This window comes from Vulpes lagopus, chromosome 6 (assembly GCF_018345385.1).
Source record: "Vulpes lagopus strain Blue_001 chromosome 6, ASM1834538v1, whole genome shotgun sequence".
Classification (NCBI taxonomy): domain Eukaryota; kingdom Metazoa; phylum Chordata; class Mammalia; order Carnivora; family Canidae; genus Vulpes; species Vulpes lagopus.
Window position 1 is genome coordinate 35,310,410 of NC_054829.1, and position 253,420 is coordinate 35,563,829.

General features: G+C 38.5%; 2 protein-coding genes across 5 annotated transcripts; both read left to right on the plus strand.

The window, feature by feature from the left end:
• Window positions 1-1,382: 1,382 nt before the first annotated feature.
• On the plus strand, window positions 1,383-38,976 carry WDR89 (WD repeat domain 89). Of its 2 annotated transcripts, XM_041760269.1 has the most exons (3): window positions 1,383-1,523; window positions 13,209-13,286; window positions 37,257-38,976. In XM_041760269.1, the coding sequence occupies exon 3, from the start codon at window positions 37,288-37,290 to the stop codon at window positions 38,449-38,451; it is 1,164 nt and encodes a 387-aa protein (XP_041616203.1). In that variant the 5' UTR covers window positions 1,383-1,523; window positions 13,209-13,286; window positions 37,257-37,287; the 3' UTR covers window positions 38,452-38,976. The 2 variants fall into 2 exon arrangements, with proteins under 2 accessions (XP_041616203.1, XP_041616202.1); XM_041760268.1 differs by lacking the exon at window positions 13,209-13,286 and having other exon boundaries at window positions 1,384-1,523.
• Window positions 38,977-70,988: 32,012 nt separating this feature from the next.
• PPP2R5E (protein phosphatase 2 regulatory subunit B'epsilon) lies at window positions 70,989-217,791 on the plus strand. 3 transcript variants are annotated; one of them, XM_041758523.1, is made up of 14 exons: window positions 70,989-71,124; window positions 73,332-73,495; window positions 150,235-150,431; window positions 175,589-175,690; window positions 182,219-182,311; window positions 197,906-198,036; window positions 198,157-198,216; window positions 199,129-199,237; window positions 200,650-200,703; window positions 200,806-200,856; window positions 203,007-203,126; window positions 207,407-207,534; window positions 209,843-209,944; window positions 212,959-217,791. In XM_041758523.1, exons 2-14 carry the CDS (start codon window positions 73,339-73,341, stop codon window positions 213,056-213,058), a joined length of 1,404 nt encoding a protein of 467 aa, XP_041614457.1. In that variant the 5' UTR covers window positions 70,989-71,124; window positions 73,332-73,338; the 3' UTR covers window positions 213,059-217,791. The 3 variants fall into 3 exon arrangements, with proteins under 3 accessions (XP_041614457.1, XP_041614459.1, XP_041614458.1); XM_041758525.1 differs by having other exon boundaries at window positions 209,843-209,929; XM_041758524.1 differs by having other exon boundaries at window positions 70,997-71,124; window positions 73,335-73,495.
• Window positions 217,792-253,420: the final 35,629 nt, after the last annotated feature.

A 253,420-nucleotide genomic window follows, 5' to 3' on the forward strand; every position in this document is an offset into this window, starting at 1 on the left:
TATATCACAAGTCATTTTTTTCCTACACTAATAAAACAGTTTGTATTACATATTAAATAGGGAAAAATTGACGAGAGGGAAAAGACCACTCAGGAAAAACTTCTGGTGTATACAAATTGATTTCTACTTTTGCCAAACACAAAAGTGATAAAATATTACTAAATGGGCTCAGAGAACTAAAAGTTCACGATGCAAGGACGGTGGGGAAACCGGCCTTAAAGAAACATGTTTCCATAAAGGCTGAAAATGGACTTCATGATACAATCTTGAATAATACACAATGCGTGTAGCCTGAGATTGGTCACGCATGACGTTTTAACTACAGCACTAACTTCCTGTCAAGACAGCGGCCAGTTTTGCTCCTTGTCCTTAACAACACCTGATCTAGGTAAGCAGCTGCTACCCACGCCAAAATAGTATATACAACTGCTAAATTTAGAGCACTTCCCAAATATTCTCGAATGTACACTAATTTGAAAACCAAAGACCGTTTTGTGGTAATAGCAAAAATTTTACAAACCAAGAATCTTACTATAGCTGAGTACCGTATTTACGGAATATCTAGCGCAACGCGTCCGACACAAGTTATAAAATGCTTGAAACACTATCTTCATAAACACATAATGAAGTCTTTTCGGTTTCCCTAAAGTGTCCTTTGGCTTTATCGGTGCTGATCAGCGAAAAGATAAAAAAGTGCAACGGAACGCTTCAAAACCACAGTAAACGTCAGCGGGTGTTAGCAATAACCAAGAACTCAGTAGCGACAATTTCATTTAAAGCGACAGGACCTGAGCGTCTGGACTACAAATCCCAGAGTGCTCTGGGGCGCAGGCGGGGCTACTTTCACATTGATAGCTTTTTCAGCCAATGATACAGCCACACACAAAAAAGGGCATTAAGGACTGTTTTCCTTGCGTTCCAACACTGAAGTTATATTTGGAAGTTCTGAGAGTAAGTGGACGTTGAAACTTCCTATAAGTACTTCTTACTCGCGGTAGATGCTTCTAAGCCACCACAATTCTGTACCTGAATTTGGCTCAGTGGAAGCTCACCGCGTCTAAGAGCAAAAATGAACTCACGTTGCCTAACGTCAACGGAAGGATTCAGTCGGCCGAGGAAGAGGCGGAACCCGCTTTATTCTCGCCCTTTATTGGCCACGCAGCCAGGAGACGCAAGCGTTCGTCACAACCAATGAGTCGCAGAGACCTCCGTTTACGAAACGTAAAAAGGGTCGGTCCTGTGCGACGCTTTACGTACACTGGGTTACGCAGGCGCAGACGCCCTGCTCTCGTCCAATCCGGAGCGAGGCTGGCTCCCCGCCGGCCGTCGCTCCTCCCCGCCCCTTCCCTTTCGCACCCGTCTCCACCCAGAGAGGGCCGCCTCTCTGCCGCCGGCCAATGCTCTGCATCTTCCTTTGCGCGTTTGCCCTATCGGAGAGGTAGGGGGTGGAGTTCCGGGCGTCCGCCGCGCACCGAGGCTGAGCTCGCGTTTCTTCCCGCGCGCGTTGCGGGCTTGCGGTTGAGGTATAACTCGCAGGGTCGGGTGGGGCTCGTCGTCGGGATGGGTCGTTCTCTGGGCGGACGGCGACGGTGCGGCTTGAGCCTAGAAGGCCGTCGTCGCTGATCCTCTGGCGGGAGGACCTGTGAGGGACGTGGGGAGCGGCCGGGCGGAGGCGGCCACGTGTTGGGGCTTCTGGGGCCGGGGTGCGAGCCCCTGGGCCACATCCGCGCAGGCTCTGCCCCGCGGCCCTCCCGCGGGCTGGGTTTTGGTGTCGTTGTCGCCGGCCCCACTCACTGCGTCCTGGTCACGTCTCTGTACAAGGGAAGCGCCCATCGCCCAGAGTTCGGGGAAGGGTATAGTACCCAGGACCTGGGTTTGTTTCTCTCCCGCAGCTCGCATTTATCTTAGGTCTTGAGTTTGTTCCTTTTCGGGGTCAGAAAGCAAACTTTCATTTGGGAGGCGACGTCCTGTAATTACGTGTATTCACACCGCAATCTAAAGGGTAGGGACTATTACCGTCCTCGTTTTCACGTGAAGAAACAGACTGCTTGGTAACTCCTCCACATGTTGTCTTCAGCTTGTCCCCTTAAACTGGAGCGTGGCATTTGGTTTCCAAAGACCTGAAAGTAAAACATGCTATTAAAGGGGCGCTTGGGTGGCGCAGTCAGTTAAGAGTGCCTTGGGCTCAGCTGCTCCCCTTCCTGGATCTCTCTCTGGCTCGCTCGCTCTCGAATAAATAAAATCTTTTTTTTTTTTTTTTTTAAGATTGTTTATTTATTCACGACAGAGAGAGAGAGGCAGAGACACAGGCAGAGGGAGGAGCAGGCTCCATGCGGGGAGCCCAACGCGGGACTCCAGGGTCACGCCCTGGGCTGAAGGCGGCGCTAAACCGCCTGGCCACCCGGCCACCCGGGCTGCCCTCAAATAAGTAAAATCTTTTAAAGGAATACGCTATTAAATTGCAAGATGTTGCAATTTTCTTTCGTGTTTTCTTATCTAACTTGACGTTATTTTAGAGGTTAAAACAACGTACTTATAAGTGAATTGATATTATCGATGTAAACTCATCATAGTAGGAGACCTTGGACCACGAGCCATTTCCTTCCTAACCTTTACCTGGGCAAGTCAGCCTCTGAGCCCCAGCTTCCTCAACTGCAGAATTGAAATCAATACCAGACATGACTACATGAATACTTCCTAGAGTTGTAAGGATCAAAACGAGAGAGTGGATAGAATGTATAAATTACTGATGTTTACTACCCGGGTGTCCTTGCTTCTTCAAACTCTTTCCCCTGAGGCCAGACAAGTGTTAAATAGCATAGGTAGCATAGATAGGTAATTTTATATATAGTTTTATATATTCTATTTATACAAAACTGGTAATATGCAGCCTAGTACCACGTATGAACTACCTTTTTTTTTTTTAAGATTTTTTCCCCCCATTTAATCTGCCATGTTTACATCCTGCTGAGTTTTCAGCCTACATAAATCATTTACGTAGCATTTCATTAGGAATGGGAAGGCCATTGAGAGAAGCTAGGATGCTTTCAACCAAATTTTCCATCATCTGGCTTGATGAATAACACTTCCAATATGAGGTGTCAGTGATGTTCTTCAACATCCACAAATGATTATGTTAGCAGGGGCTCTGGTTGCATCACTTCAGCTCTACAACTTTATAACCCCTGCCTGAAGAGCTTCCACCAGTGACTTGACCGATTTACAGATATTTATCATCTTATTAAAGGACATGATAAAGTATATGACCCAACAGCCAGATGGAAGAGATGCATAGAGCAAGGTATGCCAAGAGGGTATAAGCTTCCATACCCTCTTTAGGCACACTTATCTCCTCAGTCTGCACTTGTTGACCAGTTTGGAAGCTCCCAAAATACTCTTAAGCCTAGATCGCCCCCTTATCTATTTATCAAGGGTTCAGGACAGTGTTTCCTGTAAACACAGAAATGTTAGTCATATGATTTGTATTACAGACTGATGTAGATAGCATAAAGCAAAAGTAGCTCAGCTCATATAACTACTTTTCTGAGTTCTGGTTCCTACTGGAAGCTCTGAAGAGAAGATTCATTTCCTTGCTTTTTTCAGCTTCTGCTGGCTGCATATATTCCTTGGTTTCTGGTGCCCTCATCTTCCAAGCATATCACTCCTATCTCTGCTTCCATCATCACACTGTCTTTTCTGTAGTCAGATCTTCCTCTGCCTTCCTCTTATGCGGGCAGTTGTGCTTCGATTTCGGTTCCACCTAGATAATCTAAAATAATCTCTCCATCTCAAGATGTTAATTACAAAAACTTTTCATGTAGGGAAACATTCATAGGAATTAGGATTGAGATATCTTCAGGGGCCATCTTGTAGCTTACTACAAAGGGTATAAAGAAGGGTAAAGTAGATCCTATTCCAATGCAGTTTAAAGTCTGATCAGGGGGCAGCCCCAGTGGCTCAGTGGTTTAAGCGCGGCCTTCAGCCCAGGGCGTGATCCTGGAGACCCGGGATGGAGTCCCACGTCGGGCTCCCTGCATGGAGCCTGCTTCTCCCTCTGCCTGTATCTCTGCCTCTCTCTCTCTGTGTCTCTCATGAATAAATAAATAAAATCTTAAAAAAAAGATTTAAAAAAATAAAGTCTGATCAGCTGTGCATTAACATTTAAGAAGAGCAAAATTTCTTTGAGTTCTAATCTACTTTAAAAATTCATGTGACTGGGCAGCCCTGGTGGCTCAGCAGTTTAGTGCCGCCTTCAGCCCAGGGTGTGATCCTGGAGGCCTGGGATTGAGTCCCACATCAGGCTCCCTGCATGGAGCCTGCTTCTCCCTCTGCCTGTGTCTGCTTCTCTCTCTCCTCTCTGTGTATTCTCATGAATAAATAAATAAAATCTTAAAAAAAAAATTCATGTGACTTTTGTATTCAACTTCACAATATGCCCGTATTTGATACTCTTCTGAATTTTCAGATAATGTTACTGTTCTAGGGATTTAGACTGTTTTGTGGCTTCTTATAATAGCCAGTTTACTATAGTCATAGGTGTGTGTCCTAGTTTAAGAAGCGTGACCTCAAATGATGGGGATTCATTATAAGAAAGCCATTGAAGTAACCAGATAAAGACTTTGCGTCTCCTTGCTCCTAAGGCTAAAATATGCACTAGGCTTCATGGAGTACTGGATTGACAATCCCTCATCATTGATACTCTCCAATTCCCCCAGCAAGACAGTATCTCTGATCAGGTTTTTGTTATATTTTCAGAAAATAACCCAACTGTTGTTCTTATGTGTATCTGGAAATCATAATTAGGAGACAGGATCTGATGAGTTGAGTTTGTTAACGATTTGGTTTGGATATGTTGGAATAAGATTATGAAAAAGAGCCTAACTCTGAGTAGGTATCCAGTATGTGAGAACTATTCAGTAAAGATCTCTGATTTTTGTATGAAGTTGGAAGAAGTATATATGGGACATTTATATGGGCCAGGCCTGGAAGTGACCTACGTTACTTTTTCTCATGCTGCTTGGGCTAGAACTCTGACACAAAGCCACATCTAACGAATGTCTAGTTGTGTGCCTCACCAGTGATCTGCTGATGAGTTAGTGTCTGCTACGATGGGCAGTACTTAACCCAACTGCTTAAGATTTGTTCTCTACCCTTAATTTCCAGCCTTCACCCTGTGAGCTCTCCATGGTATGCACATACCTCTAGACAGCCTTCTTGAATAAAGTCCTTTTTTTAGCTGGCTCCAAACCAATGCTATCATCAGGTCCACAGGAAAAAGTTTCACATCCTTGGCCCTGACCAAGTCTGGTTGTACAGGCCAATAACAATGTAATGCAGCCATTTTTCTTTGTTTTCTTTGAGCAGTTAGCCAGCAGCATCTTAGACTTTTGTCAGGTATGGATGGATCCTTATATCCATGGTATCCAGGAGACCAGATCAAGGTCTGAGTTTGAACTATTCATGCTTGGTAAAATGGGAATGAGGAAAAATTCTACAATATTTTTTCACAAATTATCTTCTTCCAAAGAAAATCTTATTTCAATTTCTTTACGTTGGTGCTTTTATTTCCTCAAAATGGAGGTCAAACTAATGGTTGCAAAACTAGTTTTAGGTCATCTTTGTGAGTCCAGTGTGGACAATCTGCCACGTGATAAAGGGATATGAAAGTATAGTATGCAGTTTATAGGCTACAAAGTACTGTTTATTGGTTTTTGTAACTGATTTTTTTTTAAATCTTCATCTTTGATTTTTGTTTTTAACTCTTGAAAAATAAATACGTTTTAGGGTCACATTATTTTGCATTTAAGCATTTAAAATTGTATTAAATAAAATTGTATTCGCCTAGTTTTTTTTACTCAAGATTTTAATTTTGGGGATACCTGGGTGGCTCCACGGTTTGGCGCCTGCCTTTGGCTCAGGGTGTGATCCTGGAGTCTCAGATTGAGTCCTGCTTCGGGCTCCCTGCATGGAGCCTGCTTCTCCCTCTGCCTGTGTCTCTGCCTCTCTCTCTCTCTCTCTCTCTCTCTCATGAATAAATAAAATCTTAAAAAAAAAAGATTTTAATTTTAATTCCAGGATAGTTAACATACAGTGTTATATTAGTTTCAAGTGTACAATATAGTGATTCAACAAGTCTATCCTCAGTGCTCATCATGATAAGTGTATGGATTAACTTAGCTCTAAATACTGATTTTTTTTCTTGAATTCATCATTTTAGCTAGATAAATTGTACATCATACAAAAAGATTTTATTTTTTATTTAGTTTTTTACAAAAATTTTAAACAAAACTCTTAACATTTTAAGGATCATAACCTTAATTATGTATTCTTTATTTTCCAGATTTCTTGGCTAAGCATTAAATGTTATGAAACAACTTGAAAAGTATAAAGCATAAAATTGTTGGCAGCACCATGTGATAGAAGAAGTACTTGGAATCAGATTTTTCTATCTAAATCATACAAAATGTTTAACTTTCTGGGCTTTTGTTTTTTTTTTTTAATAAATTTTTATTTATTTATCATAGTCACACACAGAGAGAAAGAGAGGCAGAGACCTAGGCAGAGGGAGAAGCAGGCTCCACGCACCGGGAGCCTGATGTGGGATTCGATCCCGGGTCTCCAGGATCGTGCCCTGGGCCAAAGGCAGGCACTAAACCGCTGCGCCACCTAGGGATCCCTAGTTTACTTATTTGTAAGATAAGAATACTACTACTTCTTCTTTCACAGTTGTGAAAATCTGATAAAATGACAAATACCATAGTCTTTTGCAAAATGTGATTCTTTTATTAAGGTCATATTAAGGATCTATTGTACCTTTTTTTTTTTTTCTTAAAGATTTACTGATTTATTTGAGAGAGAGTGAAGAGAGTATCAGGCGGGGAGGGACAGGGGGAAAAGGAGAAGCAGGCTTCTTGCTGAGCAGTACCCTGGAATCATGACTTGAACTGAAGGCAGACACTTGACCGACTGAGCCACCTAGGGGCCCCTATCTTTGTACCTTTAAAAGGTTCAAATTTAGCATTAATTCTGTTGTGAACTCCATTAGTTCATGTGATTTTTTTTTTTTTTTTAAAGCTCTACCCAGTTTTTGGCTCTTCGTAAATTGACTAGACCAAAAAAATGATAATCCTTTCTAGCAAGTCTTTTAATTTAATGTTAATATTAGTCTCCAAATGTCATTGCTTTGATAACAATACAGTTTTGTAGGAAAATTAAAGGAAACTTCTTCCAAAGACTAATAAGCTTAGTGTGCCATTATAATTAAAACTATTTTCCTGATAATGTAGATTACTTGTTTATCATGTCTGTTAAAATATTCCTTTTACATGTTCTTTAGTGTTAGTATGTATACTGATAAGTGATGCCTCTGTTCTCTTTGTGGGCATTCATTATGATCATTATTACTTTTTGGCTTTTTGAAAAGGAGTTTCACCATTCCTTGTTTGTTTTTTTTTTTTTCTTAAAACCTTTTATTTTGAAATAATCTTATATCTACAAAGTAGTTGTGAGGAGTTCCCATAAATCCTTTGCAAAACTTCCCCTAATATTACTATCTCCCATAACTATGGTGCATTTGTCAACACTGAAAAATTAACATTGATATAATACTATTAACTACACTTTATTTGGATTCACCAGTTTTTCCACTAAGAATTTCACTATTCCTTGAACTGTAGCAGAAATAGTTTTTAAACCAAACTGCCTGGAGTACTGGCTGCAATTACTAGCTCTGTAATCATGAGCTGTTTACAGGTAACCATTCTGTGCTTCCCTTGTCTCCTCTATGAAATGGGATAATTATAAGTACTTCATAGGTTATTATGAGAATTAAATAGGTACATATTCGTGAAATGCTTCAAACAGTGTCTGACAAACCCTATTAACTAAATTCCTTTCTCTAGGGCACCTGGGTGGCACAGTTAAGTATAGGTTACTTGGTTTCAGCCCAGGTGGCGATCTCAGAATCCTGAGTTTGAGCCCCAGGAAATTGAGCCCTGCATTGGGCTCCTCACTAACTGGAGTCAGCTTGAGATTCTCTGTCCCTCCCCTCTCCTGCTCATGCTTGCTCCTGCTCTCTCTCTCCCTAAAATAAATAAATCTTAAAAAAAATTCCTGTCTCTGATTTTATTCAATATCATCCATTGAGTATGACTGTGAAATAATAGAACCAGAAAAGCCTAGGTTATGGTTTATATTTTAAATTTAGTGTCTTTTTTTTTTTTTAAAGATTTATTTATTTATTCATTCAGAGAGAGTGAAGAGAGAGGCAGAGACACAGGCAGAGGGAGAAGCAGGCTCCATGCAGGAAGCCTGATGTGGGACTCGATCCTGGGTCTCCAGGATCACACCCCAGGCTGTAGGTGGCGCCAAACCGCTGCACCACCCGGGCTGCCCTAAATTTAGTGTCTTATAGCGGATAATATTTTGCATTTTTTTAACCTTGTAAATGCTTAGAAGTTTGCTTGTTCAGGCAACTAAAAGTTATGCTGGTCTTCACATCATTTGATATTGCTTTTTATCTTAAATCTCTGCTGGTATTAAGACTTTCCACGTGTATATGCTTTAAATATTTTAACTGTATGTTGCTTGGTTGTGTGAATGACATTGATTCATTTCATTTAATACAGATGAGAATTTTAATAACAACTTTACATTTGAATGGCCACTTAAAAATGCTTTGTAAAATATGTCTTTTATATCATTTGAGGGTCAGTATAAGAAAAAATTTAAGAGTGTGGGCTCTAAAATCAGATTTCTGTTCTGGTCCCTGCAAATGGTCACTGTGAGCCAAGTGATCTTTGGCAAATCACCTGCCTTTTCTAAACCTCACTTTCCTAATCATAAAACAATAAATAAGGTACCTTAAGGGCCATCCAGAGAATTAAACGAGATAAATGCATATAAAGCATTTAGAACAGTACCTTGCATACAGCTAGGGTTTAATATATCTTAGTTACTATTAATATCGTTGATGGATACATGAGACCCAGTAAGTAAAACAAATGGAAACACGAGGAAACCAAGATTCAGATCAGATTCAGTGATTTACTGAAAGTCATGTGGAAAACAAAAATATACCCCCTCACTTTCAGTGCAGATCTTTCCCCATAATCCTTTAGCTTACTCATATTGACCAAATCCAGCCCAAAGACATGTTCCTTTATTTCCCATTGTGTTTCTAGTTCTTGGCTGCTTGTCAGAGTATTTTCATCTTGGTTCTTATTCTATAAGAGTATTTCTCTTTCTTCATGAATTCTACAGCCTTGTATTACTTGGGCTTTTAATTTGTTAGCATGAGTAACAGGCATCTGTTTTTCAATAAAGGAATAAAGAATAGATATTGAAGCTAAAATTTTCATAAAGGCTAGTTGTTTTAAACTAGTGATTAGCCTATTACTAATTTGTATTTAATGTAGCATTGGCCTATTATTAATTAGTATTTAATGTAGCACCGAATTATTTTTATGAAGCTACTTTATTTCTTCCAAACTCTCCCCTCTTTTCCCTGAGATTGTAAAATCAAATTGGACTTTTTCTTAGGAATTGAGAAAGGAGTTTGAGAATCACACAAGTCCCCTGAGCCATTCAAAAAATAGGAATACAATTTATGAATCATCAGGTTTTTAGAAATTATTGAATGATTAAAATGTAGATGTATCCTTTTTTGGCATCAAAACCATGTTTATATTGTATAAGCAGAGCACATAATATTTACTGCATTATTCTGGAAATTTGAGGTAATTTGATCATATTTTGTGAAAGAATAGCATTTGAACAAATTGTTTAATTCCAGAATTTGGGTGTGTAGAACTCTTATTAAATCACATTCACACCAGCAGATCTTTATTGAATGCTTTCTGCCTAGAGGGTCCTGTGTAAGATGGTAAACTGATAGTCCCAAATCCAAACCTTTCTCTTAGATTCCTCAGTTCTGCCTTCATGGTGTTTTCTATGACTATGGAGGTTGATATGAATCACCCCAAAACTGATATGAATCACCCCAAAACATGGATGTCATGGATATCAATATTGATAATGCTTGATTTATTTATTTCTTTTTCTTTATTTCTTTACTTTCTCCAGAAAAGTGGATGGCTGTCTTTCTGGCTTGATTTGTGTGTGTGTGTGTGTGTGTGTGTGTGTGTGTGTTTTCTGTCTTTATCTTTGCTTTATGTATTTGTGTAGTTTCTATCGTTGACACTTTGTCTTCCTCTATGGAGTGTGTGTGTGTGTGTGTGTGTGTGTGTGTGTGTGTGTTTCTTAATTTCTTTATTCATGAAAGACACAGAGAGGCAGAGGCATAGGCAGAGGGAGAGAAGCAGGCTCCATGTAGGGAGCCCGATGTGGGACTTGAGCCTGGAACTCCAGGATCATGTCCTGAGCCCAAGGCAGATGCTCAACCACTCAACTGCTGAGCCACCCAGGTGACCCCTTTATGGAGTGTGTTTTATGTGTTTTTTTTATACACCTCTCCAGGAAGTAGGATTTGTGAGATAGGCTATACAGTTAGCCTCAAGCTGGTAGAAGATTGATACTAGAGAATTGGAAAACATGGTGTTTTCCTTAAGAAATTTAATTTATACTCTATAGTAGAAAGAAATATATGTAAAATACAACTAGAGAAAAATAATATTTCAATGTATTTAGTATGTGATTACTGCTATATAAATAACAATATTTTGGTATTCAGAATAAGTAGAAATTGCTTTAGGATGGGTTAAGAAAATTTTTATAGTACTAGTAGAATTTGAGCTAGATCTTGAAGCATGGGTAGGATCTAGAAACTCAAGAAGATAATGTAGAATTCTTGGAGAGAGTAGCAGTCTTTTTTGCTGTTTTATTGTGGGGAAAATATTTTACCCATTAAAATATTGCTATGTCTGGGGTTGCTATAAAATATAGTGTGTGATTCACATCCTCGAACAACTGCAGCCCATGCAGAAACAACAAAAGAATGTATATGATGCTTTATGAAAGTATTTAGTTTTATGTCCTTAAGAAATGTTCGTGAAATCACACATTTGCTTTTATTTTCCACTTCATGTCATGCTGAATATCAGTACTTTTTACAATGTGAAATTAATTCCTAAGAACAAAACTTTTTTATATGATCTTTCTCTTGTGGGAAGTAAGAATTTGTCCTGTTCTTGCCATCTTTTTCCAGGAATTAGATATTAAATCAAGTATTTCCTGTCCTGTTTTAAGTCAGGGCTATACAAGAGACCATTGCAGTGGAGATGAGATGTAATGAACAACTGGAGGAGGATAATAGTAGGGTGGACAGTGATGAGATAGATATGTGGGTGATTTTCAAGGTAGCCTTTATTGGCTAGTTGCATCTTGTCTTTTGACTTTCTTTAATCAAAGATTATTCTGAGATATTGAGCCTAGATGACTGAGAAGATTGTATAGTTAACAGAGATGAAGAATACAGGTATTTGAGTTATATTTTGGGTATATTTAATTTGAAGTTTTGACAGCATATTCAGGGGTAGAGGTCTAGGCAGACATTAGGAATATGGGATTGAGATTTTGGAGAGCGATCACAATTGAGGGTAAAAATCTAGAATTTCACAAAGAGGTGATAATTTATTTTGCCTGGGGAAGAGAAGAAAGAACAACGAGGAAAAATTCAATCTCTGTTATCATGGTTAACAGAAATTTCAATAATTACTAGTAAGTTAAAGCATCTTTTTGTTTAGACTTTCTAGTTAAGTCCTGAATGATTTTTTCCCCCCATTCTATTAATTTTTGGACCTCTTGCTAGATGGCAGTAGTAGTTAATTCCAAGGGCAAGGAAGGCAAGTATTGAAAGAGTTTGATAGCTTAAGTCTAAGCTCAACATTTTCATATGTTTAATAAACTTATAATTGACAGTATATTATTTCCAATCCTTTCTATCTTTCACATCAGATATATAAAGTAAGTGTGAAATTTTTTTTTCTCTTCATATCCGGCTTTTTGCAGGACGGTTCAAGAATTATGCCTTTTGTTGGTTATTTCCCTGATATCAGGATCTCACTCTGTTCAGAAGAGAGGAAATGAGTTTAGAATTTAACTAGATTCTGATCTTACAATGTGGCACAAAGTAGTTAAAGAGAATTCATCTGTCCTACTGTATGTTTACACAAGTATAAAGCTATAAATATTTATGCTTAGGGGTTTTGCCATTATTTTGATTTCTATTTCAGCAGATCCCTTTTGGACATTCACCCAATTTAGAGTATTAAATAGTGAATCTACTTCAGAATGTAAAGTATCTTTATCCAATTATAAATATTTATAAAATATTCCCTGATTGTGTGAGATATGTTGACATGATTGCAAGATACCCAGTGTCAGGATAACACTGGTTAACAGTGGAAATTTAAAGAATTATTACCAAATCTGTGACTAATAAAGCAGACTCCAAAAATCAATTTTAAAAATCCTAGACTTTCCATAGTGTTGAATCTACTCAGGTGGCTTTATTTATTTATTAAAGATTTATTTATTTGAAGGAGACCAAGAGTACACCTCACATGTGTGAGATGGAGGAGAGGCAGAGTGAGAGAATTTGAAGCAGACTCAGCACAGACTGAGGGGCCTAACTCGGGGCTCAATCTCCTGACTCTGAGGTCATGACCTGAGCTGAAACCAAGCTGGGTGCTTAACTGACTCAGCCATCCAGGTGCCCCCACTTGGGTGGCTTTTAATTCCATGTTCATAAAGTGTAAACAGGGACTTGTCTCTGTTGGTCAAAAGAACCCACATAGAATGGGAGATAGTGTGTACTCCTGGCTGTCAATCTGGATAATCAATTAGCTTGCATTATAGAACGTGACAGCAGAAAAAAGACAACTAAGATTTTGAGTCTTTACCTTTAACAAATAGAAATTCCAAATCCATCTTACCAGACTATAACATTATTGCAAAAAAACCTGGCCATTATAAAATGGATTGCTAGAAATTGATATAGGAGCTACACTATCAGTACACAACTCCCCTACAATTAAAGAGTCTTTTCCTTTAAATAATGCATATATTCAAATAGTGGGAGTACAGAGTCTTAAACCAAAATATGTGCCTATTTCTCAGCCCCTGTATTTTTACCAAACCTTTGCAAGTGAATTACCCATTTCTCCTCAGTGATTTAGTTCCCGTACATTTAGGAAGAGATTTCCTGGAGAAAACTAATACTGCCCTTTTTTTTTTTTTCCTCAAAAAAGGCAAACAACCCTTGAGTTTGAATCCACCACTCAGGAAAATTCAACCCCCGTTGTCTTTACTCACATTCTGCAAACCAAGTAAGTCTGCACTTTGGATTCATCCCCACTATTAATCCTGATAACCTGAACTTTGAGAAGAATCCTCAACAGACATAGACAGAATTGGTAGTGGCCCTCCCACTAAGACCCAGATTGACCTCTCAGAAAACTCTCCCAAGAAAAAACAATACCCTGTAAATAAACCTTACAGGGCATAAGACTTATTAATAGAGGACTCTATAGGGCTTAAAGACTCATCATCCCTTGCAACTGTTTCTTGTAATATCCTATTTTGCCCATAAAAAATCCAATGGCTGAGGATAGAGATTTGTCTAAGATCTAGGGCAATAAATAACAACATAAATCCCTGCTATTATCCAGTCATCCTTAATCCCCACATGCTATTGGTATCTGTCCCTATTGGAGGCATATTTTTTTTTACTCTAGTTGACTTATGGAGTGGATTTTTTAAGGTCCTTGTTAATAGGGATAGTGGTTTTTTTTGCCTTTACCTGGGAAGGACAAGAACATACCTGGACAATCATACCTCAAGGGCTTTATTGAGAGTCTTCTCACAAGTTTTAAAGGCTGGCTTAAATGACAAATTCTTTGGAGGCTCTATTACTGTAATATATGGCTGATTTTCTTATTTGCTTCCTCTCCCAAGACTTCTCACAGAAAGAGAGTTTACCTCTTGAAACTCTTAGCCATTAAAGGACATAAGGTCTCAAAAGGCAATTTACCCAAACTGAGGTTCAATATTTAGAACATTTATTTATTTACTTATCTTAAGAGATGTCAATTCATTTATATGAGAGAGAGGTAGCGAGACCAAGCATGAGCAGGGAGGAGAGGGACAAGCAGGCTCCCCTTTAGTAGAGAACCCAACTCGGGGCTCAATCCCAGGACCCTGGGATCATGACCTGAGTCAAAGGCCAATGCTTAACCAACTGAGCTACCCAGACACCCCCATTAGGGCGTTTAATCTAGTTTTTTAAGACTATAACCAGATCCTGTTAAGCTTTGAGGCATTTTAAACTTTCCAAACCCTAAAACCAAATGTCACTTCCAGAGTTTTCTTGGGCTAGCTGGTTTTGTAATTGGATCCCAAATTTCTCCTTAATGGTTCAGCCCCCTGTATTCCACATATACCCTATTATTTGGGATAATCAAGATAGTTTGGTCTTTAAGACCTTGAAGGAAAGTTTAATAAATCCACCTGACCTGAAACACCCAAATTATCAGCTACCATTTTTCCTTTTTGTAGGAAAGGGAAGGGAACGCCCTCATGGTACTTAGTAAAAACATAAGGGCTATCACTGACTTCTAAGTTACTACAACCAAAAATTAGATCCAGGAGCCTGAAGATATCCCTCCATACCTTACAGCTGTATCTGCTACTGCTGCTTCAGTACGACTATGAAAGAGCTTACTTCTGTTAAGGCACTCCCACATTCACACCACACATAACACCTTTCAGCAAGCTGTCGAAACTATGAAATTCTCATATGAACTTTTATATCACTCTTATTGAAAAAACAGGAGTTTTAAATTTTAATTACTTAAAATTTTGTTTTCTGGTATGTGGTTTTTGTTTTTAAGTTATTTATTTTAGTAATCTGTACACCACATTTGAGACTTGAACTCATGACCCTGAGATCAAGAGTTGCATGCTCTTCTGACTGAGCCAGCCAGGCACCCCTGGTACATACTTTTTGTATTCTAAGAAATATCCACCTAACTTAGAGTCATAGGTTCCCTATTTTTTCCCAGGAATTTTGTACTTCATGCTCTCACATGTCGGTCTATGATCAAATTTTTTTTTAAGGTTTTATTATTTATTTGAGAGAGTGAGAGAGAGAGATCACAAACAGGGAAGGGCAGAGAGAGAAACAGGCTTCTTGCTGAGCAGGGAGCCTGATGTGGGGCTCAATCCCAGGACCCTGTCATCATGACCTGAGCCAAAGGCCAACATTCAACTGACTGAGCCACCCAGGCACCTAGGTCTATGATCAATTTTGAGTGAATTTTTTGTTCTGACTTTGTCTAGTATTAATATGCCACTGCAGCTTTCTTTTATTAGTGTTTACATGGCATATTTTTTTCTATCCATTTACTTTTATTTTATTTTTTTTAATTTTATTTATTTATTTTTTAAATTTTTATTTATTTATAATAGTCACAGAGAGAGAGAGAGAGAGAGAGAGAGAGGCAGAGACACAGGCAGAGGGAGAAGCAGGCTCCATGCACCGGGAGCCTGATGTGGGATTCGATCCCGGGTCTCCAGGATCGCGCCCTGGGCCAAAGGCAGGCGCCAAACCGCTGCGCCACCCAGGGATCCCTCCATTTACTTTTAACCTACTTTATATCTAAAATGGGTTTATTGGGATCCCTGGGTGGCGCAGCGGTTTGGCGCCTGCCTTTGGCCCAGGGCGCGATCCTGGAGACCCGGGATCGAATCCCACATCAGGCTCCCGGTGCATGGAGCCTGCTTCTCCCTCTGCCTGTGTCTCTGCCTCTCTCTCTCTCTCTGTGACTATCATAAATAAATAAAAAATTAAAAAAAAAAATTAAAAAAAAATGGGTTTATTTTAGGCAACATATAGTTGGGTCTTGCCTCTCCTCTCCCCTTCACAAACCTGAGAATCTCTGCCTTTCAAGAGGTTATCAGATCATTTATATTTAATGTAATCGTTGATATGATTGGATATAAATCTATCTTGCTAAGTATTTTTGGATTTTCTATTTTTCTCAATTATTTGTTCCTTTTTTCTTTTGCCTTTTATTTTTATCATTACATTTTGTTTCTGCTATTAGTTCATTTATTTGAGAGTGAGCAAGCAAATATGAACAGGGGCCAGAGGGAGAGGGAGAAGCAGACTCCCCACTGAGCAAGTATCCTGAAGTGGGGCTTGATCCCAGGACCCTGGGATCATGACCCAAGCCAAAGGCAGACACTTAAGCCACTGAGCCACCCATGTGCACCTCTGCTATTGGTTTGTTAATTTTGCCACTTTTGTCCTTTAGTTGTTGCTCTAGGGTTTACAATATACTTCTTTAACTTGTGTAATAAAATCTACCTTAAAATAATATCATACCTAATTATGTTGTAACAACCTTTTGTATGTTTCAATTCCTTCCCTCCCATCCTCTTACTAGTGCTGTCAAATATTTGACTTTTAATAACACTGTAATATATTGTTACTATTTTTTGCTTTAGGTATTGGGGCTCAGTGGTTGAACATCTGCCTATGGTTCAGGTTGTGATCCCAGGGTTCTAGGATCGATTGCCACATTAGGCTCCCCCTAGGGAGCTTGCTTCTCCCTCTGCCTATGTCTCTCTGCCTCTCTCTCTGTGTGTTTCTCATGAATAAATAAAATCTTTTTTTAAAAAAGTCTATTGCTTTTTAGAAAATTTTTAACGTGTTTTTTTTTTTTTTTTTTTTTTTTTTTTTTTTTTAATTTTTAACGTTTTAAAATTTATTTTAGAGAGCGAGTTTGTGCCCAACCCGGGTCAGGGGTGGGGGTGGGGAGGTGGGGCAGAAGGAGAGGAGAGAGAATCACAAGCTGACTCTATGCTAAATGTTGAGCCCAATGCAGGGATCAATCTCACAACCCTGAGGTCTTGATCTGAATGGAATTCAAGAGTCAGATGCTTAACCAACTGAGCAACCACAAAAATTTTTAAAAGAAACAAAAAGGACACCTGAATGGCTTAGTGGTTGAGTGTCTACCTTTAGCTCAAGGCGTGATCCCAGAGTCCTGGGATCGAGTCCCATATCAGGCTCCCTGCATAGAGCCTGCTTCTCCCTCTGCCTATGTCTCTGCCTCTCTCTCTGCGTGTCTCTCATGAATAAATACATAAAATCTTTAAAAGAAAAAAGTCTTAAATTTATCCTCATGTTTACCATTTTCAGTTCTCTTTATTTCTTCATGTCAATCTAGATTTCCAGTACTACTGTGGCTGAGTAACTTTCTTTAGCATTTCTTGTTTTGCATTCTGCTGGCAGTGATTCTTCTTAGCTTTTGTCTCATGGTTTTTCTTTTACCCTCTTTTTTGAAAGATATTTTTGTTGGGTACAAAGTTTTGTATTGACAAGTTTTCCTTTCCTTTGAATACTTTATTTTTTATTTTTTTTTTTCCTTTGAATACTTTAAAAATGTCATTCTTGGTCCACTGACTTACATAGTTTTTCTATACCTATTAGCAGTCACTTCTAATTTGCCCCTCCCACAACCCCTGGCAACCATTAATCTTTTTGATCTATAGGTTTGCCTCTTCTAGACATTTTCTATAAATGGATTCATACAATATGTGGTCTTTTGTGTGTGACTTCTTTCACTTAGCATCGTGTTTTCAAGGCTTATCCATGTTGTAGCATTTAATAGTACTTCATTCCTTTTTATGGCAGTATAGTGTTCCTTTTTTTTTTTTTTTAAGATTTATTTATTTATTCATTCAGAGAGAGCGAGAGAGAGGCAGAGACACAGGCAAAGGGAGAAGCAGGCTCCATGCAGGAAGGCCGATGTGGGATTCGATCCCAGGTCTCCAGGATTACACCCTGGGCTGCAGGCGGCACTAAATTGCTGCGCCACCAGGGCTGCCTAGTATAGTGTTCCATTGCATGGAAATATGATATATTGTTTATCCATTAGTCCATTGATGAACATTTTGGTTGTTTACACTCTTTTAGTATTATGAATAATGTTACTATGAACATTCCTATACAAATATTTGCATGAACATGTTTAACTTTTTATGAAAAACTGCCAAACTTTTTCACAGAGGTTGCTATATTTCACATTCTCACCAGTATTGTATAGGGATTCCAGTTTCTTCACATTCTTGCCAACATTTACTGGTTTGTTTTGTTTTTAATAGCCAATTTATAGTCATTTTAAAGTCTATTATCTGGGTTTTTTACATCTTTTCAGTTCATTACCTCATTTCTTGACAATTTGTTGTTTTTTTCTTGCTTGTGTTAGTCTCTCTCTCTCTCTCTCTCTCTCTCTCTTGGAATTGAATTCTGGGCGTCATATGTAGAATAGTAGATGCCGAGGTAAATATTTATTCCCAGAAATAGACACCTCTCTGCTTCTGTCAGATTGTTAGTCTTTGGGATTGAATAGTGTAATCTGTAGGTGAGCTGGTTTAGGTTTTTTTTTTTTTTTTTTTTTTTTTTTAAGATTTTATTTATTTATTAGAGACACAGAAAGAGAGAGAGAAAGGCAGAAACAGGCAGATGGAGAAGCAGGCTCCATGCAGGGAACCTGATGTGAGACTCGATCCCAGGTCTCCAGGGTCACACCCTGGGCTGAAGGCAGGTGCTAAAGCGCTGAGCCACCAGGGCTGCCCTGGTTTAGGTTTTGTTGTTGCTATGGTTACCTTCAGTCCACTACAGATTTGAAATTCTTCAGCTATGGGCTGTTAATTATCTTGTGTTTAGTGTTCAGCTTGGTATGCTGAAGAGTTTTCCTTATTATTGTTCCTTCTCAACTTTTAGCAGACCTTGCTTCCTATGCCAAATAAAGGATTTCTCAACACTTCTTCCTTCACCAACTGTTGATGCTTTTCACTCAATATGAGAATCATGGTGGAGGTAGGGGGTCATTGTCCTCCATAATGGTTTGTTTGTTTGTTTTTCAAATGAATATACCTGTGCATAATCACCACCCACAGAGTTCTCTCTTTCTCAGTCCATATCCCCTTCAAAAGATAAGCAGTATTCTGATTTCTACCATTATAGACTTATTTTGTCTGTTCTTATATTTTGTGTAAATGAAACCTTAATAGTATTCCTCTGTGTCAGACTTCTGTCACTAAACAATTCTGAGATTATTCTATATTGTTGCATGGACTGGTAGAATATGGTTTTTTATTGCCATTTAGAATTCCAGTGTACTAATAATATAGCGCAGTTGATCAGTAAAGACTGTTTAAACAATTGGATACTTGTCTAATTGTCTAATTAATCATCTTCTAATTTTCTTAAAAGCAACATGCCAACATTGGCTTTGTTGCTCAGGCCAGAAATTGAAGCCTCATTCATCTTTGTCATTTCTCTTCATACCCCTTTTGTAGTCTCAGGAAATTCTGTTTATTCTTCTTTCATAATTATGGCCTGTATCCAGCCACTTCTCTCCACTTTTATATCCCTTGCCCACAATTTTGCACAAACCTTTTCACTATTTCCATTCCTGCCCTAAGGTCCGTTCGTTCTCCAGGCAGCAACCAGAGGAATCCCTCCACAAACGTCTCTCATTTGCTCTCAACCAGCCTTCTTTTTCACTTGAAAATAAAATCTAAAGTTTTGACCTTGCAAAGCTCTTATCTGGCTCCAGCTACCGTTTGTTTGTTTTAGATTTATTTATTTATATTGAGAAAGAGAGCACACTTATGAGTTGGGGGAGGGGCAGAGGGAGAGAGAGAATCCCAAGCAGACTCCCCACTGAGGATAAAGCTAGATATTGGGGCTTGATCCCATGATCTGAGATCATGTTTTTTTTTTTTTTTTTTAAGATACATTTATTTATCTATTTCCAGCTATTTCTTTGACTTTATTTCCTATACCACTTTCCTTCTTTTACTCAGCTTCAGCTGCTGTGGACCACTTGCACTTATCACTCCCGGACTCTCCGCCCAGGAGGCTCTTAAGCCTACACAGTCCAACACCTTGCTCCCTCATTTCTTTCTTGTCTTGGCTGAAATGTCACCTCATGGGAGAGGCTTTCCTTTAATGGCTATATCCAAAAGGCCTTTCCTGCCTCATTTTTCTTTCCTTAAGCAATATTATTTTTCATAACACTTAAACTGTTTTCATTATTACATTTAGTTATTTGTCTGTATGGCTGTCTGTCACCCCACTGCCTTCTATGAAGGCAGGGACTTTACTTATGTTCTTTACTGTATCCAGTGTGTTTTTCTAGGCCCGACCTGTCAGTCCTTCAGGAATTGTTTTTGAATTATTGAATAGGGTAATTCTTTAGGACTTTTGAGTTAATGATGTATCAATTTCTAACTATAACACAGAATATTCAAGTGGCTGGTTCTTTGATGTTAACATCAATTTGTTATAGGCTATAGACAATGGTTCTTTTTATCCCCCTACCTTTTTTTTTTTTTTTTTTTTTTTGCAGCTATTAAGGGGAACACATTTGCTTAATTTTTAAAAGCATCTATTCAGAATTAGAAAAAGAAATAGTAAACATATAGTACCAACTCAAAATTTTGGATTATTCCACATTGCTACTAACTGTTCCAAATTAAGACATCTGGTGACTGGGGAAGTTTGATTTTTCTCTGTATTTGGTTAACCAGCTGGTTGTTCTGGAAAGGCAAAAACAGTTGATTGTTCTTGTTGAAAGAAGGAGAGCATTCATTGATTTCCTTCAAAGGATGACTTTGGGTGGAAGATTTACTTGAGAAATTTGACATCTCAGGATGTTATTGAGGAAAATGCCTTTGTTTTTAAAAAGATACTTCAATGTTATATCTTCTACAGCTTGAGAAAGTATGTGTGTCATTCTCTCCTCCCCCTCCCCCTTTTCCTTGGTAACAGATTCCTGCACTTTAAAAACTGTGCTTTCCCGAAGAATTTTAGTGTATGAGATGCCATATGTTGCTGCAACCAATATCTTGAACATTCATGGGAATAAGAATAGCATATTCAGACTCACTAAGCAGGATTAATTTACAAAGACATTAAGTCTTAGTCATTAATGAATATGATATTTAAAATGACATGAAGTTGTAGCAGATGTCAGTTTAGCATACTTTCCACTAAATATTCAGCACTTCTTCCCAGTTTAAAACAAATGGCTCTTTGGCAAATTGTTTCAAAGCCAATTCTGTGTTAGTTTAAAATATACACACAAATTTCTCTAAATTTCTGATATAAATGCTTTCTGAGAAACGTTCTGCTGAAGTTAAGCCAGTGCATGCATTTTATCCCAAGGTATTGTCTCTTCTATCAGTATTGACATACTGATAATGGAGTGACTATGACTATTTCAATCTTCCAGGTTTTCTGAAATGAACATTAATAACCAGATTCCTAAGATTTGCTTGTGCAATTTTGCTTCAGATAGGCTGACATTAGATATGCTTTATAAATAATAAGCCTCTTTAAATACCCAGCATAGAGATTTTGTGGCTACCATGAGATTTTTCATGTTCGCCACTGGCACATGTCATTAGACATTAGTAGCTACTCCTTCCAGGTGCTCTCCTGATATAGCCTACCCCCCTTTTATTTATTTTTTATTTTTTTTAAAGAATTTATTTATTTATTCATGAGAGAGAGAGAGAGGCAGAGAGGCAGAGGGAGAAGCAGGCTCCCTGCAGGGAGCCTGATATGGGACTCCATCCCTGGACCCCAGGATCATGCCCTGAGCCAAAGGCAGATGCTCTATCGCTGAGCCACCAGGTGTCCCAGCCTACACCCTTTTAAAAAATAAGTATGATATATGCTTATTATACAGGTAACATAGGCTATCCCTATTTTTTATTTTTATTTTTTAAGATTTTATTTATGAGAGACACAAGGAGAGAGAGAGGCAGAGACACAGGCAGAGGGAGAAGCAGGCTCCATGCAGGGAGCCCGACATGAGACTCCATCCTGGGTCTCCAGGATCATGCCCTGGGCCAAAAGCAGGCGCTAAACCGCTGAGCCACCCAGGGATCCCCTAGCTGTGCTTTTCTCATCAGTTTAGTGAACATAGCAGTACTTATGGGGTTATTATAAAGTTATATCATCATTGGTAAAAATTTTAGCAACATAGAAAAATACCAGGAAGGCAACACACACACACACGCCAGATATTTGAAATACATCTAATGAACATTATTCTAGAGACTTTTCTGTGCATATATACAGATAGAGTGAGCAAAAACGTGAATAGCAATAATTTTATGAAAGCAGGATGATATACATTTTCTCTAAATATTATATTTAGTTTAACTTGGATTTAATAAACAAAAAATAAATAAAATGAAAGTAATTGCTGAAATTCCGATGTTTGTTTGTTTGTTTGTTTCTTTTTTTTTTTTTTCATGTAATGTATTAATTCTCTTTGAATATAACCTAAAGAAAAGGTGAATGATACTAAGAGGTTCAGGTCATTTTGTTTTGCACTTTTTTAAACTACATGTTGCAGGTGTCTACACAACTCCTTAGTAAAGGTAGGATGTAGGTTTTTCTGGTGACCAAATAGCCTTTCATGTGATGACTGGGGGACTCAGACTTCTTTCATTTTATGGCTCAACCATCCTGTAGGGCTTTGAAATGCGCTGCATCCAGCCAGCAGATGGGTGAAGAGAACGTGAAGACACACCACCTCTTGATCACCTGCCCCAAGCATGACATGATTCACTTCTACGTGCAAAAACCACTCACTGAGACTGAGGCAAATCTTGATGGGGGACCTGGTCTCTGTTTTCTCTTCTGAGGCCCCATGAAATGTTCTATACCAAATCCTAGGTATATTACACTCCTTTCAGCTGCTTCTCATCCCCCAGATTAGCCTGGAGACCTTAGAAATGTAATAAGCCCTAGAAGCCCTCTTTGCTGAGCTCTTGCATTAGTAAGTAAAGTGTTTATTTCTGAGTTTCTCTGAGGTTGCCTACCTTCTTCCTCAGTTGGCTTCTTTCCAAATTTGGGTGTATTCATAGATAGTATTTTTTTTTTATGTTTTTATAATGAAAATAGGTGATTGGGGCAGAGGTTGGTGGTGGCATTCATGATTAGCCTGAGTCATCGCAGATCTAGAATTGAAATTGACGTAGGAGCCTTTCAGCATAGGAACATTCCTCGTGTATATGTACCTGAAATCCTTTGCTATCTAGAACCGCCAAACACCCACAATATTTATCAAGGGTATTTTTAAAAAGTGCCGTTTTGAATAATACTAGTTTATAGAAAAGTTGAAAAGATACTACGGTTTTTGTACCCTTTACTCAGTTTCTCTAATGTTAATGTAACAATATTACATTTACCAAAACTAAGAAATTAACACTGGTACAATACTGTTAACTATAAAGTTTATTTGGATTTCACCAGCTTTCCAGTAATATCCTTTTTCTGGTCAGTCCAGTCTAGGATACCATGTTGCATTTAGTCATCAAACCTCCTTCATCTCCTCCAACCTGGTATAGTCTCTCAGACTTTATTTTTCATGACCTTGGAACATTTGAAGAGTACTAACCAGATATTTAAGGATGTTCCTGAATGTGGGTTTATCTGATATTTTCTCTTACACGAGGCTGATGAATTTAGGGAAAGAGTAGCAGAGAAGTGAAATATTTTCCTCATCATGTCACACCATGGGGCAAGTGACATCAACATAACTTATGGCTGATGAAGTTATTATTATGTTTTACTCTTTCCATACTCTATTCTTTGAGGCAGGTAATTAATTAAGTTCAGTCTGTACTGGAGGGGAAGAGAATTAAGCTCCATCTCCTGGAGGAGGTATATTTACTTAAATTATTTGGAATTCTTCTCTCATTTATTTAATTATATAAACATTTATTTTTATCAGTATGGATTCATGGCTGTTTATTTTATTCTTTGGTACTTGTGTCTTTCTTTCTTTCTTTTCTTTCTTTTCTTTTCTTTTCTTTTCTTTTCTTTTCTTTTCTTTTCTTTTTTCCTTTCTTTTCTTTCTTTTTTTAGCATTACTTTACTTTCTGGCACTATCTGATGCTCTTGGCTCATCTCTACCTTCCCTGCCCCAGACCTAGGATCAGCTATTTGTCCAAGGAGCTCAAAGGGTATTTTAAATAGGTTAGATCTTAAGCTTTTCTGATTAGTACCTAACTAAAAGATAAGAATGTTAGAGAAGTTCACTGAAACTTAGAGCAGTGAAACCTTACCATCTTCTAAAATATGTTGAAGTTTATTTGTTCTTTAGAAGTGTATTTTTCATTATAAGATGAAAAGATCTTAAAAAGCACTGATTCAATTTGATATGTTAATAGTTTATTCAGATTTGAGAATTGTTTGATGCTGTGTTCATGAAATTTTGTGTGTTCTTTTTTTTTTTTTTTTTAGGTTTTAATATGGGGCACCTGGGTGGCTCAGTGGTTGAGCATCTGCCCTTGGCTCAGGTCATGATCCCAGGATCCTGGGATCAAGTCCCATATCGGCCTCCCCACAGGGATCCTGCTTCTCCCTCTGTTTAGTCTCTGCCTCTCTCTCTCTGTGTGTCTTTCATGAAAAAATAAAATATTTTTTTTAAAAATTAAAATTAAAAGTTCTGATATGAAAGTAACTGAGACTGCTTACCTGTTTTAAAAGTTATAAGAATTTTAAATGTGAATGTGAAATGAGAAATTAATTAGAAGAAAGGAAACAATATTTGTTGCTTATTTTCTTAATGCCAAGAATTGTGCCCTCTGTATACTTTTCTGTGTCCTGTATCCTATGATTACCTCTGTCCTTGTACTTATCATCCTATATTGTAAGTAATCTGTATACCCGATGTGGGGCATGAGCTCAGGACCCTGAGATCAAGAGCCGCATGCTTTTCCAACAGAGCCAGCCAGGCACCCCTTTATCCCCACTTTAAAGATGGGGATACTGAGGCTTAGAGAGTTTCAGTAATTTGTACAGTGATGACTTTGCTAGTTTGTGGTAGAAAAAGAGCTTGAAATTAGGATGTTTGATTCTTAAACCTATTGCTTTTTCTTTTGTGCCACACTGACAGTTTCTTAAGCTGAAAATACCTCACTGCATTCTTTTCTTTTGTAACTATTTATTTCTTTGAGAGAGTAGGAGGAGGGGCAAGGGAAGAGTGAAAGCAGACTCACCACTGAGCACAGAGCACGACTGTAGGCTTGATCTCACTCCAGGCTTGATCTCACAACCCTGAGATCATGACCTGATCATGGTCATGATCAGTCAGCTAAGCAGCTGACTCTTGATTTCAGCTCAGGTCTTGATTTCATTAGGCTCCTCACTGGGCATGGAGCCTACAATATGAAATACACAGAAACTTACAAGATGGAGTTTAACATTAGGTTTTTAAATATTGTATCATTTCAGTGGTTTTTTATTTTGTTGCTGTCCTTAGCATCAGGGATCCTACCCATTATTATTGAGAATAGATTTTTATAGTCTTTGGGGAATTCCTTTGTGAACCTTATTTTTTCCCTTTTATTTTTGAACAAAAAATATAAAAGGTGGGGAGGGGGAAGAGGATAGATGTTCTAAAGGGAATAAAAGATCAAATCCTTCTATTCAGTATGAATGAAGTTTGACTTTTTAAAGTATGTTCCCTAAATCTTTCTTTGCATGAGTCTCTTACATAAAATGAGTACTTGATGATATATCCAAAACTTTGATTTTCTTTAATTAATTAGAGTGGTTCTGGATGCATTAACAAAAACTGTGCTGCAAACTGACTTAAGTAGAAAATGTGGAATCTCGTTAACATGGAATAAAAGTTCTTTCCATCAGTTGGTTTGGGTCCACTTTAGAATTAGTGTTCCACATCTGGACAAATTGTAGTTAGGAGGAGAATGCATGGATTGGCATAAGAATATAAGGTTTCTGAACCAATTACTGGTTTAAAAGAATAGAATTACTGTGATTGGTTTAGGCTAATCAGGATCTGCTCCTGGAGCTAGGGTCAAATCTTGAAACCATGTTGATGCCACATGGAGGAGGGAGAGGAGGGTGAGTTGGAGGGGTTCCATCATATTGTCCACTAGATCTTATTTGCTCTTCAAATAATATATGATGTATAATTGATCACCCTCACCTTAATATTAACTTTCCAGGAATGTAATTGTTTATGCTGGCTGCTGGGTACATGGGGGTTTCTTTTACTATTCTCTACTACTTATAAATTCTATAATAAAAAGTTTAAAAAGAAAGAGAAAAGTGGAACAGAAAAAAAATAGTGATTGTTGCGTACAGTAACCTTTTTCTAAGCCAGTCTATGTTTTTTTCCTATCATCCTGCTCTTTCTTTCTCCTCTGCTTATATGTAGGGTTAACATGTAATTCTCCCTCTCAAAGGTTAATAAGCATATTCCTTAATTATAGTTGACATTAATGCTTCAGTACTTAATAAGAGTAATAGCACAGTATTAGAGTAATAGCACAGTATTAGAGTAAACACAGGTGACTGATATTGAAGCTTCAGCTTGGGTTTCAAACCACACTCCCTCCTTTTCCTCCCCTTAGTCACTGTGAGAGCATTGACAAGTTAGTCCCTCTGAGCTGCTTCAATTTTGCCATAAAATGGGGGATAATAATATCTATCTTACAGGATTAAATGATTATGATTTTTAAAAAATAGATATAAGTTGCCTATAGGCTAGCATCTGTTGAACTCCAATTAAGATGATTTTCTTCTAAAAAAAGATTATTTTCTTCTCTGTGAGGCTCAGTTATCCTAGCCCAATCTGATAAATGTGGGTACAGTATTGTTGTAGTTAAATTACAAGTGTAGATTGTAAAGTTATTAACGGCCATTCCTGAATGCCTTCTTTCATTAAACTTTCTCTACATTTGGGACATTTGCTCGAACTCTGCATTCCACAGCCATCAGAGCTAACTCCTTATAGTAAATGGGCAGCACTAAGTTTTAGCTGTGGGGATTTAGGTTTTTCTGGCTCAAGTCTGACAAATTGTGTCAAAAAAAAATTCATCCTAAACCCAACATATACTTCATATAATATTGTCACTCTTCGGGATCCCTGGGTGGCGCAGTGGTTTGGCGCCTGCCTTTGGCCCAGGGTGCGATCCTGGAGACCCGGGATCGAATCCCACGTCGGGCTCCCGGTGCTGCATGGAGCCTGCTTATGTCTCTGCCCCCCTCTCTCTCTCTGTGTGTGTGTGACTATCATAAATGGATAAAAATTAAAAAAAAAAAAAAGAAGAAGCCCCTTGCTTTAAAAAAAAAAAATATTGTTACTCTTCAATAAAAATGCAATAGTAGAAATGATTGTTATATCTTTCATGTGTGATGAACATTCATACCTGAAAGATAGAAATACATCTTTTTCTAAGGATACTGCTATTTCTGATTTCATACAAAATAATATGCAGAAGCCTTTTAAAAAAAGATTTTATTTACTTATTTATTCATGAAAGACACAGAGAGAGGCAGAGACAAAGGCAGAGGGAGAAGCAGGCTCCCTGCAGGGAGCCTGATGTGGGACTCCACCCCAGGACCCCGGGACCACCCCCTGAACTGAAGGCAGATGCTCAACCACTGAGCAACCCAGGCATCCCAGTATAGTGCCTTTTGTTTTTTGTTTTGTTTCGTTTTAAAATAATTTTTAAGGTGTTTTTATTTATTTATTCATAGAGACAGAGAGAGAGAGAGGCAGAGACACAGGCAGAGGGAGAAGCAGGCATCATGCAGAGAGCTCGACATGGGACTTAATCCAGGGTCTCCAGGATCACGCCCTGGGCTGCAGGCGGCGCTAAACCGCTGCGCCACCAGGGCTGCCCTATAGTGCCTTTTGTAATCAATAGTGTCTAAATTAGTGTGAAATGTATGTTGTTTTCTTTGTTTCTTGTTTGAATGGGGTGGGGGGTAGCTACTTTGTCTTCCATTTTGGAAATATTTAAGCTAGTCCTTCAAATTTCATATTTAAACTTAGCCAACTCATAATCAAAGCAATACCTAGTTGCAGTCGGATATGTTTGGGATGTACATACATACATCCATCCATACATACAGAAAGAACATTTTATCAGGTTTATTTTAATAGGCAATAAAAAGAAATAGCATTTCAATTGATAAAAGAACTTAAATCTTATGAAGGCAAATGCACAAAGGAATTCATACTTACATTTAGAGATTTTTGTTATTAACTAAACAACTAATTATCTAAGGACAATTATTCAGATAAGAGATTAGTCATCTCTTCCCATCTAATGTGTTCCAAGATGCTGGTTCATCAGAAATTTAATATTCCCACCCCTTTGTTTTGGGTTGTCTTTCTAAATATCTTCCATCCTCTGCATTATATTCAGACATGAGAATCCTATATCCTGTAGTAAGAGCCACAGCAGCAGCTCTGGGGTTCTGGTGTTTCCTGATCTGTACTAACAGGATCAAGGTGAGATATTAGTAATTGTTCTACTGCTTTTCTCAGAACACTTAGGCCCATATTGCAATTTATGATGGATAGCTAACTCTAACAAGCAATCTTTTTTTTTTTTTTTTTAAGATTTTATTTACTTGAGAGAAAAAGCACGAGCAGGGGGTGAGGAGGGGCAGAAGGAGAAGCAGACTCCTCACTGAGCAGGGAGCCAGGCGTGAGACTTGATCCCAGTACCCTGAAATCATAACCTGAGCTGAAGGCAGGTGCTTAACTGACTGAGCCACCCAGGCACCCAAGCAATCTTTTTTAAATGAAGAAAATTTCTTTTTAGCCACACAAATTATCATAAGCCTTGGACTTTACTAAACTTCCATTATCTGTTTGGTTTTTTTTTTTTTTTTTTTTAAATCTCATCTCAGTGTGGGCAAAGTAAGAATTGTTTCACCTGACTCCAGAGGGAATGGCAATAACTCCCCCCTCCTCTTTTTGTACATTCCCTTCTTTTTTCTCTGCTGTTCTCTTTTGGCTTATTTTCATTTCTTTTCTCTCCATATTCTTTACTTCAGTCCTCTTTTCTGTTACCCTCTTTTTCATTTGTGTATTTGTATGAATGTATGTTGACATAAGAAAGGCTCACTCCACAATCCTCAACTCTCATAGCCTATTGAGATCTAGAATGCTAACTAAGCTTCCTTCTATGCATCTAACAGAAACAAATAGAGAAAAGATGGAAATTATGGTTAATCTTTATTTGTTCTCTTCATATGTTTTTGTTAGGTTGAATCATATGAAGTCATCAGTATTGTTTTGGTCAACAGAAATAAATTGAATTTAATACTTTCCTAAGCATCCTGCAATCCAAAAGTAAGATTTGGGAAACTGATTGGATGAGAGCCCTGAGCAGGAGAATTAGATATCCCAGAGGTTCTTGCTTCACCAGGTAGATAAGTGCTGTCATGGTGCTAATACCATTAACCCAAATGGAAAAAATTGTGAAATACACAATTGTTTTTGTTTTTAAGGGGACTGCTTGGTGGGAGAGGAGGGAAGCATAAATAATCACTTTTGTTTTGGGGTGTAGTGGGATACATTCAAGGAGAAATGGCCAGTAGACAGTTGGAAATACAGATTTGTAAATAGATGAGATCATTGCCATATAGGTGGTATTCAAAAACATGAATGTGAAGTTACCCTTTGAGAGTGTATATAGTGTGGGAAGAAAAGAGAACCTGTAGCTTCTTTTCAGGATTGGAAGTGGATCATGCAAAGAAAACTGAGATAAGGACTATACATAGAAGAAAAAGTATTTATCATCTTGGAATGATTCATTAGTATGTAAAATTAAGATTTAACCACATAGCCTCAGAAGGTTATATTTCAAATATGACTCACCTGCATATTAATGTGTTCAAACATAAACTAGAGGTTTTCATGTTTCCCCATAAGAGATTAAATTATTTTACTGCATCTCTGGATGAATATACACTCTAATTTGAGATTATTGTGAGATATACCTACCTTACCTCTAATATTTTCTTTCTTTCTTTCTTTCTTTCTTTCTTTCTTTCTTTCTTTCTTTCTTTCTTTCTTCTTTCTTTCTTTCTCTTTCTTTCTTTCTTTCTTTCTTTCTCTTTCTTTTTCTTTCTTTTCTTTCTTTCTTTCTTTCTTTCTTTCTTTCTTTCTTTCTTTCTTTCTTTCTTTCTTTTTCCATCCATCCATCCATTCTTTAGTTCTTTCTTGAAGAACTGTATTGCATTTGGACAGTATATCAAATGGATAACCACTGTGATTGGTCTTGAAGTGTTAAGTTTGCAGTAGCATTCAGTCTGGGGCCCACTCTGCCTGGCCCATCAATCTCTAAAATCCTTTGAATTAAAGGCATGCAGGGGACTGTTCCAATGTGAAACAGACTCTCCAGGCAATGTAGTAGAGGGAAGGAGTACTACTATCCTGCTTGAATATATGAACATAGTCCTACAAATTACTATTAGCTTGAAAGCCATGTTAAACTCAATTAAAATTCTCATCAACCTGATCTTTCATATGCAAAAATCAAAATGAAGAAGTAGGAAAAATTATTTATGACCTCATGTTAACTCTTTGAATATTTCAAGAATGGACAATTGTTTTTATCTGAGACTTTAAAACAATTTCTTCCTTGGAGTGTATAAGAAGTATACTCTTAAGTAAATACACATTTGAGGAATATTTGAATACCTTGTAGTTAAAAATTATGTTAAATATTTTTCTTTACAAATATAAAATCTTCCTCTATATTTCCTTTTTATGCCTTAAAGTATTGTTAAAGAATGCCATTATTTTACTAATTTCCGTGAGGAGAGCTCTCCATGTAAACACATGACACATGCAATATCTTTTTAGATTTATTCTGTTTCTCCTAGAATTCTTGAACTCTTAATCCAAGAAACTTGAATCAATTATTCATTCATTTATTCAACAACTATTTGTTGATAACAGATAAACAAGAAAAATAAGTTTAACAGTAAAATAGAGTTTTTCAAGAATATTGAGTGAAAGGAGCAAATGCCAAGAAGATACATACAAATGCAATGTCATTTTATAAATTCATAGTTGTGTCTGTAATGTTTCTAAAATAAAAAAACAAGCAACTTTGGTAGAATGTTAACATCTGTTAAATCTAAGTATCTGAGTGTCTATATTTGGGTGTCATACTTTTTTCTAAACTTTGTGTATTTGAAATATTTTATAATTAAGCATTTTTAAAATTTTTAAATTGATAAAACCAGCAATATGGTAGGAAGTGACAGGGATACTTTAGATTGGTTGACTAGAGAGGATCTTTCCAGGTAGGTGACACTGAGGTCTGAATAACAGTACCTAGAACCAAACCCTACCTCCCCATGTGGTATTAGTAGTATTAGCAGTGGTAATACTGATAATTTTTACATAATATCTGTTGAATATATATTTTATATGCCAGGTATTGTGGTGAGCACATTATTTCAGTTGATCCTTTTTTTTTTTTTTAGGATTTTTTTTTTAAGATTTTATTTATTTATTTGAGAGAGGGAGAGTTTGCAAGAGAGAAGGAGCCCAGGGTGAGAGGGAGAAGTAGGCTGACCAGGGAGCCTGATGCAGGAATGGATCCCACGACCCTGAAATCATGACCTGAGCCAAAGGCAGATGCTTAACTGCCTGAGCCACGCAGGTCCCCCACAGTTCATCCTTCTACCAGCTCTTGAGTTGTACTCATTTCTTCTTTTATTTTTTTTTAAAGATTTTATTTATTTATTTATTTATTTATTTATTTATTTATTTATTTATGAGAGAGAGAGAGAGCATGTGCTCACATGAACAAAGGAAGGGGCAGAGGGAGAAGCAAGCTTCCTGCTCCATCTTAGGACCCTGGTATGGGGGATCCCTGGGTGGCGCAGCATTTTGGTGCCTGCCTTTGGCCCAGGGTGCGATCCTGGAGACCCGGGATCGAATCCCACATCGGGCTCCCGGTGCATGGAGCCTGCTTCTCCCTCTGCCTGTGTCTCTGCCCCTCTCTCTCTCTCTCTCTCTCTGTGACTATCATAAGTAAATGAAAATTTAAAAAAAAAAATTTTTAAAAATAGGACCCTGGTATTATCATGACCTGAGCCCAAAGCAGATGCTTAACCAACTCAGCCACCCAGGTGCCCCCATGTCTTTTTTTAAAGATGAAAAGATAGACACTTAAAAAGCTAACACTAAAGTAGCAGGGGTAAAAAACATTTTATCTTGAGAATGGAAATGTGAATTTCTGAGGCAGGCTAGATTATTCATTGGTAAAAGCAATTTTAACTCACAAAAAAATGAAGAGAAAGTAATCTAGGCAGAGAAACAGCTATTGCTACAGTCCTGAGGCAAAAGCAAGCATGACATGTTCAAGGAAAAAGGACATTTTAGCCTGTGCTGTTGAATTATGCTACCGTAACATAAACGGTAAATGGTCATTTACTCCCTGAATACTTATGTTGAAGAAGGCTCATCACTTTCAGGCTTAATCTTATTCTTACACAGAAGTGTTTGTTTGTTTGTTTGTTTGTTTGTTTGTTTTTTGATGCATGGCTCACAGATTAATGGGGTCATATTAAAAGGACATAGAAGCTGGCTTGGAGGGTTTCTCAGTGGTCAGTTTTGGGACAGTTTGAGCACCAATAAGAACTATGAAGTGATGGGGATATAATATACAGGCTTTAAAAATCATAATGTCTTAGTGAAACTCAGAGAAAAAGGAAGACGCTCTTCTTTATAGAAGAATGCCAGATAAGGTAGAAAGAATGATAGAATTAGAAAATGACTGTTTAGCAAATCCCAATGTAATTGTTGATTCAAGCAGAGATAATCCATGGATGCTAAAATTTTTGGATGAAAGATTGTTAGAGGATAAGATATATTCGTACAGTTTCATGATTACTTACTAACTATAAAGGAGGAATATACCTTTATTATTTTTCTAAGATTTTAATTATTTATTCACAAGAGACACAGAAAGAGAGGCAAGAGATATAGGCAATAGGGAGAAGCAGGCTCCCTGCTGGGAGTCGGATGTGGGACTTCATCCCAGACTCCAGGATCATGACCTGAGCCAAAGGTAGATACTCTCACCACTGAGCCACCCAGGTGCCTCAAGAAGGAATATACCTTTAAAATGGAGAGATATGTCAGTTATTGCCTTAACCAAGTGAACAGACTTGGTATTATGTGTTTCCTTGATGCCATGCAGTAAGTTCCCAGCATCATCTACACAGTATCCCTGGCCAGAATTTTTAAACTGGAATCTAATCATGAGGAAACAATTAGAAAAATCCAGAATGTGGACAGTTTATGAGACAACTAGACTGGACTTTTCAAAGACTCAGTGTCATGAAAACAAAAGATTGGAAGGTGCTCTATGCCAAAGTATTTAGAAATAAAGTGATTTTTTTTTGCAATTAACTTTCAAATAGTTCATAAAAATTATATATATATATGTTTATATAGATAGAAAGCAAATCATAGTTGGGGAATCTAGCAGGTAAAAGGTTATGTGTTGGGATGGCTGGGTGGCTCAGTGGTTGAGTGTCTGCCTTCTGCTCAGGATGTGATCCCGGGTTCCTGGGATCGAATCCCACTTCGAGCTCTCTGCGGGGAGTGTGCTTCTCCCTCTGCCTATATCTCTGCCTCTGTATGTCTCTCATGAATAAATGAATAAATCTTTAAAGAAAAAAAAGGTTACGTGTGTGTGTGTTTATACTATTCTTTCAACTTACAGGCTTTTAAGTATTCAGAATTATAAGTTGAAGAGGTTACTTAATTCTGTTTTGAACCCAAATCCAACTCTTTAATATTTTTGCCCATTGATTATTAAATCAATTATGTGCTGTTTGAAGCCATTTTGATAGATCCAAATCCACCCCTACCCTTGTGGTGTTAGTGGTATTGATAGTGATGATACTGATAATTTTTATATAACATCTGTTGAATGTGTATTTTATATGGCAGGCATTGTGCTGAATACGTTATTTCAATTGATTCTTCTAACAACTCTTGAGTTGGTACTCTTATTTTTTTAAGATTTTATTTATTTTGAGAAAGACAGAGCTTTTTTTTTTTTTTACGATTTTATTTATTTTGAGAAAGAGAAAGAGCAAGAGAGAGTGGACAAACGGGGAGGAGAGGGAGAAGGAGAAGCAGATGCCCTGCTAAGCAGGGAACCTGACAAGAGGCTCGATTCCAGGACCCCAGGATCATGACCTGAGCCAAAAGCAGATGCTTAACTGACTTAACCACTTAGGCACCCTTCATTTCTTCTTTTAAAGATGAAAAGACAGATGCTTAAAAAGCTATCACTAAAGCAACAACAAAAAAAGCATTTAATCTTAAAGTATGAAAAGGTGAATTTGTGAAGCAGGATAGACTATTCATTGATAAAAACAAAATAGGAAAGTTTGTGATAGTTACTAGGCATGCTTATTTTTGGCCTTGAACTTGTTCTACATACAACCTACCATTAAGAAGTAATCTTTTTTTCTTTAAGATTTTATTTATTTATTCATAGAGACATAAAGAGAGAGAGGCAGAGACACAGGCAGAGGGAGAAGCAGGCCCCATGCTGGGAACCCGACTTTGGACTCGATCCCAGGTCCCCAGGATCACACTCCAGGCTGCAGGCGGCGCTAAACCGCTGTGCCACCAGGGCTGCCCAAGAAGTAATCTTTTAAGTTTGAACCCCACATGGGTATTAGAGATTACTTAAAAATAAAGTATTTTATTTTTAAAAGATTTTTTATTTATTTACTTGAGAGAGAGAGAAAAAAAAATATATAAATGAGAGAGTGAGAAGAGAAAGAGCATGAGCAGGGAGGAGGGGCAGATGGAGAGGAAGTAGCAAACTCCCCACTGAGCAAGGAGCCTGACTGGGAGCTTGATTTCAAGATCCTGGGACCATGACCTGAGCCAAAGGCAGACACAACCAACTGAGCCACCCAGGTACCCCTTAAAAATAAAATATTTTAAAAAGAAAAAAAAAGAGGAAATCTAATGTAGTGGTGAAGAGCACAGTCTTTGAAGCCAGAATGCCTAGGTTCACATTCCAGCTCCATTTCATTTACAAACTACTGCTGCCTGAGAAGCACCTCTCCAGAATTTCATATTGGGAACCCTATTGTTTCCTATTATTGCTGTAACAGATTACTACAAACTTGATCGCTTGAAACAACACAAATTTATTATATTGAAATTCTGGGAGGTCAGAAGCCCAAAATAGGCCTCACTGAGTGAAAAATCAAGGTGTTAGCAGGGCTGCATTTCCATCTGGAGGCTCTAAATGGGCATGATTCTTTGCCTTTTCCAGTTTCTAGAGGCCACCCACTTATTGACCTTCTTCCCCCAAACCAACAATGTATTTTTCTGTACCTTTCTTCCATAATAAAATCTCCTTCTGACTCTCATCATGTCCTGCCTCCTACTCCTACTTTTAAGAACGCTGGTAATTACATTGGACCCACTCATATAGATAATCCAGAATAATATCCCTATTTTAAGATCAACTGATAAACACAACTCAACACAAATTCCAAATAATCCAATTAAAATGGGCAGAGGACCTGAATAGGCATTTTTGCAAAGAAGACATACTGATGGCCAACAGACACATGAAAAGATGCTCAGCATCCCTAATCATCAAGGAAATGCAAATCAAAACCACAATGAGGTATCCCCTTATATCTGTCAGAATGGCTAGAGGTAAAAAGACAGGAAATAACAAGTGTTGGTGAGGATATTGAGAAAAAAGAACCTTATTCACTATCCGTGGGAATGTAAATTGGTACAGATACTATAGAAAACAGTATGGAGGGATCCCTGGGTGGCGCAGCGGTTTGGCGCCTGCCTTTGGCCCAGGGCGCGATCCTGGAGACCCAAGATCGAGTCCCACGTCGGGCTTCCGGTGCATGGAGCCTGCTTCTCCCTCTGCCTGTGTCTCTGCCTCTCTCTCTCTCTCTCTCTCTCTCTCTCTGTGACTATCATAAATAAAAAAAAATTAAAAAAATTAAAAAAAAACAGTATGGAGGTTCCTTAAAAAAAAATGTAGAATAGAAATACCATGTGATCCAATAATTCTACTACTGGGTATTTACCCAAAGAAAGTCAAAACAGTAATTCAAAAAGATATATGCACCCTTATGTTTGTTACAGCATTATTTATAATAACCAAGATGTAAACGCAACCCAAGTGTCCATTGATAAATAAGTGGATAGAGAAGTGACACACATACACACAATGGAATATTATTCAGCCACAAAGCAAGAAGGAGATCTTGTAAGTAATGACAACATGCATGGACCTAGAGGGTATTATACTAAGTGAAATAGGTCAGACAGAAAGCAAATACCATATGATACCATATGATTTCCTTTATGTGTGGAATTTTAAAAACAAAACAAAAAGCAGAAACAGACCTGTATATTCACAGAACAACCTGATGGTTGCCAGAGGGGAGGGATATAGAGGAGTGGGCAAAATGGATGGAAAGGAGTAGGAGATAGAGCTTCCACTTACAGAATGAGTAAGTGATGGAAGTAAAAAGTACAACATATAGTCAATGGTATTGTAATAGTATTGTATGGTGACAGTAGATATACTTGTGGATAGTATAACACATAGACTTCTCAAATCGCTTATGCCGTATACATGAAACTAATGTAACATTGTATATCAACTATATTTTAATAATAAAAAATATTTTTTAAAGATCAACTGATTAGCTACCTCAATTCCTCTTTGTCATGTAACATGACATTCACCGGTTCCAAAGATTAAGACATAAACATCTTTGGAAGACCATTTTTTCTGCATTCACATCTATGTTTAAATTCTAAAAGATGCATCAGGCAGCTAGGGCCAGAAGACGATTGGCTTTATCATATGAGCTCACCAAATATTTACTGCAGGGAGATCCTGGCTAATGCTGAGAATTATGAATAGGACCAGTAATTGGGTTTAAGCTAAAAGGAACTACTAAGCAGTCTATATATGTGTTTTAAAATTCTCTTGGGGCACCTGGGTGGCTCAGTGGGCTGAGGTGTGATCCTGGAGACCCCGGGATCTAGCCCCGCGTCGGGCTCCTGATGTGGAGCCTGCTTCTCCCTCTGCCTGTGTCTCTGCCTCTCTCTCTCTATGTCTATCATGAATAAGTAAAACCTTTAAAAAATAAAAATAATAAAAATAAAATTCTCTTACTGGCATAAGTTATATACAGTAGATTCAGGATTCAAGAGTGATTGAATTTGAAGGAGGCAACTAAGTTTTAGTTTTATCATGGCAGGGAAAAATTAAAATATTATAATAGATTTTATCTCTATTGTTTTGTGCCAGTCCTCAGAGAATGTACTTGACTTAATTGTAATGTTAGAGAAGCTCTGCATTTAATTTTAATTTTTGTATTTTTATTACAGATTTTTACTACGCTTGGATGCTCCTCCTGACATGGAGAAGATTGAGGAACGTTTTGCTAACCTGAACATTGTTAAACGTTCCTCAGGAACTAAAGAGCCTACTTATCTGCTTGGCATAGACACATCAAAAACTGTACAAGCAGAAAAAGAAAATTTGGTTGCTGTTTTATGTTCTAATGGATCTATCAGAATATATGACAAAGAAAGGTTATACATACTACGAGAATTTAGTGTATATCCTGGACTTCTTAATGGAGTCAAATTTGCAAATTCTTGTGACAGTATATATTCATCATGTACTGATGGCACCGTAAAATGTTGGGATGCTCGATTAGCCAGTGAAAAACCTATCCAGCTGTTCAAGGGTTACCCTTCCAATATTTTTATTAGTTTTGATATCAACTGTAATGATCATGTTATTTGTGCTGGTACAGAAAAAGTTGATGACGATGCATTGTTGGTATTTTGGGATGCAAGAATTAATTCTCAGGATTTGTCTACTACTAAAGACCCACTTGGAACATATTCAGACACACATAGTGATGATGTCACCCAAGTATGCTTCCATCCCAACAATCCCAACATGGTTGTCTCAGGTTCAACTGATGGCCTAGTAAATGTATTTGATATTAGTGTTGACAATGAAGAAGATGCACTGGTTACTACCTGTAACTCAGTTTCATCGGTAAGCTGTATTGGTTGGTCTGGAAAGGATTATAAACAGATTTACTGCATGACACATGATGAAGGATTTTGTTGGTGGGATCTTAATCATCTGGATACTGATGAACCAATTACATGTTTGAACATCCAGGATGTCAGAGAAGTAATTAATGTGAAAGAAGGTACTTTAGAATATTTAATTGGTGGCCTATATCATGAAAAAATGGACAAACTGTTTGTTGTTGGAGGAACAAACACAGGAACTATTCACTTAATGAGCTGCACTACATCAGGATTGATCCATGTGACCAGCCTTCACGGAGGGCATGCTGCTACAGTCCGTTCTTTCTCTTGGAATACGCAGGATGATTCTTTGCTAACCGGAGGAGAAGATGCACAGTTGTTACTTTGGAAACCTGGAGCAATAGAGAAGACATTTACGAAGAAAGATAGCATGAAAATAGCATCCTCTGTGTCCCAGCGAGTTCGAATTCACAGTAATGATTCTTATAAGAGAAGGAAAAAGCAGTGATATGTTGGGAGTTTACTTGAGAGGTTTTTATGTAGAGTTGCGAGTCATTATTTTTGTGTACTACCTGTGATATGTTTAAAGCTTGTATGTAAAAACAAGCCAATTAGCAAACAGTCCTGGAAAAATGTTGAAAATGGTTTAATTCAGGTCTTCATGTATTCTAAAATTATTTTTTTAAAGCTGCCAGTTGAGTATATAATCAGTGAGTTGAAAGTAAAATTACATTCCTCATTTTTAAAACCCATCTGTTGAGTTAGTAAATGTTGGGTTTAAAGAAATAGCTTTGATAAGGACTTTTTAAAAGTAGATGGCTGGTATGACTTTAAAAAATCAGGTGGTTTTGACTATGTTTTTTAAGTTTAGGTTTTTTTTTACATTTTAAATCATCTTCATTATTTATAAAACCAAATCAGACGGTTTTCTGTAGGAGCTCCCACTTGCTTAATACACATGGATTATGTTGGAGTATTTAAATGTAAATATACTAATGATTCTAAATAGAATTAAAATTTTTTTAGAAATAAAGTGATTTGCATCTATTTAAGAAAGATATATTTAGTATATATTTGCATCTATCTATCAATGGATAGATTTTTTTTTTCTTTTAGGTAGGCTCCATGCTGAGCTCAGCATGGAGCCATGGTGGGGCTTGAAGTCACAACCCTGAGATCATGACCTAAGCTGAGATCAAGAGTCAGATGCTTAACGAATAAAGCCACCCAGGCATCCCTATTTGCATCAGTATTTTTAAACAGTTACATAGCAAGCAGGTGTTTCATTGATGAAAAATAAATTATCTTACAAAATTTATTTTGAGACTCAAAGGGAATATACAAAAATGGAATTATTTATAATAGAATGACTTTTTATTTCAAAATATTCTACTATTTTGTGATAAAATTTTCTTTCATAGTGTTTCATCCGTAATCTTTTTTTTTTTTTTTTTTTTTTTTTTTTCATCCGTAATCTTAAACTTAAGTGCCCATGGGGAGTGGAGGCAATGCAGGAGGTGCTGCTGGGGAAAGGAGAATACCATAATTTTAAGCTTGAATTTTTGTTTACTATTTTTTCATCTTTTTAAAAAATTTAGATTATTTACTTATTTATTTGAGAAAGAGAGAGAGAGCAGAGCAAGTAAGAACATGAGTAGGGGGAGAGAGGCAGAGAGAGAAGGAGAAGCAGGCTTCCTGCTTGGCTCAAGGTACATAATCCTTATTTGAGTCAGAGCTGGATCCCAGGACCCTGGGATCATGACCCAAGCCAAAGGCAGACACCCAACCGACTGAGACATCCAGGCACCACTCATCCTTACTTTTAAATATTTTCCCAAAGAATCTTAATTAAAAACTTGGTCACTCTTGGGGTACCTGGTGGCCCAGTCAGTTAGGCATCTGACTCTTGATTTTGTCTCAAGTTGTGCTCTCAGAGCTGTGAGATCAAGCCCCATGTTGCTCCGTGCTCAGAGTGGAGGCTGCTGTCCCTCTTCCTCTGTTCCTCCCCTCACTCAAGCAGTCTCTCTCTCTCTCTCTCTCTCTCTCTCTCTCTCTCTAAGTAAATAAAAATCTTTTTTTTAAAGTTGGTCATTCTAAAGATTTGGCATGTTTTTTTTTGTTTTTAATTACAAGTAAAAAATATCTTTATAGATAAGAATATTTATAAAGATATTTTAAAACATTTTTATCTTTTGAACTAAAAATATTGTCATGAAAAATACAAATATTACTTTAGAACCTTTTACATTTCTCAGGGTGTCTGGGTCACTCACTCAGTTAAGTGTCTGCCTTCGGCTCAGGTAATGATCCCAGGGTCCTGGGATTGAACCTGAGTAAGGCTCCCTGCTCAGTAGGGACCTTTTATGAAGCTTTTACATTTCTCTTTAAATTTTAATTACTTATCTCTGAGACCATAGCACTGGGGGAAAATTGTATTCCATAGCACAATTCAACTTACATGGAGGTATGATCTAGCTTTGCTAAGTTCAGACAGAACAATAGTGAAGTCACTGTTAAACACCTTCAAAATACATGATTCTTTTTTATGAAGATTTATTTATATATTTTAGAAAGAGAGAGAGAATCTTGAGCAGACTCAATGCTGCACTGTGAGCCCAAGGCTGGGCTTATAATTGAGATCTCATAACTCTGAGATCCTGACCTGAGCCCAAATTTAGAGTTAGAGGCTTAACCAACTGAGTACCAAGGCACCCGTCAAAGTACATAATCCTTATTTGAAAAAATTCACTTGCTGTTCAAATCATAAGCCTGAGGGCAGCCCGCGTGGCTCAGCGGTTTAGCACCGCCTTCAGCCCAGGGCCTGATCCTGGAGACCCGGGATTGAGTCCCACGTCCGGCTCCCTGCATGGGGCCTGCTTGTTCCTCTGCCTGTGTCTCTGCCTCTCTCTCTCTCTTTCTCTCTTTCTCTGTCTCTCATGAATAAATAGATAAAATCTTTAAAAAAAAACAACAAAACATAAGCCTGAGGTTAATTCTGGACTTTGTTCTTTTTTTCCTATCCAGTCAGTCACCAAGTCCTGTGCCACTCCACCTCCTAAAATCTGTCTGCTGTTCTTTTGCCCTGACCCCATGCTACTGCCTTAGATACGAGTTTCATCCTCTCCTAGATTACAGACCCTGTCTCTAATCTGCTCCAGTTCATTCTTCCTACTATTTCTAGGCTGAACATAGAAAACACAGATTTGATAATGCCTCATGGTGCTTATAGTCTTTGGTACATTTTTATCTTTTGATGGAGCACTATGTAAAAATGAAAAATCATGTTTTTAAGATACTTAAGATACGAGACAATGCTGACTATGTAAGTAGAAAAGTTGTATAAGAATGCTTGGCTACATTACATTTATAAAACAACAGGAAATGAAACAGTTACCAAAACACTAAAACTTTAAAAAATATTTAAAACTGAATGGGGCACCTGAGTAGTTCAGTTGGTTAAGCCTCTGCCTTCAGCTCAGGTCATAATCCTAGGGTCCTGGGAGCCATGCGTTGGGCTCTCTGCTTAATGAGTCTGCTTCTCCCTCTCTTTCTACCTGCTGGTCCCCCTGCTTATGCTTGTTTTCTCTGCAAAATAAATAAAAGTAAAACATTTTAAATAAATAAAATTTAAAAGCAATTAATAGATGGTGCCTGGGTGGCTCAGTAAGTTGGGTGTCAGACTCTTGATTACAGCTAAGGTCATTGAACTCAGGGTTGTGAGATCAAGCCCTGAGTTGGGCTCTGTGCTGAGCATTCTCCCTCTCTCTTGCCCTCTACCCTTTCCCCTCAACTCTCTCCCCTTCCCTCCCTCTCAAAAAAAAAAAAAAAAAAGTAATTAATAGATTTGGAAGATACAGGTGAGAAACTATCTTTGAAAGTAGACCTCAAAGAGAGAAAGTGAGAGAAAAGATTAAAGCCATAAAGATAAATATACGGGTCTAATATCAGACTATCAATTTTTGCAATGTGAAAAAAGAAGGCAAAGGAGGTTGGAGGGATTATTAAAATGAAATAACATTTAGAGGCTATCCCTAAAACTTCAGTCTTCAGATTGAAAGGCCCAGCAGAGTGTCAAGTATAATGAATGAAAAAGACCCACACCAAAGCATAGCACTGTGAAGTTTCAGAACTCCAAGAATAAAGAGAAAATTTTAAAAGTTTCCAAAGATAGGAGGAAAAAAGCAATCACTTAGGTACAAGGAAAATACGTGAATTAGACTCTTCATTAGCAAACCCAGATGACACAAAATGGTGAATCAAAGTTCAAAGTTCTGAGGACAGTTTCTTGCTCTCTGAACTTATGCTTTCCCAACTTATGAGGCAAAAGATGGTAATAAATTATTTTGGGACATCCCTTGCTAAGTGAACCTTTTTTACTTGCTCTCTGAAACTTAGGAACCAAATGTATTTAGCTAACAGAGTATCCATCACTAACCAAACTCATTGGCCACTAAGGAATTTAAAAATTTGGATTTTAGGAGATACTTGCTTTTTCAACCTATAATTCTATAGGTCAGAATGCCCTCATGTGAGGTTTAAGACACTTCCAAACATAAAGATTTCAAACTTTACTTTCTGTGCAGTTTTGTGGAGGATGTACTCCACAAAAATTAAAGGAGTAAATCAAGGAAGACGAGATACTAGGAACCAGGGCACCAACCCAACATAGTGACAAGATAACCGCTTTGCACCAAGCCCACAGTATTAAGTCCAGTTTGGAACAAGAGGACATGAGTTATCAGGAAAGAGATGTTCAGGGAGGTTTCCCAATTCATTTGACCATGTGGAAAATGGAGTAAGTGCCTTAAATTCACCAATTTTTAAATTCACCAATTAAAAGAGACTCCCATTGAAAATCATTTAAAAATAAAAGTTTTTAAAAGATTAAGAAATAAATTCACTTAAAGACATAGGTTAAAAAAATTAAAGGATGAGGAAAGGTATATGAACCCACAGAATGTTAGAAAATATTCTCAAATAATAGATAAGAACTTGTTTTCCAACCGTATTTTTTTTTTAATTTTTTTTTTTAAATTTTTATTTATTTATGATAGTCACACACAGAGAGAGAGAGAGAGGCAGAGACACAGGCAGAGGGAGAAGCAGGCTCCATGCAGGGAGCCCGACGTGGGATTCGATCCCGGGTCTCCAGGATCGCGCCCTGGGCCAAAGGCAGGCGCCAAACCGCTGCGCCACCCAGGGATCCCTCCAACCGTATTTTTTAAATGTTACCACTCAATAATAAGAGAACACAATTTTTGAAATGGTCAAGGATCTTAAATAGATGTTTCTCCAAAGAAGATACAGAAATGGTTTAGTAAACACACAAAAAGATGCCTAAAGCTATCAGTCATCAGGAAAATGCAAACCAAAACCACAATGAGATAACCACTTCACACCCACTGGGATGGCTATAATCAAAACAATGTTGGTGAGGTTATGGAGAAATTGAAAGCTTCATACACTGCTGTTAGGAATGGAAGATACAGCTACAGTCTGGCAATTCCTCACGTGTTGCTTTTTGACCCAGCAGCAGTTCCAAACTAAGAGAACTGCTGAGAACTAAAAGAATATGTTGAAGAAAATTGAAAATAGAAATCCACGTAAAACCTTGTACATGAATGTTCATAATAGCATTATGCATAATAGCCGAAAGGTGGAAACAATCCAAATAACCGTCAACTGATGGATAAATTATGGTATATCCATATAATAGAATATCATTCAGCCATAAAAAGAAAGGAAGGGCTAATACATTTTACAATTAAGATGAATCTTGAAAACATGCTAAGTAAAATTAGACACAAAGGATCACGTTGTATGATCCCATGTACAGCAAAAGTCCAGAATAGCCAAGTCTATAAAGAAAGAACAACGGGATGCCTGGGTGGCTCAGCGGTTAAGTGCCTGCTTTCAGCCCAGGGCATGATCCTGGAGTTCCGGGATCAAGTCCCACGTCGGGCTCCCTGCATGGAGCCTGCTTCTCCCTCTGCCTCTCTCTCTCTCTCTCTCTGTCTCTCATGAATAAATAAATAAAATATTAAAAAGAAATAGCAAAGAGCACATATTAGTGGTTACCTGGAGCTGGAAGATGGAGGGGGGAAATGAGAGGGTTGGTGGATGACTGAGGTGATGCAAATTGATGATGATTATAGTTCCACAACCCTAAATAAAATAAAAGCTAGTGACTTGTATGCTTTAAATAAATGAATTGCTTGTGAATTTTACCTAAATGAAGCTATTACCAAAAAATATATGTAACAAATATGAACCAAAAAACCAGGGTGGGTATCTTAATAGTTGATAAAATAGAATTTAAGGCTAATAGAACCTTAATTCCAAAACCAAATGAAAATGAAGACAAAAATGAAGTCCATTTTGTTTATGAATATATATTCATTGTTAAAAATATTAGCTAACCAAATCCAATAGTGTATTTATTTTAATATGACTATAACTAAGTTTTTTCTCAGGATGACTCAGCATCAGAAAATCTATCACAGGGGCACCAGGGTGGCTCAGTCAGTTAACTTGTCTGCCTTCAACTCAGGTCATGATTTTGGGGTCTTAGGAAGGGCTCAGGCTTTTCCCTCTACCTCTGCCCCTTTCCCCTGGTAGTGATCTTGTGCTCTCTCCCTTCCTCCGTCTCTCTCTCTCTCTCTCTCTCAAATAAATAAGTAAAATTTTTAAAAGATCCATCATATAGTGGGCAGCCCACTTGGCTCAGCGGTTTAGTGCCACCTTCGGCCCGGGGCATGATCCTGGAGACCCAGGATCGAGTCCCATGTCAGGCTCCCTGAATGAAACCTACTTCTCCCTCTGCCTGTGTCTCTGCCTCTCTCTTTCTGTGTCTCTCATGAATAAATAAATAAAATCTTTATTTAAAAAAATCCATCATAGTAATGGACAAAAGGGGAAAATTGCGATTTCCTTAATTGTTAAAGAAAAACTATGGTTTTTATTTTATGGTTTTTATTTATGAAAAATATAAACATGCTATCGATAGAATAATTTTTCAACTTGGTTAAAGTTAATAAAATCTAGAGTAAAAAAAAAAAATAAAAAAAAAATAAAATCTAGAGTAGAGATACTCTTTTTGGAGAAATGTTAGGTTAAATACATTGCCTTTAAGACCAAGATTCAATGAGGAAGCTTATCACAATAGTTTGAATTCTGGCTAATATATAAAAAATAAAAAGTATGATAATATGTAAAGATTGGAAGAGAGGAGGAAAAAAACTTTTGCAAATGATATATATGTAGAAAATCCAATATGAAAATGATATATACCTATATACCTAGACTTACGTTTTCAATTCTCTTTGAACTATTAAGAGATTCAGCAAAGCTGCCAGAACAAGGTCAGCCTACGAAAATCTAAAAAATATCTTAACAATAGCAGGAAGTTTAGAAAAGTAACAAGGAATTAACAAGAATACTCAAGATCTATTTGGAGAAACATAAGAATTCTGATAAAGACATGGAAGATGAGGGACACCTGGGTGGCTCAGTTGGTTATGTGTCCAACTCTTGATTTCAGTTTAGGTCATGACTCATGGTTGTAGGATTGAGCCGCACATTGGGCTTAGCACTCAGCACGGAGTCAGTTTGTCCCTCTCCTTCTGCTCCTCCCCTGCTCTATATATCCCTAAAGTAAATAAATACAATCTTAAAAGAAACGACATAGAAGATGTTCAAAGAAATCTTGCTTCCAGTGAGATGGCAGTATTATAAAAGTGACCATTCTGAACTTAATCTGAAAAATCAATGTAATCCCAACTAAATTCCAGTTGGACTTTTTGAAGAACCCAAACTTACTTTAAAATTTGTATGGATGGGGCACCTATGTGGCTCAGCCGATTCAGCATCAGACTCTTGGTCTCAGTTCAGGTCTTAATCTCCGTGTTGGGAGTTCTGGACCTGAGTTGGGCTCCATGCTGGGTGTAGAGCCTACTTAAAAAAAAAAAATGTATGAAAGAATAAGGCCCACAAATAACAATAAACTTAGAAAAGGGGAATTTTCTCTACCAGACATTAAGACTATCGGATTACACAAAATCATAATAAAAACTGTATTGTGGCCTTAGAACAATGTCAATGAATGAAGGTCAGAGAGCATGGGTATATAGCAACTTAATGTCTTACAAAGGTGACAAATGTAAGAGGGAGAGGTTTTAAATTATTTTTCTTAAGATTTTATTTATTTATTAATGAGAAACACAGACAGAGAGAGAGGCAGAGACACAGGCAGAGGGAGAAGCAGGCTCCATGCAGGGAGCCCAACATGGGACTCCATCCGGGGTCTCCAGGATCACGCCCCGGGCTGAAGGCGGCACTAAACCGCTGAGCCACCTGGGCTGCCCGAGGGAGAGGTTTTAATTAGATGGCATTGAGAATACTGGCTCACTAGAGGGAGAAAAATGAAACTAGATTCCTTAAATGGTAGACTTAAATGATAAAAGATGAAAACTATAAATTTAATACAAGGAAATATGGGAAAATCCCTCTGTTACCTACAAGTGGCAAATGACTTCTTAAACTTCAAAAGAATGAAGTATAAAAAAAGAAATTTTATATCAAAATTAAGCGTATCGGGTCTCCAAGAATCTATACATAAACAACAGAATGCAAGAAAATGTATTTGAGGGACACTTGGGTGGCTCAGTGGTTGAGCATCTGCCTTTGGCTCAGGGCGTGATCCTGGGATCAAGTCCTGCATCAGGCTCCTCACAGGGAGCCTGCTTCTCCCTCTGCCTATGTCTCTGCTTCTCTCTGTGTGTGTCTCTCATGAATAGATAAATAAAAGCTTTAAGAAAAAAAAAAGGGAAATATATTTGAAATCAATAAGTAGTTAGATTATAGAAGGAACTGCAAATCCATCATGGAAAACTGCCAATGGGAAAATGAGCAAAGACTATGAAAAGGCAAATTTCAGAAGAACTTAAAAAGATGGCCAAAATCCTTAGTAACTAGAGAAATGAAGACTTAATCACTTTATACCTTTCAGAATTACGAAAATTAGAAAATTAAAGTGTTGGAGGCATGTGGGCATATAGGAACCATTGTGCAATGGTGATAGGAGTGTAGGCATTGGTGCAGCTATTCTGGAGAGCAGACACATCTTTGTTGACATACTGTGCCCTAGCTATTGTATTGCTTGGTGTAACATCTCAAAGATATTTTCAGCAGGTCCAACTGGGCATTATTTGTGATGTCCTGGAGTTGGAGACAACCTGGACATCCATCCCTGAGAGACAGGATAGGTAAAAATGTGTTGGATTAGCACAATGATGTATTCTGTGGTATTTATAAGCCATAGACTAGATGTACACTTGGCCATATGGCTTGATCATAAAAATCTAGTACCCAGTGAAAACCGTAGGAAGCAATGCATGTGTAAGGAAAGCCATTTATATAAATTTAAAATACATAAAGAACTTCGCACTTTGCAAGAATATACTAATACATATTAGTGACCGTAGAGTGGTTGCCTAGTGTGGTGTAGGGGAATCAGGAAAGGAAGTAAATTTGGAAATAAAATAGCAAAGGCAGAATGAGAGAAGGAGGAAGGAGAGAAAGAGTAGAAAAGAAATTTTAATGGGAAAGAAAAAAATCACTTTCAAAGGATATTAGAAATCTGTTTAGCCTAAGAACCAATAAAAGGGGACGCCTGGGTGGCTCAATGGTTGAGCACCTGCCTTCGGCACAGGGCATGATCCTGGAGTCCTGGGATAGAGTCCCACAATAGGTTCCCTGCATGGAGTCTTCTTTTCCTCCCTCCACCTATGTCTCTGCCTCTTTCTCTGGTCTCTTGTGAATAAAATCTTAAAAAAAAAAAAAAAAAAAGAACTCATAACAGGCACTCAGAAAGCCACCTATACTGGGACACCTGGGGGACTCAGAGGTTGAGCATCTGCCTTCAGCTCAGGGCGTAATCCCTGGAGTCCTGTTTCTCCCTCTGCCTATGTCTCTGCCTCTTTCTCTGTGTCTATCGAATAAATAAATCTTTAAATAAAATCTTTTTAAGAAAGAAAGAAGGAAGGAAGGAAGGAAGGAAGGAAGGAAGGAAGGAAGGAAGGAAGGAAGGAAAAAGAAAAAAAAGAAGGAAGAAAGAAAGAAAGAAAGAAAGAAAGAAAGAAAGAAAGAAAGAAAGAAAGAAAGAAAGAAAGCCATGTATACAAGCAAGGGTGGGAGATAATCTTTAACTCTAAAGGGTAAAAAAAATGCATCAGAAAAGAAATGCAATCAGTACACTACTTAATCCTTCACGGGTGAATAATATTTATGTAATCATAATGATGTAAGCACAATATTGATTTACTCAAAAGTTGTAAAACTATTGGGACCATGGAAAAGAAGTGAAAGGTGTACACGTTTGGTGTTCGTCTCCCATAATACAAAGGCAACACTCTTTGTAGGGATGAATCAAGAAAATAGCCCTATAAGCACATTACTTAGAAGCATGTAAGTAAATTGCCTGCCAAAAAAGCTAAACAAGTTGTAAGGGATTCCCTCTAGAGAGAAGAGCTAGGCTGCGGAGATTGGATTGGGGACTGCTGTTTTTGTTCTTTGATATTCGTTATACACATACCTTGTGGTAGAGTATCAGGATACTTCTGTCTGCAAATAACAGCTCAATTCAAATGAGCCATATTAGGAACCTAATACCTCACATAAGTTCAGAAGTGGAACATTTCCAAGGTTGGTTGGTAGCAAGAATGCAAATTCTTTCCATTTTTCTGCTCTGCCAATCTTCATCTTGTCAGCCTCAAGTTCACAAGATAACTATAAATCAGTAAATGATCACATCCACACTCAACTATGTCCAATGGAAAAGAGATTGTTTCTTTGTCTATGATCCTTTTTATTAATGATCACACACACACACACACACACACACACACACACACACACACACTTTCTGAGAAGCCTAACAGCAAGTGTCATTGGCTGGAATTTCATTATGTGCCCATGCCTAAAATAGTTGTTAGCAAAAGAAATGTTATCATCACCAGTTGGTCCAATCATGATTCACTGCCTATGGGGCTGGGGATAACATATGCTCCTTTGAAGCACATGAATCCAGGGAAGGTTACAAAAAGTAGGTTGAGGCTAATGAATAGTTGTTGAGAAGGGGACCAACAGTGTCTCCTATAGGTATTACTTGACTTTAGTCATGTGAATATATTTCTTCAAAATATTTTTCATTTGAACATTGAATCAGGGATCCCTGGATGGTGCAGCGGTTTGGCGCCTGCCTTTGGCCCAGGGCAGGATCCTGGAGACCTGGGATCGAATCCCACATCGGGCTCCCGGTGCATGGAGCCTGCTTCTCCCTCTGCCTGTGTCTCTGACTCTCTCTCTCTCTCTCTGTGACTATCATAAATAAATAAATAGAAAAAAAATTTGAACATTGAATCAAATAAATGTAAGATATTTGTGAGCCTGTACTGCTTTACTTCTCTTTTATCGATATGCATTACATGCAAACTATTCTACCTTTATTGGACAATTATTTAGAGGAGAGGTAGACATTTTAAAAAGATTAAAAAGAGAAATTGAAAAATGTGTCAGATGATATTTGTTGTGCTTTTGGCAAATTTTACATAATCATCTGCCACTGCAGTCAGCAATGTCATATTGGATCAATTTACTATTCAATTACTGACCCATTTTACTAATCCATCTCTCAGATCTACAAACCAACTCAATTACCTAGCTTTGAGATTACTCATACATTATGTCTTTTGCACTTTAGTGCGCCTGGGTTTTGTACACTACACTGATCTTTCTGATCATGTAAAGTGTCAGAATTAAAACCATCTAACTTTGCAGCCCAACCATCCTTCATTCTTCCCATTTTTCACTGTATGCTTAACCAACACACACACACACACACACACACACACACACACACACCAAAACAAAATAAACCTACTTGAAATCTTTTAATTCATCATGGAAATAATGCAGCCGCACTTTGCACTGGAGTTACTATCTGAAAAATGGAAATAAGAGGTGCAGAAACTCCTGTCATCTGTTCTCCCTTTCCATAGTCATCAAACTCCAAATCATAGGTGGGGATGTAATATCCAAAATAAAGCCTATTTCCCAGAATATTTCACAACTGTTTGTAGTTATAAGACTGTGTTGGGGCAATGGGGTATTTGTGGAAAGTTCTAAAAATCTGCATAAAATGCCAGCTGTTGAGTTCCCTGTGCCTCCTGTCCTGCTGTCTGGAATGTGGATGGGATGGCTGGAGTTCTAGCCAACATCCTGCACTGTGAGGATAAAGGCCATGACTAGCTTCTAGACTAGTTGGCCAAAAGGAGTCTAGGAACCTGATGTTTTGTGAAGAAAGAAAGACACTGCTCTATTGTTTCACTATTGTTGTTACAGCCTCTGTTACAAGCAGTGGAATCTAATTGATAACATTGTATAAACTGTTTAAGATTGTTGGCAATATTACAGGAACTGATTCATGTAAAAGCTCTTAGAAGAATGTCCGGGAGGTGGCGTGCCTGGATGGCTCAGTTGGTTGGGCATCTGCCGTCAGCTTAGGTCACGATCTCGATATTTTCAGATTGAACTCTGTATCAGGCTCCCTGCTCAGCGGGGTGGTCTGCTTTTCCCTCGGCTTCTCCCCTCACCCGTTCTCTCTCTTTCATAAATAAATAAATAAATAAATAAATAAATAAATAAATAAATAAATCTTAGGGGAAAAAAAACAGTGTCTGGAGTAGAGTAAGCACGAAGTAATATTTATAATGTTACATTATTTTCATGCTTTGGTAAGGTTGATCCCTCTGCCTTTGTTGAGGTGGTTTGCTCAACAAACTCCTATTAGCACAATCGTTTCCTCCACTGCAAAACTTTCTGGGGCAGCCTGGGTGGCTCAGCGGTTTAGCGCCGCCTTCAGCCCAGGGTGTGATCCTGGAGACCCCGGATTGGGTCCCATGTCGGGCTCCCTGCATGGAGCCTGTTTCTCCCTCTGCCTGTGTTTCTGCCTCTCTCTCTCTCTCAGTGTCTCTCATGAATAAATAAAATCTTTAAAAAAAAAAAAAACTTTTTCTGATCTTCATCTAGGGAGTTAATTTTCCCTTTGCTTTATACTAGGTCTTAATCTTGTGTGTACTTTTATTACAACTTGGATATTTTTGTTTATACATGTGTCTCCCTACTAAACCACTTTCTCATTAAAAAGAAGCTAGAGTTCCCTCTTTTTTTTTTTTTTTAAGATTTTACTTTTAAGTAATCCCTACAACCAATGTGGGGCTCAAACTTAGAATTCTGAGATTAAGATCAAGGCCAAGTGCTCCACTGACTGAGCCAGCCAGTGCCTCTAGAGTTCTCCTTCAATAAACATAAAAATTTCATGGTTCATATAGATTCTGACACTGCCCCTAAACCTATGACAATATTCAATATGCCAATCTGGCAAAGCACCACACCTCTCAACCCCACCCCAAAGATCCCGCTACACCATTTCTAGAGGAGACATAGCCTTCCTCCCCTCTTCTGGCCCAGATAAATATCTGTTAGGGTGGGCACTGTAGTGGAAGATGCTGGAGGAAGAGGTTTGGTCTCTGCCCTCAGAAAGCCTGCAGTGTGCTAGGGTTATTTGTGACAGGGTCTCAAATAACAATAAGGAGAAGATGTACAGAGTATAAAAGTAGGAGGAAGGAGGAAACAATTCATTCTGTTCTCAGGCATAGGTGAAGAGAAGATCATGCCTGGAATGTACTTTTTTTTTTTTTGGAATGTACTTTAAAAAAATTTTTTTAAATATTTTATTTATTTATGTATTCATTTATTTATTTATTCATTCATGAGATACAGAGAGAGAGAGAGAGAGAGAGAGAGAGAGAGAGGCAGAGACACAGGCAGAGGGAGAAGCAGGCTCCATGCAGGGAGCCTGACGTGGGACTCGATCCTAGGCCTCCAGGATCAGGCCCTGGGCTGAAGGCAGCGCTAAACCTCTGAGCCACCTGGGCTGCCCTGGAATTTATTTTATTTTATTTTATTTTATTTTATTTTATTTTATTTTATTTATTTTATGTATTTTATTTTATTTTATTTTATTGATTTTATTTTATTTTTTCCTGGAATGTATTTTAAAAGAAAAATAGTTTACCCAATAGGCTGTAGAAAGGGGAGAAAAGAGCAACAGAAGATAAAATGGACAGAAGGAACAACATGTGCAAAGGCGCAGAGGCATAAAATACGTGGTTAATTTTAGTCATGAGCATTGGACTCAGGTCTTCCCAAGTTTCTCTGCAAACACATTCACGAAACATTTCTTAGGGTGATTTACCTCTGCAGATGGCTCACTGCATCTATTATGCCTTGATTTCTCACTGTTTTAATTCTGAGGACAATGTTTCCCTGAGCTGTTTTCTAGACTCGATATCACTAGGTATGGCCAAATTTGTTAATATTACTACTCTAAACAAATGTTCCCCAATGCAACCTGAAGGTCTCACCATTGACTCACCCTGTGTGTATGCTCAGGAGCTCTTCCTTCTAAAGGCTCATTCTTTTCTCTGACATTCAGAGCATTTGCAAGACTGCCTTGGAAAAACTTCCTGGTTAGTTTTTAGCTATTCATTTCCAGTTAACAGCAGATTTGTCAGTTTTCTACCTTCTGTCTTTAGTACCTAGCCTAGGGGCAATGCTGCATTAATTTGAGTCTTTTTTTTTTTTTTTTTTTTGGTTCCAGTAACTTCCTCGTTGATTAAACTAGACTGTATGTATGAAGTTGCCATCTGTGCCTTCATTTCTCTTCTCTAGGACAGATAAAGGCTCCGTATTTCCTTAGGAGCTTTACAAATAATGTAGCCCAGGAGTTGAATGAGATCCCAACAGGGGGTTTAACCGAGTACTTTCTCCCTGGAGATCTTCAGTAGCTATGACTCCCACAGGGTCCTGAACCTGGTGCGACTGTACCATCGCTTGGCTGGATAGAGCTATAGCATCTGCCTGGCAATTCCTTGGAAAGTTGGATTGAATTTTTTACAAGCTTTGAACACTGTTCCAGATCCAAGCACCTGCCAGTGTAGTTTGCTCTCTCCTTCCACAGTACTTAATAAACGTACTTCTGCTGTTTCCTGCATGACATGCTGCAAAGTTTCGTTTCCATTTCTGCCTTTTCTATCAGGTATAGGTCGCCATCAACTATTATTGGCATTAGTATTAACCAAAGCCACAGAACCGAATTAATAAGAAGTGAGGGTCCCGTCTTGTGAATGCTTTCTCTTCATGGGAGGCTGCTTACTTGGCCACCGAATCTTTGAATGAAAAGGCCTGAGTTAGAGTGCTAGTTCTCAGCATAAAACTGCCAGTAAATACACTTGTCAATAGACGCCGAGCTCCTCCTACATTACGAATACCGTTAGCTGCACAGTGTGGTCTTTTTGTTTTCCTTCACTGCTGCTCTGTTGCAACGTGATCAGTCACTGACTCCAGACTTTAGATGTGCAATCTAGGTCTGATCCCTTCCTGGCTTAGCTACTGAGGCAGAGGTGAGAAAATCTTCACAAACAACCTTGTGAGATAGGGGCCATTGATATACCCATTTTATATATGAGGAAGCAAAGGATAAGAGAGGCAAAGGTACTTTTGACTCTAAAACTCATTGAAGAAGCAATGTAAGAATGGAACTAAAACTCGTTCAAGAAGCAATGGGAAGTAACTGGCTCCTGTTATGACCTCAAGGTTGTATACAGGAGGCAGCCAAGTGAAAGGGTTGAGTATGGATCCAGACACAAGATTCTCTGGGTTAACCCCTGACTGTGTTACTCATCACCTCTGGGTTTTAGAAGGCAAGTTACATGGCCTTCTGTACCTTGGCTTCCTCATCTGAAAAAAATGGGGAAATTAATAGTTTTTACCTTTTAGGTTCTTATAGTAATTAAGTGAGTTAATACAGGTAAAGCACTTAGGACAGTGCTTCTGACATGAAAAGTGCTCGGTAAGTGTTAGCTATTATTATTTTTTATCATCAGCATCTGCATCATTGAAACCAAGAAGCAAGATAAAATGAAGTCCAGGGTCATTAGTCACTTGTCACACAATTTTGTGCTTGCATTATGCTTACCAGTGTTCAAAGAACTTTCATAGTCATTATCCTGCATGATTCCATCACCACAACATACTGTTGGCTGGTACAGCCAGTTATGCCATCCTCATTTTATAGATTCATTTATTTAGCTCTGTTTATTTAGTTTTTAAAAGAGTTATTTTATTCTGGGATGCCTGGGTGGCTCAGTGGTTGAGTGTCTGCCTCAACCCGGGGTCCTGGAATCCAGTCCCACATCAAGCTCCCTGCTGGGAGCCTGCTTCTCCCTCTGCCTGTGTCTCTGCCTCTCTTGTAAATAAATAAATAAATAAAATTTTAAAAGATTTATTTTATTTTTTAAAGATTTATTTATCTATTCTGGAAAGAGGGCAAGGGAAGGAGGGAGAGAAGAAGAGGGAGAGAGAATCTTAAGAAGATTCCCCATAGAGCATGAAGCTCCAACACAGGGTTCTATCCCACAACCCTGAGACCATGACCTGAACTGAATGAGCCCAAGAGTTGGACGGTTAACTGACTGAGCCAACCAGGTGCCCCAGTTTAGCTCTGTTTGTTGAGGACCCTTATATACCAAGCACTGCTATGTTCTTTTTTTTTTTTTTTTAAGATTTTATTTGTGTAACAGAGAGAGCACAAGCACAGGGAACAGCAGGCAGAAGTAGAGGGGGAAGCAGGTTCCCCACAGAGCCCGATACAGGGCTTGATCCCAGGCAGAAGACAGACACTTAACTGACTGAGCCAGGCACCCCGGCACTGCTATGTTCTGAAAATTCAAATGAAACTTGTAATTCCTGCTCTGTGTTAACAAGAACTGTCTTTGGGAGTGGGTTTTCCAGGGGACATTTTACTTTTTATACTTTGTTTGAATTTATATGATAAAAAGATATTACTTTTATGGTGGTAAGGGGAAGAGTCTAATGAGAAGGCATTCATGCCAATCACCAATTATAATACAGTTGTCATTATGGCAGTATAGACAAGGGTCAGTGGACACATAGGAGTTCCAAGAGGAAATTCAGAGTAGTGGTGCTTAAGGCATGTTGAGTAGAAGCCAAATAAAAGAAGGGAGATGGGTATTTAAGCTGAGAAAGCACAAATGAGTGTGGTTTATTTGAGGAACTTACATATCATTCGGTACTGCTTGACCCTGGGTTGAGGGGCAAATGATAGAAGTTATTTGGTAAGTTGGAGTCAGATAGTGAATTTATTGGGCAGAGGTGTTCAGAATTTGCCTGCAGGTGGTGGGTGCCCATGAAGAATTTTATGTTGTGGAGTAACATGATAAGCTTTGTTTCATTCTCTTGGTAGTATAGGCAATGAAAACTGATAATTTTCTGAAAGCCACTGTGGTCAAAGCAATACTAGTGTCAGAACTCAAGTCTTTTGAACTGTATTTAGCATTTTCTGTTAAACCATGCTGACTCCTTTAAAAAGCAATATATTTAAAAAGGCCCCACTATTTACTATTGTTCTGCTAATATGAATTTAAATCCATGATGGAGGGGGGTGCCTGGATGGCTCAGTCGGTTAAACCTCTGCCTTTGGCTTAGGTGATGATCCTGAGGTCCTGAGATCAAGCCCCACATTGGGCTCCCTGCTCAGTTGGGAGCCTGCTTCTCTCCCTCTGCCCCTTCTCCTGCTTGTGCTCTCTCTGTCTTTTTTCTCTCTCTTAAATAAATAAATACAATCTTAAAAAAAAATTCATGACTAAGAGAATGGAAAAAGATTTCACATAATCACCAAGCAACCTAACCTTGTCTTTTATCTCTTTGGTAGGACATGCCTGTTAGAAGATACTTTTTGCTTGAAATCCATCTCCTCATTTGAATGGAAGAGAGCTACAATTCATTCATCTTCAGATATGTGCAGAGCATAATTTCCACTGAACAATTTGTTCTAGGGCGTCTATCCTTTAAAAATTCATGCAATTTTTGTTAAATCTAGATTTCAGTTTTGCTGATACACTGTAATCCCATTTCCTCCAGTTTCTTTCATAAGGTTGTATATCAAGTTAAAGATGTATGGACAGAGGCGCCTCGGTGGCTCAGTGGTTGAGTGTCTGCTTATGGTTTAGGTTGTGATCCCAGAGGCCTGGGATCCTGCATCATCTGGCTCCCTGGAGGGATCCTGCTTCTCGCTCAGCCTATGTCTCTGCCTTTTTCTCTGTGTCTCTCATGAATAAATAAATAAAATATTTAAAAAAAAAATAAAAATAAAAAATATATTTATGGACAGCAGCCTTTAAGCAGGAGCACTTGATTTCTTCATGAGATAATAACTGCCCTCCATTTGTTTAATCCTCTCTTTGCTCCCATACCCCTGTCCTCATTAGAGGGCATCAGTCAGCCTAACATACAGCAAGCTGGCCAGCAGGAAATCTTCCACTTGGTGTGACAATGCTTTTGCTGCCAATGCTCTCTAACCAGGATCCATGATGTCTGACAGGAGGGAAGAGAAATACAGTCCTGTGCCATTAGCACCATCTCTTGGCTTTTTCTACCTACAGCTCTGTCCCACTAATCCAGCAGGACCTTCTCAGAATTCCTTTTTTTTTTTTTTAAGACTTTATTTATTTATTCATGAGAGATACACAGAGAGAGAGAAAGAGGCAGAGACATAGGTAGAGAGAGAAGCAGGCTCCATGCAGGAAGCCCGATGTGGGACTTGATCCTGAGACTCCAGGATCACCCCCTGGGCTAAAGGCAGATGCTTAACTGCTGAGCAACCCAGGTGTCCCACCTTCTCAGAATTCCAAAGGTTTCCCAAGCTCTCCAAATCCTCACAGTTGGTACAATCCTGTATTACCATCAGAGCTTTAGTCTGAATTTATCCTATACGTGGTATCATCATTCTGGTAAAATTCATGTCATTGAATGTCTCTTTGCCATGTGTGTTCTACTTCCTGCTTGCTAGAACAAGAAGTGCTAAACTATTCTCTCTTATCAATGACAACATCCACTTCTGGGGATAATTCAATTTTTTTGACTATAGCCATCAATGTAGTCTTGCATTCATGCACTCACTAATTCATTTAACCATATTATTTGATACTTATTATATGCCAGCCACTGTGCTAGTTACTTGAAGCACAGAATCAGAACAAAACAGATAGGTCCTTCCATCATGAATCTTCTCATCTAGTGCCCCTGTATGGGGGGGGGGTGTGTGGTGGTGGTAAAAGTGAAGAAGAACTTGTTAACTGAGACGGAGGAAATGGAAATATCTACAGTTGCCAAAGTTGTAATTGATGCCCCTTTTAAGTAAGAACTTTAAACATATTTTAATGGTCATATAAGAGCATGATTGCTATATTCAATCTAATTAGAGGAAAGGCGATATGCTGTCTCTTAACATAATGCAGTAGAGACTATGTGAATAAGGCTATTTGCTTAAAAGTTAACATGGTTCCTCGAAAAATTAAATGCAGAATTATCTTATGATCAGGATATATTCTGGGTATATATCCAAAAGAATTGAAAACAGGATCTCAAAGAGATATTTGCACATCCATACATCTATATCCATTGCAACAATACACAACTGCCAAGAGGTAGCAGCAGCCTAACTGTCCACTAGCAAATAAGCAGATAAGGAAATTGTATATATATGGGAATATTATTCTGCCTTTAACAGAAGAAATTCTGACACATGCTGCAACATGGATGAACCTAAGTGAAATAAGCCAATCACAGAAGGACAAATACTGTATGATTCCACATGTATGAGATATCTAGAGTAACCAAAATCATGGAAACAGAAAGTAGCATGGGGTGGTTGCCAGGGGCTGGGGGAATGAGAAATGGGGAACTGTTGTTCAATGACCATAGAGTTGCAGTTTTACAAAAATGAAAAAATTCTAGAGATCTCATTATAGAATGATGTCAATATAGTTAACATTATTGACTGTACCTTAAAAATGGTTGAAGGAAATTTCATATTATGTGGGATTTGGGAGCCACAACTAAAAATAAAATTTAAAAAATTTTGAAGTTAACATGGAAGCAACTATGAATGTGAATGATGAACTAGGGTCATTTAGAAGGTTGGGGTTGCAGAGCTGGCACCACCAATCCCTAGCTGTGTGACCTTTAACCTCTAATCCTGTGTCCTCACTGGTAAAAATGGAGATATCTCACCTACTTCAAAGATTTGCATGGGTTAAATGAGATGGTGTGTGTAAATTAGCAAACCCTAAAGCACTATTCAAATAAATGTAAGGCATTTTGATGGTGCAGATGTTGAATTTCTCTATTATCTGTCTTCACTGTTTTCTGGCCATATGAGGGCGGGATGAGATGTGGAGGCACCAGCTCCAGCTTCTGTCTTTCATCTATCCTGCTATTTTCTTCTCTTCAAGGTTACAAATGTTAGAAGTGAAATGCCTAACGTGGTTGCTGATTCTCTTACCAGCAACTGTTCTTCTTGACCTCACTCCAGGTAAGTTCCAATTGTCTCCCATTGTCTTATTTTAGTTAACTCAATCATAGAATTGGAGAGATTAAACACAGATATATCAGAAGATTGAATAGCAATGCAAGATAGTGGGCTAACTCCTGACTAGGACCCTTAGAGTAGCTAGGACCCCAAATGGCCCTTGAAGGAAGGAAAAGGTTTAAATAAACAAAGGGAATGGAGGAAAGGGTTGGCATTCTTGGTTGGAGGGAATTTCATGAGCAAAGTTTGTAGGAAAAAAATAAATAAGGAAGGCTTAGTGGATAAGGAGACACTGGACTGTTGGAAGAGATGAGCTTGAAAGATGAGAACAAGTACAAATAATAGAACACTTCAGTAGCAGGCTGAAGGCACTTGATTTTATGCAGTCTGGAGTTTAGTTATTTCAGTTTGAGAGTAGGGGAATGAGCTGTTGAATGTGAGTTTTAGACCCAAATAATTCATGGGCCTAAGACAATTACAATAAAATCTCAATAGGTGGGATGCCTGGATGGCTCAGCGGTTTAGCGCCGCCTTCAGCCCAGGGCCTGATCCTGGAGACACAGGATCCAGTCCCACGCATGGAGCCTGCTTTTCTCCCTCTGCCTGTGTCTCTGCCTCTCTCTGTGTGTCTCTCATGAATAAATAAATAAAATCTTAAAAAAAAAATCTCAATAGATTATTTAGGATACTCTACAAAATGATACTGAAATTCAACCAGACAAGCCATCAGATGAGAGTAAGAAAAAGATTTAAGTATAATGAAAAAGGACTTGTTTGGTCAATGAATGATGGTGGGACAATTGGTTATTTGTTTTTTTAAAAAAAAGTCAGGGACGTCTGGGTGGCTCAGTGGTTGAGTGTCTGCCTTCTGCTCATGATCCCAGGATCCCAGGATCAAATCCCGCATTGGGTTTCCCACAGGAAGCCTGCTTCTCCCTCTGCCTATGTCTCTGCCTATCTCTTTGTGTTTCTCATGAATAAATAAAATTAATTAGTTAATCAATTAAATTTTAAAAAGTCAATTTAGGTTCCCATTTCACACCTTATAGAAAAATTAATTCCAGCTCAATTAAGGAGTGTAGTGTAAGACAAATAAAGGAAAAAATATATACAGATAAATGTCTGCTCTCTGAGTGGGTAAGGAGTTTTAGAACAACAGAATCTCTGACTATAAATTGGTACAATCATTTAGGAAAGCAATTTATCCCCACTTTGGGAAGTTGAAGAAACATACACCCTATGTCCTGATTCTACTGCTAGATATACACACGAACTTGAGAAACCATACACATGGAAATGGGCCTAGGAATGTTCATAGCACTACTGTTCAAAATAGTAAAATGCTGGAAACCAACCTCCACAAAGGAACATGAACAAACTGCTGAACATTTGTAAGTGGAATACTATGTAGCAGTGAAAGGGAATGATCTAAAGTATCAGTATTAACATGGTTAAATTAAAAGCACATCATGTTGGGTGAAAAAATAAGTTATACAAGATAACATACCAATTATATACGTTAATACCAATTATTTACAGAATACCAATTATCTATAATCCTAAAATAGGAGAAAAGTACTGCATGCTGTTTAGGAATATGTACACATTTAGTAGAAGTGTGACATTATAGGGAAAAAAAAAAACAGACTTAGGGGCATGGAAACTTCTGAGAAAGAGGGATATGATGGAAAAGGTTACATAAGAAGCTTCCACCGTGCTGGTATTTATTTCTAGAGCTGTGTGGTAGGTACATGGTTATGCTATATTATTCATTCTGGTGATTTGTAAGTCAAAGATGTTTTTTGAAATTAAGTTTTTTTAAAAAAATTAATTAATTAATTTACTTGAGGAGGCAGGGAAAGGGGAGAGGGAGAGGCAAGCAGACTTCCTGCTGAGCAGGGAGCCCAACACAGGGCTTGATCTCAGGACATCAACTGAGCTGATGTCAGATGCTTAACTGACTGAGCCACTCAGGTGCCCTGTGAAAGAAAGTTTAAATGTAATGTATATTCCTTTTAAATATTTATTTATTTATTTATTTATTTATTTATTTATTTATTTGAGAGAGAGAGAGCGCACAAGTGGTAGGGAGGGACAGAGATAGAGAGGGAGAAGCAGACTTCCACTGAGCAGAGAGCCCAATGTGGGGCTTGATCACAGAAGGCTTAATGGACTGAGCCACCCAGATGCCCAGTGATACATATTCCTTATAAAAAAATTTAAAAAAGGTATGCCTGGGATGCCTGGGTGGCTCAGCGGTTGAGCATCTGCCTTTGGCTCAGGGTGTGATCCCAGAGTCCCGGGATCAAGTCCCACATTGGGCTCCTTGCATGGAGCCTGCTTTTCCCTCTGCCTATGTCTCTGCCTCTCTCTCTCTCTCATGCATAAATAAATTAAATGTTTAAAAAACAAAACAAAAAAACAAGGTGTACCTGAGTGAATTAAGTGCCTGACTCTTGGTTTCATTCAGCTTAGGTCATGATATCTCAGGGTTGTGAGGTTGAGCGCCCCCTTCAGGTTCCACGCTGAGTGTGGCACCTGCTTGAAATTCTCCTTCTCCTTGTGCCCTTCCCACTTGTGCTCTCTTGCCCTAAAAATAAATAAATAAATCTTAAAAAAAATTTAAATAGGGGCATATGGGTGGCTCGGTCAGTTAAGCATCTGCCTTCTGCTCTGGTCATGATCCTGCGGTTGAGCCTGGTGGCCGGCTATCTGCTCAGTGGGGAGTCAGCTTCTCCCTCTACCCCTCCTCCCACTCATGCTCTCTCCTTCTCTCTCAAATTAATAAGCAAAATCTTCTTAAAAATTAAAACAATATCTAAATAAATTATTTATTTTTATTATTTTTTTAAAAAAGATTTTATTTATTTGACACAGAGAGAGAGAGAGAGCACAAGCAGGCAGAGCAGCAGGCAGAAGGAGAGGAAGAAGCAGGCTCCCTGCTGAGCAATACAATAGAAGCAAAGAGCACCAATAGGTAATGACTACCAAATATGTGGAAAATATTTTAACTATTCTAGCTCTATGATTGAAAAGATGAAAGTGATAATCAGTTTCAAATTTTTGGCCTGAAAATTTAGATGGGATGAGAATGGAAGCAATAGTGTTGGAAAAATGGCCGAACTTAAGCAAGAACTTAAAAATGTTTGGGACATCTGGGTGATTCAGTCAGTCAAATGTCCCACTCTCAGTTTCAGCTCAGGTCATGAACTCGGGGTTGTGGGATCGAGCCCCATGTGGAGTCTGCTTGAGATTTTCTCCCTCTGCCCCTCCCTGCACACGTGTGTGCATGTGCTCTCTCTCCTCTCAAAATATTTAAAAAAATTAAAGTGTTAATATTCTTAATTCATTAATTCTATTATAAATTTAATTTGAAAAATTAAGGTGTTGTAAGTAGACAATCATTGTGTGTTATTTTGGGGCAATGGCTCCTTCTCTTCTTTGTCTTCCCCTACATACATGGAAACAGCAGAGATTCCCCAACATTCATTTTGTGCAACATGACTGATATCTTGACCACAGCTGACTGGACTAGGCATAGGTACTTGACCTAAGCTGAGCCAGGGCTCCCTTCCAGGGATTGCAATTGAACTCCTGGCTGCTCTCTGGAATGAAGACAATGCAAATGTGAGGGCTTTATCTGCCATTTTGTACCATTTGGTCTGGCCCTCAGAGAAAGCCCCTCTTTCATGTAACAAAAAAAAAAATGGAGCACAATCACAGCAAGAGACAGAAACAAAAAAAGATCACAGAGTTTTCCTGGCCTGTTGCAAGTTCTTGCTTACTAAGGCTAAGTGCATCCCTGCCCAGAATCCTCACAATTCCCCCACTTTGCTTATACCAGTTCCCATAAGTCCCTGGTAAGACTTCTGCTGCTCTGACTCAAGAGAGAGGACCATGGATTCAGCTCTGTTTTCTCAATATCTCAGCACATAGAGAAGGAGAAGAATATCCTAATTTCTGACTCTGACTCTGAAGGTATACCAGGGAAGACAAGAAGGGATGGAAGGAAGAATTTAACACTGGTTGAGCACTTATTAATTAAATGAAAATAATCTATGTGAATCGTTTTGGTTAGTTCCTGGGCCATGGTAAAGAATACCTTAAACAAACAAACAGATAAACAAAAATAAATAGGGTGCCAAGCCAGGAGTGGATGAGAGTTCTGAGTGTCACCAGGTTCAGCTTAAATATCATATCCTCGGGCAGCCCCTATGGTGCAGCAGTTTAGCACCCCCTGCAGCCTGGGGCATGATCCTGGAGACTCGGGACTGAGTCCCACGTGGTGCTCTCTGCATGGAGCCTGCTTGTGTCTCTGCCTCTCTCTCTCTCTCTGTGTCTCTATGAATGAATGAATGAATAAATAAATAAAAATCTTTAAAAAATATATCATATCCTCTTTTTCCCTTATTTTGCTCCATTTTCCCCTCCTGGTCACAAGATTTTACACTAGGCTCTGGGCTTTCATAATAACTAGCCCTAGATCATACTTTCTTATATAAATACACCAGAGAGATAGAACTTACTGTCTTACTCAGATTTGAATTTCCCCAGGGCACAGGGTAGGTACTCAATTGTTTGAAATGAATGCATGAGGGAATAATTAAATAAAATAATGAAAATTTGGTTAAGAAAGTTCTCCTATATTAAGTGTTTGAAAGGCTTATTGAAATGTACTGACCATCATGATGAGACTTTCTCTTGATGTGGAGCACTTGCCACAGTCTGCCTATGAAAACAGTGACTTTCAGTTAATTATAAAATGGGATTCCTGGGTGGCTCAGCAGTTGAGCATCTGCCTTCGGCCCAGGGCAGGATCCTGGAGTCCCAGCATTGAGTCCCAGCATCGAGTCCCACATCGGGCTCCCTGCATGGGGCCTGCTTCTCTCTCTGCATATGTCTCTGTGTCTCTCATGAATAAATAAATGAAATCTTAAAAAAAAAAATTTTTCCCTCAAAAGGTCAAGACAGCTAGAATTCTATACTTTGAATGAGTCTCTTTCAATGCCTGTTTTTCAAAAATGCTTTTTCATAAGTACTTTGTTCCAGTTGCCAACTGGTTTGTTAACTGGGTCACTAGCCTTCCAAATCTGAGACTAGAAGCTTTCTTGACTTAGAAGAACCATCAGACAAAATAGTTTCAAACGCTTGAGGTGACTATGGCCATTATCCTTGTTTTCAAAGCTCTTTAAACCTAACTTCTCAAAAAAAAAAATTCTCTTATGAAAAAGAAGGCTGATTTGGATCCATACTACAACCTAACTGTACCAGTAAGACACTGAGGGATTTGTCACTAAGACAGAATGGGGGTTCTTTGTTATTTTGGAGAGAGACAAATATCAAGGGAAATGAGTAAAAAGACTTCATGTATTCTACACAGCACTATATACAAAACTGATTGTATAGAAGATTTCCAGTGGGACAGGCAGTAAAATAGCCTTAGGATTTCAGTGCCTTCTAGTCTTAACTCCTGCCCAGGTTCTGCCACTTGCTAGATGTATAATGTTGGAAAAGAAACTAAACTTTCTGTGTCTTAGTGCTTGCATCTGTAAAATGGGATAAAAGCTCCTACACCAATGGGTTCTTATGAGGATAATAGGTATAGTATGTCTGCCATAATTTCTGGCTCATACTATTCAATGAATGGAGACCATATCGATGATGATGGAAGACTTGGCCCATTTTTTCTTTCTTTTCTTTATGACTTTGTATAAGACATTTAACTTTTGTATCTTATTAGTCTCTTCTTCTATGAGATGGAGAAAATAGTAGCTTTATATTTTATTACTGGGACATATTGTTAGCAAACAAGGATTTAAAGACAGAGGCAACTTGGTACAGTACTAAGAGGTCTGGCCCTTGGAAGAACTGGGTTTAAATTGTGGTTCTACTAGTTACTAGCTGTGTGACACTGGATAACTTCTCTGATCCTTGTGTTTTTTATTTATAAATTTGAAATACTATGTATCTATGGGGGCACCCGGATGGCTCAGTTGGCTAAGTGTCCTACTTGTTTGTTTTTTTGTTTGATTTCAGCTCAGGTCACGATCTCGAGCTCTGAGTCATGAGACTGAGCTCCAAGCTAGGCTCCCTGCTCAGTGTGGAGAATTTTTTCTCTTCCCTCTGCCCCTCCCCCTGCTTGCTGTCATGTTCTCTCTCTCAAATAAATAAATAAATCTTAAAAAAATTCTATGTATCTACCGAATTAAGGTTCACTAAATTGCTATTCATGTTTGTAGACAGTATTGCCAGGACTGCACAAGATTCTATATGTTGCCGTTATTGGTTTATTTTATTTTGATAATAGTGTGCTCAGATTAAGTTTCACCCTCTTTTGGTTGTCTTTGTCTTTTAGAACATTTTAGCAGTAATTTACCCTTGTGTTCATAGATTTTACTCTATTGGTACCTTAAGAACCATGTTCTCTCTCTCTCTATGATGGAGATGAGAAACCTAGATGCAACATCCAACCATTGGCTGCATTTCCTGAAATCTGGTTGTGGTGCTTTAAGAGACACAATAAAAACAGCCTATTGAAAAGCAGCAGTTTGCTAAGAATAAAGCTTATCTTCATCTTTGGTAGATCACTGCACTGTCTTTCCTCATGTAGATGTATTCTAGAGGCACTTAATTCTAAAAGTATAGTTCTTAAGAATATCTGCTTTGAGTCTTAAAAATAAAAGCCAACAAATAAATTCAACTTGATGAATTACATTAGGGAAGAATTCCTGGCAAGGTCACTTTAAATGATTGCCTTTCATGCTTAAGATTCGATTTTGTCTGAAGATTTCATTTAGTGCAAGTCCTAGAAAACCCCAGATCCAGAGTCTAAGAGTAAATTGAGGCTTAATGAGGTTATGTGACTCGCTGTGCGTTATAAGTCAGGATTCTTTTAGGTGTAAGTTATAGAAATTCAACTCCAAAGTAGCTTAAACAAAAAGAGAATTTATTGGCTCGTGTAATTGAAACTACCTTCAAAAAGAGCTAAATCCAGCAGCTACAATTGTGTGGTTAAAACTTGGCATTTCTTTCCCAGCCTTCACAGAGCAAATCTTGGGGAAGATCCAACTGATCTCCTAAGGACATGTACCTATCTCTCTGAAGGGAGGAAAGAGAAGCAGCATGGTTACCAGCCCACCAGAATCACCTGAAGTGAGGGGCGGGGTCCTCCAAGGAAAAGTGGGGGAGAGCAGGAAGCAGGTATCTACCAGATGAGGTCTAGGCCATTGCTAAGGGCAGGCCTAGGACAGAAAACAGGACCTTGCCCCTAGTGCAATTCTGGAGGTTACAGAGAGGAAGAGATATAGATAAGTTTAGAGCAAAAATAGTTTGGGCCTCTTTTAAAGTAACGTCATCAGAAATGAAGATTAAGCTCTGAAATGATGTTAAGTCAAATGATCATTTTTTCATGTTTAGAAGTATATGGATGTTTTAAGATGCAAATTCTTTTTATTGCTAATGAATGTTCTCACATACAGTCTATAATTTAGCATGGAAAGGCACGCCTTGTTTCCTTGCTTCTCATTTTCTTCCTGTCACAATGGGGCATACCAGAATAAAATTTTGAGGGAAAAAGTCTTTCCTGAAGTTTCTAGATGGATAAAAACTCTTAAAATACAAAGAAAGTGGATGATTATGGTCATGACTAGTGTTTCTTGAGCAGTGAACATGTGCCAGACACATGTAATGTAGTAAATGCATAACCTCATGTAAATCTGATGACTACCCCATGACTTAGGAAGAGTTAGTCTGTCACAGACCCGGAAACCAAGGCTATGACAAGTGAATAATTTGCCCCAGCTCCTGACTATCTGAGCTGGGATTCCATGTCAGGTACATGTGATTCCAGAGTCTGTGTTAACAGCATTGTGCTTATATTTAGTTATAGCTTTAGTTTATTTGTGTAATTTAACTATTTTAAAAGCCAAATTGTTACTTGTGGTACATTATTTTAACTTGTGTGAAACACAGGGCACTTGAAACTTGCTTCCTCTTTTCCCATGTGACACAGGGCCCCTTTTCCTATCTTGATCCATCAGTGACCTAGGATGTCTCATTGCTAGGTAGGAAACGAGAATACCTAAACATTTTAAATCTTTTTTTTAAAACATTTTAAATCTTAAGCAATAATTATACACGTTAATCACATGGAAAGCCATGAATAACCTATAACCCAGAAGCACATCTGAAAATGCAACTGTACTATTTACATTGTGACCTGAGTGGGATGCCTGGGGTGGCACAGTTGGTTAAGTGTCACACTTGGTTTCAGCTTAGGTCATGATCTTGGGCTTGTGGGATGGAGTCCTGCATCAGGTTCTATGCTCACCACGGAGTCTGCTTGAAAATTTCTCCCTCTCCCTCTGCCTCTCCTGCTCATGCTCTCTAAAAAAAAAAAAAAAAAGTCTCTAAATCATGACCCAAGAAAATGTCACTGCTGAGGGTGTTGCCAGTGTAGATAAATGTAGCTCAAAGAAATATAACAGCAGAGTCTCCTGTTGACACTAGCTGTGCAATATTCGTTTTTCTGGAGAGTAGCTCTTGCCTCAGGCCTTTTCACCTTTCTTCCCTCCCAGCCCAAACCCCACTTCCTCAACCACACACACGTTGGGCGAGTTAACCTCTATGATGATGTCGTATCACTATAGGTCTTTTCCTCCTCTACTGGTTGATAATTGGTTTGGTGATGTTTCTGTTTATTATCATCTGACCCTTTTCTAGTTCACCAGTCAGCCACCATTTGACAGTCTCTGCCTTCTGGTCTCATCATGTGACTAGCTCACCAGTAGATTCATGAGAAGCTCAGCCTTGAATCTGGGAAGTGAATGCTTTCATCTGATAGCAACGACCAGGGTTTTGTCACTTGATAATGGCTTCCTAGGTGATTATAATATATTTCCCTTTGTATTAGAGTAACAAGTCTCCAAACTTTTTTGATCATTCATTCCTCTTAGTCTGTTTTTTTGGAAGCAATTCTTAACAAATATTATAAAGCACAAACATATGCTTGCATTTATGACTCAGTCACAATGTATGCTTAGGGTGAAATTCATTATTAATGACAGTGGATATAAATCCTCATTCAAATAATCTTGATGAATTTGACTTTTTTTTCAAATATTTAATTTATTTATTCATGAGAGATAGGGAGAGGCAGAGACACACAGGCAGAGGGAGAAACAGGCTCCCTGCAGGGAGCCCGATGGGTGACCAGATCCTAGGACCCGGGGATGCTCAACCACTAAGCCACCCAGGTGCCCCTAATTTGACATTCTTTAAGCCGAAATTTGGTTAGACTTCTTAGATTGTTATTTAAACTTTGAAATGTGGCTGTCAAAGATCTAGTACTAAAACTGTCGAAGATCTAGTACTAGAAGTGTCAATTCTGCTTTGTTTTGGTGTTTGTTTTCCTGTGGTTTTTTTGCAAAGGACCCTGGTAAAGTTGTCTATTTTCTACAGGTTACTTTAATTAAACCTAGATAATAACATCAGTAAATCTACTTAGTTGAACCTATCAGATTGCAATGTCACTGTTGACAGGGACTGACTGAGTAGGACTGCCACTGCCCACCCCCTGGAAATGGGTAACTTCCACTTCTCCTTGAGGACATCTCCTATGCTGTTGTAGGCCAAGAGAGGAGTCCATGAACTGAGTGTGGGTCACCTATTCTGCATATAAAATATTAATTGATCTTAATGACTATTTTTCAATTAGAATGAAGCATAAGCAGATGTCCTCATATTTTATTCTTCTTCATTCCAAATGGATTGCCCTGTACTATTCCTGGAACGTATACAACCCTGGCTTGTGTGGACTTCCTTTAGAAAATATTGTCCAAGGAACAATTTCTCACATAGGCAAGGATGTTCCCATTTTAAAAGATCTGCTCATTTCAGTTACTCAGCCATTTTATAGAAAATGAAAGTTTTGAAATGAATTCTTTATAGAGATCCATAATTTTCAAGCAAAATCCCCACTCTGCAAAATGTGAAATGTTCTAAGCAACAGCTGTGAGCATTTCAAACGTGCAGTACTCTTTGACGGTCCAACTGTTGCCAAGGGAAATGGAGCTGGCTTTAAAATTTTCCTTGGTTTTAATTCTGCATTTCCCTCAATCAGAGATTGAGCAAAAAAAAGTTCTGCATGGCTGGGACACTGAACTTTTCATGAAGACTGGCATATGAAATCGAGATTAAAAAAATGTAGTTTCTTGAAGGTAGGAAGGATGGTATCCTAGCCATTCTTTTTATAAAGCCTAGTGATGAACTTTGCAAAGCAAAAATGGGCACTATCTTTACAATGGCCAATCTTTTGGAGTCAATGCTGGGGGAGACTGCTTCCACCTAAGAAAGCCATCTTTTCTTGCCCCCCCCCTTTTTTAAAGATTTTATTTATTTATTCATGAGAGACACAGAGGGAGGCAGGGACATAGGCAGAGGGAGAAGCAGGCTCCCTGTGGGGTCCTGATGTGGGACTCCATCCCAGGATCCTGGGATGACGACCTGAGCCAAAGGCAGCCACTTCATCACTGAGCCACCCAGGTACCCCTTTCATTAGTTCCAAATGGATGTTTAAAAAACTCTTTCATGGCACAGAATTTTTTTTTTTTTCCTCTCAAGATCCACTTATGGGAGTGTGGCTAAAAATATGCAACACCTGAGTGTTAACACAAATAAGAAATGCACTTTTGGGGGTTACCTCTATATATGGTACATAGTTTTATTTCCTAACGGTATAGAAAACATGATAAAATGGTGAGGGAGGTAAACTAGGCTACAGTACACACACGATATTAAAGGGAAAAGAATACTGGACGGAAGTACACCAAAATGCTAACTAATAGTGGTTATCTCTGAATTGAAGGATTCTAATTTTTTTTTTTTCCGTCTTCCAAGTTTTTAACAACTGGAGACCTGACGTTTGTGGTTAACATTAAGAATTTCTTTCTCCCTTTCCCGCCCCCCCCCCAACCCCGGTCCCCCAAAGAGACGTGCCTAGCGTACATTCAGATAGAATGACAGCCCCAATAACATCCTCTGGAAATTGCATCATATGGATTTGGGCTCACCGAGGATGTTAAACACATCTCAAATAGTTCATTACTTGATCTAGCTAGAGTTGAGTGCAGTCTTCTCCAAAAACTCCTTCGGACCCAACCTGCCCACTAAAACCTCACACGGTCTTGCAGTCTGAGCTCTTGTGCAGCCGAGGGCCCGCGCATGTGATCCGGAGAAATGATCGCAGAGCGCGGGGGACAGGGTTCCCACCTGCGTGAGCTACGCTGGTCTGGCCCCTAGCAAGGCTTGCAAGGAGGTTCAGGGAGCTGATACTCAAAGCAGAGGTTTAGGTAACAGGAGACGAGGCGAGACAGGATCCGGGGCGATACGCAGCCCTCGGCCCAGGCCCAGAGGCTCAGCGGGGCTGCCGGGGGTTCCACAGCGAGCTGCAAGAGGCCGCTTTACACAAACGGGCGCGCGGGCGCGGGCGGGAGGCGGGCGGGAGGCGGGCGGGAGGTCTTCTCTCTCGCGGCGCTCCTTTCAGCGCCGGTACGTCCTGAGGGGGACTCCTCAAGCCCAGGAGGGCAGCCTCGCCCCGGAAGGGGGCGAACCCAAGGCCCCGGGGCTCCCCCACCTCTAGCCGACCCTCGCCCCCGGAATCCTCGGGCGGAAGACGGCCGCTGCCCAGTGGAGCCGCACTGCGCGGAAGCCCGGCCATCCCGTGGATGCGTCGCTCGCACGCCCCGCGGCTCGCAGGAGCTCCTCAGAGGCCTAGCGGCCGCGGCGCACCCCTCTTCAGCCGACCCAGCCGCCTGGCGGAAGCTGCGGCGGCGCGGCCGGCGAGCGCGGCTGCATCCGGGTCCTTCTCGCCTCAGCCCAATCCTCGGCCTCGTCTCTTCCCACCCTCCGGTTTCTCCGCCCCCCCGCCGCCAATCCCTGGTCGGCTCTCAGTCGAACCTGCTGGCAGTGGAGTGAAGGCGGACGGGGGCCAATGAGGCCTCGCTTCCCGTTTGAAGCCTCCAATGAGTGGGCGCCGGAGGCGGGCGCTGCTGGCCAGAAGGTTCGGTTGCGCGTGTGCCATGGACTCAGCCGCCCGGTGATATTGACAATAGGAGAGAGAAAGGGGCATTGACGGGGACCCACCGCGGGTACCAAAGGGCGGCTCTGGCAGCGGCGGCTCCAGCTCCAGCGGCTCCTCCTCCTCCTCCTTCCTTCTCCCGCTGCCGCTGCGGATCCGGTCTTCCTCCCTCCCTTCCCCCCCTCCCCACGTCGTCGCCGCCGCCGCCGCCGCCGGGTCCGGGGCAACGAGCAGAGGCGCCGCCCGCCGGGAATGTGAGCGAGGAGCCACCGGCGGAGCCGCAACGGGGTCGGTGCCGATTTGATGGGACGGGCCCGCGGGGGAGGGTCGTGAGGCCGCCGCCGCCGCCGTCGCCGCCGCCGGAGCGCTGAGCTTCAGGTCCGGCCGTGAGGCCTAGAGGCGCCGCCGCCGCCGCCGCCGCCGCGGAACCGGAGGGACGCCGCGCCGGACAGCCGTCGCCCCGGGCTCCCTGCCGCTGTCCGGACCGCCCCCCGCACGTCCCGGCCCCGCCACCTGTCCCCGCCGCGGCCCTCACGCCGTTCTCCCGCCCCTCGAAACCACAGATCATCTTCGGATTCTTCCCCAGAAGCTTCAAGGTAACTTCGTCCCTCCAGCATCTCGGCTTGCCCGCTCCCCTTGCTCTTCCCCGTCCTCCCGAGGAAGCTGCAGGACACCGGCCTCGGGAAGGCCTGGCCGGGGCAGGCGAGGGGTGCGGTGCGGTGGGGTGGGTGTGGGAGAGGGAGAGCCCGTCCCACTTGTCTGATTTACCTGCAAATGCTTCTGACGATGCCTCTCATTCACTCTGCCCGTCTCCCCCCCCCCCCCCCCCGCCCCGCTCCGGCATCGGAGGCAGATTCTTGTCCCCCTTTATCCACTGACGGGGACGGGGGTGTGGGGGGAGGAAGCCGGTGGCGGGGGGGTTGGTGTAGTGAGCAGGATTCTGTAACAGCTTATCCTCTCCAGGGCTTTGGGGGGTGGGGTGGGGTGGGGTGGGAGCAAAGGGAGTATGTCAGCATCCCTACAGACCAACCCATTCCCTGTCTCTCTCCTCCACCCCAGTAACCCCCTTGGATTACCCCGAGCCTTGGAAATACCCCGTGCCCGCTGCTTAGACGATGATAAAGCTTCGGGCGTCCCGGTCCAGGGCGAAACCTGTTTCCCCGGGCTTTGCACGGACCCACTGCTACTGCAAGTTCAGTTCTGCAGCGCTTTAGGGTTGAGATGCTTGACGTTTATTCTGGGCCGCGGGTAGCAGGGGCAAATGATGTTAAAAAAAAAAAAAAAGAAAAGAAAAATGCTAGCAATAAATCATCTTTAGAAATGGGAGATGAGGAATAAAGGAGACAAAAAGAGTGACGGAAGAACAGGATTTACCGAAACCTTGCGTTGTTAGGGTTAAATGAAATTGGAATAATTCACGTACACATTGGAAAAGCTGCCTCTAAATTTACAACATACAAATGTGATGTGGAGCTTCTTGCTGATGCAGTCATTGTGAAAAATTTTAACTGATCTTACTTCTTCTATAGTCATTCATAGTTTGCAATTCCATTTTGAGTCTGTCATACTTTTTTTAAGGCTAAATTAGGTAGATTTTTAAAAACTTAAAATTTTTTTTTTTTTTTTTAAGGAGAACCAAACAAGACTTCAGAATTCCAAATGTCAAGATTCTGGGTTTTGATTTTTTTAGTTTATCTTTTTCTGTTTTTTATTGTGTCAGAATCTGGATAATCCAGATAATGTTTTATTCTTGCATGTTCAAGAAGAAACTCACTTACCTTTTAATTTAGAGGTTAAACAGCCCTTATGTATTGGAATGACAGGTGAGTAATTGCATTTCAGTATTTCCCCCATATGCATTATTTTTATTCAGGTCTGCCATTAATCTTGCTTGGAGCCTCCGTGCCATGAAAATGGTGGCATCTGTTTAAATTGAAATTGAGCTCAAGACTTGTTACTTTTTAGGAACTAGCCTTCATTTTAATAATTTGAGAGGGATAACAAAATCTGAAAGAACTGTTCTATCAGTTTGAGGGAATGAAAATTAATATTTGACTATGAACCTGAACTCAACTTGGTTGTTTAACTAGTTTGTGAATTTGTGTTTTCATTTCAACTTTGGTGCAAGATTTCATCATAATTAATGACTTAAGATGGCTTCATTCAAAAAGAAGACTTCTTTGAAATGCTCTTAATTATGCCTTTTATGTGTTCTGTTTAAAGTAATTTAACCTGTCCTCATTGGTGGTGTGGTATAGTTTATCATAGCTAACACAGTACATTGCATTAAGAGTCATGCCTGGGTAGTTTTAGTAGTTGTAAATTCCACCTTGCTGTGGTAGATTGGTGTAGATTCTAAAAGTACAATAAGAGTTTTAACTCCAGAGCCCATTCGTAATATTAAATATCTTGGGAAAATGTATTGATGGAAGTTTTCCAGTGGTAGAATAGTTCCAAAATCATTTCAGGAATCTCAAGATGAGAAGAGCCGTGCAGTTAGAAAATGAGTAGATGGCGTAGAAGAGTTCTTTAGTGTCAATGAGCATCTTTAATGCTTATCAGAGTGGGAGCGGCACATGCATTAGAACTACAATACTGCTTATATGGTACTTAAAATACTTTGTTTTTCATCAAATTTTCATGTTTCCCCATTGAACATGCAACTTTTCTTAATTGATTTTATTTGCTTTCTTCATCACATATTCCAATTTTCATGCATATTGTATATGGAAATTTTAGAATTTGTAATTCACATGTATGCTTCCGCCTTGGGAATATGTTTATGATACCTCTTTCTCTTCAGTAGGGATATGTCCTCAGCACCAACTACTCCTCCATCAGTGGATAAAGTAGACGGATTTTCTCGGAAGTCCGTCAGAAAAGCCAGACAGAAGAGGTCGCAAAGTTCCTCACAGTTTAGGTCTCAAGGCAAACCTATTGAGTTAACACCTCTGCCGCTGCTAAAAGGTAAGGCTCATGGCCAGGTGATGGATTCCTTTCTAGTTGATCATTTTGTATCTACATATAATTTCCTTTTTGTAGAATTTCATATTTGTTAAAGTTCTGTGTTGCAAATTGAAGGGATGGGAGATTTCAGACATGTTGAAGTTACTGCTATATGGGCAGATATACCCACTTTCCAGTTTAAAGGGCTCAATTTAATATAAATAGCTGTGGACGAATGAAATCTATTTTCAGGAAGATCTCTCACATTGATAAAGAGGGAAACTGAATGCCAGAGAAACTGTAAGATGCCTAGGTCTGTGTTTTACATTTTTTTTTCTGTTGACATTTATATGTATGTATATGTATAGTATGTGATAACAGCTACAAATTGTACAGTTTTAGTCACAGGAAGTAGACCTACTAGAGGAGATGGTACCATCAACTTAGGAGTTGGTATCGTAACATAGAAAATCATGTTTGAAAGAATTCATTTTTAAAAATCAAGAAAAAGTGGTCAGGTAGTAATTGCATCTCCAGATAATACATTTAGAAAACCTGATAAACATGTTTAATACTACTTTTCTCTTTCCTTTGGGATAAATTAAAAGGACAAGTTTTTAATATGAAAATTGCCTTTTCTAAATTAGACTTTGCAATTTTTGTTTGTTTATATGTGGATTTTTCCTGTTCTTTTTAATTTTCATCTGTTTGTTTTATGTTTATGAACAGGCATGTTTGAAATACATCAGAATATAGCATGTATTTACAGCTTGGGAACTATCAGAATCTGCCTTTGAAAGTAGATTTTTATCTCCTGAACACTTAGAAAAGTGAGGAGAAAGGGAACATGAACAAAACCAGTGTACTTCCATAGCTCAGAGGAAATCAGAAAACCTGGTTTGCTGGTTCGTTAGTGAACATTTACTTCTGTAACAGTTTGTGAAATTAGAAGGCATTATGAGAAATACTGGAGTTTGACCAGAAAAGATCCTCAAAATTTAGAGAAGGGTATTTCAGGCTTCTGTTTTTCCACATATGGACTTTTTTTTTTTTTTTTTTTTTTTAAGGGAGGAAGAGTCATAAATGAGATTCTGAGGTTTATACTTGGTATTAGTGGAAACTAAATGAATTCTGATTATAATAAAGATATATCTACTAGTCAGTAAAAAGATGAGCTCTTATGAGTTTGTAGGGGAGGAAGATTTAGCTAAAGGTTTTGCTGGTAAAAATGAAAAAGTCTTTGTGAGGCTTTAGAAGAAAAATGAGGGAAAAACTCTAGAGATAAAACTAATCTCTAATCTCTAAAACTAATCTCAAACTAATGTTTGAACTACAAAGTTGAGAGGCATATGGATTCTTTAGTAACTTATTTAATCGGAACTAGACATATAATAGCTATTAGCATGGTTATCTGGCCAAGGACTTTATTTTGAGAAAGCAGATTAAGCTTTTTGAGGTTTAGAAAGAATTTTAAACTTTATTGTTAAATTCATTTCTTGAGGCTCATGGTAAACATTTAAATTAGAACTGAACTGACTACTCATTGGTTTTGCGGGTAGTGAAAAGGCATGCCTGGGAAGAATTTGGCACATTTTAAGATTTTGTTGTTCCTTGTCTCATTTTTTTATCATGGTAAAATATACCTAACAACAAATTGACCAGTTTAACTATTTTTAAGCATGCACTAAGTGTGACATTAGGTACATTTACACTGTTGTGAATCCATCTCCACCAACCATCTCTAGAACTTCTCTATTTCCCTGCAACTGCAACTGTATCCATTAAACACTAACCGCCCACCCCCCCTCGCTTAACCTTAGCCCCTTGGTAAGTAACCGCCATTCAGTTTTCTATCTTTATGAATTTGATTACCCTAAGTCTTTTGGTGGCTGGATTATTTCACTCAGCAACATGTCTTCAAGGTTCATCCATGTTGCAGTATATGTTAGAATTTCCTTCCATTGAAGCCTAACTAATATTCCCCTGAGTGTATATACCATATATATATATATATTTTTTTTTCTGGTATACCATATATTATTTATCCATCTGTCAGTGGACACTTGGGTCATTTTCACCTTTTGGTTATTGTGAATGTTGCTATGGACATGGGTGTACAAGTGTGTCTGAGCCCCTGCTTTCATTTCTTTTGGGGACATGCCCAGAAGTGCAATTGCTGGATTATATATTTAGTTTTTTGAGGAATTGCCAGACTGTTTTCCATAGCAGCTGTACCATTTTACCTTCTTACCATCAGTGCACAAAGGTTCCAATTTCTCCACATCCTCACCAATACTTGTTATTTTCTGTGTTTTTGATAATAGCCACCATAATGTGTGTGAAGTGGTATTTCATTGTGGTTTTGATTTGCACTTCATTTCTGGCTAATGAATAATGTTGAGCATCTTTTCATGTGCTTATTGGCCATTTGTATATCCTTTTCTCATTTTTTTTCCTTTTCTCATTTTTTTTATTTTTTATTTTTTTCCTTTTCTCATTTTTTTAAGTGAAGTCTGATAATATTGAAAAATTTCCAAGAACTTTGCTTTCCAGGAATATGATTTTTGTGACCTTATGTATTTTGCCAGCATGGGAGAATTGGAGAGTAACAGGACCATATCGTACTAGATATATGCACAGCTTAATTCCAGACAGACTGAAAGTGATGCTTGTATAGCAAGCATATTCTGGGAAAATATTCTGGAAAGCACTCCACAAATTAGATTTCTCTGTCTATAGAATAACAAAGTCCGATGTAGGTTTCAGAAATGTTTATTTGCTCTTTTTAGAGAATATAAAAGTTTGTTAAATGACATTTCTTTTTCTTAGAATGGATTGAGTTTTGTGTGTTATCTTCTCAATAACTTTAGGAACTAATTTATGGCATATAAAGAAAATATAGGAGGAATTTCTTTATTTTTCTACCATTTCCTTAGGAAAGATCAGAATAAATTATGTGCGCATGCCAAAGGATAGTTATTGATTTAATTTTCTGTAGTACTGCTTTGACCAAATTGGAAGATTTGAGTTAATTTTATTTGGCAGTATATATAAATGGCAGTTGAATTTTGTGGGTTGCATTAAAGAAGAAAGTAAAATTCATGGCCTCAAGATCTTTAATTTTGGAGGAGTTTGAAAATGGAAATTGTGTTGTTTTATAACTCATCTTTTTAATACATAATTTTTGAAAACTCAAACATTAGGTTCATTGATGATCACTTGTTTTGTGTGTATCCATTATCAGAATGTTTATAATATGCATCATAATATTTGACTGACTTATAAGTAATACGACCATTAGTATTTTATTTATTTATTTATTTTAAGATTTTATTTATTTATTCATGAGAGAGACAGAAAGAGACAGAGACATAGGCAGAGGGAGAAGCAGGCTCCATGCAAGGAGCCCGACATGGGACTGGATCCTGGAACCCCAGGATCACACCCTGGGCCTAAGGCAGGCGCTAAACCGCTGAGCCACCCAGGGATCCCCGACCATTAGCATTTTAAAAGTCTCTTCACTTGCAGAACTTAACCAACTAAAAGGAAAGATTTGTCTTTTTTGCGTCTTTTCTAATGGGGAGAGTTTTGAAATTTCTATCAACAGTGTTTTCTCTGTAGAGAGCAATGCCAGCAGGTTGTTTTGTGTACATAGCTGGCTTTTCCTCAGCTACTTATAATGAAGTAGAGACTTTTGAACTTTCTCCACCTTTATGTGCTTTTGAAAATATTTTCAGAGAGTCTTTTTTTTTTTTTTTTTTAATTTATGATAGTCGCACAGAGAGAGAGAGAGAGGCAGAGACACAGGCAGAGGGAGAAGCAGGCTCCATGCACTGGGAGCCCGACATGGGATTCGATCCCGGGTCTCCAGGACGGCGCCCTGGGCCAAAGGCAGGCACTAAACGGCTGCGCCACCCAGGGATCCCTTTTCAGAGAGTCTTAAAGGTTTTGAGCTTGAAGGACTTTTACTCAAGGGAAATTTAGTAAAGGTTTGAGTGCTTTATGTAGAGACTTGGGTACTTTCCTTGTTCCTACATAGCATGACATGAAGCAAGCTCTCATAGTTATCTATTTTAATAAGGACAAGTACACTAAACACTTAGGGAATAGACATATACATTTATAATAATAATAATAGTAATAGTAAGTAGTAGTAGCAGTAGTAGTACTGCCAGATTAGGTGATTTGTTCTCTCCCCACTCCATCCTTCCATGCCGTTTCCTTCTTTCTTTGACTTTAAAAGCTTATATAGGTTTAGGTTTGAAATGTTTTTGAAAAGTACCACCTCTTTGAAGATGGGATTATATGAGAGTGGTGTCATTATTTTTAGCCTCATAACTCCCCTTATGTTTTTGAGACATTTTGCTAATAGTTTGGACATTCAGTATTAAACTTTCCAAAAACTGTGATAACTGGAGGTACTCTTCAGAAACTCTGCCTCTGGGTGTTAAAACTTTTAGATGAGTAACACTGTGTTTCTATAAATTTCTTTAATGAAAACTTTTTTTTTTTTTTAATCTCTAGGCTTGTGATTCAGCTTACATGTTTTTCAGGGTGTCAGTTTATGATGATTTTAAAAATCCCAATTTAAAACTAGTGTTTAGGGGCACCTGTGAATGGCTCAGTTTGGCTCAGGTCATGGCCCCGGGGCTCTGGGATCAAGTTCTCCTGCATCAGGCTCCCTGCATGGAGCCTGTTTCTCCCTCTGCCTGTGTCTCTGCCTCTCTCTCTGTGTTCCTCATGAATAAATAAATAAAATCTTAAAAAAACAAACCAACTAGTGTTTAAGCTTTTCTAGCTTTTGGGTGGGATAATTTTTTTCATCCATATGTTTCAGATAGTGTAAACAAGGAATATGCAGAAGTAATTCCCAGTTTTTATAATTGGTTAGTGCTCTGAAGTGTATTTATAATAAGAATAGTTTCTTAAGGAATAATGTCCTTTGTTTTAGTGTTTACCATTTTCCTTGTACTGTGCAGTGTCACATGAGGGAAAGTACATGGGCCTTGTTGCTTGCAAGAGTCCTCATTCACTCACTAGTTGTGTTTTCCGGGGCAAGTATGTTAACTCCTGAGAGCCTTGGTTTTCTTGTCTACCAAATGGGGATGGTTATAACAGTCAGTAGATGTGACAGTGCCACGTTCAATAAATCCTAGCTACTGTTATTTAACTGGGCTCTTAGAAGTTAAAATATGAATAATGTGGAATTATTTCACTTTTTATATTTTTTCAGCAAAAAGTTGAAATTGGAAATCTCTCAGAAAACTATGAAACACGACCATAGTTTTGTAGGGGTGAATCTTTTTCAACCAAAATATTTGAAGAAACAGTTTGCAAATGTATTGCACTTTGTAGACTAGTTATTTTAAACACCTTTTTTGGAGATTTTCACTGAATACATTGGTATCCTGCTACATTTTTTAGTGTATTCGTTTTTTTTTTTTAAATTTATTCATTTTTTGAATAGATAATGTAGTTATATGGTTCAGATCTCAAAAAGTACAGAGTACTTTTGAGAGTACAAAGGTACAAAGTACTCCTTGTTTTTTTTTTTTTTTTTTTTAAAGATTTTATTTATTTATTCATGAGAGACACAGAAAGAGAGGCAGAGACACACAGGCAGAGGGAGGAGAAGCAGGCTCCATGCAAGGACCTTGATGTGGGACTCGATCCTGGGAATCCGGGGTCAGGCCCTGAGCCAAAGCAGATGCCCAACCACTGAGCCACCCAGGCGTCCTGAAAAATCTTCTTCCTGACATGGTTCTTCTGCTTGCCCTTCGCAGAAGCAACCAATCATGATATTCTTCTATAGAAGATAAAGACATTCTTAAACCCTTCATTGATTTTGAAATGCATTTTGCAGCCCGAAATTATGTGCATATTTTGTATATGTATGTCCAGTTTTTAAACGGGAGCATTACATAGTATTTTTCGGATTCTTAAAGCGGTGTTCAAAAAGGGTTAAGAACCACTGATCTAGTTTGTACCTTAAATTAATGATGCATGTTCTTTTGACAATGAAATTGGCATGTGAATGTTTGTGTCTGGTTTTATGAAATAATTGTAAGTTTTCCTTCTGAACTAGAAGAATATCTATGAGGTCAGAGGTGTTAACTTTCAACTTTGCAGCCTTTGAGACAATGTAGCAATATTTTTCTTTATGGAAGAAATTATGAGATTTTTCACAAAACGAAGTATCAGTTGCACTGTTTTCATGTGTGAAAGATTATACTTAGTTGTAGTGAGGAGGTATTTCATTTAGTTTTAGGGAGAAATATTATTTCTTGATATATCCTAATAGTTTATAGCATAGAGAAAATTTCCATACAGAGTTGTTTGTGGGCCAGAAGATATTGAGAGTAAGCATACCTGATTAATCATTTAAAAGTAGGATAGCAACTTGCATTCATATCCCATTCCATCTGAGTATGATAATTACTGCTTAGTTCTTAACCTTGGGTTCGTGGGTGTCTGGTTGAGGATAGGATATGGGCTTTGTGGGTGGGCTTTCAGGTTCTAAGACCCTCCTAAAATTATATGTAAAGTATCTGTGGATGTGCATTCTTTTTGGAGAGCAGAGTTCACTGCTTTCCTCAGATTCTGGAAGATTTAGCTCTTCCCTTCTTGTTCTTTCCCCATAGTTAAGAGCTTTGAGTTAGACCAAAAGATTGGGAATTGTATTCTTATTTTCTGAGTATCATGTTAACTGTATTTAGACACAGATGCATTTGACACTTAACAGTAAACATGTTAAACTATAAACAGAATTCATCATAATGTGGGTCTCTCCAGGATATGACTCAGCCCAGGCATAAAATATTGAGGTGCCAAATGAGTCTTCTCATAAGGTAAGGTGTCCTTTTCTACCTAGAACTTTCTTTCCCTGACTTCATATCATTCTTCAAGTTTTATCTTACCATGGGACTTTCTTAGTAAGTGTCCCTCTTGACTTTTAAAAATAGTCTTTGAAGTTCCTAACAGTCTATTGTATCTTGCATTATATTTATAATCTTTTTTTTTTTTTTTAAGATTTTATTCATTTATTCATAGACACAGAGAGGGGCAGAGACACAGGAAGAGGGAGAAGCAGGCTCCATGCAGGGAGCCTGATGTGGGACTTGATCCCGGGTCTCCAGGATCACACCCCAGGCTTCAGGCGGCGCCAAACCGCTGCGCCACCAGGGCTGCCCTTATATTTATAATCTAAAATTATTTTTCTTTGTTGGTTCACTTATGTGTTATCTGTTCTCCCCCATTAGAATATAATCTTCAGCGTAGAAACGTTGTTTCTTTTACGCCCAGGGCTTAGATCGGCTTAGAACATCGTTCGTGTTCAGTAAATACTTGTTAGCCAATTAATTACTATTGTTAGTTGACATCTAAATTATTAGTAATAGTGTAGACATTTATTTTCCTTAGTATTAAAATTTTTTTCCCCAAAATCCAGGTCATGCAAGTTTTATTTTAACTTATGATTTACACAAGGTTACAGATTTGTTTAATGAAGACTTTTTATTTTTAGAGGATCAAATTCTTGAGTGCTCACTTAAAATCCTGAGTGAGGCTTTATGCTTTGGTAATTCTGCTTGTTTTAGGTTAAGAACAGAAGTATCTTGTGGAGAGAGGATGGAATGGATTTTGTGTGACATACTAAGTGATTCCTTTTACTTAGGGGATTCATCACTTGGCGTTTTGCAGCAGATGTTAAATATAGTGGAACACTGTTTTTCTGCTGATGTTTGAGGACTGAACTGTGGGCTAATAAAATCACCAGACTTTTCTTTATATAGTTTAAGAGGGAATAGCATAGCTGAATATTATAATGGGCTTTCAGAGCAAGGTTTTATGGTTAAATTTTCTCATCTTTAAAGCTTACTTTATAATAATGTTAGCTCTTAATATTAATTAGATTTTGTAGTGCTTGCAAAAGAACAGTAACGTTTCTAGATATTTCTAAAATGCTGGGTAAGATAGTTCTTTGGTTTGTTTGCAAATGATGACATGACATCCTTTTTTACTACTTATAAGTACTTTTCTACTCTTTTTTTTTTTAAAGATTTTTTTTTTAAATTTTTATTTATTTATGATAGTCATAGAGAGAGAGAGAGAGGCAGAGACACAGGCGGAGGGAGAAGCAGGCTCCATGCACCGGGAGCCTGATGTGGGATTCGATCCTGGGTCTCCAGGATCGCGCCCTGGGCCAAAGGCAGGCGCCAAACCGCTGCGCCACCCAGGGATCCCTCTACTCTTTTTTTTGAAAATTTTCTGAAAACAAATATGGGATCTTATTTTTACGTTGCAGTAGAATTAAGCATATGATGAATATATTGATTGGACGATATGATATTATGTTATATTTTTGCTTAACCTAGAACAATATATATGTAATATATACAACATGTTTTAAAACTTTTTTTAAAAAGATTTTATTTATTTGAGTGAGAGAGCAGAAAGCATGTGAGAGAGATCATAAGCAGGAGGGAGGGGTAGAGGGAGAAGCAGACTCTCTCTGCTGAGCAGATAGCCCAATGTGGGGCTCGGTCCCAGAACCCTGGATCATGCCCTGAGCCAAAAGCAGAGATTTAACCAGTGGAGCCTCCCAGTGCCCCTATATATAAGCATGTTATCTAAGTAAGGCAGGTGGCCTCCCTAAGGTAAGAAAGGAGGCCCCAGGGCCACACACCCCTAGGTTTGAATTTTGAGTCGGTTCACAGCTGTGTGATTTTCTTTCTTTCTCTTTTTCTCTTCTCTTCTCTCTTCTCTTCTCTTCTCTTCTCTTCTCTTCTCTTCTCTTCTCTTCTCTTCTCTTCTCTCTTCTCTTCTCTTCTCTTCTCTTCTCTTCTCTTCTCCTTTCCTTTTCTTCCTTGCTTCCTTCCATCCATCTTTCTTCTCTTCTCTTTTCTTTCTTTCTTTCTTTTTCTTTCTTTCTTTCTTTCTTTCTTTCTTTCTTTCTTTCTTTCTTTCTTTCTTTCTCTTTCTTTCTTTCTTTCTTTCTTTCTTTCTTTCTTTCTTTCTATTTTATTTATTCATTCATGAGAGACACACACAGAGAGAGAGAGACTGAGACACAGGCAGAGGGAAGAAGCAGGCTCCATGCAGGGAGCCCGATGTGGGACTGGATCCCGGATTTCCAGGATTGGGTCCTGGGCTGAAGGCAGCGCTAGACCGCTGAGCCACCGGGCTGCCCAGCTGAGTGTTTTCTTTTATCTCGCAATTGGGAGAGTATTAGAACCCACATCATATAGTCAGACTAAGTGCCATAAAGTAGATAAAGCACTTATTTCAGTGTTGGATACATAGTAGGGGTTGAAGAATATTAGTTGTTATAATTGCAGGAAAAAACTGTGGAATAGGAAAATGCTTCTCTTTGTTTTTCAGTTGATTTTGATTCTCTTAATACTTTACATGGATTGTTTCCATTTAAGGAAGAAAAATATGGAGTATGTAGAGCTGTGGGAATCAGACTTTTAAAGTGAAAAGGAGAACTAGCTTTTATGGAATGAATAGTCTCAGCATTACTATTTAGTTAACGTCAGTTTCAGACTGGCTTCTCATTTCAGGAATAAGAACATAAAGTGGCTAATGTAATTATTTCCAAGGGGAATTCCTCGCATGGAGGATTACCAGGTAAAATTAATGTTTGATAAGTTTATTTTGGAAGTAATCCACTAGGACAGGATCTCTAATCTTTTTTTCTCATTGCTTACTCATATCAGTAACAATAATGTATATATGTGTTTATACATTGTATACAGGTGCTATTTTACATATATACAATACAGGTTAAGAAAATACACAAATATAGAAAGTTAAAAAAGATACTGCAATATAAAGTGTATAGATGATCTAATATTTAATTTTGGTGCTTCCTTTTCCTTTACCCATTCCCTCCAGCACAGGTACTGGCTCTTAGCACATCTTTATTTTTTATTTTTATTTTTTTCTCCATGATAGTCACACAGAGAGAGAGATAGAGAGGCAGAGACAGAGGCAGAAGGAGAAGCAGGCTTCATGCACCGGGAGCCGACGTGGGATTCGATCCCGGGTCTCCAGGATCGCGCCCTGGTCCAAAGGCAGGCGCCAAACCGCTGTGCCACCCAGGGATCCCTGAGCACATCTTTATATTCAGATTTTGTTTGGAAGAGAGAAACTCTTCAGTTTAGAGCCTTGATTTTTAGCATTTTGTTTTAAGCCTGAGAGATGTGAAGAGTGGAATGAGAAAACTTCTTTCTTTATGTTCTTGAGGTTTTTGTCCAGGTTTTGAATTTATTGTACCTTAAAGAAACAAAATCTGAATTGAAGATTTTGCCAGTTTGAGAATTATCATAGATGGTTCTTTCTTGAGGGCGCTTGTCTTGCTGTTGACGGGTGGGTTTTAGAGGGCCCTCAACTCTCTTGAAATTCAGGCAGTATTTAGTGTCCCTGGGCAGAGGGTCATTTTTCTGGACAAAGGGTTCACAGCTCTCATCAGATTCTCAAAGGAGCTTCCCTGAAAGCTAGGAGCTACTGCTTTGTGGTGGGTATTGAGTTTCTTCACTTGAGAGAATTTGTTGTATAGTCCCTCTCTGTAGAAGGGAGATCTCTTGAGAAAAAACTTCTGCACGTCTCTCTTGACTTTAAGTTCTTTTGATACCAAATAGAATTTTTAAAGGTATTTGAAAGGTTGTCACATGACTCTAGCTTGGTTGTTTGGAACTTTTTGATCAGTATCATTTGAAAATTAAGCTGAGTAAATACTACCAATGGTAAACCAGAATGTACCTGTAAAAAAGCATTTATACTAGAATAGCTGTGGATCTGGAAGAAGCCAGGAGGAGAAACTCAGGTTACCTTTGCTCGTGAAGAAGTAGTTTAGCAACCAGCAAAGGAGGTTGGGAAGGAGTGGGAGAAGGAAAGCAGTATCTATAGGTTCCACTGTGTAGCAGGTGATGTACTACATGGTGTCGCATTGAAGCTTCACAACAAAACCAAGAACAAGGCATGTTTGTTGTTAACTGAGGGCTGTGTAATTTGCCCACCCTTTCAGAGAGAGCCTGGCCTGTCTAGTTGCAGAGCCAGTGCCTTCTCTATTTATATGCATGAACATAGGTGAGCACTAGAGATAACCACCATCTTGCTCATGCTGTACTAGGAAGATTTACCAAGGGAACCATTTTACTACCTCTTGCAAGAACCTTGAAAATTGTGAGGAGACTGAAGTGATGAGAAGTGGAGAGGAGAAGAGGTTGGCATCCCCAGGCCAGTGGCAACCCTGTGAGTGGTGGGTGGTGGTGGAAAGAGTCATGGAAGAGCAGCAGGCCTCAAAGTCGGCTCTTTAGAAAGGCCGGTCAGTGCTGCCAAGAGGCAAGAAGGAAGGGTAGCCAGGCATCATGATGGCGAGGGTGGGGGAGGTGTGGAGGAGAGGAGGAAGATGCCACTCTGGATCCTGTGGAACTCATGTGCTGTCGTGATAAAGTCATGTCAATCATTGAGTGGTTTGGGTTGGCAAACCGGTAGCAGTGTGGCAGTGGTGTTCTTTACCATTCATCGTTTATCTTTACATCTTTGGGAACTAGCTTAACTAGGAAAGGGTGTGAGTCAAGTCAAGGTGATAATCCTGGCTTTGTGACCTGAAATCAGGTATTTAACGTTTTTGGAGCTTTAACCTCTATTTTGTAAAATGGGACTCACAGTTCCTAAGGTGGTTCTGAGGAGTGAGATAATGTGAGTAGGTTGCCTAATGTATGGTTGGCATATTGCTTCCCTTATCTTTCTGTTTGTCATTGATCTTTCTTTGAGTCACTCCTAAGGACTAGATCTTGTTTCAGATCTTGAGAGGGAAGAGGTCTGGTAAAAGTTCATCCATTCATGTAGGCATCATGAAAGACTTTGACCTTATGGTGATATTACATTTTAATTGAATTAGTTCATGGTTGCTGGTGTTGGAACACTGTTCACAGTAAAATGTTAAAACATTAAAAAACATGGATAAAATTGGGACTTGGCAGCATTTCAGGAAAAGTACTATCTTCTGCTAAGGAAGATGCAGGCTTTGGAATTAGCCTTTTACCCGAGTGCCTCCAGAAGACAATATCTGGAAATGGAAGGAGGTACCTCCTTTCCATATGTTATAAGGAATTCAGAATGGGTTCAGGCTTCTGAGGAGCTAGCTATCTTCTATTAGCAGTTTGGAATCATAGCAAACACTTTTCTTTTTGAATGAATATTTAAAATTTTTTTTTTTTTAAATTTTTTATTTATTTATGATAGTCACAGAGAGAGAGAGAGAGGCAGAGACACAGGCGGAGGGAGAAGCAGGCTCCATGCACCGGGAGCCCGATGTGGGATTCGATCCCGGGTCTCCAGGATCGCGCCCTGGGCCAAAGGCAGGCGCCAAACCGCTGCGCCACCCAGGGATCCCGAATGAATATTTTTATTTTTATTTTTTATTTATTTATTTTTTTTAATTTTTTTTTTTAATTTTTTTTTTATTTATGATAGTCACAGAGAGAGAGAGAGAGAGGCAGAGACACAGGCGGAGGGAGAAGCAGGCTCCATGCACCGGGAGCCTGATGTGGGATTCGATCCCGGGTCTCCAGGATCGCGCCCTGGGCCAAAGGCAGGCGCCAAACCGCTGCGCCACCCAGGGATCCCGGAATGAATATTTTTAAATCAAGGACATTTGTAGCAGAAAGGAAGTTCCTTTTGAGAGTCAGAAGCCTACTTTGTCGCATCAAGTTAATTTTTCAGAAAGATAGTGATGTATCCAAAGGACTGGTGTTTTTCCCCAATTTGTGAGCAAAAGTCAAAATGAAAGCAGATTTATACAAAGAACTTTTTTTTTTTCTTTTTTTAAAAAATGATTTTATTTATTTGAGACACAGAGAGAGAGAGAGAGGCAGAGACACAGGCAGAGGGAGAAGCAGGCTCCATGCAGGGAGCCTGATGTGGGACTTGATCTTGGGTCTCCAGGATCAGGCCCCGGGCTGAAGGCGGTGCTAAACCACTGAGCCACCGGGGCTGCCCCTACAAAGAGCTTTTTAAAAATAAAAGGAAGTTTCAGTACTCTGTACTGCGCTGTCTTCCATGCATCCTTCTATGTTTACTTCTTCATTTACAACTACTATAACTAATAAGAATCCTTGATGGTAACCAGTCATCTAGAAATAATTTAGAAATAATATTCATTTCACTTTAAGAAAACTTGAACACATCATTTTAATAAAAAACAGTTGAGCTGGGACGCCTGGGTGGCTCTGTGGTTGAGTGTCTGCCTTCAGCTAGGACGGGATCCTGGGGTCCTGGGATCGAGTCCCACATCAGGCTCCCCATGGGGCACCTGCTTCTCCCTCTGCCCGTGTCTCTGCCGCTCTCTGTCTCTCTCATAAATAAATAAATAAAATCTTTAAAACAAAAAAAACCCAGTTGAGTTGAAGTTCTGAAATTCAGTAGTTCTAAAATTTATCTGGCATGTGGCTAGATCTAGGGGGAGATCTGTCTGTAAGATTTCAGGTAAAAGTAACTTTGACATAACCTTTGGCTACTGAGGAAACTTTGTGCTTTACTACCTAGATTTAGTTATTCCTCAGAGATGTTGGATAGGGCTATATTTTGTTGTATTTAGATTTATATCTTAACATTGTAAAAGGCATTTCAACTAATGGTGGAACTTATTTAGGCTTTTATGGTTCAGTGGGCTGTTCTAGAAATGGCCTATACTTTAGATACCTTTGGGCTTAGGAGTGGTGGACCCTGTACTCATACTCTCGAATTATGGTGAGGTTTAAATGAAATGAATTGTGTGCAAATGTTTTTCAAAGTGCGTATGAAGCAAATAGCTTTAAAAAGAGTCTGTATGTGGTCTGGCTAAATAGTCTCCTCCAAGGGCCTTATAGTCTCATTTTTGTAATTGTTCTGTGGAAGGTATGACTCACTTCATTCACTCATCAGATTTCTACTGAGCAGTGTGATGCACCAGGCATTGTGCTGGCAACACAGTGGTGAGCAAAAGAAGGTTGATGTGGTTCCTCTAAAAAGGCCATTGTAGCTGGAGGTCAGAGATTGATGAAGCTACTTAGGTTGTTGGAGCCAAATCATTCTGGCTGGGTTAGTTTGTCCTGATTCTAAGAGCATTTGTACGTATCTATAAATATATGATCGTTGAATATATAAATCACCCATAAATCCCCTACCCAGTCAGGGGGAATAATATATTTTCCCCTCATGTTTATATGTTGTGTTAATCTTAAAATTGTTTTTGTTCTGTAGGATACTTAATAGTGTTATAATTACTTTGAGATAGTCTTATTTTTGGAGTTGGAATTTTATTTTATTTTATTTTATTTTTTTTTAATGTTTTTATTTTTATTTTTTAATTTATTTATGATAGTCAGAGAGAAAGAGAGGAGAGACACAGGCAGAGGGAGAAGCAGGCTCCATGCACCGGGAGCCCGATGTGGGTTTCGATCCCGGGTCTCCGGGATCGCGCCCTGGGCCAAAGGCAGGCGCCAGACCGCTGCGCCACCCAGGGATCCCCTGGAGTTGGAATTTTAAAAAATTCTCTTATGGTATCATTGGGCTTGTCATTTTATAATACTGAGGTTTCTTTGAAAACAACTTAATCATTGCTTGCTTAAAAAAGCAATACCAGGTTACTTCCTGGCTATAGACATGAAATGTACAAAATGTTAAAAACATACCAAGTCCCTTTAAAACTAAGTAAAATCCATCTGTGGGTCTACCCATATGCTCTATAGATGGCACTGTATTATTAAAGTACATGATCTTAAGTTCTCATGTGTTTTAATTCACTGTTTCATGAACTGCTGCCTGGAATAGTGGGGGACATAATACAATAGATTTAATTCATTAAGAAAATAAAAGTTTAGAAGATTAGAGCTGGAATTACTGTCAACACCAATTGATGTTCATTAAAGGAGAATGCAGGCAACAGTAAAACCACAGTTAGGCAAAGCAGTTAACATTGGTGGTGTTATGGTTTCTGTGAAGATTGGAAAAATAAATAATTGCAAGTATTTTAAATTTGGCAAAATGAATGAAGTTAAAAATTGAATCTACCTCCTTATCACTAGCTAATTTTATTAAATTATTAATAAAATTAAATTATTAAATTTAGCTATTAAATTATTGATTGTTATCTGTGCTGCATTCTCTGGGTGGTAAAAATTGGGTAGAGTATGTGCTTTAGAACCAGTGCTGGAAGCAGAACTGGATTTGTGATGGTTTACATAAGGTGGAAAGCATCATCTAGGATTATCTCAGACTCTTACCTGTGGGAGAGTCTAACAAAATAAATAAAAGAACTATAGAGTTTGGAGTGTTTTTCTTTCTTTCTTTCTTTCTTTCTTTCTTTCTTTCTTTCTTTCTTTCTCTCTCTCTCTCTCTCTTTCTTTCTTTCTTTTTTTCTTTTTTTCTTTCTCTTTCTTTCTTTCTTTCTTTCTTTCTTTCTTTCTTTCTTTCTTTCTTTCTTTCTTTCTTTCTTTCTTTCTTTCTTTCTTTCAGATTTTATTTATTCATGAGAGACACAGAGAGAGAGGCAGACACATAGGTAGAGGGAGAGGCAGGCTCCATGCAGGGAGCCAGATGTAGAACTCCATCCCCAGACCCGGGATCACGCCTTGAACTGAAGGCAGCTGCTCAACCGGCATCCTATGGATGCCCAGGCATCCCGTGGAGTTTTTGATAGTACTTAAAAGATCACTCTTATACCTCAATGGTTAATGAATTTCAAAATGATTATAGAATCATTTCATGGTTAGTCAACAATGTACATTCCTGTAAGTGCAAATCTGTATTTAATATTAACAAAATCTTGGTGAAATTATGTTTCTTTACAGTTTTTTTTCTTTACAGTTTTATTTAATGGAATATTTTCTTTTGTGTGTTAATGTAGATAGGGCACTATACCTACATTTCTTGGCTAGAAAGACATTCTCCTTCCTTTTTTGGAGCAAGGCTGCTTATAATATTGTACTGTCTGTTAAGAGAATAATTTCTTCACATTAGGATGTCCTAGTTCATGATTGATATTCTTTTCTCTCCACAAATACCAGAATAATTGAGCAGTTATTTGCCTCTTTGTTGGCGAGATAGTCATGAAGTTTTTGCTTGACTCCAAGGAGATTGAAAGACTAAGTAAGAACCTCTCCATAGAGTGGTTTTGAGGACTGAGTGAATTGATATATTTAATGCTTAGAGTGGGACCTAGTTTATGGTAAATGTTATATAAATGTTAGTCAATTTGTCATTCTTATTGCTATTATTATTATTTATAAATATTACTTAATCTGTATTTTATGACTTGGATTTCAAGTGGATCCTGTAAAGATGATCTATTTTTGTGTACTGTGTTTAGGAGAGTGGGTATTTGTTTTTTAAAATCCATTAAGCTTATCCCTAAACTAAATCTTTTAAGTAGAAGAATTTATCACTATCTATCACATTTGCTAATGAACTTTAAAAAGCATTTAGAAAGATTTTTTTAGTGAAGTACCGTTTGGAAAATGTCAAAGTCAGTACATTATTTATTTTATTTTATTTTTTTTAGTCAGTACATTATTGAACCCAAGGATGCGTCTAGGCAAGTGTGAGCTGTGTTGCTTTATGACAGATGGTAAAGCATTGCGTTCACCTGTCTTTCCCAGCTGGGGTGTGTGGTGCGTTGGGGAATTGAGTTGGTTGTGTGTGATGACAGTGAACATTGGCACTGTGAAACATTGGGGAGAGGACTGTTGGTGGTTGCTAAATGTAATTAAGAGGTTGGTAGATGCTACCTGGACAGATAGGACATAGTCATTAACTTAGCATCTTTGATTAAGTGGGAGCATTGAAAAATCTTTAGAAAAACATTTTTTTAAAGAGGTTGTTAGAAGTTTGCAAAAGCATCTTTGGTGCAGGTGGCTTACAATATGAATTTCATGTGTGTTAGAAACTTTTTCTTCATTTGTGAGCTTTTTACCTAAAACTTTTTTATGAACTGAAATTATGGATTTGTTGTATACATGTTATTTTGACGAGCAGTGAAACCTGTATTTAGTCTTTATTCAGACCTAGAAAGGTTTTTCTCTCTCATGGGAAGTTATGGTTCTCAAAGTGTCCAAGCCACTCATTTCTCATACTTATCTCAAGATAATAAGTGTTGTCTTTGACATGTCTTCAGTTTTTATCAAGACAAGAAAATTTATTCAGCCCTTGTGCATTTTTGTCTTTCATGATGAATTCAAATAAAGTAACTGACTGTGAGTGATTATGTTCACAAAAGCAAGGTATACATGTATTTGAAGTAAATACATAATGAGGGGAACCAATTCCAAGAAACCACTGGCAGATCAGAGTTTGGTAAGTGTAGTTGAATTGGAATGTCAATCAGAATTCTTTCTTCCAAGATATTTTTTTGAGCTGGTAGCTGCTCATGTTTCTGTTCTACCTTGAGTTCTTACTTTTTATCCTAAAGATTTTTTTTTTTTAATCCTAAAGATTTTAAGTAAAGGCTCAAAGGCTGAACAGTGAAAGCTTCAGTCAAGGCAGGACACTTCAGTGCACATGCGTGAAGAGAGGTAGAGGGAGAGAATCTCCAGCATGACTCCCCGCTGAGTATGGAGCTGGATGTAGGGCTTGATCTCAGGACTCTGAAATCATAACCTGAGGTGAAACCAAGAGTCAGATGCTCAACCAACTGAGCCACCCGAGTGCTCCTCCCCTCCCATCCATTTAACATTTTTTAAAAAATAAATTTTTGACATTTGTTTTTTCTTCTGTCTGTATAGTAGCTCCCTTATCTGTGGGGGTTATGTTCCAAGACCCTCAGTGGTTGCCTGAAATGCAGTTAGTACCTAACCCTGCATATACTGTGATTTTTTTTCCTTTAACTACAAACCTGTGCTAAAAGTTTTAATTCATAAATTAGGTACAGTGAGATTAACAACAATGGCAGTTACAACAATATATTATAATGAAAGTTAGGTGACTGTAGTCTCTCAAAGTATCTTTTTTCTTTTTAAAGATTTTATTTATTTATTTATGAGAGACACAGAGATGAGAGAGGCAGAGACATAGGCAGAGGGAGAAGCAGGCTCCACGAGGGAAGCCCGATGTGGAACTTGATCCCGGGACTCTAAGTTTAAGCCCTGAGCCAGAGGCAGATAGATGCTCAACCACTGAGCCACTCAGGCGTCCCTCAAAATATCTTTATTCTGTACTCTCCCTTCCTGTGATGATGTAAGATGATAAAATGCCTGGGTAATGAGATGAAGTGAGGTGAATGACATAGGCCTTGTGACCTAGAGTTAGGCTATTGTTGATATCCTGATAAGTCAGAAGGAGAATCATCATCTGCTTCTGGACCATGGTTGACTGTGGGTAACTGTGGAAAGGGAGACCATGGACAAGTGGAGACCACTATATTTTCCCCTCCCTTAGTTGTTTTGCAGGGTGGGTTTGCTTTAGGGCCATGTAGAGCTGTGGGAAGGTCAGAAATACAGAGGTAGTATGGGAAGCTAGGGAGACTGATGATTATGACTTTAAAGATTTTGCCTGTCCTGCAGGGTAAAGTTATGGAAAGAGGATGGGTTTGTCAGCCAACCAGCCAGTCTTAGAATCCAGTCAGTTTTCTTTGCAAGCTGGGTGACTTTGGACAGATGATCTTCTTAGAGCCTCAGTTTGCTCATCAGTAAAGTGGTGATAATATCATCTGGCTTGCAGGATTTGTTTAAGGGGCAATCTGTGTGAAGTGCCTAGACCAGTACTGACATGGGAGACACTGGGAAATTGATTATCATTGATATTTCTGTCCTTGAAGTCAGAGACCATGTCCATTCATAGCTGTATTCACATCTTTGCTGCTCAGTGGTTACCTGCTGAGTGCAACCATCCTTTCAGGTAGGAAGGAAATTCTTCATGTCTATGAAGCCAACCTGACTCATAGTATCACTTCTTCCTCATTCCATTCTCTTTTCTCATTTGGGTCTTAAATATTCTTTTAGAGAGTATATTTTTTTAAGTGAAGAGAGTTTTAGGTTTGTGTAATAAATTGAATATAGCTTTAAAGACAAAGGTTTATGATTATGGGCTGCAGTGCATGGCTGAAAAGGTGCTGCTTTGGACAGAGCACAGTCTCTGAAAGGCCCATGATTAGCAAAGGTTGCCAAGTACTCTGAAAGGCTCTGAGCGTGTTTTTGTTTCCTACTTATTTATTTATTTATTTATAGATTTTATTTATTCATGAGGGACATACAGAGGCACAGGCAGAGGGAGAAGCAGGCTCCTTGCAAGGAGCCCATTGTGGGACTCAATCTTGGGACCGGGATCTTGCCTTGAGCAAAAAAGGCAAATGCCCAACCTGCTGAGCCACTCAGGCATCCCTTGTTTCCAATTTTAGCCTCAGAATGAATGTTTATTGAATGAATTAATTAATATCGTGATTATTCAGATACCAAAATTTAGTGAGGTCTTTATTGTGTAGTATTTATTTTTTTTAAGTAAGATTTTATTTATTGATTTGAGGGAGAGAGTGTATGAGAGAGTGAGGGAGCGCTTGCACAAGGTGGGGGAGAAGCAGGCTCCCCATTGAGCAGAGAGCCTGATGTGGGGCTCGATTCCAGGACCTCAAGATCGTGACCTGAGCCGAAGGCAGATGCTTAGCCAACTGAGCCCCAGGAGCCCCATTGGGTAGTATTTATTTGATCAGCTTCAGAGAGAACAGAAACATTAAGTGAATTTTAGTGCAGACTTGACAATAAAAGCAACTTGGTTTCCTGTCACATCTTGGGTTTAGACCAGAGACTTGCCCGTTCACAAGAATTGCTGCTGCCATTAACCAGGCACTTTGCTGCTCTCCTTGAAATACATTCTAAAAACTTTTCACTGAGCTGGAACCCAGGACTTGAAAATCAGCATTAACTTTGTATAAGTCTCCTCTGAGGGGTATGTCTGTGTGTGGTGGGGAGGAGGGATGTAGAGAAGAGTAAGCTGCAGAAGAGCGAGTTACTAGTCTAGTCCATTCACTGTGGACCTCCCCCCCCCTTGCCTTGTAGAGATTTTAGGTCAGCTCTGAGGCACTGGTTTTGGCTCATCAGGATTAGTGAAAGATAAGTGCTATAAAGGTTACTACGCTGGTCCTCTGTGTAGTTTCTCTTTCTTCTTAGATGGACTTTTCACCCTGTCTTTACTTTTTTGTTTGATGTGTATTCAGGAAATTTAAAAAGCTTATTTTAATTCTAGCCTTCAGCAAACGTAATTAAAAAGGAAAAGTTTCTGTTTGCTGTTACAGGAAGTCTCTTCCCTTCCCCCCCCCCCCCCCCCCCCCCCCACGATTGGTACATTTTTTTAATACTCAGGAAGAAGTGAATTTTAGGTTATCCACATTTCTATCCCTTCATTAGGTAGTAGTATAATTAAGAGGTGAAAGGATTTGATGTGGTTTGCTAAATTTTTAGGGAACACTAGCACACGTAGTGGTTCATATATTTGAAAATTTTTGTACAGTATTTGGGGAAGATTTTCTAGAAACCTCATTTTCTGGGCTCTTCCTTTTGCTGCATAATTCAGTAAGACTCCATCTATCTATCTGCCCTTGTCCTTGGTACTTGAAGGATATGCAATGTATATAATGCATAGGCCAGTCATGACCCTGGGAGGCCTTTTTTTGGTGAGCATATCTCACCAATCAAGGCAATCAAGATCTGTCTCCAGGAATTTTCTTTCTTCCCTCATTCCTGCATGTCACATATCACATGGCTCATAGACTCTGGTGAGTGCTTTCATTAACCATCCAAATAGTTTCTGTTTCAATTCCAAAAAAGATAATCCGCCTCCCCTCCGCCTATTAAATACTTAGGTACTTTTGGTACTTTTTTTTTTTTTTTTTTTTTTTGAGGAAGAGAGGAGTTATTCACTGCTGCTGAGTTCTCTTTGGTGTTACTAGATGGAGTGTTTCAGAAATCAGTCCATTCAGCATATATAATAAATACCAGTGTTAGATTTTTATGGAGTTTGAAAAGCTCTGATAGAAAACACATCTGGGTAGGAGTCTCCTTGGTTTATAGGGGTGGCTTGAAAGAATTATAAATGTTTTGGTTTTAAAAGTTGCAGTGCCAGACATATGACTTTAAAAGACTCTAGAAAGAGTTGCAAAGAAATTGTTAACAGTGGTTATCTTTGGGGAACAGAAATAGAGGGTTTTACTTTCTACCTTGACATTAAAGAAATTTAATTAAAAAACAGAAGGGTAGTCATGTGTCTTTTTCCCAAGCTAATGAAAGTAAAGCAAACTACTGGAAATAAAATGACCATAGACCATTGGTGATCATTAGATTAAGCCTTTATGTAATCAGTTGTAACATGAAGAAATATATACAGAATTCTTTTCATATAGCATAAATGCTTATACTCAAAGTAATTAATCAGAGTATTATTTCATGTATGTGTGTTTGTTCTTCTATTCTTCTTCCATCCACCCATCATCCATTTACCCATTTGTTTGTAATAGTCAAGAGAAGTTCAGCTTGTCATTTCTTTAATATTTATTGGTTTCTTTTTATAAGGAAAGAACTTTAATTGCTCATCTATTTGGGTAACCTTGAAAAGCATTATTTTTTATGTTCAGCAGGAGGGTAAAAGTACTTTGTAATTTTCAGAAATGGTGTGTGGGGCATTGAAAAGATAAATACTGTTGGGGTGAAATCTTTTTTTTTTTTGGGGGGGGGTGAAATCTTTTATCCTCACTGTTTACTGAAATACTTATCTTGGTGATTTTACTGCACAAAGAACTCAGCTTCTTGGCTTGTCATACACCACACTTTAATGAGGTAGCACTACACAGTAATTTGTGACTTATGGCCTCTCCTCTTCTAATCAACTCATCATCATTCCCATCTGCATCAATTTACTTTAGTTTTTTTTTTTTTTTTTTTTGCTAATGCCATAAAAGAAACCAAGAGAGCTTAGTGGCTTGCGTTTGATTTGGGGGATAAAAAGATATTGAATTGGCATTTGTTGCTTAACCACTCCAAAACTTGGTGGCTTAAAACAACAGCCATTTATTTAGCTCATCATCCTGTGGTTTTGCAGTTTGGATTGGGTTCAGCTGTGTGATTGTCCTGGTCTCTGCTGGATTCACTCATGCACCTGCAGTCAGCTGGCAGCTGATGGTCTCATTCACATATCTAATGGTTGGCTGACTGTTGGTTGGTTGTGGCTACAGGGGTGTCTGGCTTGTGTATCTCATCATCAGCCTCTTAGCCTGTGCTTCTTTACATAGTAGGTTGTGGGATTCTCTAGAGCAGTAAGAAAGGACGAGCACAAATGCTTAAGTACTTTTTAGTTCTCTCCTTGGATTGTGTTTGCAGTTATTCTATTGGCCAAAGCAAGTAACAAGCCCACTGAAATCCTAAGGATGGAGAAAGACTCCATCTCTTTGTAGGTGGAGCTCCAAAATTATACTGCCATATTGTGAAGATAAGAAGGGGAAGAGGGCGGCCTGGGTGGCTCAGCAGTTTAGCGCTGCCTTCAGCCCAGGGTGTGATCCTGGGGACCCAGGATCGAGTCCCACGTTGGGCTCCTTGCATGGAGCCTGCTTCTCCCTCTGCCTGTGTCTCTGGCTCTCTCTGTCTCTGTGACTCTCATGAATAAATAAATAAAATCTTAAAAAAAAAAAAAGGAGGAAATTGTGGCCTGTTTTGCAACCTTCTGCAGATATTCTGAGGACTTTGAACCTTGGTTCAGTGGAGATTGTCTCTATTTTGAAATACATCTAGATTTCTAACTACTCACTACCTCCTATGCTGCCTCTAAGTCCAAACCACTCAGTGTTTGCCTCCTAAGAGGTTTCCTGCTTCCACACTCTTCCCTGTGCTCTACACAGCAGTCAGAGCAAACTTTTCAAAATAGAAGTCAGAGCATGTTCAAAACCTTCCATTGGTTTCCCATTTAATTCAGAATTAAAATTTAAATTCGGGATCCCTGGGTGGCGCAGCCGTTTGGCGCCTGCCTTTGGCCCAGGGCGCGATCCTGGAGATCCGGGATCGAATCCCACGTCAGGCTCCCGGTGCATGGAGCCTGCTTCTCCCTCTTCCTGTGTCTCTTAAAAAAAAATAAAATTTAAATTCCCTACTGGGACTGCAAGACCTTGCCTGATGTGGCCCTTTCTCTGACCTCCTTTCACTCATCCTCCTCACTCATCTTATCCCAGCTATGTGGCCCTCCTTGCTGTAAGTCCCACACACTGAACTTGCTCCTGCCTCAGGGCTTTGCATTTGTGGTTTCCTCTGCCAGATGTTTAGTGGCTGCTTACTTTACTTTACTTCTTTGGGTCTCTTTATAAGTCGCTTTCTCAGAAAGGCCTTCATTGGTATCCTTACATAAAATAACATTGTTTCCTGCTAATTTCTGGCTTACTTTGTTGTGCTCTGTGACACTTAACCACCATCTGACATTTGTTTGTTTTCTGTCTCTTCCATGGTCTCATGGACTTTGAGTGTTATTCCTGGTGTCTACAAAAGGACCTGGTGCAAGGTTTATGCTTTCTGAGTCTTGGTAGAGTGGTTGTAAAGTAAAATTTATCACCTGGTCTTAGTGGTGGCTTTTCTCCAGAGCTGGTGTGGCCTGTGTTCCAGGGCCAGAAGCAACTTGTTTTCCCCTTGCCTGATACTCTGCTGGACTGGTGTGATGATAATTAATGAAGTGCTCATCCTATTCCCCTTCAAAAAATTTCAGGCAATTTTAATTTGATGATATTGGGATCATTTTCCTTTATAAATACCTATCTTCATGGGTTTAGAAATACAGTCAATCTATTATGTGCTGATGGTTTATGTAAATGCACAGATGAACATATGCATGTTTTTGCAGAGGGTGGCATGCAGCAAACCCTTCAGGTGAGGCATGGAGACTCAAGTAGTTGTGGTTTTAATACCATTTTCGAGTACTCTGGAAATTCCTTCAGTCCCCCAAACCTCTTTTTTTTTTTTTTTTAAAGATTTATTTATTTATTCATGATAGACACATAGAGAGAGAGGTGGAGACATAGGCAGAGGGAGAAGCAGGCTCCATGCAGGGGGCCTGACGTGGGACCGCGACTCCAGGATTGTGCCCTGGGCCGAAGGCAGGTGCCAAACTGCTGAGCCACCCAGGGATTCCCCCGCAAACCTCTTTTACTCAGACCTGTAAATCAAAATCTCAGGCCCTGTTGGGCCAGACTTCCTCTGAGCTTTAGCTAACCCAGGCCGAGAGTTGCTATCCTTCAAGTGTCATTTGTCTCAGATACGGCTTTTCTGTAGCTGCTTCTCAGGCTTTGAATCTGAGTTCAGTTCATCCACAGGAGTTTATCGTTTGCAGATATGTATTTGTAACAGATAGTCAGACCTCTAATTTGGAATAATGAGATGGGACGGAAATGAGTAGGAGGAAGAAGGGCAGTCTAGCTTAGTGAAACCTTTGAATCACAGAATATTTAAAAATAAAGACAATTACATGATTTTTAAATTATAGTGCCCATGATAGACTAATATATAACTGGGACATAATGAGCCATGGAAACAGCAGTAATGGAAATATTTGCAATTCACAACAGGCCTATAGAATAAGCTAAGAATTTTAAGCAGCAAAGTCTAGGTAAGGGTTATTTGATTCAGAATTTGAGGGCTAATCCACAGAATACAAGGAATCATTAATTTCTTGAGACCTTTGATTTGAAAAAGTTACTGATTTTTATATTACATTTTCCCACTTGGTAAGGACCTAAAAATGTACAGGTGCAGACTGACTTGTGCTTGATTAGAATTAAATTCTTCAGGTTTAAAATAGAAATATGGAAGAGGAGCTGAGACCTGAGGTTTCATTGCCTCTGCTTTCATTCTCTGGCTGTCCAGGTTATCATTTTAGACATTTCATTTTAGACATTCATATCATTTTAAACATCTTCTCCATCCTAGAAAATGGGTGGGTATGTGTCCATTTTTGTTGCCCTAATGCTGGTTGAGTTAGAAAGCTGGGAGACAAAATGACGGAGTTTCAAATAATTTAGTGGAAAGAGAATGCTAATAAGTGACAGCAGGGACTGTGGGACCATTTTGGATTCTGGCTTCATATGACATGAAGGGCCAGGGTTAAGAACATGTACTTCGGACGTAGACAGGGTAGGGTTTTAGTCTAGTTTTTGCCATTGACTAAATGATCTTAAATAAGTTATATAGCATCTCAGCTTCCTTTGTGATAAAAAAGGGAGTGCGGGGCGGGGGGGTGCCTGGCTGGCTCAGTTGGTGGAGCATGGAACTCTTGATCTCAGGGTTGTGAATTCAAGTCCCATGTTGGGTGTGGAGCTTACTTAAAAAAAAAAAAGGTAAGGGGTTGCTGATAGAGCCTGTATCTTAGATTTGTTGTAAGAAATAAAATTATGAATGTTGGAGGCTTAGTACTAGTAAAGGCACATAGTATACACTCAGGAAATGTTAGCTAATATGTAGGAGAAGGCATATACCTTTTCAAGAATCTGGAAAAATGTGGATTCCAGAAGGGCTTAAATTGGTGCCAGGGCATAGTCTTGTATGTTTTGGCCCCTATGAAAATCTTGAATACACGCAGTTTGTGAGAGGCACAGGATGAAGGTTGACAGGCAGAGAGGGAAGGGATTGCCATAGCATTCATAAGGACTGTAGCTGGGGTGGGTAATGAGTGGGGTGATTTGGTGAGGAATGGGCAGGGCCTTTCACATGTGCACAGCGGCTCCAGAGAGAGAAGTGTGAGGTGTGTGAGGAGGGAAAACCACACACCTGGTAGTAAGGGCAGAGAGCCACCGGAGCAGGAAGAGGACACTGGTGTGTATAGGAGTGTGTTGGGAACAGGGACAGAGGTGAGAGGGTAGAGTGAAGGCTTGCAGGCTTCAGTCTGGCAATTATATTTGATTCCAAAAGCAGTTAGTAGCCATGCCTCTGCAAAGGCAAATGATAACAACCAAGGCTCTGGAAGGGTAGGGTTCTTCCTGTTGGTGCTTGACAGATCCTTAAGATGAGGCTCAAATTTATCCACTCAGGTGTCCCTAGGAATAAGAGAATTGCCCAAATCCTGCAATTTCTTTGAGGCTTTTTTTTTTTTTTACTTTAAAATTCAGAGATTTTTGCATTTCATAATTTATTAGCTTCTTTTCATTCTAAAAATTGAGTGTTTTTAGTAACTTCTTAATAGCTCCATTTTATCCTCTGGCTTCTGGAAGGTACTTGCTCTGTTGTCCTCTGATTAATCCAGGAGCAAGGTAATTAGTAAGAGGGGTATTTGGACTGCCAGAACTAAAGGGCTTTAGAAGGTGCTTCCTACTCACAGCTGGCAGACGGGCAGAAGGTGCCCCTCATTCCTCTTCTCCCAGGTCTTGTCAATCCCAGATCCTTTCTTTCCACAAGGCATCTTGGGAGTTTGTGAGAGCCCCAATAAGTCCTTTAGTACTCACAGCTTCCCCATTTTATGTTTTCTCTTCCCATGGCCTGAAATGCCCAACTTCTTTCTTACTGCTGTTTAAACAATTTCCTTGAGATAAAATTTACATACCATACCATTCTCCCATTTAATCTGTTCAGTACATTCACAGGGCTTTGCAACCATTACTGCTGTCTAATTCTAGAACATTTTTGTTCCTCCTAAAAGAAACTCTACCCATTATTGGTTATTTTTCATTCTCTACCTCCACCCCTGTCACTCATAGCCTTAGGCAGCCGTAATCTACTTTCTGTGTATAGATTTCTGCTGAACATTTCATATAAGTGGAATCATATAATCAGTGACCCTTTGCGACTGACTTCTTTCACTTAGCATATTGTTTTCCAGGTTCATCAGTGGTGTAGCATATGTCAGTACTTCATTCCTTTTCATGGTTGAATATTATTGCGTCATACCATATTTTGTTTATTCATTCATCAGTTGATGAACATTCAGGTTATTTCTACTTTTTGGCTATTATGAATAATGCTACTTTGTTTTTGTGTGGATGTGTTCTCAGGTATTTTGGGTAATGCTTTGCTAGGTCATATGGTAACTATATGTTTAACTTTTTGAGGAACTGCCTAACTTTTTTTCCCAAGTGGCTACAGCATTTTGCATTCCTACTAGCAATATAAGGGATCCAGTTTCTCTACATCCTTGCCAACACTTGTTTTTTATCTTTTTGATTATAGCCGTCCTGTTGGGTGTGATTTGCATTTCCCCTGCAGCTCATGGTGCTGAGCATCTTTTCTTGTGTTTATTGGCCATTTGTGTATATTCTTTGGAGAAAAATTTGTTCAAATCATTTGCCCACTTTATTTATTTTTTTTTTGTTATCAAGCTGTAAGAATTCTGTTTTATATCCTACATACAAGTCCCTTATCAGATGTGTGATTTATAAATATTTTCTTCCATTCATTCAGTGCTTTCTCTTTTCACTTTCTAGATGATGTCCTTAGAAGCAGAAATGTTTTTGAGCTTGATGAAGTCCCGTTTATTTTTTCTTTTATTGCTTGTGCTTTTATTACTGCTTTTTAATCCCTTCCTATTCTGCAGAATGTTGGGCTAGGAACCAGGACACCTAGGTTTTAGTCCATTTTGCTACTAAAATGAGCTAGCCAACAGTGAGCAAGTAACTGCCCTCCTTACACCAGTCTGTCCTCCACAAAAGCGACCTTTTCCTAAAAAATCCAAGCTGATTATATCTCTTCCCTCTTCCTAAATGTTCTTTGGTTTCCTGTTGTCCATAACTGATAAAATCTAAACACTTATGTTTGGCATTTAAAGCTCTCCCACAAGCTGGCCTGCTCTGTTTCTATAGCATATCCTCTCTGTGTTCTACTCAAGACATGATGAAATCTCACATACATATAAATCTCTCTACTCCTTTCTTAGTTCATAGCTCTGCATGTGCTTTTTTCTTGACTAAGAATGCCTTCCCCACCCCACCCCTTAGTCTTCTTTACTTAGTAAGCTCCTCACTTAGTCTTTCAGAATCTAGGGCAAATATGCATTGTTGTGTCCATACAGTGTTTGGCAGATAGTACATGCTTAGTAAATATTTGCTAAGTGATTGAAAGAAACCCTACCTTTTCTTGATAGCCTTGCTGGGCTTTTTATGTAAAGTTGTTATTTCCTCTCTTGAATTTCTACAGTGTATGCTTTCTCATACCTGTTAGAATACTCCTGCCCTGTTGTGTAATTTATTTGTAATATCTTTTCCCCCATCCAATGATACCTTGGGAGGCAGGTGCTATATCTATATCCATTATGTTCCAAGTTGAGCTCCTGGCAAGTGTCCTGGGATAGTATAAGGATAATGTAAGGAAGTCAGAAAAAGTTGCCTGTAAATGGATAAGTTTCTTTGGAGAGCTCTTTAAAGTGAAAGAGGGGATGCATTTGGCCTAGATGGTGGGTTCTCAGCTTTCATGAGCCAGTTTAGATAAGATTGTAGAGTATATGCAGAAGAATGTGGGGAGTTAAATCCTCAGAAAAATATATTTTACAGCTTGCAGTTCAAACTCTGACAGAAACTAGAGATAGGCTGGTTCCATGAACACTGCCTCCCTTCCTGATATTTTTTGACTGGGGGGACAGAATGCGTGGTAAAGGGTTGAGTGCATGAGCAAGTTTGTTATTACTGTTTCATAACGCCCACTGTCCATGTGGATTTCCTCAGTTTTAAAGTAGTTACTACCAAGTTTAATTATCTTCTTAACCTTAGAGGTGCAAAGCTGCTTTTGGCATCTTTGGAAACGTCCTTTGGAGTTACCGATTACATGATCCTACTGATGCTATCCGATTTCTTTCAGCTCTAAGATTTCATGGTTCAAGACTTTGTCTTCCCCATGAAATACTTCTTTGATTACTTTAGTCCTCAATGATTTCTATTTTCTTAATTGAAGTCATGCAAGACATATTGTGTACTACACCATTTCATTCATTCATTCGGCAAACATTGTACTGGCAACCTGTGAATACTGGAGTGACAAAGGTGATTATAACAGTATTTATGTAAGTGTTTAACGAACACATACTTTATGTTCTGCCTTGGGGGTTAAAGTGTGAGGAAGACTTTAGGCAAGGCTCTTCCATTTTAAAGGTTGTTGCTAATCGTAGGTGTTGGTTTTCTGTTCCCAGTTAGACTGTAAGCTATGTTTTTATGTCTCATTCCTCTGATCTTCTTAATATGCTACCTAATGAGTTCTTAATAATACTTGATTGACTTCTTGGATGTGGTTTTTTTGATTGCCAAGAAAAACCTCTGTTGTCAAGAAAACATGAGGCCTATTTGGTGAAATCAGAACTTTTAAGTTTATAATCTTTTTTTAAAAAAATATTTTATTTATTTATTCATGAGAGACAGAGAGAGGGAGAGAGAGAGGCAGAGACACAGGCAGAGGGAGAAGCAGGCTCCATGCAGGGAGCCCGACGTGGGACTCCATCCCGGGACTCGAGGATCAGTCCCTGGGCCAAAGCTGACTCTAAACTGCTGAGCCACCCAGGGATCCCCTGAAGTTTATAATCTTTAGAGTGTGTATAGGTCTCACAAGTGAGTAACTCAAGGAAAGTGGTAGTGTGGCTGATATTTTTCATTTGGAAATAGCTGGGAGAATTATTTAGAACTTCTGATACTACTATTTCGTTTCTGAATAACTTAACGTTTTCCAATTTTGGACACAGGACACCAGCATGTGATTGTGGTACTACATGCTTAATCAGAGCTTCAAAGAGTTTTTCTATTTTGTTTTGCTTTGCTTTTGAAACCAGGGCTATGCCCTTCCTAGTAAAGCAGAATTTTGTTTGAGTTGATAGGAGTTTTTTCCAAGTGATTTTCTTCACATTCTGCCTCTGAACCTTTTTAATAAAGGCATTCAGAGCCCTCATATAATTCTCATAGTTTCATATTACTCAGAAGGAGTCAGACTATGATGTTTAGATGTGAAGCTCATTAAAATACATAATATATTAGCATGATTTGGAGGAAGGAGAGTAGTAGGGAATATTAAAACAACATCTTTTGAGACAACTGTCTTCCTTGCAACATTTACATGTGACTTACATGTATGGATTTTTGCACTTGCTGTTTTTATTATGTCACTTCCTTGCTGGGGAACAGTTGTTTTCAAACTTCAGTGTGCATAAAAATCACCTGAGGAGTTGGTTCTGGTTGGTGTTGTCATTTCTCCCCATGTCTCTCCAGTGATTTTGTCTGCTACCTGCAGGCAGGCCAGATGGCTCAGAGGCCATCTGGCTTAGAGATCATGACCTGAGCTGAAATCCAGAGTGGGCTGCTTAACTGACTGAGCCCCCCAGGTGCTCCTCTTTTTTTTTTTTTTTTTAAAGATTTTATTTCAAGTAATCTCTACCCAAGATGGGGCTCAACTTACTTACCACCTTGAGATCAAGAGTTGTATGCCCCTTCCTATCTTTTAGAGTTCAACTCAAGAGATGGGCTTCCCGAAAAGCTGTCTTTTCTAGTCTAGCCCACCCTGATGGTGCCTTCCTTCAAACTCCTCCATATATATGGTAGCAAAAAAAAAAAATTGCCAAAAAAAAAAAATAAAATTGCCAACATTTAGGGGCACCTGAGTGGCTTAGTTGGTTAAGCATCCAACTTACAATTTCAGCTCAGGTCCTGATCTTGAGGTCATGAGATTGAGTTCTGGGGTGGGCTCCATGTTGGGTGTGGAGTCTGCTTAAGATTCCATCTCTCTGGGTGCCTAGGTGGCCCAGTCAGTTAAGCATCTGACTTCGGCTCTGGTCATGATCTCAGGGTCCTGGGATCAAGTCCTATTGGACTCTGTGTTTACTGGAGAGTCTGCTTCTCCTTCTCCCCCTGCCCTCCCTCTACTTGCATTCTCTTTCTCTGTCTTTTTCAAATAAATGAGTAAGATCTTAAAAAAAAAAAAAAGAAAAAAAGATTCTCCCTCTGCCCCTTTCCTGCCATTCTCCCTCTCTAAAAAATACTACATACATACAATAAATAAAATTTAAATTGTCAACATTTAGACATCAGGCGCTACAAATGGAAATCTGGATTTTTTTTTTTTAAGATTTTATTTATTCATGAGACACCCACACACAGAGTCAGAGACACAGGCAGAGGGAGAGGCAGGCTCCGTGCAGGGAGCCCGATATGGGACTTGATCCCGGGTTTCCAGGATCACACCCTGAGCCGAAGGCGGCATTAAACCGCTAAGCCCCCCCAGGCTGCCCGGAAATCTGGATTTTTAACTCCCATGATAACTACTAGTTGGAGCTGATCTGCAGTATTTGTTACTTTACAATTTGCAAGTCTCACTTATTACTGTTTCCTCCTTAATTCTGGACAAGGGTCATTTGTTATTTATCTTCAAATTTGTGCTGCTACCTTATTTTCATCAAGCAGATTTTACTCATAATCCTTCCTTATTTGGCTTTTGTGAACACTGAGTGTAATTCTTGATTTATGGTCTGTATTGCTCATTGTACCATTCTTGGATATTTGCCTGTCTAACGTATATCTTTCAGGGCTCCCATCTACAGCTTCACAGGTTGTGTATTGCATAATATTATGTGCTGGACCTCTGTCTTTTAACATAAAAATCGTTCATTTCTCTCAATAAAATTTTAAATGCCTCAAAATAGGAATAATCTTAGGTTTTCATATTCTCCATAGCACACAGTAAATATATTTAACTTATTTCTTCTAAAATTTTTGTATCAGTTTTATATAATAGAAAAATATGGTGGTACTAGTTTGTCTTTTATTTAGAAAGGAACTGTACTAACAAATGATTTAAGATTAGCTACAGTCTTAAATTTAATGAATATTCTTTTTTAATTTTTAGAATTCTTTTTCCACCAGTGCTTTACTTTATAATTTATTAAGTTTGTGATAAGTAATGCTTTTTTTGTTTTTAAAGGTTTTATTTATTCATGAGAGAGAGAGAGAGAGGCAGGCAGAGACATAGGCAGGGGGAGAAGCAGGCTCTATACAGGGAGCTGGTTGTGGGACTTGATCCCAGGCCTCTGGGATCACCGGGATCATGCCCTGAGCCGAAGACAGGCACTCAATCGCTGAGCCACCCAGGTGTCCCAGTAATGCTTTTTTAAAAAAATATTATTTATTTATTTGAGAGAGATAAAGAGAGCACGCATGAGCCAGAGGGGAGGGGCAGAGTGAGAAGAAGAATTAGACTCCCTACTGAGTAGGAAGCCTGACTTGGGGCTCCATCCCAGTTCATGACCTGAGCCAGAGGTAAACATTTAATTAACTGAGCCACCCAGGCATCCCATAAGTAATGTTTAAATATAACCGGTAAAATTAAAGTGCTATTGATAGATTATTGTCTTATGGAATATACAGTTGCTAAAGGAGGTTTTGATATAAAGATTCTAGCTAGAAAAAAAAAAAGATTCTAGCTAGAAGCCTTGACATATTTTTTTCTGAATCTTGCAAAAAACAAAAAACACAAAGAGCACAACTATTCATATATGAATAGTTAGAGTTGCTTTTTGGTCTTTTTCTATAAAAGAGAAAAGGAAACTTTCAGAGTTAACAAAAGTCACACATGTATTATCGTAGAAATTATGAATGAACGTTATTAAAAATATATAAAAATCATACCTACTCTCAGCTCCAGGGATGATTACCATTTCAAACATTTTGATGTGTATTACTTAAGCTTTTTTTTTTTTTCTTTTTAGGGAAGTAGGGGTTGTCGTGGCAGTGTCTGTATTTGTATGGGCTCTTAGTTTTGAAAATAATTCTGAGTTTATTTGTAAATAGTCCAAAGAATTTTTTTTGGAAGGGCTTAGTTCTTTCCTATCTGAATATTATAACTAACCTGGTAAAAGTTTAATAAGTCATCACTATGAATAATTTATATTAATTTGCGTTTTTATCAAGTCACATTGAATAATTGGCTTATCCAATTGGTAGTACATTTCCTGCTCAGATCAGCACTTGTTGAACCACAAGACTGAAATATAAAAAATACAGAACAGTGCTACAAGAGTATTATTAGGAGTATATGCATCTGCATACTGTGTACCTATTGATTTGGGGAACCACTGATTTTTAAATAAAAAAAAATTTTCTTTTGGTGGTAAAAACTGAGCCAGAACATATTTGCTTATAGTTTGAGGAGGGAGAGTTCATGTTCAGCTTCTCTGTATTTTGAAGAATGATGATTTATGACACATGTGTGTGTTTCTCCAGTTCCTTTCTTACCCTTTCCAGCTTCCAAGCAGAAGGAATCCAAATTACTGCTGGTTCGTGCCAATAAAAAGATTTCTTGTGTTCATAGAAGTATGGTGTAGTGGAAGAGAAAAAGCTTTTGAGATTTGCTATTTTTTACCTGTGTGTGATCTTTAGCAATTATTAACCATTTTGAGTCACAGTCAGCTCATCTCTAAAATGAGAATAAACCGAAACTCAAAAGATTAATTTGGTGGATAAATGAGATAACCACTTTCTCCTTAAGTCTCTAGTATTATCCTGTTCCATTACCCTCTTCTTCTCCATACCCCACCATGAACTTCACTTGTGAAGACCAACAGATGTGAATTTAGCTGAACTTCCTGAACTTTCTGCCCTTTCATCTTGTATGCATCCACATGTTTTCTATCTTATTTCAGTGGAGAAGGTGTTCTTCCTGCTATTCCATAAATTCATTTTTCCATCTGTGCCTTGGATTTTTCTCCCCTCTTCTAGACCTTGCTCCATTGGCCATTCCTTCTTGTTATCTTGGCTCTCTTCTTCCTGCTCCTTTTTTTCTTGGATTCTTCTGGATCCAACAAGCTGTAGCTCAGATATCTCCTGAAGCCTGTGACTTCTTGCCCTCAGGGAGGTGCTCCCACTCTGTACTTTCACAGTGTCCCCAACATTCTTAGAGCACTTGGCATTTGGGGTGTGTTTGTCTGGTTTCCTCACTGCAGGGTTAAGTGCCTTGAAGGTCCCAACTATATCTTATTTATCTGGTGTAGGGGTCAAATGAATGTGTAGGTGGTGAATGAATAGCTCTCAAAAAATATTAATCATTTTCGTTTTGGGAACAGTGTCCATACAGGATTAGATCATGGACTCTGGGCCAATGTGCTTAAGTTCATACTGCGGTTTAGCCACTTGATAAATGTGTGCCCTTTGGCAAGTGCCTCAGTAACTGCTTCTCTCAATTGGGCTTAATAATGATAGTGTTTATCTTATAGGCTTGTTATAAAAATTAAGTGACCTAACAGATGAGTAGTGCTTTAACATTGTGTCATGAGTGCTCGCTAAGAATTAACTATTTATTATTACTACTATTACTGCATTTCTTGAGCTTTCATGTGTTTGGACAATTTTCTGATAATCTTCTGTAATTTTGATTTTTATAAAATCTCAACATGGTAACATGTATCCTTCTTAGAGATGGTATATAATTTATTTGAGAAGCATTTTCATTACATCATGTTTCATTTGGTCCTCTTGGCAAGTGAGGGAGTGAGGAGGATGAGTATTATCAACCTCATTATTTACATAATTATAGAAAGGAAGTTATGGGCAGTAGGGCCAGTACTTCCTGCCTCTAAATACAGTTGATGCCCTCTACTTCTTGCTGTGTTGATGGTTTTAAAAAAAACCCAGAAAGTTAAAAAAAAAATTAATTTTAGATTTAAAGTTGCAAAAATAGGAAATTTAAACCACTTCCCCTAATACTAGCAAGTTACATAACTGTCATCTCCATTTTTTTGTTGAGTGTGATTCAGTTTTGAATATATCTCACCACCGTCTTTTTTTTTAAATAGCTTGAGATAGAATTCATATATCATGAAGTTTACCCATTTAAAGTATACAATTCATTAGTTTTTAGTACATATTCACACATTTCTGTAACCATCACTATAGTCTAATTTAGAACATTTTTATCACCTCAAAAAGAAACCCCATTTTATTAATAGTCGCTGCCCATTTCTCTCTCTGCCCCCATCCCCGCCTCAGGCAACCACTTATCTACTTCTTGACTCTCTGGGTTTGAATGTTTTATTCTGGACATTCATGTAAAATTTCCACCATATCTGTATCTTGTTTGCATTTTCTATGTGGACACTGGACTCCACTGTCTGGGTTTAAATCCTGACTCTCTGACGGTGCCTTTGTCATTTAGTTTGTCTCTTTCTTGATTTCCTAGTTTGTAAAGTGAGGGATAATAATAGTATCTGCGTATAGGGGGTTGTAAGAATTAAATAAATTTTCATGTGGAAAGCATTTAAAGCTGTATCTTCCCCCAATAAGTACTCTATAAATTTTAGCTGTTATTATGCTAGGATCATTTTTCAAATTAATTCATTTTGTAGTTTTCCATATTGGTATTTATTGTTTCTGCATTGTTAACAGCTAACTTTATAAGTATATGAAAATTATTTAGATCAATTTTAGTATTGTGTTCTAAATCCTGAGTTTAGAATTTAGACATTATAAGCTTTTTCCTGCCGTAAAGACTTAGTTGGTGAAAAAAAACTGCAGCATTTGGCAGTGTAATTGTGCATCTCATTTGGCACCTAGGTATGTATATTTGAATGAGAGATGATGCACCCATCTGATTTAAAGTAAAAGTGAATCTAGGTCATTGGCTTTGGAAATCGAGTTGTACTTTCATTAAAGTAAGTTTGTTTCTTGAAAAGTTGCATTTGAAACTGATTTTTAAAAACATTTTATTTATTCATTCATGAGATAAACAGAGGGAAAGGCAGAGACGTAGGCAGAGGGACAAGCTCAACCACTGAGCCACCCAGGTGCCCCTGAAACTGATTTTTTAAAACACATTTATTTCTCACAGACTTCTAAGATCAAAGAGGAGATACATCCTTAAAGAAAAATTCATAGTACCCAAAATATATCCACCACCACACCGCCGCCTCCGTAGATGGGAAAATTCTGAGGATCTATTTAAGTGATCTACAGGATAGTAAAATGAAGCGGGAGAAATGTTTAAAATAGTTATCACTATCAAAGTAATTTTCAACAGAAATGCAAATTATATCCAGATGAGAACAAATGAGAGGCATTGTGAAATACCAGGTAAGATGGTGGAGATGCTGGGCTGGGAACTGAGAATTCAGGCCCTGGACTTTCTCCTGAATGACCAGCAGCACACTACTCAAATTCTTTGGGCTACAGTCTCCTCACCTACAGGTTGTAAAATGAGACAATGGAATTAGAATGGACACACAGGTGACTAAACACTGGGTCTTTTCCATAGTAAAAATTGTTTGCTTTATTTCTCATAACAGCAAACAAGATGCCCACATCAGTCGATTCTCTGTGCATTAGTAAGGGAAGGATATGGAAGAGAAAAATCAAAATTTGTCTTTTTGCTGCTCTTTTTCCTATTCTTTCATTACTACCATGGCCCTTCTAGTTTCACAGTGAGGTGGCCATTTTATTATTTGTATTTTTGCATTTCTGCCATGTGTATTCATCTCTTGCAGGCTGTTCTGACCTGGGAGACCTTCAAAATCTAACTAAGATTTTAGTTACAGATGCTCTGGCTGAACTCAAGACTAAAATCAGCCTTCCCTCTGTGGTGGTGGAGATGGGAGCTGGCATGTCCTGTGTTCCGTGTCTTGAGACCTTTTTATGAGGAATTGGCATCTCTTAAAAATTGCCTCAGAAGTGAATGTTTATATATAAATGATTTTGATGACTTATTTTGATTTTAAATTTGGTATTGTAGTTTATAGGGGAAAACATATTGGCACCTGACACAGTAAATTTTCACTTAAGGTTCCAAATATATACTTTAAAGAGCCATTCTGTTTGTTAACTGGGTAGTTTTATGTATCGTATTCCTTGCCAGTGGTTTACAACTGTGGGCTCTGAAATTTGGAGATATATTAAGTTTTCGTAAGGTGTTTAGTCATCTGTGTGAACTGCTGAGCTGCAGACTAGATAAATGATAGACCTTGGACATAAATATACTAGTATTTTCAAATATACATAGATTCTTGTGGTTAATAAAGCGTAGATTCATTTAAATGCATTTACTAAATTCATAAAAATCTTTTGTCATTGTGTTTTCTTTAATGATATTAGTGATAACAGTTACTAACATGTAATCCAAGAAAACTTAAAAACCTTCCAAAGGTTCATATATATGAAACTTAGAAACATTCTTTTCTACAACCATGTAAGAAGGTAGTGAAGATCATAGGGGCTACCTGAGATTATACTTTTGTTTAGAAGTGTATATGCATTAAGTACTTTCTGTTTTGAGTAAAATGTAAGGCATTTAAGCAATCTTTGCCTTTTCACTTAATAAAAACCACATTATTTGCCTTTTTAATGAATTTAGGATATTGGGTCTCAAGGCAAAATGGTAAACAATCAAAAAAAGAAAAATCAGACTCTCAAGATTTGGTTGATCCTAACTTAAGCAATTGAACTTAGAAGGAAACGATATTAACTTTATTTCTGATAATTAATTTTGTTGACCTACTTGTCATCATGCTTTTTTTTTTGTCATCATGCTTAAAATAAGACCTAAGCTACAGAAACTGAATTCAGTTATTGCCAAAAGTTCACCTAATATATTATCTTCTCCTGTGAATAAAAAAATGAGCCTTATTGATATTTGTGACAAACGAAATACTGAACAATAGAAGTGTGATACCAAGTGGTGTCACTAGCATGAGTGTTCTTGTGGCCAGGAAAGGAGTAGGTTCTGTGACAGCTTGCAGCTGCCATTGATTCACCTTTCAGGTTTCCAGGTAAACTTGGTTTCCTGGCCACACTCATGTGTTTATACCCAGTTCCTTCCTCTGTATACTGTTGGGCAGTTTGGAAAGGCAAGGGGCGTGGTTTATTCAAAGATGGTGCTTGTCAAGTGAGGGATTGTGGCCTTTTTTTTTTATTTTAAGATTTATTTATTTATGATAGAAGAGAGAGAGAGAGAGAGAGAGAGAGAGAGAGGCAGAGACACAGGAGGAAGGAGAAGCAGGGTCCATGCCAGGAGCCCAACGTGGGACTCGATCCCGGGACTCCAGGATCGCGCCCTGGGCCAAAGGCAGGCGCCAAACCGCTGAGCCACCCAGGGATCCCGGATTGTGGCCTTTTGATGTGGAGTCAAATTTTGTGAAATTATTAGGTTAAAATGGCAATTATTAGGTTAAAATGTCATGGAAAAATGGGGAAACTGAAGCAGGAGGAGGTAGATATGGTTTATTTTTAGTAATTTAGAGTGTTTTGTTTAAAAGCAGTTCAACAAGCTAGAGCTGTGGGGAGGGGAAGGGGTAGTAGGGTGGTTTAAAGGCCATAGCTATTATGGTGTCTGACATTTTGTTTTGAAGTATGTGTGCTCATTTATTTTAGAACCAGAAAAATTTCTTGGAAAATTGCCTTTTTCGTTGTGCACCCAGATAAAATAGTTATTCCAAATCTAGAATTGAGATTTTAATTTTTATTTAATTGTCAGGTCTGTCAGTCTTCCAATGTTTGACTTCTTTTGTTACTCCTGCAAGATTTAAGTAGAAGAGGAAGAGCCACATCAATAAGTTTTGATCATTTAGATCATTAAATTGAAAAGGAAAATTAGAATTGTTTAAAATTGACCACATATGATCAGAGTCTGCTTAATTAAATAATCACATATTAAATATTTATTGAAAATAAACATTCTACGAACTTAAACTACTTCTCTATGGATATGTTCTTTGAAGTTGATTGGTTATGGCTCCAGAGGCCAGCTGAGTAAGGTTTCCTACCTCTTTAAAGTTTTTTGACAAATTTAATTAAGCCTTTTTATGTAACTCATTTGAAAGCTCAGCAATGTCAATGTAATGTTGGTGGACAAGTGGTAAACATCAGTACATCCCAATGTGTGGTATAGAAATATCCACAAACCTGGGTTTATAGAAGTGACATTTACAAAAGAAAGCCTTTAAGCCTTAAATTTGAGAAATGAAGATAGCCTAAGTCTAATTTTAAATCCCTGTCTTGAAATTTTTTTTTTAAAGATTGTTTTTATATATTTGATACACAGAGAGAACACAAGCAGAGGGAGTGGCAGACAGAGGGAGAGGGAGAAGCAGGCTCCCTGGGGAGCAAGGGAACCTCATGTGGGGCTCAATCCCAGAACCCAGGGATCATGACCTGAGCCGAAGGCAGATGGCTAGCTGACTGAGCTACCCAGGTGCCCCAGAAAAATATTGTTAATTGCTTTAAAAAAAAAAGCCACACACTTGTCAAAAGAATGAAAAGAAATCAATGTATGTTCCTTTAGATTTTTTCCATGTTAAACATATATATATATATATATATATATATATATATATATTTACAAAATGGGACCATACTCTCTCTCACTATATATCTTTTGAACATTTATTTCTTACTTTTTTTTGGGTGTACTGTTGCTTTTTTAATGACTGTACAGTCTTAATGTACACACTGACTTAATGTACACAGTGTACATTAAGTCATTCACACTTAATGTACAGTGTGAATGTACAGTAATTATTTAAAACCATTTCCTTATTAATAACATTTGTTCCTGTTATAAATGTGCTGTGGGAACTTTTTAATACATATCATTCCTTGTACATAGGTGAGTATGTCTGTAGAATAGATTCCTACAAGTGGAATTCTGAGTAAAAAAATTAAAAGTTTGGTAGATGCTACCAAATTGCTTTCCAATTAACAGTTTACATTCCTAGCAAGGGTATCTGAGAATACATGTTTTCTTCTAGTCCCTGAAAGTTCTCAGTCCTGTTAAGTTTTGCTAATGATATAGGTCAGAAAGTAGTGTCTTATTTTTACTTTAAAACTCTATTTCTTAAAAATAACAATCTGAGTTTAGGAGTTGTAACCTCCTGTCTTCTGAGCAGCTGGCCATCATTATTGGTTAATCTGCTGGGAAAAAAAAAAAAAAAAAGCTAAGTTGAATTAGTACCAAGCCAGGAAGCCTTGCTTCAACTATAGTTGAAGAACCTTGGGTCATAAGAAGTTTAGCTGGTTCAGTACCCCTAGAGTACTTTATTATTTTTTACCTCTATTGTTTGATAATATCAGAAACTTTGTGAGAAGTATTTCTTACTAGGTGTGTGAGGCCAACTGCTTGAACTTACTAGCCTGGATACAGAGTGTCTTTGACTTGGCTGTTGCTGCAACTTTTTTCAGGTGCTTTTATTCTGATTCTCAATCTGGAGCACTTTTGCCCCCTCCAAGCAGCATTTGGCAATGTCTAGAGACTTCTCCGGTTGTGAGAACTCTGGGGGTGGGAGTGGGGGGCAGGAAGGGAAGGTGTTACTACTAGCATCTAGTTGGTAGAGAGGCTGAGGATGCTGCTAAGTATCCTATAGTTCACAGGATGTCCACCTGCAATAAAGAATTATCTGTGCGAAAATATCAGTAGTGCTGAGGATGAGAAACCCAGTTCTTTTTTTTTTTTTTTTTTTTTTTTAAGATTTTATTTATTCATTCATGAGAGACATAGAGAGAGAGAGAGGCAGAGACAGAAGCAGGCTCCTCGCAGGGAGCCCGATGTGGGACTCGATCCCAGGTCTCCAGGATCAGGCCCTGGGCCGAAGGCGGCGCTAAACCGCTGAGCCACCCGGGCTGCCCAGAGAAAGCCAGTTCTATATAAAGAAAATTAGGGTATTCAGCCTACAACTCTCTGATTCGTTTACTTAAACTTAGTTTTCCCCATTTCTTGGAGCTACATGTCCAGCTTATCTTTAGTATATCAGGATTCCTTACCTAGAGTGATTGGCAGGTGACTATGGCCACCCTTGGTTACCTTTAGGGGACTTTGTTAGTATTTTTAGCTTTCCTCACATTTTGCTCAGAGGTAGAGACAGGCAGAGTCTGGCAAGGAAAGCCTGTTACAAAGACTCAACTTCTGAGATCTGGTAAGGTTTCTGGTAATTTCAGACCAAAAGAAGTAGCTATCATTATTTTGCTAGTAAGTACCTTTCCACTCAAATGGAGAAGTAAAACAGACACTTAACTTTCTTTCCTCTAAAACAGACACCCACTCACCCACCCACCCAAACAAAAAAACTCCCAACAAACAAAAACAAAACACCTGGTGAACAGAAAGAACCTAAAGTAATTTGCCTTATTCCACGTTTCAAGTTTGTACTTGACCTGGGCTAGCATAAAAGAGCTAAAAGTGACCTGGGCTAGCATAAAAGAGAACTTACTGGTATGACTGTCCTGAGTGCATTTCCAGTGAAGAGGCTGGGAGAGTCCAAAAGAATGTTTTGAGTCATCAAATCCTTTAAAAATGCCAGATTCTTTCCATGGGGTTAATTTAAACCTGTTGTAACCCTTTAAAAATCTTCACAAGAGGCCTGGAGAGCCATAATGACATGAAATACTGCTTGTTTAGTGGAAGTCTTTCTAAAGGGCACCTTTATATTTGGCCATAATTCTTATCATCAACTATCATGTAAGAAAAAAACAGAAAATTTTGGGTCCTTAACAGGAAAGAATAGCTGCTTGGGGCAGAGGGTTTCATGTAGTAAATTTCCTTTTGAATTAGAAGGAATCTCACCTATTGGAATATTCGTCTTCCTTTTTTCTTGACAATTTAGGTTTTGGCTAAGCATATGAATTGTATATTAAGGTGTAAAAATTCAGTGTGCTGTTTACTTAAGATACACCTGTAATTGTTGTTCAGAGGTAGTAAGTTATAAGTCAGATTATTGACAAGTAGAGAATGATTAGGTTTCTTTTGTGACTGCAGAGTGGAATGGTTCTGAGCTATTCCAGGTCTGAGGGATCAGGATGTTTCCCCTTCGTTTTTGTTGTCTTCCTTCTTTTATGTTGTCTCCTTTGCTTCTATTTTTGTCTTAGTTTAGTGCTCATCCCCTCAAATATGATGCAAACCACAGTGTAAGCCACATATGTAATTGAAAGTTTTCTAAATAAAGTTCTCCAGTAGCCAGATTTTTACAAAAGTAAGAAGAAACAGATGAAATTAATTTTAATGTTTTCCTTAACTCAGTATATCTAAAATATTATAATTTCAGTATGTAGCCAATATAAAAATGAATTATTTTATATTCTGTTTTTTGTACTAAGTCTTGAAATCTTATGTGTATTTTGTATTTATAGCAAATCTCAGTTAAGACTAGTTATATTTCAAGTGCTCAATAGTTACGTGTGCTAGTGCCTGCCCTACTGGACAGCACAGTCTTTTTTTCCCCAGCTTTATTGAAGTATGATTGATAAGTAAAAATTGTGTATATTTGAAGTTTACAACATATCTGCATTGTGAAATTACCAATCAAGCTAATTATGTCTACATTGTGAAATTATGAATCAAGCTAATTAATGTATCCATCATATCACATTGTTACTATTTTGTGTGTGTGTGTGTGTGTGTGTGTGTGTGTATGTGTGTGTGTGTGTGTGTGTGTGTGATGAGAACACTTGAGACTGACTTTCTTGGCAAATTTCAAATATGAAATAAATTTTTTTTAAAGATTTGTTTATTAGAGAGTGTGTGTGGGAGGGTGTGTGGTAGGGGAAGTAGAGGCGGAGGCAGAGGGAGAGAGAAACTCAAGCAGACTCCAAACTGAGCAAGGGAGTCCAACATGGGACTCACTCTCATGATCCTGAGACCTGAGCCAAAAACCGAGAGTTTGGTGCTCAACCAACTGTACCACCCAGGTGCCCCTGTAGTACATTATTTTTTCACTATAGTCACAGTACTCCTTCCAGATCAGGTCTTCAGAGCTTACTCATTTTATAGTTGAAAGTTTACTCCCTGTTACCCCATGCCTCTGGATAGTACAATCTTAGTTGGTTTGTTTCAATTCTGCAATATTTTTTTTATTGTTTATTACAGGATAGTCAGATAAAGATGTTCATATACTAACATACATAATTTAAGAAAACTTTTGTAGTTGATAACTTAAACCACTCTTGTTTAGAATAAAAATGTGTCATATTTCAGCGTTGTAATTGACAGCATAGGTTGGCCCTAACTTCATTGTGTTTGGGGCTGTGCATATGTCAGTTTTCCAGTGACATGTATTCTTTAAAAACAGGCATATAGCTGAGTGAAGCATCATCCAAGGAAAAAGAAAAAGACTTTTACTTGCATTAAATTGTAATATATTCTGATAGAAACATTCTAAACCTGCGTGGCATCAGGAAGCTTACTGATAATTGAAGTTAAGAATTTTGGTATTTGGTGACCAACATGGAGTGTGGTGCTGTATATAAATCCATGAAGAAGAAAATGGGCTCTATCTTCATTAATTGAGGAGGACTAAATGGGTTTTAAACTTAAACTTCAGTAAATGAAACTCATGAGTTTCTTTTTGTTTTTAAAGATTTTATTTATTTATTCATGAGAGACACAGAGGAAGGCAGAGACACAGGCAGAGGGAGAAGCAGATCTATGCAGGGAGCCCAATGTGGGACTCAATCCCGGGTCTCCAGGATCACACCCTGGGCAGAAGGTGGTGCTAAACCACTGGGCGACTGGGGCTGCCCAAACACTGTTTTGTTTTGTTTTGTTTTGTTTTGTTTTGTTTTATTTATTTATTTATTTATTTATTTATTTATTTATTTATTTATAGATTTTACATATTTATTCATGAGAGACACAGAGAGAGAGAGGCAGAGACACAGGCAGAGGGAGAAGCAGGCTCCATGCAGGGAACCCAACATGGGACTTGATCCCAGGTCTCCAGGATCACATTCTGGGCTAAAGGTGGCGCTAAGCCACTGAGCCACCCAGACTGCAAAACTCCTGAGTTTTGAGACAAATATTTGTATTGGGTTGAGGGTATGCGAGAGACGTGACACTTTAAAAGTAATCAGCAGGTGGCTGGCTCTGTTAATAGAGCTTGTGACTCTTGCTCTTGGGGTTGTGAATTTGAGTACTACGTTGGGTATAGAGATCACTTAAAAATAAAATCTTAAAAAAGCCAAAAAGACACTATTTTTTTTTTTTTTTTAATTTATGATAGTCACACACACAGAGAGAGAGAGGCAGAGACATAGGCAGAGGGAGAAGCAGGCTCCGTGCACCGGGAGCCTGATGTGGGATTTGATCCCGGGTCTCCAGGATCGCGCCCTGGGCCAAAGGCAGGTGCTAAACTGCTGTGCCACCCAGGGATCCCGACACTGCTATTTCTTTAAAAACAAACAAACAAACAAACAAAAAAAACCCAAAGTGAATCAGCAATATTTTATGCCTGCTTTTTATTTTCCAAAAATTCTTCAATGAGCCTGTATACTATTTTTGTAATGAGAAATACCCCCCCCCCCCAAAAAAAAAATTAAAGGAAAAAAACTAAAAGGAAAAAGCACAAAGCCAACAAGCAAACTCACCAGTAGTACACAAAGACCTGGATTCTAATCCTGGTCTGTCATTAACTATCTGTATGATATTGAGCATGTCAGTTAACATGATTTTGGGCAAGTCTGGGTACCCATTTCTTTATCTGTAGTACCAAAGATTAGGCTCTTTAGGTCCTTTCATCGTGTGGTAATACAGTCCCATGACAGTTTTCACATTAGACTTGGAAAAGTTTTTAGAAGGAATATATAGTTTGCAGAGAGTCTAGGAACTTCTCCTGAAATCACACACTGAATGAATATTTATTAGATGCCTGCTGAGTGTCAAGCAATGGTCACTAGCTCTAAAGAATTTGGAAGAAATTTTCCCAAAAAGGTATGGAGTTTGAAATGTTGATAGAGGAAAGTAATGAGGCAAAAAGATGAGAATGTATAATACATTAAGGTGAGTCTATACATAGTACTATACAACTTAAAAGGTGCTTTTCTGTTTAGTGTCTCATTTAATATCATTTAATATTTTGGAGATATGGGGGACTATAGAAGGAAGTAATTGGGATAATGTGAAAGATAAAGAAGAGGGAGTTAACAAAACCTTGAGAGTACTATGATAAAGCAGTGTTTAGAATAATCTTAGAAAAGGATGTTTGGACTACGTCTGAGAGCATAATTAGGAAAATGTGATTGTGTTGAGATGTCTGTGTGAGTATGGAACCCTTAAATTAAACTTGAATGTTAGATAGAAACAACAGGAAGGATTCTCTGACATAGTAAATATATAGAGGGTATATATACAATTGAATTTATTGCTGAGTTTAAAGCCATTTTGAAAGCAGAGTGACCAGTCTGTGAAGTAGAAAAGATAACTTTGTGAAGACCTTCAAAACATAGCTATTCCTTGTAGGTTTATATAATAGTCTCTGAAATGATTTTCAGAAACCATCAGATTGACTTCCAAATGCTCACATCATTGGCCTGGACCCTCTCTTTCTCCATACTTACTCCCGTCCTTCCCTCCTGCTTTTGAACAATTTTCAAGCTCCTTTTCTTCTCCAAGTGACTAAGCTGAAGAAGAAAAACATCTGTTGGCTCTGGAGAAAGACCAAACAGAAGAATTTAAGAGACAGGACAAATTATTGTAATTGTTTAATTCTCTTAATTTTTAAATCTGATTTCCTAGTGGACTATACTACTTTTCTGTTGTTTTAAAATATCTTAACAACTTGAGCTAATATTTGATTTCACTTTCAAGTAATTTGTTTAGTTGGTGGCATTATGGAAACCCAGGCAATGTGTTAGAATACTAGGAGACTGGTTTTGTATTCCCTTTCTGGATGAATAACTTCCTCTGATTCTTTCTAAAGTAAAAACTGTTGCTTGATAAAAGGCCTGCATACAGGTGGGGCTTTATGGGCAGCTGTATCTATTCTTATTAAATTATTTGTTAGAGAAATGTGGGCTTGAGACAGCTCAACTCTATTGATGTTAGGTGCTGGTCTCTTAGGTGCTGCAGGAGCATAAATATAATTAAATATAATTCCAAGAGGGCAGATGTTATTGGGTAATGTAGTCTAGTTAAGAGCAGTAAGAGAGGTATAAGCAAGGGACCCTTGCAGCCCAGAGATAGAGATCACATCAGGCTGAGAGAATCACTGGGAAAGGCTTCATGGAAGAATTGCCATTTGAGAGGGAACTCTAAGGATGGATGGAGATAGAGGCTGAAGGGAGAAGGGGCATTTGAGGTTGTCAGAATGGGGAGAGTGAAGGCTTACATAGATCTTTGGTTTGTTTTGAGAGAGAAAGAGCGTGTGAGTGCATGTGCACATGGGAGGAGGAGGGTCAGAAGGAGAGGGAGTGAGAATCTCAAGCTGGCTCCACACCCAGCATGGAGCCGGATGTGGTGCTCCATCTCACAACCCCAAGATCATGACCTGAGCTGAAATCAAGAGTTGTAGGCTTAACTGACTGAGCTATCGAGGCACCCCTTTGCATAGATCTTTTAGCTGAACCATGGTACCACTTTGGGTGGGGCTTCGAGTCTTCATGAGAAGAAGGTGGGGAAGGATGAAGCAGGAAAGCAGGAATAGTCTAGAAAAGAAAATGGGCAGGGAGGGAAATGGTGGTGTTCTGTGGGTCTCATCGTTTTTGCAGTTTTATATTCTGATATGACCCAGGCAGTGGTGTTGGTAAAGACCCAGTGATGAGAACCTGCAGTGTACAATTTAGTATACATCTCAACATAAGAATATTGGCATATGTGCATAATACATCTTTATGATATGAGTGCGTGTGTGTGTAACTTACTCTGGAAAAGAATGTTTCTTTTGGGATTTGTAGGGAACCTATCATTTGAGCAAATGTTTCCACTTATGAGCATCTTGGAAAAAAATTGCTTCCTGGTGGAAGAATCTGTGTATGTGTGCATGTGCGTGTACGTGTGTATGAAACGGAAATAGATGGGAGGAGAGGAGAAAAGTGAGAAGCAGTGGGGAGAAATGGGGAGAACAGAGAGCTACAACTGTATTAAATAGGTAGGGCTCATGGTTAAGAGAAAATACCTTTGGGGGGATTCTCCATCACAAATGTTTATCAGCAAACATACAACCACTTAGACTGCAAAGATTAATTCCAAGTTATATTTTACTAAAAATGAAAATGCCTGTAGATTTTTACATCTCTTTTCCCTACATTAAAAAAAGGAAGAAAAACATGGAAGAGGACATACATATTTCATAGTTCATCTTGTTGCCAGTATGTTTTTATTTGAATACCAGAGCAGTACCAGCTCTCCTGTGAATCAGAGCAGTATCAGGCCAGAAATCTACAAAAGGAATTGATGCTTCATTTGGATAGAACATTTACTTTTGTAAAAACAAAGCAAGTGAGAAGGCTATTTAAAGAAATGAACTGTTAAGATACAATAATTGCTTCAGGAGAAAGTTTTTCTTTTTCCTTTCCTTAAAGTGCTAAAAAGTTATTTATTTTTAAAATAAGAAGCATTGTTCCTTCATGTTGCGAATATTGTCAAGTGCACCCTGCAAGGAGAGATGAGCAGACTTGCTTAGTTGGCCATGAACAGCTTTTCTTTGCTGCCTCGGTCTTCTGCAAATTTAAAAGGAGTTATTGGCTCTGTGTTTTCATTGTGAATTATTGAAATATGAGACTGTAAAAATGGAACTTTGTGGTGGCCTGGTGGTGTTTTGAAACTTCTTGTATCTTTTACTACCCTGAGAAAACTGTGGAGGGACTTAGCAAGTATACTTGGCCTGGGTTTAGAACCTTGTTGTGTCTGGCCTTCCTGATCTTTTGAGTAGGTTCTGAATACTTCTTGAATACTTGAGTAGGTTCTGAATACTTCTCTTAGGTTTGAATTATAACATTGTTTCTCATGGCTCTGAAAACTATTTGTAATAGCCTCATTCTTGTCCTTGCCTCGCTCTTAAGAAGCTGCTTTTTGCTTTTGGGTAATTGTGGGTATTTGGTGTAGTGTGTGCTTGGGACATACGAAAAATATTAGTGTTAGTGTTGATTCAGGCTAGTTCTTTCTTTCTTTCTTTCTTTCTTTCTTTCTTTCTTTTTTTTTTTTTTAAGATTTTATTTATTTATTCATGATAGACACAGAGAGAGAGGCAGAGCACAGGCAGAGGGAGAAGCAGGCTCCACGCCGGGAGCCCGACGCGGAACCCCATCCCGGGACTCCAGGATCGCACCCCGGGCCAAAGGCAGGCGCTAAGCCGCTGCGCCACCCAGGGATCCCCAGGCTAGTTCTTTCTGAAAAGGGGAATGATTAGACATCCTCGGTGCTCTTCTTTATATTTGATACTCTCCTGTGTGTGTATGTGTGTGTCTGAGAGAGACAGAGAGAGATCTTATCCATTCTGATGCCTTCTGCCATCCCTTTCAGACTCTTCAGTCTGTATTTCCAGGCTAGAATTTTCTCCAATCCACAGCTGCATTTCTTGCTACTCCTTGATGGCTCTCACAGGCACTTCAAATTCAGCATGCTTCAAATCTCTAGGATCTCTTCTTTTTGAGTTTCCCCATTTGAGTGAGTGGCACCATCATCTCGTTTGGGGCCCTGCCTGTTGGAGCTCCTAGTCTTTCTACCTCCAGCTTCACCATGGCTTTTTGAGTCTGTCCCACCTTCTCTTTTCCCCATCACTGACTGCTCTGCTCTTTTATTTTTTGCCTGTGTAAGAAATAAAATATGTTGATTTCAAAGCTGCCTGGATGAGCTTTCTGTTTCACAGCTCTGTTGTAGAAAGCTCCATTAGCTCCCCTCACCCCTCATAGAAAATGGAAACCTTCAGATCTGACCCCTGCCTGCCTTTCTCCTGGCCACCGCCTCCCCCTCACATATCTACCTTCCAGCCCTGGGGGGCTCCCTGTTTCCAATGCTCTGGGCTCTTGTTCCTCTCTCTGCCCTCACACAGGCTGTTCTCTAGACATGGAGAGCCCTTAGTTCTCTTACGCTTCTGGACAGCTTCTTTTGCTCTCTCAGCTGTTGGCTCAGATATCACTAACTCCAGGAGGCAGAACTAAGTGGCTCCTTTTCCACATTCTCACTAGCCTTGATCAAATCTCATGTAGTACTTATCACCTTGATGTTATAATCAGGTATATGGCTACCTTCTGCTCCCTCCCCGTTTCTCTTCCCATACTTTTTCTTTTTCCTATTGCTACTTATCCCCTTTTAACCTGCTATATATGTTCTTATTTATAATATTAACTGTGCCCCCATGCTGCAATGTAAACTCCACCAGAGCAGGGGTCGTTGTCTCTCTTGTTCACCTCCGTACTATCACTGCCTAGAACAGTGTCAGATACATTGAAAATACTGAGAAATGTTTGTTGAAGGAATGTGTACTTATATGTCAGGGTCCAGCTCATGGTAGGCATTGGATAAATTAAACTATTGAGCAGTTTATTCTCTTAGGCTGTCTAGGTGGTGTGTGCCTGTGCCTTTGGTACTTAGAAATAAATTTAATTAAATACTTTTTAGGATTTTCATGTGTTCACATAAATTCATTCTTTTGTAAAAGGTTGATTTACTCTGTTTATTAGTTTCAGATGTCCTTGTCAACTAGATGTGTTTTGTGTCCACTTATATCACTCCCCTTTCTTAGATAAGCCAATGCTCAACAACTGAATAACTAAGAAAATATTTTGCCAAAGTTCAAGCTTTCAGAATACCATCCATATAGTGTTTAAAATTATTCATGCCCCAAAGCAGCAGTTTTCAAACATTTTTGGTCATCTGAGCTTGGAAGAACTTTGTAAGACCATGAATTTTTGCACTGATTGAAGGAAGTTTTTCTTGTATGTTTAGATAATTAATTACACAGCATGTAACTTCCAGGGTAGTGTAGATATTGACATTTAGAGAATGTCAGAAGCTGGGTGATGGGTACGTGGGGGCTCATTATCCTGTTCTTTCTACTTTTGAGTGTATTTTAATATTTACATAACAAAGTAACACAAAACAAAGCAAAAATTCTTTGTGTAAAGTGTTCCCATGTATGTATTCTGGTTTGAGACCACTGTCCTTTGATGCTACTAATACCATTAGTCTTAGTGGTATTAGCAAAATAAGGCAATCTCTTATGTTATACCAACTTTTGGCACAATATTGCCAATATTTGACCATCTTTGACCTGTAACAATGACATTTTCATATGATTCAACCTAACGATATTTGATTGGATGTATTGGTTTCCCCTCCACATCAGTTTCATTTCATTAAGTGGAACAGAGCTTGATGGCTCAAGGAGAATTTTTTTCAGGCTCTTTAATCTTCCAACACTATCTTTTTTAGTTAAGATTTGTCAAAAAGAATTTTCATTTGCTGTCAGTACAGTGTCAGGTGCTATTTAGACTGAATTCAACATGCAGCCACTTTTTCCTTTATGGTACCAAAGACTTAAGTTTTGGTTTGTTCGGTTCTTTATTCTTAAGTGTGGGCAAACAGACTGGTCAGTTCATTTAGTGAGGTGTTGAATGAATAGAGGAGAATGTTTGGGCCAGACAGATGAAGCTGTCACCTGAATAGTACCTGACAAGTTGACTTTAGAGAGAAATCTTCTGAAGAGTTCAGTGTGCATCTTTGTGTGTTTTGTCTTTGTTGTGAAGTATGGGAATAACAGACTGGAGACAGATACTGTTCTTAATGTTTTCTTTAGCAGGAGATTGGGATCTAGAGAAGTTAAGTGATTTAATCTGCTATTGTGATAAGTCAGTGTAGGGTCAAGTTCTCATGGATTCTCATTGCATGCCACATACCCTAGACTATCTGGTCTCAAAATGTGCTGCCCTGGCTAGCTTGGCTGTTGTCACCCAGAGTTTCCTGTCCTGCCAGTTACATGTGTTACTTTTATATTTTTTAATTTAGCAGAGGATATTAAGCCTTTAATGTACTTTTTGCCGAGTTAGGCTTCACATGCCATAAATTACAACAAAACTCTGGGTTTGTGTTAAATAGATCTAACCTCTGCATTTTCTTTTTGGAGAGGTCAGTAAAGAGCTTTGCCCAGGGTACAATTTGCTCTGCTACTTCAACTTCACTATAGAGAGTCTCATATATGTCATATGATTATTTTGTGGTAACTCACAGAATTATGATCCTCGGAAATGACTTGAATTCATAGTAATTTTTATGTTTTGAATGTGGAAAAAAAGCTGCTGTGGTTTATAACTACTAAGCTATGTGGTATTAGTTTCACCTGAGTTTGGTAGGATGCCTTTCTTGGTGAAGTTCTGGATGTATGTCTCAAGCTATGGGTTTCATATAGGTACCATACCAATAGACGCAGCTTAGGGTTGAGCAAAGATTTTTTTCCCATGGTTTTTATATATATATACACACACACACTTATATATATATATACTTAAATAAAGTATTTTATATATATTTATAAATTTATATATACTCAGGTGATATATATATATATATATATATATATATGTAAATCTCATATCCCATTTAGTTAATATACTTTATTTCACATTTGCCAAAAAAATGCAAGATCGCATAAAAGTAGAGTTGTCCTGGATAATCTAGGATGGTATTTTTCTGATTTTGGTGCTACCTGCAGTAAAGAATTCAGTTTACATCCTGACCCCAGTACACACGTGCTGGGACACGCACAGGAGCACACACGCACATTAATTCAAGAGTGTGTACATGTGGGACACTTGGATAACACAATTGGTTAAGCATCCCACTCTTGATTTTGGCCCAGGTCATGATCTTGGGGCCCTGGGATCCAGGCCCAAGTTGGGCTCCATGCTTAGCAGGGAGTCTGCTTCAGGATTCTCCTTCTTCCTCTGCCACTCCCCCCAATAAATAAATCTTAAAAAAAAAAACAACCCAATTTTTTCTCTCTCTCTCTCTGTTCCCCCCACGCATATGTTCGCTCTTTCAAATCAGTCAGTCAATCTTTTAAAAAAAAAGAGTGTACATGTAACCAGTATTAAAGTTAAATGAAGTAGAACTTACACTTAGGATAGAATCACTTCTTTTTTTTTTTTTTTTTTTTTTAAGATTTTGTTTATTTATTCATGAGAGACACAGAGAGAGAGAGGGGCAGAGACACAGGCAGAGGGAGAAGAAGCAGGCTCCTTGCAGGGAGCCCGACATGGGACTCCATCCCGGGTCTCCAGGATCACGCCCTGGGCTGAAGGCGGCGCTAAACCTCACTTGTTTCTATTATGTTGTATTCTATCCTACTTCATTTAAAAAAAAACAATAGGGTGTTACAGCTCCCTAAATTGAGTTTGAAAAAAACAATGAAATAGAACACATTGTTACTGTACATATGGCATAAGTGCCTTCTAAAAGGAATTTTGGAGAACTTTGTTGAATATCAGTTCTTTTGCTGATTTCTTGTGCAATCTTTATTTTGTTCTTCCCTACCTCCCTTATGCCAAGGCTACTCTGTGCTAGGCTCTCTACTCACTGCAGAAGGCAGATACAGTAACTGCCACCTACTGAGCCAACCACAAGGAAATTATAGTAACATTAACACCAGTAGCTACCACTTCCTAAGTGCCTGTTACTTGGTAAGTGTTGTTCATTCTGGGTTTGGTTGTTGTTTTTTTGTTTCTTTAATAAGCCATCATCTCAATCCTGAGATCAAGAGTCAGATGCTTAACTGACTGGGCTACCCCTGTACATTGTTTTATTTCTCACCGCAGCTTGCTGGGAGATTGGTGTAATTCTCTCATTGGCAGGGAAACGGAGGCAACATTTAGTCAGTGAGGGAACCAAGATTCTGCTCCAAGTATGCCTGATTCCAGTATGCATTCACTTTTCACTGGGCCACTGGGCTGTTCTGCTTCCCTGTTGAACTTAACCTCTCTGGGTTTCACTTTTCTCAAGCTTAAAAAAAGAAAGATTGGGTGTTAGATATTAAGTTGCCAAAGACCAGAAGTTGTTATTTGATGTTTAACAAGTTGTTTGAAAATAGTAGTCTCAGTGTTCAGCACTACAGGGTAGGTATCTACATTATAAAAAAAATTCAGTTTGCCCTTCTTTGGTTTCCTTATTGGTAATTTCAACAGATGACCAAATAGTATTAAATGAACCAAGTATTAAATGAAACTCAGTTTTGTCTTTTTTTTAGTCACTATTTCCTCATTTGAGGGAGGAAAACAGCCTAAAACGAATATTTGAAGGATCCTACAGCTAAATCATATTGATTTGTTTGTCCTTGTTTTGCTCAAGAGCAGTATTAATTGGAATTCACTGTTTTTCTTACACAGATATTTAGGTTTATAACTGTAATGTATGTGTTTATTTATTTATTTATTTTTAATGTATGTGTTTATGAAGCACTTTTTAAGAAGGATCCAGTAGTAGATAGGTTAGAGACTCCTAACCTAGGGCTATCTTGCATTTATATTTTTCTTTGGAAGGGCCTGCCGTTGGAAGTGAGGATTTGCGTTTATTTGGCAGTTGATTTTTTTTTTTTTTTTTTACAGAGAATGTTTTAACTTCTCTTTCCTTTTCTTCCCTTATTCTTTACCCTTCCCATCTCCTTTTCCTGTCATTCCATTTTTTTATTTTAAACATAAACAAATCAGTAAAATGATAGAAAAAGACAACACAAAGACTAAAACACACCTTTGGGCAGACCTCATTTAAGTTGCTCGTTCTTTCTGAAAGCTTCGGCTTTTTCTTTGTGAAGTATTGTCCATTAATCTGTTTCCTGCTCTCTTCCCAGTTTACTTTTGCTTTCCTCATTCTGTTTTACACTGTTTTCCTTTTACTGGATTGTTGTAAAGATTGAATAATACTGGTAATCATTTCTAGTATTAATGGAGTGTTTATCATGTGCCAGCCATTGTCCTGAGTGCTTTACTTAAATTAGCCCATTCCATCCGGAAACCTTGAAGAAAGCATGGTACTGGGTTTCTTCCTAACTGCCACCTTGACTTTGGGCAGAATACTTAGCCTCTGTGTATTTTGGTTCCTTCACTTTAAAGTGTGGTGTGAAGAGATAACTTTTGTAAACCACATAAAACATTGCCTGGCTCCACCATACAGGCTCCATAAATGTTAGAGGCCACTGTGTTTTTTGTTGTTACTATTGAAGTGGATTGGCAGTTCCTGGACTGTATTAAGTGCTCAGTTAAGTGGTCATTATTCATGTTACTTAATAATACTGCGTTGCATATTTGCTTTTAGGTGATACCTTGAGTTTGTCTGAGGCAGATGTGAAGTGGTAATAATCTCATAGGCTGTCTTAATTTCTAATGATGATGCTTTTCTTTTTTATGAAGTGATATGGTGCTGATATTTCATAGATGTGATTCAAATATTTAGTAGATATTGTGGACTTTCATAAAGGATACTCTGAGAATAATAGCCCATCGAATTACGTGGGGAATGGGGAGATTTGGTGCTTGTAAGGATTTTATTTCTTTATTTTTAAAATATTTATTTTTAAGTAATCTCTACACCAAATGTGGGGCTTGAACTTACAACCCTGAGATCAAGAGTCACATGTTTTACCATCTGAGCCAGCCAGGCACCCCTAAATAAGCATTTTAAAAGGGAGCTGTATTAGAGTCATTTTTGGTATAAACAGACTTTAATACTTTGTAGTCTAAATCCATTTACCTTGTTCTTTACTTTTTAGTGGAAAATGGTCAGGTATAATAAAGTTCAGGTAAATGTTAAATACATGATCTTATTTATTTATGTCATGAATAAGTAACTTATGGATTGCTTTATGGCTACTAATTAATTGTTGCTAGGTTTGACATCAGTGGAATTTCTGAGAAAGGATGGAAACATAGTGACCCTAGCAGCCTTACAACAAGTTCTGTGTACTCATTAAGGAAGATGTGTAATACATACATACATAATGAATGGACTGTCAAAATGGTTTTCTGGTATTACGTCTATATAGTAGGGCATCAAATGCCTTAGAACTGATAACCATAGTATGATATATTGAGTGAATAGTTGAGGCTGTTTCAGAAGTCTAAATATGGTTTGTTCAGATATTTGAACCAATTCCAGCAGAGATTTGAAGCCCTTTTATTAAAGGTTGGGTTAATATAAAATGTTAGTGGAAGGAGCAGCAGGCTTCTTGTAGTTTACAAGACATAGATTTGAATGTAATTTCTGTTACTAAATGTATGATTTTGAGGAAATCATGCATCAGTTGCAAAATGAATATCAAACCTAGCTAGCCTCGCTTATAGGTTTGTTAGGATTATTGAGTGAGATAATACCTTTGAGAATGCCTTGAAAAACTTTTGAGTACTCTATGAATGTAAATTATCATCAGTTCTACTTTCAAACATAAGGGGCATTGTTTGCAGATTGTTCTGGCTCCAGCTTGTGTTATGGGTTTAGTTTTTTTGTTTAGGTTCATCAGTGGTAAGTACAAGCTTTAAGAATCATAATCCTCAGGGTTTTGTTTTTTTTATCCCTCAGTGTTTTTGACCACTAACTGAAATGAATAATATATGGATTTATGTCTAGCTGTATAGACATATGCATATGATAGCAGTGCTGTTTGTGACGCTATGGTCAAGCATTTGTTAGAGTTTCCATTGTAAACTTCCTTTTGGATGTTTTTTTATTTTAGTTTGGCTTTCCTGTGGGATAAAATTATAGGGCCTGGATGGTTTTGGATGGAAACTTCTTTTTCTTTTTTTAATAGGGAATGAATGCATGCTGTTAAAAACAGTGTGTGTTTTCTTGGGTTTTATAAAATTTTATCATAGAAGTTTTAAAAACTTACATGTATTTTTCTTTCCTTAATGATTAAAAAAATATTTTAGATGTGACTCCATGCTCATAAAGTTTTTCTTTGCTGTTGTAGTAGTTTTTTTTTCTCTGAAAATGATTAGTCTTCAATGTATTTATCCAAGTTCAAGGAATGTAAATTATTTTATAAGATATTAGAAGATACAAAGAACAATAATATCTTGACTGAACATCTGGATACCTATTCCAAGTTAAGAAAAATTTAATTGCTTATAATTTATAAGCTTAATCTTTAGACCTTCATTAGTAAATATATTCATTGGTCTTTGTTTTAAATTTTTAAAGACAGGCCGAGATTTAGATTACCCCCTTATATTTACCCCCATCTAATGGATGACTGGTCTTTTGTGCTCTGGTCTCAAATGACTGGATGGAGTGGCCACTTGACCCAAGACCATCCAATCAGTAGGCAGGCCTTTGGTCTAGGCAGTTACCTGGCTCAGAGGTTCTACTCAGCAGAGATGAGGTTGACTTAGTATACCAATCAGAACCGTTAAGTTTGAACTTGGCATGGAGCAGTTGAATGCAGGAATAGAAGCTGAAGACACAAGAAAAAGAAGTGTGTTAATGGTGGGGCCATAACATAGGATTCCAGAACCCTTGATGTGTTTTTGCCTTTATCACTGCTTTACTGAAGTTGCTCTAATCAGGGTCACCTTCAGATCTGATGGACTCATGTCTGTCAGCAGCATTTGATATTTGTCTACATTCTCTTTGTGGAAACATACTTTGGCTTCTGTGACATTACTCAGGTTTTCTTTTTACGTCTGGCTGTTCCTTCTCATTCTGTTTGCTGGGTCTTGTTCTTCTACTCAACTTGTATGTGTTGGATTTTTTGGGGACTCCTTGAGCTTCACTTTCTGCACTCGCACCGTAGGTGATCTCATTTATCCCATTGGCTTGAAGACCGTTTATATCCTGTTGGTTCTTATGTTTGTCTCTGGCTTTGACCTTACTTCCAACTTTGGTCTTGTATATGCAGTTGCTGACTGGATATCTCCAGGTACGTTTTCTGAACATTTCCAACTTAACACATTCTCAGTGGAACACTTGATTTCCGCACAAAACTATTTATTCTTTCTTTTACTTAATAACTTATCTATTCACCCAGCTTTTCAAAACAGACAACTTATAGATGTCTTTGATTCCTCGCAGTTTCTCGTCTTCTATTCACCTTCATATTCTCTCCTCAGAATAGTTCCTATCAGCAAGTACTGTTGCTTCTGCCTCCAGTATTTATCTCTAATTTGTCTACTTTGTCAATATCGTGACTCTAGCAATAGTCCCCTGTCTGATGTCCCTACTTCTACTCTTGCCTCTTTTCCATTTGTTTAATTCATACTGAGCAGAGTGATCTTTTTAAAAACCAAATCATATGCTGTGTCTCTCCTTCAGGCTTTAGCATTGCAATGGTTTTTCACTGCATCTGGAATTAAAGTGAAACTCTTTACCATTGCCTTCTTTTTTTTTTAAGATTTTATTTATTCATTTGAGAGAGTGAGTGAGAGAGAGCACAAGCAGAGGAAGAGGAAGAAGGAGAAGCAGACACTCCCCTGAGCAGGGAGCCTGACGTGGGACTCAATCCCATGCCCCCAGGATCATGACCTGACCGAAGGCAGACACTTCACCGACTGAGCCACCCAGGCACCCTTACCTTTACCTTTTGATACCCTCTAACTTTTGACTTTTTTCACACAATTTTTCTGACATTGCTAATTAAAATTTAATATTAAAATCAAATGCATGTGGATTAAAACTTCTGAGTTTCTCAAAACTTGAATGGACTTGATTCCCATCTCCACCTTTTTTTTTTTTTTTAAGATTTTATTTATTTATTCATGAGAGACACAGAGAGAGAGAGAGAGAGAGAGAGAGAGAGAGGCAGAGACACAGGCAGAGGGAGAAACAGGCTCCATGTAGGGAGCCCAACATGGGACTTGATCCCAGGTCTCCAGGATCATGCCCTGGGCTGAAGGTGGCGCTAAACTGCTGAGCCATCCAGGCTGCCCGCCACCCCCCTTTTATCTTGTCCCACTTATCTCTATTTTTCTCTTATTATTTTTTATTTTTATTAGTTTTTTTTTTAAGATTTTATTTATTTATTCATGAGAGACACACAGAGCGAGGCAGAGACATAGGCAGAAGAAGAAGCAGGCCCCCTGTGGGAAACCTGATGTGGGACGCAATGCGGGACTTGATCCTAGGACTCCAGGATCATGCCCTGAACCGAAGGCAGACACTCAACCACTGAGCCACCCAGGTGCCCCATCTTCCTTTCCTCTTATTGTTTCTCCTGATTTAATAAAAATCTCACCAGGTTTAAATCCCAGCTAACCCTGTGTCAGTCCTCCCGGTCTTTGATTTGATGAGGCTACTTGAGAAGGAGAAGTTTTTCTGCTACTCTGTCATACACTGTTGTCATTGGAAGAGGCTTGGAACTTTACTTCTTGTTTTTGGTGACACTTCATCTTCTCGGTTCTCTGTTCCATCCCACACTGAGCTTTCTGCCTCATTGTCAAGTTTTCTTTATCCTGTTTCTAGCTGCTCCATGGTTCCATTTTTAGCCTATGTTCATTGTTCTCTGTTTGCTCTGTTATTGAACTCATCCCCTACTCTGATTTTCATCCTTATGGGAGAACTCTGAAATCTCCACTCTGGAGTAACCCCATGTTTCCAAAACTGTCTTGAATCTCTCCTCCCTTGGATGCCTGGGAGTTACCTCATGCTCCATTGTCCCCAACACTAACCTGCATGAACTTCCTGGATAACCTAAGTTTCCTATTTCATGATTCCATTTTTACCAGCAGTATCATCATTCTCCAAACCTGGAAACATTAGTAATTTTTGACTGTCTTTCCTTTTCATTGCATCTGATAAGACAAAAAACCCTTTTGTTTTCATCTTTTGAATGTATCTTAAATAGACTGCCTTTTCTTCTGTTCTTCCAGTGCCATCAGCTTAGGATAGGCCCTTTTAACTCTTCCTGCTTAGTTTTGGTGGCAGTATTTGGGCTATTTTGACTGCCTCCCTCTGAATCTCTCTAAAGCACTTATTATGTTTACTCTAGCCCAGCATATCTCTGTGGTAATATGTGACACCCAGATTGTCCTGCATTTTTTTCAGGTCCTTATGACCAGGTTTGTTCCTATTGTTTGCTCTTGTCTTCTTTTCCTCCCAGTCCACTGTCTCCTCTGCCTAGTTGTACATATCTTCATATAATGTGCTCATTCTTAACCTCCAAGCTCTTCCTGTCCAAGATGTCTTCTTACCTATCCTGTGTTTTTCTGGTGTCCTCTTCATGGTTCACTTCATTCCCATTGCCATCTGGGAGCAGTTCAATCTACAAATGGTATGTCTTCTTGACTGTAAGCTGTGTCAATGGTAACATTGGGTTGAATACTCAATTTGATTCATGTTATCAAAACGTAGCAAGGATCAACAAGTGTCAAGTGTTCCAAAAACAAGCAGCTAAACCTTTGTGTCATTACATTTCCTTAAATTGAATCCAAGCAGAAAGCATGTTGAAGTCTTTAAGGTAAGGCAGCGTAGGTGCAAAGGAAAATGTTAGAAGGTCATAGAAGACTTGAAATAATCTTTTGAGAGACTTATCACCATGAAAAAGGGTCCCTTTAAATATTAGCAGAAATAGCAAGCCAGCTAGACAACCTGTATAACCCCTGATACTTGCATTTTACTTGGTACAACGTGGAGGGAGATGACTGGACTCATATTTGTTTGTTTAAAGAATCCATTAGGAAGATTAGCCCTTCCAGGTGGTCCCTCCTAGTGTATGTTGTAGGCATTAAATGAAAAAATAGCAGTGGTTAGTGATAAGCAAACCCATGTTACTCTTTAGCGGAAGTGGTATATTGTACAGGTTCCAGACTGCCTGGGTCTGAAGTTCAGGGCCCCTCTCTAGCTATGTGAAAATCACTAAATACTTCTGGGACTCAATTTATATGTAAAATAAGGATGATAATATCCACTTCATGGCATTGTGGAGAGGAATAAATGAGTTAATATACATAAACTGCTTAGAACAATGACTGTCTCAGAGTATGTGCTTTACTAAGTTTTTACTATTATTATGTATACATGATATGACTGGGAAAAGATGACTCATTCCAGATTTTCAGAAAGAACGATTTATTGTGAAACAGGAAATGGCTCTGCAGAATGTGTATCTTTTTTTTATGCCTGATCTGTCCTTGGTGACCCTTGATTATTTTGGTTCGTTCATTAACAAATATCTCTTAACATTGTTTATAATGTTGCAGATCCTTAAAAGGGCAGATTGTCGGAGATCATGATATTTTCAATAGGTTCGGTGAAAGATTCCAGTGAGGATTGCGTGAATGAATGTCTCGTGATCCATCTGAATTGCCGAACAATGTGTAGATGAAACATCTGATTTCATCAGAAATTTGAAACATACACATTTTTGTATGTGTCCTCCATTTCCACAGAGAACCTGGTGCATATTTTCCCAGATTTATGTAATATGAGCATTTCCAATATCTAGACGAATGTCATTCAAAACAGTTTCTGCTGAGCTTGCTGCACTTGGCCCTTTTCAAAAGACATTGTCATTCCTGTGCGATATTCAGGAACTCTCAAGTCTTCTGATTTAAGGGAATGGTGAGAAGTGACTCAGAAGCTACTGGTTGGTCAACTTTGTGATATCAGGGTACACTAAGGGTCAAGTGAGCAGTGCAAATTGTTAAAACTTCAGAATAATTTTTTTTTCTTTTTGTCAAGATGTGTGTTTCCCCCCACCCCTCTGCCCAATATCTGTTGATAAAAGTTGCCTTATGATTTTGTAAACATAGAATAATTGTGACTTGAGCTCTAAATAATTTGCCCATTTTTTGTCTGAAATTCCCGTTCAAATTTGGCCATTGGATGAAGATAGTTTGTAATTGTTTCTTTGCAGGGTTATTTAGCAGCCAGGATAGTCAACCACCATATTTTCAGAGGACAAAGGGCAGATTTTTGTAGTTGTGGAAAGGTCGTGAGCGCAGGGTGTGATTGTGGTGAAAATACTGTGTGCCGTGGTGGGTAGGAGTGGGATGTTGGAAGTGGGCTGTAAAAAGGGAGGTAGAAGATGAGGAGGACAAATTCATTGCTCTGACGTCCACATTCCTGTTGCCATCTATTATCTGTCCAAATGAATGTCAAAGAATTATTTTATTGATATTAACTTGATGATACTTTCTGGTTCTAGGTAATGAAACTGTTTCTACACCATTGCTAGTAAAACTGAATGTCGTACAGCCTTGGTTTTCTTATCTGTGAAATGGATAAGAAAACCATCTGTGAACGTCTACTTTGTAGGATTTTTATAAGGCTTCAGTGGGAGAACACAGGGAAAGACCCTACCTAGAATATTGTAGGTCTTCGCCAAGTGCTTTTTTCTTTCCTCTTAACTTTGCCCATGAAATTTACTTACTAGCGTTTGCTTGCTCTTATTTATATATGTTACTCCTACTTTCCAACAGACTGTAAATTTTTTGGGGGGATAAGTACCATTTTTTATTCATTCTCTGCATTGCAGTATCTTATTTCTTCATAATGCAACCTGTTTTACATTCATTTATATGACCATTTAATTAGGTTTTCTTCCCTTTTGGTCTGTAAGCTTCATGAAGGTTAGGACTTTATTTGATTTTGCTGAGAAATGTAAATTTAAGGCCTAGACTAGTGCCTGGCATGCAAGAAGTGTTTTGTAAATATTTGTGAAATCCATGAATGGATGAATGATTATTAAGTTAAACATTTTAGATTCTAAGCAAATACTTGTTCTGGGAAGGTGGAAACTACCTATCATATTCCTTACAGACATAGCCCGAAGCCTTGTAGGGGGCTATAAAAAGTTTGCAGAATTTTAGCTAGTGCCTTAGATCTTTAAATAACAGGGTGTGTGGAAAAGAGAAAAGGTTTACAAAATACTTGAAGTGGTTGAGTACTTAATGTTATTTTAGTGGGAGGTCAGTAATGTTTGTTAGGAATATGTTATTATGAAGAACTCTTTTAGTGTAAATTACTATTATTACTTTTAGCTAATATTTATAAGTATTACCATCTGTGAATACTAATATTAAAATTTAGATTGGAAAGACAAAGCTGTCAAACACTGTTTTCTTTCCTTTGCAAACTTTGCATAAGCCTGATTATATCTGAAGGGAGCTTTGCCGGTGTCTGAGAACGGGGTGTGTCCTGGTCTTGGCAGTGCTTCTCCAGATTGTTGAATTCTTCATAAATTCTTGGCTTTTCTATCTCAAAGGCTCTGTTAATGTGTCATTCATTCATTCAAATGCCAGCTCCCTTCCTTCTTCAGGATTTGGGCACCTTGCTGAATCATTTCACACATAAATTGACTCAGCTTCTTCACCTTTTCTCTAATCAGATTACAATTTTACTTGGAAGTAATCTCACTGGGTATTAGTAGATAGAGCTCCATACTGTTGCACAACTGGGTACACACAAAAGAAAGGAAGAAGCCACCCTATATGTGTCAGCAATTTATGTTGTCCATTTGATAAGTGTTTTTTTTAAGCTGACATTTATTGAATGTTTTTCACTTACCAGGCTCTGTGTGAAACATTTTATGTATTCTCTTATGACGTTCTTAAGCTATCACTGAGACAGAGCTACTATTCTTAGACTCATTTTGCAAAGGACAAAAAGGCCCAGCCGTGCTTTTTAACAGTAATTAGCAGCTGAAGTTTATTGAGCACTCAATGTGTTCTGGATATTGTTCTGTGTGTTTTTATTTTTATTCACTCACGTAACCCTTAAGTCAGCCATATGATGCAGGTACTATTATTATGCTCTCATTTAATATATGAGGAAACTGAGGCACAGACACTTACCTATGGTTTCCCAGCTAGGAAGTGGCAAAGCCAGACTTAGAATCTAGGCAGTCTGATTTTGTCACCCATTGTCTTAATCACCACACCACACACCCCAAATTCCCTAGCTGGTATGCAGTAGAGAGTGATTAGAGCATAGGCTCCCTGACTTCAAAGTGTGGTTGTGTGAGAACAGAGAACAGCCTCAGCCATCTGGAAAAATGAAGAATGGGTTTACTTTTCTTTTTTTTTTTTTTTTCAGGTTTCCAACCATGTGAAAAGAAATTGACTTAATTTGTAAATATTTCCAAGATCTTCCTCCAGAATAACAACTGACAGACTTTTGAGATAGTGGACTTAGTTTCCCAGCTTAGTTTTAATTTTATTACTCTTAATAATGCCAGATCCTATTTCTTATATTTTGCCTGGCTCCTTAAATGGAAGATATAGTTATAGAATATGTTTTCTGAAAGGGAAAGTCATTATAGTATAACTGAAGAGAAAAATGTTTATACTACCTGATGGCATGTTTAGCTAAGCCCTAGGGAGCCATATTGGGCATAGAATGCTGAAGTATATCAAGATTCAGAAAAAAGTCCTATGCTTAGAATTGCATCATCAGCATGCATATCTTTAGGTTTCAGTGACTTTTTCTTTTTTTTTAATTTTTAAATTTAAATTCAGTTTGCCAACATATAGTTGCAACACCAGTGCTCATCCCATCAAGTGCCCTCCTTAGTGCCTGTCACCCAGTTATCCCATCTCCCCACCCACCTTCCGTCAGCAACCCTTTGTTTCCCAGAGTTAGGAGTCTCTCGTGGTTTGTCTCCCTCTCTAATTTTTCCCCACTCAGTTCCCCTCCTTTCCCTTACAATCCCTTTCACTATTTCTTATATTCCACATAGGAGTGAAATCATATGATGATTGTCCTCCAATTGTCTTATTTCACTCAGCGTAATACTTTCATTGACTTTTTCTACCCTTACAGAAAGCTGTTTGTGGCCAGGAAGGCAGTAGCAAAGAAGGGATTAAGTTAAATATCTTGGCTTAAACCGATATCCTATCTTACAACTCAGTGTTTTGTTTTCTATTTTTTATTTTTCTAAAAGATTTTATTTATTTATTTATTTATTTATTTATTTATTTATTTGACAGAGTGCAAGCACAAGTAGGGGGAGCCTTGGGCAGAGGGAGAGGGAGAAGCAGGCTCTTTGCTGAACTGGGAGCCAGATGCGGGGCTCTATCCCAGAACCCTGGGATCATGACCTGAGCTGAAGGCAGATGCTCAACTGACTGAGCCACCCAGGCACCCCTCATTCAGTGTTTTAAAATGCTGCTTTGCTCTGAAAGTGTTCAGCTTTCCGGACATATTCTTTGTGTTTTTTAAAAATCTTTGTATTACTGTTCTTGAAATTTTAATTTTGGAGTCATGCACTCGCAGTTATGCATACCTGTATATATACATCCATAAATATATACTTGTACACTTCTATTGTTCTATGCTTGACAGCACTGTTTTCATACGGCCTAGAAAATAAGGGTTTAAAATGGATTTCATTTTTCTTAGTATGATATTTCAAATATGATTTTGGATTTCTTAACTATATATGGGCTTACATTTATGTTTAATTTATATTAAATAATATGCCTTGTATGAAGCATATGTGAATACTGCTATAAATGGGATGTACTAAATGCTATCACTGGATTTTACGACCCAGATGATGACTTTAATTATAAATGTACACTCTTTAATTACTCTTGGGATTAGAGGCCATTCTACACTGTATTCACTCAGTCCTGTCACTCTTAGAAGCTTAAGGTCTCATATTTAAAACTCCCAACTTAGGTTCAGAAATAGCATCTCTAAGCTGGCATTGCAACATTGGATTGCGTCTTTTTTTATGCTTTAAATTTTTTTAAAAAGAAGTTTAAAAGATCTCTTTGGTATCAACTGTAAGTTGTGAAATAACAATGGGCTTAATTGATACTAATGTGATATCTATGTATGTATGTAGCTGTCTAATTTGTTTTTAAACCTTATAGTGTACTGTTAAAATAGCTGCAGTTTCATCCCATCCTGAACTGATTCACATTGATGTTAATCCTCAAAACAAATGGAAAGTAGATAGGCTATTTTTTATCCTTTGTAGAAGTAATCTCTGGGGGAGGGGAAACTCTCAATTAACTGAAATACTTGAAAGTAATGTGATCTTTTTTGGCGGATTTTTTTGTTTGTTTTTGGCTGGAGGGTCAAATGAAAGGTAAGTGCTTGCAGAAAATTTGTAATACCATTAATTTATTTCTTTACCTTATAACCACGACATAAGTGAAAAGTCTTTTTTGAAGATTTTTGTTGCTCATACTTTTGAAACCGGCTAAAAATTGGGCTTCAACAATGTTGACTCTCAGACACATCTTGGAAGTTTGTTCTATTAATTCCTTTTTATCAGATTATGATTTTGTGACTTGCTCATTGTCTTAAAAGGCAATGCAGAAGAGAAGAGAAATTATGGTTTTTGAGGGTTTTAAGTACTATAGATAGACTTTGATATTATTAGAATAAATTCCAACAAAAATTTAGTATTTCTAGGAATGCTTCAGAATTTATTTTTTAAATGTTTTTAAAGGGGCGCCTGGGTTGCTTGGTCAGTTGAGTGTCCGACTCTCGATTTCAGCCTGGATTGTGATACCAAGGGTTGTGGGATTGAGCCCTGCCTCTGGCTCCATGCTGGGTGTGGAGACTTCTTGGGACTCTCCATCCCTTGTCCTCTACCCTGTCCCCCTTCTCAAAATAAATAAATAGTTTAAAAATAATTTTGAAGTTATGCTAAAAATAGTAAATATATTTCTAAACAGAAAATAGTTTTAATGAGTGCTATAAAATAAAGAATTGAATCCATGTTGGATGCTACAGATATCTGATAGATGTTTGTAAAATGAATGATAACTCTGTGAGAAGCATTTTCCATCTTATAGACGGCTTTTTCACTGAATCCTTACCCAGTCCTGTGAAGTACATTTTCTCAGTTTTATAGATGAGGAGACTAATGCTCAGAGAAGTAAGTGGCTTGTCAAGTGTCTTGTAGTAAACAGTCCAGGTGTGATTCCAGTTCAGAACTGGAGTCAAGGCCAAAGTCTATAAGTGTTTCACATCACTTCTTGGCCTTTTGGCTAAGATCAAGCATAAAAGTGTTTCATAAGGCCCAGGATGATCTCCAACAGCTCTTCCTACCTTACTCCTCTGATCCATCTCCCCCACTTTCCACTCAGGCTCTGGCCACCTTTGCCTCACCAGCACACTCCCTGCTGCAGGTACCTTTGCACTTACTATCCCTGTGCTTGGGCCACCTTCCCTCCAGATGCCATCTCACTTCCTTCAAGTGTTTGCTCAAATACCATCTTCCAGGTGAATCCACTGTATATAAAATCATACCCTCCAACTCCAGCATACTATTTTCTCCTACAGCATATACCATATAATGTATTTATTATTTTAGTTGCAATGATTTGTCTCATTGTGATAAGAATGTAAAGCTCTGTGAGGGAAAGTATTTCATCTCTTCCTTATTGTGGTATCCCAGCAGTGCTTGGCCCTCCATGGAAGTTCAGTGAATATTTGGCTAATGAATGGCTGACTGAATAAGGGAGTGTGAAGCCTATGCTGTTTGCACCAAACCTTCCAACTTTTCACTTATGTATTAATGGTATACTTGGTAAAATTGCCAGGTTATTTTAGCTATGGAGGGCATTTCAAATTATACTACTTCATGTTGTACATTCATTTTCATTTGGACTAGTTTTCTCTCATCCTTGAATATAAACTATTTTGTTTATTTGAAAAATCAACTAGATTTTTTTTAATGAAGTGTTAGAAAATAATACATTTTATTAGATATTAGTAAGGGGAGGTGATACTTCAAGAAATTAAGGGATTGCATTTTTTAGTTAGGTTTTTGTCATGTAAGCTGGCCTTTTTACATTCATCAGTATTGTTCTCATTAAAAACCATCCTTGTCTATTTTTCCTTTCGTTTCTTTCCTCCCTTCCCTCTCTCCCTCTCTCCCTCCCCTCTTCCCTCCCTTCCTTCCTCCCTCCCTTATTTCCTTCATTCCTTCTTTCCTTCCTTTCTCCCTTCCACCTTTTTTGAAATATAACTGACATATAACACTGTACAAGATATACAGCATGTTGCTAACAACTCCCATCTGGTCACATAATTACCATTTCTTTTTTGTGGTGAGAACATTTAAGATCTCTCTAAGTAGCTTTCAAGTCTATGTTATTAACTGTAATCACCATGCTGTACATTAGATTCCTGAAACTTACTCGTTTTACATCTTATTTTATATTTGGAAGTTTGTACTTTCTGACCAACATCTCTCCATTGGTAGCCATCATTTTATTCTAATCTCTGTTTCTGTGAGTTTGGCTTTTTTAGATTTCACATATAAGTGAAATCATATAGTATCTGTCTTTTTATGTCTGACTTATTTTGCTTAGCCATTCTTTTTTTTTTTTTAAATTTCATTTATCTATTCATGAGAGGCGCAGAGGGAGAAGCAGGCTCCATGCAGGGAGCCCGACATGGGACTCATCCTGGGTCTCCAGGATCACGCCCTGGACTGAAGGCGGTGCTAAACCGCTGAGTCACCCGGGCTGCCCCCATTCTTATTTTTTAATTTGCATTTTGTGACTTAGTATTATTAAAATATTAGGAAATAATTAATTTAATCTAATACTAATATTAATTTAATTTAATACTAATCTTTTTTTTTTTTTAAATTTAATACTAATCTTAAACCTTTCCCTCTATTTTTCAGTATAATTTTATTTCCAGAAGAATAAAGTTCTAATTTAGAATTGGAAATATGGAGAAAGAATATTCAATATGTAGAATTTACTGACTGAACTTGTATCTACTGTGCACTTACACATTCTAGAAACTTCTCCTGGGGGCTGGGTATTAAAAGATGAACAAAACATGTGTTTGATTCACTGGTTAAAAAAATCTCAATGTAAAAAAAAAAAATCTCAATATGGGTGTCTGGGTGGCTCAGTGAGTTAAGTGTCTGCCTTCAGCCTGGTGATGATTTCAGGGTCTTGAGATCCAACCACATGGCAGGCTGCCTGATCAGCGGGGGGTCTGCTTCTCCTTCTCCTTCTCCTTCTGCTCCTCCCCCTGCTTGTGTTTCTCTCTCTCTCTCTCTCAAATAATAGGGGAAAAAAGCCAATATAATGAGGCAAGTGCTTCAATGGAGGTATGTGTAAAGTTTAGTGCAAATTTTTTGTTACATAGTTTCTAAGGACTAAGTGGCTGCTGTAAAGTGAGAAGCTCCTATACTATTGTAGGGTATATGATTATCTTCTTCGCTTTTATGGTCATCTAAACACAAATGGAATTGGTATGTCACTACAGCTAGAATTCAGTTATCCATGCTACTAGACAAATGGTGGAATAAAGGAGTGATATGACCCCAAATTTCCAGATACAGGCCTTTGGAGAAGTTGTTCCTGGTGCTGAGCAAAGTGAACACTAAGTAGAAGGGAAGGAAAGTCATGGGGGGAGTGTGGAGAACACATGATGGAGTATGTGTGTGTATACGCGCGCGTGCGCACCGCAGGCACATGTGCCATCCTCCTTCTTAGGAAGATTGTTTTTTTATTCTGAAATTGCCCTTTCTCTTCTCTCTCTCTCTTTTAAAGATATTATTCATTTATTTGAGACAGAGCAGGAGAGGGGAGGAGCAGAGGCAGAGGGGGAAGCTTATTCCCTGCTGAGCAGGGAGCCCAACCTGGGGCTGGATTCCAGGACCCTGAGATCTTGATCAGAGCGGAAGGCAGACACTTAATCTGAGCCACCGGGATCCCAGAGCCCACACCAGTACCCCACACCAGAGCCCACACCAGTACCCCCTGCCCTTTCTCTTCTTTTGTTATTCAAAAGAGCCTTTCTTTTTATGAAGTTATAGTGAAAATAAATGTGGCTACCTACTATCTCTTAATGATTGTGTCTGGGGAAAAAAGTCAACCTGGTCTTTTTTGTAATTTCATTGATATGTAAAATCCTCAAAAAGGGGAATCACTGACAGAGATATTTTAGAATACTATGTAATTCTTGCAGTCTTCTGTTGGGAGGATATAGCCCAGCATGCTTCAGAAATTTCTTGTGTTCAAAGGCCTGATTCCATCTCTAGAAATAAGCTCTTGGGTGATGAATAAATAATAGAGAGATTGACTCTCTCAGCTGAGGCTTTGGTGGCTTCTGTCCTGTGGTTGAGTTTGGTGGCAGGAAAAGTAATCTACACCTATAATTAGGAATTGATCAATTTTAAAATGTTTTATTTCTTGTCCTGACAAGTTTCATTGACTGCCTTGGCATTAGAAGATAAAGCATGGGGGATAGCTAATATGAAGGGCTGGAAATACAGAAGTATTTATTAAAAGTTGTGTGTATGTGCAGTGTGCACATGTATGCTTGTGTGTATGTTTTTCTCTATTCTGATTGAAACATAGTGTCAAAATAATGTGAAAGCCTTGAATCCTGTAATTTTGCTGCTGCAGCCACTAGTTTGCAATAGTGGTGACTTTTTGGGTTTTGCTTACAAACTGGAAAGCATGTATTTGTAGCTTTTTGGAAAGGAAAACTAGAGAAATTCACGAAAGAATAATAACAAATAGGTGTTAATTGTTCAAGGTGGGTGGAATAATTAATATATTGTTATTTAAGAAAACTTGAGGGCAGCCCAGGTGGCTCAGAGGTTTGGCACTGCCTTCAGCCCAGGGCATGATCCTGGAGACTTGGGATCAGTCCCACGTCAGGCTCCCTGTATGGAGCCTGCTTCTCCCTTTGCCTGTGTCTTTGCCTCTCTCTCTCTCTGTCTCTCATGAATAAATAAATAAAATCTTAAAAAACAAAAAAACCCCCAAAACTTTAAGTTACCTCTCTACCATTGTTCACTAGTTTGGGGCTGATTTTATGCTGTTTAAATTTTTAAATATGTAAATGTCTGTAGAAAAGTCAATCAGATTTTCCTTTGCTTTTAGATTACAACTTTTCTTTACAATTTATCTATCCATAGATCCAGTGATGGTGGCGCTAGTTGTTGCTGTGATTTATCATTGTCACTGTCACCATCATTATCACTGTTGGTACTGGTGTGGGCTCTGGGATAAGATTACTTGGGTTCAAATACCAGCTGTTCAAATACCCACTACTAAGGGCTGCAGCCCTTAGTAGTGGAGTGATGTTGGGCAAGTGACTTAGCTGTTCTGGGCCCCAGTCCTTTCTTCTGAAAGAACTGGGATATTAATAGTGGCCACTCATAAGGTGTTCTGAAGATTAAAGGGGGCTGATGGACGTAAGGAGCTTAGTGCAGTGCTTTGCAATAGTCAGTGTTTATTATCATTGTCTTCATTCTTTTACTTTCACGTATCAGCATCAGCCTTTTCTGCCTTTCAGTTTATTGTTTAAACTTGTTTCAAACTCACACCTTGGTCTCATATTTCTGGATACTATTTAATCTGTGTAGCCATTCTGTAAGACACGTTTTGAACCTGTGAAAATGTGGAAAAAGTGCACACTAATAATTAGCAAAGTGTTTTCTGATCTTCCTAATAGATTGGAAAGAGTTCTAAAGGCAGCCAACTGTACATTTGCTTCTGTACAGCCCAGGCGAAGAAGGATGGTTTCACTGTTGTAGGTGTTCCCAGGGACCTTCCTTTGTGTGGAAATGGAACATTTTCATGGTTAGTTTTAAATAAATTTAAAAGAAAAAGAATTTCGAAGATGAAAGAAGAATTTTATAGTTATTAGTTATTACTTGAAAAACAGTGGTTTTTCAAGTGTGGCCTCACATTGAAATCACTTTGATGCTTTTAAAAAATATGTAGTAGTGCACCACCATCACTGTCCTCAACAGCAACACATGTTTTTTAACTCACTGCTTTAAATACAATAATAAAGTAATTAGAATGGTCAAGTCTTTATATGAATTACCATTAGAATGGTCAAGTCTTATTTTAGCCAACATATTAGTTTTGGGGTAGTTTCTTACTTGTTTATTTAATTGAAGTAGCTTGTGAAATCAACATATTATACTTAGATCTAGTTCATAGGACATGAAGCCTAATATTACTTGATTCATTAGAAGGATTTATAGTTTTGTCTCCCTGTTTTGATGATATATTGCTGGTTGTATTTGTAATTTGTTGAGTGTCAAAAACAATTCCTAATTTAAGCATAGTTTACTAATAAAAATAGGATTCCATTCAGTTTTCCCAAAATAATGCACTACAAAAAGAATGCTTTTTTTTTTTTTAATTGAAGTTCGATTTGCCAACATATAGTATGACACCCAGTGCTCATCCCATCAGGTGCCCTCCTCAGTGTCTGTCATCCAGTCTCCCCATCCCCCTGCCCGCCTCCCCTTCCACTACCCCTTGTTCGTTTCCCAGAGTTAGGAGTCTCTCATGTTTTGTCACCCTCTTTAATTTAAAGAGAATGCTTCTTGTATCTGTGTTTAGAAGTAAACTTGGTGGCAAGGATTTGGACAAAGCATAAGGTCAGGCAGTTAGTTAGGCATTTTATCACTTGTACTAACAGACCATGCCTCAGGTCTTCAAGGTTGTCAACTTTGTATTTTAGTGCTAAGCTCTCATTACTACTGTGAAACTAGTTTTCTGTAAATATAGGTTCATATGCTTTTCTCATTGACTTTGTTGAAGTTTTAGAGGTTGTGTGAGGGACTGATAGCATACATGGATGGGGATTTAAACACCTTAGGGAAAGTTCTAAGAGATGAGTTGGGAGTGGGGAATCAAAGACCATGTTTATATTCTCATATGTGCTGGTACCTTTATTTTTTTGTGAGAGCTGCATTTAAAAGGGCCCGGTAATAGCTTAGGACATTTTCAGATGAAAAGTATTGTTAATTTAAGAGGATTTTATTTCAGATCTTTTGAATTGAAATAATTCGTTATAAATATTGTTCTTTAGGAGGCCAAATAATGTTACTGCTTAGCTTCCAGGGCAAGCATAATTTTTTAGAAATATTTATTCACTATATTTCCACATTTATTTTAATAGCCTATGTGTGAACAGGTTACCAACCCACATCTTTTTTTTTTTTTTTTTATCAGTTTGCATTTTTTCCTATGAAGACATAGCTAGTAAGTGTTATAATGATGAGGGCCTTCTCTATTTATTTGGTTGGCCTATTTGCAAGTGTGAATTTAATGTTCTGATTTTCAGCAGCTTCAGTTGAATGGAGTCTTACGGCACCAGACCCAAGAATACCTACTTTTGTTTTAATTCTTCTACCTTTGCGACTTTTTGCTTTGCAAATCCTGACTGAGTCAGGCCTTGAGGGAAGATGGGCTAATATTGGATCCATGATCCTGTGCCCCAAACATCAGATGGGATGGAATGATGGAAGCTAAGGAGGAATGAGCTGCTTTTTCCAGTTCCAGACAAACATCTAATAAACAACCAGTCCTTGAAATCATAGTGAGGGGGAGGGGAATTGTATGTGTGTGCATATAATGTGTGCAACCCCCTACGGAGGTTGGGCTGTGACTAAAATGTATATAGTTCTTTGGACACAAGGAGCATCTCTCTCTCTCTCTCTCTCTCTCTCTCTTGAGAGGGAGTAAGTGGTTGATGGAGAGAGAGAATCTTAACCTAGCACAGAGCCTGACACGGGGCTTGATCTCACAATCCTGAGATCATGACCTGAACTGAAATCAAGAGTCTGATACTTGACCAACTGAGCCTCCCAGGTGCCCTGAGAATCTTTGTCTCTCTCTCTCTCTCTTTTTTTTTTTTTTTTTTAAAAAGATTTATTTATCTATTCAGAGAGAGAGAGAGAGGCAGAGACACAGGCAGAGGGAGATGCAGGCTCCATGCAGGAAGCCTGACGTGAGACTCGGTCCCAGGTCTCCAGGACCACACCCCGGGCTGCAGGCGGCGCTAAACCACTGCGCCACCGGGGCTGCCCTTGTCTCTTACTTTGAACTTGCATCTTCCCTCTCCTGTTGAATTCTGTGTCCATGTTCCCATCCCTTTTTGTACTTGTAAATTTTAAAATTATTTGGGTATGAACACCTTAGAAGTAGGAGTAGTCGTTTCCCCCAGCTTATTGATGAAAATTGATAGGAGAATGTTGGGGGATGGTAATAGAAAAGGCATATGGGAGGGGCACCTGGGTGGCTCAGTCAGTTAAATGACAGCCTTCAGCTCAGATTATGATCTCAAGGATCCAGGCATCCAGCCCCACATCGGGCTGAGGAGTCTGCTTCTCCCTCTGTCCTTCTCCTTCTTTTATGCTCTCTCTCTCTCTCTCTCTCTCTCTCTCTCTCTCAAGTAAATAAGTCTTTCTAAAAAGAGAGAGAGAGAGGAAGAGAGAGAGAGAGAGAGAGGAAGGCATATGGGAGAAAATACGTAATGCTGAAAAGGAAAAAGAGGGACAGTGTGGTGAGAAATGTAACTGCCAAGTAGATTGACCACTTAGCTGGTTACTTTTATATTCTTGGGTGAGAAACATATTCTACAAATCAATGTAATTTTCAGAGTTGTTCCAGAGCAGTAGAATCTGACCTTAGAAATCTTATCAAGCTATGATAGTTGGAGCAGTTATTTCTCATTTAAACAAATACTAACATTAATGGATGGGTTGTTGTGCTAATGACCTTCATGGTATTACATAACCACTTATTGATTCCTCATTATTTATGGTTATGATCCTGTAGAATTCTTCTTCTGGGGGGAGGGATGGCCTGTGTAGACCAGAGGCTTCCATTGGAAGAGATGGCATAAGCATACTGCCTGGTCTCCTTTGGGATTTTAAGATGACCTTTAATTTTTCTAATTTACACTTATTTTTAAATGTCTGTAATTTTTTCCCCACTTTCAATCTGAGTTGCTTTAGAGGTGTTTAGATTTTCAGGTAGCTTGGATTTGGGAGGTGGGTCATTTTGAATTGTTAAAATCTAATGTTAGTGCATTATGGTCAAAATGTATTGCCTATCTAATGTCTTCTTTTTATCATTTATGGTGGTTTTTTTTTTTTTTTTTGGTGTTTTCTTTATGTCCTTAGTACCTAATACTTTTTATACATGTTTCTTCATAAAGATATTTATTCTGCTTCTGGGACTGGTTCCCTAGACAGTAAACTTATATCATTGAAATCTTTTGGATTACTCCAAGTGTTTCTTCTCTGATCCTGGCCTGGTCTACATTTTCATACCTTTATATAGTTCACTGGGATTAGGAGATGAGACAAGGAGTTTGGGAGCAACATAGCTATTTGAGGCAATCCAGGGGCCAGACATTATAAGAGGAGCCCTTTGCTCAGACTGATTTATGATTTAGGTCTTCCTTCAGTGAGAATGAAAAAAAAATTTAATTGTTATAATGGAATTGGCTCTTTGAGGAACATTCCTCACTCTTTTTCTTTCAGTGAATCTTGATTACTTCAGTTCTTTAGGGAGAGGAGATTATCTTAGAATAATTTAGTCTATGATAAAGGATAAAGAATACCTATTGCTGTATGTGTTAATCTTGGGAATGAGCTAGAGGGGAGATAGATTCTTTATAAATGGGACATGTTGGAGATTAATTTGTTGGTTTCCTTCTGTGTTCTTCCTCTTCTTATCTTTGTACACACCCAGTTTTATGAAATGTGATATGCCTTATATTGAGTTTGTTGCATAGTAGTGAAGAGTCCTGGTTCTGGAGTCAGTCTGTCTGGGTTTGAATCCTGTTTCCACTGCTCATTAGCTATATGATTCTGGGCAAGTCACTGACTTTTTTTGTATCTTGATTTCTTTATCTGCTAAATTGGAAATAGTACCTACAGCATAGGATTGTTGGTGGGATTAAATGAGATACAGTATGTGAAAATGCTTAGAATAGTACATAGTACATAATAAATGTAGCCTGTAGTGCTTAGTAAATGTAAGCTATTGTCATTATTCCATTAGGCAGATGGATAGCCTGCTTCACATTTGTCTATGACATTACATCAATTTGGATAAAGCATAAATTTCAACTGCCTAACATGAAAAAAAAAGACTAAATTTTAATTGCCTGAATTTTTAAAATAGCCTAATATATGAGTCTCTTGAATATTATTGCAGTGACCACAAAGATTAATCATTGTTGTCCCTACTTAAATGACGGTTTGCTTTTTGGAGGAAAGGCTATCATTTATAGATGCTTTCATAATTCCTGTGTGTTGAGTTATGCAGTTCTCCATGTAGATGGTCTGTTTTTAAAGCTTTATCAAAGTTACTGTAGCAAAAATAGGATTAATTAAATTTTCTTCTAAAGATTTTCGCCTTAATGTTACATTAATAAGATGGTTTTGTTCCCTATGCAGCATCAAAACTTCCATTCAACTTTGAGGTATGGGGTCTGATTTCAGTAGTTAACCATAATGGTCTTTTGCATATAAGCAGTCATTGTTTAAGGATATTTAGCCATGTTCGTAAGCAGCCTTGTTTAGTATTTTTTAAAAAATTAGTTAAATTTTGAACATTTGAAGCAGGTAGTGATTACAGAGAAAGCTTGATCTAAATTTAGTTCTTAGAATCCAAAGCTAGATTTTTTTTTTTTTCTTTTTTGAAAGTGATTCAGTGTAGGGGCATGGAATAAGACATCTTGTGGCTTAACTCAAATCCCAGAGTCTTTTTGACTATAAGATACATTAGCTTTTGGAGACCTGTGGGGGTGGTAGTAGGAGGGGAAATGTACTGCTTAAGAATAATTTCTAAATTTACATCTGGTTTTTGCTAAGACTAGCAGTGATGTCCTAAATACCTTTGAAAATATTGACTACTTCTTGTTCCCTCGTATCTGGTAGAGAAATCCTATGTTTTCAGGTGTCCTGTCCACTCTCATCTAGGCTTACCTTAATGTTGATGTTAGTAGGCAGTGTTTTGGGAGAATTATCTATGAAGCCCTTGTTACTTGGGCTAGCGCTTGGGTTGTGGGATGTGAACAAGGGAAGGGAGTTGTGGAGAGGAGTCATGTGGACCTTTTGAATAGGAGCCTAACTCTCACTCCCTTCTGCTGGGGCTACTGGTGGTTGTAAGGTGAGCCTGTTAGTTGTTGCACTTACCTCCAGAGCATAGGGGACCCATGCTTTAGGGCTGCTATAAAGCATTTACCGGCAGGCTGGTAACTGAGGGTAGTTGCAAGTGACTGGCCAAACATTGTTTAAAGTCCTTGAGTAGTACAGAGGGAATGTGGAAATGTGGCTAGAGACCTGGGCACTATGCCCAGCTTCATAATTCATTCATTGTGGGACCTCAGTGACTGTGTCTAATTTTCTTTTTGGAAAAAATAGAGAATAATAATGCTACCTGCTTACTTCTAAGAGTGTCTTGAGGATTAATGAGTTAATCACCTTGGATGAAGGCAGGAGCCTGCTCTGGTCATAATTTCATTGCCCTTGCAAGAGAAGTTCCAGTTTGGGGAATAAAGTAGTGAAAGTAAAACAGGAATGGAATGGATTATCTACAACTTGGTGTGTTTCAAGTCCAGCTGTAGATCATGTTTTCATTCTAACTGGGGAATTTGAATGTAAAATTTTTATCTAGTTTCTAGAAATGACACCAAACCAAATGTCTGATGTGCCGTTTGTGGAAAAAGAACAGATGTTTATTCTGAGAACATATTAATGAGGATGCTAGTGGTTTTCTCCCACTGTAAGGGAATAAGATGGGTCAAAAGAGAGAGCATTGATTTAAAAGTAGAGTTTGCTCTTATTGTCCGATTACTGGTGTGTTCTTTTTGAGAGAATTGATATTACTTCATTTTGTTGTTTTTTTTTCAAGTTTCCTTGACAAAGAAACTTCATAGATGTCAAGCCAAAACAAAACAAAAAATATAAACACACACATACAACAGTTGCTTTAAATACCAAGGATGTCAGTGTGAAATTAAAATGAAGTTACTGACATTTCTGCTTTGAAATTTTTTTAGTAAAACTAATTTAAACCAACAGTGAAAACTTCTGGCTTTACCTTATAATGGGAAGTTTGACCTTTTTCAGTGTTTTTGGCTCAGGGGTTTTGACATGGGGGTGTTTTTGGTTAAAATTTGCTTCAACTTTCTAATGGCTCTTGGGATTTTGGTCAATCTTTGGTTGTGGAATAGCAAATGCTGTGCATGGTGTTGGTACCATGTAGTTTTCAAAGACAAGATCTCTGAAGTAGTGGCTGTGGTATCCCCTCCTGCCCATGTGTAATTGTTAAAAAGAACACTGTTGTCATGTGAATTCTTATTTTTTTGAGCTTGCTTTTGAAGTAACTTTCACAGAGAATTCCTGTTACCTAGAAATTGATGACAGACTTACACCATTTCCTTTTTTTTTCTTAGACGTTCCATCCTCAGAGCAGCCTGAACTGTTCCTAAAGAAACTTCAGCAGTGCTGTGTCATTTTTGACTTCATGGACACGCTATCTGATCTTAAAATGAAAGAATACAAGCGCTCCACTCTTAATGAACTGGTGGACTACATTACAATAAGCAGAGGCTGTTTGACAGAGCAGACTTACCCTGAAGTAGTTAGAATGGTGAGTTTCTTTTTTTTCGCCGCGGACACTTTTAAGCACCTTCCATAGCAACTTACAGGTGTATTTATTGCAGTCAGGTCACTGGAGGTCACCTCCACAAATGAGAGCCAGCCTTCTGAAAGCTAAGCTAAAGTAGTTGGAATAATACTAGAATTTGAAGAGTATGATTTCTAGAGAATGAAATCCAGAACTTTTCACCTACAACAGTACTGGAGGAATCAATGACTTCAAAATATGAAGCCAGGATTGCCAGGGTATTCTTGGATTTCTGGCATTGAGAAAAAACAAGACACAGGAAAATCAACACGAGTTTTAGATCTGTGTTTGAAAGATATTCAAGCCCATTGGATGTCTTGATTTTTTTTTTTTCTCTGTTCATTGTGGTAAATTAGAAATAGCTTTAACCTTAATAAAATTGTGATTTGTAGAATCTAGTTAAAGCCTGTCCTGGCTTTATAAACTAATCATTGTCTTTATAATCTTGAAATCAAGGGTGATATCTTTCATTATTTTTGAACAGTGTCTTCTTGCACTTTGGTCATTAGGAGTTATGAGGAAACACATTATTAGCATAATGGAAGTAATTATATTCTTACTGGGTCAATAATTATATTAGTTTTTAAAAAGCTGAGCCAAAATATGGTTTTCTGATAGATTTCTGTGAGAAGATTGCCTTCCTTGGCATCCCAGAAGATCTTGCATCTAAAGAGTATGTGCTTTTTGGGGGAAATGGAGCTCTTCTTCCAACTGGTGAAATTATGCCGCAGAGATCCAAAAGGGTCAGGGCACCCCTGGGAAGCCTTTTGGAGAATCTGGCCCACTCTCTCTACTGCTGAAAATCTGTCTAACTTTTCAATTCAACTTTTATCCTTTGTATTCAACAAATACAGAAGAGAGACATCTGTGATGGAATAGATGTGGTTAAAAATGAATAGTTCAAATTTGGGAAGGGATGTGAATATCATAATTTGAGAAGCAATGACTGATGTATGAAGATCATTTCAAAACAATGTCCAATGTATTTCTCAGGTCTATATCTGAGTGTATATTGCATTCTTGTTGTTAATTTACAAGAATATAGTAGCAGAATATTTTGTAGATTAACTATTAACATTGTAGCTCTTGAGCAGTGGTTCTCAACCAGGGCTGATTTTGCTTCCCAAGGTACTTTGGTAATGTCTAGAGACATTTTTGGCAGTCACAACCAGGGATGCTACCAGTATCCAGTGGAGAGAGGCTGGAATGCAGCTAAACATCTTATGCTGCACAGGATGGTTCCCCCAACAATGAATTATCTGGCCTTAAATGTCAGTAGTACCATTGTTGAGAAGCCCTGCTCTAGAGTTTGCATGCTCTCTAAACTTCTTAACCTGATATTAAGGATTTTCTCTAGTTTATCTAGTTTCTATAGAGCATGGCCTATTGGTTTTAACTTATCTGTGTCCTCAGCCGACAGAGGTATCCACTGTTTTATAACTTACTTCTGTATAATTCCATGGATAGTCCATGAATACATAAGCGTATATGAGCAGATAGGTATAAATACACAAGTGGTGGCATACAAAACACACTTATCTGTACTTGCTTTTTTTACTTATAAATATATAGTACATATCAGTACACATAAAGGTGTTTTATTTAGGTTTAAAGCTGTGTAATACTTCACCGTTGGATGCACCATAATTTATTTAACCACTATCCTATGAATATTCATATATATATGGCAGTTTGCCCTTGTGTGAGAACATCTGTATATTTACTGATTTGTTGTCTTTTTTAGTAGCCTTTCTTACCCCCTGTTTCTGGACCTTCGAGTGTTTCCTGACCTTGCCTCTAGTTCTGATTCTCCCCTTCCTTTCCAGACTTGGCTTAAAGTGCCACTACTGATACCGAAAAGCCCCAAGTTGTCTCCTTCCTTCAGTTCCTCCACTTCTTGACAATCCACCCTTTGGGAATTTGTTCATTTGCTGCTTTTTAATTTTTTCATATGTGTTTATCCAAATTTTCTAACTGGACTATAATGCTTCTAGGCAGGAACTGTTCCTGCACATCTCATGGCCTCTGTAATACCTCCTAGCACAGGCCTACCTGGAGTTTGTTGAGTGAGTGAATTCTTTCCTAAATGTAGGCATTTCAGGCTCTTGAATTATGATTAAGCTATTGAATGTCATTGGATTATATTCAGTTTATAAACCCGGTATTTGGGGCAGTCTGGGTGGCTCAGTGGTTTAGCACCGCCTTCAGTCCAGGTCGTAATCCTGGAGACCGGGGATCGAGTCCCATGTCAGGCTTCCTGTAGGCTTCATGTCTCTCCGCCTGTGTCTCTGCCTCTCTCTCTCTGCCTGTGTCTCTGCCTCTCTCTCTGTGTGTGTCTCTCATGAATAAGTAAATAAAATCTTTTTAAAAAATAAATAAATAAACCCAGTATTTGTCATAATCAAAAAATTCTTTTATTCTTATGAAACCAGCTTGGTTTTGGTCTTTTTTTCTTCTTTTTAAGATTTTATTTATTTATTATTCATGAGAGATATAGGCAGAGGGAGAAGTAGGCTCCATCCTAGGACCCTGGGATCACGACTTTAGCCAAAGGCAGATGCTCAACCACTGAGCCACCCAGGCACCGCTAGCTTTGGTTTTTTAAAGGAGACTATTTTCCCTTCTCTGCTACCCTCCCCCAACTCGCTACCCCCCCAATTTTTTTTTAAAGTCTCCTATCAGTTGTGTGTGAATGTATTTTAAAAATATACTTGAGCCCTACCTTAGGAGGTGTTAAATCTATGGCACACATGCTGTTCTAGGACATTAGAAAATTTACTTTCTAGATGGTAGTTTAAGGTTTTCAGAGGTATAGTTTATTTTTCATATCTCATGATTTGTGAAATTGTAGCTGTTAATTTTACAGGGTTCTTAGACAACGTGGGGGTATTTACAGAGCAAGAGCCAGTGTGGGAAAGTAGAAAGAGAAAAGACTTTGCAACCACACAGACCTGGGTTTGCGTGCCAGCTGTGGCCACACTTAACTTGCTCCATCACTGTGGATGGTGCCCTCCATCTTTGGAGCCCTGGGTTTTTGTGTGGTACTGAGACATACATGGGATCGGGGGAAGGGTAGCCATGGTCCTTCCTACACTGCTCTGTAAATACTCTGCCTAAGCAAAATTATTGTGCTTTGTTTGTACATCAAGGTTCTCACCACCTCAGTTATACATACAGTCTAGCAAGCAAGGTGCTCATGGCTCTGTGTAAAAAGGGTTGGAACCAAGTCCCCACTTGGTGTCTTCTATCCCCTTCCATATTGCTACCTCTTAGGCCCCTTGTATATAGAAATCCTGGTGCTGCCACTGCTCACTTTGTATCATACCTGCCTTTTGGTGCTTTTCATGAGGATTGGCAGTAATGATGTGTATAAAGCTTTAAAACATGGCAAGCATTCAGTCAAAAATATTATTATTATGTTTTGACTATTCTGTTATGAGGTACTCGATTTTACAATAATTGGTGGGACCCAGAGTTCCTGCTTGTGAACTTAAGATGCTGTCAACTGGATGTCTTGTAGTCCGTTGCCTCAGTGGTTCTCACATTCTGTAATTCCAAGATGATCTGTCAAACAAATGTCACTGTCCCCACCTAGTTTATCTTGTTACTGTAAAATGCAGCTGCTTCACTAGGACTAGTGAAGGAAATGGGGGTGCTTTAGTGAAATATCAATGAAATTATAGCTAGGTTTTATGAACTTGGATGAGTCATAATTTATGATGACATGTTCTGGTGTCAGCACTGTTACCAGAAGCCTTTGATTTAACCTGAAGAGACTTATCTTTGGAGAATTCTAATCCCTTTATGGCAAGGAAAGAGTGACAGATAAAAGTAATCTATGAGTTGTGGAAGCCATTTTTAGCATTTAAATGAAGTCTGGATACCACCTCCAGGCTGTTAGAATTAAGAAAGTGTAGTACAGCTCTTCAGTTGTAAATAAAATAAAACAATGTAGCACCCAGCTTACTTGCAGAAGAATTGTGCTGGGTAGTGGAGAGCGCCCCAGGCAGAATTTGTGGAAGTCACTTTCCTCATTTCTCATCTTCCACTTGACTGGTGGTGAGATCTTGGGCAAGTAATTTCTCTCAAGCCCCACTTTCTCCTGCTGTAAATGGAGCGGGTTGATGATGGTGGCCCTCGCATCCCAGCTCTGAAGACTTAGCTCTTTTGGTCAACACAGCCTAAGAAAGTTAGAATGGATTCTGCTTCCAAAATAGTTGCTTAGGTATGTATTTCTCATGAGAGCATATCTGATGGAAAAATGAGAATCAGGGCTTGTAGTTCCTTCAGGCTTTGGCACATTCTGCTTTGTATCATCTCAAGTGTCAGGCTTCTGTCCATGAGGCAGTATTTTTTTTTTTTTTTTAAATTTTTTAATTTTTATTTATTTATGATAGTCACAGAGAGAGAGAGAGGCAGAGACACAGGCGGAGGGAGAAGCAGGCTCCATGCACCGGGAGCCCGACGTGGGATTCGATCCCGGGTCTCCAGGATCGCGCCCCGGGCCAAAGGCAGGCGCCAAACCGCTGCGCCACCCAGGGATCCCCATGAGGCAGTATTTTTACCACATTATGCTAATGTTTTCTTTTTGGTTCTGTTGCCATGCATCCATTGGAAAGACTTAGAATTTCTGGCTTTCCAAGTAATATTGTGCTTAATCCACCCCCCCAAACTTGAATTCTGTGTATTCTATTCTTTATATCTACACATTTTCCTTTTCAAAAATGGCTCTTCTGGTTATAGTTTGAGAGTGAGATGAAATCTCATTGGTGAAAACATTATTTTAGTTAATTCCAGATAAAGTTTACCGAAAGATTTAGAGCCGCTCTTTTACATTTTGATGATAACAAAAGGCAGGGCCCTGCTCTATCAACAAACTCAAAATCAGGTAGAACGGATATTTGTGAACAAATAATAAGAAAATGTCATATGTGCATTTATAGAGGAATGTACAAGGTAAGGAAGGATTAGAGAGAGGGACAATTACTCAGAGGTAAGTAGAGATGGTCAAGGAAAGCTATTTACAAAGTGAGTAAAGCCTCAGTAGAATGTTAAAGGTGAATGCGTGTTTTCCAAGTGGCTGAAATAGTGTTGAAATGAAAAAGAGAATTACGTGATGCAAAGGAGTTGCCAAATCCTGTGCTATATTCCAAGAAACACAGTAGTGCTGTGTTGTCACAGCATTATGTGCATGCACACGTGTGTGTGTGTGTGTGTGTGTGTGTGTGTGTGTGTGTGTGTGTGTTGGGGAGTGGGAGGAGGTGAATGGTGACAGTGGAAGCTGTTTATGTGGGCCAGATCCTGAAAGAACCTCATAGACAGTGGATAACCATTGAAAAGTTTGAAGCAGTTGAGTGACATGGTGAGGTTTGTATTGCAATGGCAGGGGGGCCAGAGAGATTGGTGGGGGCTGATACTGAAGGTAGAGAGGAATCATTTGGAAACTGTTCTTGTAGAGAAGTTGTGGAGAGCCTATAGCAAGCATAGGTGTGGAAGTAGAGAAGAAGAAGGATGGCATTCGAGATTCACTTAGCAGGTAAAATTGAAGTCACTTGGCATTTGTGAGTGTTTGGAGTGTGAGAGAGAGGAAGGGGTGTAGGATAGCTTGGCGATTTAGGTGGTTGTGCTCTTGTTTGAGAAAGGTACTGCAGGAGGACGAGCAGGATTTGGATGGAAGCTGAGGAATTGACTTTTGATGTGTTAACTTGGAGGTTATGGGAGACCTAGATGTGGAAAGATTGGTAATTATCAGTATGGGAGGAGGGCAAGAGAGAAAAAGAACAATGATGGAATTTTAGGTGGTACTGGGAAATCATTGTGCTTTTGTGCTGTGGTGGAGGTGGGAGCTAGTGGGTTGAGGAGCACATGAGGTAGAAGGAAGTTGAGATGATAACTGAAGGTAGTGATTACATATACAGTGGTGGAATCTTCGTTAGAATACAATCCTATCATTTCTTTCCTGCAGAAAGTGTACCTTGTTGCACTGACTGTGCAACATATTTTGCTAGTCCTTATGACGTGGCTTTTATTGGTTTCAAAGTCTGCCCCACTCCTAATCTGTGGTTAAATTTCTGTATACCTCAATATGTAGAATATGTGATTTTTTCCCAGCGGTAATATAGTTTTAAGATAAAATATTTTGGACAGTTTTTTCTTCTTTTCTCTTGAAGTCTTTCCTTGAGCCCTAATTATTGTTTCTTGGCCACCATTAGCTTTGCTTTTCCTACTCTCAAATTATACCCTATCATTTGGTTATTTAAGTAAGTGTTTTATCTTTTATATATCCTTTGATTGAACTGGAAGTCACAGCTCTGGTTTGCCACTTAATAGAAAAATCTGGTTTTGTAGAAAATTATAAAGTTTACAATTAAAGGTCTCAGAGTCTGCCTGTACAGACTTTTAGGAGTGCTTTGTTAACTTCACTACACACTTTATTGGCTGAAGGACGGAGAGTTTCTTTTGTAAAATAACTATCTAAAGTAGCCTTGGGAATGATAACTACCAGGGGGGAATATGAAATTTCCACTTTTTTATCTTCTGGTATCTGATAAAGAATGTAACCATACGTCCTGTCCAGGATTTGCCTTGGAGGTGACTCTTCAGACTCAAAGGAGATAAGATCTGACCCATGTGGGGGTGATGGTGGTGGAGATGGGCTGTTTGCTCTATTGAAAATATAAATAATGGGAGAGAATTGAGTGATATCTGGAAAAGGCATCTAGGAACTAAATGCCTAAATTATTAAATTATTGGAACTAAATTATTGGCAAAATTTGAAAATAGGATAAGTCTAAGAGATAGGACTTGAGAATTAAATTAGAAAGTAAAGAATTCCTTGGTACTTAGAAAAGAGTTTAAAGTTATGATAATGAAGATTATCAAAAGACATTTTTAGAATGAGATCAGAAAGTGTTCTCTACTCAAGGTTAGGAGCAGATTGTTACCATTTGTAATTTATCAGAGGGTAGAGAAACTAGCAGGCATTTTGTCCCTTTCCTTAATGACCATAAATCTTAAACAATAGTATTTTCCTTCTTTGGTTAATGCTCACTTACTAATATTCGTTTAGCATCTTAGGGTGTCTATAGAGACTCATAGAGTGCATGGATCCTCTGATGTTGACTGCAGAATTTTGAATGTCTTGTGTGTATTTTTGTGGTAGAAGATCCATAGCTTTTGAGTCAATATTAGATATATCTATCTCTAGAATGGTTTAAACTTGATTTTACTACATTGCAGTGCTCTGCTAGATGCTGCTCTCTTGGAATATATAAGATTGGAAAGGAGCAGGGTCTTCCCATTTATGGCAGTAACTAAAGATAAAACATGAAGTTATTAGAATGATTTCACCAATCTGGGCCTGTGGTTTTCTCTGTTGGAAGGTTTCTTCTGGTAATGAGTTCTTTTTTTAAAAAACATGTGTGACTCTAGATTTTCTGTTTTATCTTGTGTCAGTTTTGATAGGTTGTTATAATAGTTTCACAATTTAGAGTTAGTAGACAAATACTTAATCCTTAGAATTTCTTCACAAAGGTGTGTACTAATAGAAGATCACCAGCACCTGTACAACTTCTGTGGTTAGCAGCATAATTATCTGCAGCCACTACAATATATGCGCTAATTCAGTCTTCACAACAATAACCCTGTGAGGTAGATAGTAGCATTATATAGATTATTTTATAGATGATTTAAAGGAAGTAGAGGGAGGTTAAGAAACTTGCCCAGAGCTATTCACCTGGGTAATTGGCAGAGCTGATTTGATCTGAGCTGTCTGGCTCCAGAGCCAAAACTCTTAACTGCTATGCCTAATACTTTCCTAGAATCATTCTTTACAATAGGAATGAGGACTAAAACCCAAAGATTGGACTACTTTCTCTGTACTGTAATCTTTTCATGGAGTACTTCTAAATAAATAGGTGATAAGGCTTTTGATTAGCTTTTCCCTGGATTTCTTGCTGCTTCTGACAAGGCCAGAATAGTAGGCTTCAGGATTAAATGTTCATTTTACTTAAGAAACAGCTTCCCTTTCACTCTCTCCTCTCACCACCTCACTACCCCGCTTTTGTGTTATTCTTGAATTAAGAGTGCTTCTTAACCCGGTTTTTCCTTCTCTATCACTCCCTCCTGGTATGTGAGAGTGAATGGTATTTGGAGAGTGAAGAAGGGGAGGCCATGTAGTTCAAAACTCTCCTCTCTTCCACCCTAATTACAGTTCTTGAGATGATGCTATCTCCTAAGTTCATGTGCTCCCCACATACTTCTCTGTCCCACCATTAGAAGCAGGCAAGCTCAACCAGCAGCCAAGGCATTCTTACGTTGCTTGCTTAGCTTGAATTTGGAACAAGGGAGTTAGATGATTTGAACATCCCTCCATCTCTGTGACGGCCCCTAATCCTTGGAAGCACCTAAGTATGTACAACATACTTTTTGTTGTCCTTCCTGGAAAAGTGGTATAGATGGACAGACCTGGGCCCAGTCCTACTACTTACTTAGCAGGGATCTTAGATGAGTTTTCACTTTTTTAAGTTTGTTAACCCACTGTGACTTTATAAGGTTGTGATGTTGTTATTGCTATCATTAGTCATGGTACTTACCTCTACCACCCTTGCTAGACTTGTTTTCTTTCTTTAGATGGATTAATCAGGTTTTCTGGTTACAGGAAAGTCTTGATAGCCTGAAAGATGTTGTTGTTGTTGTTGTCGTTGTTTTGGTCTCTTAAAAGTAACTTCCCATATCTTTTCTCTGTTGACTTAAAATTTTAATTCTCTGTGGGAAATTTCATTTTCATGAAATGAAATGAAATGAAATTTCATTTTCGAGCCTTTAAAAAATTTTTTTGGAGGACCCTGTAAATCTACATGGGGCTGTGTGTGTATAATTATATATACATGTGTATATATACCACTCTTAGTTTACCTAAATAAACATTTTCCCGATGTACTTGCATATTCATGTCTATATTAATAATTTACCATTTCTCTCCCGCAGACATTCTCTCTTAAGGAATCTGACAGGGATTTTAATGTGTTTAGGTTTAATTTAAATGTGCTAAGGAGTGGGTTTTTACTCAGGAAGCAACTGAGCTACTCATGATTGCTATTTGCTTCATTTACAAGCTGTAGTCCTTCTGGCTTAACTGCCTTACAGATTGTTCAGAGTTTTCAATATACTTAAAATTGTTTGACAGCTGTGACTTGTCTAGCACTGATGTATCCAGTACTATCATCTCACTCTAAGAATGCTCCCCCTCTTTCTTTCCCTCTGCCCTGAAGCTGGCAGCAAAATTCTGCAAGATGAATTACAGTACTGCATTCAAGTTTTGGTTTCTCTTTCCTCCTATCTTTTAATTTGACCTTGAAACTGAAAATATGGTTAGAGGTGTAAAGAATACTTCTGGAAAAATCTAAGAAAAATGTATGTGATTGGATAATACTGCCTATGGTTTATACATAGAAGTGGGTCTTGGATAATTCTAGCACTTGCTGTTCGTTTATGTAGTTCAACCGTCTCTCTGCCAAGGACAGAAGTAAGGGAGGGATTTCTTACTTGATTCTCTAAGGAGAAAGCTGGTTATACTACTATGATGCATGTGAGCAGGAAAAGACCGAGAAAATGAGCGTCCTCAATGTAGAATTCTCAGAGACAGTAATGCCTTAGGCAGGAATTTGGCAAGAAGACAACAAGCAGGTCATTTCCAGGAGGTAGTTGGCTTCTCACCAGTATTAAAAGCCAAAAAGCCAAACTTGATCTGTAGATGAAAACCAGAAGGAATATGCTATCCAGTGACTTCTGCGGAGGAAGCTGCTTTTGGAAAGTGAGGATAAGATAAGAGACTTCTAGAATTAAAATGCAGTTAACAATGATGAATAGAGAAAAGTGGGGGTTGGCTGAGCAGTGAAGGGAAAACTAGAAAGACCGGAGCCTAAGGCAGCTGCAGGTCCTGGGCAAGGAGAAACATTGCCAGGAGGGCAAGGGGTGACACATTGTGGGGAGGATGTTCTGGAACAAAAATAGGACTGTTTATAACTATTTGGTAAGTTGGAGAGCAAGTTTATCTTTTCATAATGTGGGTAAGCAAGCTACATTAGAGAATATAATGTTTCTTTGGCTCTTCAGAAATGTAGGTAACAAACAGGGAGCAAGGGGCTGGGCAGATAGTGTTATCTACTAAATGAGCTGCTTTGAAATACTGTGGATTTTCCCTTCCTGAAGAAGTTAAGGCCTTTATGAGAATAGGATAGAATACTCTGGAATAATGCAAGCCTCTTCCTTTTGAGGGACTTTTGACCTTTTCTCTAGAGACGTTAGAAAAATTCGTTGAGTTTCAACAATAGAGAAGGTGCTGGAAAGTTGAGTTTGTTATGTGTGCTGCCAGTAGGTACAAACTGGGGAATACGTTGTGCCCTGTTCTGGAAAGTAGGAGTAGTTATTTGAGGGGTAAGTAATCAGAAGGCAGCAATCTTTAAATCCATATTTAAAATGGCAGCTAACAGGGAGAATGGGCCGTTTCTGTCCCCAGAGCCTTTCTTGGCTTCTTTCTGAGGCACTTAGACCTGTACTCCAGCCTCCCCTCCAAGATGAGGCCATTGTGCCTCTGTGAGGCCCCTGAGGGAGAGTTGTCTGTCTTGCCCTCCCTTTGAGTGGTGTATCTTACAAATTGTTATGAAGCTGCATGGGTAAAAAGTGATGTTAATCTATGGTCATATTTAAATCAGGTGTGTTTTTTGTTTTCATAACTCACCAGCTAGCCCAAGGTCTGTCTTACTAATCAAGGGTCACAGAGACAGAGAGAGACACATCGAGAATAAGGGACAGTGACAGTTTGGGCGTTTTCCTGTTTATTTATAGTGATTTCAAATAAGAACACAAGTGCTGGAGATGTACATCAGAAGCCTCGAGTACTTTGTGTGTTTTTTAATTCAATATTTAAGAGGTTTAATTTTTCTTTAACGTTAGTTGATTTAGCAAATGTTAAAATATATGAGTCCTCAAAAAAGCCCCATGTTGGTTACTGTTTTATCAACTTGGGCACTTTGGTTCTTATAGAAAGTACTTAATTTAGCAGTTATAGTACCTTTTTAGGATTGAGGAGCCAAAGTCCCTGCACAATGAAATGTGGCAAAAAACCTGGTATTGCGTGGCTAGCCTCTCTTTGGGGCATGCGGCCTTGACTGCAAACACCAGCCAGTTCGAGGGCCCACTCTGTATTTCTACACAGTAAGCACTATGACTACTGCAGTGTTTACACCTCTATTTTTGGATTCTAAGATTTTAATATCAACAATCTTCACTTTTGGATTCACTGTTACATTTCCAATTTTGGAGACAGTGTAATATAGTTGTCTCTGTGTGTGAAATACCATTTCCCTGTGATGATTTTGTGTGAGGCTATCAGACTCTAGAGAGAATTAATTTAACAGTTATTGCCACCACTACAGCAGGTAAAAAAGTTCTTCTTATTTTGACCAAAGTTTATTTTTTATTTATTTTTATTTTTTATTTTATTATTATTATTATTTTTTGACCAAAGTTTAGTCTTGCAATAGAAGCCTAATGATAGTGGAAGGTTCATGGTTAAGACTTGTGAGCAATAAGGCGAGAGGCAGTGATGGGTCTAGATTACAGAGTTCTTGGCAAGTGAAGCAGAGGAGACTTAAGGTTTTTGAACAGGAGATGAAATGTGAATGATACTTATTTTTCTTTCTCTAGCCCCCACCTAGGAAGTCTGTACCTTTCTGCCAGCAGCTTTAAGGAGGTTTAAGGCTGGCAGATTTAACCCAGGATGGCTGATGGCAGAGGGCTCTTGTCCCAATGTAGTCAGATGGTGGCAAAGAAAGAGGAAATGGAGAATATATAAAGGAATACAAAAAAAAAAAAAAAAAAAAAGGAATGCCCCATTCTTATATTTTTCCCCTGTGCTTTTCAAAGAAAATTTGAAACCAGAGGACAAAAAATTATCTATAGTTTCGTTATTTAAATGCAGTCACTGTTCACATTTTAGCCAATTTTCTTCTAGTCTGTTTTTTTAAATGAGGCTTTCTCTTAAATTAAACAAGAATTCAGATATACTTAACTCACAACATAGATTTTTAAGAGCAGATCTTAGGCAGTGACTGTTCAGTGAGTTTAATAATTCTATGTACTCATATAGCCATAACCCCAGATTTAGAACATTGCCATCATTCAGGAAAATCTTTGTACTCTTTTCCTTTTTCTTCTTGTTAAATATTTTTTCTCAAATCTTACTATATATGGGATAAATATATCTCATATATATATATAAATTGTATTATCTTACTATATTACTTTATTACATAGTATATATAATTATATGATTTTAATTAAAAATTTTTTCTTTAGCATTGTGATGTAAACGTGCTTTCAATGTAATTAAATGAAGTGAAAAAACATTCTAATGGCTATCTAATATTCCATTATGAGGATATATGATTGTCTACTTAACTATTTTGGGACATTTAAGCTGTATCCAAATTTCCACTATTAAAAATAGCACCACCAGTAGCACCAAAGAGACATTGTGAAGGCATAAATAAAATGACTTAAAGCAGATTCAGGAGAGGAAGAGTTAAAGTTCTAAAGGCTTAGAATGATGAAGGTGAGAAGAGAATTCTAAAGGGAAGTGGAGGTCAATGAGGATGAGATTGGTTTTGACTAGATTGAATTTGAGATCTAGGGAGATGTCAGAACTGCTCTGTTTATAACTGGAAAAAGTGAAATTAAGGACATCCTAGTGCCCTGGAAACAGAAGTCCTAGTAGAAGTGAGGACAGAAAAGTGATTATAGAGAAGAACATTGTGCCATGGGTTCAGTTTTATGCTACCTTGAATTCTAATGCTGATTTTTTTTTTTGGGTGGGGATTTGTGTTGTTCATTAGGTGAAATGATGACTTTCAGGCATTTGTGTGACTTGTATATTCATGATCTCAAGATCCAGAATATGCTTTCTTTTCTATTTTGCTTCACACTAAGACCTATTAATGTGGTTGGTGTTAATTCTGAGAAAGAAAACTGGTGGTGGTATCACTTTACCTTGCCTAAGGTTAGAGCAGCTGCCATTTGGTTTTCTTGCAGTTCTACTGGATTCTTTCCCATTAAAAGGGATTGACATGTTCACATAAGAAAATTAAATTACTTGAGTTAGTAGAAATTAACTGGAGAATGGAAAATATAATTTAATAGGAAATAATTGCTAACTTTTGAGTGAATAATGGGAATTGAATACATGCATTTATATATTTGCTTCCTTTGCCTCCTGAAATCAGACAAAAATTACTGAAAATAAGTAAAACCCAGAAGAACAAAGCAAAATGGAGAGGAGATCTCAGAATCAACATTTTGGAAACTAGAAAGCAAATGAACTGGTGGTCACTATGTTGGCAGATGAGAAAAAGCTGGAAGCAGCAGCAGGGAATATCCGGAAGTAGCCAATCCACATCACATTAACTGCAGGAAGGTTCAAAGATGCCTTTCATACTAAAGCTGCATGGAGGCAAAAAGAGGAGACTTGGTGGAAAGTCTGTGTAAGAAGTAGCTAGAACTTCCAATCTCACCTCACTCCCCCAAAACCAGGCAACAAAAGACTGAAGGTTTACTCTCAGCAGAGGCTACGCTGGAGGGAATCAGGATTGGGGACATTAGGTACTGCTGAGAGCAGCGGGTACTTTTCTAAATGTAGTGGAGCCCGTTGAATGGGAAGATCCTCGATCCTCTTGCCTGCCACTCAGTTCTCAGATCCCTTATGCTTTGGATTGAGAGATAGTTGATTCTTCTTTGGAGAATTAGACAAGCCCGAAAGAAAGACCTAAAGGCACCAATTAAAGGAGAATGGTTCGGGGTTGGTGGGAAGGAAATAGGCCAACCAGTCTCACCTCAGACAAGCCCCACTACTCAGTAACTCCAGTGCCACCTTCTCATCCAGAGCTCCCATTTAAAATATGCCTGGATATGGGACTGTGATAACGGCACAGATTTGCTTGCTTTGAAGTCTATCTCCCGACACTATCCTAACATTAATACTGTTAGTTTTTTATGATTTTGAACTTTATATGAAATGTACATGGAGGGGACTCAACTCATATGTCTTCCTGTTTCCTGTGCATCTTCAAACCCTTCCCATCTCTTTTCCTGCCCTTGTGGCATCTCTCATCTGATGGGCATGCAGTAGGTAAAAAACAGTACAACAGGGATCCCTGGGTGGCGCAACGGTTTGGCGCCTGCCTTTGGCCCAGGGCACGATCCTGGGGACCCGGGATCGAATCCCACATCAGGCTCCTGGTGCATGGAGCCTGCTTCTTCCTCAGCCTGTGTCTCTGCCTCTCTCTCTCTCTCTCTGTGACTATCATAAATTAAAAAAAATAAAAATAAAAAATAAAAAAAAACAGTACAACAAAAGGCAGAGTACTTTCTTTAATTTTTACCCCTTTTGTCTCCTTATAACTGTTGACGTATTCCACAAAACTACTTGTTTTTACTTTGATCTGTATTCAAATTCTGTTGCTTCTGTGTTCTTGATCTCTTATGGACAGATTCCTTTCTTCCATACAGTTGTCAGTGTGTTCTAATCTTTCTAGAAACTGAAAGTCTAGGGCAGCCTGAGTGGCTCAGAGGTTTAGCGCTGCCTTCAGCCCAGGCTGTGATCCTGGAGACCCGGGATCGAGTCCCACCTTGGGCTCCCTGTATGGAGCCTGCTTCTCCCTCTGCCTGTATCTCTGCCTCTTTCTCTCTCTCTGATCTCTCATGAATAAATAAATAAAATCTTAAAAAAAAAAAAAAAAGAAACTGAAAGTCTAAAGGGATCAAATTATTTTCAGAAACAGTGTCTGTTAAATACATTTATACCAACTGATGATAACAGTTATCAGCTAAACCAACAGCAGCAGCAGTAACAATGAAAACAGATTTTTTTAGTCTATATAAATCTAATGATGTGTATACCTAGTAGATTTTGAAAGAAATACTTGCTAACGGAAACATAAGTAACAATGACATCTTTGTGAGTTAGGAAAATAGTACATGCCCCCCCCCCCCCATTTCTATTACTTTAATCTTGTCTTTTGAATTTGGCTTCATATTTGAAGATTCTAGTTGGATAATATAAGTTTTTAAACTTCCTTTTTGTTTGATAGTGCCTTTCTCCAACTGACTGTTAAGCTTCTTTTATCATTTTTAAGATGTTCCCTCTGCTTCATTTCAGAAATCAGGTTTCATAGAATAGTTACTGTGTCCTAGAAAGCCCTGGTAATACAGATTAAAGGTATGACTATGAATGTGTAACAGTAAGGTTGAAATCATTGACTTTAGAAATCTTTTAAGTCCTCTTCTAGATTTCCGGGTGTTGTAAAACAAATCTAACAGCCATCACAAGGGCATGTTTCTTAGCCACATGTAAACAGAGTATGCTGTCTTTGTTTCTGGTTCTCTGACTGCTTTCTCTTAAGTGTAGAGCTTTGTCCACAAAGGTGGTTTATGATAAAAATGTGGACACTCTTGGTGGAGTGGCTTGACCACACCTACGTATCCTGGAGTGTTTGTCCCTCGTATGTTGCTGAGACCTCTCTTCTTGTGGCAAACAAGAGCACTGCAGAGATTATTTTGGCTCAAGGAATTGTATTTATCTCAAGTGAATGTGTTTGTAATAATAACTTATGGAAATTCTTGCGTGGAATTTTTAATTACATTGATGATATTACAGAGTAATGACAGTCATGTATTTGATATGTTAGAGAATAAAGGTAGACATGCAGTGGGGGACTCATAAGAAGTCATACTGGTTTAATTAAATTTTTTTCTTTAGATTTAGTGCTGAGGACATGTCTTTATGTTAGAATAGGCTATTTTAATGGTTTCACAAGTTCAGATAACTTTTAAACAGCTGTGTTCGTTCACATTGATGGAGGTTTAAAAAGAGACTTTGTATCTAGTCTGGAGTTGAAACTACAGTAAATTTATGGTAATTAAAAGATACGGTTTTGCTTTAGAAACAACTGATTGAACAAATTGCCAGTTAATTAAATTAAGTGCTAATTGAAAGTTTGAAAAATTTGCCATTTGTTTCCTAATCAAAGTCCCAGCTTAGAAGATACATATCTGTTCTGATTCTAAGTTTCTTGAGCATAATTACAAATGCTTTGAGATTTTTCTCCTTGATTTTATATATCAATAATTATTTATAATTATTTTAAAAGGGATTGAGAGTCAGGTTTGAAAGGTTATCACTGGGATTATTAAGAATTCTTATATTTGGTGTTACCAAAGGTAACTTGACATTATGTGTATGTTTATCATATATTACTTTTATGTTCTAAACATAAATAGTATAGCAAGATATTTAGGCAAATTCTGTTAGAATTTTAGTTCTGATTCTTAGATTTGAATATTTAATACAAATTCTGGTATGTTTGGAAATAGTCTTCTCTGTTCAAATGTCTGATTTAGAGATTTAAAGTAACTTTTGCTTACTTTAATATGTTTTATAATATTTAAATGCATTTTTGGGAGCTAACACAAAACACTATGAGAATAACGTATGATGACAGCTTCAACATTGCATTTACTGGGTACTCATGGTTCTAAATGCTTGATTAAATAATTTTGTTTCTTTTCAATACATGATGGATTATAGAATGAGAGACTGAATGAATGAACTGGATGAAAAACTGATGGATATCATTGAAATTGCTACTTGAGGTCTTAATACAAATAGTGCTAGAGGAATAATGGTACTTTTTAATTTGCTTGAATGTTCTCTGTTTAACATCATTTATATTGTCCCTTTTTTGTTAGAAAATTTACTTTGTAGATGTAACCTCAAGGAAATTCATTTTATATCTATGATGTCAGCATTTTATATTTATAGACAATATACTTGCAGTATTGCTTAATGTATGAAATTCTAGTGTCACAGATAACAGAGGGAGAAATGTTCTTGAGGTCAACTAGTGCACACTTTATCCAAGAAAAGTGATACTTACTCATCTAGAAAATAGTATTATAAATCACTGAAAAGATTATTATTTACAGTATGCTTTGTTATACTGTAGTTAAAAGTGGTTCCCTGAGAACTACACACGCCTTAAATACTAACAGTGCTAACATATATAACTAAGAGGAATTGAAAGTATTCATTAGTTGTTTTTAATAACTCATTATATTGTTCTTACCTTTGTTTTGTTTTTTTTTGTTAATCTTTACAGATATTTGGTGAGTAGCTACTAGGCACTAGCCACCTTCTGTTCCTTTGTAATGTGCTAGTCATTTTCCTTAAACAACAGCAGCAAAATGCCAACCAAAATCATAGTGTAAAATTAGTAGTTTCTATGGAGATAAAGAGATTGGGGTAAGGGAGGGGCTTTTTTGTTTTAGTCACTTAAATAACTCTTAGATTAAATAAGAGAACTTAAACAACTCTATAGATTTATTTATTTATTTATTTGTTTGTTTGTTTATTTATTTATTTATTCATGAGATACAGAGAGAGAAAGAGAGAGAGAGAGAGAAAGAGAAGCAGGCTCCATGCAGGGAGCCCGATGTGGGACTCCATCCTGGGTCTGCAGGGATCAGGCCCTGGACTGAAGGTGGCGCTAAACCGCTGAGCCACGTGGGCTGCCCTAAAAATATATTAATAGTTGTGGAGTGCCTGGGTGGCTCAGTCAGTTAAATGTATCACTTCGGCTCAGGTCATGATCCCAGGGTCCTTGGATCAAGCCCCAGGTTGGGCTCCCTGCTCAGTGGGGAGTCTGCCTTTCCTTCTCCCCTTCCGCCTCCCCCTGCTTATGCCTGCGTGTGCCCTGGCATGGTCTCTCAAATAAATAAACAAAATCTTTTAATAATGCATTAATAGTTGTATTTTGATATTGTAAGTCGGATAATAGTAAGTTGTTTGTTTAATCAAAACCTGACTAAAATATGCCTAAACACTTCTTCCCCTTTACTTATGGGGCCTTATACTTGGGATCTGGTTAAGCTGTCTTTCTCACTTGGCCAAGGCCTTGAAATTTATTCTTTTTTTGCACCATAATTCACAGTAATCAGCGGTAAACCAAAAAGCTGAAAAAATAAGAGAGCAGCTGGTCCCTTGGGTTCCTGGCCTTGCCTGAGATGGTGCTGTGGTTCCATGTCACAACTAACTTGTAACCAGAAGAGGTTCTTAATATTAGTGTTATTTTAGAGTTGTCAGTTTTAGCAAATAAAAATACAGGGTACATGGTTAAATTTGAATTTCAGATAAATAATTTTTAAAGTCTAACTATATCCCATGCAAGATGTGGGACATACTTGAACTAAAAATTATTTGTTGATGTGCAATTCAGATTTAATTGGTGTCCTGTATTTTATCTGGCAATCTGGCAACTCTTGCTATTTCTTTTTTTTTTTTTTTTTATATGAAGGTGTGAGGCATTCAGAAATTAGTAAGGAGTAGTTGAGGGGCTCAGAATCTAATTGGGGGGGGGGGATGGAGCAGAAGGGATGTGGGGAATAGGAACCAGAGGGAAACCTAGACAGTAATCAAGATGATTTGAAAGTGGAGGTCTGGGGATGGAGTGGGGATGAAGAGACTGTTCTATTTTTCTTCTGATGCTGAGCAGGTTCATCATAGTTCTGAATTCTCTCAGGTAGGAAAACAATGTCCATGGGTGTCATTGAAGGCCACTGGCCAGTAATGTAGGAGGAAGGTGATGGGAAAGGAGAGATGAGACAAAGAGAGGGTTAAAAACTGATAAAAAAAAATGTGGTAGGGGAATCAGAGGAGAAAGACAAAAATATCAGGTCCGTGCATAGCCTTCATGATGGCATGGAGGTGGTGTGCCAGAGAAAGGATCCTGAGAACAAACCTTCCATGCATATCATGGTCCTTCATTACCTTGAAAAACTCAGAAACTCTTTGGACTTTCCTTATTTATAAGAAGAGGGAGTTGGATAACAGAGTCTCTCTAATATGATCTGATTGTAGAAGCCACCCAGTAGAATCCTTAATCCTAAATTTTCTATCTTTGAGGAGGGGTTATTTAGATTTTAACATCTGTTCCTCCTGTTCCCTCAGCCTTGCTTTCTGTCCTTATAGCCACTTTCTGGAGGCCAGCCCAGTGCCTTCAAACCTTTAGTTTGATTCCAGTATTCAGTGTTTGTTGTAATGCCTTTGGGATGAAAATGAATCAGACTACCTCAAAGACACTTATTAAACTTCTTTGCCTTTGCATTGACACTAGTGTAGATGAAAATAAAACAGTTGAAAAACAAATAAAATAAAAATATAAAAATACATCTCTGCAGTCTACTTAAAAAAATTCTTTTGTTCATTTTGGATAATCTGTTTAGGACTAGAGCCTCATTTATTTAAATATAGAGACAGTTTTTGTGACTTTAGAAATACCTTGGTGCATTTTAATCTAGCCACATAGACTGCAAAACTGCTTTGTGGTGGGGATTGATGTTGGTGGCTACTTATAGTTATGATATATTTGCATTAGCATACAGCTGCTATTAACCTATTTAGTAATACTACCTATTTAATAATCCCTTTAAAAAAATCCCTTTAAAACCTGGGCTATAGGGGTTCCTGTGCCTCAGTTTGTTGAGCATCTGCCTTTGGTTCAGGTCATGATCCCAGGGTCCTGGATTGAGCCCTGCATGTCAGGTTCCCTGCCCAGCAGGGAGGCTGCTTCTCCTATGCCCCTTGCCCTCTCCCCTGCTCATGCTTGTGCTCTCTCTCTCTCTCACACACAAATAAATAAATAAAAGCTTAAACAAAAAAAAAACCTGGACTATAAATCAGAAGTGGTAGCCAGTGATAAAGATTTAATGGAAGCAAATCTACCAGTTTGGATAGTGATTTTAGCCATTTTAAGATCTTGGGAATCTTTTGAAAATCTGCCCAACACAACTGAATCTTTTACCAAATTGGACACACACATAAAAAATGTTGTAGCAAAGTCAGAGGATTTGGAGGACTGCTCCCACCCCCCCAAATCCATGGATAACAGAGTTTTAAATTCATGATTTTGGAGCTCAATTGTGTAGTTAAACTGACCCATTAATTCTTTCATCTATCCATTCATGAGGTAGGCTCTAGGCATTGTAGGAAGCTCTGATTTTTGACTCTCCTGACAGTAATAATCTTATTATTATTTTTTTTTTATTTTTTTTTCAGTAATAATCTTATTATTATTTTTTTTTTATTTTTTTTTCAGTAATAATCTTATTCAAACAAATTCAAGAGCCCATTTTCATATTGAAATTAAATGCATAATTTATATACTGTATGTCTCTAACTTACAACTTACACTCTTTATAGATTTAGGACTTAACTTTGTGAGCCTCAAGAGAAATAACAGCAACTACTAGTTTATCATCCATATTCCTTTTACTTACTACAGCTCTTAAAAATTTCTCTTTAGTTACCCATTTCCATCCCTTATAGTTACAGTCACATCATTTTCAGCTGTCTTTCCCCCTAAGTCTTTATTCATAAACATTTCTTTGTGCTTTTGTATAGCCATCATCTTTAATGCTGCACAATACTAAGTTGATGAACTTCTTGAATGTTGGATTTAAAGGTTATTTCCAATTTTACACTTTTTGGAGAATGTTGCAAATGACTACTTTAAGTAGTTTTTCAGACTTGTGTTGGATTAGTGTTTTAGAATAGATTCTCAAGGATGGAGCAATGATTCATTCACTCATGACATTTTTATTGAGCACCTAATATGTACCTGGCTGGATCAAAAAGCTTGGCCATTTCCATGACACTTGATATGCTTTGACAGTCTTTCCATATTTGCTAGAAAACTACTTAACCAGTTGAGTCAGCTCTTCATTGTCTAGCCCAATAGATTTGTGCTTCCTCGTTGCTCATCTGGTGAATATTTAGAAGTAAGCTAAGTAAAGCATTATAAGGAAGGCATATCTGAAGAAATGGCAATATGTGGCTAAGTGAGAAGTGCATGCCTTTAGAACTACTTGCTGTTTGGATTATTTACACAACTTGACATTCTTTTGATGTGGCAATTGAGAGAGGAAACCTTGACTAAATCAGAGGTTTAGAATATTGTACAGAGTTAAACATCTTAGTTAAATAACCTAGATTTATTTAAATCAGTCAGAAAACTGTAACTTGAAGTTTTTAAAAAGCAAAACCAAAATATACTGTTTTGTAAATGTGTCCAAATTTTAATTTTGTGAACGTTTATTGGATGTCTCATATGGTGCTAGGGAAGCAAATGTGAATGTGATGTTGCATATTCTTGATTAGTGGGGAAAGACAGACAAATATGTGAACAAATAATTGCTGCAGCACTTGTTGGCACTGAAAGAGAGTTTATACAACCAAGAGGATAAGGGAGCAGAAGTTTCCATGTCTTTTTTATGCAGAATTTTTTTTTTTTTTTTTTTTTTACTATACAGAAGTATCCCCTCCTTTTTTATTAAATGGTTTACTTTTATATCTTGGGAGAGGAAAACAAATTGTTAAGAGTACAGTATATACAGATAATTTAGTTGGAATGAACGAAAACAAGTAATTAAAAGACTTGTTCTTTTTTTTTTTTTAATTTTTTATTTATTTATGATAGTCACAGAGAGATAGAGAGAGAGTCAGAGACACAGGCAGAGGGAGAAGCAGGCTCCATGCACCGGGAGCCCGACGTGGGATTCGATCCCGGGTCTCCAGGATCGCACCTTGGGCCAAAGGCAGGCGCCAAACCGCTGCGCCACCCAGGGATCCCAAAAGACTTGTTCTTTTGCTTACAGTGTGGCTGGCTGGTTGACAAGAAGTCATTAGTTGATGGTTTTCTGGAAAGTCACTAGTTTCTTTGTAAACGGAATTTCTAATAATCATGGGAAAGGACAAAAATAACATACATGCCATTAGCCATGGCAAAAACATTCTCATATAATGATTTTTTCCCCCCAGTCATCTAAGTTAAAGTAGAGCAAAAGAAGTGGTCTACTGGGCAGCCCGGGTGGCTCAGCGGTTTAGCACCGCCTTCAGCCCAGGGCATGATCCTGGAGACCCAGGATCGAGTCCCACATCAGGCTCCCTGCATTGGAGCCTGCATCTCCCTCTGCCTGTGTCTCTGCCTCTCTCTCTCTTTCTCATAAATAAATAAAATCTTAAAAAAAAAAAAAAAGGTCTACCTACTTTTCTAGAACACTTGGTAGAGCCTGACAGCCTGGGTTCAGTTGTAACTGCTGGTTACTAAGGTTATATCTAAAGTTATACCTTAGATCTTTTTTTTTTTTTTTAAAGATTTTATTTATTTATTTATTTATTTATTTATTTATTTATTTATTTATTATTCGTTCGTTCATTCATCCATCCATCCATCCATCCATCCATCCATGAGAGACACACAGAGTCAGAGAGAAAGATAGAGGGAGAAACAGGCTCCCCGTGGGGAGCCCGATGTGGGACTTGATCCTGGGATCATGACCTGACCCGTAGGCAGACATTCAACCACTGAGCCACCCAGGTGCCCTGTTACCTTAGATCTTAACAACACCTGTATTTCCATTTCCTCAGTGATAAATTGGAGATGATGATAATACCCACTTCATAGGACTGTAGAATCCAACAGTTAGATACCGGTCTTTGCGTATCTTAGTCAATCTCAGAGTAGGATTTGCTGCAGTTTGACCTGTTTGTCTTTCTTCACATACTCTTCCCTCTTAGCTCCTGAGTTCCCAAACTAGTTCTTTTCTTTTCCTACCTCCTACTCCTTTTCATTTGTGTTGCTTGATGGTTCTTTTTGTGTCTGGTTTCTGAATGTTGGATGGTGTGGGTCCTTTCCTTTCTATTTACTCCTTTCCAAGGTGATCCATTAGTCTCATGGCTTTAAAATCATCTCTATGCCAAGGAGTCCTTATATGTCTCTAGTCCTGACCTGTCTAGCTTGAGGGCTCGATTCATCTATCTGATTACCTCCTAGATATTGTATCTCTAACACATTCCTGACTGGATCTTGACCTCCCCATCCAAACAAGTAAACAGTGCTTTCCCTTTCCCAGCCATCTCCATCTTGGGTAAGTGGCCTTACATCTATGACTCATCCTTGATTTTTACTTGTCTTCACCCCATATATTCAGGCCAGCAGCAGATACTACCTCTAAAGTGGATTTTGAATCAATCGACTTGTCTCCTCTGCCACCATCCCAGTCCAAGCCATCATCATTGCTTGCCACCTTCAAAGGCTTCTAACTGCCCCTTCTCTGTCTGTTCAATACAGAGAGCTGCCAGAACGATTTTTTAAAAAATTTTTTTTATTTTTTTACGATTTTTTTTTTTAAAGCAAAAATCAGGGGGCACCTACATGGCTCAGTGGTTGAGCATCTGCCTTTAGCTCAGGTCGTGATCCTGGGGCCCTGGGATTGAGTCCTGCATCGGGCTCCCCACAGGGAGTCTGCTTCTCCCTCTGCGTATGTCTCTGCCTCTCTCTGTGTCTCTCATGAATGAATAAATAAAATCTTTTAAAAAAATAAAGTAAAAATCAAATCCTGTCACATTTCTGTTTAAGATCAACTAATGGCTTCTCATTACACTTAAAATAAAATAAAATCTGCTTTTCATAGTTTATACATCTGGGCTCAGTTTCCATAGTGAGAAAAATGAGATACTTGTGAATTTAACTAAAATATTGGCTCCTGGAGGGCACAGGCTTTTCTTTGCTCTGTTCATTGTTAGTTTCCCAGTGTCTGGAATAGTATGTGAATATAATGAACATTTGATAAATATTTGTTAAATGAATAAACACAGGGTATATAGGACCCCGAAAGTCTTTCCTCTTTCAGAACAGCGTATATTATACTTTGTATTTTCTGCATTGTGTAGAAAGTCCAGCCAAGGTTTCTGGTTCAATTTCCTTTTTTTTTTTTTTAAGATTTTATTTATTTATTCATTATATATATATAGAGAGAGAGAGAGAGAGGGGCGGGGCAGAGACATAGGCAGAGGGAGAAGCAGGCTCCATGCAGGAGCCCGATGTGGGACTCGATCCCGGGACTCCAGGTTCATGCCCTGAGCCAAAGGCAGATGCTCAACTGCTGAGCCACCCAGGTGTCCTGGTTCAGTTTCCTTTCTTTTCCCTTCTTGTCTTCTACACATTTACCCCGTTTCCTGCCCCCACTCACTCCTCCCCCATTTTATTCTTCATATCTGAGGATATATTTGGGTCCTTGGAAGAGGATAGATGACTAAGTAGGACAAGAAACAGAAATTGAAAGGGAACCCTGAGAATAGTAGCAACCTCATTTTAAAAATGAACGTTTTCTGCAGAAATCTTGGAATATATGCAGAAATAGTAGAATAGAATAATGAGTCCTCATCTCTTTATTGCCCAATTTTAGCAGTTATCAACTCCTGGCCATTCTTTGAGCAACCAGTACTTAATCTGGAAATTGCCTATGGTAAAGGAATATACCTAATTAGTTGATAGAGATTTGTATCGCAATACATTTTATCCTGGGCATCATTACTTTTTTTTTAAGTTTTATTTATTTATTTTTAAGTAATCTCTACATCCAGTCTGGCTTGAATTCACGACCCCCAGATCAAGAATTGCATGGTCTTCCAGCTGAGTCAGCTAGGGACCCCAGTATTTTGTCAACCAACTAAGAACAGATTAGGTATAATTTCAAGCGTTTTAGGTTCAGAAATATCTTTTCTGATTTGCTTTCTCACAATGCCTAAAATTTTACCATCAGTTCAACTGTAAATTTGCAAATTGTGAATAAACCTGAGAAGGGAAATGCGTAAAACTCATTAGCAGTTATTTATATCTTAGTGTAAATTGGTTAATTAGAAGCATGCTTGATGGGTGAGTAACCAAGAACAGGCTTTGATGGGAGGTCTAAAATTAAAGGGACCTAGGGTGGGGATGGCCATATAAAGATGAGGACTGCTGTTCAAGAGGACAGGAGGAGCAGCTCTGCTGCTTTCTGTCTTTGCCTAGAGGTGGCCCTGGCCTCGGAGCCTGTAGAAAGAGGTCCCCATTCTAGTTTGGTGGTGTTCTTATTGTTTGTCATCTAGGTTACCTTCAGCTGGCTGCAAATCTTGTGTAAGGCTGCCCAAGAGGTGCTTCCAGCTAACTGTGCTGCTTGTTTATTTTTAGGTATCTTGCAATATATTCAGAACTCTCCCTCCTAGTGACAGCAATGAATTTGATCCAGAAGAAGATGAACCAACCCTTGAGGCATCGTGGCCACATTTACAGGTACCATTTAATCTGCCATTTGTTATAAAAGAAAGATCCATTAACTCATTGGCTGATTAGTATGGGAATTTCTTGAAGGCCTTTATTCACCCAGAAATCAAATTAAAATACATTAATGGAAAGCTAGAGAATGCTTTCTGTGTTTCTCTTTCTTGATAATTAGGATGCCCAAAGAATAAATACAGTGTAATGCTTTAGTATGAATCATCCCAGGTTGTGGTTCCAGCCAGCAGTTCTTTGCTCTTCTATTAGAGCTTCTATATGATCTTGTCTGCTGGAGCCTCCAGCAGGAACTGAACTATTTTCACGTTAATATTAGATATGATTAGGTCACAGAGTCTATATCTCATTTTCATCAGCAGGTACCCTGGGGACCTTGAATGCCTGTCATGAAGGTGACACGAATGTCACAAAGGTGACAACCACAAATGTGTTTCTGTAGTCTGCAAAGGCAAAAACAAATTGAAATAGTTATTTCAGAGTGTTGTAAGAAGAGCAACAGCTGTTAGAAAGCTTGTGTGAAGGCCAGTTTTGCTCTCTTGCACTGAGAAGGCCATGTTTTCTGGTCATATGCGTGTGCCAACAAATCGGGGCCATCCCTGCCATCTCCTTGCCAGCACTAGGCCCATCTGTACTGTATTTACTTATTCATACTGGTCATTTTCCATTTTTTCTTCCTGGCTGCTTGCGCTGCAGGCCAGCATTTCTCAAAGGAACAGAACAAGGAAATGTGTATGTAATGCTCCTCAGAGCTCTCTTTCCATTGAGTTAGAATGTCCTCAGAGACTGGATGACAACCAGCCAGAAGGGAAGAGGTGGTAGAAAGGGACAAGAACCTTAAACATTTTCATCCTGAGGCATCTTTGAAGTGTGTTTACGGCACACTGTGTTTTTTTTTTTTTTTTTTTTTTTTTTAACATTTCTAGTAGAGCTAAACTTTATTTCCATGTTTATTACATGTTTATCTTTGATGTTGGATACATATTAGAATTAACATACAACTTGGGAGAAAAGCTGGACATCCTCCACTGAATGGGTTAAAAAGGAATGTAAAACTACAAAATACTTGTTTAAGTGTTGAATTTCTAAATTATGGCAAACTAGTTGACTTTCTAAAGAGCAGAAAACTGTGCTGCAGTAAGATGAAGCCCAGAGATAGCCTAAAAGTTATTTTCCCCATGTCAGAATTTTTGACATCAATTTGCAACTTTCCCTGTCCTGCTTTGGCAACTCAAGGTTGCTACAGATATACATGTATGCTGTTTCTCCTAGTTATAGAGAGAGCTTTCTGGGCCTCTGTCTCCTCAGCTCTTACCCAGGCATATTATACATATGTATTCCTGCTGCCAATGCCAAGATTGAGTAAATTAGTTAAAACACTATGGCTGATTTCCTATTTTAGCTACTTGATTTTTTTTTTTTTTTTAAAGGTGTCAGACATGTTATCTGTAATCTAAGAAGTTTGGGAAATTATTTGTGCTTTTCATGTTACATCTCAGATTGTGACAAAATAAAAAACATAATTCTTTTGAATAGGTGGACTTCTTGTTGTGTCTTATGCCTCATGTTTGGCACCAGTTCATAAAACGTGGTGTAGTCTGGAAGGAATTTTAAAAACAAAACAAACAAGATAATCTCCTCAGGAAAATCCCACATCTCATGGTGGAAAAGACAGAAAGAAAACTGTCTTCAAAGTTTCAACTTGTCTTTTCTATATCTCAGAGACAGTAGACTACTCTTGCTATTTGCAAGAGCTTTTTTAATGCTCTAAGTCATGCTCACCAGAGATCTAAATTTCCCCTAAAGCGCAGTAAAGTTTAACTAAGTATTTCAATTAATCCTTCCTAAGTATAATGACCAAATCAGTTTCTAAAGCTATGAAACTAAATTCTGCCACCAGAAATCTTTAGCTCACACTGTGTCATTACTACAGGAGCATTAGCTATTAGTTCACTTGAAACTCTAAAACCAAAGCCACAGTGAGGAGTGATGATGAGACCTATACCCTTATGGGTGTAAAGTCACAGACTGTATTTCAGAATGAGCTGCCTTCATCTGTGTTGACACTCTTTTCAAGCCTGCTTTAACTTAGGGGGAAATATGATTTAGAAAGGAAATATGATTTAGACAAGATCAGGTAAAGGAAACCTACTCTCAAAATTCACAAATTAACCTTCATTTGTAATAAAGGTCAAGTCAGTAGGCATACTGTTTCTTTCACCAGCTACTCCTTTATGAAAGTCTTTGTACTCAAGATTCTTTTGTTTCTCTTAGGATTCTGACTCTATAAATTGGTTACCTTTCCATTTTCCACTGATAGGTGGTTTTAGTACTGATAAGAGCACTCAGTAAACATTCAAGAGATCTCCTTTTCTGTTTATGGCAGATCATTCATATTATAGTGAGTTATCACTAAATTTAACATTTTACTTTTTAATTGACCCAACAATCTATTTTTCTGACCAAAACAGCATTTTCTTAGACCTTCTCACTTTTTATTAACTCCAACATTAGCAGTATGCTAACTGCTTGTTCTGGAATATATTTTTATAAGGAAGCACAGTGTTTATTATCAAATATCTGATAAAGTACAGAACAACAAAATTGCATTGAGATGTGATTATTGGGTGGCAGGCTAGGTAGTGAATCTAGCCAGTTGAATGTTTCTTCACACTTCTTGTCTGACTTAAATTTGTGGCCCATATAGAACTGCTAACAAATCATGGATCTTTGGAGATATTTAAAAATAGAAAAAAGTTTGGGGCACCCAAGTGGCTCAGTTGGTTAAACATCTGACTCTTGATTTCGGCTCAGGTTATAGTCTTGGGGTCCTGAAATTGAGCCCATGTCTTGAGCTCTGTGCTCAGCGGGAATTGGCTAAAAGATTCTCTCCTTTTCCCTCTGCCGCTCCCCTGCTCTTACCCTCTCAAATAAATAAATCTTTTTTAAAAATAGAAAAAAAAATAAATCCACAAATTTTTAGTTTAAATATATCAAAAGTTCTACTGTATGTGTGTTATTTTATCTTGCCTATTATTTGTATTGATATCTTTTAAACTGGTATACCACAGTTACCATGGTTATTCCTTGTGTATTTTCTGTATTTGGGTCTGTATTTCCAGGGTATTTTTATTTTACAGGACTTCCATATACAATTGGGGGGTTGTTTTTAGTGCTTTACACTCGAGACTGAAGAATAGAGATGCTAAAGTCTTTTTTAATTCATGTTCTATAGAGAATTCACTTATGTGATCTTGAAAAGTGAATTTAGTCCTCAGTCTTTGTCATCGGTCTTTCTTTCCCTTTAGAAATTCAAGGGAAATTTTGATTCTGTGGTAAAAATCTGTCTTGTAAGCATAGAGAATATTTATGCTTATTAATAAGTGTATCTAAAGTGTTTCCAACAAACAGTTTTAAACCATAACTGCTTTCAAGGAACACCAGAGAGGAGAGAGCACTTTGCCAATCCTGCTAGAAAGCCTTGCCAGCCTACAAGTCAGGCCTGCAAGATGAGAATCTTTCTACTTTGTGGGAATTAAACCCCCTTTTATGTTGTTTGAATAAGGCTGACATTCTATTTGTAAAAGAAAGATTTGAAAAATTAGTGTATTGAAAAAAACAATTTTTCTAGAAGGTGTTGGGGGATCAGTCATATTAGTATGCCTACAAGTACAGCTTGAAAGGTTCAGATCATTGGGCGAGAAGTTATTCCGAATTCAGAGTTTCAAAGAGAAAAAGAGTTTCTCACTTTAAGTAAAATCCTAATGTGAATACCTAATTCAAGTGTTAAGTTAGAGTCTGAAGTTGAAAGGGTATGATGCATTTAGGTTAGTGATATCAGCAGACCCTTGGGGGACGCTGAGACTGGATTTTCAGGCCTACACAGGCAAAATTAGTTTTATGATAATACTATGCTATTTGCTATGTTCACTGTGTTGACATTGGAACGGATAGTTGTAAAAGCATTGGTGGTTGAAATTGCTGCTGCCTTAGCACAATCAAGATGGTTGTGACAAATTGGCTTTGTGATCATATTCTTCACTGCTACGCACTGACAAGTAAAAAAAAAAAAAAGCCAATTTCAATTAAGAATATTCTTGGAAAAGCAGCAAAAATTATGAAATTAAATATTAAGTCTTAACCTTTGAGTACACATTAAAAAAATTCTTCTGACAAAAAGGGAAATATGCCCAAAGCTTAGTGACTGCATAATGATATATACTAGTTGTCTTGTGTTAAGGCATTTATGTGATTGAGCTACAAGCTTAATCTAGCTGTTTTTTCATGAAATACCATTTTTACTTGAAGGAATGTCTGGCAAATTGTAGTTGTTTCATCTTGGGGGTATTTGGTGGATGTTTTCTCAAAAATAGACAAAGTGAAACAGTTGTTACCACTGATAAAATTGGAGCACTCAGGGCAGCCCAGGTGGCTCAGCGGTTTAGCGCCTGCCTTCAGCCCGGGGCGTGATCCTGGAGACTGAGGTTTGAGTCCCACGTCGGGCTCCCTGCATGGAACCTGCTTCTCTCTCTGCCTGTGTCTCTGCCTCTCTCTCTCTCTCTCTCTCTCTCTCTGTCTCTCATGAATAAATAAATAAACATTTTTTTAAAAAAGCATTCAAGAAAAATTTAGAACTTTGGAAAACTTTAATCTTTCTCCTGTCACCTTGAACTTTATAGCTTATCAAAACTTAGACTTTTTGATAAAATTGGAGATATTAAGGAATGTGACTTTTTTGATTTGTACAATAAAATTTGTCAGCATTTGAAAAATCTACATAACTTGGTGAACCGGTATTTTCCAGTTGGCCAATGAATGATGTTAGGAAACCATGCATTGGTAAAAAATCAATTCAAAGTCCAAGACAGACTAGAATTTAGTGTAACAGTATAAAAAATTCATTGATTTTGTCTTCAGATTCTGCATTGCAACTCCTATTTAAGAAATTCTCAAGTTTTGGTGTAGTATCAAAGAAGAATTTCCACAGTTATGTGAAAAAAACTCTGAAAATACTCATCCTCTTTCATACTATTATATCTGTGTGAAGCTTGATTTCTTTATATACTCCAGCCAAAACAGTGTATCATAACGGATTGAATACAGAAGCAGATAATAATCTGTTTTCTAATATTCAATAAAAGATTTTTCAAAAATAAAAAATAATGCTTCTCAGTAATTCTTTTTAGAAAGTAATTTCCCACAGAAATAAATTACTTAAAAAAATAAATTACTTATGTTAGTGTGTAATGTATTTTATTGCTTTAAAATGAATAACAAATATGTATTTTAAATTCTCTCAGTTTGTATTTCTAATTTTACATATATGTAAATATATGTATTTTCATATGTAGCATATAAATGGATGTCTTCAAGCATTTTTAAATGTAAAGGAGCAAGACTGAAAAGTTTGAGAATGCTGTTTTAGGTGGTATGTGTTAGACACTATTTGTAGTGGTTTATATATATTATCATATTTAATCTTAGAGATTTTCATCCCCATTATTCAGTTGAAGAAACAAGACTTTTAGAGAAATGAACTTGGCCTAGGGTTACACAGTTAGTGACAGAGCTAGACTTCTAACCCAATGTCTGTTTCTTAAGAGTTCTATTCTTTATATACTGTTGCTTATTATACCAGGATCTCATGTATACTTTAACATTGATTTATTTTGCAAAGAGCATAAACATTGACCTTCTACTGGTTATCAGAACAGTACTGTACTGTTTATTTGAGATCGACTCCACAGATGAGAATATTTTTATTCCTTGCAGAACATTTACTCCTTGAGAGTATTCTGCTAAAGTGTCATATATTGCTTAGAGGAGTGTAAATTGCTAATTTTCTGAAGGGAAATTTAGAAATGAGTGTTGAAAATCCTCAAATGTTTGGATATCTTTTGCTCTAACAATTCCACTTCTAGAAATATTTCCTCATGAAATAAGTGACCAAATGTACTCTGATATATATTACATGATATACATTGTGGCATGATTTGATAGAGAAGTAATTCAGAAACTATTTAAATGTCCAAGCATAGGAGATTGGTTAAATGAATTATAAATAATGGAATTATTCATTATATAAATTATGTATAATGGACTACTTGTAGCTACTAAGAATGGCGACTTAGATATTACTGACATAAATTGTATACAATATATTGTTTAGATGGCAAAAGTTTGAAAACTATATAAAATATGTTTATAATTCATTGATAATGTTGTAGAAGTATAGAGAAAAATCAAGAGGTTTATACATTAAATTGTTAACAGTGGTTATCTCTAAATAGTGAGGCAATGGGTGAGTTTTACTTGCTCTGTTTGGCTGTATTTTCAGATTTTTAATTTAAAAAGTTAAAAAACATAATAGCAACTGTGAGCTACAAGAAGAGCGCTAGCATAGCTTGTAATTGATATTAAAACTCAATTTTCTAAGCAATTTTAGTGTTACATGGCTTTCTATGGTTTTTGATACTACTATGCTCAGTGAGGTTTAATTTGAAATTAACTATAATCTGTTTATTGCAGCTTGTATATGAATTTTTCATACGATTTTTGGAAAGCCAAGAATTCCAACCCAGCATTGCCAAAAAATACATAGATCAGAAATTTGTATTACAGGTAAGCCAAGTTTTATTGTTGCGTATATTTGTTTTTCAGTTGGTTGATAACACTTTATCTTAATTTTCTCTTGATTATTTAAAAATATTTCAATGATAGTTATATCACCTTTTAAACAAATCATGTGTAAGTTAGTTTCCTTATTGCCTGTTAAAAGTAATAGGTACCTCTTTAATTTATTGTTTAATTTATCGCTAGAAATTAATTTCATTTTAAGCAATAAGGAGTGCTAATGCCTAACTCCCTGCAGTTTTCTTTCTTAAAATTTAATTATAAAGGAATTTCATTTATAGGACCTCTAGTTTGTATGAATCTTTGTGTATCTTGAAAACTCCTCTTTGCATAAGGATTCTTAAGGAGCTATTGTATAGATCTGTTAAAAGTGAATAAGCATGGCCCAGAACATAAATAACCTTCAACAAACAATCAAAGTCAAATACTGGTGAGCTTCCACAGCTAGGAAATAGCACCGTTTAACACCTTAAAATTCCTCTAAAGGGATTAAACTTTCACCTGTTTGAAAATTCTCAGGGTGTGTTATTTTTGATTTGCCATTTTACATTTTATAACTATAGGCCATATCTTCCTTTGTACCTCAGTCTTGGGAATGTTCATGACATTGAATTTTTAGGTAGCATCTTGCTCCTCCTGTTGACATTCATCTATAAAAATGAGTGCTTGAGGGGATCCCTAGGTGGCGCAGCGGTTTGGCGCCTGCCTTTGGCCCAGGGCGCGATCCTGGAGACCCAGGATCGAATCCCACATCAGGCTCCCGGTGAATGGAGCCTGCTTCTCCCTCTGCCTGTGTCTCTGCCTCTCTCTCTCTCTCTCTCTCTCTCTGTGACTATCATAAATTAAAAAAAAAAAAAAATGAGTGCTTGAGTATAAAAATGAGTGCATGAGCCAACTGGTGTGTGGACTATTTGTAGCTCCTTCCTAAGTGATTAATGGGCATCTCATGTCAAAAAGAATAAATATCTATCTCCTAGTGAGCCAGTAAAGCAGAACTTCAAATTTAGGGATGCCTGGGTGGCTCAGTGGTGGAGCACCTGCCTTCGGCCCAGAGTGTGATCCATGAGTCCTGGGATCGAGTACCACATCAGGCTCCCCGCATGGAGCCTGCTTCTCCCTCTGCCTATGTCTCTGCCTCTCTCTCACTGTGTCTCTCATGAGTAAATAAATAAAATCTTTAAAAAAAAAAAAAAAAGGACTTCAAATTTAAAACATTATTTTGGCAGGAAGTTGATCTTCTAGGCCTTCCTGGATAAATGTTGATAACCCTTGTGATGACCTCATTTCCCCTCCGTAAGTCAATTAATAAATTTAGAATTTTGGATATATTAGGTTGAGAGGCTTTGGAAAAGTGAGGTTTTGGAAAAGAGGCTTTGGAAAAAGAGAGGTAGGTAAATAGGTGGATGCATGGAGCATTGGGTAAATAGATTGATTGATCCAGATTCTTATACCAAGGAGGCAAAATGCATTTCAGACAAAAAAGCAGCATGTAATAGGTCTATGTTTTGTATTGGAAAGTCTTTACATTTATATAGCACTGTATAACTGTCAGAGCATCTTTATGTGCATTATTTAATTTGTGCTGTAACCTAAAATAGACACAGCTAAATTTTAGGCCTATTTTATAGATGAATAAACTGAGGCATAGAAAGTTTCTCAAGGTTTCCCAAGCACATTTCCTATTCTGTTTTTCTGTCCATTATGTCATGATGCCTCCTTGTGATTCCCCTCACTATAACTTGGAATGACTTCAAGGCAGGAGTAGCCCTCACTTCTCAACACTAATGAAATATTAAGGTTCCCTGATATTTATGGTAAATTAAATTACCCGAGAGGATCAGATAGTGAAGCCTGTGTTTAGTTGACATGGAAACAGTAAGAACTAGGATCTTATGATGAAGCCAGTGCTTTTCTTACAAGAAAAGCATGCAGGGCCCAGCTCGGTGTGTTCTTTGTGGTAGATGGGTACTGATGATAATAAAGCTCATAAGATTAAAACATCAGAAAAAAACAGATGTTTTGGGTTGTCTGTTGTAGTTCTTTACCCAGTGAGTTAGTCTTTTTGAGATGCTGTGAAGGGGTGACTCCCATTTACTCTTTTTTAGTGAAGAAGGACCATATACCTGGGCAGATTGTTGTGTTTTTGTTAGAAAGTTCTTTTTTTGGTTGAACTTCTGTATACCTTGTACCCTTCGGCCTTATTTCCCCAGACTAGTTCTTCAGTTATTCACTAGCTCAGACGCAACATTTCAGGTCTTAGGATACAGTGCATTTGTTTACCTCTTGGCTCTTTTTCCTGGGAACAGGAGTTGCAGCTGAAGTGCCTATAGGCTCACTTCTAACAAGGTGGTGACCAGGTGTCAGATAATAGGAGGTAGACAGGTTTCTACTAAAGGGAGCTTTGGCTGTTCCCCTTCTTTCAATTATTGTGGGACTTTTTTTTTTTCCCCTCAAGAGAAACAAATCCAGATTTTTACGTGAAATGTTCTGATAAACTAAACCCATCTGCCTTCTGGATCTAGCCTAGCAGCTGTCAGTGTGCATTCTCTGTTCTAGACTCGTTCTTACTTCTGTCAGCTCTCATTTGTCCGTTTTGGAAATCTTCAATATGTACCTCTTTGTCTTTAAAAATGCGATGTATATCTGAACATAGTGCCCTGAGCCTGGTCAGTCCAGCACAGCTGAGAATTGGGTTCTCCATTCCCTTGTGTAGGTTTCCTAAAGGGGCGGTCTCATTAGCTACCCTTACTGTTCCCTGGCACTGCTAACTTAGGTTAAGCTTGTGGTCTCTGAATTCTAATTTAGCTTTATGCATAATGTTATAAAGCCATGTTTTCCCTTGTTCTTGTTCGTTGTCCAGTTTGCCTTTTAATCTAAATGTAGAATCTGACATATATTCCTTTAGAGTATCATTTCTCCGCAGCCTTTTGAGCTCTTTTTGGATCTTGAGTCTGTCATTCCACTCCATTCATTGTTCCTTCCATCTTTATCACATCTGTGATTTTCTTAACTATGCTAGTAGCTGTTGGCTTCATCTCGGGTCATTATTAGAATAGCCAGCACTGGTGACAAGAGGTCTTTGGCATGTCTTTAGCATCTTTTCTTTATTTTAGCACATGTTCATTGATCAGCAGTCTTTGAATTTCATCCCTGAACCTGTTAGAAATTTACTCTAGAATGGTATCATCCTGCTTATATTTTTAAAGCTTTGTTTGAGGTGCCTGAGTGGTACAGTTGGTTGAGCATCTGACTCCTGGTTTTGGCTCAGGTCGTGATCTCAGGGTTGTGAGATCGAGCCTCGTGTCAGGCTCTGTGTTCAGCGTAGAGCCTCTTTAGAACTCTCGCTTCTTCTCCCTCTGCTCCCCACCCCCCCAATAAATAAATCTTTTAAAAAAATGCTTAAAAATTTTTTTTTCTTCATAAGGAGAGTGTAAAGACTTTGTCAGATGCTATGGGAGAAGCCAGGACTTTGTGTTTACAGCACTCCCTATTTATGGGCCTTGAGATTTTACCATAAAAAGGAATGCCTTTCATTAGTGAACTTCTGGGGGCTACTGGTATTTATTGGCATTGTTTATTATTTTCTGTTATTTATTGGTATTTATTAATGTTGCCCCAGGTACTTACAAACTATGTGATTATCTGTCTCTGAGTTCTGCTGGAGATAAGAAATCAAGTATACATAGTGAGTCCATCTACTTTTATGTTTTCAGCCCTTTCCTCATTTTTACAACCTTTGCCTCCTTTACCTTCCCTCTTCTGGATCTGTTGATGAACTCAACCTTCACATCAGGGCTCACAGCACAGCAGTTCCTGCATCAATCAGGAAAGGGACAGGCAGGGTATTGGCAAAATCAATAACACCACTTAGTGGTATTTGAATATAATCATATGACTAACGAGAGCATTAACTATCATGTTGGAGATAAGCTCAGGGTGGTGCCGATTAGCTGCCATTTTCCAGAATACTCTATTCATTGACGTTGGTAACCTACAAAGTTGGCCTCCTGCCCCTTTTCCTACCCGGTAGTCTACTGATGACTTACATGGGATCCCAGTCCCTTCTAGAAGTGGGTTTTCAGTCCCCTATGTAATTTGCCTGAGCTCCCTTCCTTGGAGATTTATTTCCAACTTGGGACCTGCTTGGCCTTTTGGAGCTTGAGGCATTATTGCCAAGATTCTGTCCCGCCTCTCCCCACCCTCCTTTTCCTGCCATCATGCCTTTCTTGTCCTTGAGTTGGCAGCTCCTTTGTTTGCGTCCCCTGTAGTCAACTCATTCATTATTTACACACCCCGTTTCTCTCCCCACAGCTTCCCATGGTGCCACCTAGTCCTGGTGTGTTTCATACCTAAGCCTGGTTTTCTTATGACATGGGAACCGTCATACCTTCCCCTTTTGCAGATTGGGATGACGTTTATTGCATTCTTTTTCTTTGAGCAGATTTTTTATTCTCTGTGGTTTCTCAAAAGATCTCAAAAGGAATTTTGGTGATCTCACCTTAAACCTTTTTTATTTAGTTAGATATAATTTATTCTAGTCACGAGATTTAAACCTTATTTTCTATAGCGTTAGCTGGTATTCTTTACAGTTCTGATTCTCACTTCTCGTAAAGACAAAAGCAAAATAAGAACTGAGCTATTTTAACATAATGTAGTAGAAAGAAAGTTAGCAAACTGTGGGTTTGATAGGAGCTAAGAATATGTGCTGTGGGTAAGAAGGAACTGCATTAAAATCCTGGTTTTTCACCTACTTGGCAATGTGGCTTTTAGCCAGTTAATACAGTTGGCTGTCCAAGCTCGAGTCTCCTCATTTTGCAACATGAGATAACAGGAAAATAAGACATACCCCCAAACAGACAGTTGTTAAGTCTGCTTCATTGAGTTGACACTATGGATACAAAGACAGGCTCCCTGCCTTTAATTGTAGACAAGATTTTAGACTATTCTGAGCCTCAGTGTTTCTGTAAAATCACTGTGCTGGTGACCTCTCTTACAAGTTAGAACAAGTAAACTTGTTATGATAAAATGATGATTTGTAAAAACATCTGCTGGTATTATCTACCCACAGTAGGATATTTTATTTTTCTTGATTCCAATATTAGTTTTAAAATCTCTGCTTTTTGAAATGAAATGTAAAAGTTTATATGATACTTAATAAGAAAATTTTGCAAAGAAGCCTTGAACAGTGTATTCCTAGATGGAAAATTTGCCATTATAAGGATATCCAAGAATCTCCCAAGTTAATTTATATATTTAGTGTAATTCTAAATGAAATTTCATTAGTTTCTTTATTTGAAAATTTCAAAGTTCATGAAATAAAAGAAAATTTTGAAAAAGAAAACTGATACTACGCCTTGCCTATTAGGTATTAAAACATGTAAATATATTAAAACTATAAAGGTACATGAATGTAAACAGTGTGGCATGGGACGCCTGGGTGGCTCAGTTGGTTAAGCATCCAGCTCTAGATTTAGGCTCAAGTCATGATCTTAGGGTTGTAAGATTGAGCCCGTGTTGGACTCTGCACTCAGCAGAGTCTACTTGAGATTCTCTCTCTCCTCCCTCTGTACCTTCCCTCATTTGTGCTTTATAAATAAATAAGCAAATAAATAAAATCTTCAAAAACAACCAATGTAGCATATGTATAGGAAAGAGACTAGAATGTAGCAGAGGCTTGAGTGGAAAGCGTCCTTCTTAGTCTGCCAAAAACCCATAAAAAATTCTACCTATACATAGAGATGTGTACGTGTGCATACATATATGTTAAATTGGTATAATCCTCTGAAGAGGAAAACTGATAGTATTCTATCAACTTAAATTTTGTCAACCTAGGGCAGCCCAGGTGGCTCAGCAGTTTAGCGCCACCTTCCGCCTAGGGCGTGATCCTGGAGACCCAGGATTGAGTCCCACGTTGGACTCCCTGCGTGGAGCCTGCTTCTCCCTCTGCCTGTGTCTCTGCCTCTCTCTCTCTCTCTCTCCCTCTCTCTCTCACTGTCTCTCATGAATAAATAAAATCTTTAAAAACAATTTTTTTGTCAACCTAAATTTTATCCACTCAGCAATTCCGTGAGAGGTAGTCAGATATGTACACAAAGATATGTATACAGTGATATTGAATGCACCATTGTTAATAATTATTAGAAAACTGGAAACAATTTAAAACTTCCTTAGTAGGGGGTTAATTGAATAAATCCTGGACATGCACATTATGGAATGTTCAGATTGTAAAGAGAATGAGAGGTACGCATAATCTATTTTTAAGTGAAACATGTATGTTCTGGAACAGTATGATTTTTTTGAATTTGAGTCTTATTTTAGGGAAAAGGAATGTTTGTATATGCACTAAAAATTTCAGAAGGCAATATACCAAATTAGCTGTCTGGTAAAATGTGATTAAATGTGATGGTCATCACTTTTTTACATTTCTACATTTTTTACATTAAAAAATAATGACCATGTATGTTATAATCAGTAGGAATAGTAAATATAGATTATGACTACGTTCTCATTTTATTGCCTGGCATTTTTCATGAACTTCAGCTGATTCTGTTCATTAGCCTTCCTAAGACTGTTTCCATAAGACTACACCATTCATTTATACTTCACATTTGTTGTGTTTTCCTTCCTTTGGTCCCTTGTATATGTCCTTCAAAAATCTGATGTTCAATGGAAAGCTTTCAGTGTTCCCTTGAGAAGCCCTTTCAATACTACTCATTTTCGTCCTCATCAGGAAGTGGTGTAGATCGGTACTTAAAAGTGTATACACTGATTTGAATTCAGATGCTGGCATTTTTTAGTGCATGACCTTGGGCAGGTAGTTGCAGAATATCCACAATATAATCATAATTTTGTTGTGAAAGGTTGCTACGGAGATTTAATAAGTGAATACATATGTAAGCATTTAGAACAATTCCTGACAAGAGTCAGTGGCCAGTAAATGTTATGCTGCTGCTGTCACTACTAATTTTTTTTAGGATCAGTTCTTGTTTTGAGAATCTTCTTTTCATATTTTCTAGAATAGCCTCAGTCCGTGAAGTCATATGGTGATCTGTCGGCATCATAACCAGCATGTGATGAATTTTTTGAAATCCGACTTTTACCATTCTCAAAAATCAAAGAAACTCTTTGGACTCTACTTATATGGCTCCTCTCTGGCTCTTGAGATTTTTTCAGATGTTAAATGCGGTCTCTCCTGTCCTTGGATTCATATCACCAACTGACTTCTTCCAGTGTTACAAGTAAATGTTTATTAGTGCCAGGTGCATATCCTTTTAATAGGTGAGAAGCAGGGATAACATGTTCAAATCTTTACAGAAGCCAGACAGGTGGTACGAACAAAGTTGTGTAGGTGTGACAGGAAGGAGTGCTGGTCAAGGGAACCTGGAAATCCTGATTTTTGTATGGGCCAGACAAAACACTTTGTGGCTTGTGCCTTTGAAGAGTTTATGGTGTTTTTATTTAAGAATGGTATGATTGATTGGCTTGCTTAAATTTCATTGTAATTTTTTATTAAATCTAGATTTACATAACCTTTAGCATTTCTTATGTACATCTAAGTCTTTACACAAGAAAGCTGTCAGATTTATCAAGGATAGTCAATTGATTACATAGTGCACTCGTGTCTATGGTAATGTTGATTTTAGTCATAGTAACTGCTTTCTGTAGCTCTAAGTGTGCAGACTTGCTTAGGTTTAGGAACAATATGCCTCTTCCCAATAAAGATAATTTTCATTTGTGTTAGGACAGTTGGGGAAATTTTTTTTCTTTTTTTAAATGATCCCCTCCCCTCAGCACACTGGGTTGCCAAACCTTGGATTATTTCATTGGGTGTGTATTATTGTGGCAAGAGTTTTTAGTAGCATATTTCTAAAGACTGCTTTCAACGACTCTGCAAATCTGAGAAGCAGTCAGTGGTTGCTAAGAGACATACTATTCAAGTGTCCCCATAAACATATGTACTGCTGGAGATTGCGATTTAGCAATTTGTATTTCACATTTGCAGTTATATTTAACTGAAAGGTGCTGTGATTATCATGCAACTTATGCAAATTGGTTACCCTGTCCTTAAAAGTGACCTTTTGTTATTGTGTTTTAAAAACTCAAGACAAATTGGACTCGACACAAACCTACTTGTTAATAAATTTTAAGTTCTACATTGAAATCAATTTCTTGAGGCCTTGAATCTCAGCTCTAATACAAAGAGCTGTTGTCCAAACAAGTTCCTTGAATGTGTCAAAATGTTTACATTTCTCTCTCTGTGCGTATAGCAAATAAAACTTAAGAGAATTTATTTGATCAGGAATTTTATCAGATAATCCTTACTAATTAATCAAGCACTCTCTTCATCTAATCCCATCCAGTCAACCTATCACTTAAAAACCTTGGAAAAGGGTTTTACTGCTCCGGTTTCTGTGTCCAGAGCCAGCTTAGCAGGTGCATGGCTTGTGCTGTGACACGGGGCCCCTTGCTGAGAAGGGTCCTTCTCTTGGTTAATGCTTTGCTGTTGCTACCTTGAAAGTCTTCAGTTTTTTAACAAGGGGCACTGCATTTTCATTTAGCTTGGGCCCCACAAATTATGTAGATAGTCCCTGCGTGCAGCCCACTAAGTGCACCATTATGTAGAGTAACAGCTCTTTCTTGAAATGCTGATCAAATTGATTGTCTTAAAATTTTAAACCACCAGTTTTTGTTCAGTCAGTCCAAATTATTGCTTGAGAGAGGAAAGAATGGATTTCTCTAGTTTGTGGGAAGAATGCCTGAAGTTAGGAAGAAAATAAAAGCATGTGACTTAGCAGATTTGTTCATATTTGGGTGACTTACACCTTTGAAATTTTTATACTGAGTTTCCATAGGAGTCTTGAAGTCAGAATTGCTAAAAGGTTATAATGTACAGCATTTTTTGATTCTTTGTCTCCTCTGTGCTTTTCAGTGGTGCCCATAGATCAACTCATTTGACGTGTTGGTCTTCTTGAGTTGCTCTGATTCATTGGAGTCAGGCTGCTATTAATAGGCTCTTGCTACTTGGTTCTAGGCTGTTTTCTCCATGTACATTACTTGTTCGAGGTAAAAGTGTTTGGGAGATACCATTTTTCAGATAGTAGAATAGCTGAAGTTAAAAAAGCCAGAAATATTTAAATGAAAACAATATTTACATGAAAACATGTCGAATACCAATTTCATTGATTGTTTACTTAAGCATTTCTGATGTTCTTTAAAATCTTGTTTTATGGGACACCTGGGTGGCTCTGATGGTTAAGTGTCAGCCTTCAGCTCAGCTCAGGTTGTGATCTCTAGGTCCTGGAATCAAGCCCCATGTTGGACTCCCAGCTCAGTTGGGAGTCTGTTTCTCCCTCTGCCTCTCTTCCTGTTTGTACTTCCTCTGTCTCTGTCTTTTTCTGTCTCTGAAATGAATACATTTTAAAAATCTCAAAAAAAAAAAAAAATCTTTCTTTACATGGAATAGGGCATGGTAGTTGTGTCTTTATTGTAGCAGAAGGCAGTTGGGCCTTTTGTTTCAAATCTTTCGCTCCTAATTGTTAAAAATAGTTTTAATTGGGGCGCCTGGTGGTGCAGTTGTTTAGGCGTCTGACTCTTGGTTTTGGCTCAGGTTGTGATCTCAAGGTCATGAGATTGAGCACCACATTGGGTTCTGCGTTCATTGGACTCTGTTTGAGATTCTCTCCCCACCCCGTCCCTCCTGCTCGTGCTTTCTCTCTCTGTCTCAAATAAATCTTGAAAAACTGGTTTTAATTGATAAAGTAATATCTATTAAAAAATTCAAATATATTTATATGGTTTATAAAGAAAAATAGCAATCTCCTGCCTCACCCTTCCCCAGCCCAGAGTCTCACTCCCTAGAGGGTAATCACATTCAATTCTTCTAGATGTTTCCTGTATGTATCTCCATGTCTCTAGATAGCATTCTTATACTATTTCTTGATTCAAAATTTTTTTCCCTACTATAAATCATTATGTATCCCTCTCCATCTCCCTCCTCTATATCTTAACAATATATAATTAGTTATGTCAAAAAATTTAATGAAACGAAATTTTGTGTTTGCATTAGGACTATGTACATGTTGTTCACAGCTGAGGCATATATTAGGCTATAATTGCATTACTTCTCTTATAGAGCTCTATTTTAAACCCCTGGAATGAATAATTGCCTTATTTTTTCACATGCTTGCTTTCCCATGAATGAGTTACTAGCTCATCACTTAGTTCTCTGAGAGCACTGTAGCTCTTCTCAATCTGGCGTACACATGAGCCAGTCTCTGTCTTCCATTGTTTTCCTTGGAGGCCTCCTTCCTGAAGCTGAAGCCCCATCATCCTGCTCTGGTTGGCACCTGTGGCTTCCTCTAGGCTGTACCCATAGTGGTCATCCTGGGACTTTCTTTTGCCACTCTTCTGCACTGTGTCTTGTATCTCCCTTTCTTTCATTTTGGCAGAATATATCCACTAGATGCTTCCTAAGAAAGTATGAATGGGATATACATTTTTCAAAACCTGCTTCTCTGAACATGTCTTTTATTCTGCCCACAGACTTGACTGATATATTGGCTAGATTTATGGGTTAGAACCCATATTCCCTCAGAAGTTTTAGAGAATTCTAAATTGTCTGCTACTTCTAGTGGTATTAAGGAGGCTTGTGGCTGCTGAACTCCTTATCTTTCATAGTGACCTATTTTCTCTCAGAGCTTTTGAGATCTACTCTTTGTCCTCAGTGTCCAGATCATTCAAAGTGATGTGCTTTGGTGCAGGTCTTTGTTAATTAATTGTGCAGAGAACATAAGGGCCCATAATGGCACATATATATATTGAAACTCATGCCCTTTTTTCCTGAAAATTGCATTGAATTCTTTCTCAGGTAATTTCATTTTCTTTGTTTTTATGTTTCTGTACCTATTCTCTGTGCCTTTTTGGAATGTGTTGGACTTTCTGGATTGATCCTCTAGTTATCTATTTTCTTCTATACACTTCTTTTGGTTCTGTTTTCAGGATAGATTTGCTCATTTTAATGTTCCAGTCCCCCTCCCTTTTTTTTTTTTTTTTTTAAAGATTTTACTTATTCATATGAGAGAGAGAGAGAGAGAGAGAGAGAGGCAGAGACATAGGCAGAGGGAGAAGCAGGCTCCCTGCAAGGAGCCCGATGTGGGACTTGATCCCAGACCCTGGGATCACATCCTGAGCTGAAAGCAGATGCTCAACTGCTGAGCCACCCAGGTGTCCCATAATGTTCCAGTTCTTCTGAAATTTTTATTTCTTTTACATCTTGAATTTCCAAACTTTTTTTAAAATTTTCTGAATATTCATCTGCAGTAGCAGTGCTTTTGTTTCAGGGATCCAATAGATTTATTTCTGAGGATAAGTTCTTTTCTGCAGGTTTTGTTTTGTTTGTTTGTTTGTTTTTTACTTGCATTGTGGCTATTTCCTCTGAGTTCTTTATGATTGTTTGTTTTGGTCTCTGTCTTTTATGTTAGAATGTCTGGTGATCCTTGGCTTCATAATTTACGTATTAGTCATCAGAGATGCTTCTTAGAGCCATCTAAAAGCCTTCTTAGAACTGTGTGTGTTTGTGTGCACATGCATGCACACAAGTGGGAGACACTTAGAATATTGAGCAGAGACCTTGAGCTTTCATTGAGAAACCCTCAAATATCAGTGTGTCAATACATGTTTCCTCTTGAAGCTGTCAAGAGGCTGAAGCTGAGGTCTCTCAAAAGGGACCTTCCTATCACCTACCTAATCCAGAATTTTGAGGGCTTAGTCAGAGAATGGTGCCAGCAAAGATCTCATTCATCAGCATACAGAGTTTTATTTAATCCTTTTATTTGCAATAAAGTTTTTACTTTCCTGTGTACAATGTCTTGAAGACTAGAGACTTGCATGTTTATGCTCTGTAGACTTTGATTATAAATCTTCATTCAGTCCACTGCTTGGGACATGGATCTGGGAGGACTTGTTACTCTTTCGACAAACTTTCAACCAGCCCTCCTGTTTTTAGCTCCCTACACCCTTGCCATCAAATATATCTGGCGTGTTCAATTCTTAAGCCTTTTAAGGGTTCTCTGGTGTGAACTGGCTTGCTTCTTGTTGGCTTCCTTCCCTGCTGGCAGAATGGAAAAACACTTAGCAGAGTGGAGAAAGAGGAAACCTAAGATAGCCCCTGCCATCCACTTTCCATCTTTGAAAAATGTGCAGATTTGTTTCATCTGCTCTCTTCTCTGCCCTGTGGGTTTCTTCCCTTTTTCTTCCTTTATTCTCATGTCAGGGAGGGCTCAGGAAGACAAAGTTTTAGTCTTCATGTCTGATTTGGAGACCCTGATTGCCTCTTTTAATTTTGCCCTTCTCATTTCATGTAGATTATTATGAGGTTCAAAGGAGAGCTCTTTGGCTAAATCACTTCATGGTTCATCCCTGTTTGTTAGCTTCGGAAAGTCTGGTTTTGTAAACTAGGAGTCAGCAAGTTGACAGATCTATCTTTGCTCTGTAATCACCTTGGAAACTATCCAGCTTCTTTTCTCTGACAAGTTGCCTGCTATATTGTAGGGAGCACAGTCCACTAGGCATTTACAGATGCTGGATTATATTTCTCATTGCTTTTTTGTGGGGAGTGTATATATGACTAAGCACAAACATTTTATTTTGAAAATCAGAGCTCATCCTACTTCCCGTTTTTTGGGCCTGTGCATTATTAATATTTCTAATTTTGTCTTTTATGCCATAAAATCATCAAAAACACGTTCTATAGAACAGCAGAAATGTCATTTATATACTGTAATTTTTCTTTCTCATAGGACATGATATATATATATGTTATATGTATTTGTGGCTTTGTGTAAATGACTTTAGTTTGATGCTGGGTAATGCATGTTTTTTGAGGGCCTAATGAAAACATTAGTTAAAATGATTTTTGCTTAATTATTATATTTTCATTAAACTCTTAAGATTAACAGTACATACATAAGCATAGTTGATTCAGATTTTGCTAATACACCCCCTCAAACTTTGTTGGTTGCAAATTACTCATTAAATCCTTTTATAGCACTTAAAAATAGAAACCAAGTTAAAAAATAGAACTTAAAAGGTTAATTATTTCCATTAACGAGGAATAAGATGAGTAGGTTAGGGATCTTATGTCATTTTGTGTGTGTGCGGTAGATAAGAGATACTGAGCGCATGGGGCCTCTTTTACTTATAAGGACCACATTCCTTTCTTTCTTAAACTGTTTCCTGTGGAAATATATAGTTGACTTGCTCATTGCTTTCCCTGTGGGCTCCCAAGTTTGTTCACGAGTGTGTGTGTGTGCACAGCAACAAGAACAGTTCCTGACATGCGGAGATTGATTGGTCAATTGATTGCATGGTTAAATGGGCAGAGATGGCAGGTGTTTTAACAGCATCTTCTATTCTGATTGGCTGCTGGTGAAGTTATGTGCTGTTGTACCTACCATGAATACTCTCCTTCCACTTCAACTTCCTGATTTCTTCGTGGGTCAGCCTGGATGTCACTTTCTCCAGAAGCCTTCCCTATCACTTTACTTCCCCCAAGTAAAGTGGATTTTTCTGCTATGTATTTATATAGTATCCTAAACGATTTATGCTGCTTATTTACCTGTCTCCCTCATTTACACTAGGCTCTGTGAAGGCTGATTGTGTCTGTCTCCTTGCCCCATAGCTGGCTCTAATAGGCATACATATTTATTTGAGGTATTCATTTTTGGGGTGGGTGGGTGGGTGGATGGGTGGATGGATGGCATTGTAGAGCCAAAATTGCATTTCTCTCACTGCCCAGTGTTGAAGATTTCCCTTCAGTTTGTACTTCCTGCCATTATTTGAAGGGCTATTCTTTGTCTATAATTTTGTCTTTTGTTCAAAGAAAAACACCAAGCAAAAGTGGATAATTTATTTGATTACTGCCCACTGAGTTATTCTTCTGCTCTCAGCCACATGTCCTAATCACCTGAATTATGCTTATGTATTTCTTGATAGCTTTTTTGGTAATTAGGGTAGTCTGTGTTCATTTGTATATTGTCTATATGTTCTTGAAATGTTTTACTATAAAGTCAACTTTAGTGTAAACAATAAGTGTTGCTTTATTGTGATGATAATGAATGTATGAGGAACACAGTAAAATTCAAACCAGTCTCCAACTTGGGTTTTCAGCTAGTGAACCTACCCACTGTTATTAAAACCAAAAAAAAAAAACAAAAAAAAAACAAAAAAAAAACTTAAAATAAATAAATAAATAAAAACTTTATTGAGATATAATTCACATACCATAAAATTCACCCTTAAATGGTGAATTTTATAAATTATAAAATTCAGGTTTTTTTTAGTTTATAATTCAGTGTTTTTTAGTGTATTTACCAGCTTGTGCTATCATCACTGCTATATAATTGCAGAATACTTTTTATCATCCCCCAAAGAAACACCATATTCCTTAGCAGACATTCTTCATTCTTTTTTTTTTTTTTTTGACATTCTTCATTCTGCTGTCTGTATGGATTTGTGTATTCCAGGTATTTCATAAAAATGGAATCATATAATAATTGGCCTTTTGCATCTGGCTTCTTTCCATGTGGTAGCATATATCATTATTCATTCCTTTTTATGGTTGAAAAAGATGGACATCAGGGTTGTTTCCACTTTTGGCTATGATGAATCATGCTGCTGTGAACACTCATGTGCAAGTTTTTGTGTTGACATATTGATACCAGGATTTAGTTTTTGACTTTAGATTACAAATGAGTAGAAATTTTAAAAATGTTATTCATGGTTAGCATACATACAGAAATTGTAAATGCTCACCTTAGTGAATATTTATAAAGTGAGCACAACTGTGTAACAACTAAGCTCTACAAAGAACATTTCTGCTGTCTCTGGGGACTTTAAGATGTTGGCTTTGGTTTAGGTTGATTCATTTATTCGTATGCTCAAGTAGAGCTGAAGGTTCATCTTTTTTTTTTTTTTAGATTTTATTCATTTATTCATGAGAGACACAGAGAGAGAGGCAGAGAGAGAGAGAGAGAGAGGCAGAGACACAGGCAGAGGGAGAAGCAAGCTCCATGCAGGGAGCCCGATGTGGGACTCAATTCTGGGTCTCCAGGATCACACCCTGGGCTGAAGGTGGTGCTAAGCTGCTGAGCCACCGGGGCTGCCCAAGCATCTAACTCTTGATCTCAGCTTAGGTCTTGGCCTCAGGGTCATGAGGTTGAAGCCCTGCATTAGAGTGGAGTCTACTTAAATAAACAAACAAAAAACTACTTCATGGGGAGGATTAATACAAGTAGATTGCTTAGAAAATAGCATGATCATACTAAGTGCTATGTGTTACCTCTTATTGTTGTCATTATGATTATCATTATTGTGTCTTATCTCTTCATTAGAGTGTGAGTCTCTTGTTTGACTTATAAATCATTCTATTTCCGAAAACCAGCACTGTGCCTGGCACATAATAGATACTTTAATAAATTTTTGAGGAGGTAAAAGAGGGAGGGATTTTAAATGATGAGTGGCAGAATTTCTAAATCATTTCCTGAAACCACTTTTGACAGCTATGCTGTCTTTCATTTACAACAGCTTTTGGAGCTATTTGACAGCGAAGACCCTCGGGAACGGGACTACTTAAAAACAGTCTTACACAGAATTTATGGCAAATTTCTTGGTCTTAGAGCATTTATCCGAAAACAGATTAACAATATTTTTCTAAGGTAAGTGGAGGATGGGGGGAAAAGGAGAAGCAAAATTGGTGGCTTTATGGTAAAGTGTTAAACTTCAAATATTTGAACATAGTGTACTGACTTTATTCTTTCTTTTCTTTTTTAAAAAAGGTTTGTTTATGAAACAGAACACTTCAATGGGGTAGCTGAACTGCTGGAAATATTAGGAAGGTAAGCACATTTTTAGCTAATTGCTAATCTCAGGTGAATAACATTTTGAAAATGAGATTCAAGTGGCACAGGGAAATGCTGACCTAGATCTCTTGCTGTATATACATTTGGTACTCTAAGCATGTTTCCCAACTGACTCTACAAGACATGATTTCTTGTCCTCCTTGCTCCTCAATTATGCATTGCTAATTCTGCAGGAAGGACTGAAAGAACTAACAGTTTGTTCGTTGCAACAGAGACAATAATACACCTAATTGCAGCCAAGCCAGTCACTCCGCAACATCTTATTCTTGTTAGTTTCTTTGCCATTTTCAAAGGAACCATGTACCCAGGTGTAGTTCTTGAACAGCTACTGCTGGGAGAAGTGGAAGAGTTGGAAAAGAGACAGCTGTTTGTGTAGGTTTTTATACACAGGGATGGTAATGTAACCGGACAAAGTGATTACTTAGTTTCTCCTCCTAATATGAGAAGAAAATGAAGATGGAGTGACATTGTTTTTACTGTGACTTCCCCAGGAAGGGGCTCTCTGTCTGTAGTATTCTTGGTCAGAGAAGAAATTTCAGGAACGATGTCTTCAAATGGAAAGGGTCATAAGTGAGGAGGGCAAACGATTTAGGGGACAGGGAAAAATAAAGTTTTTGGTACAAAAGCTTTTGGGAATCATCCAGCTAGATTAAAGAGCATAAGAGCCTATGCTAGGTTATCATAAGCAAATTTTCTTAAATTTCTTTCCTACTTAAATGTACTCTATTAAGTAACTCAGAAATTTTGAATGTCACTGGATGGGGTTTGGATTGTTTTGGACCAAACATAAACCGATTCAGATTTAACCTGGTCTTCCAAGGGCAGGTTGTCTCAGTTTAGCTGGTTGTGATCACACTGCTAATTCATGTTTCTTTTTCTTTTTCCTAGTATTATCAATGGCTTTGCTTTACCTCTTAAGGCAGAACACAAACAGTTTCTGGTGAAAGTGTTGATTCCTTTACACACTGTCAGGAGCTTATCACTCTTCCATGCCCAGGTAGAATTTTATGCAACTACCTTTGGAAGCAAAATTAAAAGTTTACAAACTCAGTGTTTCTTTGATATTGATATTTCCTTAATTAAAAAAAAATCCTATAAAATGCTCCCTGAGGAAAATTAGAATGTGTGCTGTTTTTCTGTGTATAGGAGAATCATGGGAATATTTTTCAAGTGGGAGGAGCATTTGTTCAGTCATCTAATTTTATAGAGAACTTTAGGACTTGCCTAGTTCACAAAATTAATATATTGAACATATTGTGCAGCATCAAATATATGTGGGTTTTCCAAATTTAGATCTTTGAACATGTGTAATCATTTTGGAGTATCCTGGAATGTTTTATCTCATCCTCAGTTGCATTAGTCTATCAGTTGCTCTTTGCCCCCTCTTCCAGTTAATTCCCTATTTCCTTCTCACTTTCTACACACAAACATATTCACAAATAAATCAATCAATATTTTCACATCTTTTTATTTTTAGCCTCCCTTATTTTAAAAAGCATACTCTGTTTTGTCCCAAGTCTGTTTTCCATGCTAATACTGCCTTGTGTGGTGAGCATGTCACCAGGGGACAGATAAATGATGTAGTGGCATTTTAATTTTAGTATTCCAAACCAATGGGAATGTTTTGAGTTTGCATAAAAATGTCACACATTTTTCTGAGCAATGTTCCTCTTTAAATGTGAAATTTTGTGTTTCGAGGAAAAATTAGTCCATATGTTTCTAATTTGGAACACCATTAAAATGTTTTGCAAGGGTGGATTTCTTGTCCAAAAATCTTTACGAGCCCTTTTACAAATCTTGCCTCCAGTTTTTGAAATATAGGCTATATCACATTTCATGATCGCGTAAAAGAATTCTTACCTAGATGAGGTAACATCAGATATAACATCAGATGTAAAACATTTCACTCTTCTCACTGTGGCAGGTACACAACCTTTTATCTCTTCATGAAACCACTTCAGTTTGCATGGGCCACTTTAGGCAATCAACAAAGTGTTTAGTTAAGTGCCTACATTTCGTATGGGACTCTTCTGGAACCACAGTAAAATCCAGTACTGTCGAGGTTGGCAAAGAGAGAAAGGAAGCTTATGAGATGTAGCTTAGACTGTATATAGATGAGACACTTTCAGAATATACTGAATGTGATATTTCTGCTTTTTATTAGCTGGATACTTCATGTCTCAGTATTCTTTAAAAAAAAATTCCCCTGGGGTGTTATTAGTGTCAATCTTTGGTTTGAAAAAGTAGCTTTTTATTTTGCTTTATATATATTTTATTTTTAAAATGAAGTGAACATGAAGTTACTAAAACCAGAGTCTAAAAACTTCTTAGGAAGTTTTAATACGTCTTTTGAGCCCTTTTGAGTATATAGCATTTCCAATTTTGTCTTTCATTTTTCTGTTTCTCCAGCTGGCATATTGCATAGTACAGTTTTTGGAGAAAGATCCTTCACTCACAGAACCAGTAAGTATTTTTGCTGTAATTTCAAAAAGCTTCAAAATGACTACTTTTCATGAAGTACATGTAGAAAATTAAGTGCCATTGTTTTTCTCCTTTTCATTTTAGGTTATTAGGGGGCTAATGAAATTTTGGCCTAAAACATGTAGTCAAAAAGAGGTAAGTGCTTAATGTTGGTTGTGTTAAGAGCTTACTAAATACTCTGTAGAGTGTCAGGCTCTGAGGCAATTAGTATGTGTAAAAATACATTACTTCATCCAATCTTCATTTTATCTCTGTAAAGGAAGATAGCCATATTCACATTTTACTGGTCTTTTTTTTTTTTTTCTTAAATAAAGATTTTATTTATTCATTCATTCATGAGAGACAGAGAGAGAGAGAGAAGCAGAGACAAAGGCAGAGGGAGAAGCAGGCTCCATGCAGGGAGCCCGACATGGGACTCGATCCTGGGTCCCCAGGATCACACCCTAGGCTGAAGGTGGCACTAAACCACTGAGCCCCCTGGGCTGCCCACGGTTTACTGGTCTTAAAATTGAAGCATAAAGAGCTTAAGTAGCTTCCCCAAGTATGCTAAGTATAAGTGATTAGGCCAGAATCTCACCCTGATTCCTGAACCCTGATCTTTTATCATGCTCTGCTCAGTCCAGGGAAGCCCAAGTCAGGCTTTGGTTATATGTCCCACTATCTAGCTTTATCAAAGACAACCTTCTTTCTAGTGACCACCTTCATAGTATGGAGGCTATGGTGTTATTGTAGATTGATAGCTAGAGCTGCCTGCCCAAATACCCCACTTTAAAATAGGATATAGATGGGATCTTAACTGTGTACAATTAAAAAACATATTACAGACCTTTTGTTTCAGCTGCTCATAAGTAGTCCTGTATATTTCTGGCCTACAATCATTTGTACTTTTGCCAAGACCTAATCAAACCTGTGCCCTGTGAGGTGTGGGGGAGTAAGTCTCTTAGCTTAGAGGTGACCCTAGCTGGGTGCCAGATCTTCACTAACTCTTCTATAGAGACCATGTGGAAAGTGGCCTAGCAAGAAAGGTCAGCTGTTAATTTGACATTTTGGGAGAACCTCTCTATGTATCTTGAGAAATGGCAAAGAGTCTACTGCCTACTATATGTTATTTTTAACAGCAGTATGCTCCTCCTTCTCAAATCAGTTTCAATTCTCCAAAACCCTACTTTACACAATTTCAGAAAGTCATCTAATTTTTAATACCTGTTTGACAAAATTAAGCTATATATTGCTACCCAAATAAATGAAAACATGGTCATTTTTCATATTTTAATTGCACAGTTAATTTTTTAAGGTAAAATTTTTTATGCCTAAATAGGTAACTGGTTTTGTTTCTCTGTCAGTTTTTCCATTATATTTTAAACAAATGTGCTACTGATTTGGCTCTCTTTTGTGATCTAAAAGCTTGGTTTCTGGGTGCCTGGGTGGCTCAGTTAGTTAGGTATCCTACTCTTGATTTCCGCTCAGATCGTGATCTCAGGGTCCTGGGATCAGCAGTGTCGGCCTCCCTGCTCAGCAGGGAGTCTGCTTATCTCCCTCTTTCTCTGCCCCTCCCCTGCTCATGCTCACTCTCCCTCTCTCTAAAATAAATAAATAAATCTTTAAAAAATTAAAAACTCTGTTTCTTGAGACACATAGTGCTAAGGTTGGGATTCATTGTGAGCAGTTGTGCACGTGTGCGTATGTGTGCAAACTGGGTTGGGTGTGTGCTAATGGGTTTAAAGTGGTACCTGTGTGTGGGCGAACCTGCTCATTTTTATCTCTCTGACTCTCTGTGTTCTGTTAACCAGGGTATCCTAGGGGAGTGCTTAGCACATAGCAGGAACTGTAAACATTAGCAGATTATCCACATGTGCCACTGTGAACTTTTGTCCATCCATGCAGGAGGGCTACTCTCCCATTGTTTGAAAAATAATGGGGGAGGGCAGATGCCAGGTTGATAGCACTAGAGAGGAGAGCCCCATGGAGACACTGCTGTTCCCCAGGGGCCTCCTGCAATGTATGCCCCTTGTTCTGTGTTATAGATGTAGCACATAGAGAGTTTTTTCCAAACTAAATGGAACCATACTTTCAAAGCTATAGGGCATTTGCTCTTAACAATGCGCTCTGCTGAATTCTTTGTGAAATGAACATCTAACATAAGATAATGCCTAATTTGTTCTGTTTGGTTTTATGTATAAATTTTTCTTAAAAGTATTTTCTTATAAACTCTCATTAATCCTCATCATTCATTTGGGTTTTTAAATGAAGTACCTGGCATTTTGTGTTTTTGTATGTACTTACAGGTCATGTTCCTTGGGGAGCTGGAGGAAATATTGGATGTGATTGAACCCTCACAATTTGTTAAAATTCAAGAACCTTTGTTTAAACAAATTGCCAAGTGTGTATCTAGCCCCCATTTTCAGGTTAGTAATAAAGAGAGGAGGAGCTGGAGTGGCCTATGCAACTATCTGGTTAAATTTTATTTGTATTGAAAGACATGTAATGGGCACTAGCTACCTGTTGTTTTTTTATTTGTTATTTTCTCATACAAAAATAATGATCATAATAACCACCTTTGAACATGTGTGGTGTGACAGCTACTTTGATGGTACTTTCTGTCTAGTAACTTCAGTTCTCAGGATCACTCTACAAGAAAGGCATTATGATTTTTACAGATGTGAACACTGAAGTTCGAAGTGGTAAAATGACTTGTTTCAAGTAAAGTGGCTGAGTAAGAGGTGGACTGGTAGGGTTCCTATAGAATGTAAAAGAGAATGTAAAAGCTTAAGAGGCAAAGAGAATACACATATATACTGTGCTAGATGCTTTACATACGTTATTCGTAAACCTCAAATTATCGTATAAGGCTCTCCCTCCTCGCCTCCACCCCCTCCCATCCCCCCGTAACTGTTTCCTAGATGAAAAAATCGAGACTCCCGAGAATGATTTTGCTTATGGCCCCAAGTTAATAAGGAGTGGAGTCAGGTGTAGCTTCTAGTGAAAGCTGGTGACCTTCCCATGGCACCACGCTGCCTCCTTGTGGCTGCTCTGGGGGATCACAGGGAAGTGAGCCTGGCAACCTTTTTTTCAACTGGGGCTGGTGCTGCAGAACCCACAGGAGGGAAGAAGGTGATCTGGAGTGAAAACATGTTAGGTTTTATATCCTTTGGGTCTCTCACCAAAGGTCCAAATTGCAGACCTTGAAGATTAACTCTTTATATACTGCCTGTTGATTCAAAGAGATTGTTGAGATTGTAGTGTAGCACAGAATCACACTGCCAATGTGGTAGACTTAGCGGTGGACTTTTTCCCTGAGATGTCATTATCCTGAATAGAGACATTGGCTGTAGTTTTAATTTTTGACTTAAAGACATGTTAGAATGTCAAGGCAATGATCTTAAGACAATCATGTGATTGTACCACAACCCTCTCCCCCCACCCCGACCCCCTGCAAAAATGACCGTTATATGAGTCATTACATTGTCTGCAGATGATACAGCATATGTCTAGATAAACAGACAACAATCACAGGATACCATGTAGGTGTTTTGTTTATTATACCTGGCCTGAGTGCTCGAGTGTCTGGATTGTCTACCTTGTTTTTCAGTTTTCATCAGGAGGTCTGACATTCTGGAAAGCAAGGAGCGGAAATCTCTCTCTCTCTTTTACTTCAGAAATCTCTTTTAAGATCACCAGGGAGGCTTAAATGATGCTCAGAAGCTTAGAAAAGAGGCAACATGTCTAGTCAGCTATGGCTGTGTCCATTCAGGTTGCTATAAAAAAAAATAGCCCAGATTGGGTGGATTATAAAAACAGCAGAAATTTATTTCTCTTGTCTCTGGAGGCTGGAAGTTGTATCAGGATGCCAGCACAGTTGGGTGAGGCCTCTCTTCTGAGTTGTGGATTTCGTGTATCCTCACTTGGCAGAAGGGGTATAATGATCTCCCCGGAGCCTATTTTATAAGCACTAATCCCATTCATGAGGCTCCACTCTTATGACTTCAATACCTTCAGTATCTGACCAAAGGCCCCTTTACTAATACCATCATCTTTGAGAATTAGGATCTCAACATATGAATTTTGTGGGCACACAGCATTCAGATCACAACAGGCTTCTATAACAAAACACCACAGACCATGTGGCTTAAACCACAGAAATTTATTCCTCACAATTCTGGAGGTTGTAAGTCTGAGATCAGACTGCCAGCCTGGTCTGCTTCTGGTGAGGGCTCCTTCTCTGGCTTGCAGATGGCTGGCTGCCTTCTCATTGTGTCCTCACATGGCCCTTCCTTGAAGTGAGTGTGTGAGGAAGGAGGAGATCTCTCCCTTCCTCCTCTTAAGACCACCAGACCTATTGGATTAGGACCCCACCCTTATGACTTCATTTAACCTTAGTTACCTCTTGAAAGTTCTATCTCCAAATACACATATTGGAGGGTTAGGGCTTCAACACATGAATTTAGTCTGTAACAGAAAGAAAACAGAATTTAAAATTATTTGACAGAAGTAAAATTTAGAACAAAAGAAAGGAGAGTAAAGAGATTCTTCTTTCATTTGTTAAGTATTCCATTGGTGCATCCAGCAGACATTTTTCGAGTACCACTCAGTGTAGCCACACACCGTTTACTACTTTGCCCCCAGTGTGGCCTCGGGGTCAGAGGGCTCCAACCAGAGACAGCGCCAAGGTGCAAGGAGGATGGTGGGTCTCAGGAAAGTAATGATTTCTGTCCTAGTGTTAGAAATGCGAATTTTACTTTGCATAAGCAATGCCTTTCCTCTTTAAGGGGCTTTGCTGGATACTGACTTATAAGTGATTTTGCATAGCCACAGACAGATAACATTGATTAAGATACTTGTGAGCATTAGGTAGCAAGTAAACATTAGACTCCTAATTGGATATAGGAAAACCCTGGGTTTCTACCTCTTTACCAGCATCCTCCAGTGGTCTCTTTAAAAATTCTTCCTTTTGGTTGTACGTTCCCGAATAGCCTCATGTGCATTCCTCCTTTTGTTCCTCTTTTTCCTTGTGCTCTTGGCTGAGCCACACCATGTGCTTCATGGTTTCTAGACACATTGCCCGTGTGGGCACCTCTGCCCTCCTTTCCTGAAATTCCCTCCACCTGGAATGTGCCTTCTCCTTCACTTCATCCTTCCAAGCCCAGCTTAGATGCTACTTCCCATGTTACATTCTTGCAGCTCACCCCTCTGCCCCAGGTCATCCAGGTTGTTCATTCCACTCTTTCTACTGATACTTTGTTTCTTCTGTCTTGGTCACAGAATCTTGTCTTGGTCACAGAATCACAATTTACATTGGATAGGCTCACAGAGGCCCCCTTACCCCTTTCCCCCCACTGGCACAGGAGCTCCAAAGGGATAACAGAGTAAAGTTAAAAGAGCAGTGGCTTTGGAGTCTGCCACTTGCTAGCCATGTGGCCTCAAAGCAATGGCTTATATACTTTGGGCTCATTTTCCTCATTTGCAAGATGGAAATCATGGCACTTCCGCTGTGTGTTGGTTGTGAGGATTAAATGAGATAATATGTATGTGGAACACATAGCACAGTGCCTGGCTTAGAGTAAACATTCAATAATGATCTCAGGGTCTAGTGCTTCCTGAATTTTTTTATTTATTTTTTTTTTTTTTGGAAGCACGTTGAATAATGTAAATGGAAAGGCTTAATTTCTCAGAGTGTACTGGTGGGTACATCTTGTACTATTTCATTAAATTGTTAAGTTTAAGTCTAATTTAAATTTAATTTAGTAAATTATAATGTAATTTCTTAATCTGGATGAATGAAAGCCACTCTTTTTTCTTTTTCTCTTCTAAAATTTACCCTTTTTAGAAATTTTAGCCTTTTTGAGATTTTTGGTTTATTATTTTTGATTACTTTTAAAATTGTTTAGTTTTTTTTGAGGCTTTCCTTTGAATTCATAGTCAGTTGGATAGCTTGGTGATCAGAGATAGCAAGCAGGTGTCCCTATGTCCAGAAACTGAATGACTTCTTCCCTGCTTACTCACCTGAAAGGAAGGGACCAGAGATAAACTGTGGAAAGAGTCTGGTCACTAGACTTGAGTCCTAGCTTTCACCATTTACTAGTAATGTGACCTTACCAGGGCCTCAGTCTCTCTGAGCATCAGTGTCCATCTCTCCAGTGGACACAACAGTGCCTAGTCCTGGGTGGCGGGAAGGATGGGACCTTTTCCGCACTGTAGCCCCAGTGGCTGGCCAGAGGAGTTGCTCAGCAAACGTGACTGCTTTGTAGAGATGAGCAGCTAGGTTTTTCTGAGTAACTCTTGCCTGAATACCAGCTGTGTGCTAGGCCCTGAGATTGATTTGAAGTGTGTAGGATGAAAGAAGTGAGCCAGAAGGGGGCTAATGACCTGGGAAAAGCAGTGTGCATCTAGAAGTAGAGGAAATGTATTTGGAGTTTGGGGGCCAGGTGGGGAAAATGTGGAATCAGATGAAACAGGCAGTAGGCAGAAAAGAAGTAGGCAAATAACCTTTTTTTCCTTTCCCAAATTGATGAACCACTTCGGAACTTTCTGAAATTTAAGTCCACAAAAATGTAAAGTGTGATTAATATTTAATTTCACATTTGATTGAAAGATATAAAAATAGTCCTAAAGTATTTTTGTTTGGAGAAATTTTAGTTTTATGTCTTTTTTTCTCTTTTAATATTTTCTTTTTCTTTTTTTTCCAAAGGTGGCAGAAAGGGCACTGTATTATTGGAATAATGAATACATCATGAGTTTGATAGAAGAAAACTCTAATGTCATCCTTCCCATCATGTTTTCCAGTCTTTATAGGATTTCAAAAGAACATTGGAATCCGTAGGTTTTCAGTTTTTCCCCTCTCCCTTCTTCTCTCCTTCCCTACCTCCCCCTTCTTTTTCTCCCCCCATCCCCCCTTCTCTTCCTCCCTCCTTCTCTTTTGCTTAATAAAATGTCTTGAGTGCTTGCTATGTGCCAGATGCTGTGCCTGTTGATGAAGATAGATAGTGTGAAAATTCCTATTTTTAGAAATTCACTGACTGGGTTAGGGGAGATTCACTAGTAAATAGATATTTTATGAAACAATATTTTTTAAATGCTGTTATGTTAAAATATCTACTTACTTGAGTTCCTGATTTGTCTGTGAATGTAGCAGAGCTATTTGAGGGATGTTCTGGGATGAGAGGAAGGGTTTGCAGATATCAATGAGGCAGTGATGCTCAAACTGAGTATTACAGGAATGCAGCAGGTGGATTTATTTATTTATTCATGAGAGACTACAAAGAGAGAGAGAGAGGCAGAGGGAGAAGCAGGCTGCATGCAGGGAGCCCGATGCAGGACTCTATCCCGGGACTCCAGGACCACTCCCTCTTCCTCTCCCCCACCTCCTGCTCATTCTCTCTTTCTCTGTCAAATAAATCTTAAAAAAATAATAATTTTGAAAGAAGTGTTTAACATCTAGTCCTATAAAAGTTAAAGCATTCTATATTTGAATGACTTTACATGTTTCTCTGTGGAATGAAAGAAAATTTAGAGTGGTATTAGATAATAGTAGATGTAATTAAGTATATTCATAGTATGCGTTTTGAAGTTTTGCACACAACTATAAAATATCACATTTCTCGTTTTTCAAATTTGCCAAATTTTGTTACTAAAACTAGTAAAAATAAAGAACCTGGTAAACAGGGAAGTCTCATTATATAGGCAGTCTCTTGAGGACCTGAGAGTGGCTCTGGCGAGTGTGCTGTAGTTGGCCTTCTCCATCACTGCTCATCGTACATGAGAGGGTCCTTTACCTCAGTAGAAGAGAGCTTAAGTTTTCCTTTAATGGTTTCAGAGCAGGGGCAACACAGCAAGTATACTTAGGTTTTGGAAACGTCAAATCCATGGTTTATTTAACCTGTAGTCTCACTTATACCAGTGCTTTTTTCAGCAGTATTGGTAGCAGGTTTGCTGCCAAATAGTAGTAAAGTACATTTTTTTTGCAAAGGATGATGCTATTTAGAGTCTGAAGATATCAAGTCTGTTGTGGGCATAGTCCTCATGCTGTCAAGAGCTTATTCTTCTTCTTGATAAAGGTGTACTGCCATTTTTTCCATTTAGCTGTTTCACATCACCAGCTTGCCAGTCACCTGACCAGAGTATGTCCTGGGTCAGCAAAGAGACTTAGCCGATGTGAATGGACTGAAACAAATTACAACTAGAAACTTAACTAATGGGCAGCTGGTATCCAAGCGGCTAAGCATCTGCCTTCTGCTCAGGTTGTAATCCTGTAGTCCTGTGGTCTTGGGATTGAGTCCCACATTGGGCTCTGTATTCTGCAGGGAGCTAGCTGGCTTCTCCCTCTGCCTCTGCCTCTCTTTCCCTCTGTCTCTCATGAATGAATAAATAAAATCTTTTAAAAAAAACATATTAAAATACCCAACTTAGAGGGGTTTGGTATCATATCTTTGAATATGAATAATGTATATATTATTTGTTTCCATGAGAACAGCTTTCAATTTTGATGAATTATGTATATTATCATTTTAAAAATAAAATTCTGGGAATGCCTGGGTGGCTCAGTCAGTTAAGCATCCAACTCTTGATTTCGGCTCAGGTCATCATCTCAGAGTCGTGAGATCGAGCCCCATGTCAACTTCCATGCTGGGTGTAGAGCTTGCTTAAGATTCTCTCCCTTTGCCCTTCCCCAACTCCCTCCCTCACTTCCCCCTCTCCCTCTCTTTTAAAAAATAAATAAAATAGAACAGTCTGTGCAAATTCACGGCTCTAAGGTTAGTTCCACCACAGGTGTTCCTTTTTAGGGTGAAGTGGCTTTATTTTTATACTTGTCTTTTTATTAAATGAAGTTAACAAGTGCCCACAGGCAAGTCTATTCTGGGTACCAATAATTAGAAAGGCAAAATTAGATTTTTCTTCTTCTAATCCTGCCAACCCCTCAGAAAGATATCTTGCCTGGAATAGTAACAAATGGAACTCTCAATGTGGAAATGAACTATAGGTCCTTTCTAGTTGTTTCAACTAAGAAGAGACGGAGATTCTACAATACAAGGAATTCACTCAGACACAGATTGCGCTCTCACTTTCTCTGTGCAGCTCCCATTATATAAGACTAACCAACATGTTCTCTTTTCTCTATGCTTCCCAGGGCTATTGTGGCACTAGTGTACAATGTGTTGAAGGCATTTATGGAAATGAACAGCACCATGTTTGATGAGCTGACAGCCACATACAAGTCAGATCGTCAGCGGTAACTTTTTAAAGCTTTTTTGTCAGCTGTGCATAAAACTGTTGGGTTCTTTCCTTGCTCTTTGCTGCAGTTGCCTCATTGCACCCAAAATCATTAGCACAGTCATATTTATTTACATGTTCATTTTTGCATGCTCATTAGCTGTGTCTTTATTAGTGTGCCACTCAGTAACAAAGTATCATTTTAAGAAAGGCTGTTTTCCTCCTTTCCTTCTGTAATGTTTCTCTTCTGCTTTAGGGTTAAAGGCCTGGCATGTAACTGATACTTCAGGCGCGTTGAGGGGACCATCAGGTGGTTTGTCATCTGAGTTCACCCCCATCCTGAACTTACTTGAACTAGAATTGGGCAGATCTTGTGTACTTCAGTCCAGCACCAAGAAGGATGAGGCATCAAATTTATTTAGCTCCTAAAAAAAAAAAGAAAAAAAAATTATTTAGCTCCTTAGCCCAGAACTAACTTACTACTCTTGCACACAACAAATTTATTGGGATTTAAAGGACAGTGGAAAGAACATGAAGGTCAAGAATCTGGTATTATACAAATATTAAAATGTTTGGGACCAAAAAGGAAGAAAAACCAGTTGACCTCTTTACATAAATGCTTATTATGGCTTAGAAAAGCCTTTTTTGGTTTCATATACATGAGTTTTCAACTTTATTATTTCTCGTTCAACACGTCCAACTGTATTCCAGAAGATATTGTCTTGGTCCATTTGTGCTGCTATAACAAACATTTGTGCTGTGACACCAAATAACGCATAGCTTTTAAACACAGAAATTTATATCTCTCTGAGTTCTGGAGGCAGGAAGCCAAGATTGTGGTGCCAGCATGGTTGGATAAGGGCCCTCTTTCTGATTCATGGCGAGCACTTTCTTTCCAAGTCCTCACATGATAGAAAGGACAAGGAATCTCTGTGGGATCTCTCTTATAAGGTCATTGATGCCATTCATGAGGGCTCCAACCTTATGACCTAATTATCTCCCAAAGGCCCAGCTACTGAGCCCATCACCTTTGAGGGTGAGGATCTCAACTGAGGAATTGGGGATAGGACAGGACACAGATACTTAGACTGTGGCATTGGTATACTTGGAGAACTTGAGGAAAATCTAGAGAGCTTGTTAGTAGTGGGCTTCTAATTTGGCTTTGATCCAGAAGCAAATGTCAGCTTTATTTATTATAAAACCATGGACTTTAGAAGATCCCAGCAATGCGTACAAGTGTTCATGCCCAAGACCTTGCCAAACCTCCTGAACAAAGCTGTGTGTGGTTCCTTTGCTGCTTTGCTTTCCCTGATTTTGCATGTGTTACCTGCATTTTACTGATAAAAAGAGCAGTGTGGGGAAAGGTATGGTGGTGGGGCAAAGGACTATCACAGTGATTTTTATATAATACTAGAATAAAATCAGTTATGGGGTATGTTGTGCCATACTTGTAATTTAAAGAACTTTTAACTGTTTACATTTGTTGTAAATCACTACATTTATAACCCTCCTTGTCTCAAACTTCAAGTCTTTAAAAATTTTATCTAAGTAGAGGAAATAAAGGGCACATTCTCATATTCTGGCATACCATTAAAGAGTGTGTTGTACATAATGTCTTTTTGTTAATAGCGACTGAAAACCCATAATTATTATCCCAGTTCAATAAGGATTAAATAAAACTCTGTATAATTCCATTAAGAGAAATAAAGACCTTATTCCTAAAATTATCAAATTGAATTAAATTAATTCATATTTAATGAATTTTAGTAGTAAAACGGTTTTCTGATCATTTATCATTTAAACTAAACAGACTGGGCATCCCGGGTGGCTCAGCGGTTTGGCGCCGCCTTCAGCCCAGGGCGTGATCCTGAAGACCCGGGACCGAGTCCCACATCAGGCTCCCTGCATGGAGCCTGCTTCTCCCTCTGCCTGTGTCTCTGCCTCTCTCTCTCTCTCTCTCTCTCTCTCTGTGTGTGACTATCATAAATAAATAAAAAAAAAATTAAAAAAAAAAAAGTCTGTTCATGGTAAGTCATTCTAATATACCAGAATTAACTTTGCTGTGTCCATTCCTGCACCTCTTGGTCAACAGATATCTTTTCCAAGAATTCGGTCTGTTTATTTTTTTAAAAGATTTTATTTATTTATCCATGAAAGACACAGAGAGATGCAGAGAGAGAGGCAGAGACACAGGCAGAGGGAGAAGCAGGCTCCATGCACCGGGAGCCCGATGTGGGATTCGATCCCGGGTCTCCAGGATCGCGCCCTGGGCCAAAGGCAGGCGCCAAACCGCTGCGCCACCCAGGGATCCCTGAACAGACTTTCTTAATGAGACCAGGATTTTTTTTAAAGGAAGGATAGTATTTTGTCAAATGAGTGATAGAAGATTGTACTGACTAGATGGAAACATTGGCTTCTCCTTGGAGGTGGGAATAGGCAAAGAGAAAAAAGATTTATTTGGTGCTACTAGAGAAGAGCTACATTGAAGGGGTTCACTTCTGGATAGCACCAAATTTAAGGTTCAGTTCAGATCAAATTTTAATACAAATCTGAAAATGGTGGGTGGAATAAATAACTAGCACTGTTAGATACATATGCCAGCATTAGTGCTGTGTGAAAATGAAATTGGGGGAGAATTTGACAGTATCCGTTGCATGACAGTGTGGTTAAACTTTGAAATTCCTACCTACAGGGAAAGAGAAAAGTAGGAAAGAATGGGATGGCAGTAACTATTTCAGAAATATTTAGAATTTTTGAAGATAAAGTCAGTATAAAAGATGTGCAATAATTCAGCATAAAGTTCATCTGGAAGAAAAGCCCCACAGGATAAATTGTATTGATGAATGCCATAAAACTCTTGATCAAAGATAAGAAGAACCAAAAAGAGAAAACACCCATAAGCTTAATGCCAAACTTTTTGAAGACTACTTGTAAAACCTACATGAGGAAAAAATATGTCAAAGGGGCAGTTATTATTAGATAATCTCTTCAAACTTTCCTGGTTGTTTACCTTATATTCTGTTTTCTCCCCAGTGAGAAAAAGAAAGAAAAAGAGCGTGAAGAACTGTGGAAAAAACTGGAGGATCTGGAATTAAAGAGAGGTCTTAGACGTGATGGCATAATTCCAACCTAACAGAAATAATGACAGCAACATCACTAACCTGTGGAATCACACATTTATGTAGTAGAAGATGGAGCAACAGTTTTCTGTATTGTGCAACTTTGCAGTAGATTTCACATTTGTTTCATTATTACAACAGCACTGTATATACCTGTCTCTAAGTAAAGGAAAAAAAATAAGGACTTCAATCCAAAGTTTGGACAGTAGATAGACTTCTCAGAACTTTGCAAACATAATCATTGTTCTAACCCTCTTTAAAAAACAAAAAGCAGTCTTCAAAGATATGTTGATGAAATTGCTATGTTAAAATTCTATTATCAGGAGTTCCTTATTTATCCTTAGCAGAGAGTATGAAACAATTTTCAAATGTGAACAATCTTAAATTTAGCTTGTCTTTCTGCTAAGCTGTTAAATGTATTTATAGTAACAGAAGAAAAAAAAAAAAAGACTGTCATTTCCTTATAAGTTTGTATAACATCCTCCTCTGGATAACTTGACTGTAATTTAACATCTTTTCCTTTTGCACATCTTCATGAATTGAATGTCCATGTGGAATGGGGCCAGGAATTGTAAAGGTCCCTGATAAAAGTCTTGTTTTACTGGAGTGAACATCTTTCCAGTAACCAGGTAGTCCTGGTACTCCTTTAGTTTTAAAATTAGGAGTAAAAGAGAAGAGGTGATAAACATAGTAGGGAAGGGAATTTTGGATTCATGCATCAGTTTATGGTGAATCCAAATCAATGTCTTGAATCCTTTGAAAACAGGCACTGGGATATCCTAGGCTTCAGTACCCGACCAGTATTAGTTGCATACATCACTGAACATACATACCAGAGATGTTTGAGAAATGTCAGAAAACATCCTTTTGGACCATTTTGTAATAAGAAAGACAAACACTAAACAGTACAACCATGAAATTGATTGCCAGGATTGTGAATCTAATTGGGAAGAGAGTTGAGCAAACAGCTTGGACTGTTTGGAGTTGTTGCCTTACTTTTTAATATGTATTTATAAAGTATTCCAGCAAAAGAGGATGTAGCCTCTGGGAAAACAAACAAACATATTACAGTGTTTTTTGTAGATTCTCGTTCTATATCTCATCACAGCGCCAGCCCTGTTTTTAGCCGGAAAGGATTCAGGATAAATATTACTATGCATTCTGAATTGGATGCGTATTCCTAACTACTGTATTTGTTACCAAAAGTGGTTCTACAAATGCTACTGAAAAAAATCTGAAAATCCCTAATGTCCTGAGTATTAATAATAAAGTTTAAAAATGCTTTTATATCAAAGGTGCATTGTGACCAAATTGTTTAAGAAAAAAAAAACAAAATTTAGGGCTGTATTACATATATCTTATTGGCTCTCTGCATTGTATTTAAAAGAGGAATCTTACATCTCGGGGAGATAAATGCTGATGAAATTTGTGTCCAGTATGTACTTACCTGATGCGGTTGCATTATTATGTACTGAAAGATATGTGTTTTGGAATTTATTTTCAGGATGCTTTTGCTTGTTATGGACGTGGCAGCAGTGAGTTGATAATCCTAAACCATCATCTCCAGCAGTATTCGAGGCATAGAGCTGATTCTGTGTTCATGTATGGAATTGTGATAGTAGCAAACATGAACATATTGAACTGTTGTTGCTCTTAATAGAAATATAATATCAATATGGACTTGTATATTCTCTTCCTTCCACTTAAATATAAAGTAGAATATGCAGTTTCATTATTTCTAAGAAAAAGGAAAAAAAAAAAAAAACGCTGACCTTTCTCCCCTATAAGTGTTTCAGGATTATCAGGTCACAATTTTTGCATAAAAGTCAACTAATTATGGATATTGTCATCTCAGTAACTCTGTAAAACAAAAACAAAACTTGGCTATGTTAATTTTGAAAAAGAAATAGCAGTTAAAGAGTCATATGCAACACCCAACACAACATGGTTTAATGGAATGAAGAGATTAAAAAAAAAAAAAAAACCATTAATGGGGATTCAATGTAAAGCTGGCAGAGGCTGCCGAAACGAAACAACTTAATTAAAAGTGCTGGAGCAAAGGTGCAAGTTCAAACACTAAAGATAAAAAATAAATTTGTAACAAATCATCTCCTTTAGCCCTTTTGATTTGAGCCCATTAGTTTTACTGTGCATTATTACATTTGTTTTTGATTGTATAAACTTTGTTTGCCATTAATTCATCTTTTTAGATAGAAGACATTAAAAGCACAGGTTTATGAAATATCTCTGCCCATTACAATGAAATGCAGTCATTTGAAATGAGAAAGACGAGGACCCTGTTTTGCACCTTTCCCAACCTCTGAGTCATGGTGAGGACTGCACAGATACCCTGGATATTAATTCTGTATGTTGATCATTCCAAACTGAGAAGAACAAAGCCAAATTTTAGACATACAGAAGCAATTATAAATCTATGTCTAAAATGTATAGGGCAACTTCTGAGAAGAAACACTGTCTTTTCTATTTTAACTGAAAGTGACAATGTGACATTTGTCATGTTGTGTCCGGTGACGCAGAGAAACTGAGGTAATCTGACTGTTGCACTATGTGACATAGTTAAGGCTGTACTTGCTGCATTTACAGCAGCTCTCTCTCTCTCTCTCTCTCTCTATCTCTCCTCTCTCTTTCTCTCTCTGCCCCCCCCCCCACATTTCTGCTGTTGCTGCAACTTGAGTTAATTGTGACAAATGCATCTTTGTGTTATATTTTGTTCGCTTCATAATTTCCAGAACTATATATAAATATATTTTTTAAATAGCAAATATTGTAGTTAGTCAGTGATGATCACTCCAACCTCATCCCTACCATATTGGTTTCAGGGGTAGGATAAAGAGTGTCTTTGGAAGAACAAAACCAAACCAAACCAAACCCTGTGGTTTAGAATGATGCTGGGGCCTGGATTGTTGGCCCAGAACAACCATGTGAGTGAATTGACCCATCTCATACTTTGAATCAAGCATGCATTCCTTTTCTCATTGTGCAAGTGTCCCCAGTTGTTTCCCTTCAGTGTTTAGTTTTCATTCTTTTAAATTTTATTATATTTTGCTCTCCCTGACATCTGTTTTTTATAAAATAAAATAAAAAATAAAAAAAGTAAGAAATAAATAATACCCTTGATGCCGCTGGATACTCACAAGCAGGGTTATGCTCCTTCATCTTGGGCTTGCTTGCCTAAATGGAAGGGTTTAATTTATTTTGTACCTCCTTCTATGCGTGGGACAGTCCAGGGTGCAGAGCCAGGAATTGTTTGTAATTGCACCTGCTATACTTAAATGTATAGCCCTAGGCTCAATCACACTATGGAAAGAAAAAAAAAAGTATATTTAGAGCTTTAAAAGCTTTTTTATTTTTTTGTGGGGGTTGGGGTGGGGTGGGGAAGGGAAGATGTATGGATGTTATTGGCATTTTTAAGTGTTCAGAGTTTTTTGTGTTGTTGTTGTTTTTTTTTTCCTCTTGTTTTGTTCTTTCCCAATTTAATTAGGTGCACTGAGCTGGCCCAGGAAATGAAGAGATTCTCTCTTTTGATGCTATAACCAATGTTATCACAAAGTTATGCCACCTATAGCAAAAAGGTGGCACCAGACATGATCAGTGGTATTTTATTTGCACATCGATATTTTTATTTTTATATTCTGGCTCAGCTGCTTCTCTGAGTGAAGTTAAGGAATGACCCACAAAGGATTTTTGTAGTAGGCATATTGGCAACGCATTTTCTATTTCTTGGTATTTAATTTTGAAAATCTAAAAGGATTGTGCATCTTGAGAGAAAGTTGAGCAAATTTTGATCTAGTGGAATGTTAATTTGTGCTGCTTCTTGTGCACGATAGCAGCAGTAGTATCTCTCTTGGAAATAAACATCCCATTTTATGATGTCTATGAATATAGGTTTCCTTTTCTTCCCTGCCTCCTTCCCACCCTCCTTTTTTCCCTTCCCTCCTTTCTTCCCTTCCATCCAGCCTTCCCTTCCTTTCCCTTCCCTTCCCTTCCCTTCCCTTCCCTTCCCTTCCGTCTTTACTTTTTTTTGAAATCACTTATTGTAAATAAGTTGTAATCCAGACCTCATGTATCAGTGGGGAACTTTCAAATATAAATATTACCAATACATTTTCTGGTTGTTGTCTGATTTTTGATTGAGGTATAATGAAAATGACATATCCATTGCTTTTGGTTTGAGAATTTCGCTTTAGCTTCATAAATCTTTTGGTACTTTAGTATTTCATTGTTTTAGCAGGAGAGGGCAGCAAAAGTTTATTTTTCCTGTTAGAAATGCTGTGATTCATACTGGTTTTAAACTTAATTGTGTGTGCCCATGCGTGCGCGCACGCGCATGTGTGTGTGTGTGTGTGTGTCTTTAAAACAGCATCTGTTTGTGGGTAGAGGTAAAAATGAAACATTTTTGATATGAAAAGTTGCATATGAAAATTATGGACTGGTTCAACCAGACAATGAAGACTTCTGATCCACATCAAAATTAAAATGCCACAAAACAATCCTCCAGCTCTGGCTAAAATATGCTACTTCCTTTTCAAACACAACAAAATGCAAGCTGGGTCTTAAACACTTGGAATTTAAAATGTCTTTCTTTGAAAATGATTTACTTTCTTCATAGTGGTAACAGAAACAAAAATGAAGGTGCTCCCAAAGGGAAATGTAACCTTCTCCTTTCACAGACGTGTGAGAGGTTCTGTACTGTGGGTGCATCCTAATAAAGAAGCAGTGAAGAGTTTTCAGGTGCCTGGCTGTATTTGTTTGTTTGTTTGCTGTTTCTGACCCCTGTGGCCTTTTGAGCCATACAAATAATAGATTTGAACAACTTAGTTATGAGGCAGTAGGTTGGTACATTCAGGCTTTCATCTTGAGAAAATCAGTTGTGATTAGGGGGATGTAATGTTGGAGAGTGGTCCAGGGTCTTGCTGTGCGACAGACTACTCCAAAACTTAGAGGCATGGCCCCAGCAGTTAACTGTTTTGCTCAAAATATACAGTTTGGGTGAGCTTGGCAATAAGTGTGCACTTGGGTTTATCAAGAGGAGCAGAAGAATTCACTTCCAGCATGGCTCACTCACATGGCTGGCAAGCTGGTGCTGATTGTTGCCTTGGAGTTCAGCCAGAGGCCTCAGTTCTCAAGATAGGAGTTTCCTTGTGGGGCTTCCTTGAACCTCCTCATAGTGTGGCAACCGGTTTCTAAAAATGACAGGAAGGGGAAATTGCCAATTCTTTGATGCCTGGGCCTAGAAACTTTCATGGTATTACTTCTGTCATATTTTATTGGTCAAGCTTTTACAGGGTCTGCTCAGATTCAAGTGGAGGGAACATAGACCTCACTGATGGAACAAGAGGAGTGTCATCTTTCATCAGTGCTTTAAAGCATTTGATTTAGGTGTGATCTCTCTTGGCTAATTAAATAATAAGATTTGGAACTATGTAATCAGTGTTTAATGTTCAGGTAAACTCTGAGTTGGGGAGGGGGAAACCTTGTAAATTCAACAAGTTTGTATTTCAAAACAACCATTTGTAACATCTGAAGATCACCCTGTTGGCAAGTTACAAGGAGAAGAAACTGGTCACAAAGAATTGTAGGGTTAAAAGAAATCTTAAGTTTGTTTCAATGGAATATATAACTTTGTATTATATTGCCTCCTGACTCTAAATAAATATTTATGATAATGGAGACAAAGTAAATGTTACAGTCCAATTCTTGTTTCCCAGATTTTTATATAATAGTGTCTCCTGTTGGTTTCTATTAGATCAAATTCACATTAGGTATTTTTTTTAACTGAGACCAAACTATGGGAGAGCTAAGTGGAATTAAAATTCAATTTTTTTATGATACTTGTTCATTATATAATTCTTTAAAAAGGCAGATTAAAAAAAAAAAAAGTCTCGTAGCTCCTTGCTGCCCCCCAAACCTAAAAGTCTGCTATAAGATACGTACATTTATTGGTTGATTGGACCAGTGTTTATCGATTGGCTCTGTTCATAGTCTTGCCCACACTCTGATGTTCAGATTTTCTGTTTCTTTATTCTCTAATTTAGTTCACCTCTTTTGAGATCATACTCTGAATTAATCATGTAATTTGAGACAAACTTTGCCACTACTAGATGATGTAAGGGCTCAGAACCAGGATGGATGTCAGGCACGGCTCCCTTCATCCTCGCCAAAGCTCTCAGACAAGTTGTCTCTGGCTGGAGCACCCAATATGAAGACTATGGACTTGGAAATCAGAGACCCTTGGCATCATTGGAGTTCTTGCTATTTTCAGCTGGGTGGCTTTAGAAAGTTTCTTGATCTAAGCCTCAGTTCCCTTTGTAAAATGCAGGCAAAATGATACTTATTTTATTCTTTTAATTTTTTTAAGATTTTATTAATTGTCACAGAGCACAAGTAGGTGGAGCAGCAGGCAAAGGGAGAGGGAGAAGCAGGCTCCTCACTGAGCAGGGAGCCCCATGCTCTACGAGGGGCTCGATTCCAGGACCCCAGGATCATGTCCTGACCTGAAGGCAGATGCTTAACCGACTGAGCCACCCAGGTGTCCCAAATGGTATTTATTTTATAGTGTGGTTGTATTACATTAGATAATATGTATAAAGCAATTAACACAAAGCTTGACACATGGAAACCTGGAATTATTTATCGGCAATAATTGTCAGTGTTGTTTATGGTAATGACTTAAATATGAACAAATAATCACAATAGCTGCCATTTATCAAATCTGTATGCCTTATATCATGCAGAATTTTATATTCATCATTAGATTTTTCACAACAATCCTGGGATAGAAGTTATGCCCATTGTATGGATAAGATAGCTGAGGCTTAGAGATGTTAAGTAATCTTTGTGAGCTCACACAACTACCAAGGACTGAAGGAAGATTCTGACTCTAAATTGCTCTCTGGAGCAATGATCACAAAACAGTGATCTCTGTACGATAGGATGCGTTATTCTGAGGACATACTCAAGTTTTATGCCCCGTAACTTAAAAGACTGAAATTTTCTCTCTTGCAAGAAATAACTATTTCATTCATCCTTGCATTTCCACTCACCACTCTGTTCTAGGAGCTACCCCAAACTTCAAGTTCTTTATCCCAACCCCTTCTACTTTAACTTGAGTAGAAAATGAGATTATTAGCTACATGCTTCAGTTTTTTACTCTGACTCATAAACTTAGAGCTGTTTTAGCACCTGTCCCCACGGGCTTCTCCGCAGCACCCTAGGAAGAGGTCCCTTCCAATCTTGGCTAACACCTCTTTGCAGGGCCCTGCTTCCACTCCTTATTTTCTGTTGCACTGTCAGTTGTATTCTCTTTGAATTATTGTTTGAAAAAATATTGTATCTTCATGGAAAAAATTCAAACATTCTCAAAGGCATAAAGTAAATGTCTTTTCACCCTTAAATCCTTAGTTTCTCCCTTAAGGTAATCACTATTCAAATTTTTTTGTTTTGTTTTTGTGTTTTGGAGAAGCCAACTTTAGTGAGATAGAGTTTACATGCCATAAAATTTGCCCACTTAAAGTAAGTGAGTCCGTGTTTTTAGTATATTCATAGTTCTGCAACCACTACCACTAATTTTATAAAACTTTCATTACCTGAAGACAATAACCCTTCAAACTCATTTGCAGTTACTGCCCCTTCCTACATAGTCCCTGCCCCCCAGCCCAAGGCAGCCATTACCTATTGTCTCAATAGATTTGTCTCTTCTGTATTTTTCATATAGTTGGCATCATACAATACGTGGCCTTTTGTGATGGGCTTCTTCAACTTGGCATAATGTTTGCAAGGTCCATTCACGTAGCATGTATTAGTGATTCATTTCTTTTTATTATGAAATGATTCTCCATTTTGTGAATTTACCATATTTTGTTTTAAAGGTTTTTTGTAGTCTTCAAGAAAACTTTTACTGTACATCTCAGCATAATTATACTCTTAAAGTTTAATGCTGATGGGATCTCCTATTGTTCTGCCTTTGTTCCCCCTTCATCAGATTTTATTATGAAAAATTTTAACCATAAAGCCGAAGTGAAAGAATCTTACCGTGAATGCCATATATTAACCATTAGCATTTTACCACATTGGCATTTATCACCTTTGTATCCATTTATCTTTTATCCATCCATTAATTCATTTTATTTTAAAAATGCATTTCAAAGTAAATGTAGGCCTAAGTAAACTTTACTCCTAACTATTTCAGCATGTGTATCAATAATTTAATATTCGTTTACAATTGTTTTGTGGTATAATTTACATACAGTGAAATGAGTTAACAAATCCATATATCTGTATAATCTGAATTCTTACCAGGATATAGAACATTACCATCATCTCAGAAACTTCCTTATGCCCCTTCCCAGTTAATTCCTAACATTCTCTGACATGAAAGAACTATTGTAACCTTTTCTCGCCATTGATTAGTTTTTGCCTGTTCAGAATATCCTAAAGGTGGAATCATGCAGTATGTGTTCTTTTGTGTAAGGCTTCTTTTACACACATTTTGGAGATTAATCCACATTGATGCATGTGTCAACCATTAATTCCTTTATATTGTTTTTTAAAGATAGATTTATTTATTTATTTATGATAGAGAGAGAGAGAGAGAGAGAGAGAGAGAGGCAGAGACACAGGCAGAGGGAGAAGCAGGCTCCATGCTGGGAGCCCGATGTGGGACTCGATCCCAGGACTCCAGGCTTGCACCCTGGGCCAAAGACAGGTGCCAAACCGCTGAGCCACCCAGGGATCCCCCTATTCCTTTATATTGTTGAGTAGTATTCCATTATACAAATATACCACAGTTTATCCAGTCTCCTGTTAATGGACACATGGCTGTTTACAATTGTTGGCTTCTGTGAACGAAGGTGCTATGAATGGTCTTGTACAAGTTTTCTTTGTGGATATGTTTCTAATTTTCTTGCAGATATATTAAGGGGGGAATTTTAGGGTCAAATGGAAGTATACATTTAGTTTTATAAGACTCTGGGAAGGTGGCAGAGTAGGAAGCACCAGGAATCTGTCTTCCCACCTAGACAACAATTACACTGGCAATATCTGTCTGATGTAACTGTTTTGGAACTCTGGAGTCTACTGGAGGCTTGCAAATTGGAGAGGAAGTTGTGGAGGGTAAATGACAGTTAATTCTGATCAATTTCAGCATTTATTACAGTAGCAGTTACCCATCCTCCACCCCAGCCACATGGCAGGCAGCAGTGTACTCTTGGAGCAACTTGCATACAATATGCAGGCACTAGGGTGGGAAAAGGGGGATCTGTCCTCCAAATGTTGGAAATGCATATTTGAATTGCTGATTGCTGCTTCTGATCACCAAGACACAAAAAGGCAGGCAGCCATTGTTTTTGCATCTCCCCCCATTCTTCCAAGTCCCTCCCCCTCTAACTGAGGTGACTTCCAGAGGATTTAGAGAGCCTTTTTTAGCTCTCCTTTATGTTCCGCTTTGCCCCCTTTTAGATGCCAGCCACTGAAGGTCAAGACATTTAAAAATAACTGCATATGCTTGGAAAATTGGAACGTGACCACAAATGCCCCAGGAAAAACATGTAAAAGACCTGGGAAGACATTAAGTTTACAAGCCAGACTGATCCTCAGCATAGAAACAGTGTACAACAATTAAAATGACAACAAACAAAAACTAACAAAATAGAGCAAACCCTAGAGAAGGAAGAATATCCGATTTCCAGTGTTCCCACATCATTAGATTCAAATGGCTATGTTCATCAAAAAAAATTACAAGGCATACTAAGAAGGGAAGATATGGCCCATTCAAAGGAAAAAAATAATTATGAAAAAGACAATGGCAAGTATAAAGACTTTAAAACAACTGTCTTAAAGGTGCTCAAATAAAGAGGAATGTGTGAAAAAAATCAAAATGAAATGTGAGCAAAATGGAAATATCAATAAAGAGAAAACTAAAACAACTCAAAAGAAATTGTGGAGCTGAAAGTTACAATAACTGAAATGAAAAATTCCATAGAGAGATTCAAAGGTAGATTTGAGGAGGCAGAAGAATCAATGAATTCAAGGATAGGACAATAGAAATTATTGAGGCTGGGGAACAGAAAGTAAAAAGATTGAGGAAAAGTGAATAGAACATAAGTGGGACACCACTAGTAGACCAACATATGAATCATGGGAGTTCCAGAAAGAGGAAAGAGCAGAGAATATTTAAGGAAATAAGAACTGAAAACTTCCTAAATTTAATGAAAGATCTGAAAAGAAATCTCCAAGAAGTTCTATGAACTCCAAGTAAGAGGAATTCAAAGGGACTACACTGAGACACATTATAATCAAACTGTAAAGACAAAGAATCCTGAAAGAGAGAATACTGAAAGCAACTAGAGAGAAGCAAATCATCACATACAAGAGATCCTCAACAAGATTATCAACAGATTTCTCATCAGAAACTTTGGAGGCCAGAAGAAGTGGGCCAATACATTCAAATGTTAAAAGGAAGAAAAAAAAAAAACATCAACAAAGAATTCTATATCTGGGAAAACTACTTCAAAAGAGAGAGAAATTAAGGCATTCCCAGATAAATAAAAACTGAGGGCATTTGTGACCATTATACCTGCCCCACAAAAAGTGCTCAAGGGAATCCTGCAATTCCACCTGACATGGAAGGACAACGGACCATAACCCAGAGCTGTACAGAGAAAGATCTCAATAAAGGTAAGGACATAGGCAATTATAAAATTATAAAATTATAAAAGCTAGAATTATCATAACAATGATTTGTAACTGTGCTGTTTGTTTTCTACCCGATTTAAGAGACTAAAACATTTAAAGAGGAAAAAAATTAGAACTATCTGAAAAGGAAATTACAAACACCAACAGTTCCACATGACAAATAGCATCAAAAAGAATAAAATTCTTAGGAATTAACTGAGGAGGCAAAGATTTATACAATGAAAACTATAAAGCAATGCTGAAAGAAATTAAAGAAGACATATAAATGGGAATATATACCATGCTCATGGATCAGAAGACTTGATAGTGTTAAGATGTCAATACTACCCAAAGTGATCTACAGATTCAGTGCACTTATTATCAAAATCCCAATGAAGTTTTTTGTAGAAATAGAAAAATCCATTAAAAAAAATCCATGTGGAGGGGTTCCTGGGTGGCTCAGTGGTTGAGTGTCTGCCTTTGGCTCAGGTCATGATCCTGGGGTCCTGGGATCAAGTCCTGCATCAGGCTCCCTGCAAGGAGCCTATTTCTCCCTCTGCCTGTCTTTGCCTTTCTCTCCATGTCTTTCATGAACAAATAAGTAAAATCTTTAAAAAATAAAAACCCATGTGGAATCTCAAGGAACCCTGAATAGACAAAACAATCTTGAAAAAGAACAAAACTGGAGGATTCACACTTTCTGATTTTAAGACTTACTACAAAGCTACAATAATCAAAGCAGGATGGTGGTACTGCCATAAAGACACACATAAAAGACCAATTGAACAGAATAGCCCAGAAATAAACCCTCACACGTATGGTCAAATGATTTTGCCAAGGATACCAAGACCATTAGATGGAGAAAGGACATTGTTTTCAACAAGCAGTGCTGGGAAAACAATATCCACATAGCAAAGAATGAAGTTGTACCATTTCCTAACACCATATAAAAATATTAACTCAAAATGGATCAAGAACCCAAATGTAAGACCTTAAAGAATAAAACTCTTAGAAGGAAACATGGGACAAAAACCTTTGTGACATTAGATTTGGCAGTGATTTATTGGCTATGATATCAAAGACACAGATAACGAAAGAAAAAATAGACACATTGGGCTTGATGAAAATGCAAAATATTTTGTGCATCCAAAGACACTATCCATAGAGTAGAAAAGCAGCCCACAGATGGGAGAACATATTTGCACATCTTATTGTCTGATAGAGGCTTGATATTCAGAAAAGGCAGAGAACTTCTTAAACTCAATAACAACAAAACAAGCCAATTTAAAATTGGGCTAAGATTTGAATTTCTCCAAAGAAGATGCTCAACATCACTAATCATTAAGAAAATGCAATTCCTGGGGATCCCTGGGTAGCTCAGCAATTTAGTGCCTGCCTTTGGCCCAGGATGTGGTCCTGGAGTCCTGGAGTCCCGGGATCCGGTCCCGCATTGGGCTCCCTGCATGGGGCCTGCTTCTCCCTCTGCCTGTGTCTCTGCCTCTCTCTGTGTGTCTCTCATGAATAAATAAATAAAATCTTAAAAAAGAAAATGCAATTCCAAACTTCAGTGAGATACCCCCTTACACTTATTGACAAGTCTACTAATCACTCCACCCCACCCCAACCCTGAAAATCCCAAGTGTTTCCTTATTGTTCATGGCTAACATCTTTTTAAAAAACCTTTTTTTAAAGATTTTATTTATTTATTCATGAGAGACACAGAGAGAGAGGCAGAGACACAGGCAGAGGGAGAAGCAGGCTCCATGCAGGGAGCTGCACGTGGGACCGGATCCCAGGTCTCCAGGATCAGGCCCTTGGGCTGAAGAGGGCGCTAAACCACTGAGCCCCCCCCCCCCCCCCCCCCCCCCCCCCCCCCCGGGCTGCCCATGGCTGACACTTTTGAACAGCCCTGGTCAGTTATTTTTTAGGATGTCCCTCAATTTGGGTTTTCTGCTATTTTCTCATAATTAAGTTGAAGTTATGAATTATTTGGAAGGCAGCTTCAGACATGATGCTCCTCTCTCAGTGTGTGATATCACAGGTACACGATGCCACTGTATGTTTCTAGGCTGCCGAGAATATTCACATAGTCTTATTAATATAATCCCTGATTACTGATACAGTTAAAATGGTGATATAAGTGTATTAGGAGGATGGGAGGCATAAGTCATGCAAAATTAAGCTAATTCCTTATTATCAATGTGTGTAGTTGCTAAATCAAGAAATAGCAGTATAAGCAATTGGAAATGTAGGAGCAACCACTGACAGTTTAAGGAGTCCGAATTAGCTAAAAGCAGTCAAAAGGGGAGAGAAGAGAGTGATCCTGCAGAAGAAGCCTAGCTATCTTTCACCACCAAAGTCTCAATGCCTAAAAAATAGGTCAAATAAATGGTGTGCGTTCTGTTTTCAAAAGCTCAGTGAACCAGACCGAGACAACCTCAGCAGCAGATTGAGACATGCCTGTTGGTGTAAAAGGAGCTCTCTCTGAGGCCAGAGTAATTATAATACAGAAGAATAAGGCAGATCCAGGTCAAGCATTAGAGAGTAACATGTGGAGCTCAAATCCCCTCAAAGACATAACTTTTGTTTTTGAGCTTTTAAGAATGTGAGGGTCAGGAATTGACCCGTGCCACTGTTTACTGCGTCCCAGATTAGAAAGAAAGCTGGCACACATAGCCTTCTAGCTTGCTTGAATGAGGAAATGTGAACATCAGATGGTGTTAATTAGGCGTTTACAGGCTATTTCACTGACACAAAAGGATATTATCACTGTTCTGCATTGCACTTCAGCACCTGGAGTGCCTCAGACAATAGTGAATTCACACAGGGAGCCATCTGAAGTGTCAATGATGGTGATTGAACAGATCAAGCCTGTGGAACCTCAAAGGCAAGCCCTTTCCTTGGGAGGGTCTCTTTGGGAAGCCAGGTGCTGGCTGTGGGAGGGTCCCCAGCCCAGCCAGACAGGGGCCGCCTGGGGAGTCTGAGAGCAGCTCTCATAATCCCTCCTCCAGCCTCTAAATCTGAAGGCCCAAAGGTCACGATGAGAGATCGTCGTGGGCGTGTAGTCCTGCTCCCTTATTATTGGTAATTTGATGAGGAATTATCACAGAGGGAAACCTCTAAAGATTCATAAAACCTGGCATGAACAGTTAGCTCAATTACAGCAGTGGGAGACAGAAGGGAATGCTGGGCAGAAGCGTTTTAAAAGCTCACGAATAAAAAGTGCATCAGGTTTGGAGCTTTGTTTTCCCTCCAAAATTGCACGTATCCTTCCGTCTTTGCCGCTGATTATAGTCTAATAGCCTTGCAGAAAAGTGTACATGTCATAAGTGAACAGCTCACTGGGTTTTTCCTGATTGCTTTTTAAAGACAAAACTGAGAATCCAAAGTGAGAAGTGGAGGACAGGTTGCTGCCACCATCCAGGAACAAGTGGCTGGATGCTCCTGTATATACCTGGTGGCCAGGTGTGGCGGCACCCCTCTAGAATTGTCTCCATTACTTGAAGGATCATTCATGGAGGCCTCAGGCGTGAGCCCCCATGGAGATGGCCACAGCAGCTGTCGTCCTGCCCACTTCGTGCTTGTAGCCAGCAACACCCAGGAAGGCAGTGAAAGTCTCCAGGCACGTGCTCTACAAGAAATAGGACTAGGAGCAAGTAAAGGAATATGGACAAAAGCCCTGGCTATGGTTTTTCCAGGAAACTCAGTTTGTCTCTATTCCATGACTCATCGCTGAGTCCGTATGTGAAAGAAAGCCTGAAGGAAAGCCAGTGGATTGTTCTGAATATCAGATCAGGTCACTCCCCTTCCTAAAATCCTTCTATGACCACTTGATATACTAGGAATAAAAACTAGACTCCCCCAAGCATGGTCTACAAGGTGTCAAGTTATCCGGCACTATGCAACTCCCTGAACTTCTCTCCTGCTAGTTCTCCTCTTTTACTCACTGATCACTTGTCATCTCCACTGACTGCCATCCTGTTTGTTGGCCATGCCTCAGGGCCTTTGCGCTTGTTTTTTCCTCTGCCTAAGGTAATTTGTATCCAGAACTGCTTCTCATTTTTCAGTTCTCTATTTAAATGTCACTTTTTCAGTGGATTCTCTTGACTGGCCTACCTAAATAAAAGAGTCCCTTCTTCCAAATCACTCCCATCTCATCATCCTATTTATTTATTGAATAGTTTCCCACAGCTTGAAACTACCTTTTATTTATTGCTTTACTTTTTTTCACTTGCCTCTTGACTACCTCCCTTTCTAGAATGTCAACTCCCTAGAGGCAAAGACTTTATCTGCCTCACTGATGGCTAGAACCTTGCCCCTAGCATAACAGTGCCTGGCACTTTGTTGGTGCTTGGTAAGTATGTATTGAACAAATGAGTAAATGAGTAAGCGAATAATAGCAATAATAAACATAGCTGCTGGACTAAGGTGTTTGTAGGGAGTGAGCCCATCCCCTTCTTTGGAAGCCTCTATGAGGCCTTGAGCATGGAGGTCTGAGTGTTGTGCTCTGCATGTAGATGTCTGGGAAGCCCAGGCTAGGTTACTAAAATCTGTGTGAGTTATCGATTGCTGTGTAACAACTTACCACAAACTTAGAAATTTATAAGAAAACACATTTATTATCTAATAGTTTCTGTGGATTAGGTGTCTCGGTCTGGTTTAGCTGGATCTTCTGCTCAAGATTCCTTAGGAGGCTATATTCATTCTTAGGTTATGGCCTCAGGTTGTGGCCTTATGGAAGGAGCTATGTCCAAGCTCATGTGGTTGTTGGCAGAACCCAGACCCTTGCGTTTATAAGACCAGTGCCTTCAGTTTCCAGCTCTGGCCATCAGCTGGGTACTGTCCTCAGTTTCTACTTGGTTGTTGGCCAGAGGCTATCCTCAGTTCCTTTCCAGGTGAGCATCCCCAACATGGATGCTTGCTATGATGAAGACTGCAAGGGAGAGAGTCTGCTAGCAAGAGGGACATTACAATCTCTGTAATCGCAGAAGTGACATCTTATTGCTTTTGCCACTTTCTAGGCTAAAGCAAGTTACAGGGTCAGGCTGCACTCTAGGGGAAGAGATTACACAGGGTATGAATGCCAGGAAGTAGGGATCACTGGGAATCAACTTTGAATCTGCTCACCACTGTCTGCCTTCTGGCTCCTAATGGTTTACCCCCTTCTGTGTGTCACTCCAGTACCCAAAAAACATTCACCTCCTTCCTAGGGGAGCCAAGAGTCTCAAAGTCCAGAATCTCACTATCTAAATCAGAAACTACACTCTTTGTGTGAAAGTCCTCCAGATTTATCAATTTTAAAAACTAGACAGACAAATTATCCACCCCTTGCCCCTGTTACCTGCAATTGCGGAATAGGCATAGAATAATAGTTACAGACATTTCGGTTTAGAAGGAGAAAATGGGAGGTACAGAAAAGTGCTGGGAATAATTCTCCTTGGCTCTGTCCCCTGGGTTCTTGGTTCCACCCTGCCTCTTTATTTTATTTATTTATTTATTATTTTTTTTCACCCTGCCTCTTTAAGTGAAAGAAAGGACGTGTTTGCAGATTAATAACCTCATCAGCCTACTTCCTGCAAGTAGGATTTTGTGAGTCCAAATACCTCTTTTCTTGGTACAATTTCTATTCCTTTCAGTCCAACGTGGCAGTGTTTTTGCTGAAATAACTTTCTCAAAAACTTTTATGGGTCTTCCATCGATTTCACTGGAATTCATTTCAATTTGACAGAAGCCACACCTTACAGATCTCTTTGAGATACACCCCTCTCTACCTTACGCTCCTGCTGAGATGCTGTGGGACAAGGCTTTAAGCTTCCCACTAGCCCTTTGATTTGATTAAGATCTGTAAGACATACCCTTAATGTCTTGAGAGGACCTTTAAGTGATTCTGCTTTTCTTTCTTTCTTTTTTTTTTTTTTTAAGATTTAAAAAATTTATTTATGAGAGACACAGACAGAGAGGAGAGACATTACAGAGGGAGAAGCAGGCTCCCTCTGGGGAGCCCGATGTGGGACTTGATCCCAGGACCCTGGCATCACAACCTGAGCCGAAGGCAGACACAACCACTGAGCCACCCAGGTACCCTTGATTCTGCTTTTCTGATGTCTTGAGATTCTAACAAAAGGTTGTACAGTCACACTCTTGTTTTTTTTTTTCTCCATGCCACATACCTGATAGTGCAAGGAGGCCATTCCTTAATTTCAGCATAATTTGCCCTCGGAGAAGCCTAATAATTTTCAAAACCATTAAATGTTGTTCTTTGTGTGACAGCTTTCCCTCAATTTATCTGTCTGCCTGTGCATTTTAACATAAGCAGCAGCAAGGAATCAGGTGGTGCCTTCTTCACTTTGCTTGCAAATCTCTTTACAAAATAACCAGAGTCATTCCTTAGGTGTTTGGCTTTTCCTGTAACTGCAGAAGACAACCTTGCTTCTCTCTACCACCACATGGCAAGCATTTTCCTTTCTCCCATTTCCAATGACATGTTCCTCACTTCCTTCTAGGATTTTACCAGCAGTGTCCTCCAAATCCTTTCTACTAACAGTCTGTTGGAGATGATTTAGTTTTCGTCTATCATGTTCTTCAGAATTCTTCTAGTATCTATACCGTTCCAAAGTCACTCTTGTATTTTTTTTTTTTTTTTTTTTTTTGCTTCTGGATGACCTGCTTGCTACAGGAATTTTTATTTTTTTTTAACTAATTTTTATTGGTGTTCAATTTACCAACATACAGAAAAACACCCAGTGCTCATCCTGTCAAGTGTCCACCTCAGTGCCCGTCACCCATTCCCCTCCAACACCCGCCCTCCTCCCCTTCCACCACCCCTAGTTCGTTTCCCCGAGTTAGGAGTCTTTATGTTCTGTCTCCCTTCCTGATATTTCCCAACATTTCTTTTCCCTTCCTTTATATTCCCTTTCACTATTATTCATATTCCCCAAATGAATGAGAACATACACTGTTTGTCCTTCTCCGATTGACTTATTTCACTCAGCATAATACCCTCCAGTTCCATCCACGTTGAAGCAAATGGTGGGTATTTGTTGTTTCTAATTGCTGAGTAATATTCCATTGTATACATAGACCACAGCTTCTTTATCCATTCATCTTTAGATGGACACCGAGGCTCCTTCCACAGTTTGGCTATTGTGGCCATTGCTGCTAGAAACATCGGGGTGCAGGTGTCCCGGTGTTTCATTGCATCTGAATCTTTGGGGTAAATCCCCAACAGTGCAATTGCTGGGTCGTAGGGCAGGTCTATTTTTAACTCTTTGAGGAACCTCCACACAGTTTTCCAGAGTGGCTGCACCAGTTCCCATTCCCACCAACAGTGTAAGAGGGTTCCCTTTTCTCCGCATCCTCTCCAACATTTGTTGTTTCCTGCCTTGTTAATTTTCCCCATTCTCACTGGTGTGAGGTGGTATCTCATTGTGGTTTTGATTTGTATTTCCCTGATGGCAAGTGATGCAGAGCATTTTCTCATGTGCATGTTGGCTATGTCCATGTCTTCCTCTGTGAGATTTCTCTTCATGTCTTTTGCCCATTTCATGATTGGATTGTTTGTTTCTTTGCTGTTGAGTTTAATAAGTTCTTTATAGATTTTGGAAACTAGCCCTTTATCCGATATGTCATTTGCAAATATATTCTCCCATTCTGTAGGTTGTCTTTGAGTTTTGTTGACTGTATCCTTTGCTGTGCAAAAGCTTCTTATCTTGATGAAGTCCCAATAGTTCATTTTTGCTTTTGTTTCTTTTGCCTTTGTGGATGTATCTTGCAAGAAGTTACTGTGGCCGAGTTCAAAGAGGGTGTTGCCTGTGTTCTCTTCTAGGATTTTGATGGACTCTTGTCTCACATTTAGATCTCTCATCCATTTTGAGTTTATCTTTGTGTATGGTGAAAGAGAGTGGTCCAGTTTCATTCTTCTGCATGTGGATGTCCAATTTTCCCAACACCATTTATTGAAGAGACTGTCTTTCTTCCAATGGATAGTCTTTCCTCCTTTATCGAATATTAGATGACCATACATTTCAGGGTCCACTTCTGGGTTCTCTATTCTGTTCCATTGATCTATGTGTCTGTTTTTGTGCCAGTACCACACTGTCTTGATGACCACAGCTTTGTAGTACAACCTGAAATCTGGCATTGTGATGCCCCCAGCTATGGTTTTCTTTTTTAAAATCCCCCTGGCTATTCGGGGTCTTTTCTGATTCCACACAAATCTTAAAATAATTTGTTCTAACTCTCTGAAGAAAGTCCATGGTATTTTGATAGGGATTGCATTAAATGTGTAAATTGCCCTGGGTAACATTGACATTTTTACAATATTAATTCTGCCAATCCATGAGCATGGAATATTTTTCCATCTCTTTGTGTCTTCCTCAATTTCTTTCAGAAGTGTTCTATAGTTTTTAGGGTATAGATCTTTTACCTCTTTGGTTAGGTTTATTCCTAGGTATCTTATGCTTTTGGGTGCAATTGTAAATGGGATTGACTCCTTAATTTCTCTTTCTTCAGTTTCATTGTTAGTGTATAGAAATGCCATTGATTTCTGGGCATTGATTTTGTATCCTGCCACGCTACCAAATTGCTGAATAAGTTCTAGCAATCTTGGGGTGGAGGCTTTTGGGTTTTCTATGTAGAGTATCATGTCATCGGCAAAGAGGGAGAGTTTGACTTCTTCTTTGCCAATTTGAATGCCTTTAATGTCTTTTTGTTGTCTGATTGCTGAGGCGAGGACTTCCAGAACTATGTTGAACAGCAGTGGTGAGACTGGACATCCCTGTCTTGTTCCCGATCTTAGGGGAAAAGCTCCCAGTGCTTCCCCATTGAGAATGATATTTGCTGTGGGCTTTTTGTAAATGGCTTTTAAGATGTCGAGGAAAGTTCCCTCTATCCCAACACTCTGAAGGGTTTTGATCAGGAATGGATGCTGTATTTTGTCAAATGCTTTCTCCGCATCTAATGAGAGTATCATATGGTTCTTGGTTTTTCTCTTGCTGATATGATGAATCACACTGATGGTTTTACGAGGGTTGAACCAGCCTTGTGTCCCAGGGATAAATCCTACTTGGTCATGGTGAATAATTTTCTTAATGTGTTGTTGGATCCTATTGGCTAGTATCTTGTTGAGAATTTTTGCATCCATGTTCATCAGGGATATTGGTCTGTAATTCTCCTTTTTAGTGGGGTCTTTGTCTGGTTTTGGAATTAAGGTGATGCTGGCCTCATAGAACGAATTTGGAAGTACTCCATCTCTTTCTATCTTTCCAAACAGCTTTAGTAGAATAGGTATGATTTCTTCTTTAAACGTTTGATAGAATTCCCCTGGGAAGCCATCTGGCCCTGGACTCTTGTGTCTTGGGAGGTTTTTGATGACTGCTTCAATTTCCTCCCTGGTTATTGGCCTGTTCAGGTTTTCTATTTCTTCCTGCTCCAGTTTTGGTAGTTTGTGGCTTTCCAGGAATGCGTCCATTTCTTCTAGATTGCCTAATTTATTGGCGTACAGCTGTTCATAATATGTTTTTAGAATCGTTTGTATTTCCTTGGTGTTGGTAGTGATCTCTCCTTTCTCATTCATGATTTTATTAATTTGAGTCTTCTCTCTCTTCTTTTTAATAAGGTTGGCTAATGGTTTATCTATCTTATTAATTCTTTCAAAGAACCAACTCCTGGTTCTGTTGATCTGTTCCACAGTTCTTTTGGTCTCGATATCATTGAGTTCTGCTCGAATTTTAATTAACTGTCTTCTTCTGCTGGGGGTGAGGTCTATTTGTTGCTTTTTCTCTAGTTCCTTTATGTGTAAGGTGAGCTTTTGAATTTTAGTTCTTTCCAGTTTTTGAATGGATGCTTGTATTGCGATGTATTTCCCCCTCAGGACTGCTTTTGCTGCATCCCAAAGATTTTGAACAGTTGTATCTTCATTCTCATTAGTTTCCATGAATCTTTTTAATTCTTCCTTAATTTCCTGGTTGACCTTTTCATCTTTTAGCAGGATGGTCCTTAACCTCCACGTGTTTGTGGTCCTTCCAAACTTCTTGTTGTGATTCAGTTCTAATTTCAAGGCATTATGGTCTGAGAATATACAGGGGACTATCCCGATCTTTTGGTATCGGTTCAGACCCGATTTGTGACCCAGTATGTGGTCTATTCTGGAGAAAGTTCCATGTGCACTTGAGAAGAATGTGTATTCAGTTGAGTTTGGATGTAAAGTTCTGTAGATATCTGTGAAATCCATCTGGTCCAGTGTATCATTTAAAGCTCTCGTTTCTTTGGAGATGTTGTGCTTAGAAGACCTATCTAGTATAGAAAGAGCTAGATTGAAGTCACCAAGTATAAGTGTATTATTATCAAAGTATTTCTTCAGTTTGGTTATTAATTGGTTTATATATTTGGCAGTTCCCACATTCGGGGCATATATATTGAGGATTGTTAAGTCCTCTTGTTGGATAGATCCTTTGAGTATGAGATAGTGTCCCTCTTCATCTCTCACTATAGTCTTCGGGGTAAATTTTAATTTATCTGATATAAGGATGGCAACCCCTGCTTTCTTTTGAGGACCATTTGAATGGTAAATGGTTCTCCAACCTTTTATTTTCAGGTTGTAGGTGTCCTTCTGTCTAAAATGAGTCTCTTGTAGACAGCAAATAGATGGGTCCTGCTTTTTTATCCAGTCTGAAACCCTGTGCCTTTTGATGGGGTCATTAAGCCCGTTCACGTTCAGAGTTACTATTGATAAATATGAGATTAGTGTCAACATATCTATTCAGTCCTTGTTTTTGTGGATTGTTCCACTGAACTTCTTCTTAAAGAGGAATTTTAAGAGTCCCCCTTAAAATTTCTTGCAGAGCTGGTTTGGAGGTTACATATTCTTTCAGTTCCTGCCTGTCTTGGAAGCTCTTTATCTCTCCTTCCATTTTGAATGAGAGCCTTGCTGGATAAAGTATTCTTGGTTGCATGTTCTTTTCATTTAGGACCCTGAATATATCCTGCCAGCCCTTTCTGGCCTGCCAGGTCTCTGTGGAGAGGTCTGCTGTTACCCTAATATTCCTCCCCATAAAAGTCAGGGACTTTTTTTCTCTTGCTGCTTTAAGGATCTTCTCCTTATCTTTGGAATTTGCAAGCTTCACTATTAAATGTCGAGGTGTTGAATGGTTTTTGTTGATTTTAGGGGGGGATCTCTCTATTTCCTGGATTTGCATGCCTGTTTCCCTTCCCAGATTAGGAAAGTTTTCAGCTAGGATTTGTTCAAATACATATTCTGGCCCTCTGTCCCTTTCAGCGCCCTCGGGAACCCCAATTAAACGTAGGTTTTTCTTCCTCAGGCTGTCATTTATTTCCCTTAATCTATCCTCATGGTCTTTTAATTGCCTGTCTCTTTTTTCCTCAGTTTCCCTCTTTGCCATCAACTTGTCTTCTATGTCACTCACTCATTCTTCCACCTCGTCAAGCCTCGTCGTTAGGACTTCTAGCTTGGATTGCATCTCATTTAATTGATTTTTAATTTCTGCCTGATTGGATCTAAATTCTGCAGTCATGAAGTCTCTTGAGTCCTTTATGGTTTTTTCTAGAGCCACCAGTAGCTGTAAAATAGTGCTTCTGAATTGGCTTTCTGACATTGAATTGTAATCCATATTTTGCAACTCTGTGGGAGAGAGGGCTGTTTCTGATTCTTTTTTTTTTCTGATTCTTTTTTTTTGAGGTGAGGTTTTCCTTCTAGTCATTTTGCTCAGTGCAGAGTGGCCAAAAACAAGTTGTATTGGGAAAAGGAGAAAAAGAGAGAGAAGGAAAGAAAAGAGAAAAAGAAAAAAGAGAAAGAAGAAAAAAAAAGGGGGGGGGGAAGAGAAGAAAACGAAAAAGAAAGAAAGGAGAAAAAAGAAAAAAAAGGGGGGGTGGGGTGGGGTGGGGGAAGCAATCAGAAATCAAGAAGAAAAAGAAAAACAAGCACAAAACAAAACAAAAAAACCCCCCCAAAAAACAAAAACAAAACAAAAAAAAAAAAAAAAAAAAAAACACGGGGGGAGTATCTTCCGATTCTGTGTACTTTAAGTCCCTTGACTTCCCCTGGAACTGGTCCGTCTCGCTGGTCTTCTGGGGGAGGGGCCTGCTGTGCTGATTCTCAGGTGTGAGCACTTGGGGGAGCTGCTCTGCCCCTGCCTGGTGCAGGGCTCAGTGGGGGGTGTTCACCCCGTGAGGCCCCGGGAGGAAGCCCCAGTGGCGGGGGCAGCTCTGGGACCCTGGAGTCAGCTCCCGCAGTAGCTCCGGGGCTCTCCATCTGCAGGGCCTGGGGGCTCCCGGGCAGGGCCGCTGATCTGCTCAGTTCCAGGCAGGAGCGTCCTTGCTGTCCTGGGCCCTCCCGGCCTCTGCCTGTCCCGGGGGAGGCCGGATCCCGGGCTGTGTCCCGGCGCCCTGTGCTCCGGGGCCTGCGCTGTTGGATTCGCGCTCCCGGCGGTGCAGCCCCCTCCGCGGAGCCGCCGCCCGAGCCCCTCCGAGCTATTCCCGGAGCCGCGCCGCCCCCTCCGCGGAGCTTCTTCCTCCGCCCGAGCCGCCGCCGCCGAGCTGTTCCCGGAGCCCCGCAGCCCCCTCCGCGGAGCCGCCGCCCGAGCCCCTCCGAGCTGTTCCCGGAGCCGCGCAGCCCCCTCCGCGGAGCCGCCGCCCGAGCCCCTCCGAGCTGCTCCGGGTCCCGCCGAGCGCTGCAGCCCTTAGGGAGCTCGGCGCACTCTCCGGGGTGCAGTTCCTCTGTTACTGTCCCAGGGAGCCCGAGGGCATCCCCGCCTTTCTGGGGATCCTGCTCCAATTCCCCGGGAGCCCCTTTCCGCGGGGAAGGTCGGTGCAGCTCCTGCTCCTCCGGGACGGGGCTCTCCTGTCCTGGGGACACTCGCCCCGGCCTCAGCCCGGCTCCTCGCGGGGCCCCTCCCCCTTGGAGGCCTTTTGTGTCTTTATTCCTTTTCCCCCCGTCTTCCTACCTTGATAGAGGCGCGGACTCTTCTCACTGGAGCGTTCCAGCTGGTCTCTCTTTAAGTCTCAGGCCGAATTCGTAGATTTTCAGGATGATTTGAAGGTTTTCTAGGTAATTTGTTGAGGACAGGTGACTTGGGGACCCTGCTCTGCCGCCATCTTGCCCCTCCCCCTCACTCTTGTATTTTTAAGCTTTTGTTACAGCAGTGCCCCACTGCCACATACCAATCTATATTGATAGGCTTTTTTCTTTTTTTTTTTTTTTTTAAGATTTTATTTATTTTTGAGAGAGAGAGAGAGAGAGAAAACACAAGCAGGGGGAGTTCCAGGTGGAGGAGGAGGGAGAAGCAGGCTCCCCACTGAGCATGTAGAATGACCCAGGGCTCGATCCCAGGACCCCAGGATCATGACCTGAGCCAAAGGCAGACACCTAACCAACTGAGCCACCCAGGTGTCCCTGCATTGATAGGTTTCATGTGTGCTCCCAAGCTGAATTAAGGGAAGTTGAGAGTTGACTCATTTAGATTCCTTAAGTGTTGAGTGAAAGCTTAGCCTACTCCAGCAGCATATTAGGTGTAAGAAAAACAATCTGATGGCAGTTACCTTTTGGGAGATGTTGATACTATTGTCCTGACTTTATTATTCCATCATAACAGGCAGATTTCTTTTTCTATGCACATTTATATACCTGTGGGGTTCAGTCTCTCTCTCTGCTGAGTGAGTAGGGCAAATTTCCTTGAAGCAAAGCCACTGGGTATAGACTCTAGGCTTGAGGTTTCTGGAAAATATTAGCATCAAGGACACTGGGTAAGAGTGGCTTAGAGGGTATTAGGCATGGAGTATTTGGTGATGGATTTACGCTTTGTGATCTCCAACCCATGTCAAAGCAGGGATCTCCCCAGCAAGCCGTTGGGCCACTGCCTGCATTTTTCCTCCAGCTGTGTGACCTTTGAGCAGGATGAGCAGTTCCTATGATTCTGTCCCCTGGGGTGGCAGCCAGGGGACTCAACCATCCTGACACACGATAAAGAAGCTTCTGGCTAGAAAGCCCTCCTGGCAACGCTGATCTGCTTCTAATGAGTCAAGCTGGCAGTAGGATTCCATGACCTGTGTCTACTTCTGGGGATACACCCAGAGGCCTTGGGATCCCACCTAGGGGCTTCCAAACAGCTCATGAGTGCTGCTTGGCATTCATGCTTGGCCCCAAATAATCTGGAACATTTCCTGTAGCTAGTATCAAGATGACAAATCTATAGACATTTGAGTACCCTAAGGATCATGCCTGTCTAACTTGGTCTGTATTGGATAACCTTAATTCAGCATGATCTCATGAGTGCCATGGGCATGCCCTTGTATCTTGGTGTCCTTATATCTGAGTTGATCGAGTGAATCATTCTTCTGCATGGGAAATTGCTATTGCGTGTGCAGCACCTGTCCTTATAGATGTTTCCATTTCATCTAGGTCAGTATATTTCCCAGTTCCAACCAAGATCCTGTTCTCCATTCATGTAAATATTGTCTTTGTCTTTTGAAAGATTAATTTTACTTCTTGTCTATTAGGAAAACTCTCTCAATCATGGGTGCCCTGTCTTGCAAGTACTTCCAGGAGCTATTATCCAACTTTCTAATCAATTTTAGTTAAACTCATCTATTTTCCTTTTTAGGTGGATAAGGGGCATAGTTCCCAAGAACAGGATTGTATGGTGACAATAATTTCAGCTGATGTGAAAAACAGGGAGTCTTAGAGTCTCTTGCTAAGTAGAAAATGCCAATTCTTTAAGAAAAAAAAAACAATTTATAAAGGTAATTATTGTTTTATTAGTTATTTTGGAGTAGGTTCCCATTCAAGTCAAGTCATATCACATTATTTTTGATGATCAGTCCTGGAGTGTAACTTGTCCAGAGGCAAATAAAGGATAAGCTGGCTTGGTAGAGGCAAGCACACCCTTTCTTCATCCCTGCCTGTCTCCTCCCAAGGATAGTTGAGCTCTTCTCTCTTCTCTTTACCTATGGTGCAGTGAGTTGAATGGTGGCCCCAAAGATATATGTCCAATCAGAACCTGGATGTGACATGAAAACACAATGTGGCCTTGTTTGGAATGGGTCTTTGCAGATGTAATTAATAATCTTAAGATGAGATCATCCTGGATTTTGATGGTTCTAAAAACCAATGTCAAGTACTCTTAAAAGAGAAAGAGAGATAAAGAGACACAGACACAGAGACACAAACACACAGAGAAGGTGACTTGTAGACAGAGGCAGAGATTGGAGATATGCAGCTCCAAGCCATGGAATACCAAAGATTGCTGGCAGCCATCAGAATCTAGGAAAGGAACACAGAATGAATTCTGCCCCAGAGCCTCCAGAAAGAACCAACCCTACCAACACCTTGATTTTGGACTTCTGGCCTCCAGAATTATGAAAGAATAAATTATGTGTGGTAATCCATTATAGGAGCCCTATGAAACTAACACAGCATGCAACAGGGATGTGATATGTTACTATTTGCAGTATCTTTTGGTATCATGGGATGATCTGGGTTCCCTTCAGGACAGAGATTTAGGGACCAGAGGGTTATTTGGAGCTGATGTCATGGGTCCAGAATGGCTATTGCATGGCCTTTAAAGCAAGAAGGCCAAGGCTGGAGTCTTCTGGCCTTGTAACACCAGGTACTTGGCTGAAGGAGGATCAGAGGAGTGTATTTCTGTCTTGTGAAACCAGTCCATGCTGTTTGGATGGACAATTAACACTTGCTGGGACAAGGTTTATTTGTGCTTAGATAAACATAGGGAGATTTCCACAGATTGTTCTCTCATAGACAGTACTATAGGACAGAAAAGAGGCAGTCAGGCTCATTCTGGGTATATTTGGATTAAGAAACACGGGCCTATGCTGTGGAAAATAGTATAGTTGTTCCCCCAAAATATTACTATATAATCCAGCAATTTCACTTTTGGATTTTGACATACTCAAAAGAATTGAAAGCAGGATGTCAATGAGATATTTGTATACCCATGTTTATAGCAGCATTATTCACAATAGCCAAAATGTGGAAGCAACCCAGGTGTCCATCCACAGATGAATGGATAAGGAAAATGTGGTATGCACATACAATGGAATATTCGGCCGTAAAAAGGAAGGAAATTTGGGGGACACCTGAGTGGCTCAGTAGTGTGTGCCTTTGGCTCAGGTCATCATGCCAGGGTCCTGGGATCAAGCCCTGCATCAGGCTCTCTGCTCAGCAGAGAGTCTGCTTCTCCTTCTCCCTCTGTGTGCTGGTGCTCTCTCTCTCTCTTTTCTTTCTTTCTTTTTTCTTTCTTTCTTTCTTTCTTTCTTTCTTTCTTTCTTTCTTTCTTTCTTTCTTTTCTTTCTTCTTTCTTTCTTTCTTTCTCTCATAAATAAATAAATAAATAAATAAATCTCTTTTTTGAAAAAAGGAAGGAAATTCTGACACATGCTACAATACAGATGAACCTTGAGGACATTATGCTAAGTGAAATAAGCCAGTCATAAAAAGACAATACTTTAGGGCAGCCTGGGTGGCTCAGTGGTTTAGCGCTGCCTTCAGCCTGGGACATGATCCTGGAGACCCGGGATCGAGTCCTGTGTCAGGCTCCTTGCATGGAACCTGCTTCTCTCTCTGCCTCTCTCTTCCTCTCTGTGTCTCTCATGAATAAGTAAAATCTTTTTTTTAAAGACCATACTCTATAATTCCATATAGATGAGGTACTTAGACAATCAAAATTATATTTGAGATTTTTCTTGCTTCTTTGAGGTAGGCCTGTAGTACTATATAATTCCCTCTTAGAACCACTTTTACTGTATCCCAAAGATTTTTGGACTATTGTGGTTTCATGTAATTTTTGACATTTTAGTTGACTCATTCGTTGTTTAATAGCATATTATTTAACCTCTATGTATTTGTGCTCTTTCTAGATTTTTTTCTTGTGGTTGATTTCTAGTTTTTTAATGTTGTGGTCAGAAAAGGTGCATGATATGACTTCGATTTTTTTAAATTTGTTGAGGCTTGTTTTGTAGCCTAATATGTGATCTGTTGGGCAAAATGTTCTGTGTGCACTTGAAAAGAATGTGTAGAATGTGCATTCTGCTGCTTTAGGATGGAATGTTCAAAATATGTCTTTTAAACCCATCTGGTCCAGCATGTCATTCAAAGCCACTGTTTCCTTGTGATTTTCTGTTTGGATGATCTATCTATTGATATGTGGACTGTTAAAGTCCCCTACTGTTATTGTATTACTATCAATTAATTCCTTTGTGTTTGTTATTAACTGTTTTATATATTTGGGTGCTCCCATGTTGGGTGCATAAATATTTACAATTGTTATATCTTCTTGTTGAATTGTCCCCATTATTATTATCTAGTGGCCTTTGCCTCTTGTTACTAGACTAGTCAAAATTATAGAGACAAAAAATAGAATGGTGGTTGTCAGGGGCTGGGGAGAAGGAAGAAAGGGGAGTTACTATTTAATGGGTATGAAGTTTCAGTTTTATAAGATGAAAAGAGTTATGGATATAGATGGTGGTGATAGTTGCACAGCAGTATAAATGTACTTAATGCCACTGAACTGTATGCTTAAAAATGTTAAGATGGTAAATTTTATATAATAAGCATTTTATCATAATAAAATAATTGGAAAAAAAGAAACACTGGACTAATGCCTTGGCAGGTCCTTCTTAGCCCTGAGTGGCTACAACATCATGAGACAGAAGGTGAGAGCTAGTTTATTTGGAATTTTATAAGCCAGGGGTCTCTACAAACACTAGCATGTCTGATCCCTACAGGGTAAAAATTAACTGGAAATAGCTAACCTTAATAGAAATGAGGGAAGGAATGGCCACTGGTATGGGGTAGTAGAAGACTGGAAGCAATAGGGTGTTATATATGGAAGACACTATAGCATGGAAGGTAACATAGCATGGCACTCTAGCATACCATACATCTAATGATGAAGGATGAGGGAAATCTCTAAGAAATGATAAGGTGAGATCTCCAGAATATGTCATTGGGTGAAAAGAAAGCAGTATTAAAAAGGGTTCATACAATATATTTACATTTTTTGTAAAGAAAAAGAGGGAAAAATAAGATTTGGGGGGCATTTCCTTGCATTTGCCTAATGAGATATTGGAAGGACAAGTAAGAAATTAATATAAATGGTTACCTTTCTGGGTAAGAGCAGACACAGTGGGAGTAAGCCTTTTAATATTGGTTTGCTTTTTTTAAAATAATGTAAATATGTTACTTTTTTTTAAGAAAAGGAAAAGATTTATAAGATCTAGATTCTTTTTCTCCAAATATAACATGTATGATATATAAATAAAATCTATCACTTATCTTTCTAGAATTTTTAAAAAAAAATTCGGTCTGACAATTCGTTCTTTTTTTTTTTTTTCAATTTGTTCTTTTGTTACAGTAAAGGCTTTCAGGAGATGAATGCCTCAAGTGGGGAAAGAGCAAGGAGAAAGCTAGAGCACACACAGTGCAGGACTAAGGCATTTGAATTTTATGCCAAGAGCAACACAAAGTTCCTGAAGGGGTTTGAGGAGGGGAAGGACTGAATACAATTTCTATATATCACTTTGTGCTGCTCAATTTTTGTTTTCCATTTCACTGATAGAGTGAAATAAAGTTACTGGTAATTCTCAATACCATATCACAAATCATCATGAAGTAACCACACTGCAGGGCAATGCACTTTTTAAAATTTAAATAAAACCCAACGCTACTAACAGACTAATCATCTAATGTAAAAACCATTCTTTCAACTAAAACAGCTTTTTTAAAAAAAACTATAGAAATTTGATTTTGAGAGACAGGGAGAAATCTCAGTAATTGATGTCAGTCCATATATTACTGACCTCATAACCATTGGTCAAAGCTAGTGATTGTTAGAATCAATTTAACACCTTGTTAAAAATGTGTTGAGAGACATCTGGGTGGCTCAGTGGTTGAGCATCCGTCTTCGGCCCAGGTTGTGATCCTGGGGTGAAGGATCAAGTCCCACACAGGGCTCCTTGCAGGGGGCCTGCTTCTCCCTCTGGCTGTCTCTGCCTCTCTCTCTCTTTCTGTGTCTCTCATAAATAAATAGATAAAATCTTTTTAAAAAATGTGTTGAGATGTATTTATTTTAGTTCTACCATGACTACATTTAGGTGAAAAATGACAGTGACTTCTAGAGACGAATTAACCAAGTATCAGATTTCTCTCTCTCTCCATTCCTTCTCACTCCCCTTCTAGTTTCATGTTAGCTATCTTTTTTTTGTAGGGTGGTACTTCTCAATGTGTGGCCTTTGGACCTTGGGATCCTTTTAGGAATTTGCTAGGTAAAAATTATTTTCAGACTAACACTAAGTTATCATTTGCTCTTTTTACGGAAGTGACATTTCCACGTAGTGTAGAATCAATCAGAGATAAAAGTCCTGGAACCTTAACATGAATTAAGGCAGTAGCATCAAACCATAACTCAGTGGCAGTCATTAACATTTTCATCCACAAATATTCCCATTTTAAAAAATAATGCCAGCTTCTGGGAACCTGGGTGGCTCAGTCAGTTAAGCAGATGCTTGACTTTGGCTCAGGTCACCATCCCAGGGTTCTGGGATCAAGCCCCACATCAGGCATCCTGCTCAGCGGGGAGTCTGCTTGTCCCTCTTCTTCTGCTCCTCCTCACTCGTGTGCACGTGCCCTCCCCAAAATAAATAAATAAAAATTTAAAAATAATGCCAGTTTTGGGATCCCTGGGTGGCGCAGCGGTTTAGCGCCTGCCTTTGGCCCAGGGCGCGATCCTGGAGTCCTGGGATCGAGTCCCACGTCGGGCTCCCGGTGCATGGAGCCTGCTTCTCCCTCTGCCTATGTCTCTGCCTCTCTCTCTCTCTCTCTGTGTGAGACTATCATAAATAAAAATTAAAAAAAAATAATGCCAGTTTCAATTTAAAATGTCTTTGATAAGGCAGTACAAATTATTAATTCTACTACTATTAAATCTCAATCCTTGAATCATTTTAATATTTGTGTGATGATGATATGGGAAGTATACATAAAGCACTTTTGTTGCATATTGAAATATGATGGTTGTTGACAGCACTTATGTGACTGAGCTGAGAGCTGAATTAGCTGACTGTTTTCTATGGGACACCATTTTTACTTGACAGAATAACAGATAAACTAGTGGTTTAGGATTGGATATTTGGCAGACATTTTCTAGAAGATTGAAACAAGTGATCCTGTCACTTCAAGGAAAATAACTGATAGTATTGGTTGCTAAAATGAAATTTGAGATTTTAAGAGTAAATGGGAATTTGGGGAAAATTGTATCCAATACATGAGCTTGTCAGTTTCCAAAAACTTAAAGACCTTTCTAATGAGAGTTTTGATGAACTAAATGAATGCAATTTTTTGATATTGTATAATGAAATGTATGAACATTTGGAAGATTTGCACAATTCAGTGAATTAGTGTTTTCTAAAATAATCGATGAAGGATGTTATGATATCATGTATGGGTGATGATCCTTCAAAGTGCAAGACAGACTAATGGATTTTAATGTACTCATTGTGAAAAGCTTATTGATATGGTTTCAAAATCTGCATTGTAAACAACCTTAAAAAAGCACTACGTGTCAAGTTTTGGCTTAGTATCAAAGAATACACATTATATGAGAAGAGTATTAAAATATTTCTCTCATTCCCAACTATGAATCATTACAAGGGTACATTTTCTTTATTTCTATCAACAAAAACAACATATCACAACAGACTGAATCTAAAAATATATATGATAATCCAGATGTTTTACATGCCAGATAGTAAAGCAATTTGTAAATGTGTAATATGGAGAATTTTCTCTTATTATTTTTTTTTTGGAAAAAATATATTTTCCACAAAATGTGTTATTTATGTTAACATAATAGGCTTATTATTATTTAAAATTAATTAATTGGGAGATATTTAAAATACATCCATGGTTTTAAATTCTACTATGGTAAATATCCAAGGATAGAACCTATATAAACAAAAGCTTTTGGGAGTCTTTAATAATTTTTAATAGAATAAAGGGATCTTGAGACCAAAGGGTTTGAGAATTAGCGGTCTAGAAAAAGCTTATGTTCATTTATGTGCATCCGATGTTGTTCTCCTACTCAGTGATTTCATGTGATAGTTTTTCATTTCAGAATTCTCAGTTGCGTTCTTTTTTTTTTTTTTTTTAATTTTTTATTTATTTATGATAGTCACAGAGAGAGAGAGAGAGAGGCAGAGACACAGGCAGAGGGAGAAGCAGGCTCCATGCACCGGGAGCCCGACGTGGGATTCGATCCCGGGTCTCCAGGATCGCGCCCTGAGCCAAAGGCAGGCGCCAAACCGCTGCGCCACCCAGGGATCCCCTCAGTTGCGTTCTTAAGTATGTCAGGGATCCCTGGGTGGCGCAGCGGTTTGGCGCCTGCCTTTGGCCCAGGGCGCGATCCTGGAGACCCGGGATCGAATCCCACGTCGGGCTCCCGGTGCATGGAGCCTGCTTCTCCCTCTGCCTGTGTCTCTGCCTCTCTCTCTCGCCTGCTTCTCCCTCTGCCTGTGTCTCTGCCTCTCTCTCTCTCTGTGACTATCATAAAAAAAAAAAAAAAATTCTCAGTTGCGATTGCAGCACAAAATAATATGTACACAGGATAGACAATGACTGAGGTTTTTAAGATTTTAAATATCACTCTTGGTAGTTTTTTATTCTTTTCCAATAAAATGTGGTTAACACTATCCATTTCATGTGACTGTTGCTGGGATTAGAAGACGTATGTAAATGTACTGCATGATTCCATTTGTCTCTTGATGGTCTTGATTATAGATGTAAATATATGGTTAAATATGTTGACTTTATCTGGGCCTTATATTCCTCTCTGATGACTTTACTAGGACATTCCTGGGGTATGTACAGACCTATAGCTTTCCCCCTCATCATCAAATGAGATTTCCATATAAGGGATATTTTAGGTATTTTTTTCATGCCCTGGAAGGAGAATGATTTCAGATGGTAACCCGTAAGCAATGATTGTTGTTGCTTTTCTAAACAGAAAAAGTGATGAAGTCTGCTACCGAATATTCTTTATGGAGAGCTGGAAAACCCGCTATGACACCATGTTATCCTGAAGGTATCCTGGAACTTAGTAAATTTGAGTGACAAGCTCCTAAGAGGAGAGATTACAGAATTCTATTACTGCTTTGAAAAATCCCTACTCACAATCTTTTCTTTTTTCCTCCACTTGATAAACTATTCCCCAAAACCATTGCCATTACTACTGTTTTCTGTTTCTTCAGATTCACCCACAACCCCTCTCAAAAATCCTTGGCTGTGATATCTTGAGATTTTGGAACAATCTGGCTCATTATTGTGACTAGATACCAGATAATGAAATTTGTGTTTGGCTTAACTGCCAGGGAAAAAAGCATGGAGACATAAGCCACATTTGGTCTTTCTAGTACCTTACTTTGATCAAATGTCATAGTTATGAATAATAGAAATCATGGTTTAATTGGAGAGTTGACTAAATAGCATAGTGTTACTATGTTTACTAAAGTAAACAAATGTGTCTTTCATTGTCTTGGTCCTTTCTTTCTACAGATGTAGTTTTAAAAGCTTTATATTTTAATAATGTGGATTTCATTACCATTGACAACATCTGATCAATAGCTTATGAACATGAACTGGAAGATTAATTGTCTAGGGAAAACTCTGGAAAGGGCTGGAGAATGTTTCATTAACAGATAGGTATCATTTTTGAAGGGAACTTTCCCCATAACTAGTCATGGGAGAGGTGAGTTAGAAACCCACTCTGAGCCTGCTGGAGAGAAATTGGATAATAGAATTGGAAGAAACATGTGTAAAGTTGATTTTTCCATATTAGCTTATTCTAAGTTCTGAATAAGTTGGCTTTGTTTGCCTAAGCTCTGACAAATGTATTCTAACATTGGATTATTAGAATCTCTTACTTTTCTCTCTCCTTTCTTTTACTTCCCGATATATGTGTTTTTCATTAGTCATAAGTGTTTACAACAAAGGGTGAAGATTATAGCAGAGAAGAGATTTATGGCAAGATGGAAGTCTGATGGCTACTTTCAGCTTGCCTTTCCTCATTCTTTTGTAGTAGTTTTGGGGATCCCTGGACCCCAAAGTCATAACCTAAGCTGAAATCAAGAGCCAGATGTTCAAATGGCTGAGCCACTCAGGCGTCCCTAAAATTTTTTTTAGTTAAGTATAGTTGACACACAATGTAACATTTGTTCAGGTGTGCAACCTAGTGATTCAACTTCTCTATAGGTAATCCTATGTTCATCGCATGTATGGCTACCATCTGTCATCATACAATGTGATGATAGTATTATTGAATATATTCTCTTTTGAGCAACTATGTTTTGGATGTATCTATGTATATCCTTATAGATATGTACATATATGTTCTTATGGATATTTAAGTCTTCACTAGACTTTTGCTTTAGATGAAAGAAAACTCAGAGTTAAATTTGTGCTTTACTATAGCACATGACCAGGAGCCTACTTTTTGTACAGCAAGACCCACCAGAAAGGGACCTGGCTGCCTGGCTGAAGGGTCACAGTAGAAGCACTGTTGTAGCAGAGGAGCCCTAAGTAGGGAGCAGTCATTCTAGAGTCTGCTTTCAGCTCTGTCCTTTGGTGGTTGTGTGTTTAGGGGTAACTTATATCTACTTTCCTGGCTGTGAATGCAATGTTATGCATTTTCAAATCTTATAGCTTTTCCTTTCATTCAATGCAAAATTAGTGGATGCTTTTCATGAAATAGCTTATAAATGGTGGGTAATGTTGGGGCTTATGTGAGTAAACAGAAGTCCTTTTGAAGAAGATAACCTTGCGAAAAAATTAGAAAGAACCAAGAAAGTTATACTCAAAGTCTTGTTTTTTCTGTGTTAGAAACAACAGGCTTGTCTTTGTTATGCATTGTTTGCAGCCTTGAGCATTTGGAGTGGGGGGAGGAGGCCAACTTATAATAGTGTTATTGTATCTAATGTCAAGAAAACAGCATTTTCAAGGCATATGAAATAGTCATCCCCCAATTTTTTAGTATGGTAAGCAACAACCCAATAGCTAATTAAAAAGAAAATAATTATATGTGATACAAAGCTCTCAGTGAAGGAGTCACAATGTAAAAAAAAAAAAGATCAAATGTCTTTTAGGGGTGGTCTACTAGAAGTTAGTTTGTTCTTTTGCAGTAGGTAAAATGGGACATTGTAATATTGTTCAAAGGACAGACAATACTTTAGATTGATTTTCAGTGTCTCTTTGTGGCTCTCTTCCCTAGTAAACCACCTTGATACAAGAGCTGTGCCCTGAACCACTTTTTAGTTAAACTATTTGTTTACCAGTTCAGGGTATCTAGTAGTGTTATGTTTTTAGTAATTTATAGCCTTGTTCATTTTACTGACAAAATATTTTCTCCTGTGCTGAATTGCTGTTGCCTAAATATAATTAAATGACCTTTAATTTCTGTGGAAGAATATTGTATTTTGTATATGATTCATGTTTTTATACTGATTTGTAAGAAATGCTCTCCTGTGAAATGTGTATTGATATTTCCATCTCCTTTTTTCTTCCACAAAAGGGGTGTATCTGGTTCCCTTTCTCCCAGTGCTCAGGCTCTTCTGGAAGAAAGTTATTGACGCAGCTCCCTGATTTAAGAGTGCTATTTAGTTCAAGAAATATCCCAAGGAAATGATTGTGTTTCAAGGTCCCAAGAGGCAAATTACTCTGGAAAGGTTTCCAGGGGCTTGAGGAGTTCTCCTGAAGTCAGAGATTGTAGTGATCCCAGCTGGTTGTCTATCTAGGACAAGCATCCATCCACTCCTTCCTCATGCCCATGGGAGGCAGTGGAAGCTGACTCCAGCTCTTCTCCTAATTCATGTGATTAACTTTGGAGTTTGAGCCTCCTTTTCAGAGACTGGTTTGGGGTGGGCATGTGAACTGAGGAGCCTCAATCAGCCTAAAGGAAATGACTTATTCTATGATACGGAGTCTAATGGTTAATTTTATGTGTCATCCTGAGAGAATTCTGACTAACACACGGAGAGACCCTTGTTCTCTCTCAAATGGACATGAGAGAGAAAGCATGTTGTTCCAGTTGCTGCTGTAGCCATCCTGTGGCCATGAAGGCAACCTCCGTATGAGGACAAAGCTGACACTCAAAAGAAGAAGGAAGCCAGAGAATTGCTGAGGAGAGAAAAAGCCTTGGAGATTTAGCCTTCTGAAATCATAAATTCCTTAATTGTTTAAATCTGTTTGAGTCAGAGTTTCTCTTGCTCTAGCAACATATTTACCACATTTCTACTTAGCAGCTATTATGTACCAGGCACTGTCCCAGGTACTGGCTGCATAGCAGTGAACGATACGGTCGAAGCACCCGCCCTCATGAACCGTCCTTTCTGGTAACAGAGAAAAGATTATCATGTGAATATGTAATATGATGTCAGGTAATCAAGCAGAGCATGAGATAGGGAGTATTATTGAGTGGTCATGTGTCTGAGACACATGCTATCTGGGCAGGGCAGTGAATAACGTGAGGGAGCCAGCCATTAAAACATTTGAGGAGAGAACTTTCCAGGCAGGGGAAGCAGCAAGTTCAAAGGTCCCAAGGCAGGAAAGTGCTTGGTTGCTTTAGAGAAAACCAGGAGGCTAGTACAGCTGAGTGACATGGAGCCTGGTGGTAAGAGGGAGATGGGGTTCTAAGAGGCTGCAGGGGGGACTTGGAGTTGCCTGTCTACATAATAGGAAGCTATTGGAGAATACTGAGAATGGGGATTATTTGCAGCTTAAAGCATCCTAATGGTTGCAGAAGTAAAGTAACTTGGACCTGAAGATGTAGTCTGCAACAGGCTAGGACACCGTGACACCAGGGCTTGCCTTGAGCCTCTGAAAGGTCATTACACCCACTTAATCTTCATGGAACTCATCAGATCAACTAACTCAATTAACTGTTGCTTCATTTCCTTTTTTTTTTTTTTTTAAAGTAGGTCCATGCGCAGTGTGGAGCCCAGTGTAGGGTCTTGAACTCACAATTCTGAGATCAAGACCTGAGTTGAGATGGTGAATTGGACACTTAACTGACTGAGCCACCCAGGGGCCCCTGTTGCAGCATTTTTTTCCCTCTTTGTTTTTTTTTTTAAGATTTATTTATTCATGATAGACATAGAGAGAGAGAAAGAGAGGCAGAGACACAGGCAGAGGGAGAAGCAGGCTCCATGCCAGGAGCCCGATGCAAGACTCAATCCCGGGACTCCAGGATCGCACCCTGGGCCAAAGACAGGTGCCAAACCGCTGAGCCACCCAGGGATCCCCCCTGTTGCAGCATTTTATAGTTTTGTATGACCCGTAACTATATACATATGGGAAAAACTACATACATATGGGAATATACACATGGCATTGATATTTTCTTATTTTACTAAACATTTAATAATTTTATTATTAATATTTTAAAAGATTAAAAAAAATTCATTTGAGAAAGAGAGAGGGAGTAAGAGCACAAGCAGGGAGAGGGAGCATGATGCAGGGATAGATCCCAGGATCCCAGGACCATGACCTGAGCCAAACGCAGATGCCCAATCAACTGAGCCACCCAGGCACTTCTTAAATATTATTTTAAATCAGGGGTAACTGTCATGTTTATTTTATCACATGCTCTGACAGCCTTCCTTGAGATGATATCATGTGTTTTTCCTCATTTGACCTATTAATATGGAGAATTATATGAACAGATTTCCTGTTACTGAATCATCCATGCATTTCGGGAATTAACCCAAGTTGGCATTATTTGTTTAATATACTGCTGGATTCAATTTGCTAATACTTTATCATTTTTACATCGGTGTTCATAAGAAAATTAAGATTATATAGCTTTCTTTTCTAATGCACTCTGTTCTGGTTTTAGTGTGAGTCCTTTTGTAAAAAGACCTGGAATGTTTTTCTTCTCTCTGGGATTATTTAAACAGTGTCAGAATTTTCTTTCCTTGAAGATTTGAAATAATTCTGTTTTTATGGTTAACACAATTTACTCATCTTTTTTTTTTAAATTTTTTTTTCAATTTACTCATCTTAATAAATTATTTTTCATATGATGATCCAGTTTTTATCCATAGGCTTGCATAATTGTTTAACACATGTAGTTATACCATATATTTTTGCATTCTGGTTTTTCCCCTAGCATGTGGAAATAATATAAATGGTAATAATATAAATGGTTTTTAATTGATAAATATTCTCTTCTGTAATAATTTTAATTGATAAATATCAGTCCATTGTGTGGATAGACCATAATTAATACTTAGCTGTCCTTGTGTGAGTAGGATAGTTCTTGTAGCTATTTTTGTAAAAGAATACTGCAATAAATGCACTTTGTGTAAGTTTTATTTTCATTTTAGGATTTTTTTCCTTAGGACAAATTCCCAGGAATAAGAGAGTAGAAAACTTTTGGTGACTTTGAGACTTACAGACAGACTGTTTTCCAAAAGGTTTGTATAAATTTATGATGTCTCCAGAACCTCAGTATGTTATTTGCACAGCATCCTTGTCAGTATTATCTATATACATATTTTTTTTTTGTTATTAAGTATGAAATGGGACCATCAGCTTCTCAGCTGATGATTTGGTCTCAGACATGGGAGAATGAGGAGAACGCTTTCCATTAAAAGTTGATACTGAGATTCTGGAGTTGATTTAGTTGCTGATGTTTCCTAGGTGCAGTGAGATTTATTCCGCCCCTGCTCTTGGCTTCATTGTGTCAACTGAAGCCAAAGCCCAGAACTCAAACCTGGTCACCTAAACTTGTCACCTTTTTGTTTTTGTTTTGCTTTTTCATTTACAATATGCCAAGCACAAAGCCTTAACTTAGTATTTGCTTAGTTAGTTACCAACCAGGACACAATGGTTGGGAACATGAAGACGGCTACAGGCAGATTCAAAGACAAAATGCCTTCTGTCTTTACTGTCTTTCAAACTTGCTAATTTAGTGACTATAAACACAAATCATTATCTTCTGAATAGGTTGGTAACTGGCTCAGGGAGGGGAGAAAAATCTTGGCTGTTTGACACTGAACGTGTGGTTCTTTTCTATTAATCTGTATTTAAAAAAAACACCACTTTCCACCTCAGCAAAGAAGACCTCTTATTTTTGTGAAATCAAAGTACTTTGTAACCATGACAAATTTCCAATGTCAGTAAACTGTTCCAGGGAGAGGTTCTGATTACAAATGCCTCATGCAGAATAACCATGCTTGCTTTTCCTGGAGCTAGAATAGTCACATATGCAGTTGCCTCCAGGAAGGAGCCTGATCCCATTCTGCCCACCAGGGGCTCAGAGGATGATTAATTGAGAGCAGAAACCAATCAAGACTGTTTCTATGTTGGCTTTTTTTTTTTTTAAGATTTTATTTATTTATTCATGAGAGAATGGAGAGAGAAGCAGAGACACAGACAGGGAGAAGCAGGCTCCCTGCAGGGAGCCCAATGTGGGACTGGATCCCTGGACCTGGGATCATGCCCTGAGCCAAAGGCAGATGCTCAACGGCTGAGCCACCCAGGCGCCCCATGTTTCTATGGCTTTTAAATTTAGTTTTAAAAGTGAGCTAAGGCAAACCAGAAAAATAAAATACTCCTGTTTTCATGGTGAGGAAAGGAAGCAAATGGTAGAGTCTAGAAACCACATATCTGTTCTTAAGTGAGTAAAGAGAGTGAAGGGGCAGAGAGAAGGGTGTGTGGTTAGATTAAAATTCATCTTGAGTGACATGCTAAAACCTTGTGCTTTCCTGAGTTTGAAGCACATCAGACTCTTTTTGTCTCTTCCATAAACTATATGAATATATAATCATTGTTTGATAAATACTTATTGAATATATTGAGCATTCTTAGTTGTGTACTTGGTCCCAGGGATACTAAGTCAAATAAGATTTTGTTCTGCCTTCAAGATGATTGTGTCCAACGCACAGCAAAAAAGTACATGGATGTAAAAATGATGGAGGGTAGGTCAAGGTATTATGGGAATCCTGAGGAGATAAACACTTTGGTCCAAATGAGCTGAGTACCAAATTATGAGCTTCCTTATTTATTCCTCATCCCAGGAAGCCTTTCCTTCCTCCAGGCCACCTCAAGTGCCCTTCCCAACCCTTGGTTCCCATGCATATCTCTACCATAGCCCTTATCATTGATGACATTATTGACTTAATTTTCAGCCTATTCCTCTAGACTAAGAGTTCCTCAATGGCAATAACTATTATTATATTTTTCCTTTCTACCCACCTTGAATGGTGCTCAACAGATGACTGCAGGGTGAATGTTGTTGAAGAGGTAATTGAGATGCCCCCACACTCAAAACTGTGGTCAAGTATTTAGGATTGAGCAAATAACATTCTAATCAGTTTTGTAGAACTGACACCAGAACTATTATTAGTTAACTTTTGGAAACATGGAGGGCAGCAAGAGAGCCAAGAAATGGACAAATGCTGCCTAAATTAAAAAAAAAAATAAACCATGGATTATTGAAATTAGACAGGTAAGATTGATAGATATACAAACCCTTAGGAAGCCAATACCTATTGGCAGTCAACATGAACTTATTAAAAAGTTATGTCAAGCTAAAACATTTTTGAGAGGTTTATGAAGCCACTGGGTAAGGAGAATATAGAGCATACTGATTTCAGAAAAAATGCCT

Excerpts from the sequence above, each read along its gene's own strand:
- WDR89 (XM_041760269.1), top strand. The coding sequence starts at position 37,288 with ATGGAGAAGATTGAGGAACGTTTTGCTAACCTGAACATTGTTAAACGT.
- PPP2R5E (XM_041758523.1), top strand. The coding sequence starts at position 73,339 with ATGTCCTCAGCACCAACTACTCCTCCATCAGTGGATAAAGTAGACGGA. Across the intron at positions 175,691-182,218 it reads CATCGTGGCCACATTTACAG|CTTGTATATGAATTTTTCAT; the intron begins GTACCATTTAAT and ends TGTTTATTGCAG. Across the intron at positions 198,217-199,128 it reads CTGCTGGAAATATTAGGAAG|TATTATCAATGGCTTTGCTT; the intron begins GTAAGCACATTT and ends TCTTTTTCCTAG.